This window comes from Brienomyrus brachyistius, unplaced genomic scaffold (assembly GCF_023856365.1).
Source record: "Brienomyrus brachyistius isolate T26 unplaced genomic scaffold, BBRACH_0.4 scaffold36, whole genome shotgun sequence".
Lineage (NCBI taxonomy): Eukaryota > Metazoa > Chordata > Actinopteri > Osteoglossiformes > Mormyridae > Brienomyrus > Brienomyrus brachyistius.
In genome coordinates this window covers 2,432,779-2,657,400 of record NW_026042311.1, presented here as the reverse complement: position 1 = coordinate 2,657,400, position 224,622 = coordinate 2,432,779, and the positions used below count along the sequence as shown (strand labels likewise).

Genomic DNA, 224,622 nt, shown 5'->3' with positions numbered 1-224,622 from the left:
GGCAGTTCATAGTGAAAAGGCTGTGCACTTACAGGAAGGCACAAGCACAATGTTTTTTGTTGAACTTACATTATTGTTTTGTCTGGGGTGTAATGACCTTATAGGAAGAAATGTTACAGGTAAGGCGTGTCTTTTATAGAATACAGTGCTGCTGCAGGAAGAAGAATACATAAGTAAAGGGGGGATGTTGCGTTCAGTTAGTAATTGTTCTGTTTTCCATATTACTGTATGTCACAAGAGGGTGCTGTAAGGCTGTTTTATTCGACTTCAATTCCTATTCCAAGAGTCAAGAATGGATAGTTGATCCCATGTAGCAGTTTTCCAGATTATCAACTTCAAAAACTTAAAAATATGATAGGAAAAAAGTCTTTGTAAAATTAAGAAGTATATAATACTATGAATGACAAGGGGTCTTAATACTTTTCATTTAATTTTATTAACTCAATCTTTTGCTGGCAAGTATACCTTTTAAATTATATACATAACAGTACAACTGCATTATGTGTGTCTTGTATGCACACTCCATACAAAGTAAAAGGATAGGGCGGCTACTTCATTAATAGTATTTCTTATTGATACTTTACATTTCCTTTCTACTGCCCAACTCCCAGAGGACCATACAGTTTTATTACAACATAGTAGTCTACCGAAATGTCGATACTAATCATACATTTGAGTGACATGACTAAATAGATATATGTTGACACACAGACATAAATAAAAACAATTAAACTCCCTCTATGTGAAAATGACATGAGACACACGTCCTCAATGTTAAAATATCCATTATTGTAAAAAATGACCATCGTTGCCAATGTTATATCTCAGGTCTCAGATTACTTTGTTTAATGTCAATTTAACTGGAAAAAAATCATAGGAAAAGGCAACCTTATTTGGCGACGTTTAGTAAGCGACTAGCTGGTTAATGATGACTATATCTGTTCCTGACTTTCCAGTCAGCTCCTCGGGGATGGCTAATCTTCAAATTTTATTACAAATACTACAACTTTATTTTGTGCCTTGCTTAAAGTAAAATATCTCCAGACTACTAAATACCGCGTTAATGGTGACATTTTTAAACTGATTCGCTTCTTTCGCCTAACTCTTCTCTATGTGACGGGTGGGCGTGGTTGATCTAGCCGGCTCCCGATTGGCGGGTATTCGGTAGCTCCTGTGTCATGTGACGGGTAGTAGCGTAGGCAGCACCGCCATAGATTTGAAAGCCTGGATGCCTCGTTGGGTGATACGCCATATTGGCACGGTAATTGTGAAATAGAGGATTGATAGATATGACTTAGTGAACCGGCTATTTTCGAAACTGCAACAACATGAGGAATGTTAAAACTAGAAAACAGGGAATCACATTCACAGGTAAAAAATCTGCGGTACGGTCAAATAAGATACATAACATGTTTACTAGCCTGTGACACTGACGGGATACTAGCATGATTAGTTTTCGTTGAGAATACTATGAGCAGTACTACATAAATTTGGGGGGGGCAGTAGTGGTGGGCTTGTTTATTTATTCTACATAATTGTAAGATATAAATGCGTTAATTAGTAAAGAAGTTATGGCCAAAAGATCTTTCCATCTACACCCTGACATGTTGCTTGTTTATGCCTAATTACCGCTCCAAGATGGTGGCGCTGCTGACACGTTGTGGAAAAGCGAGATGAGGCATCTAGGCTTTCAAATTCATGAGCACCACGATGTACTTCGTTTAAATGGGAGGTTCACAAAAAACTATTAAAAGATATTTTAGAGGGGCCTTAATGCTATCTATCCATCAAAGTTGTTCTGCTGGGAGTTGTTCAGGTTTGGAAATATCAGCCGTAGAAATGTCATGCTTCTATCGAAGTACACTACTCGTATCTCTGCGCATTAGACAAGCACGAGCTGCCTGGCGATATCTGCTGCGCAGTGATATTATTGATGTGTGGAGTTGGGTAGAAGGAAATAGTTCGTATATTAAACTGCTCGCGACGAAGTCTGTGGATCTTCTTAACCTGTTCCTGATTTCTGGTAAGAGATATTGCTGTTGATTTTTTCAAATGCGTTGTTCTGGCGCTTTAAGTAGTGAAAGCAAAATTGAATCTTATTATATTGCTTATTCATTAATGAGTCGCTTTATCATATATACTGCTCAATGTTTTGATTTAATAATTCAAAAATTCAAAAATACTTCAACATTTAAAATGGTTCATGATTTTCAGGAGCGGTGCAGTGGTTAGCACTGTTGCCTTACACTTGCCTGTCCCCCCATCCTGGGTTGATTGATGGATGATTTTCAGGTCACACCGCCCCCTCAGAGCCCACCAGTCAGTGACTGTCTCAGAGTGTGATGTAATACACAAAGTCCACACCACCCACTTTTAAATGAGAAGTAAAAACACACCAGCTTGTCTCAGCAGACAGCGGCTCTTATCATTTAAGGGGAAAAGGATGAGATATCAAAAGTAAAAATAAATATATCACGTTTGGTTAATATCAAATGAAAACAGCCCTGCAATAATATATTGGATTCTAGGATATTATCTATTAAAAGGGTGAATCTATTCTAGCAGACCATAAAAATCCAATTATGAACAGTGAAAATGGGCATAATAGGTCCCTATAAACGACAGGTTTCTGTCCATGGTGCTGAAAACCAGGATTGGCAGATTTCACATTACAGCGATTCCCCCACTATATCGCGGATTTTTCTCTGATGCCTCACAATTCTCTGCATATCCCGTACATTGTTTGTGGTCCGATTGTTTTCGTTTTGTTCTAAGCCCTACAATGGAAGACGTTGACCATTCAGGAGAAGGTAAAACTTCTGGATGTGCTTCGGGAAGGAAAGCGTTATGCGGACGGCGTTCGCCATTATGGCTTGAATGAATCAACAGTACGCTACATGAAGAAGGATGAAAAGAACGTGTAAGAGCCATATATGTTTTTATTTTTATATATTCCATTACATATATAGAGAGAAAGTTGTGTGTGTGTGTATATATTAAAAATTATTATTATTATTATTATTATGTTACTCATATCCTTAGCCCGACAAACAGATATATGTGTTGTTTTAATGAGTTTACATGTGTTTAAAGCATGTGGGATGGGTATGTTATGGCTTAAACTTAAAAAAAAATGTATATGGTCTTTCTGTATCGTGGATTTTCACCTATCGCTGATGGGTCTGGAACGCATCTTCCGCGATAGGCGGAGGATCAAATTTACCTTTTTAACCTGATTTGACTTCAACCCTCTTATTTTGTTAACAGAGTGTGCGGGGGAATACAAAGGATTACAGTGGGAAATAGGTGATTTATACTGAACAAAAATATAAACGCAACACTCTTGTTTCTGCTCCCATTTTTCATGAGATGGACTTAAAGACCTACAATTCATTCCAGATACACAATATTACCATTTCTCTCAAACATTTCTCACAAATCAGTCTAAATGTGTGATAGTGAGTACTTCTGCTTTGCTGAGATAATCCATCCCACCTCACAGGTGTGCCACATCAAGATGCTGATCTGACATCATGGGTAGTGCACAGGTGTACCTTATACTGCCCACAATAAAAGGCCACCCTGGAATGTGCAGTTTTTTGCTTTATTGGGGGTCTGGGGACTCAGAACCGGTCAGTATCTGGTGTGACCACCATTTGCCTCATGCAATGCAACACATCTTCTTCGCATAGAGTTTATCAGATTGTCAATTGTGGCCTGTGGAATGTTGGTCCACTCCTCTTCAATGGCTGTGCGAAGTTGTTGGATATTAGTGGGAACTGGTACACGCTGTCGTATACGCCGGTCAAGCACATCCCAAACATGCTCAACGGGTGACATGTCCGGTGAGTATGCTGGCCATGCAAGAACTGGGACATTTTCAGCTTCCAAGAACTGTGTACAGATCCTTGCAACATGGGGCCGTGCATTATCTGTCTGAGTGGCTGGTCTCAGACGATCTTGGAGGTGAACCTGCTGGATGTGGAGGTCCTGGGCTGGTGTGGTTACACGTGGTCTGCGGTTGTGAGGCCGGTTGGATGTACTGCCATATTCTCTGAAACGCCTTTGGAGACGGCTTATGGTTGAGAAATGAACATTCAATGCACGAGCAACAGATCTGGTTGACATTCCTGCTGTCAGCATGCCAATTGCACGCTCCCTCAATGCTTGTGGCATCTGTGGCATTTTACTGTGAGACAAAACTGCACATTCCAGGGTGGCCTTTTATTGTGGGCAGTATAAGGTACACCTGTGCACTACCCATGATGTCAGATCAGCATCTTGATGTGGCACACCTGTGAGGTGGGATGGATTATCTCAGCAAAGCAGAAGTGCTCACTATCACACATTTAGACTGATTTGTGAGAAATGTTTGAGAGAAATGGTAATATTGTGTATCTGGAATGAATTGTAGATCTTTAAGTCCATCTTATGAAAAATGGGAGCAAAAACAAAAGTGTTGCGTTTATATTTTTGTTCAGTGTATATTGACCTTAATTGTCACCCAAGTGACTCTGGACAATAAGTTCAATAATGCTTCCCAAAAGCTTCTCTCTTTTTCACTAGTTACACTTCATTACACCGAAATCAAGGAAGAATCAAATGTACAAGCACATTATACAAAATATAAGATGCAAACACATAAAAAATATTATGTAAAAACATTAAAAACAGATTTATATATATTGTGCAATTTGAAACTTTACATTTAGACCTCACTTAGAAAACGCAGGTGATGACCAGCCCAACCAGCAGTTCCGTCTGGTTGTACAGAATACCTACTTCAATTAAATTTTGAGGTCATGACTAAACTAAATTTCAGCTCTGCCTTTAACATCACCAGTTAGATGAAACTGATCATTGCAGAGGGAAATACAGTGAAGCCATGAAACATACTAGATGTAAATATATTAATTTTCACATACACTTGAGCTCAGTGAATTCAAGCGCGTCATACACTGTAAAAAAAAAAATCCACCAAAAAATGGAAAATGTACTGGCAGAAAATTACCAGCACATTTTCCGTTAAGTTAATGGACTCTTCCTTCAATTTACAAATATTGTATATTCAGTTTTCCACAGTTTCTTAAATGATAGTTTATTTTCATTTTTAATTCTTCATTCTGCCAATGCAGATTTGTTTGTTTAATAAATATGTTCGTAAAAGTACAACAAGTAATTTGAGAATATAGTGATTCACTGCATTGATTATTTTTCATAACTCAATGGCCCATAAACATACAGTTATCCATCTGAAGCTGGATTTAAACCAGCAAACTTTGGATTACAAGCCCAAATACTTGAGCTACTGAGCCACACACTTACACTGACTCAGCTTAAGTTGCAGAGACACAGTGGACTTTCTGTTGGATGTCAGACAGAACGGCAAAGGACCCCTCACTAACAGGAACCTAAAACACACAAACACTTGGGAACACTTCAAATGCGTGATCTGACTCTGCAAGGGGAGAACATGTTCATGTGGAGTCTTGGCTTTTCACAATGTTTCATTCCTGCTTATAGCTAAGGTTTTTCTTAGCCGTCGTCACTCTAAGGTTGCCCATTAATGGTTTGGAATTGGGAATGTAAAGCTGTTTTGTTAGCATGTCTGCCTTACAATTCCTTTACTGTATGTCGAGGCCTGCTGGAGCTCAATTCTGCTTCATGGCACTTGTATTTACTCTTTATTTTGCATTACATTATGTGTGAGACTAACCCCTTTCTCTACCTCTCCATTCCTCCTGTCGAGCTCCATACAGAACTAGTGGAGAAAAGGGGTGCTTGGAGGGGGGACGATATCTCTGGATGCCCACTTAAGAAATATCTGCGTTACCTTCCAATACACCTTCCAAACTTAAGTGGATTGAACATGGGTGCTGTTGAATTAATAAAAAAATGCACTGTATTAAAAATTATTTTGTTTATATAACATAAAATTGAACTATAAACATGAAATTTAAATCTGTTGAGTTTATATATTGACAAAATAATAATTCTGAATTTTGAACCCTCATTGAACAAAATTAAACTTAATATGGACAAATGGAAAGCATTAAAAATTATCCTTATGGGGGGAAAGTTAATGTTACTAAAATGGTTGTGGTGCCTCAAGTTAATTATCTCTCTATGATGCTTCCATTTAATATTCCGGAAAGGATATTTAAACAGTATGAGAGTATAGTAAAAGATTTTTGTTGGGAAAGAAAAAAACCTATAGGATTAAAATTACTTCGCCAAGGGAGGTCTAGGATTGCCAGATGTTAGATTATATAGCATGTCATTTGAAATAGCCAAACTCTACTATCACTGGAAGAATGTGAATTCTGATGTGGACTGGATAGCTATCGAGAGCGATTTGGCTTCACTATTTCAACCTCTGCACATTCTGTCACAATGGGGGGACAATATAAGAAACACAAACCCGATAATATCTTTTTCGAGGAATATATGGATCAAAATACATAAGAAGCTTAAAGTATCACATGACATGCAGCCATATTCCTCAATTTGGCACAATCCTGAAATACAAATAGGAAAAAGTATGGAAACAATGGCCATCCAAAGGGGTGAAAACTCTTTGGGATTTATTCGTAAATGGGATGTTTATGTCATAATCAGACTTAAAGAGTAAGTATGATGGAGGAGGAGGGAGTTTTTGGAAGTTTTTGCAACTGAGGCATTGAGTCACGAGTGTTAAAATAGAGAAGATGAATGGTTAAGAATACTTTCTAGAGTGGGGAAATATTATAGGGAAGTAAAAGGTAAATTTATTCAGTATAAAATTATACACAGATAGTACTGGACACTAGTTAGACTAAATAGAACTGGACTAATTAATACTGATCAGTGTTGGAATTTTAGAAGGCAGGTGGGGGTTTATTTACACATGCTGTGGCAGTGCTCTCAGGTATATCCATTTTGGGGTAGAGTTCTTGGTCTCCTGGACAAATGGCTAGGCTTTACTTTACCCCGCAAACCCGACTCTGTCTGCTAGGAGATAGAGTGGAATTGCCAAAGGGGAATAATAAACAGTTTAAGGCTGTGATGGTGGGACTCATAACTGCCATGAGGGTAATATTAAGGCATTTGAAATCCTCAATAATCCCTAATATATAGAAATGGGCTGATGAGATGATTAAGGCAGCTTCATATGAAAAAATGTTGGACAGACTAAATGGGAAAAAAGATATGATGAAAATGTGGGAACGTTTCTAGGGCCATGTTTTTGAAGGATAAATGGCTGGGAGGTTGAACTAGTGATTGGTCATATTGTCAAATGTGAATGGCTGAAGTGCTGTAACTTTTTGGTTTGAAAAATAAGAAAAATTTGAATTACAAAATAAAATGTTCTTGGAAAGTAATTTCATGTAACCATTTGTCTTAAAATTAATTACATCCAACTGTACATTTTTTAGTGTAGGTAGATAGATGGATCGATAAAATTAAATAATGATTACAAATCACAAATAACTATTACAGTTATGGCCAAAAATATTGGCACCCCTGAATTTATGTCAAAAAACACACCCCTTGTTGCAATTACAGATGCTTTGGCATTGTCATATTAATTTCTCTTGTTGGCACTTGAAGAAAACAAAAAGAGGAAGAAGGAAAAACAGGAATGGGAGACATTCCACGCAAAAGGGCACCTGCCCTTCTCATATTGTCTCAAAAACCCAAAGCCCCAGAGAGCAAGTCAGAGTGGTCTGGGTTGATTGTACACCCAAATAGGCCATTTGATCCATGTTGATCTTAGTCTTTCTCATGATGGTGGGTAAATCTGGGGTGGCTCTTGTGGTCCTCATATGAGGTCTTTGGTGCACATTAAGTGAGGCAGATACAGGCCACCCATTGTGTACCTCTGTGCCATTTAAATGGGCTTGCAATCTGAAGAGGTGTGAGGTCACAGTGATTTAACACTGGTCCACTTTTTCTTATGTCCTTGAGCCAGGTCATGACAATATCTTGTGTAGCACTAATGACGTAATGGCATCTGCTCATGTTATCTCATAACTTGAAGCTGTTTGTGCAGCACAACCCACACGGCACCAACAAGACATTGAGAACAATCCCAGCAGCCCTCGGCTCTCTTACCCAATGATGTTATAAGGGGACCAAACTTCTTTAAATTTCGCTTCCACAGTGGCTTTAGAAAAAAATAAGCAAATCACGCAATGCTATTGAAATTATTAAAACATAGAGATTAACAGTCAGATATGTTTTGTGATTTTAAATGAGGAAGTGATATATTTGATATAACATGAATGTATTTCTTATTTCTTTTTTTTGGGTTTTCTGTGGTGAGAAATGAAAGCTACAGGCATGTAAATATTGCTTCCTGTAGTAACTTGTAAAATGTTCCTCATTGTTAACAATCACATTACATGTGAAGGTGTCAGTCAGTGGAAACACATAGTGAGGCACGCTGGCCAGCCATTGTATTCGTTCAGGACCAGCCCATCAAGTAAAGGTTTCAGCACCACGGACAGTGACCTGTGTTAAACTGGCCTCAGGTTCCTACATTGGCTCTATGGAATTTTCTGTAAATAATTAAATGCCACTGGCCCCCTACATGCGGAAATGTTTCCCCCTCCCCCAGACTTCTTCAGAGAGCTTTGGAGGACATTGTCTGCACGCTACCAGAGGCAACTAAGAATGTGCTTGAGTTGGGAGGAGGCAGTAGTCCCCATTTTTCCCTCCTGCTGTAGAAGGTCATCGGGAGGAGGTGGGTTTGCTGCTCTCTTTCGTGTCTCTTCAGCAGGTGGCTCTTAGAGATTTGTCTGAGAAAGGTCTGTACCAGGCTTGTGTTAAAGTGCTGCATTTTCGGGCACTGAGTGGACTGGCAGATTCTAGGTGGTCAGGTTTGTTGAGGCCTGGATCTTCCCCGCGGGGATGTTGGAGGTCCCTGTACAAGCCCCCCATTGAGAAGCACACGGTTTATCTTCAGTGGCAGATTGTGCACGGGGCAGTGGCCACAAACAGGTGATGCACATTGATTCCACAGGGTGGGAATTGGTTTTCTTAGCTAATCTGTTTCTTTAAAACAAAGAAATGGATTGTTTACTTGTGTCTTTTATTCTACATCATAGATAATGCGAACCTTCATATAAGTAAGAGGTAATATTTTGCTCAGTATCAGTTCAAGCTCAAATACTTCAGGTTTTTTATTTGACAAAACACATAAAATAGTCGTGCAAAGTTAGTGATTTATTTTTAAAACTATTGCACTGTGATATATTTAACATCATATTTTCTGTTCTGCCAAATCTCATATTGACAGCTTAGTGGTTTTCCAATGGCTTGTGGTGTCACATGGTGGTCGAAAATGATATTACAGGCTTTTGTTGAAATTCCTTAAAATTCATCTGGAATGTATTGATTTATGCTGTAATTAATGATGCAAATTAACACAGATGGGGCCATTTTGACCCAAAACAGCTAGTTGGAGGGTAGCAATCCTCCAGATTGCAAAGGTCAAGATACTAAAACCTGGAAAAGTACAAAGGACTGCAGCAAAAGAATAACAGTGAAAGCTGTCAGAAACAGGCAGGAAACTCTGCATGGATGTTTTTGAAGAGGTAGATGGTCCAGTTGGCTGTATTAGTCAGTCTGCTAAGAAACATAGCGCCAACAAGCCCATGGCCCCTTTTCATGTAAAACTTCGTACAGGAGGCTGTTTTTGCAGTTTAGTGCCTTTGTTAGCCTCGGCTCCTGTAAATCATATAAGCACACCCACCACACCCCCAGGAGCATTCCGTGTGCCCCCACTGGCCAACCTGCCTGTCCCCCCCAACCCACAGACCGTCTGTCGTTCTGAATTTTATCCACATGGCTGCTGACCAAGTCTAAGGTAAAATTCCATAAATTAAATTTTCAGTAAGATACAATTTTTTCCTCTAATTTGGGAGACAGTGCAGAATTATTGGAGTCGGTCCTAACTCTGTCTTGAATATGTACCCAGCAGGCACCTAGGACTCGTATCTCCCTCTGAGAATTTCTTCTAATGCGCTCAGCAGCAGAAATTCTCCATCCTAGATGAGCCTGCAAAGTTCTGTAGAAGTTAAATATACTTTAGTCAAATAAAGGATGAGACAATTTACTTAAAGCATGATATAGTTCATATTGCTCTTCAGGCTTCGTGATAAAATATTTAAATTATGGAGTACAAAGTTGTACATGCAAAGAAAACAATGCAGAGCGGCAGAGCGCCTGGCCCAGAGGGTCTAATGGAATTTATCTTAATGTCTTTATTCTATTTTACTTTCATTTTTACCATATTATTCATTGTATTGTTCTTTCAATTTTATTTCTATTTTGTTATTGCTAATACACCGGATCTGAGTGCCTCATTTTGTTCCCTTCATGTAGAACACGTTTTGTAATGACAATAAAACATCCTTATCCTCATCTAAATCACACTGTCTACCTACTAACCTGTTTAAATAATATAATTGGATCTCAAAGGTTAATTGTCACTCAATTACCCCCTCAGCCCAACAGTACCACAAACACCCAACATGCACGGAAATTTTCTCCTAAGTTGTTTTCACTGCCTGGAACAATACCACAGCAGTCACATGGACTGATGTTTCAAAACATTTCAGAAACCTTGCATTGAAACTTGAGGTCTTTAGAAGGGATCAGTCCTGGGTGGCAAACTTGCCATCACAAAGGTTTTTGATTAAGGGATTCATGATGCCAGGGAGCCATCTTTCACAAGCTGGTGGCCTGTGCCACTGATGCCTTTGCTTGGGTTTTATATGTCTGTCCTGGTTTGTGTTCTTGCCACTTCAGGTTCCCTGGTTTTGGTCTACATTCCTCGGTCCTCTGCTGTGGAGTCTACCTTCTGCTTCACCTCATTCTGGTCGCCCATCCAGTCAGCGGCCCATGTCCCCCTGGTTCCCTGTTTCCAGAGGTTGGTATGTTAGTCTCCGGGGTCAGGGGGCAGAAATCTGTCATGTTGGATGGGTGGCCCAGGTTGGGGTGCTCCATCATAGACTGGTACATGAAGGATTATAAATGGTTTTTAACCAGTATGTACCAAGTGTGCGTCGTGACGAAAAGAATGTCATGGGAACATTTAGGACTGACTGCAGTATTAGTTCAAAGCATGATTGTGTTTTTCTTAATTTTTATTGATTTATTTTTGGATTATTAATTTTTTAAAGTAACTTGATTCAGTTAAAAGGGGTTTGTCCATTTGCTTTAGCAGAAGTTTGTGTAAGTATGATGTTCACCTTCCCTTTTCATAGTCTAGTCTTTGTCAAGTTTTATGCTTATTTCCCCTGGTTAAGTTAATCTGACTTGTGTGTTTAGGAGGGTCATACAGGCTTTTTGTTTGTAATGGAAGCACAGGGTCTGTACTTGCAGCTTATTTGCCATGCTAATGGAAGCATTTTACCTTCCTCTCTAATCTCTTTTTTTCTTGGCTCTCACTGCAGTCTCCTCTATGCCAGGGTTTCTCAAGCCAGTCCTTGGACCCCACTGCAAAGATCCACAGTTTTGCTCTGTCCAAGCTCTCAGCACAGCAGTAAAAGGTGACTGTTTGGTTCATGCATGCAGGGATCTGGGACAGAGCAAAAACGTGGAGCTGTCTGTTGGGCTGAGGAATGAGTTTAGAAATGCTGCTGTATGAAGTATTAAACCATTTGACCGGTTGGATAAATGTTAAAATGGTTTCTCAAAATATAAAAAGAGAGAATCTTCTGTTTTGCGTCTCATAACAAGCAAACTTGTTTTTTTGTTTTTATGTCACTCTAGTATTTGATATCTAATTTTCAGTCTTCTGGCAATATAATCTGGTGAATGGGGAAAGACTTCCAGCAGGGGCTCCGGTTTCCTCCCACAGTCCAAAAGTGTGCAGGGTAGGTTAATTGGCAAATCTAAGTTGTGAGTGTTTGCGCCCTGCAGAGTGTTGACTCCTGCCCAGGGTTGGTTCCTGCCTACGCCTGTTGTTCCAAGGACAGGCTCCGGTCCCCCCCGCGACCTCAGTTTGGCTTGCTGTCTCCCCGCTTGGTTTTCTTTGGTTTACGTCTTCACTAGCCCCCTCGTTGCTTTGACTTGTGTGTAAGTTATGTATGTGTGGTTGTATTGCTGCATAGGGAGTGACTGCTGTTTTGTTTTGCAAGTGTGTGTTGAACTCTGTTTATTTGGTTAGGGAGTGAGGTGGAGTGTTTGCCTTTTGGTTTCCTTTTCTTTTGCACTCAGGTGAGATTAGCTGTGGGTTGCACTTGATAGTTGGGGATTTTGTTTGTTATTTTGGCTGTGGTCACTCCCAAAGTCTTTTGCACAGGGTTATTTGTTCAGTGTCATTATACATGAAAAAAAATAAAAATACAAAAAATATCCCTTTGCCCACTGGTGTTCCCTTCTTGCCCTCACCCTGTTTGTCCCTTTGTCCCATTCCCCTTTCCCGTGAATACTGTTACACTCCAACCCTAGACAGGATATCAAAACAGCATCTTACCTATTGTTGTAAAAGAGATGAGGGATATTATTCGTCGACCTTTAACTTTGCTATTTCAGAAATCCGTATCTGCCGGTGTGGTACCTTCTGAATGGAAGTATACACTGTAAAAAAAAGCAATTTTTTTTCACAGTTTTAAACCATTTTATATCAGCCATTTTGACTACAGTATAATTATTTTTTTCCTCTTATGTTAAATGACAGTAAAGGTTTATCAAAACTACATTGCATAAACATATTTTTACGCACAGTTTGTAAAATAAAAGAAACCCCTTCAGTGAAACTGGTCAATTTCTTTTCTGTATTTTTACAGAAATTAAACTTATGGTCATATGCAGGGGCAGCATGGTGGTGCAGTGGTTAGCACTGTTGCCTCGCACCTCTAAGACCCGGGTTCGAGTCTCTGCCTGTGTCACATGTGTGTGGAGTTTGCATATTCTCCCCATGTCGTCGTGGGGTTTCCTCCGGGTACTCCGGTTTCCCCCCCACAGTCCAAAAGCATGCTGAGGCTGATTGGAGTTGCTGAATTGCCCGTAGGTGTGCATGTGTGAGTGAATGGTGTGTGAGTGTGCCCTGTGATGGGCTGGCCCCCCATCCTGGGTTGTTCCCTGCCTCGTGCCCATTGCTTCCGGGATAGGCTCCGGACCCCCCACGACCCAATAGGATAAGCGGTTTGGAAAATGGATGGATGGATGGTCATATGCTTTATCTGTAAAATTTTAATGGTTTTATTGTACCAACATGTGTTTTAGTAAATCGAAGGCACAACAGCTGTTTTCAATAATTTTGCTTTCATTATTAACTTTAATTTTACATTCAGTGTACATAAAATGTACATTGTTTTACTGTCATAAACCAGATGACCACCATAATTGTACTGTGTTGTTGGATATATACGAAATGGTTTGCATAGATCTAAGGTTATAAACATTAAAAAAACTTAAAATTAGAAAATATAGACCCTATATTATAGGGAATATGCGAGTAATCGAATTGATATTGTAACGAACCCAAACTACAGTAGCGTCAGAGGCTGTAAACGGAGAACAGATCACCACCAGACTGCAGCTACAATTACAAAGATAATTTTATTCAGTACAATTCATGCAGCGACCCATCGGGTCGGATCTGGATTCACAAAGAGTTCGGTCCCGCTTTCTTCCCGTAGCACACCACCCCTTTTTAAGCGTGTGTTAACCCACGCTACCACACAGTAAATCCCGCACCACACAACATCCCCATTAGGGCACGGCACACCAATAGCACTGCAATGCACAGTAATCCCCACACTTCAGGCACAGGCAAGCGTTACGGGACCCGAACCGCCTCTATAGTCCTGTCCCGACCCTAAGCGGTTACACTGCGCATTTAAAACACACAGAACACTCACACAATAAAGACATAGTTAAAACAGAACACTCCCCTCCCACCGAGGATCAGGACTCTCCCCCGGGGAAGGAATAATCACACCGGTCCGTCACCTAGAACGTCCCACAGAAAGGGAATTTCCCTTCCCCCCCCAATCCGTCCCTATGAGGGCCGCTACTCCCGTCTATCAACCACCCCGTCTAAGCAGTGGTCATAGCCTCCTACCCCCACTGTCCTGACTGTCCTCGCCCTACCGCACCGGGAACTGTCCCTACAGCCCACTCTCTGGCTTCACAGCCGGCAGCCCTAAACGGCATACGAGCGGCACCTCCCTCCCGGACCCCACCCGTATGGTGCCTACCAGACCAAATCTCCCTAACGCGCCTCCCACTCCCTCTCTTAACCCCAGATCCCTCACAACCCAGGTGTAGCCACTTAATTAACTATTACCTTCCACGCCCATCCCTCACACCCCACACATCATCATTACACTCCCCCACCCTTAGGGCAGACTCGTCCTTGAGTCACAACATTTCATAGTCCTTGGACCATGTTGGTGGCCTCCTCTGACGTCGCAGATGAGTCTTCTGAACTGGAGCCCCTTCCCTCCGTTCTTGTTCCTTGGCCCCATGCATAGCAGCAGGCCCATCGCTGTGTGGCTCTGGAGGGACCTTACGGGCTCGGCTCCGCCAGGTTCAGGTAGGCTGGTCCCCTTCCCCCTGCTGCCCTGGTCCAATTGCACTTGCCTCTTCTGGCCGATTCGCTGCCATTGCCCACACTTCTAGCCCTGGCACCCCCCCTCCATCTCGCCACCCTTTTCTACTAAGGGCCGTGGTTGCGGATAGCCACCACCAGGGGGGGAATCTTTTAGTTCAGGCAGGGTACCAACAGGCATCACTTGGTCTCTGCCCTCCTGATTGGCAGCCTCTGTTACAGTAGAGAGAAATGGTTTAAGTCGATTAAAATGCACCACCACCTCACTTCCCCCTTCCACTGGTACCACTCGATACAATACCTCCGTTATCCTTTCCACCACCTTATATGGACGCTTAAACCTCCTCTGTAACTTTGGACATAACCCCCGTCTTCTAGCCTTCCTCCAAACCCATACCAGTTCCCCCTCTGAATAGTACTGGACTTGTGCTCTAAAGTCATACGCTTGCTTCTGCTTACCCGAAGCTCTTGCCTGATGACATTTCACTGCTCCCACCACTGTGGACAATATGTCCCCTAGTCTGGCCACATATTCCGTTACAAAGGAAAATCTTTCCCCCTCGTTGAGATTCAACATAACATCCACTGGCAACACTATCTCTTGCCCAAAAACAACCTTGTACGGTGTAACCCCAGTACTAGAGTGAATACTACTCCTGTAAGCCATCATCACACAAGGCAACAAAACATCCCAATTGGACTGATTTTCCTCCACAAAGAGAGACAACATTGCCAACAATGTCCTGTTAAACCTCCCAATCATCCCATCTGACTGGGGGTGATAAGCTGATGTCTTAGTCTTTTGAATGTTCAACAATTGACACACCTCGTTGAATAGATTTGATTCAAAATTTCGGCCCTGATCTGTATGGATAGAGCGAGGGGCCCCCAAGCGACAGACCCACTGCTCCGCCAAGACCTGGGCCACAGTGGAAGCTTCCTGATTAGGGAGAGGGAATGCCTCAGTCCATTTTGAGAAATAATCCCCAATGACCACAATGTACATATTTATCCCTGGAGTTACCGGTAATGGCCCTAAAATGTCCAATGCTACCCGTTCATATGGCCTAGCGGTTACAACAGACTGCAGCGGGGCACACCCCTGTTTCCCCCCCACTTTCCGGGAACCACAATCCACACACTCCCGACACAAGTGCTTAACATCCCCAAACCATCCCAGCCAATAATAGCGATCTTTCACCTTTGCTTGCAACTTTTGTATTCCCAAATGACCCCTAGTGGTAGCATCATGCAACTGCCTCAAAATTTCTGGCACCAAAGACTTGTTGATAACAACCTGGACTTGGTTTGCTGCATCAGAATGCAAAGGTGGATATCGTACCAACCTAGAACCCTGCAACTGATCCCACACTGATGCATATTTCCACAACTCATTTGGAGGCTGACTACCTGCCCTCCCTCCCTTCCTTTAAAGCAAAAATCTCCCGCAGCTCAGCATCTCCTTGCTGATCCTGCCCCAGCTCATCACACTCCTCCTGACATGCCACTGCCTCCTGACACACCTCTCTCACAGCACATATCACCTCTCCCCCTTTTTCCTGGGTAGCTGGCGGTGAGTCTGAGGTTACTGGCAGAAAAGCGGGCACTCTAGAGAGGGCATCCGCATTAGCGTGTCCCCGACCCGGCCGATGCACTCTCTTATATTGGAAGCTGGCCAGCTGCTCCACCCACCTAGCCAACTGCCCCTCTAAACCTTGGAAATTATGCAACCATCTTAAGGAGTTATGATCTGTCCGTAAGATTAACTCCTTCCCCAACAAGTAGTATTTAAAATGTTTTATGAAGGTAACCATACTTAACTCCTTCTTGGTTGTTGCATATTTCCTTTCTTGTTTAGTCAAAGCCCTACTAGCATATGCTATCACCTGTTCCCGTCCCCCTTCTACCTGGGACAATACTGCCCCAATACCTGCATCACTCGCATCCGTATCTAATATAAAGGTTTTATTAGGGTCAGGGTAAGACAGGACTGCTACAGACATCAAACTAAGTTTGAGCTGTTCAAATGCTGCCTGACAAGCTTCTGTCCATGTAAACCGTCTGCCCTTCTCGGTCAGCTGGAGCAGAGGACGAGCAAGTTCAGCAAAACCCCGAATAAACCTCCTATAATAAGAGGCAAGGCCCACAAAACTCCTCCCCTCTGTCTGATTTTTAGGCACCGGCCACTGGCGCACAGCTTCCACTTTAGCCGGATCAGCTTTCACACCCCTAGCCGATATTATATGACCCAAATACTGCACTTCTGTGGCAAACAAGTTACAGTTCGCCGGTTTAACCTTCAGATTAGCCTGACGCAATTTCGTTATAACCTCATCCACATGGTCCAGATGTTCTTGAAAGGTACGGCCAAATATTATTGTATCGTCTAAGTACACCAAACAAGTAGTCCACTGAAGACTCGCCAACTCTAAATCCATGAGACGCTGAAAAGTTCTCAGACTGTTACACAGGCCAAAACTCAGCACATTAAATTGGAAAAGGCCTGACGAGTGATAAACGCCGTCTTATGCTTATCTTTTGGATCCACCTCGACTTGCCAGTACCCACTGGCTAAATCCAATGTAGAAAACCAGCAAGCCTTGCTCAAACTACCCAACGCATCATCAATTCGGGGTAAGGGGTACGTGTCTTTACGGGTAACATCATTCAATTTGCGATAATCAACGCAAAACCGAAGGCCACCATCTCGCTTCCGTACCAGAACCACCGGCGCTGCCCAAGGGCTATTCGAGGGCTGAATGATGTTATTCTCCAGCATCTGCTTTAAGTGACCAGATACTTCCTCCTGCAAATGGAGGGGGACACGGCGGGGAGGCAACTTTACCGGCTTCGCCTCACCAGTATCAATGTTATACAACATCAGGCGAGTTCTCCCCAAATCTCCCTCTCCGGCACTAAATACAGACAAATTCTTCTGCAACGCGGTATAAATACCAGTCATATCGGATGAGGCAAACCCCTTCTGGTGCAATCAAAATATGTTACAAGCCTATCGACTGTCCAGGGCACAACAGAATCCTCCTCATCCTCACCCAGGTCTACATTCTCTGCTTTCCGACTCACCTCAATACCCGTATGCAAGGTACCTACCCTCATCCCCCCATCATTATATTACACTGGCTAGATGCCGAATCCAAAGGCTCCAACATACCCTCAAAAGCAGCCCCACCTGTATTCTCCACCTTACCAGCAATGATTGCCTCACTTCGAGGGGGGGGGGGATTACAGTATCTTCTGGAACCATGACGACCCGAGGCTTGTCCACATCTGCTGGCACAAGGAGAGGTAATAATTGACCCATAACCCGACACTCCTTCCTACCAAAATCCAACACCACCCCATATTTACTTAGAAAGCTTTTCATCCCCTCTTGCATCTTAGACACCGTGGTACGAAGCGATTTTACCTCCTGCCTTAACTCCTCTACCACCCCCAACAACACATCCATTTGTTCATCCCTTTCTAATTTATGCTCCACCACTCCCCTCACTTTAACGTCAGGTGGCAAAGAAGTCTGCTCCAAACTTCTCAGCAACTCCATTTCAGAAGCAAGTTCAATGACATCTTCCAGCGTATTAGGCTTGGCACTACACAGGCTAACCCGAAAATCACCGGTAGCAAAATGCGTAATAAACTGGTCTCTTGCCAACAGATCACAAATCCGACGATCAGCCGTGGGATAAGCCCTAGCGGCTAATCTCCGTAAGGCGTTACCAAATTCCCTTGCCGTCTCGCTATGCAGGCGGCGACGGGCGGTAAAACTAGCTCTATTCCAATCACTACTATCACCAGGTTCAAAACACCTTGCCATAGCCGCTTTTAACAACCCATAATTACTTTTAGCCTCACTCGGCATCCCACTATACATCTCTCTAGCACGGCCAGACAACAGCAAAGACATAAACTTAATTTTCAGAGACTCATCCCACCTGTTTACCTCAGGCGCCAGATAAAATTGTTCCGACCAGTCAGACCACTCACGCCCCACACCATTAAAAGTTTCCGGTATAAATATTGGGTGAGCAGGGGGGGCCACCGGGAGATTGAGAAAACACTCTCTACACGTATAACAGGACAATCAGCGCCCTCATAATTAGGAGATTGTACACTGTCCTCCGCCTCCGATATGTTAAAGCTAATTCTAGGTTTCTAAACGGAAAAACCACAAAGGAAAGAAATGATCCCACCAGTCAGACCTACAGTGTGAGGTGTAGAGCTGGGTGGCGTTCGATGCCATTGGCTTTAGATAAACTGAACTGTCAGCGCTGTCACTCTAGCTTCACCATCCCTTGTGGAACTGGAGTGCTGACATTTCAGGGACTCCCCATGCCTGCATTCCCACTCGCCTCTCCCTCCTACTTATGCTGCCATTGCCATATCTGCCGGAGCTTGCACTTTGCACTTCATACTGCACTCACCTAACTGTTAGCACTGCCTATAGTCTCCCCTATACTTTGACTAATTGCACATTTTATTTCCCCAACTCCTCCTGGGGTGTGCTGCCTGGAGACCTCAATCTATCAAGATTTTCAGCACACCCTGCTACATGTGACATGTACCCATGACGTCCTTGCATCCAGCTCGTGTTCTGCCTGTGCCATCTTCCATGTATGACCCGCTGCCTAATTACTTCTGGTTGCCTGGCGATTGGAAGGAGAGTCGGCACGGGCTTGTCATCACCTCCCTGCTCCCCGGTTGTGCCTCAAATCCTATGATTTGGACAATGTGACTTGGCACTTAGCCATCTCTTCTATTCGACTCTCCCTGCCGGCCCCTGGAGGTTGGGCTCCCCCTTTGAGTCTGGTCCCTCCCAAGGTTTCTTCCTTCTAGAGAGTTTTTCCTTGCCACTGTCACCTATGTCTTACTCACTGGGGGCTTTGGGTGGGGATGCTGTAAAGCGCTTTGAGACAATGTATTGTTGGGATAACGCGTCATACAAAAATAAATTTGTTGTTTTTCTGTTTTAAAACCAAATGGGAAAACCGTAAAATCACCTTTTTTTGTTTCTTTTCTATGAGTAAATTCAGATCTAACAGATACCAGAGATGTAAGATACAGCCTAATGTGAACTTTATCTTACAACATTAACAGTCCCAGTCATAAGCTTGGAAACACCCACCCTTAGAATGGTGTATTTTTGTAATATTTTCTACATTTTAGAATAAAATATGAAGCCTGATTTTTTGTTTTCTGCTTTTCGCTTTTTCCCCTTCTGACAGAAAAACCAAAAAACGCTGCTGTTGTTTAGTTTTTCTGATTTCGTTTTGGACTGGAAAACCCAAGGACAAACGATACATGGACTTTTTGCATTTGTTTGGCTTTAATGTGTTTGATATAAACCTAGAGTTGAGAACCTACAGATGTGTGTGTTTGTATGAGTAATCCATCCATTCATCCATCCATCCATTTTCCAAACCGCTTATCCTACTGGGTTGCGGGGGGTCCGGAGCCTATCCCGGAAGCAATGGGCATGAGTCAAGGAACAACCCAGGATGTGGGACCAGCCCATCGCAGGGCACACTCACACACCATTCACTCACACATGCACACCTATGGGCAATTTACCAACTCCAATTAGCCTCAGCATGTTTTTGGGCTGTGGGGGGAAACCAGAGTACCCGGAGGAAACCCCACGACGACATGGGGAGAACATGCAAACTCCACACACATGTGACCCAGGCGGAGACTCGAACCTGGGTCCCAGAGGTGTGAGGCAACAGTGCTAACCACTGCAGGACCATGCTGCCTGTTGTATGAGTAATATAATGTAAAAATTAAATTCTATTTTATGTCCAGTACAAAAGGCAAGCATATCATACAAGTAAAACACCCACATTTAAAAAATGTTTTCATGAAAGTCTGTAACAGTAGAGTGAAGGAACTGACCAGTGGCTGGGCTACTGATATATGGTATGATGATGACCATTGAATGTTTCTCAACTTCTTAACTGTAAAAAACACACCACTTCCAGAGATGATATATATATATATATATATAATTTATTTAAAATGTAATGTTTCCTGGGGGCTGGGGAGGACACCTGCAGGAGAGAGACAGATATTGATCATGTAAACATCCTTCAGCAGTGCAGTAGTCATACTTCACATTTTTTTTTTGGGGGGATTGTTAGGGGGGGGGGGGGGGGGCACATGCAGCCATGGTACCTAAGCTCTGCTCAAGTGAGATCTGAGTTACAGGGAAAGGTCCATAGACCTTGTTTATATGCTGCTGTTCCACAGACTTCCAGTAGGGGCTCCATGTGAGGAAAGAGCGAGGGCTATGCTCTCTCTCAAGTACACACAGAGTCACAGAGTAGGTCAAAGAAGCGAAAACAAAGTACCATACCTGAGTTGTTGTCACTGAACACGAAGTCCCGGTTTGCTCCAAACTACAGGTGAGAAAGGCCCTCCTCTAAATTGGCCTCTCTCATGCGGGACGGGGGCCGTAAGGTGGCGTGGACCTCAGGAGCAGCGTGCAGCAGTATGAGCAGCCATGCCTGTGCCAGCAGCACCACTGCCGGTACCCGGTTGTCCCATGTTGGGGACAGGCCAAGCGCCGCGTTGCCATACAGGCAGAAGGTGATCCAGGCCACCCACAGCAGGACTGAGGCCAGGCAGGTGATGAGCAGCCACGTGGTCCTGCACCTCCACCGTGGCTGCTGCCTCCACAGACTGCAGGCCGCCCCCACCAGTGCTGCCAGGAGCAGGACCAGCACATAAGTGGTGGCCAGCGCAAAGTCCAGCGGCTGGTATTCACAGGCTGGTTGGCATGTGGACATCGTGGCTAGAAGGATCCACTCCGGATCCAACACGGCCAAGGCCACCGCCAGCCCCATCAGTTGACCTGTGCTGGGGCTATGAGCACCTTGTCCCAACCGGCGCAGTCGCAGACCATGAAACACGAGGCATGTGTTGCAGATAGCAAGCAACACCCCCCTCAGGACACGCCGGGCGAAGCAGAGGCTCTCTTGGTGCTCAGCGATGTATCCCAGGCTGAGGCCACAGAGCCCAAATATGGCAGCGAGCAGCAGGAGTAGCGGCGCCACCCCGCTGCGCTCCTCAGCCTCTGTGATCTTCCGCAGGCGACACAGTACCACCAGGAGCAGGATCAGCGAGGCGAGGGCCGCCGCCGCTGCCGCCACCACCACCACCAAGCCCCACACCGCATCCAGCTCACACAAGGCCGTGTAGGGCCTTGTCAGGATGGAGCCGGATCCGCAAGGCGAAGCTTCGTCCCATGAAGAGCTGCCCCCCACCAGGGACAGGACGAGGAAGGTGAAGAGATTGATAGAGGGAGCCATCACTGGCAGGGAGAGAGAAAGGAATCATTTAATGGGTTGAAGAAGTATTAGTCCATTAAACGCAATGTAGCCTGCTGCTGTGCAGGACACATCACAGGCGACACGCTGAGCATGCTGACAACTGAGCAATGGACTTCTGCAGTGTGAGACTACATGCACTTTCTTAAAAAGCAGTAATCAATGCCATGTCAACCAGCTGAACAACTTCACAAGTAAATCGGCACATTATATAGGCCACCATCGTTATAAAAAATAATTATTATTTAAATTCAGGGGTCTCAAACAAATTACTGTATCTGGCCGGCCGATATCAGAGAAAAATTAAAACCATGTAATGTCATTCCAGCGCAATTGACACCCGCCAGTCTGCATGTTTTGCGGTCGGTAGTTTAGCATCTCCCAGCGTTTTTTTTAGTTTAAGACCTTTGATCTAAGTGAAGTATACATTTTGAAGGGGAGGCCTTACCTTCACTGTCAATGTCTTTCAGCTTCACTTGCTCTTACAACACGTACGATGCACTCACGAATCGTTTGTGTTTGCTTCTCCCTTATCAAACAGATTATTTATAAGCGGTGCATCATGACGTAGTACTGCATTTTTTACGTAATGGAACGCTAACGTTCTAAATAGGGTGGGGGCATTAAGTGTAATCCTTTTTGTGTTTACTTTTGAAAAATTGAGATATAACCTTTAAAAAGCACGGATATAATGTAAGAAACTTTTTAAAAAATAAATACAAATAAAAACGAGCAAATGCATTCAATCTCATTTCTTGTAGCTAGTGCTGGAAACTTTGGTGGACACCAATAACGATATATTTTTGTCCAGTAATATTACCAATACCTAATGTTTGTCCAAACCCATGCAGCGCTCTAAGAAACTCCAGCTTCTGCGATTCCCCCTGCAGACCGCTACGGCTGATACAAAGACAAATGCGCAAAAGATGCTAGTAAGATACAGAGATTGGTCATTGGTTAATATTATATAAATACGCAATTAATAATATGACAAGTGGCAGTATTGCTACACGATTAAATAAACGACAAAAACAATAATAATGACTGATAAGTCATAACGCGTTTTTTTCTTTGATGGTGATAACATGTACATGCAGTACACCGATACCGAAATAAGAGAATTAATGCTATTAGCAGAAAATTATTACTGGAGACATAATTGTTAGGACACCCTCGGCAGGGAAACGCGGACCCAGGAATGCGGAACAGCGCGATCTTTATTAGATCGAGCAGGTAACAGGCTTTCAATGGGCCAGGCAAGAAGAATGGTCGGGGACAGAAGGTAGATTCGGTAGCCGGGGAGATCCAGTCCAACAGGCAGGCACAGGACACGGAGACGAAGGGAAGGGGAGACGAGAGATCCTGGGGCTGGCAGGGAAGGCAGGACGGGAGGTTCAGGGACGAGGGCTGCTCTGGGAAAGGAAGGCAGGCAAGGTAAGGAACGAGGGAATGACACTGGACAAGCAAGCGCTCGATATAGAAATGAAACATTGGCAATACTTCGCAACCCCCGTTGCGTGTGCTGTCCCTTTGTAGTCTCCAGTATGCAGGCTTAATTGATGACATCCGCCGATGTACGTGACAATAGTTATGTTTCTTCCCGTTTGCAATCAAAGTGTGAGCTTCGGGCGTGACGTTAAGCGGAATCCCAGACCGATTGTATAAAACCGCAACAGGCTTCATTTGAGACTGTATAGGCTTCTGAATTTTTCGTATAGGCTTAATTTGAGTCTGTTTTCAAAGTAAATTAAAAAAATATAGATAACTGATATGTTATCAGTTAATTTTTCAAATATTCTCATTAAAGTGCTTCTGTTGAGAGGGCTTAAATTACGAAAATGTTAACATTGTTCAGTTATTTTTATGTCCAGTGTTGTGGAGTAGCTAACTAAAATAATCGACGCTACTAACTTTACTTCTTTCAGTAGCTTATCGGTAGAGCAAATACTTTTAAAACGCTGTAGCTTTTCCAGTAACTATTTTTTTCCTTTTTTTACAAATAGCGATATAGCAGCGACATCGTCAAAAATATTACAGGTCGTCGATCGATGTCAAAAAATATATTTTCATTTCAACATTATTTTCCGCGTTTTTTAATTCATTTGGTTTTTGATGTAGTTAGCATCTCCCTAGCACGGCCACACAATAGCAAAGACATAAACTTAATTTTCAGAGAATCATCTCACCTGTTTACCTCAGCCGCCAGATCAAATTGTTCCGACCAGTCAGACCACTCACGCCCCACACCATTAAAAGTTTCCGGTATAAATATTGGGTGAGCAGGGGGGCCACCGGGAGATTGAGAAAACACTCTCTAAACGTAACAGGACAATCAGCGCCCTCATAATTAGGAGATTGTACACTATCCTCGGCCTCCGAAATGTTAAAGCTAATTCTAGATTTCTAAACGGGAAAACCACAAAGGAAAGAAATGATCCTACCGCTGCCACCAGTGCAACTAACCTAAACTAGCGTCAGAGGCTGTGAAAGGAGAACAGATCACCACCAGACTGCAGCTACAATTACAAAGATAATTTTATTCAGTACAATTCATGCAGCGACCCATCGGGTCGGATCTGCATTCACAAAGAGTTCGGTCCCGCTTTCTCCCCGTAGCACACCACCCCTTTTTAAGCGTGTGTTAACCCACGCTACCACGCAGTAAATCCCGCACCACACAACATCCCTATTAGGGCACGGCACACCAATAGCACTGCAATGCACAGTAATCCCCACACTTCGGGCACAGGCAAGCGTTACGGTACCAGAACCGCCTACTGTATATAGTCCTGTCCCGACCCTAAGCGGTTACACTGCGCATTTAAACCACACGTAACACACATACAATAAAGACATAGTTAAAACAGAACACCCCCTCCCCCCCAGGGATCAGGACCCTCCCCCGGGGAAGGAACAATCACACCGGTCCGTCACCTAGAACGTCCCACCCCCCCACCGCCAATCCGTCCCTATGAGGGTGCCGCTACTCCCGTCTATCAACCACCCCGTCTAAGCAGTGGTCATAGCCTCCTACCCCCATTGTCCTGACTGTCCTCGCCCTACCACACCGGGAACTGTCCCTACCGCCCACTCTCTGCCCTAAACGGCATACGAGCGGCACCTCCCCCAGGACCCAACGCGTACGGTGCCTACCAGACCAAATCTCCCTAACGCGCCTCCCACTCCCTCTATTAACCCCAGATCCCTCACAACCCAGGTGTAGCCACTTAATTAACTATTACCTTCCACGCCCATCCCTCACCCTCCACATGCACACATATCATCATTACACAGTATTTGAGGGATGGAGGGATGAGAAGAGTGGGATAGAGGGAAATATAAGGAGAAGGAGGTTCCTCGGAGCTCTGAGATGTGTTTGGCTGTAATAAATCTGGAATATAGCTATATGACATAGTTTTTGATAAAACCAGCATTTATTTTTTAGGTTTGTCGAGCTCCGTCAAAACAATTAGAACGAGTCCCTTATGTAACTGGAACCCCTCTCGCATGTAAACACAGTGACACGCTACAGCGTTGGTTTGTTGTCTGAGGCTATGATACTGACCATAAACACATTCTCAAATTTCACTGCACCAATCACAGCATATGCAGGCAGAAAAATCATAGCAAACAACATTCAGCATTAGACTCTAAAACCGTCTGTAATGTCTGTGTTTATCCAGTGGACCATAAATTAAAATAAGCTTTCCTATTTCAGTTTCTTTCAGATGTTATAAAGTAGTAAATAAAGAATCATATTAATTAAACCATGTATTACTGACTATCAGACAACTTCAACAAGTTACCAAATGGATGCAAAATCAAAGATATTCATTTGCGCCTGGCACTAACCATGTACTCCTTCACAGTACTAAGCCATAGAAAGGGCCCCAATGAAACCCCTGCATTCCTGCATCGCAGATACTCTAATCTCAGCATTTATAAGATTATATTTGTACTACCTGCCAATTTTTATATTAGATGAGACTAAAAATTGAGAAATATCTATATGCAGAAGTAGTTTTTCCTGATAAGAAGGATAATATCAAGACTGTCAGCATTTACAAATCGAATTATGACATATCTGAGTAGCCCAGACTGTCCGGAAAATGGCTGACTAATGTACATACAGTGTAATAAGCTGATAATCAAATGGATAGAAAAACGCTCAATAATAGACAGGATTCAAAGGGTAAATAAGGTGCATCATGTGGAAGAGAAGTTAGGTGGCGTTGGGGTGCATTGTGAGTTTCATCTGGTAGCTAGAAGGGAACAAACAGGGCTTTGGGGGGGGGGGGGGGGGGGGACTTCTCCGGCGGCTACATCGCTCTACCTTTTTTTTTTAAATGATTTATTTAAAAAAAAAAAAATCTTTTCTTCTTACACTATAATGGCAGGTTTAGGACTAATACAGTACAGTCATAACCAGTGTCAAGGATTCTATGCATCGCTACACAGAGACAAGTCCATATACTGAGCCCAAGGCTAAAATTGTGGTTTACTTACAAGTGCACTTTGCTGGGCAGTGGGGGTGTTTGTCCTTCTCTGCTCACATTTTCCCCTCTTATCCTGTCTTCTCCTCCACAGCCCTTCTTCCTTCTCTCTGTTGGTCCTATATTCCCTCCCCTCCAGTCATCTATGTTCTCTGTAGTCTCTCCTCTTCTCCCATTCTTCAGTTATACTCTCTTCTCCGCTCTCCCTGTATCCCTCCTGTCTTCTGGTCCTGTCGTCTCTTCTCCAGTCATCCCCTGCTTCTCAGTCATCTCTGCATCTTTTCTCTCATTTGTTTGCTTATTCTTTGATTGTTTGTGTTATTCGTTAACCCACCACCCCATGCTGGATGAGTCTTGATGTTTTTTGTTCTTTTTAAAGTTAGGCTTCTTCCTTTGTTTTTGTGCCATATCTTCTGCCCTCTTCTGGTTGCGGCAGTACATGACACGGATGGAAAAATAGGGTTTATTACAACTCACACATCAAAACCAAAAGGATCAGGATGGATCCAAAATAAACAGCAAATGACCAGGAATGAACTAAATGATGGAATAAACACAACTGGAGAACTATATACATACATACAGCTATAATGAACCATGAAACAACAGAAGCAGAACAGGCACTTAAATACACAGCTAACAAGACACAGTGCAGGACAGTGAGAATCATAACCAATAACAAGGACTGAGGGCAACCCAGGAACAGGTGTTACAGTTAAACAGCACTGGTGAAATCAAAGTGACCTTTCAGCCACATGGTCAGCTCTGCATCGCCCTCTGCTGTTTGCATTAGAAGCTGCTTGAAATTCCCACTCTCCTTACCAACACCTCGAAAAGCCAGGCCTTGCCGTGCCAAGTACTTAACTCCAGAAGATTTTTCCTCACTTGCTGCTGCTCTTTCCAGCTCATCTGAAGGTTGAATATTAACAGGATTGATCTTCTGAATCCATGTCATCAGTGCTAATCTGTGGCACTGCCTGTCTTTATGTGCACTGAATTTCCCCAGTGCCTTTTCCAGTTTCGCATGCCAGTCTTCACAAGAGCTGAATCTGTCTTTCATGCCAGTTTAGACATTTGTGTTACAAATTATTTTGCACAGTAGAAACAAAGAACCCCCCTTAAGAAGAGGGGGGGCTGTAATGGAGCCCAGTGTGATCTTTAAACCATTTCTCCTGAAAGCAGGGTCTCCTGTTTGATAGACGTGACATTTACATTTGGCTGATATGGTGAAGGTCCAAGCTCCTCCCCCCTCCTCCCTAATACACCTTCATCTTCACCTGCCTGTCTGCTCTCTCTCTCTCTCTCTCTCTCTCTCTCTCTGTCATTGACTCACACTCAGTCTCCCTGATTAAATGCTGTATCTGAAATACACACCACAGGCCAAACTAAGAAGCATATTAAACTAACATCAGGATCAGGCTGCTGTGACGTCATTATTCACTCTTAACCATCAATATTTGCTCCTTTTCTCACTCCCCTCCATGTCGCCTGCATTCTCTGCCGTCAGCAGCCTCTTGCTGTCTCTCCCTCTTCATCTTTACTCTCAGCACAGCAGAGTTTACATGAAAGCAGTTATCAGTAAACAAGTGGTGCTTCTTGGCATGATGCTCAGGAATGGATTTCTAAGGATTTGTTACCTGAATGGGAATGATTAATATATGAAGAATCTTTGACTCACATACTGTATACGTCTATCATCTGACTGGCACTAATTATCTCACTGTCTCTACTTACTTTTCTGCTTTTCTGTGGTTGCCCAAAAACTCACGATTGTCACACTTCCTCTTCAGGATTACAGACTTTCATGAAAACATTTTTTAAATGTGGGTGTTTTACCTGTGTGATATGCTTGCCTTTTGTACTTTATGAAGGACATAAAATAGAATTTAATTTTTACATTATATTACTCATACAACAGGAGGCATGGTCCTGCAGTGGTTAGCACTGTTGCCTCACACCTCTGGGACCTGGGTTCGAATCTCCGCCTGGGTCACATGTGTGTGGAGTTTGCATGTTCTCCCCATGTTGTCGTGGGGTTTCCTCCGGGTACTCCGGTTTGCCCCCACAGTCCAAAAATATGCTGAGGCTAATTGGACTTGCTAAATTGCCCATAGGTGTGCATGTGTAAGAGTGAATGGTGTGTGAGTGTGCCCTGCGATGGGCTGGCCCCACATCCTGGGTAGTTCCCTGCCTCGTGCCCATTGCTTCCGGGATAGGCTCCGGACCCCCCCGCGACCCAGTAGGATAAGTGGTTTGGAAAATGGATGGATAATAATAATAATAACAAATAATGATGATAATAATAATTGCACTGTGTCCAATGACTGCGAGTTACTGTAAACAGTAAAGTACACGTAACTGGACATGTCTGTATTATTTTGGTTTATACTTATTAATCCATTAATTCTAACTTTTGTACTTTAAATGGACAGAGTACAGTTATTATTATTAGGACAAGTATTGTGAGGGAACGCAAAACTATTGAGAGGAAACACAAAACAATTAAAAATATATTTTCTCACCCTGACATCTAAGGGACTCCATATACTGCAGATGATCTATAGAAAAAAATCACAAATACATCACTATCAACAAATATGTGGTTTTATTTAAATTATTGGGACTCAAAGGAAAATGGCTCTTCGCAATTTTCTTTTGAACCGTAATCATAGGCTAATTGATTAAACATAAGTATTGATTTATTTCCATGACAACATTGTATATAATACTTATTTTGTCACCCTGGTCTATTTCATTACATATAAGAGAAGGCACACAGAATAATAACCAAAGGGTGAAGAATTTGATTGTGATTTTATTTTGAAAGATCACTTTATTATGGAAGGCCATTTGGGACTTAACATCTACTTTGACGCCCATGTCAACACGTCAAACAAATTATGTCTTAACACGTATATTACTTACGTGTTAAGCCATTCGGACATCTTAACACGTCTTAAAACTGCATGTTAATGCGGCCAATTTGAACCTCTTAAGACGTTTGTACCTTTAATGCATCTATGCTATTGGTTGGCATAAACGTACACACCCCTTTTGACGTAAGGGCTATACGTATGCAGTACATGCCCTGTACGTTGTAGTCATGTGGTCTCTACGTTCAGCCATGTGAGTCCTACGTTGTTATTACGTATAGGCAACGTATGTATTACGTGTCAAACGTGACTGTGATGTTGTTTTCGGCACAGTCCATTTGTTGGAGGGGTGAATCACGGGTTTATTTAAACTGGCAGAACAGTTATCTTTAAATCTTTACAAAGTATAACTGGCAGTTTTAACATTTAATGAAACTGGAGCAAAAATGGTAAATCTGGCTAATATTGATTTAATTGCACTGGTGTCTTTGTGGTGAACAGTGCAGATGAGCTAAACTTATCATTTTGATCACTTTCTGTTCTGCATTAACAGCAAAAACTATATATTCAGCAAAGAAACGTATGTAGTTATTCATTTATTTGTAATAAGGAGTTTATAGTGAACGGTCATAGCAACAGTATGAATGGCATCAATAATTTAGCTGCCTTATATTTTACCGGATGTACGTCGCATAGCCATTCTAGATATCTGAAATGACAATTGTGGATAGGAAGAATGTCATTGTGGATATCTGAAATGCTCTCTTTGACTAGGAAGAATTGAATTAGAGATATCTGCAATACATATCCAGTCTAGCGATTAAATGTTAAAACGCCTTGCCATACTTTTGCATATATTGTTCCTGTGCTGCAGTATTAAACTATTTTAAAATGCAAAATAATTATTCTGTGACTGCATTGTTATTTTTTTCCCACGTATTTTAAACAAATCTAATAAAAAACTGTAAAAACATGGAACAGATCAGGCACTGACAGTCAATCAGCCACCTGAGGTCATTATCTAGTGACCGAGGAACATTTTTCTCTTCTTGCAATGACTGTCTGCAAGGCTTCCCCATAAAACCGATAAAGTGGTAGCACCCAATTTTAAACATGTTAAGACGTTCAGATTGGCCGCGTTAACACGTAGTTTTAAGACGTGTTAAAACGTCCGAACGGCTTGACACGTAAATAATGTAAGTGTCAAGTACATCATTTGCTGACAATTACTTTGACAGCTGGGAGGACGACACAGAGTAGATGAATTGATCATATTGAGGGGTTGTGCCATTGCCTTTCTCTGTCCATGTCCTTGTGTTCTACACCACACCTTTGTTTCCTGTAAACCTGCGTTAGGCTCTTTCTGTACCTTTCCGACACAGAAACCTTTTCATAACATGAATTTATAATTGTCTTCTCACTTGAGTATGAATGATGCTTAGATATAATCTATATAATATAAATTTGATATATACTATATATGTGCACCCCACAGAAATCTCCACAATTGTAGAGGTACATATGGTCTCTATGCTTTTCCTAGAGAGCCCAGGCATAGAGAAGACACAAAATAATCAGTTTTCCACAGCATTTTCCTCCAAGCCTTCTCTAGTAAAACCAGAGACTATACCATCTCGCGTAGTCACTGGCTAGCATGCAAAGAGCCATTTCTGTGGTTTTTGTTCTCTTGCCCCATTCATCACAATCGCGGTGGATTAAAAGAAAAAGTCAAAAACAGTACTGTGTCATGCTATGTGTCTATGTGTAATAGGATTGCAGATTAGCTTAATGGACAGTCACCCCTGTTTAATTTTTTTACAGATTTTCTGAATGCTTAAACACTAAAAATGATTCTTATAAAACTATTAATAGTTATAGCAAAATTACTCACTGTTTTGCACTCAGTTTGCACTTTTGTAACACACAATTTGCAAATGTGTAAATACAATCCACTGCACAGCACTCTTTTTGTGGAACTGTAAACACAACTCACTGTTTTACACACAATTTCCAAATGATCAACACATTCCTAGTAAAACTATACACATTTATGGCTATTGTTTACACTATTTTGCCAACTGTCTGGCCACACTGGCACATGTGAAAACGGTTTTAGATAATTAGTTCACTTTGCAATCAGCATGAGAGCTATAAATAAGCCACAGGTACAGTAAGCTTTCAGTGTGGAGAACAATGGAGGGAGAAGGAAGACTGAGAAGAGTGAGAATTAGAGAAGGGCGAGGAAAAGGATGAAGACTAGGAGGTGAATTTAGAGGATGAGGAGGTGAAGAGGAAGGAGGAAGGGTAAGAAGAAATATAATAACTGATGTCATCAGAGCTACAACAGTGGATCATGTGATCAACCATGGAATGACCCTGAGGGAAGCTGGCCAATGGGTTCAGCCTGACCTGAGTCGCTACGCTGTAGCAGGCATCATAAGGACGGTTCCAAATGAGAATCGGTTAGTACAGTTACTTCACAGTACGTTTTGTAGTGGTACCATACTGTAATGAGAATCGGTTAGTACAGTTACTTCACAGTACGTTTTGTAGTGGTACAATACTGTAATGAGAATCGGTTAGTACAGTTACTTCACAGTACGTTTTGTAATAGTACTATACTCTAATGAGAAACACAACAATGCTGTACAGGTAAAAACTGAAATGGTTACTCTACAGACCTGCTAGACATCCAGAACCTGGGGGCAGAGGAAGAATGTTCACTGAAGAACGAGAGACCCATATAGTTAATATGGTGATCACAAATAATTCCATTAGGCTACGAGAAATACAGCAGCGTATAATAAAGGATGACACCATCTCCCAAAACATGAACAATGTGAGCATCTCTGCATTATCTCGTGTACTGGCATGCAACAGAATCAGGATGAAGCACATTTACAGAGTCCCTTTTGAAAGAAACAGTGAACGCGTTGGCATGGCAGGAACATTATTGGACACGGTGCCATAACCAATGTCCCAGGACAGCGTGGTGGTAACATAACTATGTGTGCAGCTATAAGTCAAAACGGTGCTGTTCACCATCATGCAACCCTGGGCCCATGTAACACTGCACACATTATTACATTCCTGGACAGTCTACATCATATGCTCACTAATGTTCACAGACCAGTTATGTCATCATATGGGACAATATTAGTTTCCATAGGACTGCTTTAGTTCGCAACTGGTTGACAAGGGCAAGACTGGTAATCAAACTAGCCTCTCAGCAGGAGTGTTAGTGTAAAAGCAGGGCTTATTGACACAGATAATAAAGCTTGTTAGAATGCGTAACATAATTATTTAGCTGGGCCCAGAAGAGGTGAGAGCTCCCCTAGTGGCTACAGGAGTGCATTTTCCCCAAAGCAGGTATAATGGATGGTGGTCTTATTGCTTTTAGACCACAACTTGGGATAGAAGAACAAATCAAATTATTTTCCTCATTTAATATTCAGATTTTAATTGGGCTTAAATTTTAGAACACAGTGTGTTCTAGGATGGTACGTTATGGATATTAGTCTCTACCACATTCTAACGCTATAAATCCGGACCTTTTCCTATGTTTGATTTGGTGGCTGCCAGGCGTTCTGAGTAGTATAGTGACTATGGTAGGCGTGTGATTCCCTAAGGAATTTTTTGTTCTTTTCTGTGTGGCAAATACATATAATGCTGACATTTTTCCTGGAAGATTTGGGATTTTTCATCCCGTGCCTTAAGGTATTTCTCTACAGCTCTAGGGAGTCTCCCCCGAAAACACCAGTCACTCACTAGCCTTAGACTTATGCTTGCTGACTTATTCAACACCATGAAGGATTAACAGAAAAACAGAAACCTATTAAAAGGCTGCACCATATCATGATATGCAAATAAACATCCAGCATCATTGTTTCACAGGGAAGTACATTATTTATTGATAATTATAACCCAAACCCTTACTTCTCAGCTTGACAAACATAAGGTGCGGCGCGTGAGCATGTGAACTGGTTGAAATGCAAGTGTCTCACAGTCAATGCATAAGACTTGAGAGCCCTGACTTTACTTATATAGCCCACAACATGTTTATGATTCATAAATAAATCTGGCCAGCAAATCGGTCTTTCATTTTCCACAGAATAAAAAGAACGATAATGTTATCCCGCTGATAATTGCAGGCGCGTTTCACCCCCGGCACTGGCTGGAGACACAGGCAAAAGGCATACAATCTTATTGAGGTACAAAAATTATTCCATCTACTCTGCACTTCTGCATAACTTCCATCATAGTGCCAGTTTTTGTGGTCAGCAAGTTTATTACTGTAAGCGCCTCCATAGTAGTGCCTCTGAGGAACTGAACCGGACTTCCGATGGTGTCTCTCACATGCACATCATACATATATATATATATATACACTCACTCTCTCCGGGTCTTTCACATGATATGTGGCAAGCCACTATATGGGAGGGATATGCAGGCATAAATTAAGGGCATATTTACAAGCCGCACTAGTGTACCTATGTAACCGGTCATTCCCTGCCTATACTCTGCATTGTGTTTTGGGGTGTTATCAGGTGTGTGTGGGGTGCAGGAGGAAGGGATATTACAGACGCCGTTGTCGTTCCTGGATTTTATTGAAACTGTTGGGAACAATAAGGAAAGGGGTAAAATTCATATGCTCTGGCCCTCTCTGCACAAAGTAAAACAATGTATATACTTATGTATAGACGTGTTTTCTATCCCCTGCTTATGATGAATAATAAATCAAATATAATATATAATATATGGGTCATAATTATACAATTGATTTACTAACTCGGGGGACCCTGCCGCTAGATCCTCACCTTTTCCCGCGTGTGCAATACACCAAAGGGAAGAGGAAATGAGGTCGGGACCCTTATAAAGGGGAAAAGACAGAGGGAGGGGCGATGCCGGACAAAAGCGTCATGGGAGAAGTTTAAAGGATATTGTACCCATCAGGTTAGACAGAAGAAGGAAAACAGAATCTTGTATAATTATAAATTAAAAGTAAAATAACAACCTGTTACACGTCACCTACACTTCAGACTTCATCCTCAAAATCAAAGCAGTATTAACACAAGCAACATGTTCCATCTCTTAAATCCAATCTAACTTTTAAAAATAAAGTCTGTTTCAACTGGACTTTTATCTAAGAAAAACAAACATTTTATGTTCGAGTTGTTATAAAACTACTGAAACAAATAATTGGCTATACTGCAGTTCCGCTGTCTTGTTTGGCACCCTAAATTATGTCCTGCATTCTGTGGAAACAAATGAAGGCTGAGGAATGTTACGTAACACAGCTAGAATGCAAAAACTCTATCTGGTGTAATTCAGTGCATAAAACCAATGGTCTTAAGTGTGGTGTCTTCTTCGTAACACTCCCTGACTTTTGTATCCATGACCATGGGATAGGGTGGGCTGCTTTTCTTCCTTCCTTTGACTAGTATTCCTCCCTTTCCTCCCAGCCTTGGTTGGTGGGTCAGGCAGCATCACCTTCTTTTAATAGACCCAGGTGTCATTTATCTTGAAATTAGGTTCAAGTGCAGAAAATGATCTAGCAGAAGTCTTAGACAATCTCTGAATTACAGAGAAATCTGATTTATTCTGAAACTGTGAGAAATTGTTCATCTGTATTTTGCTGCATTGCTAATTGTTGATGTGTGTGCCCTCCTTGTGCAGTAAAGGGGAGATCACATGCAGAGCTGGTTTTCTGTAGTTTCTTAGCCTGAATTAAAATAAAATATTCTCTTCATATAGGAACCAAGTCTCTGGCTGGAAATGTCTACAAAAGGTCCATCTTCTTTTGCCGTATCAACACTTAAATGAGAAAAGCAGACAGGGAGAGTATAGGTGACTGCAGTGACTGTCCTTCCATGCCATCCATATGTACAAGGGGTATGACCAGAGTACACATGTACAAAAAATTATATATCAAAAGCAAGTACCTTTGTTGAAACGTGAAGGTAATCGTTTACAGCATAACAATTCCATCCTAAAAAAAAGAATTTGTCTGTGTATTGCCTAGGAACTGCTACAATGTTAAAATGGTAAATCCCAACCAACCAGAGCAAGAACTGACACGTTATTTAAGAACTGAAAGAAGGAGAAAATTGAAAACTTTCTTCGAGGGATCAATAACATATATGTTTTGTTTCCCACGGTCCTGTTACTAATTCAAATCTTAAATCCTGTACTTTGATATTTTGGGCTGAATGTAATGACAGCAAACGTAACAGCTGCCTCAATGCAGCTGAAGGCAGCCCAGAGGGTCCAAGAGGTCAGTGGTCAATTACTGCATAAGGATCAAATCTGCAATCAGAAAATTACTGCATACATGCCTTTATATTACGGTCAAGCGGAGAGTCAGAGCAGTTTCCATAGAAACAACGTAAACAAACTTTACCGTTTGAAGCACAACAAACTCTGAGTGAAAATGGCGCAGAGGTGAGTAGCTTGTTAGCTCTCCAAAATGTCTTTGAATTCTTCAACTGATGTTGTGCTACTTCGATTATTTAGCCTTTTATACTATAATGACATAGTAAATGTCTATAATACAATAAAAAACATTACATTTTTTTAATATTACATATTTTTTAACGTCATTTAAAGTGCAGTGGTTTTTATTGCTACTGTGGTTGCTAATATTTAAATAATGACAGACTATTTGGTTAGTAAATTCATCTCAAACATGCTAGTTTAGTAGGGCTTCCCAACCTTTCGATGTCCGCGGATCGGTTTCCGTCGTAGAAAAGTGTCACGGATGGGTAAGACGGCGGTATAATTTGGGGGTTCCCACGCCGAGCGGCGGGAGATTGACGGTGTATACGGACATGCGGGGCTAATGGCGTATTTCCGTACATCAATACGGGCAGCTTTCTTTCCAAAACGGCGCGATCCCCTAATAAACGGGACGGCTGGCTCCTCTACCCCCGGTTGTCTGCCGCCCGGTGCAATACTCCGCGCGGACGGTACCGGAACACCGACCGGAAGTTGGGACCCCCTACTGTACAGGGTGGTAGGTAAATTGTTAAAAAAAAATTGGGGCATTACTTTCGGAGTAGGCTAGATGCTTCTAAGTTTATTATTACATCTATTTACATTGTTACACAGGATTAACACTTTCAAATATTCTTAGCTTGGTTAGTGTTAACTCAGTTCTTGGTAGTATTCATCTGGGTATTCATTTGATGTGGAGCACAGTTGTTTCGTATTTGATTCTAGTTATAATTTGGTGACATTACTGTTTAATATGCTATTGCACTTACAGTATCGTGCATTTTACAGTAGATTTTTTTTGCAATCTTGCTCGCTGTTTCTTTTATTCTTTCTTTTTTATATATGTGAACCCTGTAATTATTTATTATAATAATTATAACAATTGTATTTTCTGTATGGTTGAAGAATTTCCAGCTCTTTATTTATTTTATTATCTCTCTTAAGTGCTGGTTAATCTCTCATTTATTCCCCAGAGAGCGAATTGAGAGAGCTGATCGATGGACCAACACCCAACACTGGGAAGCCTGGAACCTGTGGGATGAAGTGATCAACTGGGGAGAAGGTGTGGAGGAGTTCTCACCAGTGACACTCCCCACTGTCCAGGCTGGGGGGGTTAAGGGGGGATTTGGGGGGTCTACTGATTTGGGTAAGGGAGGGGAGAGTGTGGGAAAGGATGTACTGCTAGCCAGCACTAGTATTTCATCTCAAAGTCTTCAGAGTAATTACGGCCTTTCATCTGAAGACTGGGAAATTTATAAAACTTGCTACCTTAACAAAAAAAAGAAAGTCAGGAAGGACCGGACAAGCCGGGGGGAGGGTGAGGTAAGGGGGCAGAGTAGTGAGGAATATGTGGATGTACCAGAGTGGGGAACATTTGAGGGGAAGGCCTCCAGGGTTGTGATGGAGGGGACAGAGGCTGGTATTAGTATGATGGATATGCTAAATGGAGGTGAGGAGAATGTATGTGAGGTGGGAGTGAATGTGGAGGAGGTTAAGGGAGGAGGAGGGAAAAGTACAGGGAATGCTGTGGAATATGTGGTGTCACAAGTAGGCAGAACTTGGCTAGAACCCATCCAGGAGGAAGAACTTGAGGAAGATGAAGAAACAGATGAGGAGCTTCAGGAAGCAGAAGACACTGATGCTGCCACAGTGGACAGTTGGCAGTGCATGGCGGCATATGTAGCCAGAATATGGCTGCAGACTTTACAGGAAGATGGACCTGAGGAAAATGAAGAAGCTGATGTGGTATTCCAGCAGGCAGAAGATGCTGATGCTACCACACTGGTCAGGTTTCAGTGTATGGTGGCATCTGAAGACAGATCACAGCTACTGACTATACCAGAAGAAGGACCTGAGGAAGAGGACGAGACTGAAGTGATGAAGACAGATAAAACAAAAGAAGATGCTGATGCTGCCGAGAAGATCTACAGTGAAGAAGAAGTATCATTCCATGTGAATGCCGAAGATCTTTCTGAAGATGATACTGAGAAGAGCCACAAGAAGAAGAAGAAGAAGATGAAGTGGTGCTTCTTCTGCTGTCCCCTGCCCTTCAGAAGAAGTAGCAAGAGGCAGTAATTATAAGGTTGTGAATTCAGGTTTACAAATGACTTAAAGCAGTAATATAACTGCATTATTGACACCTTCACAATGCACTGTAATGCATCCATAAATATATTATAGACATGGGTATAAATATTGAAGAAAAAAAAGCATAACACATTATAGCCATGTTTATTATGGATTAATGGCCGATATAATGTATTATGAAGATATTTATTGTGTATATATAGATCAGAGCATTCATAATGCATTATCAAGATAGCTATAATGTGTTATGCCTTTGTATAAGTATTTACAGCCGTGTTTTTAATACTTTTATAAATGATTTATAAGGCATTAATTGGGAATTTATTTATTTATTTATTAGTTATATGACTGCTTTAAGTAAAGTTAAGTAAAGTGTTTATTTTCTTATTCTTAGAATACCCGTGTTAGAGCCCTGCATTGGGACTGGGATCCCGTGGGACCCAACGGAAAGTGATACTGTTTAAGTGTTAATGTAGCTATAAGATACGATAGGATAAGATATGATAGGCTAAGTTAACATATGATAAGGTAGGCTATGTTAAGATAAGAGATTTGCAATAAAACATATTTACTTTTCAAACTGTGTCTTTGTCATCTTTTCAGTGTTGTGTCTGTCTTTGTTTGATAATTTCGAATCGTTAATTTATATCTGAGGCTCTCCTAAATGTCAATAAGCAGAGACGGAGGAAGGTACGGTTAAGTATAAATGATAAAGTATCAAAATCACAGTGCTACCTTATTTTGACGCAGAGAAAGTAATTTCAGTGTTACTACCACATATGAGTTAATGGCTGCAGATGTTGGTGTTACAAGTGCTGGTAAATAACGCGGCGTAAGTTTAACTCCGGTGTGTTTCTGAAAAACGCACCGCCTTCTGCCTGCTGTCATTCGGCGAACGTGTAGGAGGCTATTCTGGTAACAGGTAAAGTTGTCATTTAACGTAATGCTAACGTGCATTACCTGTTAGTAAGTGTTTTACTATATCATACACCTTACGTCCTTTATAGTTGTAGTCCGGTGCACTCTGTATCCATGCTAACTAGCTAGCTAATGTTAACATGATGCAGTACAGTCTTCCAGCTTGGGGATTCCCACCCCTGTCCGCGGCCAGTATTCCGCAGGGGGGTTTGCGGAGGTGTTGGTTGCAAATGCAAACGATCCCTTCATGTTCATGTGTTGTGTTCTAATGTGTAAATAAAAGATAACTATCAAATTCAATGTTTATGTCCTATTATACTAGATAAGACTGTAAAATAGTTTGCCCTGCATATGGATGCCATGCAGTCAGAGTATGATCAAGACAGGGTGTGAGTGTGGAAAAAAGACAAATGTAACAGTATTTGAGGGAAGAGTGAGAAGGAGGGAAATGTAGGGAGAAGGAGGTTCCTCGGAGCTCCGAGATGTGTTTGGCTGTAATAAATCTGGAATATAGCTATATGACATAGTTTTTGATAAAACCAGCATTTATTTTTTAGGTTTGTCGAGCTCCGTCAAAACAATTAGAACGAGTCCATTATGTAACTGGAACCCCTCTCACATGTAAACACAGTGACACGCTACAGCGTTGGTTTGTTGTCTGAGGCTATGATACTGACCACGAACACATTCTCAAATTTCACTGCACCAATCATAGCATATGCAGGCAGAAAAATGACAGCAAAAAACATTCAGCATTAGACTCTAAAACCGTCTGTAATGTCTGTGTTTATCCAGTGGACCATAAATTAAAATAAGCTTTCCTATTTCAGTTTCTTTCAGATGTTATAAAGTAGTAAATAAAGAATCATATTAATTAAACCATGTATTACTGACTATCAGACAACCTCAACAAGTTACCAAATGGATGCAAAATCAAAGATATTCATTTGCGCCTGGCACTAACCATGTACTCCTTCACAGTACTAAGCCATAGAAAGGGCCCCAATGAAACCCCTGCATTCCTGCATCGCAGATACTCTAATCTCAGCATTTATAAGATTATATTTGTACTACCTGCCAATTTTTATATTAGATGAGACTAAAAATTGAGAAATATCTATATGCAGAAGTAGTTTTTCCTGATAAGAAGGATAATATCAAGACTGTCAGCATTTACAAATCGAATTATGACATATCTGAGTAGCCCAGACTGTCCGGAAAATGGCTGACTAATGTACATACAGTGTAATAAGCTGATAATCAAATGGATAGAAAAACGCTCAATAATAGACAGGATTCAAAGGGTAAATAAGGTGCATCATGTGGAAGAGAAGTTAGGTGGCGTTGGGGTGCATTGTGAGTTTCATCTGGTAGCTAGAAGGGAACAAACAGGGCTTTGGGGGGGGGGGGGGGGGGGGACTTCTCCGGCGGCTACATCGCTCTACCTTTTTTTTTTAAATGATTTATTTAAAAAAAAAAAAAATCTTTTCTTCTTACACTATAATGGCAGGTTTAGGACTAATACAGTACAGTCATAGCCAGTGTCAGGGATTCTATGCATCGCTACACAGAGACAAGTCCAGATATTGAGCCCAAGGCTAAAATTGTGGTTTACTTACAAGTGCACTTTGCTGGGCAGTGGGGGTGTTTGTCCTTCTCTGCTCACATTTTCCCCTCTTATCCTGTCTTCTCCTCCGCAGCCCTTCCTCCTTCTCTCTGTTGCTCCTATATTCCCTCCCCTCCAGTCATCTATGTTCTCTGTAGTCTCTCCTCTTCTCCCATTCTTCAGTTATAGTGTCTTCTCCGCTTTCCCTGTATCCCTCCTGTCTTCTGGTCCTGTCGTCTCTTCTCCAGTCATCCCCTGCTTCTCAGTCATCTCTGCATCTTTTCTCTCATTTGTTTGCTTATTCTTTGATTGTTTGTGTTATTCGTTAACCCACCACCCCATGCTGGATGAGTCTTGATGTTTTTTGAAGTTTTTTTAAAGTTAGGCTTCTTCCTTTGTTTTTGTGCCATATCTTCTGCCCTCTTCTGGTTGCGGCAGTACATGACACGGGTGGAAAATAGGGTTTTTTACAACACACACATCAAAACCAAAAGGATCAGGAAGGATCAGAATTCCCACTCTCCTTACCAACACCTCGAAAAGCCAGGCCTTGCCGTGCCAAGTACTTAACTTCAGAAGATTTTTCCTCACTTGCTGCTGCTCTTTCCAGCTCATCTGAAGGTTGAATATTAACAGGATTGATCTTCTGAATCCATGTCATCAGTGCTAATCTGTGGCACTGCCTGTCTTTATGTGCACTGAATTTCCCCAGTGCCTTTTCCAGTTTCACATGCCAGTCTTCACAAGAGCTGAATGTGTCTTTCATGCCAGTTTAGACATTTGTGTTACAAATTATTTTGCACAGTAGAAACAAAGAACCCCCCTTAAGATGAGGGGGGGCTGTAAGGGAGCCCAGTGTGATCTTTAAACCATTTCTCCTGAAAGCAGGGTCTCCTGTTTGATAGACGTGACATTTACATTTGGCTGATTTGGTGAAGGTCCAAGCTCCTCCCCCCTCCTCCCTAATACACCTTCATCTTCACCTGCCTGTCTGCTCTCTCTCTCTCTCTCTCTCTCTCTCTCTCTCTCTCTCTGCCATTGACTCACACTCAGTCTCCCTGATTAAATGCTGTATCTGAAATACACACCACAGGCCAAACTAAGAAGCATATTAAACTAACATCAGGATCAGGCTGCTGTGACGTCATTATTCACTCTTAACCATCAATATTTGCTCCTTTTCTCACTCCCCTCCATGTCACCTGCATTTTCTGCCGTCAGCAGCCTCTTGCTGTCTCTCCCTCTTCATCTTTACTCTCAGCACAGCAGAATTTACATGAAAGCAGTTATCAGTAAACTAGTGGTGTTTCTTGGCATGATGCTCAGGAATGGATTTCTAAGGATTTGTTACCTGAATGGGATGATTAATATATGAAGAACCTTTGACTCACATACTGTATACGTCTATCATCTGACAAGCTACTCACTGTGAATAAAAGCTGACTGTAATAAAACTACCTGCATTTAAATCATACATTAATGACACAAAATACCTTAAAGTATTACTTACTTACTTATTTTGCACAGTAGAAACAAAGAACCCCCTTTAAGGGGGGGGGGGGGGCAAAGTGAAAGTGATGTGGAAAATCGCCTCTTACCACTGAAAGACATGGGGATGGGTGGTGCTAATAATGGTACTGCAGCCAGCCAGTAGGGGGCGCTTGACATTTAGGGTTTTCACCTATTAGAGATGTTATGGTCTCCTTGTTTTTTTGCAGTCAATGTTTTGATCACAGAATAAATATTAAAGAAGTGAGCACTTCTGTCATGCTTTAGTAAGATTAGTAACACACTGCTTCAGATTTCAGTGACCTGATCTCTGCTTGCAAAGAGCCTGAGATGGACCTCAAAGGTTTAAATATACATTTGCTGATAAATGAAATGCTATGTGGCCCAGTGGGTGGCGCTGTCTGGGGATTTGAACCCCCATTACTGCATGTTCGTACCTTGTTTGTGCTGGTTTGCCTGCTGTTTCTGCCGCAGGTGAAAAAGCATACAGGCAGCTGAACCGGTGTCTCTAAACAAGCCATTGTGGGTGCAGGTCATAAGGCGATTTCCTACTGCACGAACTTGGCCCAATTGAAGGTCTTAGGAGGTAGTTCCTGAACCATTTTTTAGTTCCAAAAAGAACATACATACAAGACTTACTGGGTGGGGCTTATAGTGATAAACTTTTCCTATTGGTTGACCACAAGCCCCAGCGCCAACTTGAAAGTTTCATGGAAATGCAGGAAAAGAGAAGTGGAGCAAAAATTGAGCAGATGTAATTTTTTGTAGCTCAGTTACACTAAAGGCATCAATGAGTAACTTTTTTGCTTCTGTCCCCATAGTTCTGCATCTGAAAATGCGATTGATAACGATTAGCGTAATGAAGAAGTGTATATTATGGACACTGGACTGGAGCATTATCAGATAACCTCTCAGTTATCCTTGTGTGAGAAATATACACAGTCACATATTGAGATTATATTAGATGATGTGGTCTTGAGAGTGGGGCGGCATGGTGGTGCAGTGTTGCCTCACACCTCTGGGACCCGGGTTCGAGTCTCCGCCTGGGTCACATGTGTGCAGAGTTTGCATGTTCTCCCCATGTCGTTGTGGGGTTTCCTCCGGGTACTCCGGTTTCCTCCCACAGTCCAAATACATGCTGAGCCTAATTGGACTTGCTAAATTGCCTGTAGGTGTGCATGTGTGAATGCATGGTGTGTGAGTGTGCCCTGCGATGGGCTGGTCCCACATTCTGGGTTGTTCCCTGCCTCGTGCCCATTGCTTCCGGGATAGGCTCCGGACCCCCCACGACCCAGTAGGATAAGCAGTTTGGAAAATGGATGGATAAAACATTAAATTAAAAGAACATGAAACATATAAGGAGAGATATTAAAAGTGACAAATTACCAGTCCCATCAGACAGCCATCGACCTGCGGCCCAGGGTGCTCCGGTCACAGGAGCACTTATGTTCCACCATGCTGTTCGTTATGGACACACTGTGGGCAGCACAGGGATTCAGATCGGCCAGGCCGTTCCTCCCAATCACACCCTTCCAGGTTTCACTGTCGCTACGCACATAAGCGTTAATGTCGCCCAGCAGGACGATGCAGTCCCCACGGGGGGCACCTCCCAGCCCCCCTCTCAGGTCTCCAAGCAGACCAGGTTCTCTGAGCTGGTGTTCGGTGCATACGTATAAACAGTCAGACCCCGTCCCCCAACTCGAAGGAGAAGGGAGGTAACCCTCTCGCTCACTGGGGTAAACTCCAACGTTCTAGCACTGAATTTGGGGGGGGCTATTAGCTTATTTCACAGAGGTCACCATTTTCAAAATGAAAACAAGGCTGAGGTGGGATTAATTCCACAAAATTCGTTGATGCTAGTGTGGCATATTCTTGTGAACCAGGATGTACATCTTATCAAAGACGAGAATGTGATCAAGGTTTGTCTTTTCCTTGATTTCCTTGTAACCGGGACACTTAGAAGCTCAGTTCAAAGTTAGAAAACACACTTTTGCAGAATCATGGATTTACAGTAGTGAGGATGTTTCATATAACCAAGCTGCCTCCTGCTATAATTCCTCACAGTGGGGTTGAAGATTTTTATTTTCTATGTGAAAACCCATGATCCATTTGAGGTGAAGTACCTGACTCTGCTTGGACCTAAAATATATTCATACCCTATTGATTAACTCTGTAATGTGCCATATATGTTTAGTAATATGTATCCAGCGTTTTCAGCCTCTCTCAGGATAATTGTGCTTGTGCTTGTTGTCTCAGAAAATTGTAAATTCAGAAAATAAATCAAGCTTGTTAATGACTAACGTTAGTCATTCACGCTGCAAACAATATTTTGATATTTGCTGATTAGCTAGTACATTAACACTTAGGCTATGCCTGTCAAAATCGTTAACTTACCTTTAATATCAGTAATGTTACCCTCTATTCAGTCGCTGTATCCTTTTAACAGAACTGCTCTTGATATTCAACATCCTTCCTCAGCCCATTTTTCAGCATCGTTTATGGTAAAATGTGGCACCAGCTCAAAGTTTATGGTCCAAGCCGTTGTTATGTGACTGTACTTCCAGGCTTCCACTTGGGGTGACTCCCTCCTCTGCCTCGCTTTCCATTCAAAATGGCGGCCGTGTGAAATCAGCACATAAGTAGACCCACACCTGCCCAGCGCCTCTCACCAGGGGCAAGTCAAGAGTGGAATAGAGGGGAGTCCAGCCCCTCTCAAGCCCAACATGTGCATATATTTAGTCGGTATCTCTCTACCTCCCCAACCAGCTCAGGTTCCTTTCCCACCAGAGAGGTTACATTCCATGTTCCTAGAACCAGAACTGGTAGCCGATGATGGGTCCGCCTAGGCCCCTGCATACACTGCCACCTGATCCACATTGCACCCAACCCCCACAACTCGCCCCGCAGATCTGACACGGTTCCCTGGTAACCAGCCGACACCTGCCACACTGCTCCATAATGTCAGGCCAGCGTCCACCTCTCTGTCCCCTGATGCCTGGCCAGCACCCACCTCAATGTCCCCAGACGTCCAGCCGGCGCCGACCTCATCTCCTGACGGCCTGCTGGTGCCCACTTTCTATCCTGACGTCCCACCGGCACATGCCTGCAGGCTGCCACCAGCCCAGAGAAGATGGATCCAGAGGATGTCCTGCTGGACTGCCCTGGGTCCTGCTACGTGGTCCCTCCTTCATCCCAGACTCCGGTTACTCTGGTCCCAGTTTCTTGGGTGGTCACCAGTATCAACAGGAGTCCAAGAAAGCGGCAGGCAGAATGTCTGTCTCCCAGAGAGGGTTTGCCAGTCTCTGCTCTTGCCCTGTATGTCCCTTGTCATCTTCCTGTTCCTGTCCTGTTGTCTCCTTGCTGCCCTACTGCTCTGCGGTTCTCTCATCACCTCCCAACCCCTCACGTCCTCCAGCCCTGCTGGCCCTCCCAGACCCTCTGGTCCTGTGATTCGGCGGAGTTCAGCCTCACCTGGAAAGGACCCTAGGAGGGTCCCCAGCCCGAGTCTTTGCCTGTCTTCCCTGGATGCCCCATCTCTCCTTGTCTTGTGCATCCTGTGCCCCTGTTCTTGTTGACCCTCCAGCTGTCCGTCCTGTTTTGGGGTCTGACAGGACTGCTGTACCTGTGGCTCCTAGCTTTTCCTTTATCCGCTCCATGTCCTTAGTGATGTCCTGCAACTGCTCTTATGTCTGGTGTTGCTGTCTGTCTAGTGTTTTGTCTAGTCTTGTCTGGTGTTGTCCTGTCTACCATCTGTTCTGTCGTCCCATGTCTAGTCCAGAGTCCAGTCTGGTTCCATCCCTGTTGTCTAACCCCTTTGGACTTCATGGCCGGAGCGCATGCTTTTGGTGGGTTGGGGGGGGGGGGGGGGGGGGGTACTGTCACATTAAGCAATGCCATTCTTATCCAATATGCTTGTCCATTTATGTGTCAACGCATGTTCGCATCCATGCTCTCTGCATCCCCACATTTCCAGGTGCTGCCCGGGGGGGGGGGGGGGGGGGGGTAGGGGGGGGGTACCATCTGAGCTGGAGTCCTGGTTCAGTCCCATGGAGGAGTGACACTGCGAATTGGACCTGCTAACTGTGTCATCCTGGGTGCAGCCTTGAGTGTCACCCTACACAGGCCAGCGTGGAGAACAGGCTTATTGACAGACTTTAATCACACCTCACACCTGGCCTTTAGCAAGCAGCTCCACTCTTTTCTGTTCTCAGTAATATTAGTCTGCCGGGGGGGTTGGGCAGCCAGTTGTCCATGGACCTCCAGAGGTCCTTTTTTCTCCTTACTTGGGGTTTTTTGGTTCCTCTCCTCCGTTGTCATCTGGCTTTCTTTATTTAATATCTTTCTTTCCTTTTTCCCCTTGTGTATTACTGTCTTTAATGATGTTGTAATGTATGACTACACATCTATGTAAAGTGCCTTGGGACGACTCTGTGAGGCACTATATAAAAATGAAATTAAATGTCCCGCCTCCTCCCTGACGTGGCTCTAACAGGCCATGTTTGCTGCTTGTTGGTCTCACGTCTCGTTCCAGCCCTCGTGTTAAACACTCCCAGCTGTCTCCAGTCTCTTCCATCATTAGTCCTCCATTTAAGTGCTTCCTGGTCCTGTGTTCCCCAGTTCGATCACTGATGTTGTGCCTTACGTGTTGCCGGTTCCATAGCCTCCCATCCTGATCCCAGTAAGTCCCTGTTTGTTGTCTGAGAAACACCTGCTGCACGAGTCTTTCATCCCGGTGACCACGACACCAACCACCAGTGATGTCTGTGGAGCCCAGAAATACCAGCCTAGCTGCACTAGTGCCCAGGCAGCACCTTGACAGCAGCATGTTTGCATTGTTATATTTGCCTCACTTGTTCACCACTTTCAGCAACAGTATCTGCTATGTACTAGAACTGTAATCATATGTGAATGAGTCTGTCTGCTTTGAAGGAGCAGAGATCCCACCTCCTTACTGTAGGTACAGGGCACAGAAACGGGTAAATCCTGTAAGGTAACATTCTTACAGTCAGCATAGATTCCAGCACAGTTCTGGAATATGAAGTTCATAGTCAGTCATCATTTTGTAGCATTAAAATGTAACTTTTAAATAAATCCTAACAGTATGTGTGATTGTGGGGGGGTGTGGGGTCTCGGGGTGTAACCTCTGTCTCTTGGCTTGTTTCCTGTCCCTCCTGCTGTATGTGTGAAGTCTGCATGTTCTTCCAATGTGGGCTTTCTCCTCCTACTTTGGAGAACATGAAACTGCGATCAGCCGATTGGAATCTCTAAGCTGCCCTTAGTGTGAGTCTGTATGTGTGAGTTTGTGCTCTGCTATAAACTAGTATCCTGTCCATTGTGTCCCCTGCCCTGTGCCACCTGGGACAGGCTCCAGGCTCCCCACCCCCCTGTACAGGATAAGCAGTAATGCAGGACGGCTCCACACTGTTCCAAAGAAATGGCGCTCCAGCTCCCTTCAGGACTTCAGACCAGCTGCTCTCACTTCACACCTCCAGGCTTGTGGGTGTGGTTCCCACTCCTGGTTCTGCATGTACAGCTTTCATATTCTCCCCGTGTTCCTGTGGGTTTCCTCAGGTTTCTTCATGCTGTCCAAGATCATGCAGTTTGGTGAATTAGTGTCTCTTGATTGTCCTCAGCATGTGAGTGAGTGTTTGCCCTGTGATGGACTGGCATCCCATCCAGGGTGTCTCTGCCTTGTGCCCTGTGCTTCCTGTGATGTGTGTGTCCCATAATCCTGTACTGCAGTTATTGGAATTTGTTGGATACTTTTTTGATATATGATCTTTCTGTTCCTGGGGATGGCTGAAGCTGGTCCATTAACTTTTGGCTTAAATATAAGAGTAGTGTTCAATTTTCATTATTAGAGTATGGAATTATTTTGGATGATTAAAATCCTTGTCCTTCCTAACATAAATACACTCCCTGCACAAACACACAGAAAGAAAAGGAAGAGATGACATATATTTTCATGAATATTGTATATAGAATAATGTAAAAAAACAAATCTGTGCATTGACAGTACTTGTCAAAGCTTGTTCTGTCTAATCCTGACACAGTCTGTCTATAACTGCACATCCTTGCATGTTTCACCTGAAACCACATGATCCCAAACGTGATTCTAAACCGACACAGAAATTCATTCTCAGTAGATCTGCTCTCTTATACCTTTATACCTAATTTCTATCTACTGCACAAAATCAAAGAGTAGGATTATAGTTTGTTTACAGAAAAACAATGTCAGTAACTGTTATTCTCATAAAAAATAAATAAATGTTCGCTTTGGGTACAGTTTGTATAATGTACTATTTTGTCCATAAACTGCAGCTCCACTGTTTGCCCAGTCTGCTCTTCTCAGTCTGGTCTCAGTCCAAAACCACACCTGCTGCAGCCTGAGAAGCAGGAAGTTCCTCTCACTGTCACACACAGACGACTGTGAGAGAAAATGAGACTGAATCCTATCAGTGTTCGTGGTAAAAGGACAGAAGCCAGAGTTGCAGTGGATGTAAACGAGTTAAGTTGTGCAATCTGTCTAGATCTACTAAAGGATCCAGTAACTATTCCCTGTGGACACAGTTACTGTATGAGCTGCATTAAGAGCTGCTGGGATCAGGAAGATCATGTTGGAGTTTACAGCTGCCCCCAGTGCAGACAGACCTTCATACCCAGACCTGTTCTGGGCAGAAACACCATGCTGGCTGAAGTGGTGGAGAAACTGAAGAAGACTGGACTACAAGCAGCTACTCCTGCTGACCAGTATGCTGGACCTGGAGATGTGGAGTGTGACGTCTGTACTGGGAGAAAACACAAAGCTGTCAAGTCCTGCCTGGTGTGTCTGGCCTCCTACTGTGAAACTGACCTGCAGCTTCACAACAAACTCCACCATGCAAAACAGCACAAGCTCATTGATGCCATCGGCCATCTGAAGGACAAGGTCTGTTCCCACCATGACAAACCCCTGGAGGTCTACTGCCGTACCGACCAGCAGTGTATCTGTTATCTCTGTACGATGGATGAACACAGAGGCCATGATACAGTCTCAGCTGCTACAGGAAGGGCGGAGATACAGGTCAGGCTAATTTAAAAGAATTTCCCCTTTCTATCTAAAAGAATTTCCCCAAAGGGATCAGTGAAAGTATCAATTATTGTTATTATCTAAAAGTTAATTTTAAATAAATGGATTTTGTCTTAACACTTGTTCGTGTAATTGCTACGAAACACTCAGATCAAGTCTGATTCGGTAAAGCTGTCATGACCTACTTGTCCGGTCTTACTAGCGGGGTTACTAGCTTGTCGGATTTAAGGTAGTCTGGGCAAAACGTAAGTAAACGAATATGAAGTCCATTTAAACTGTGGTACCTTACATCCGACAAGCCAGTAACCCTTCATAGTACAGAATAACTCACTAGAGCCACAGTACAGTAAGGCCGTGCCCGTCGAAGATGTTTGTACGGGACGCCATGACACTCAAAATAAAATAAGTATATCAAAAAATATAAATAAAATGATAAATATTTCAATAATGTATCCTTTTATTTTAAAATAATTTCATAAAATTTCATACATTTCATAAAATTATATTTCATAATAACACTTGTCTTCTATGTATAATTTTTAAATTTTACAATTTATTGTTTCGTAATAATGTCGCGATTTTCATTAGACAATTATTATTATAAAATAATATTTTCACAATAAAGTTTAACTTTTCACATTATCCACATGCATATTTATACTGCATCAGGAGGTGTTTTGCAGGATTGGCACTGCAGCCACCGGATAAAACTCACACTGTTCCATTGGGACTGGTGTGGTGCTGAGGTGTCACCCACTGCACGGCTGCACTCAGGTTCTCATCCCTGAGGTGGTTCGTCGTGTGGTGGGTGCGGTAAGGCACTGTACTCAGTGTGTGCTCCTTACCTCCGTACCTTACCTTACCTTACCTTACCTACATCAACACAGTATAAATGTACATGTTAAAAAAGGTCTTTCGGTACTAAGATATACGTAGATTAATACTTTTCTATTTAAGGGTAAAGGGCTCAGCCTTTAATGCATTGTGTTGGTTGCCATAGGATAATATTTTGGCTTTCAATGATAACCAGTGAAGCTCAAAATTTATGAAAATATTAACAAAGAGGTTCATTGTTTTGTCTGATATGCTGAATTATGTCTGACTTGGAATAAATGAAGTAAAAGTAGCCAGGGCTGGAGTGGGACTGAATATCTAACCAGGAATTCAAGCCCCCGGACAGCCCAATATAAAACGATATAAACAATTACACTGTTATTATATGTTTCTATTCACACATTCATTTGCTTGGCTACTGAACACACATTCTTACCTACATGCTTTAATTTTACATTATTGTAAATTTTTACCTGCACATTTCACTAATATTAATAACGCGTGGAGCAGCTTTGACATAAATAATGAAGCTTCGTCTCAGTGCCTGTCCTTGTGTCTCTTCCCCGTGTGGCCAGCAGCCATCGCTGTCCATCCCCTTTGTCCTCTCATCGTCTTTGGCCCTAGTGTGTTCTTCCTTTTCCCCACATGGCTGCATTTGACTCAATGGGATGAGTGTGTGACACAGAGGCTGAGACCAGCTGGTTATGGGTTTGAGGCAGGTCAGGAACCAACCTCACCTCTTTCATTTAATTATTGCTTTTCTATTCTTCCCAGTGTTTGTTAGTTCTCTGTTCTGCTTGTGAAGCTTGTGCCTTGTTTTATTATGTTCCACATGTTTCTGTACTTTCTAAGTATTGAATTCCTTGTGTGTGTTTCTTACTTTCAGTGTTTGTGGGAGTTTTCCTAGTCTTGTGTTCATTAATATAAGTTACTGCACTTGTTGCCTGTTTTCCCTGCACTGTTGTTATTGGTTAATTGTCTCACATCTGTCTTTGTTAGTTCGCTACAGCAGCCTGAGCATTAGATTGGCTACAGAAACCTGCAATGCAGGTTGTGTGTCTGACACAGACAATCACATTTTGTGCAGCGTCAGTGTGAGACATCGGACTTTATTCTGTATTCCCCACTCCTCCATCAGGCTGCCTCGCCTGCAGCCATGTTTTCTGCAGAATGAGACTCTGGGAATTTTCCTGCTCCCAATAATAAGGTCGACAGCTCAGTCTTATCATTTATAAAATGGCATTTGACTGCTAAATAAGCTTCCATATGTATGAATGTCCACATGTCAGATGTTAGTCTTACTGCTTTGGCCTTTCTCACCTCTTCCTTTGTTTTCTCTTTTTCTATCTTAAATGTTTCTGTCACCAAACCCTTTCATGTTTGCCTGGATGGGAGAATGTAGGTTGGATCCAGGATCCCCACAACCTCCCTAAATCCTGCGTTATCCACTATGGTGAAGGGTTGTGCATATTGACCAAAGCTTCATCAATCATTTGTTTCTTGGTCTCTATACTGGGAAAATTATACAGATTATTGGGTAATACCCTCACCCAAATCTGATATTATGTATTCATACAATTATTATTATTATTCATACAATTATTATTATTAAATTAATTATTGAAAATGAATTATTATTAAATTATTATGATGATTAAAACTTACGCTGCAGTGTGTGTGTACGCCGAAATATGTGCTGTACAACAGGTTTGAAACCGGTAATGAGGATTGTGCCACATTTTCAGTTTCCAAAGCAGTCACATGGTTGAGTGCAGAATGAAGCTTCAGATGACCATGGTCGCGTGTTCAGGGTGGAACGAAGGAAACTGAAGCTGTGCTTCAGAATGTAGTGAATCGCTTTTTTATTGTCAAGCTTAACATCACTAGCTGCCCCATTCCCTCTGTTAGTCTACGTGTCATTTTCTTAGCTACTTTTTCCCTGGTGAGTTTTGACCCCTTATTGTTCCTTTATTGTGTGTCTTTCCAGTTTGGTTCAGTCTCCTTAAATCCCTTTGTCTTGGAGCTTTTAAGTGGATCCTCACCTTGTTTCCCTGCCTGCACCAGGCTGCGCCCCAACATGCACATTAAATATATGATATGTTCAAATTCTGAAGAATCTTTAATGAATCCCATTTTACACATTTTCCTTTCTGAATTTGCGTGGAACGTCAGTGATGCAGACTTTGACACAGTTTCCATATGAATGGGTCACAACAGTCCAATATTAAACCAACTTCCCAGCAGATTCAGAGGTTTCAGTATCGCAGGAGAAAAGATGCATTATTGTTGTTCACAGTGCAGTTTATACACAGTGGCCCATTATCAACTGACATGCGATCTGACATCAATCTAATAGGACGTCAGTTGAGTAGCCGGTCCTGCAGTGCAGCCCAGGACACATTCACCTTCACATTGCTATAAGAATGTGGCCATATGCGGCCCAGACCACCTCCCAATGTGGGTTGAGTGATCGGATCTCAATGTATCTTCAATGCGTCCTGGGTAATTAGCGCTGTCCACTTGTGATTGGATCACCCAGGACGCATGTTAATACCAGGTGGAAACAGGACCAAAGGGTCTATGTCCATTGAATCCTACCTACAGTCAATAAATCATTAATGAACATCCATCCATCCATCCATCCATCCATCCATCTCCTATCCGGTAATCCCGGTCAGGGTCAGGGGGAGTGCCTGGAGCCTTTCCCAGGCAGCATAGGGCCCAAGGCTGGGGTCCACCCTGGGCAGGATGATTGATGAATGTGATCTCAGCTAATGAAACAAACTTGTTTTGTCGTCTTGTTTCCTATCTGTAGAAACAAATGGGTGAAACACAGAGGGAATTTCAGCAGAGAATTCAAATGAGAGAGAAGGAGCTGCAGGAGCTGAGAGAGGCTGTGGCCTCATTCACAGTGAGTATGAACCTGAGGAGAAGATAACAGCTGGCTTGTGATCATATTGTATCTTCTTTCAGATTCAACAGATTGCAGATTTACAGACTTGTGCGGATTAATCAAATTAATGCTGCTCTGGGTTATTCTGGGTCAGTGGGATAGAGTTGCTGGATTACAGAGTTTAACCAAGTGTTGCAGCAGTAGTAGCTTATTTATTTAAAAAAATACCATAAATGCCCATTTGAGAAAAATGCAACTTTTCACAACCCAGTGTAATGCAAATAAACACTAAAAAAGTCACCTATTAAACTGAGACCTAATGGTGACAACCAACCTGCCCCATACAGCCACCAGTCTCTGCCAAATCCCTGCAGCTGACAGTGTATGAGCTTAATGAGTAATCATTTCCAATCAGTGCTGGCTGGGTTTCAGTACCTGAGGCATCCAGCATGGTGTCGCTCCAAACCTCAGCCCTGTGCTGTTTTTATACCTCCTGTCAGCTCACATCTCTATTGTACAATGAGGCTCTCTGGAGTCCCAAAAGGGGCCAATTGTAATTTACTGTCCTCTGCTCCCTGTGTCACCAACAGAGCTCAGCACAGTCAGCAGTGGAGGACAGCGAGAGGATCTTCACTGAGATGATCAGCTCCATTGAGAGAAGATGCTCTGAGGTGACAAAGCTGATCAGAGATCAGGAGAAGGCTGCAGTGAGTCAGGCTGAAGGAGACATGGACAGACTGAAGCAGGAGATCGATGAACTGAAGAGGAGACACTCTGAGCTGGAGCAGCTTTCACACACAGAGGATCACATTCATTTCCTCCAGGTAACAGAACAGCTACTTTGGCAATAAGAAAACCAGAGTATTCAAATGGATGCATGTTCTCATTTGTATTTCAACTAGTCTGTCATTTGTCAGATGTTAAAGGTTCTGTTAATTAGATTGCAATACACATTTGTGTTGATGAAGCTGTTTAATCAGACTGTGTGTCTGTAGAGGCGCCAGGCTCTTCCTGTCACTCCTGAAGCTGGATTTGGACCCAGAATCTCTGTCAGTCCCAGATCTGATTTTGGGAATTTGAGGAAGGCGGTTTCTGAACTGAAAGATCAACTGGAGAATTTTTGCAGAATGAAAATGGCAGAGATCCATCACCAGGTTAATACATTTCTAGTCTGTTCATGTTAATATAGACCAGGGCTGGTCAATCTTACCCAGAAAGGGCTGCTTTTGCTGGATTACTTATTAGAGGACTGATTGGCTGAAGGGTCTCACACCTGGGGTTGAACAGCTGACCTAAAGGTTACCCCAAAGACCTGCGTACACACTGGACTTTGCGGGTAAGATTGCCCCCCCCCTGATGTGGACCGTGCAGAGAGAGTATGCAGTACAGTCAGCCTCACATTTGTGTGACCAAGTCAGTTTGTTTACAATAAGTTTAAATCTTTGTGATAACTGGTGAAAGAGCTTCACATTCTACTGGCTGCAAAACCCAGATCACATGAAACATGTTTCTTCTACATTATAGAAACCAAAAATCTGTATTATGTGTAACTTACCATGATTTGCAGTTTGGTAAAATGCCTGTTATTGTCCCTCATAATGATAATACCCTACTGCTGTTATCTCCACAGTGAGTGAAGTCCATCTCCCACAAGTATATTCCTTTTACTCACATCCCTGTTTCTCTCTGTCTCCTTCTAGTTACCAAAGACACCGTCCTACCGGTATTAGTGCCCAGGACCAGAGCAGAATTCTTACACTGTGAGTCTGTTCACACACACGCTTCTCTCTCCCTGTATGAGCTGGAGTGTGTTTTATTGTGTTTTATTGTGTTTCATTTTCTACTGCCAGTGGAGCTTCTCTTTCTCTCTCCCGCTGCCTCCTGGTCTTTCACATTTACATGAGCTTTTTATCTCAGTGGACTTTAAATCCAATTGCTAAGTAAGGCTAGTTTATTCAGGGTGCTTTTCCACTGCACCAGGTTCGGTACTTTTGGTTCTTTCCCTTTTCCATTAATTTCCAGTCGAGTACCAATACCAGAAGTTCCAGTACCAAAAGCATCATTGCAGCTGTGGTACTTTTTCGATACTTCGGAACTTTGGTGTGGGACTTACAAACACATTCATTGTCAATTTAAAAAACAATATTAAAAAGTCTAAAAGCCCAAAACACAAATAAACAGTTAACTAAAAAGAAGTGAGATTGTAGAGGCAGCGTACAACTAAACTCCTGCTGATTTAATTTATTGAAACAAAGCAGCAACAGTAACGTTTTAAGCCCTGATTATAATGAACTGACAGTGTTAGCAGACCTCAGGTCTTCAGGAAGCTTGTTCCACAGACAGGGAGCATAGAGACTAAAAGCTGCTTCAGCCTGTTTGGTCTTCATTCTGGGACACTGAGTAAACTTTCAGGGGTCTGGATGCTTCACAAGGTTCAAGGAAGTTAGTGCCATTTAGTGCCTTGTACACAAGTAATATTTAATTATTAATCCTGTGATGCTCAGGAAGCCAGTGCAGTGATTAAGGAGCTGTGTGATATGCTCCACTTCCTTGGTGTTAGTGAGGACTCTGGTGGCAGCATCCTGGATGAGCTGCAGCTGTCTGACTGATTTATTACCAAGACCTGCAAAGACACCATTTCAATAGTCTAGCCTGCTGGAAATAAACACATGAACAAGCTTTTCCGTATCTGGTTTAGAGAGAAATCCTTCTCTCTCTCTCTTATTGGGCTGGTTTCAGCTTCCATTGGGTGGATCTTAAGCAGACCTTGGGCTGGACCTGGGAACACTGTACTGATGCCTCATTTCCACCAACATGGAGCCGGTGCTGGGCTGGTTCTCACTTGATGCCTTTTCAAAACCTGCCTGTGTTTCCACCAGTTTAAAAAATTAACATAGGTGACAGTGAAAGTAAAGGTTCATATGTATTCCGTTTTGTGGGATTTGTTCTTTTCTGTTCCAGAATAAGTTTTTATAAGCTGCCAACTGTCCTTTTAATGATCACGCTATTAAAGATGCCAATAACTGAACTTTGCAATCTGCCTCATAATCTGCGGCATGGTTTTCATTTACAATGCAAAGTTACTCCGATAATAAGCTGGCTAGTTGTTTTACTGCTGCCACCGGAAATATTAGACAAAACTATATTGGTTATTGACTGAATTATCCAGGTATGCGGATGGTTTGGACACGATGGCCCCTCCCAGTTGCACTGATGTTATGAGAACTATTTTTTTTATTTTTTGTGGTGGCCTGTAGCCTTGTGCCTTTGACTGAATCACAGCCATGATATACCGGAGTATCTTCTTATATGTTTTTTTTTTTGTGACCAAAATTTTATTAGAGATTTTTATAACAAAGAACAAAATGGAACAAAACAGAACATACTCCACCCCCACCCCACCCCCAATACACCCTGAGACAGCAGCTCAATTTAAAGAGACAGAAAACCAACAAAGGTCACCGGCACACTCAGCCACGGAGAGCACAGATAAAAATTGAGGATAAAAGAAATGACGCACTTATACCACTGAAAAATGTTAGAATTAGGAAAGTAAAAATCAAAACAAAAAAACAAGGAATATGGCCTCAGGACATGACCTGCAACCAATCCTTGACCAGCTGCACGTCATGGACCCAGCTCTGGATTGTAGAACCAGACGAGTTGTTAATCCGGGCTGCAGAGAGTTCCAGCAGAAGCAGATCAAGAAAGGTGGACTTCCAGACAGAAGGAATCAGGAGACTTCCAACGAGAGGCTAATAACAACTTGGCCGCTAAGGAGGCAGACATCAGAAGCCTCTGCTGGAAGCGAGAGAGAGAGAGAGAAGAGAAGTGCAGGAGAAGAAGGATCATGGGAGACAGGGGGATGGGAGAGGAAAGAACTGAAGAGAGAGATCTGGCCACGTAATCCCAAAGAGCAGCCACTGGAGGACAGTCCCAGAACATATGGAGAAAGGTACCAGGAACCTGGAGGGGACAAAGATGACATAAGGGGTCAGGCTCTAAGCCCATGAGATGGCATTTCCTGGGAGTGGGGTATAATCTGTGAACAAACTTAAATTGTGTTTGCTGGTGATTGGGATTTTTAGAATAATTTTTAATATTATGAAAAATAACACTCCAAGATAAGACGGGGGTGGGAGAGTGCTCCCCCTGCCAGACAGCAATTATGCGGAGAGGTTTATGAGAGGATTTGCGGAGGAGGGAATAGAGACTGGACACGGGCTTAGAAACAGGAGAAAGGGACAGAGCAAATCTGCACAGCGGGTGAAACGGAAGAGGTGAGGAAAAGGAGATATTACAGGCCCTAAGCATGGACCTCAGCTGGAGGTAGAAAAAATATGAAGAAGAGGGAAGATTAAATGTGACCTTAAGAGACTGGAACGATTTGAGACCCGAGCTATCAAAAATATCACCCAGGGTGGAGATACCTGACTGAGACCACGGCGAGGAAGAGATGGGGCGGCCTCCAATGTTCAGGACAGGATTATGGAGCAACGGAACACTGGGGTGCCATTTTGGGAAGGGGCCCAACAATTTCTCAACCCTTCTCCATGTGCGAAGGGCCTGACAGATAATCGGACCGACTGAGGCAGAGATGGATTTGAATTTAACAGGGAGGAAAGGGAGCGAGGCTAGACGATGGGGGAGAACATATTCTGCTTCGATAGGAAGCCAGGCAGGGGGATGCTGGGGAGGACTGATCCAGCTCCAAACTGGCCTTAGAGTAAAAGCAAGGTGGTAAATTTCGAAGTCCGGTAGAGAGACGCCTCCATCCAACCGGTCACGGATTAGGGTAGAGTGTCTGACGGAGGGTCTCTTGCCATCCCAAAGAAAAGTAGAAATAGTAGACTTAACTGAGGCCCAGTACCCAGGTGGAGGGGAGAGGGGAAGCATGGAACTCATAAAATTAATTCTAGGGAGCACGTTCATCTTAATAACAGCCAGCCTAGCCCGAAATGAGAGGGGAAGAGAAGACCACGAGGAGATCGAGGCTTTAATGCCCTCGAGAGTGCGGCGGAAGCCAGCAGCTGTGAGCTCTGCAACTGATGGGTAAATGTCCAACCCCAGGTATCTGAAAGACCCTGCCTGAGGAATAGAAGGAGGAAGTGAAGAGGAGCGGCAGGCAGGATTCAACGGAAGGAGAGAGGATTTTGCCCAGTTAATCCTATAGCCAGACAGGGATTCGTATGACTGAAACAGGCTAAGGACATGAGGGAGATCCACAGGAGCATTGCCGAGGTAAAGAAGCAGATCATCAGCATATAAAGAAACTGTCTGAGGGACACCTTTCACTAGGATGGGGGAAATAACATCTGAGTGACGGAGAGCGGCAGCCAGAGGCTCCAACGACAGATTAAAGAGTAGGGGGGAGAGGGGACAGCCCTGCCTGGCCCCCTGAAGAAGCCGAAAAGGAGGAGAAATGTTGGCATTAGTCAAAAGGACAGAAGTGGGGGAGGAGTAAAGGGTCTGGACTAGGTTGGTAAAATAAGAGCCAAAACCCATTCTATGCAGGACCCTCCACAAAAATGACCAATTCATCCTATCGAAAGCCTTCTCTGCGTCTAAAGAGAGAAGGGCGGCAGGGAAGGGAAAGGAAGGAGCAGTGTGAAGTACATGGAGGAGGCGACGGATGTTGTCGGCCGCGTGACGGGATTTAATAAAACCAGTTTGGTCTGGGTGAATCAATTTGGAAATCACCGCCTGCAGTCGACGGGCAAGCACCTTGGCAAGCAGTTTGATGTCTGAATTCATAAGGGACAACGGGCGATAGCTGGAGCAATCTGTAGGGTCCTTACCTTGTTTGAGCAACAAAGTCATCAAGGACTGATTAAGAGAAGGATGGAGATGGGAGGCAGAAATGGCAGAATTCAGCATGTGGAAGAGCGGAATAGAGAGCTGCTTCCAGAAGGCAGAAAGGAGTTCCGGAGGGAGGCCATCGGGCCCTGGAGACTTCCCAGGGCTCATGGAGTCCAGAGCCTCTTTAAGTTCTGACATTGAAAGGGGAGCCTCGAGCATAGAGGCTTCTGGGCCTGAGAGACAAGGAAGTGGTACAGAGTCAAGAAACGAATCAGGGTCAGAGGGTGGAAAGACAGTGGGAGGGGAGAATAGATCTGAGTAAAATTGAAAAAAGCTACTGTTAATTTCCTGTGGGTCAGTGGTGAGAGCTCCGTCCTTGGTTCTAACAGAAGAAATTGAGGAGAAAGAGTCACATTGCCGGAGCCTGAGAGCCAACAACTTACTGGGCCTAGCACCTGAGACATAATATCGTGACCTAGTGCGATGAACCATAAACTCAGCGCGGTGTGACAGAAGGACATTTAGCTCCGCCCTGGTGTTTAAAATGAGGGTCTCATGATCCGGATCAACCACTACAGGACGAGCACTCTCTAAGTGAGCTAGCTGCCTTTCGAGATCACAGATCTTCCGGTGACGTTCGCGAGCCAGGCCACTGGCAAAAGCAACCGTGGCATCGCGGAGAAAGCCCTTTATTGCCATCCAGCAGTAGACTGGGTCATCAGTTGAGCCTGTATTAATTGAAATAAATTCAAGTCTAGGAGTCAGATAGGCTATATATTTAGAGTTTTGAAGCAAAGAAGTGTTGAGCCTCCATCTTGGGGCCCGAGGAGAAAGAGTAGGTACAGCTAAGTGGAGGAGAGCACACTTGTGGTCAGACAAAGAGGAAGAAATCAGAGAAGCATTAGAAACAGCAGAGGCAAGAGAGCGAGAAACAAAGATATAGTCTATGCGAGACTGGGATTTGAAGCGAGGTGAGAAGAAGGAAAATTCTCTGGCGGAGGGGTTAATTAGGCGGAATGAATCGACCAAATTCAAGTCCTCCACGAATTTACACAGGGAACGTGTGGAGGGAGGCACCCGGCTACCCACGAGAGAGGGAGATTTATCAAGGACAGGGTTGTGGACAGCGTTAGCATCAGTTCCAATAACAAGGTCAAATTCCTGAAATTTAAGAAGGTGGTCAGAGAGATCCCGAAAGAATGAGGCGCGTGGGGGAGTGGGAGCGTATGCGGCAACAAAGCAGACCTTCCTACCCCCCAGGTCAGAGAGGGCGTAACAGTACCTGCCGTCAGCATCCCCCCCAGAGTTAAGAATATGAATCTGAAGGGACCGCTTGACTAATATGGCTACTCCACATCTACGTGAGGAAGCTGATGAAGTGGAGATAACCCTGTAGAACCTGGAGGCCGCCCGCAGTGCATCTCGCTGGAGAAGGTGGGTCTCAATTAAAAAGGCAAAGTCGACGTGCTGCCTCTTCAAAAAATCAGTCACACTGGACCGTTTTTTGGGAGTATTCAGAGCCCTAACATTCCAGGAAGCTATATTTATATTGGCCATGATCAAAACAAAACAGACAGTAAGATGTAAACAAGGAAAAAAAAAACAAGTTAACAAAATCTCAATATGCCAGACATGAACCAGAAGCTGAATGTGCCGGTCGATGAACCGTGACTTCAAGAAGTAAGTCTCAGGGAAAAACCCCTTCCCACCCCCCCAAGCAGACACAAAAATCCCCCAGACCCATGCTCCGGACAGGCAACGCAGCAGTAACATAGAAGACATTAAAAAACTAATCGGGACTGCGGCCAGGTCCAGAACAACCCCCCTCCCGCCCCCTCCGACCGAAGTCAGAAACTGCGCGCACGTGGCGCCCGAAGCTAAGCCGCAAAACAGACTAACTCCGCGCACACGTCCCCCAGCCCATTCTGAGTAACAGAGACACAGATAAAACAGACCCCGTGCCACTGCTGCTGCCCCGTGTACAGAACAGGAAAAACGGCAAATGGGAGTAGTCAGGCAATAGCACTAAAGCAGACATCCAATTAATAAACTAATAGAAGCAGGCGAAAAGTGCAGAGTAAAACAAAAACAAAAACATCCCATAACAAAACAATATACAGGACCCACAGCGATCGCAGAAAAATTAAAATAAATGTAAAAATAAATGAATAATAATAATATATAAAAAAGAAAACGGCAAACCCAAAGGGGAGCGAAATAATTATACGGGAAGAGTCCCAAGAGACTGAAAATGATCCATGGCGGTATTCGCGTCCTCCGGAGTAGCGGACATGACCTGCTGGCTTCCAAAAGACAGCTTCAGGCGCGCAGGGAAAATCAGGAAAGGAGAAAGACCCAACTCCTTCGCTCTCCGGATCGGCGCGTTCATCGCCTTCCTGGCTGCAGCCGTCTTGGCGCTAAAGTCTTGAAAGAAGAAAATTCTCCCACCTTCAAAACTGAGGTCCTGGACTTTGCGGGCTTCACGTACCACAGCCTGCCGGTCACGGAAGTCCATGAAGTGCATGAGGATGGGAGGCGGACGAGAAGAGGTTTCGGACCGGCCATGCAGCCTGTGGGCATGGTCAATGGCTGGCTGGAAATTAGGGAGATGGGGGAAAATAGCTGGCCAGAGGCTGTTAAGAAAAGACCGCATATCGCCCCCTTCGCGCCCTAGTTTAATCCCAACTACTTTAAGATTAAGGCGACGGCTGCGGTCCTCAATCTCAGTGATTTTAACATCCAGGGAAAGTAGGCCCTTATTAAAATCAGCCAGCTCCCTGGAGTGTCGATCGGTCACAGACTTCACAGAGGCGACTTCTTTTTGAATAGATTTAAAGTCCGCCCTCAGCGAGTTCAGGTCAGCGCGGAGCTCCGAGTGGTGTTGCTGGAGCGTGCCATTTAAGGAGTTCACCTGTTCGGAAACGAAGTTCTTCATTTCCTCAAGAAAAGGTGCCAGAAGAGGGGAAAGGGCCTCTTTAGAAGCGCCGCCATCAGAGCGGGGCACTTTCTTCTCCAGACTGGAAAGAACTGGGCGAGGTCTGCGCTGATTAGCAGCCATCAGGAAAAATAAAAGAATGAGCGCCGAATTCGTACAGAATTGCGAACGGGTAAGTGGCAAGGGGACTGACTAAAGGGCAAATAGGTGGATGGGACGCGCGGACGAGCAGAGTTAGGCAGCCATTAGCGACGAGCGTCACGTGACCTTCTCCTCTTAATGAGGTTAGTTAACAGCACATCTAGTGACGTTTTCTTTGTTACATCAAACCAGCTCTCATTGTTCTGAAAATCCAGAGGAAAGCGACACTCTTCCAGACCATCAAAGATGAACAAGACTTTGTAGCTAAACAGCTCAGTGGATTGAAATGATTTCAGTTCTGGGACAAAGTGGTGAAGCAGTTCAGTCAGACTGTATTCACCCTTAATCAAATTCAGGTCCCGGAAAGGAAGAGCAAATATGAAGTGAACATCCTGGTTTGCTTTTCCTTCTGCCCAGTCGAGAATAAATTTCTGCACAGAGACTGTTTTCCCAATACCTGCCACCCCTTTAGTGAGTACAGTTCTGATAGGTGTCTCACGCCCACATAAGGGTTTAAATATATCATTGCACTTGGCTGTAGTATCTTCTGTTCGCCTTTTCTTGGATGCTGTTTCAATCTGTCTCACTTCATGTTCATCATTGACTGCTCCAGTCCCACCTTCAGTTATGTAGAGTTCTGTGTAAATCTCACTGAGAAGTGTTGGCTGTCCTTCCTTAGCTTTCCCTTCAAATACACACTCAAATTGCTTCTTAAGTTTAGCTTTGATTTCCTGTAGCATGAGCTGTCCTGAAAAGAAATGAGATAAAAATGCACTAATTCTCACCGTGATCCTGACCAGTATGAGGAAGAATATTTTCCAAAAACACACTTTTTTACACATACATATCCAGTTATTTCTCTGTGACTGTGAATGTGAAACTGAAAGTTTTATCATGCGTATTTTACTGGAACACCGCATACAGGACTGTGAATAAGCCTTAGGCAGCCAAAGGAAATGTTTAAAGCCATTTATCTGGGTAGTAAGTGTATATCTGCTCAGAACCAAAAAAACACACAAAACCCCTTTTCATTTCCCAAACCTCTCCTCAGGGGCACCATGTCATGACCCGGCTCGTCGGCTCCTCATGTGTGCCACGCCCCCTGATTACCCACGTGTGCTTCCCTGATTGTTTCCAGCCCTGTCTGATTACTTTGCTTAGTCTTGTCCTATTTAAGTCCTGGTCTGACCTGTTCCCTTTGTCCGTCATTGTGGATTCGGTGTGGTGTGTGTTTCAAGCTCCTGTCCCGTCGTAAATAAACCCCAGTTTAGCCCTGATCACTGCCTGCCTGCCTCTCCTTACCTGCCGACCCGCACGATCGCTGCTTCCCGCGAACACGATCGTGACACACCACAGCCAGTCCATGTATTTGTTAAATTTCACCACCAGCTCACTTCATTATTTAATTAAATTAGTTTAAAACTCAAGAAGATATTGATCAGCCACATGAGGTGTGTTAGTGGTCAAGTAAAAAAATATGTGGATATACTGCACGATTTCTGCAAATATTAGGGTGATTTTGGGAGAGGTTCTGAAATGGCAAACACACTTTGACATACATATTATAGTAGTTCTACACCAACATGAAGACCATTTAAACATCCTTTTCTCTGCCTGCCTAAGACTTTTGCACAATATTGTACATGTACATAATGTTATAAAGTTCTTACTCTTGTCCAGCAGGTCAGCAAGATCATCTTGCTTCATGGTCCTCAGAATGTACAGTGTGATCTTCAGAGCTACCTCTCTAACACTGGTCTTCTGCATCTGACCATCACAGTCCAGGTCATTGTCCTCCTCCAGCTGAGGCTCAGAGCATTCTGGGTAATTCTGATCTAGGTGCCTCACAAACGTCTCCAGTTCCTCCTTTAGGAACTTCATGGCTTTTTCCTCTAGCGACTAAAATAAACAGAAACAGTTAATTATTGCTACTTACACCAAACCTTTTCAGTTTCACTTGTGAATCATAGTTTAAAACATATTTCCTTTAACATGATGAATTTATTATTATGCAGCTGTATAAAATATAAGCTAATTGACATAACAACCAAGAAAATATATATCAGCAATAAATACAAACCTTCAATATGGATGATAAACCCGATTTATCATGTAGATCTGAACTGCAATCTTCCATTTGGTCTCTGTGAATTTGGCAGAAACATAAAGACCTCAATTCATCTACACAAATGTAACAGAAAGACTGAAAAGCTTCCCATTAAAATTGCTGTTACTGCAGATAAAGAATAACATTGTAGTATATTACAACACCAATTCCACACATTGTGCAAATTGTAAATAAAAACAGAATGTAATGATATGGAAATCTCATAAACCTGTATTATATTTATAACAAAGTATAGAAAACATATCAAATGTTTAAACTGAGATATTTTGCTATTTCATGAAAAATATTGGCTCCTTTTGAATTTCATGACAGCAACACGTCTCAAAAAGTTGGGATGGAGGCAATAGGAGGCTGGAAAAGTTAGTGGTACAAAAACCCAACAGCTGGAGGAACAATTTGCAAATGATTAGGTCAATTGGGAACAGGTCAGTAACATGACAGGGTATAAAAAGAGCATCTTAGAGCTGCAGTGTCTCTCTGAAGTAAAGATGGGCAGAGGGTCACAGTTCCCCTAATACTGCACTGACAAATAGTGGAGCAATTTCAGAAAGAAGTTCCTCAGTATAAAACTGCAAAGAGGTTGAATATTTCATCATCTACAGCACATAATGTAATCAAATGATTCTGAGAATCTGGAGAAATCTCTGTGAAAAACCAGACTAGATGCCTGTGATATTTTGGCCCTTAGGCAGCACTGCATCACAAACAGGCATGATTCTGTAATGGAATCACTAAATAGGCTCAGGAATATTTCCCAAAAACACTGTCAGTGAACAGAATTTGCGCTGCCATGCACAGATGCCAGTTAAAACTCTATCATCCAAAGAAGAAGCCGTATATGAACATGATCCAGAATCACCGACGTCGTCTCTGGGCCAAAGCTCATTTAAAATGGACTGTGGCTGAGTGGAAAACTGTTCTGTGGTCAGTCGAATCTAAATTTGAAATTCTTTTTGGAAACCAGGGACACCATGTCAACTGGACTAAAGAGGAGAAGGACCACCCAGCGTGCTATCAGCACTCAGTTCAAAAGGCAGCATCTCTGATGGTGTGGGGGTGCATTAGTACATATGGCAGGGGCAGCCTGCATATCTGGAAAGGCACCATCAATGCTGAAAGGTATATCCAGGTCCTAGAGCAATAGATGCTCCCATCCAGACGACGTCTCTTTCAATGAAGACCTTACATTTTCCAACATGACGATGCCAAACCACACACTGCATCAATTACAACATGATGGATTCGTAGAAGAAGGGTCCGGGTACTGAACTGGCCTGCCAGCGGTCCAGATCTTCCAGCCACTGAGAACATTTGGATGCTCCATAAAATGAAAAATATGACACAGAAGATCTAGGACAGTTGAGCAACTAGAATCCTGTATCAGACGAGAATGGGACAACATTCCTCTCCCAAAACTCAAACAACTGACCTCCTCAGTCCTCAGACATTTACAGACTGTTGTTAAAAGAAGAGGAGATGCCACACAGTGGTAAACATGGCCTTGTCCCAACTTTGTTGAGATGTGTTGCTGCTGTGACATTCAAAATTTTTCCTTACAATGATGCATTTTCTCAGTTTAAACACTTGATATGTTTTCTGTGTTCTGTTATGAATAAAATATAGGTTTATGAGATTTCCATATCATTGCATTCTGATTTTATTTACAATTTGCAGAACGTCCCAACATTTTTGGAATTGGGGTTGTAGTTTGGAAAGATGTATCTGCCATGTTAAGCTTTATTCACTGGGGCGGCTTCCTGATTCTCTCATGACAGCAGAAGAGAACCAGTGACATCAGGCTCCAGCACACAGAGACACAGCAGGCAGGAAGGACAGTTTTCTATGCAGCCCTTTGTACCCAGTGACATTTACAGTGATTCACTTGTTTAGCAGAGCTAAATACCAGCATTTGATTCACAATCCTCAGTCAAGAAACTGGTTAAACTGGTTGTAATTGGTTGGTTAAATTCAGCACCTACGGGACTAATGGGCCGAATCTGTCCTTCAGCACCTACAGGGTTATCCCCCCCCCCCCAGAGTGATCACACAGCTTCCTATGCAACCAGCAAACAGTGAATCCTCCCCCCCGCTACCCCACCCCTCAATAAGGCTCTGCTTTGCTTATCAATGGAGTCGCCTGCTCTGTGAGTGACTGGCGCACAGCCGCACCGGCCTGGGACTCGCAGGTGAGCAGGGAGTGTCAAACGGGGGGGGGGCGCCTATCAGCTTGTTGCCCGCATCACTGCCTCCCTGCTTCTGTACCAGCTGGTCCCCGGGCCCCCACTAGCTGGAGTGATACTGCTGCCTAAATATGATGAAACATTACGCATCATCATCCTGCACCTGTTCTCCATCCCAGTGGACATAATGTGCATGATGTCATCAGCGTGCGCCACTCAATCTAGTATGTCCTACTGTCTTACAGAATACTAACCGCTTCAGGGGTCATCGTTTGTCTGTCAGCCAGCAGCAGTGAGGGAAAACATACACACAGCTGTCCATGAACTTAAGTGCTGGTGATGCTGCCTCAGACCTTCAGAACGTTCTTATCCCATTAGGATGTGATGGGGATGTGCTGACCGGGGACAGGGAGAAGCGTGGGAGCGGGTGGGAAGGGGAGCGAGCAGTATGAGCGGAGGCAGGCCTCTCAGCTTACACCACCCAGCTGTCGGGGCCCAGCGCCCCCCGGTGTCCATTACCACAGGCGCAGCCCAAGACAAACACAGTATCTGCCAGTGCTATAGCGCCCCCCAGTGTCCATTACCACATGCACAACCCAAAGCAAACACAGTATCTGCCAGTGCTATAGCGCCCCCCGGTGTCCATTACCACAGGTGCAACACAAGACAAACACAGTATCTGCCAGTGCTATAGCGCCCCCCAGTGTCCATTACCACATGCACAACCCAAGGCAAACACAGTATCTGCCGGTGCTATAGCGCCCCCCAGTGTCCATTACCACATGCACAACCCAAGGCAAACACAGTATCTGCCGGTGCTATAGCGCCCCCCAGTGTCCATTACCACATGCACAACCCAAAGCAAACACAGTATCTGCCAGTGCTATAGCGCCCCCCGGTGTCCATTACCACAGGTGCAACACAAGACAAACACAGTATCTGCCAGTGCTATAGCGCCCCCCGGTGTCCATTACCACAGGCGCAACCCAAGGCAAACACAGTATCTGGCGGTGCTATAGCGCCCCCCGGTGTCCGTTACCACAGGCGCAGCCCAAGACAAACACAGTATCTGCCGGTGCTATAGCGCCCCCCGGTGTCCGTTACCACAGGCGCAACCCAAGACAAACACAGTATCTGCCGGTGCTATAGAGCCCCCCGGTGTCCATTACCACAGGCGCAGCACAAGACAAACACAGTATCTGCCGGTGCTATAGAGCCCCCCGGTGTCCATTACCACAGGCGCAGCCCAAGGCAAACACAGTATCTGCCGGTGCTATAGCGCCCCCTGGTGTCCATTACCACAGGCGTAACCCAAGACAAACACAGTATCTGCCGGTGCTATAGCGCCCCCCGGTGTCCATTACCACAGGCGCAACCCAAGACAAACACAGTATCTGCTGGTGCTATAGCGCCCCCTGGTGTCCATTACCACAGGCGTAACCCAAGACAAACACAGTATCTGCCGGTGCTATAGCGCCCCCCGGTGTCCATTACCACAGGCGCAACCCAAGACAAACACAGTGTCTGCTGGTGCTATAGCGCCCCCTGGTGTCCATTACCACAGGCGTAACCCAAGACAAACACAGTATCTGCCGGTGCTATAGCGCCCCCTGGTGTCCATTACCACAGGCGCAGCCCAAGACAAACACAGTATCTGCCGGTGCCATAGACAGATCAAGTCATACACACTGTGATGAGCTATAACACAGGCGGTAACTCTGCCAGGGGCTGATCTGGGCAGCTAGAGGCACATCGGGGAGGAACAAAGGATGGGGGGGCAGTTAGACTTCCTCCTGACGTGGCAGGGCAGAGTCTGGCAGAGGAACACACCTGACCTCTTATCTGCAGCTGCGTAACTGGCCCAGCTGCGCATGCAGGGCAGACAGCCTGAGAGCTGACAGGGCCTGGAAGGGCTGCGCGCTTTAGGAGCTCGATGGCTACCTCCAGGTCAGAGTTCCGACTCTTGCGGCCCCCTCCATCTGCATACTCGGACCGGATGCTAGTGAACGGCAGCACAGCCTCAGTCGGAACAATCTGGGTCGCCCTCCGCGGCCGTAACGCTCTGGGTCGCCCTCCGCGGCCGTAACGCTCTGGGTCGCCCTCCGCGGCCGTAACGCTCTGGGTCGCCCTCCGCGGCCGTAATGCTGTGGGCCACGCCTGCTGGGGGGAAAGTATGACTTATTTTGACAAGACCAGAGTGTCTTAAATTAATCCCTGCTGAGCTGCCATGGTAACTTAGGTGCGTGAACAAGTTTGGTCCGGACCAGGTTAACTGTCTCGCTTAGTTAAGCGCTGTCTCAAAGAACGTCCGACGTGTGGGAACAGATTCCAAATAGATTGTTTCGTTGGACGAGATCATTGGCTTCCGCAAAACGTCAAAAAACAGGGCGCAATTTTTCATGCAATCCGAGCAGGACCTTTTGTTAGAGGGTATGACGAATTCAAAGATTTAATATGTACTAAAGGAAATGCATCAAAAGCGACCCAAACCAGAAAAGACGGCTGGCAAATAGTGTCCGACAAATTAAACGTGTATTAAAGTAGTTTTTAGTTATTGTATTTATCACTTGAATGTAGTATTATGGTTCCAGTGTTTCATCATTCTTTTATTGTCATAATTACAGATCAAATAGAAGCACAATCATGCAGGACATGGGAACAAGTTAAAGTGAAGTACAAACACGGCATTTCATTCATATGTACATATATATATATATATATCCATCCATCCATCCATTATCCAAACCGCTTATCCTATTGGGTCGCGGGGGATCCGGAGCCTATCCCGGAAGCAATGGGCACGAGGCTGGGAACAACCCAGGATGGGGGGCCAGCCCATCGCAGGGCACACTCACACACCATTCACTCACACATACACACCTATGGGCAATTTTGCAACTCCAATTAGCCTCAGCATGTTTTTGGACTGTGGGGGGAAACCGGAGTACCCGGAGGAAACCCCACGACGACATGGGGAGAACATGCAAACTCCACACACATGTGACCCAGGTGGAGATTCGAACCCAGGTACCAGAGGTGTGAGGCAACAGTGCTAACCACTGCACCACCATGCCGCCTATATATATATACACTGAACAAAAATATAAACGCAACACTTTTGTTTTTGCTCCCATTTTTCATGAGATGGACTTAAAGATCTACAATTCATTCCAGATACACAATATTACCATTTCTCTCAAACATTTCTCACAAATCAGTCTAAATGTGTGATAGTGAGCACTTCTGCTTTGCTGAGATAATCCATCCCACCTCACAGGTGTGCCACATCAAGATGCTGATCTGACATCATGGGTAGTGCACAGGTGTACCTTATACTGCCCACAATAAAAGGCCACCCTGGAATGTGCAGTTTTGTCTCACAGCAAAATGCCACAGATGCCACAAGCATTGAGGGAGCGTGCAATTGGCATGCTGACAGCAGGAATGTCAACCAGATCTGTTGCTCGTGCATTGAATGTTCATTTCTCAACCATAAGCCGTCTCCAAAGGCGTTTCAGAGAATATGGCAGTACATCCAACCGGCCTCACAACCGCAGACCACGTGTAACCACACCAGCCCAGGACCTCCACATCCAGCAGGTTCACCTCCAAGATCGTCTGAGACCAGCCACTCAGACAGATAATGCACGGCCCCATGTTGCAAGGATCTGTACACAGTTCTTGGAAGCTGAAAATGTCCCAGTTCTTGCATGGCCAGCATACTCACCGGACATGTCACCCGTTGAGCATGTTTGGGATGTGCTTGACCGGCGTATACGACAGCGTGTACCAGTTCCCACTAATATCCAACAACTTCGCACAGCCATTGAAGAGGAGTGGACCAACATTCCACAGGCCACAATTGACAATCTGATAAACTCTATGCGAAGAAGATGTGTTGCATTGCATGAGGCAAATGGTGGTCACACCAGATACTGACCGGTTCTGAGTCCCCAGACCCCCAATAAAGCAAAAAACTGCACATTCCAGGGTGGCCTTTTATTGTGGGCAGTATAAGGTACACCTGTGCACTACCCATGATGTCAGATCAGCATCTTGATGTGGCACACCTGTGAGGTGGGATGGATTATCTCAGCAAAGCAGAAGTGCTCACTATCACACATTTAGACTGATTTGTGAGAAATGTTTGAGAGAAATGGTAATATTGTGTATCTGGAATGAATTGTAGGTCTTTAAGTCCATCTCATGAAAAATGGGAGCAGAAACAAGAGTGTTGCGTTTATATTTTTGTTCAGTATATATATATATATATATATATATATATATATATATATTTATATGCATGCATATGTATGTATGTGTGTATGTGTGTATGTATGTGTTTGTTGATTTTACGTATATGAATGGCGAGGCCATGACTGAACGGATTTCCACGCACGGACACTGATTAAGTCTGTGAGCTAATCCTTGTTTACGCAGAACAAACCGGCTCCGAGCAGGTTTGAGGATTTGGATGTGCTGCTATGACAACACATCCAGCAAGAGTTTCGAAAAACCGCGCCAAGTGCCCCAGGCGGCTGGCGTGTGCCAAGTGTCCCAGGTGGCTGGCATGTACCAACTACCCCAGGCAGCCGGCGTATACCAACTACCCCAGGCGGCAGGCATCTGCCAAGTGCCCCAGGCGGCTGGCGTCTGCCAAGTGCCCCAGGCGGCTGGCGTGTGCCAAGTGTCCCAGGTGGCTGGCGTGTACCAACTACCCCAGGCGGCTGGCATGTACCAAGTACCCCAGGCGGCTGGCATGTACCAACTACCCCAGGCGGCAGGCGTCTGCCAAGTGTCCCAGGCGGCTGGCGTGTGGCAAGTGTCCCAGGCGGCTGGCATGTACCAACTACCCCAGGCGGCAGGCGTCTGCCAAGTGCCCCAGGCGGCTGGCGTGTGGCAAGTGTCCCAGGCGGCTGGCATGTACCAACTACCCCAGGCGGCTGGCATGTACCAAGTACCCCAGGCGGCTGGCATGTACCAACTACCCCAGGCGGCTGGCGTGTGCCAAGTGTCCCAGGTGGCTGGCATGTACCAACTACCCCAGGCAGCCGGCGTATACCAACTACCCCAGGCGGCAGGCGTCTGCCAAGTGCCCCAGGCGGCTGGTGTGTGGCAAGTGTCCCAGGCGGCTGGCATGTACCAACTACCCCAGGCGGCTGGCGTGTACCAACTACCCCAGGCGGCAGGCGGCTGCCAAGTGCCACAGGCGGCTGGCGTGTACCAAGTGCCCTATGGCCTGACTATAGACCCAGAGAGACATGCATGCTAGTGGGCTGTAACACTGTTACCTCTCAGTGCTCTTTCTCTTACACCCCACAGGGGGCGCATTTCATGGCTTGCACTATAAATGTTGCCACTCACAGCTTCTAATGTCCTGAGGCCCCAGGGCACTGGCCCCACTGGCCTGGTCCATAACCCAGCCGAGGCTCCAGGAGGCGCTATCTTGGGGCACCTTCAGCCACCGGCTCATTCCCCCACCGTGAGCTAAGAAGCGCTACTGGGGATCTTTCCTGCCTGCTGCCGTTAGACACCACAATGCCTGCTGTCGATGTGCAGCCCCCACAGCCAGCCTTAACGTCCCATTTTTAATGTGGTAAAAGCTGCTCTCTGTTTTTAATCATATAAATAACATAACACTTTGCTGCTGAACACAAGAGAATTTCCCCTCTTGGATCAACAAATAATCTTATTTTATACTCAGGGGATGAGAACCACTACAGTGTCACATTAATTATGATCTGAATCAGCAAGTATTTAAACGTCACCTTTGGCAAAGAAACCAATAGTCTTTCTCTTTTTTTGTCTGATGATAGTAGTTTATTGTTTAAGCCACACAGTTTGACTAAACATGTTAAACTAAAGCCTTCGTCTGAATATGATCTAATGAATTCATGAGAGTGAAATTATTTGTTATCAAAACAGAAACATCCATCTCACGAGACGACAATCTATTGTCGAGTCATTCTTTAATGGACATGCAGGGGGGTAACAGGCAAACCAGTTTTTTCCAGCTCTGTGCTGAGGACTGAAATTTAAAATCCACTTTGCGATTAAATAACTTCCAATTCCGGCTCGCAGAAAGTCAGGTTTTACAGTAATCCTCATCCATTTACCTCAGATGGTATTTATATAGAATACAGACAAAACTTTTGTTTAAATTCTCAAGGTGATGGAATCTGTTAAAGGTAAAAATTGCTGCATTCATTATAAATATGTTATTTCCTCATAGCTTGTATGTGTCTCTGTGCCATTTGACTGAGAGTCTGAATGTCATTAACAGTGTTTGTTTAAATGTACATTTACCTTTCATTTGTAGGAAAAGGTCCTTCTCTGAAGGTGATTGGGGGCTCCATTGACGCGTCACTCTTCAGGGAAACACAGCTGGGTACAGGGGAGTCTGCTCTCTTCATCAGGACACTGTGGGCAGCGAGAGGAAACAAACCCTCGTGGTATAAATATAATTCATACAATGGGGACGGCATCACACTGCTGTTTATCTTTCTGCTCTGCCTTCATGTACTTTGATATGCTGTGAAGCTCTTGATGTAAACAGACTTATTTACAGTCAGCTGTTAAGGAAATTGTCTCATCTAAAATTTAGATATTATATGAAACTTTTAGTATGACCGTTAAAAACCTCCATAACTAGACTTGACTGATGTTCCTTTTTACCTGTTTATATATGTTTTTGTTTGTTTGTTTAGTTTTGTTATGTGGCCATTTTGTACAGGAGGGATGGTCTGTTACTCGTCTCTAGTATAAAAGAACTGGCTGATTGTGGAAGAAGACGGCGAAGACAGAAGATGGCGAGATCTTTTTATTAAGCTACACATATTAAAGTGCTGCCCACTGACCAGCCCTAGCTAGGAGCCCAGTTTACTTTTATGTTATGGCCTGACTATAGACCCAGAGAGACATGCATGCTAGTGGGCTGTAACACTGTTACCTCTCAGTGCTCTTTCTCTTACACCCCACAGGGGGGCACATTTCATGGCTTGCACTATAAATGCTGCCACTAACAGCCACTAATGTACTGAGGCCCCAGGGCACTGGCCCCACTGACTTGGTCCATAACCCAGCCGAGGCTCCAGGGGGCGCTATCTTGGAGCACCTTCAGCCACCGGCTCATTCCCCCACCGTGAGGTAAGAAGCGCTACTGGGGATCTTTCCTGCCTGCTGCCGTTAGACACCACAATGCCTGCTGTCGATGTGCCGACCCCACAGCCAGCGGTAACGTCCGATTTTTAACTATTTAAAATTTATTATCTATATTTATTTACTGAACTATATGGTATTTTCAGGATATTTTGTTTGTGTTCTGTGTACTTTTTAAACTTGTTATCCTACAGAAATTTCATTCACTTCTAAAAATGTTTACTTATTTTTGCACTGAATCAGCAAAATTTAATTGTCACCTTTGGCAAACAAACCAACAGTCTTTCTCTGTTTTGTCTGATGATCCTGGTTCATTATTAAGCCACATTGTTCCATTAAACATGTTAAACTGAAGCCTTCGTCTGAGCATAATCTAACGAAATCAGGAGAGTGAAATTATTTATTAAAACAGAAACATCCGTCTCACGAGGCGACAATCTATTGCTGAGTTATTCTTTAATGGACATGCAGGGGGGAAAGCGGCAAACCAGTGTTTTCCAGCTCTGTGCTCCAGACTGAAATTTTAAATCCACTTTGCGATTAAATAACTTCCTATTTCAGCTCACAGAAAGCCAGGTTTTACAGTAATCCTCATCCATTTGCCTCAGATGTTATTTATACAGAATACAGACAAAACTTTTGTTTAAATTCTCAAGGTGATGGAATCTGTTAAAGGTAAAAATTGCTGCATTCATTATAAATATGTTATTTCCTCATAGCTTGTATGTGTCTCTGTGCCTTTTGACTGAGAGTCTGAATGTCATTAACAGTGTTTGTTTAAATGCACATTTACCTTTGATCTGTAGGAAAAGGTCCCTCTCTGAAGGTGAGTGGGGGGTCCATTGACGCGTCACTCTTCAGGGAAACACAGCTGGGTACAGGGGAGTCTGCTCTCTCCATCAGGACACTGTGGGCAGCGAGAGGAAACAAACCCTCATGGTATAAATATAATTCATACAATGGGGACGACATCACACTGCTGTTTAGCCTTCTGCTCTGCCTTCATGCACTTTGATATGCTGTGAAGCTCTTGATGTAAGCAGACTTATTTACAGTCAGCTTTTAAGGAAATTATCTCATCTAAAATTTAAATATTATATGAAACTTTTAGTATGACCGTTAAAAACCTCCATAACTACACTTGACTGATGTTCCTTTTTACCTGTTTATATATTTTTGTTTGTTTGTTTAGTTTTGTTATGTGGCCATTTTGTATAGGAGGGATGGTCTGTTGCTCGCCTCTAGTATAAAAGAACTGGCTGATTGTGGAAGAAGACGGTGAAGACAGAAGATGGCGAGGTCTTTTTATTAAGCTACACATATTAAAGTGCTGCCCACTGACCAGCCCTAGCTAGGAGCCCAGTTTACTTTTATGTTATGGCCTGACTATAGACCCAGAGAGACATGCATGCTAGTGGGCTGTAACACTGTTACCTCTCAGGGCTCTTTCTGTTACACCCCGCAGGGGGGCGCATTTCAGAAGCAGATCCATCCATTTTTATGCTGATCCAGACCAGATGATTCCTGCTGGGGCCTCTGTGAACATGAAGGGTAAGTAGATATATAGACAAATACACAATATCGAGTACTCAGCATTTTTACATCAAACTGATGAATTGTGTCTTCATTCTGTTATGTTCCATGTGTAGAATTACACATAGTAAAGAGGTTTAATGCAAACTTTCAATGCCACATTTTTTATAAATAATTATATGTATCAACATCCTCTCCTGGAGCTGACACCTTATAGTAGTGGAGGGGTTTGCGTGTTCCAATGATCCCAGGAGCTAAGCTGCCCAGGGTTTTATGCCCCTGGTAGGGTCACCCAAGGCAAACAGGTCCTGGGTGAGGAACCAGACGACCTGCGGCTCATTAGACCCCTTATGATGAGGAAAAACATAGATTCACTTTTTCCCTCCCCCGGATGTGGGTCACCGGGCCCTCCCTTCCCCCCCCACAGCCAGGCCTGCACCCATGGGGGGAGATGTTGGCTCTAGGGAGATGGAATATCACCTCTCTGGTGGAGAAGAAGCCTGAGCTGGTGTGTGAGGTTGTGAGGTTCTGACTAGACTTTTATGGATGGAATTTCTAGGCACAGCCAGGGTACTGAGGGTTTGGTGACCTCAGGATTAGGTCTCTGCTTTTTGCAGATGATGTGGTTCAGTTGGCTTCACTGAACTGTGACCTTCGGTTCTCACTGGAGCAGTTCACAGCCAAGTGCGAAGCGGCTGGGATGAGAAATCAGCACCTCCAAATCCGAGACCATGGTTCTCAGCCGGAAAAGGGTAGAATGCTCTCTCCAGGTTGGGGATGGGGTCCTCCCCCAAGTGGATTTTAAGGAGTTTAAGTATCTCGGGATCTTGTTCACGAGTGGGGGGAACGATGGAGCGGGAGATCGACAGGCGGATCGGTGCGGCGTCAGCAGTCATGCGGGCGTTGTATTGGTCTATCATGGTGAAGAGAGAGCTGAGCCAAAAGGCGAAGCTCTCGATTTACCAGTCGATCTACGTTCCTACCCTCACCTATGGTCATGAGCTATGGGTAGTGACTGAAAGAACGAGATCGCGGGTACAAGCGGCCGAAATGAGTTTCCTCCGCAGGGTGGCTGGGCTCTCCCTTAGAGATAGGGTGAGGAGCTCAGTCATTCGCGGGGGACTCAGAGTAGAGCCGCTGCTCCTCCGCATTGAGAGATGACTGCAGTGGGTGCATGTATACAGCAGTGATATTCCAGCAGACCTGGGGAGGGCAGATGTACTTAAACAAAGTACATCTACACAGTACAGTACAAAAACCACGACCTCCATCACACCTATCACCCCCCTACCCTCCCCCCTGGAACTCAGAATACACAAAGCAGATGTGAGCCGGCTGTTCCAGAAACAGAAATCCAAGAAGCCCCCAGACCAGACGGTGTCTCCCCCTCCTGCCTCAGAACCTGTGCTGATCAGCTGGCTCCCATCTTCACCCGCATCTTCAATAGATCCCTGGAGCTGTGTGAAGTTCCCTCCTGCTTCAAACGCTCCACCATTATCCCGTCCCCAAGAAACCCACCATCACAGGACTGAATGACTACAGACCTGTCGCCTTGACGTCTGTGGTCATGAAATCCTTTGAACGCCTGGTTTTAGCCCATCTGAAGGACATTACAGGACACCAGCTAGACCCCCTGCAGTTTGCCTACCGGGCAAACAGGTCGCTGGATGATGCAGTGAATATGGGGCTGCATTATATCCTGCAACATCCCGACCGTCCAGGAACTTATGCCAGGATCCTGTTTGTGGACTTTAGTTCAGCTTTCGACACTATTGTGCCTAATCTCCTCTCCTTCAAACTCTCCCAGCTCAATGTGTCACCAGCTACCTGCCAGTGGATCACCAGCTTCCTGACAGACAGGAAGCAGCAAGTAAGGCTGGGGGGTCACTTCGGAAACACAGTCCCTCAGTATTGGTGCCCCTGAAGGATGTGTCCTCTCCCCACTGCTCTTCTCCCTCTACACCAATGACTGCACCTCCAGGAACTCAGCTGTAAAACTCCTGAAGTTTGCAGACGACACCATCATTGGACTCATTCAGGATGGTGATGAGTCTGCATACCGGCAGGAAGTGGAGCGGCTGGTACTCTGGTGCAGTCAGCACAACCTGGAGCTGAACACGCACAAGACTGTAGATGACAGTGGACTTCAGGAGACGTCTGTCATCACTGCTCCCCCTCAGCATATCAGACAGCCCGGTGTCTACTGTGGAGTTCTTCAAGTTCCTGGGTACCACCATCTCCCAGGACCTGAAGTGGGAGACCAACATCTCCTCCATCCTCAAAAAGGCCCAGCAGAGGATGTACTTCCTGAGACAACTGAGGAAGTACAGTCTTCCACAGGAGCTGCTGATCCAGTTCTACACTGCAGTCACTGAGTCTGTCCTCTGCTCCTCCATCACAGTGTGGTATGGAGCAGCCACCAAACAGGACAGGAAGAGACTGCAGCGGACCGTACGGACAGCAGAAAGATCATCGGTGCCCCCCTGCCCTCCATCACAGTCTGGTATGGAGCAGCCACCAAACAGGACAGGAAGAGACTGCAGCGGACCGTACGGACAGCAGAAAGATCATCGGCGCCCCCCTGCCCTCCATCACAGTCTGGTATGGAGCAGCCACCAAACAGGACAGGAAGAGACTGCAGCGGACCGTAGGGACAGCAGAAAAGATCATCGGTGCCCCCCTGCCCTCCATCCAGGACCTGTCTCTCTCAAGAGCCAGGAAAATGGCAGGAAAATCATCACAGATCCCACACAGCCTGGACACAGACTTTCTGAGCTGCTGCCCTCTGGCAGACGATATAGAAGCCTGCAGACCAGGACACCCGACACAGGAACAGCTTCTCTCCCTTCGCCATCTCCCTCCTAAACAGCTGATCTGTCACACTGCTAAACACCTACAGCACTGCAACTGCACTCTATGTACAGTCTGTGGGATATATTTCTGTAATCTTTGTATTTTCTGTATATAAGATTTACATTGCTTACTATATCGTATTGTTCATTTACACACTTTATGTGTATATGTGTGTGTATTTATATATGAATGTATCCATAAATATATTTACATTTATAAATAGTATAAACATATTATAAGTACAAATAACACTTTTATACATTTTTTAACATTTACCTTTATATTTAAAAATATAAATCCATAATACATATTCATATTGTAGATTGTTGTTGTTTTTACACTGTTATGCTTGAGAGACCATCGACCGGAATCTAATTCCTTGTATGTGTTCGCTCACATACTTGGCCAATAAACCCGATTCTGATTCTGATTTTCAAGGGACCTAAAAGTATGACAAGTCCAAATCGCTGTTACAACAGTTCCGAATATACAGTTCCCCCAACCCCTGACCCCCCCCCCCCCCCCCCCCCCCCGTCGTTCACGATTCACCCATAATATTATTGTGCCATGGTTGAACTGCACAAACATGTTTTTCATTGATCACTTATATAACTTGTTTTTCAAGAATAACTTCTCACAGAAAGAGTTAGAACACCTGTCTTGTCTTGTCGTTCTCTGGAGAAATGGACGCTTAATTACCTTGCTTCTCCCAGGTGAAAAGAGGAAACGTTGCTCAAAAAGTTTGTGTCTCTAAAATCACACCGTGTGTTTATTAACAGGTGTTAAATGTGTCACCTCCCCCACTCCCCCCCTCCGTGTGTGATTCATTCCTGCTCGCTGACTCTGCTGCGCCCTTTTCGGGACTGATAATAAAGAGCTCATACTTATACACACACACACACACACACATATATATATATATATATATATATATATATATATATATATATATATATATATATATATATAAGAAAGAGTCTCAAACATGAAGAACTGGACAGCACCAGGTCCTGACATGATTCACGCCTACTGGCTAAAGAAGTTACCTGCACTCCATGAGCGCCTGGCAGCACAGATGAACCAGCTGCTAATGGATGGGACCCACCCGGAATGGCTGACCAAAGGTAGGACAGTCCTGATACCAAAGGACCCCCAGAAGGGACCGGTCCCATCCAACTACCGACCAATAACCTGCCTCTGCACAACATGGAAGCTCCTATCAGGCATCATAGCGGCTAAGATGAATAGGCACATGGATCAATACATGAGCGGGACCCAGAAAGGAACTGGTAGAGATACCAGAGGAGCAAAACACCAGCTACTGGTAGATAGAGCAGTCACTCAAGACTGTAAGACCAGACATACCAACCTGAGCACCGCCTGGATTGATTACAAGAAAGCCTATGACTCAATGCCTCACACATGGATCCTAGAATGCTTGGAACTGTACAAGATCAACAGGACTCTAAGAGCCTTCATCAGGAATTCAATGGGGCTGTGGAAAACAACTCTAGAGGCCAACTTCAAGCCAATAGCACAGGTTACCATTAAGTGCGGGATTTACCAAGGAGATGCCCTGTCCCCGCTGCTGTTCTGCATAGGCCTTAACCCTCTCAGCCAGATCATCAACAAGACTGGCTACGGATACCGACTACGGAATGGGGCGAACATCAGCCACCTCCTCTACATGGATGACATCAAGCTGTATGCCAAGAGTGAACGAGACATCGATTCACTGATCCACACCACCAGGATCTACAGCAATGACATCGGAATGTCATTCGGGCTGGATAAGTGTAGTCGAATGGTAACAAAGAGGGGGAAAGTAGTCAGAACCGAGGGGATCATACTGCCAGAGGGCAACATAGCAGACATTGAGGATAGCTACAAGTACCTTGGAATCCCGCAGGCAAACGGGAACCATGAAGAGGCCACAAGGAAAGCAGCAACAACCAAATACCTGCAACGAGTAAGGCAAGTCCTGAGAAGTCAGCTGAATGGGAGGAACAAGATCCGGGCAATCAATACCTACGCCCTACCAGTCATCAGATATCCCGCTGGTGTTATAAGCTGGCCAAAGGAGGAGATGGAAGCCACTGACATCAAGACAAGGAAGCTCCTCACAATGCATGGCGGGTTTCACCCCAAATCCAGCACACTGAGACTATACACTAAGCGGAAAGAAGGAGGCAGAGGACTAGTGAGCGTCAAAGCCACTATCCAGGATGAAACATCGAAGATCCATGATTACATCAGGAAGATGGCCCCGAATGATGACGTGCTCAGTGAATACCTCAGGGAACAGAAACCCAAGAAGGAAGAGGAGCAAGAACAGGAACCATCATGGAGAGATAAACTCAAGCTCTAAGTACAAGATCAATAGAGGCTGGGGTCTACCACACCAGGCAGGACCCCAGGTGCAGGCTGTGCAAAGATGCCCCCGAGACGATCCAGCACATAACAGCAGGGTGCAAGATGCTAGCAGGCAAGGCGTACATGGAACGCCATAACCAAGTGGCTGGCATAGTGTACAGGAACATCTGCGGGGAGTATGGGCTGGAAGTCCCAGGGTCAAGATGGGAGACACCTCCAAAGGTGGCTGAGAATGATAAGGCTAAGATCCTGTGGGACTTCCAGATACAGACTGACAAACTGGTAATGGCTAACCAACCGGACATAGTAGTGGTGGACAAGCAGAGGAAGAAGGCCGTAGTGATAGACGTAGCAATCCCAAGCGATGGTAACATCAGGAAGAAGGAACATGAGAAGCTCGAGAAATACCAAGGCCTGAGAGAAGAGCTAGAAAAGATGTGGAAGGTGAAGGTAACAGTGGTCCCAGTGGTAATTGGAACACTCGGGGCAGTAACGCCCAAACTGGGAGAGTGGCTCCAACAGATTCCAGGAATGACATCTGAGATCTCTGTCCAGAAGAGCGCAATCCTAGGAACAGCTAAGATACTGCGCAGGACCCTCAAGCTCCCAGGCCTCTGGTAGAGGACCCGAGCTTGAAGGACAAAGACCGCCCACAGGAGGGCGAGTGGGGATAATTATATATACACACTACCTTCTGTAATTCAGCTGCGCTGTGGGTTGCGTTTGACTTATTCTTTGCCGATTATTAAAATCAGACTTGCGTACTATTTGCATTAAACAATTTAAATACGACTACAAAGTATGACTACAATTAAGATCAGCACATTTCAGACTGTAGAACACAGAACAGATCCGTGGTAAAACCTTTGATTTAATAAAATGTTTAGCATAGAGTTTAACCCGGATGTTTCGGCACACTGGCATTAATCCCCAACACTTAAAAAAATAAAAACTTAATATAGCTTCAAAATATTACAGCTACGTCCCGGTCCATAGTTACGCAGCACAGTATATTAGGCGAACTCATGGCTGAGCGTAAGTAATTAAATATTATTGATGTTAATTCGAAAACTCTTCTGATACACGTACAGTAACCTACTGTGCTGTACGGACGTATATTTAATGTTTAATTATATTGAAAATTTTTAATTCCGCTATATATGTAGGCTGTGTTAAACATATCAATTTTATTATTATTAATTTCATTTTACCTTGAAACATAGAATATCTTTACATTATTCCAGAATCTTGATAAAATGTTTCTTGATAAAATAGCGACGCTGCTTTTAAAATCCCGACACTTAATTTCACTTTCGTTTACAGGCAGGAAATGATCAGCTCCGTTTCATGCCAAAAATGGACGCGGACTCAGCGGCACATCGTAGGATTTTGGGGGGATATTATCTATGTGACTTAATTAGTAACAATAACCGTAATTCGGTTATAACACACATTCAGGATGATCGTGCGTGTAAAAAGCGTTACTGCAGTAACACTTAAATTATTGAGAAATTTGAGAAATTTAGAAATGGAGGAATCCAAGCTATTAGGGGGGGGGGGGGTCAAAGACAAAACTGTGTAATTTTATAATTTCATCAAAATATATTAACTGGTGCAGCAAAGTAAAGGTCAAACTAAACACTTGAATCACACTTTTTTATTTCCAATGCTCAACAAGAACAGGTAATATATTTTACAGACAGAACATTAAACAAAACATGAACAAACAAAAATTCAGATAGTTATTACAAAGTAAAAGATACCATCTCAATACCACATATGACAGAACATTTTATCACTGTCTATACATCAGGTAAAAACGCATCAAATCAGGATACAGTTCTGATTGTTTTTTATTTTTAGACTTTCTGATTAGATTAATATAATTTATCTGTATTGTCACGCTCGGCTCGTATGATCCTCCTGTGTGCCACGCCCCCTCGTTAACCTCATATGGAACCCCGACGTTATCAGATGTTTCTTCTTCTTTCATTCAGTCCTGTGTACTTAAGTCCGTCAGAGTACGTATCCCCAGGTCCGTCATCGACGTCGTGCTCCGTGTTTCCACCACAGATAAACCCATCTAAAGGCGAAATTGATCAGTTTCTTGATAGTATAACCATTCTGAAATTATCAGACAATCAAGTGATGGCACTGGACTCTCCGCTGACTCCAGGTGAACTCCAGGAAGCCCTGAACGGTATGCCCAATAAAAAGGCGCCAGGTCCAGATGGATTTCCAGCAGAATTCTATAAAGAATGTTGTAGGAAACCAAGGAAAATGATAGGCTACCACCAAATATGAATTCTGCTAACATTAGTCTCTTGCTAAAACCAGGCAAAGACCCTACATTGCCTACCAGCTATCGTCCAATATCCCTTATTAACGTCTCAAAAAGAATAGAGAAGATATTTCTCATAATTCATAATTCATCATCATAATTCATCCTGACCAAACTGGTTGCATAAAAGGCAGGCACTCATCAACAAATACACGAAGATTACTTAACCTGATAGACTATTCATGCAATAAAAACCTTCAAATTACAATATTGTCTCTAGATGCAGAAAAAGCATTCGATAGAGTTAACTGGAATTTTTTATTTACAGCTTTACGCAAATTTGGTTTCGGAAACTCTTTCATGAACTGGTTAAAAATATTATATAGTTCCCCAATAGCATATGTCAGGACGAATGACCAAACATCCTCCAGTTTCTGTGTCAAGAGGGGCACCAGGCAGGGATGCGTTACTTTTTCTCCAGCATTAACAAAGCACTCTCTATTAGGTAATTACATTAATAAACTCTTTCTCAAGGGTCTCAGATTATTCGATAAATTGGTTAAAATCTACAGTTCTCCAATTAATTGCTCCTTCCAGAATAATTCTCCCACTTTGAAGATATTAAATATTTAGGTATTAACATTTCACCTAGGCTGGCAGATTTAACTAAACTAAACCATATCCCACTTTTAAAGAAAGTTGAGGATGATCTGGTTAGATGGATATCCCTACCCATATCATGTGGGACGGGTCGCCTCAAGGAAAATGATGGTTTTGCCAAGAATTAATTATTTATTTGCAATGATCCCAAGCAAACCACCACCTGACTGGTTTAGATCTCTGGACTCCACCATCTCTAAATTCCTCTGGAAAGATAAACCCCCAGGTATTAGCTTAAAAACACTGCAAAGGACTAAGGACAAAGGAGGACTAGATCTGCCTAACTTTCACCACAAAACATCTCAGGATGGTTAAAACATACCCTCTTATATGAGCCTTGGCCAGACGTAGAACAGGCACTATGCAATAATATAAAGATTTCGGATCTACCATTCATTAGCTCAAACATTAAACGACACGAATGCTTCAAAAGCATCAGTATCAGCTCTTCTCTGACAGCGTGGTGGGAGTTTCTAAAAGCGACTGAGTCTTCATTAACCCCATGCAAACGTACTCCCATCTGGAACAACCCTGACGTACTACTAAATAATAATATGATAAACTTCCCAGATTGGAGTTGTAAAGGTATTAAATACTTGGAACATATATTTGAAGGAATAGACTTTATTCCCTTTGACATATTAGTGAAACAATATGGGATTAACAAGAATAGATTTTTAGAATATCAACAAGTTAAATCTATAGTAAAAAAGAAATTAGGGTTTAATCAAATCAAATTACAAATACCACCAAGTGTGGCAGAATTCCTTAATCTGAAAACCCCCAAATTACTGTCTAAAATATACAGGACACTTTCTGAAATGGATGAATCAATATTCCTTCCTATTGGAAAATGGGAGGCAGATCTATCAGTCAGCTGGGACCACAATTTCTGGTCCAAGATACGTTTAAAAACCTTTAAACTGATTAGAAATCCCAGTCTACAGTTAATACAACACAAAATCCTGCGTAGAGTGACTATACAGGGCATCGGATGTTCAGGATGGGTTTTACGTCTTCTAACAACTGCTCACACTGTCAAGGCGACACACCTGACAGTTACATCCACGCTTTTTGGTTCTGTCCACCTACTCAGATGTTCTGGCTCAGGATCTGTGAAGACTTATCAAAGTGTCTGAGATGTACCATTCCAGCATCCCCTTCAGTCTGCTTGTTGGGCGACCTAGATGGTGTCACTACAGATTTTGACACAACCCACATGGCTTTCACCGCCTTATGCATTGCTAAGAAGACTGTCCTTATGAACTGAAAGAATAAAAATAACCTTAATATCAACCAATATAGAGACAGTTTGTTGAACCATATTAGTCTTGATACAGCTTCTGCCGCCACACTAGATCAATCTCTCTGGGCTCCTTTGATCAGCTCCATCACCTAGTGGGGGGGGGGTCAGAGTTTTGTCCTGCTTTGGTCGGTGTCGTTGGCATGGGGGGGGCATATTGGCTCGGGGCGTCTGGGGGTTCCCTGGGGGTGGGTTGCTCGGGGGGTTCGGCACTGGGACTGCGGTCCTGGCCTGGATGGGGCTTTGGTGGCTCTTGGGTGGGGTCCTTCTGGCGGCTGCAGGCGGCGCTGCTGGGGGAGCCTGTGCCGGCGGACGTAGGTTACCGGCCTGGTGGCCGTGCTGCTCCTGGGTAGATCCGGGGCGGGCTTGGGGTTCTGGGGGCGCTCTGCCTCCGGGCCGGGGTTCTGGCTGGCCTGGGGGGGCTTGGGTCCTGGTGGGTATGCCGCCGGGGTGTGGGTTGGTGCATGCATGGGGGCTCGGCCCCGGTGCGGGGGCCTTCGGCGCGTCGGTGGAGCTGGGGGCCTCCTTAGCTGGCGGGGAGGTTCTTACCATCTGTCTGCAGGGGGTCCCTGCTTTTGGGGTATCCACTCTGCGGGGGGGGGATCCAATAGAGGAGGAGGAGGGACTCAACCTGAATGTCTTTTGTCTTATGCAGTATGGGAGTTGACTGAATGCTGGGGTGGGGGTAGTTTTTCCTCTGGGGTGGGGTCCGGTGGGCCACCCTGGGCTCTGTGGGGCCCGGTGGTGCCGCTGCCTTGGGCCCCGGACTGGATGGGCCTGGGCCCCCCGCCCTGGGTGGATTTCGGGGAACGGGGAGTGCCTATGGGGGTCAGCGGGGGAGCTGGCTCCGGGGGGGGAGGTTGTTTGCCCCCCCCATTCCTTTCCTCCCCATCCCTAAATGCTTCCCTCCTCCCGCTCCATCACACCACCACACATGTAGGGCTTTGAGGTGTAGGTGCGTTGCTGGGATGCAGGGTAGGTATTCCTCCTCTGTCCCCTCGCGCCCACCTGTATCTCAATCATACACTACAACGTAGACACTCTCATTACTTACTCTCTCATGACACATACATTTAGGGCGTTGGGGATGGGCACACAGAATGGCATCCAGAGGGCGGTCTGTTCATTCAGCCTTACCTCTGGTGCCAGGGCCCACATCTCAATTTTAATCACACACAGACATTGAGGGCTCTGGGGAGAGGCGGAGCTAACACCAGCTGTTGGTCGGCAGGGGGTGGTTAGTGCCATGCCCCTCACCTGTTTTAAAAGCACTTTAGAACAACACACACCAACACCACATCTGAGCGGGCGAAGGGGGGCATGGGGTCTTTTCACACCCCCGTTCCCTGTTCGCCATTTGGGGCTGGGGGCTGAGAGGAAGAGCTGGCCGTCTGGTCGGGGTCTGGGCTGGTGGGCTTCTCGGCTGCTACGGGGTCCGGGGTGGTCTTCTGGTCTCCTCGCCAGAGGAAAAAATGGGGTCCACATAGAGTATATATGGGGAGTGAGAGTATGTGTACAGCGTTCATTTCTGTGTGTATTTCTGTGTTGGGTGAATGTGTAAATATTTGTTTATGTCTGCATGAGGGTGGGAACATATGCTTGTATATGTGTGTGCCTGTTTGTCTATACGCATGTGTCAGGTTGGGTCCTAGATTCCACCCGAAATAACATCTCGGGCTCTATTCCCCCCCGCCACACTCCCTGCCAGTTGATGGGCCCCCGGCCGCTGGTGCGTTGGTGGTTCTCGATGTCCGGGGGTGGGTGCTCGGGTGGGTGCTGGCTCGCCCTCGGCGGTTGCCTGGCGGGATCTGGCCCTCCTGGCTCTGTCGGGCCCTTGCTAGGGGGTGGGGGGGCCCTTGGATCTCTGGGCCCAGGGCTTGGTCTGCCCTGGTGGGGCCGGCTGCTGGCGGAGCCTGCGGGCTCGCCGCCACGGCCCCCTGGGGCTCCTGCACTGTGGCTGCCGGATGGCCTCCCTCCGGAGCTCTCCTCTGCCCTTTTCTGGGTGAGGGGCTGCTATTCTCCCTGCGGTGGTCCTCTGGGGGCTCCCATGCCCTGGGGGGCCTCTGGATGTCTGGGGTCTGGGCCTCCTCCGTGTCTGCTTCATGTTCTGAGGGATGGGGCTGTGGCTCCCCACACACACTACTAGACATTTACATGGAGAAACCTTTTGAACACCAGCGCGCTCACAGATACAGGTGTGCACACAGGGGTACAAGCAGGTACTCACAGACACAAACAGGAGTACAAACAGGTTCTCACAGTCACATACAGGTGTACACACAGGTTCTCACAGACACATACAGGAGTACACACAGGTTCTCACAGACACACGCAGGAGTACAAACAGGTACTCACAGACACATACAGGAGTACAAACAGGTTCTCACAGACACACGCAGGTGTACAAACAGGTTCTCACAGACACACGCAGGAGTACAAACAGGTACTCACAGACACATACAGGTGTACACACAGGTACTCACAGTCACATACAGGTGTACACACAGGTTCTCACAGACACATACAGGAGTACACACAGGTACTCACAGACACATGCAGGTGTACACACAGGTTCTCACAGACACATACAGGTGTACACACAGGTACTCACAGACCCATACAGGTGTACACACAGGTTCTCACAGACACATACAGGTGTACACACAGGTACTCACAGTCACATACAGGTGTACACACAGGTTCTCACAGACACATACAGGTGTACACACAGGTACTCACAGACACATACAGGTGTACACACAGGTTCTCACAGACACATACAGGTGTACACACAGGTACTCACAGACACATACAGGTGTACACACAGGTTCTCACAGACACATACAGGTGTACACACAGGTTCTCACAGACACATACAGGTGTACACACAGGTTCTCACAGACACATACAGGTGTACACACAGGTTCTCACAGACACATACAGGTGTACACACAGGTTCTCACAGACACACACTGTCTTGATCGGCTGTTGCTCCTTAACATTCTCATTGTGACTCGTACAGATGTTGGTTGTTGATTTCTCTCATCAGCAGGTATTGAAGCAGATTATCTGTGGTTTTCTTTTTTCTCTCTTTCTATCTTCTCTCTTTTCCCTCCCTCTCTCGCTCTCTATTTCCCTTCCTCTCCGTTTTCATCCTTCTGTCCCCCTCTCTCTCCCTCTCTTGAGGAAATAAATAAAAATAAATAAATAAATAGAAATAAAGTAGTCCTCCGCAGAGGGGGGGGGTGGTGGAGAGGAAAAAAAGAAAAAAAAGAAAGTAAACTGTGTTTCTGAGTTCTGGTGGTTTGGGGTCAGACTACGGTGGCTGAGAAAGTTCAGCGCTCAATTCAAAGTTAAAAACGTTGCATATACAGAAAACACATGCAACTTCTAAAACGCGCTGCATTTGAAAGTTAAAAATACGCTGCGAATACAGGAAACACATGCAACTTCTAAAACACGCTGCAAATACAGGAAACACATGCAACTTCTAAAACACGCTGCAAATACAAAAAACACATGCAACTTCTAAAACGTGCTGCAAATACAAAAAACACATGCAATTTCTAAAACGCGCTGCATTTGAAAGTTCAAAACGTGCTGTAAATACAGAAAACACATGACGTTTTTCATTAAGCGACCCACCAAAGATGCAAAAATAACAGTAAAGGTATACTGGCTTACATATAATATTAATAATAATTATATTACATATTATTCCTAAGGACGATTGTAGCATTATTACTAACTAAATCTTTTATTGCATTTTGTTTTTCTACCCTAGATTAATGTTGGAGTCATGAACAAGACGTGGATGTAATTTGAGAGGGAACCAGTGAGAGGGAAACTCTGCCTCTAATTGTTGACATTAATTGGTCATATGAGCAGTTCTTGTCTGCTGTGCTGAAGACAATGAAGGATTTCAATCAGGACCTGGAGGATGGGAGTATGACCTGCTCTACGCTGATGGGACAGGGGTCAGAAATATACCTGGAACAGAAACACCATTTACAACTGAGCGGTACAAAGAGGCTATTGGAAAAGCATAGCAGCGCATCACACTGTGCATCTGTCTCCTGGAAACCTTCTTATCTATAGGTAAGTCATGGCAATGCCTTATAATAAAAAGAGGCACAGTGTTTTCTTACATAGTTTTATTGATTTTTAAATTTTTTTTGTAAATGGACTAGAACTACTTTGAAGCTGTTTATTAGTGATTTAGTGATGGTGTTATTTTGGAAGTAGCAATTATGTTTCCCACAATTTAAAAATCTAATAAGTGATAAAGACATTACAAGTTCTGATGATGAGGATGATGTCGTAATTGTCAGGATGCCCACCTGTGCATCCGGTCTCTCGGACACTTTGGTTCGTCCGTTTCAAGGAAATTCCATTTAAACTTTGCCACTCGTACAGCATTGTTACAGTGCATTACATTTTCTCAGGATGCATGTTCAAATACAAGGGCATGTAGTACGGTTTGATTTATTACGTTTATTAATAATTATAATTTTACTTTGGTCTTTGATCTTCTGGTTTTCTTTACAGCTCTGAAAGTCGTACACCTCAAAGAGAAGACTGGTAAGGTTATATATTATAATATTACATATTAGGTTGTGCAGAATGTTAGATTGTCAAAGCATTTTTTTTATGACTTAACCGACATTTACATTTTTTAGGTCAGCCACAACATCCCAGTCATCCAGCCAAGACGTACACAGCATTCTGTGATGAAAACCCCATCCTGATACTTTAGTTTTGTATTTAAGTATGTATGTTGTAATGCTCATTCTTGTATTGTCTGTGCAATAAAGACAGTAGCAAAAGCCCAAGAGATGGCCGACTCAGCCCAGCAGCTCACACCAAGCAACTTCTGTACATAAGTCTGAATGAATTTAAGTTTGCTCCTGGAATGTGTTACATTTGATAGACTGAAACTCATCTCTTTTTTCACAGTGAGTACATCAATGTCTGTGCACCAATTGTGATTGATAGCAGTTCAGAATCTGAGGAAATCATGGATTCAAAAGAGGAAATCAGGTATTACATGATTAGGAAACATACTGAACCCATCTGAATACATTGATAATCATTAGTATTACCTCTTGCTAAATGACCTCTGAAAACAAAATAGCCAAATATTAAAGGCTTATAACTTTTGTAAGGTGCATAGGGACATGTATACAAGCATTGTTCCGTGTTACCCTGATAACCAGCCATAGCAGTCATTTTATTTAGGGTGATTTTGTGATGAAAATGTGTGGACTGATGCCTTGGCTGCTTCATTTACAGTTTGGGACTGACAGCTGCAGATGTGGTGTCCAATCTGTCTGGGAAGACAGGCGGAACCTCATGCAACAGATTCAGTATTAACAGAGCGTGAAAGAAATTTCTCGAAGTCCGATGCTTAAGTGTTTGACAAACTTTATTATCCGATGAGCTCAAAGGGAACAGACACTCAGCAATCATGCGTCTCGTGTTCTGCTCTCCGAACAACACGTGCATACATCTCTTATAGCCAAAAATGCCATCATCAGATAGTTCAAAGAAAAGGATCAGGTGTCTGTAGACACCAGGCACTTCTGCTTATTGAGGCTTATCAGCACAGAACAGGGCAACCTGAATGGAATTTTCCTTTGCTGTTTCATACTGAGTAGAGTTAAATTTATCCAATTACCCAATTACTTTTATCTCACTTCCAGGTCATGCTGACCCGGGCCCTTGCTGAGCAAGCTGCACTATGGCAAACGTTAGTTCCTTCATAGAAAATAGAAATCCCTTTACTTATAGTAAGCAAGCTTGCATTAGTACATTGTGCTTGATACATCAGAATGATTCAAGTGAGGTTATATTGTTTCAATCATTATAGGTAAATCAACAGCACCATTATAAGTTCTATTATTCATTACTGATAAGATATGTATATATATTTGCATAATCTTTTCTATCACACTCCCCCCTTTGATACAATATGTCAATCTTGTATCACACAATTGTTCACCTATCATCATCTTCCGCTAGGAAGTTTGCATATCTCCAAAAAACATTAGTAGGATACTCAGTACTTGGCCCCTTGCCCCCGGTGACATACGTCACTGGTGACGAACGGTAATGCAGAAAATAAGCAAGAAGCACAATACACAACAACAATGTGAGCACAAGTAGCGGCACCAATAGTATCAGTCCATTTTCCTTTGTCTTCCTCACTTCTCCAGCGGTGGTGCAGTGCGTCGACAGTGAGACAGGTGAGCCCATGCAGTCACTCCTTCAACTTTCACAGCGTGTGGGGTGGCCAGCAGGACTTGGAATGGTCCTCTCCAGCGGGGCTGGTTCCAGTGGTTGCGTCTCAGGTCCTTGATCAGCACCCACTCCCCGGGTCGGACGAGCAATGTGTTCGGTCCCTCTGCTGGCTCAGTAGCGGCTTTGACCTGCTGATGCAGCTCCTTCAGAGTCTCCTGTAAGCTAGACAGATAGGTTAACAGGTCGCCATTTACAGTTTCCAGGGTCACCCGTCCCCCTGGAAATGGGACTGGCATTGGTCGTCCTGTTAGTATTTCATACGGTGCCAACCCTGTCTGCTGGTGTGGGCGGCCCCTCATTGCCCCCAACACAATCGGCAGGGCCGTCACCCAATCTAGTCCCGTGTCACTACACAGTTTTGCCAATTTTAATTTCAGCATATGGTTTGCTCTTTCTACAATCCCTACACTCTGCGGGTGATAAGCGCAGTAGTGTTGCAGGTCGATTCTGAACCACTCCTTAGAGAAATGTGTACCATTGTCAGTGGTAATGCGGGCTGGAACACCCCATCGTGGGGTTATCTCTTTTAACAGATTTTTCGCAACTATCTGGGCCGTTGCTTGCTTGGCCGGGAAGGCTTCCACCCATCTGGAAAAGAGATCAACAACCACCAGACAATAGCGATAACCTCTACAGGGTGTTAGTTCTATGAAATCCATCTGCAAATGTTAGAAAGGACCTTCAGCAGGAGGAGTCGTGGCAGTTGGTGGCTTCAGCGCACGACCCATGTTGTGAGTCATACATGTAGAACACCTGGAAACATAAGTTTGAGCATAAGCCGTGAATGAAGCCGTGAATGAAACTGAACCATTGCATCGCGTGAGGCATGGTCCAATCCATGGGCCACCTTTGCCAATCCTGGAAAGGCAGACTTTGGGAGGTAAGGAAGATTAGTTGTTTGTTCCCTCCAGACCCCATCACTCCCCAACACTCCAGCTTTTTGTTTCCAGTTTGCTTTTTCCTCTGGCGTTGCCCCTGTCTGCAGGAGAGAAAGGTCAGCAGGATTAGTAGTAATGCACATCATCAGCTTCACTGGGGCCTCTGGGTCCGTGGCGGCTTTCTTTGCCCACCAATCAGCCCAGTTGTTCCCCACGCTCACCTCGTCCTTTTGCTTAGTGTGTGCCTTACATTTCACAATGGCTAAACGTTTTGGCAGCTGAATGGATTGGAGAAGGTCCTGCACAAGTGAGTGATGTTGAATAGGTTTGCCTGAACTTGTGAGAAATCCTCTCTGTTTACACAGTGCCCCATGGTCGTGACAGACGCCGAACGCAAACCTTGAGTCAGTAAAAATAGTCACTTTTTGGTTTCTCATTTTCTTACAAGCCTGAGTTAGGGCATACAGCTCTGCTGCCTGCGCGGACCACGTCCTTGGTAACTTCCCTCCTTCTATTAGTTCACAGAGTGGGGGGGGGGTCTTGGCAGTTGCTTGCAGAGGCTGATGAGCTGATAGGTGATGGTATTCAGGGAGGCGCGGTGTTTGCAGCAGTTGTTGGAGTGGAGCTCCGTCTATATTACCTTAGCCATTCCTATCCTACCTTATCCAATTCTATCATACCTTAGCCGTTCCTGTCCTACCTTATCCTATTCTATCTTACCTTAATCATTCCTATCCTACCATCCTATTCTATCCTTTCTTACACATTCTTATCCTACCACATGCTATCCTATCTTACCTTTGCCATTCCTATCGTACCTTATGCTATTCTATCAAATCTTAGCCATTATGATCCTACCACATCCTATTCTATCTTACTTAGTCATTCCTATCCTACCTTATCTTATTATATCTTATATTAGCCGTTCCAAAACAGCTTATTCTATCATATCTTAGCCGTTCCTATCCTACCTTCTCCTATTCTATCTTATATTACTCTTTCCTAACCAGCTTATTCTATCATATCTTACCCATTTCTATACTACCTTATCCTATTCTATCATATCTTAGCCATTATTATCCTACCACATCCTATTCTATCTTACTATCCCCATTCCTATCCTACCTAATCCTATCTTATCTTACCCGTTTCTATCCTACCTTATCCTATTCTATCCTATCTTACCCATTCAAATTCCACCACATCATATTCTATCATAACTTAGCCATTCTCATCCTACCACATCCTATTCTGTCTTACCTTAGCCATTCCTATCCTACCTTATCCAATTCTATCATACCTTAGCCGTTCCTGTCCTACCTTATCCTATTCTATCTTACCTTAGTCATTCCTATCCTACCATCCTATTCTATCCTATCTTACATGTTCTTATCCTACCACATGCTATGCTATCTTACCTTAGCCATTCCTATCGTACCTTATCCTATTCTATCAAATCTTATCCATTATAATCCTACCTTATCCTATTCTATCATATCTTACCCGTTCCTATCCTACCTTGTGCTATTCCATCATATCTTAGCCATTCTTATCCTACCACATCCTATTCTATCTTACCTTAGTCATTCCTAACCTACCTTATCTTATTATATCTTATATTAGCCGTTCCAAAACAGCTTATTCTATCATATCTTAGCCGTTCCTATCCTACCTTGTCCTATTCTATCCTATCTTGCCCATTCAAATCCCACCACATCATATTCTATTATAACTTAGCCATTCTCATCCTACCACATCCTATTCTGTCTTACCTTAGCCATTCCTATCCTACCTTATCCAGTTGTATCATACCTTAGCCGTTCCTATGCTACCTTATCCTATTCTATCAAATCTTAGCCATTATTATCCTACTTTATCCTATTCTATCATATCGTAGCTGTTTCTATCCTACCTTGTGCTATTCCATCATATCTTAGCCATTCTTATCCTACCACATCCTATTCTATCTTACCTTAGTCATTCCTATCCTACCTTATCTTATTATATCTTATATTAGCCGTTCCAAAACAGCTTATTCTATCATATCTTAGCCGTTCCTATCCTACCTTATCCTATTCTATCATACCTTAGCCGTTCCTATCCTACCTTATTCAATTCTATCTTATATTACTCTTTCCTAACCAGTTTATTATATCATATCTTACCTGTTTCTATACTACCTTATCCTATTCTATCATATCTTAGCCATTATTATCCTACCACATCCTATTCTATCTTACCTTAGTCATTCCTAACCTACCTTATCTTATTCTATCTTATATTAGCCGTTCCAAAACAGCTTATTCTATTATATCTTAGCCGTTCCTATCCTACCTTATCCTATTCTATCAAATCTTGCCCATTCAAATCCCACCACATCATATTCTATTATAACTTAGCCATTCTCATCCTACCACATCCTATTCTGTCTTACCTTAGCCATTCCTATCCTACCTTATCCAGTTGTATCATACCTTAGCCGTTCCTATGCTACCTTATCCTATTCTATCAAATCTTAGCCATTATAATCCTACTTTATCCTATTCTATCATATCGTAGCTGTTTCTATCCTACCTTGTGCTATTCCATCATATCTTAGCCATTCTTATCCTACCACATCCTATTCTATCTTACCTTAGTCATTCCTATCCTACCTTATCTTATTATATCTTATATTAGCCGTTCCAAAACAGCTAATTCTATCATATCTTAGCCGTTCCTATCCTACCTTCTCCTATTCTATCTTATATTACTCTTTCCTAACCAGCTTATTCTATCATATCTTACCCATTTCTATACTACCTTATCCTATTCTATCATATCTTAGCCATTATTATCCTACCACATCCTATTCTATCTTACTATCCCCATTCCTATCCTACCTAATCCTATCTTATCTTACCCGTTTCTATCCTACCTTATCCTATTCTATCCTATCTTACCCATTCAAATTCCACCACATCATATTCTATCTTACCTTAGCCATTCCTATCCTACCTTATCCAATTCTATCATACCTTAGCCGTTCCTATGATACCTTATCCTATTCTATCATATCTTACCCATTCTAATCCTACCACATCCTATTCTGTCTTACAATAGGCATTCCTATCCTACCTTATCCAATTCTATCATACCTTAGCCGTTCCTGTCCTACCTTATCCTATTCTATCTTACCTTAGTCATTCCTATCCTACCATCCTATTCTATCCTATCTTACATGTTCTTATCCTACCACATGCTATGCTATCTTACCTTAGCCATTCCTATCGTACCTTATCCTATTCTATCAAATCTTATCCATTATAATCCTACCTTATCCTATTCTATCATATCTTACCCGTTCCTATCCTACCTTGTGCTATTCCATCATATCTTAGCCATTCTTATCCTACCACATCCTATTCTATCTTACCTTAGTCATTCCTAACCTACCTTATCTTATTATATCTTATATTAGCCGTTCCAAAACAGCTTATTCTATCATATCTTAGCCGTTCCTATCCTACCTTGTCCTATTCTATCCTATCTTGCCCATTCAAATCCCACCACATCATATTCTATTATAACTTAGCCATTCTCATCCTACCACATCCTATTCTGTCTTACCTTAGCCATTCCTATCCTACCTTATCCAGTTGTATCATACCTTAGCCATTCCTATGCTACCTTATCCTATTCTATCAAATCTTAGCCATTATAATCCTACTTTATCCTATTCTATCATATCGTAGCTGTTTCTATCCTACCTTGTGCTATTCCATCATATCTTAGCCATTCTTATCCTACCACATCCTATTCTATCTTACCTTAGTCATTCCTATCCTACCTTATCTTATTATATCTTATATTAGCCGTTCCAAAACAGCTTATTCTATCATATCTTAGCCGTTCCTATCCTACCTTATCCTATTCTATCATACCTTAGCCGTTCCTATCCTACCTTATTCAATTCTATCTTATATTACTCTTTCCTAACCAGTTTATTATATCATATCTTACCTGTTTCTATACTACCTTATCCTATTCTATCATATCTTAGCCATTATTATCCTACCACATCCTATTCTATCTTACTGTCCCCGTTCCTATCCTACCTAATCCTATCTTATCTTACCCGTTCCTATCCTACCTTATCCTATTCTATCCTATCTTACCCATTCAAATCCCACCACATCAAATTATATCATAACTTAGCCATTCTCATCCTACCACATCCTATTCTGTCTTACCTTAGACGTTCCTATCCTACTCGAGGAGGGGGCGCGGCACACACGAGGACTGGACGTGCAGGTCATGACAGGTACACTGAAATTCTGAGCATATCTGAGCCGAGGTAGATCATGGTGGACGTCTTCTTGCTTTCTGCTTCGTGTTGTAAAGAACTGTCTCTGATGCGAGAGTTAAAATGTTAAGTTCTGAGCTCAATGATATACATACATAATATGTACATATTCATTCCATGGCTGTTTAAAAATGAACTGCTCTGATAAAAATAACATTATTATAAGTGTTTTTCTAATTTTGTAGAGAGAGAAAAACCGTTAGATCTATATCTATCTTTAGATTAAAAAGCACACATACAGTATACATATCTTATATGTATGCCATGAAAATGTATTTGCCCCTTCCTGATTTCTGTTCTTTTTTTGTTGCATATTTCATACTGTATTTAGTCCCCCTTTACGGGTATTATAAGCTCCACTCTTCTGGGAAGGCTTGCGGGTGTAACTAAGTAACTAAGATTGCGGGTGTGGCTGTGGAGATTTCTGTCCATTCAGCCACATGAGTGTTAGTGAGGTCATGCACTCATGTCAAGTAAGGAGCCCTATGGTCCAGAAAGTGTTAAAAGGAGATTGGCACTGTCATGCAGGAACAGGTGTGTGCCTCTTAGTTCCAGTGAAGGGAAATTGTAATGCTACTGCATACAACAACATCCTAAACAATTGTGACACCACATTCTGGTGTCAAGGTCAGTGGGTTTTGTGTCTCTAGAAAATTATAAATACACATATAATATTATATACATTAAATAGAGTTTATTCATGTAGAGTCTATACCAAGTGTGACCTCGAGGGTAAAAGCGCACACATACGTACACCACATAGCTGAGACCTTCTTTATACCAAGTTAAGTAGTAATTCTGTAGATCGACTCATTTGGACACTGACCCTGTGGGTGTTTCTAGTAGTTTAAAAACACGTTTATTTTTCTGCATGTATTTTTTGTGTCGTGTCTTAGCTGATAGGACTACGGTTACTCACACTGTTAACGGCAGGTCAGTATGGAGCCAAGGTTCTCTGTCACTCCGTATATTTTCTGTGGCTGCAGATCCAATTTGGCCAGCAGAAGCACTATCAGGACTGGTTCCAGAGGCAGTTCCTGTCCACGGCTGAGAGTCAGTCACTGAGCTGTGCTCTTTCTACAAAGCAAAGCACTTGTCTGCTTTATGTAGAATAAGGGACAGTTTAGAGATTTTGCCGAAAATTACCATCTTGGACAATAAAAAAAATAATCCTGCACTTTAGAGACGACAGAGCATACTCAAGAAAAACAAACAAACAAACATCTCCTTCCTTCTCAGCTCGCAATGGTACCATTCAAACCTCTGACGCATGCCGCTCAGACAGTGTGGTGGAGATTAAATCTTTGCCAGGACAACTTCCTCGCATCCACCTACTACATTAATGTGCTTGACGTAAAAGTAAGGAGTATAAAGTGAACCAGTCATTCAAAAGCTACCTGGGCTTGGATATGCTCAGAATTTCACTGTGTACGCAGAAAATGATGGATGTGATTTTGGTTTTATAAGAGCTCTGATGATAACCAGTAGCACTGATGATACGATCTCATGTAGACAACGGCATCATGGGACCCCAAGTAGATATGATCTCATGTAGACAACGGCATCATGGGACCCCAAGTAGATACGATCTCATGTAGACAACGGCATCATGGGACCCCAAGTAGATACGATCTCATGTACACAACGGCACCATGGGACCCCAAGTAGATACGATCTCATGTAGACAACGGCATCATGGGACCCCAAGTAGATACGATCTCATGTAGACAACGGCACCATGGGACCCCAAGTAGATACGATCTCATGTAGACAACGGCATCATGGGACCCCAAGTAGATACGATCTCATGTACTCAACGGCACTATGGGACCCCAAGTAGATACGATCTCATGTACACAACGGCATCATGGGACCCGAAGTTGATACGATCTCATGTACACAACGGCATCATGGGACCCCAAGTAGATACGATCTCATGTACACAACGGCATCATGGGACCCCAAGTACTGACACTGGCGATGGAGCTTTTCCAGCAAACTGCTTCTCATCTGGCTGTTTCATTTGTCCTCTAAACATATTTGGATCCTTGATGGTTCTTCGAGCTGATATTTGTGCCATTCCACTGAGCATTTCATGTGTGTTGGCTCTCCTGTAGAAGGTGTGCGTCTCTGTGACGGCCCAGTACAGCCCACTCGCCCTCGGTTACTGACCAGCTTGAAGAGCAGGACCTCGCTGTCACTGCTTTCCTTTGTCATGGTCAGATACACACTCTTCTCTGACTGGGTGGCGATTTGGATTAAAGGATAAGAAATCCTGCCAATAAAGGAAGGGAGGGACCATTAGACCACTGAATTAGAGCCCCATATTCATTACATGAACTCTTCAAATGGAATCATAAGTATAGTTTCTGTGTACAGCTCACATGAACGACCATGAACATGACTTTACTCTGCCTTTTGGGAATCATGACACACAGTATTTTGCATAAATGATAAATGTTGAATAAATTCACAATTTAGTTTGCAACAGTATGGACAGTAACTAAGGACAGTTGTGTGATTAATCACAATTAAATATTTTAATCCATTGACAGCCCTAATAAGCTGGGACTGGATATTGTCAGAACAGGGCTGGGTGATAAAACAATAACAATGATTACTGAGATATAATTTTCCTCAAAATCAATAAAACAAATTCTTGATATAAGTTCAACCTAATTTATGACCCAACGTGTTGAGCAGGTAAACCCAAAGCAGTCTGTCCAATAAGGGTCATCCAGCAAAGTACAAAAGAATATCTACAGTAATATTCAGTCCATGAGAAATCCACACAATAATAATACGCAAAGAATTTAAAAATTCGAGAAAGAATGCCAGCAGCGGCCTTCCTGGCTAAAATGACCTGTTCAGCTTCTACCATCCATGTAAGTGCCTTGGGATGGCTGTTCTGAATGGCACTAAATTAAAATAAATTATATTGTATTGTATTAGACCCCATATGACAACAAGAAACATGGATTAATGGTTTCCCTTGCTGGGATGCAGGTCACTGGGGCCCTCCCCTGAAGCCAGACCTGGAGGTGGGGCTCGACGGCGAGCGCCTGGTGGCGAGGCCTGCACCCGTAGGGCCTGGTGGCTGCATGTTTGTCATCACTCTTACTGGTTTCTACTGAATATGGTCCAAAGGTTTTGTATCATCTGTCACCACTGAAGCAGTGTAAGGATACCGCAGCAGTGTGACTAATGTAACCAGTCATTCTCGATCACTGTAAATGGACCATAGATTACAGCCACTGTATTCCACTCATTCCTCAGGGAAAGAGGAATTGCTCCTATGTGCTGCTCAATCTACCACCCAGCTGCCAACAGTGCAACAGAGAAGTTCATGCTGGTGAGGATTCATAATTTCCGAGTAAAAGAGCGGATTCTGCAGTTGGCACGAAAGCAGTACCCGTTGAAATACAACAGAAAACAGATCCACATTTTCCCAGATTTTCCTGCAGAGATAATGAAACAACGGCAGCTCTTTGATGGGGTGAGAGAGAAGCCGAAGCAGGCAGGGACCCGAATAGGATTTCTGTATCCAGCACGCCTCCGGGTCCCCCAGGGAACCAGCTCGTCGGTGTTCAGCACTCCTGAGGAAGCAGAGACATTCGCGAATACACTGCAGATCGGGTGAAGTAACCAGCCCATCACCTGCCAGATCGCTCATTTAGCTGCCTTTTCAAAACGGAAACGGACGCATTGTGCATATTGCAAAGGCACCGGACACTTAGTTATGCAGTTAAATCTTAGCTCCGCTCCTAGTAAGTTTTGTATTCTTATAGTACGCTCTAAGTTTGTAAGCTGAGTTCCAGTAATTTATAACACAAACTGTAACTGTTATTATATGCTTTTGTTACTCTTTTATCAGAGGGGAAGCAAAGCAAACCAAGGTTAGTTAAAGTTAGTGGTGTTCTTTACTACCTTCATAGTTAATTAACCTTGAGTAACCCCGGTTGGTGTACGGGGGGTTTTCCCTGTTCTCAGGGATGAGGGAACGGCGTGGGGGCGAGTTTGGGTTAAGTGTGTGTGTGCTTCTTTTATTTTTTGGTTGTCATATTTTTTATTTTGGGGCAAATTATTATGTCACTGCTGCTATAATACAGTTTGTTATTTTTCTATGGTACACAGAGGTTATGGTGCTTCATCTTACTTCAGTGAGTTGGAATGTCCACGGTCTCGGGAACCCGGTTCAGTGCACTAAAGTGTTTTCACATCTTAAGTCTCTCTCCTCTCTTTCGTTTCGCACCCCTTCTGCTCCGAGAGCCGGAGCCGGACCCCAGGGAGCTATCGTTGCCCCTAGAGCGGTATATCTTCCGGCCCGAGCGGCTAGCCAACCGAGGGGCCAGAGCGGTGCAGGACGCTATCCCGCGGGTGCCCCACACTCTTAAAGGGGCCACCTACCAGTCCCGCCGCCTGCGGCAGCCACTCCCGAGGCCCTCCCTTCGCCTCTGCTTGCTGCAACCGCTGCACCCCAGCTAGAGGTCTCGGCTACGCCCGTAGCCAGCAGCAGGATCGCCCAAGCCTCCAGGGCCAATCAGTTCTTCACACTCCAGGGACTTTACTAGAGGGTGATGGAAGAACCGGCCATGCAAGGCTCCCAGGAGGTGGACCAGCTCACCGCGCAGCTGCTACAAGGCTTCGACACGTTCACCCCTGCATCTCCTCAGGGTGACTTGGAGAAGATAGCAGAGGACCTAAAGAGGCTTCTCCTGTTGCGGAGAGCCCCGGCCCCCTGCCACCTGCAGCCCCAGAGCCCGAGCAGCCGCCTGCGCTGCCACCTGCACAGCCGCCAGCGCAGCTCCCTCTGCCTGCAGCTCCCGCGCCCACGCCCGAGGCGCTCCCTCCACCTCCTATGACTGTGACCCCTAGGGCCCTTGTTCCTGGCCCCATTCCCGTTCCTGACCCTACTCCAGTCCTGTCTGCCCCAGTCCCCGAGGAGGTCCCAGGGGACTCCATCGTTGCTCCTCCCTCTTCGGAGGTGGAGGAGCTTGAATGGGATCCCTCGGGGATCCTTCTGGTAACCCCTTCACCCTCTTCCTGACGGGCCTGACCCCGGCCAAGGGTCCTTGTGTCTGTGTCCCGTAAGGGGAGAGGGCACAGGTGCAGGGCTGGCGTCCCTCCCGCCCGGCCCCCTGGCTCGTCCTCCCGTTGCCCACTGGGGCTCCCTCGGGCTCCCCTTTCTTCCCCCGCCTTCTCTCCCTGCTCCCCTGCCTCTTTCCCTCCTTCCTTGGCTCCTTTCTCGGTCCCTCGTCCCTTCGTTCCTCCTGTTCCCGTCCCTGGTCCCTTTGTTCCTCCTCCTTTTCCTGTCCCTCGCTTTGTTCCTCCTGTTTCTGCTCCTTGTCCTCCTGGGTTCCCTTCGTTCACTCCCGGTCCTTTTGTCCCGCCTGTTCCCTCTGTGTCCCCTTTTCTGACCTGTTTGTCCACCTTTCCCGTCCTTTTTTTTTCTTTTCTTTCAGGTCCTGGTTCCCCAGTCTCGTCCTGTCCGTCGCCTCCTCCCAGGCGTGCCCGGTGCAGTTTGTCGACCCGGGATGGACTAAAAACGCTGTCCAAAACCATGCATGAGCACTCGGGCATAGACAGCATCTGGGATGAGTGGATGGTCTCGATGTTCGGTCAGTGGAAAGGGTTACTGAGTTCTCTCTTGCTATCGCTGGCTACATTCGCTGCCATATTGGTCACGTGTGGGTGCTGCTGCATCCCCTGCCTGCGAGCCCTGTCCATACGACTGATCACGTCCACCATAGAGAAATGTGACACCACTCCTCACCCTTCCGGATGGGGAGTAGGAGCTCAGGGAAGAAGACTTTCACCATAAGTAGTGATCTCCTAGCGGAGATCAAAAGGGGGAGTCGCAATTCCCCAATCGCACAGGTGATCTCTTTTCAGAGATGAAAAGGGGGAATTGTGGAGAGTGATATCTGCAGGGGAGTTCTCCATGGTTAGAGGTTAAGATACGATACGTCAGGCAGCACTAAAAGCTTTACCAGAATATGGATCCAATACTACAGTTTATGGATGAGAAAGGAAGCCCCAGACAGATGAGGTTTATACTAATTATCACCCCTTTGTACCTTTACAGAGTCTGCAGCATAATTCTTAGAACATAGTGCCTGTTTCCCCCCCCCCCCTTTTTATTTAATTTATTTAATTATTATTATTTTTTTTGTGCTTTACTTATTAATGGGAATTAGTTGTGGGGGTGTATGGTATGTGTTGTTTGTTTTTTTCTGTTATTTATCTGAAAAATTTTAATGCATAAAAAAATAAAGAAAACAATGACAAGATGCAAATAGTGTGGGCTGCAGTGAACATAAAATGCATATCTGGCAACCTCTCTAACTCCTCTTTGGACCCCAGAGCATCTGCCACTCATGACCCGTCACTGCTTTGGCCACCAGCTTCTCTCTGTATTCCAGCCCATACTTATCCAGACATAGAATAGAATAGAATAGAATAGAATAGAATAGAATAGAATAGAATAGAATAGAATGGCTACTTCATTGTCATTCAGAACATACACCGGTTAGTGCACGTCAGAGCAAAATTATGTTGCATTGACTCATCATCGGCCCAGCAGAGTCAATTAAAAAAGAATATAAAGTGGAATTAACATAGAATATGCATAAAAATATATTACCATGAGGTATTGGGAGTTCAGGAGTTTAATGGCTTGAGGAATAAAACTATTACAGAATCGGACTGTCCTGGTCCTGATGCTGAGCAACCAGACTTTTTACAGTGGGGTGGGGGTGGCTACAGGGAAAACAGTCCGTGGTGGGGGTGGGCGGAGTCTCTGATGATGTCACAGGCTCTGCTGAGACAGTGTTTGTGCGCAATGTCCTGGATGGTTGGAAGAGAAGTCCTGATGATCCTCTCTGCAGGCCTCACCACTCTCTGCAGCCATTTCCTGTCTGAGGCTTTCGAGCTACCAAACCAGATGGAGATACAGCTGGTCAGCACGCTCTCTATGGTGCCTCGGTAGAAGGTACTGAGGATGGGAGAGGAAAGCTCTCTTCATCCGGCGCAGGAAGTGCAAACGCTGCTGAGCCCGTTTACCCGGTGATGCTGTGTTTGGTGACCAGTCCAGACTGTCAGTTATCTGCACCCCCAGGAATCTGACGCTGCTGACCACCTCCACAGCACTGTTGTCAGTGACGAGTGCTGAATGACTGGGCTGTTTTCTCCTGAAGTCCCAGGGTTGGTTTCCGCCCAGGATTGGTTCCCGCCTGCTCCCGTTGTTCCTGGGATACGCAAATCTATATTATTCTATTATAAACTTATGATTAGTTACATCAAAGACGTGTGGGTAGCTTGCAAACCCTACAGACTATTTACAAGGTAATAAAACTGTTACATACATGTAAATGTGTGTGCAGATTTGTGTCGAATTGAAAATGTCACAGCATAAATTAACACAGATAAATTTAGTGGCTTTTGCCAGTCGTGGGTGGGAGGGGGAAATGGATTCAGTGTCTGTCTAAGTATCAATTTACTGCATCTGGGCCAGACAGATAAGGGGGGGGGGCAACCTGACCTTTTACAGTGGGGTGGGGGTGGCAAGGCTGCCTGGGCACCTACCCCTTCTGTCCGACGGGGGAGCAACCAGACGTTTTATTTTAATCCACTGAACCAGGAGAGTAACAGGACATAATTATATTTTCCAGTGTTTTTTGTGTCTGTTATGTCTCCTGTTAAATGATTATTATATACATTGATTGAGTGTCATTGTGTCAGTTATGTTCAGATGCAGTAATACAGTTAATTTTACTTAATCCAGCAGACTGTGGTTTCATTATGTTACTCAGTTACGCTTTGGGTGACGCTGCAGCAGGACATTAATAGGACAGAACAGAAAGCCTTTATTGTCATTGTACAGGGAGGAAATACAGTAAATGGACATAAATATATAATATATAAAATGTACATATACAGGAGAAGGGGATAGCCCCCCCCAATCAGGATTACATTTAATTACATTTTAGTCAGAGAAAAAAACTATTAAACTATATTTTTCATCTTTATTCAGCTCACTGAAGACAGTTATTTATTTTTTGTCAAACATACAGTACTGTGCAAAAGTCTTAGGCAGTCCAAAGAAATGTTTAAAGCTGTTTATCTGGGTAGCAAGTGTACTTTGGCTTAGAACAAAAAACACAATTTAACATCATAATGTGTGCAAATTCAGACACAATAAAAACCAGTAATAATTTCTTCTGTTTTCTAAAAAGTTACTGATATCTAGTTGGATGGCTAGATGAACACTGCTTCAGTTCCCAAACTTCTCCTCAGGGGCACCTCAGCCGTTCCATGATTTTGTTAAATTTCACCAACAGCTCAATTAAATAATTAAATATATTGATTTAAAAAGTCGGGGCGGCATGGTGGTGCAGTGGTTAGCACTGTTGCCTCACACCTCTGGGACCCGGGTTCAAGTGTCCGGGTTATATGTGTGTGGAGTTTGCATGTTCTCCCCTTGTCGTCGTGGGGTTTCCTCCGGGTACTCCGGTTTCCCCCCACAGTCCAAAAACATGCTGAGGCTAATTGGAGTTGCTGTATTGCCCGTAGGTGTGCATGTTTGAGTGACTGGTGTATGAGTGTGCCCTGCGATGGGCTGGTCCCCCATCCTGGGTTGTTCCCTGCCTCATGCCCATTGATTCCGGGATAGGCTCGGGACCCCCCGCAACCCAGTAGGATAAGCGGTTTGGAAAATGGATGGATGGATGGATTTAAAAAGTCGGTGAGAGATTGACTAGCTGTATGAGGTGTGTTAGTGGCCAAGTCAAAAAATACATGGCTGTACTGGACAGTCACTGCAAATACTAGGATGATTTTAGCAGAGGTTCTGAAATGGCGAAGCTGACACACTTTGACAGGCATCATATCATAGTTTTACACCAACAGGAGGATAATCTAAACATCATTTTCTTTGCCTGCCTAAGACTTTTGCACAGTACTGTACATTTCAGAGTAAAAAGGATTATAAAGGTTTAAAAGCAGAGATTTTACCCTTTTACCAGGAGAACCAGCAACACGTCACAGTGACACTGAGGAGTTTCTATGAACATAAAACCCTGGATAGAGGGACTCAGTGAATGAGGAGGTGAATCTGTGCAGGAAGGTCAGTCCATCAGAGGAGACTCTGTAGAAGGACAGAGCACCAGCCCCCCAGTCCAGATACACTCCTACTCTGTGGGGGCCTGAGGGCTTTATGGATATGAGAGTCTTTTTATTATTGTGCTGGACAGAGTAACTGTTAGTATAACAGCGCAGACACCATGACTTGTCATTGTATCCAAACACACAGTCACTCTCTCCTTTCCTCTTGATCCCTTTATAAGTCACTCCTATCAGGGCTGCATATCCATCCCACTCAGCCTCCCAGTAACAGCGGCCAGTCAGACTCTCTCTGCACAGAACTTGGGGGTAGCTGTCAAATCTCTCTGGACGATCAGGATATGGCTGCTCTGCCCCCCATGTCACCTTCCTGTTCCCCCCTGACAGAGACAGGTGTCTATGTGCTGTGTTGGGGTCCAGCATCAATTGGCAGGAGTCTGTAGGCAGGAGGAAGAATTATTAATCCCATCAGGCCGCCTGTACTTTATGTTTCTGTACGATATAAAAACAGCACAGCTTCCCCTAACGAAGCGGGAACTGAAGCTTATGAAACAGTTCAGGAAATGTCGGAGGGAAGAGCCGCCTGTCAAGTTTGGACCTGGATTCTGATACAAACGATGATTCCGGCGCCGGAGTTGCGCTCCATGAGGATCCAGTATTTACAGCGATTATCTGACATGGTCTTTAGTCACAGCAAAGCCGGTCTGAATGCATTTCACATGCATCGGCTTATTTCCGTGAAGCATGTCAGACTGTATCTACTGATCCGGGAGAAACACTGCAGTGTCAAGCGGGGTGGAAAGCCGGCAAACTAATGATAATACCGTCTACAAACCATCAATAAAAGCGGATTAAACTACACAGATCGTGCATCATGAAAAACAGGAAGGTTCTCATCAATTCAGAAAAATATTGCTCTGAAAAACGGGATTATTATCTCATTAATTCGGAAAAACAGAATTGATTTTTTCCCAGATGAATGCAATACGCTTCCATAGAGAACCGCTTACCGCACGCGTGACTGTAGATGCTGCGCCACTGCCGCGAGGCGTGAGCCCCGCATCTTGCGCACGCAAGCGGCTGCTCTAATCTGTTAACATGGGCGCCAAAATTAAATTTGATATTTTCCGCCGCACATCCAGTGTGTCCATCCCTCCATCCATTGTCCAAACCGCTTATCCTACTGGGTCGCGGGGGTTCCGGAGCCTATCCCGGAGGCAGGGAACAACCCAGGATGGGGGGCCAGCCCATCGCAGGGCACACTCACACACCATTCACTCTCACATGCACACCTACGGGCAATTTAGCAACTCCAATTAGCTTCAACATGTTTTTGGACTGTGGGGGGAAACCGGAGTACCCGGAGGAAACCCCACGACGACATGGGAGAACATGCAAACTCCACACTCATGTGACCCAGGCGGAGACTCGAACCGGGGTCCATCCAGTGTGTCCCGGGTGCTAATTTCTTTTAGCACCGTGGATCAGGAGAACTTTTTAATATTCATGAGTGAAGCCCTACACGATTGGCTAGCTGATTAATATTTATGAGAGGGGCACTACTTCATTGGCCAGTTAACATCGACTTGTGCTGCCTGTTTCTTCTACCTAAAGCAGGGGTGTCCAAATCCAGTCCTGGGGGGCCGGTACCCTGTGCAGCAAAGTTCTGTCCCTGTTCCACCATAAATAATTCAGCACAAGAGCTGTGTGGTTATTAGCACAAGGAGTTGAATCAGGTGTGTTAAATGAGGGGAAACCCAAAAATGTGCAGGACTCTGGCCCTCCAGGACTGGATTTGGACTCCCCTGGTTTAAGGGATTCAGTGACCAATCAGTAATATTCTCTCATGAATATTAATAAGTGTTACAGAGCTACCCTGTAAAAATGCAAATTCACATTTTGCATTTGAGAGAGTCCGGTGTCACTGCCTACGGCTGCCGTCTTAGGACAATACTAACGAATCTTACACAGAAAACACATACACTAATGGCATCTGCAAAAAGAACAAATGCAAAGGATTCTTTTTTTGTGAAATTAAAGATGTATAACTAATTCAGAATATATTTAACCATCCTACACTCCCACACAAACACGAAGACAATATGAGCAGCTGTAAAGCATTTGTAAAAAATATTTTTTAAAATGATTAAATGAATTGATAGTGTTTTTGGTGATGATTCTGATATTTTGTTTCTCGTTTGGATGTTGTCTAAAATGACACGAAACTCACCTAAACACAAACATGGAAATCCATCTACACACTGTGCAAAAAGCCACACTCATCACAACAATTGTGTGAATACAACCATAACATAGTATTAATGGTATTATTAATAAAAACATGCAAACACACTTACATTTCTGTAAGCCTGGTCTGGTCCTGCACTCTCCCCCGTGATCCACACTATAGGAGAAGCAGAATGACATAGTACTACTGCTGTATCCATTTATTTATTGGTGCCTCTTCTTCACATACATGCATAAGTATCTGTAGCCTGTCAGACACACACTCTGTACTCACTGCAGCTTCTCCAGTTTACAGCTGGGATCCTCCAGTACAGCAGAGAGCAGCTTCACTCCTGAGTCTCCTGGGTCATTGTAGCTCAGATCCAGCTCTCTCAGGTGTGAGGGGTTTGACCTCAGAGCTGAAGCCAGGGAAGAACAGCCTTCTTCTGTGACTCTACAGCCTGACAGTCTGCAGGAAGATGGAAAAAAATCCACAATAAATAAGATCACCTGACCATTACAAGCATTAATTTTAAGCAAAAGTGACTCCTCTAATAAATATTTCAATAGTCATGCAAAATTAACAATATCTTCTGAACATTTTATAAGAACCTATACTTCTCAGAATAAGAACCAGATCCAGCTGATATAGAATCATTTTTAAATAATCTAGACTTACCCATATTAACCAATGAAACAGCAGATGCCCTTGACACCAGAGGTGGAGATTTCAGGTCCAGAGAGTACAAATCCAGACCAAGATTTTGTTTCAACCAACCAGATGAATATAAAGAGTCACAGTCACAGAGACTCAACTGGTTTGTTGAAACAAAATCTTGGTCTGGATTTGTACTCCCTGGACCTGACATCTCCACCTCTGCTTGATGCACCATTAACATCAGAAGAATTCCATAAGGTCCTCAACCAAATGCCTAACAACCAATCGCCAGACCGGATGGTTACCCTGCAGAAATCTATACACATTTTTGGGGCATATTATCTCCACTCTTCAATAGACTGGTAAGAGAAATTAAACACGCATCACAAATCCCATTAAATATGAGTGCAGCGACCATTACAGTGTTATTGAGACCTGATAGAGACCCAACACAACCCTCCAGTTACCCACCACTCTCACTCATAAATACAGACTTGAAAATCATTACGAAACCTCTTGCCACTCAGTTACAGTCATTCCTACTACAATCCATCATGATCAGACAGATTTCATCAAGACCAGACATGCCTCAGACAACATCCATAGATTATTTAATTTAGTCAATACTGCTCAGCATACCCATACTAAAACCATGATTAAATCATTAGATGCAGAAACGACTCACAGATAATTATCTGCATGCTCTGAGGGCCTGTATACCTGTTCACAATGTACAATGGGTGTCACAGATAATTATCTGCATGCTCTCTTGGCCTGTATACCTGTTCACAGTGTACAATGGGTGTCACAGATAATTATCTTCATGCTCTCTTGGCCTGTATACCTGCTCACAGTGCACTACGGGTGTCACAAATAATTATCTGGATGCTCTATTGGCTGGTATACCTGTTCACAGTGCACCATGGGTGTCACAGATAATTGTCTGTATGCTGTATGCCTGCTCACAGTGCACCATGGGTGTCACAGATAATTATCTGCATGCTCTGTGGGCCTGTATACCTGCTCACAGTGCACCATGGGTGTCACAGATAATTATCTACATGCTCTGTTGGCCTGTATACCTGCTCACAGTGCACCATGGGTGTCACAGATAATTATCTGCATGCTCTGTTGGCCTGTATACCTGTTCACAGTGCACTATGGGTGTCACAGATAATTATCTGCATGCTCTGTTGGCCTGTATACCTGCTCACAGTGGACCATGGCTGTCACAAATAATTATCTGCATGCTCTGTGGGCCCGTATACCTGCTCACAATGTACCATGAGCGTCACAGATAATTATCTACATGCTCTGTGGGCCCGTCTACCTGTTCACAGTGCACCGTGCGTGTCACAGATAATTATGAACATGCTCTGTTGGTCGGTATACCTGCTCACAGTGCACCATGGCTGTCACAGATAATTATCTGCATGCTCTGTTGGCCTGTATACCTGCACACAGTGCACCATGGGTGTCACAGATAATTATCTGCATGCTCTCTTGGCCTGTATACCTGTTCACAGTGTACAATGGGTGTCACAGATAATTATCTTCATGCTCTCTTGGCCTGTATACCTGCTCACAGTGCACTACGGGTGTCACAAATAATTATCTGGATGCTCTATTGGCTGGTATACCTGTTCACAGTGCACCATGGGTGTCACAGATAATTGTCTGTATGCTATATGCCTGCTCACAATGCACTACGGGTGTCGCAAATAATTATCTGCATGCTCTGTGGGCCTGTATACCTGCTCACAGTGCACCATGGGTGTCACAGATAATTATCTACATGCTCTGTTGGCCTGTATACCTGCTCACAGTGCACCATGGGTGTCACAGATAATTATCTGCATGCTCTGTGGGCCTGTATACCTGCTCACAGTGCACCATGGGTGTCACAGATAATTATGAACATGCTCGGTTGGTCTGTGTACCTGCTCACAGTGCACCATGGCTGTCACAGATAATTATCTGCATGCTCTGTTGGCCTGTTTACCTGCTCACAGTGCACCATGGGTGTCACAGATAATTATCTACATGCTCTGTTGGCCTGTATACCTGCTCACAGTGCTCCATGGGGGTCACAGATAATTATCTGCATGCTCTGTTGGCCTGTATACCTGCTCACAATGTACCATGGGTGTCACAGATAATTATTTGCATGCTCTGTTGGCCTGTATACCTTCTCACAGTGCACCATGGCTATCACAGATAATTATCTGCATCCTCTGTTGGCCTGTATACCCACTCACAGTGCACCATGGGTGCCACAGATAATTATCTGCATGCTCTGTGGGCCCGTCTACCTGTTCACAGTGCACCATGCGTGTCACAGATAATTATGAACATGCTCTGTTGGCCTGTATACCCTCTCACAGTGCACCGTGCGTGTCACAGATAATCATGAACATGCTCTGTTGGCCTGTATACCCTCTCACAGTGCACCATGGCTGTCACAGATAATTATCTGCATGCTCTGTTGGCCTGTAAACCTCCTCACAGTGCACCATGGCTGTCACAGATAATTATCCTCATGCTCTGTGGGCCCGTATACCTGCTCACAGTGTAGCATGGGTGTCACAGATAATTTTCTGCATGCTCTGATGGCCTGTATACCTGCTCACAGTGCTCCATGGGTGTCACAGAATATTCTGCATGCTCTGATGGCCTGTATACCTGCACACAGTGCTCCATGAGTGGCACAGATAATTATCTGCATGCTCTGCGGGCCTGTATACCTGCTTACAGTGTACAATGGGTGTCACAGATAATTTTCCGCATGCTCTGATGGCCTGTATACCTGTTCACAGTGCTCCATGGGTGTCACAGATAATTATCTGCATGCTCTGTGGGCCCGCATACCTGCTCACAGTGTACCATGGGTGTCACAAATAATTATCTGCATGCTCTGTTGCCCAGTATACCTGCTCACAGTGCACCATGGGTGTCACAGATAATTAACTGCATGCTCCGTTGGCCTGTACACCTGCTCACAGTCTACAATGGGTGTCACAGATAATTATCTGCATGTTCTGTTGGCCTGTATACCTGCTCACAGTGCACCATGGGTGTCACAGATAATTATCTGCACGTTCTGTTGGCCTGTTTACCTGCTCACAGTGTACAGTGGGTGTCACAGATAATTATCTGCATGCTCTGTGGGCCTGTATACCTGTTCACAGTGCACCATGGGTGTCACAGATAATTATCTGCATGCTCTGTTGGCCTGTATACCCTCTCACAGTGCACCATGGCTGTCACAGATAATTATCTGCATGCTCTGTTGGCCTGTATACCCTCTCACAGTGCACCATGGCTGTCACAGATAATTATCTGCATGCTCTGTTGGCCTGTATACCTGCTCACAATGTACCATGGGTGTCACAGATAATTATTTGCATGCTCTGTTGGCCTGTATACCTGCTCAAAGTGCACCATGGCTGTCACAGATAATTATCTGCATGCTCTGTTGGCCTGTATACCCGCTCACAGTGCACCATGGGTGCCACAGATAATTATCTGCATGCTCTGTGGGCCCGTATACCTGCTCACAATGTACCATGAGCGTCACAGATAATTATCTGCATGCTCTGTGGGCCCGTCTACCTGTTCACAGTGCACCGTGCCTGTCACAGATAATTATGAACATGTTCTGTTGGTCTGTATACCTGCTCACAGTGCACCATGGCTGTCACAGATAATTATCTGCATGCTCTGTTGGCCTGTATACCTGCTCACAGTGCACCATGGGTGTCACAGATAATTATCGTCATGCTCTGTGGTCCTGTATACCTGCTCACAATGTACCATGAGCATCACAGATAATTATCTGCATGCTCTGTGGGCCCGTCTACCTGTTCACAGTGCACCGTGCCTGTCACAGATAATTATGAACATGCTCTGTTGGTCTGTATACCTGCTCACAGTGCACCATGGGTGTCACAGATAATTATCTTCATGCTCTGTTGGCCTGTATACCTGCTCACAGTGCTCCATGAGTGTCACAGATAATTATCTGCATGCTCTGTGGGCCTGTATACCTGCTCACAGTGCTCCATGAGTGTCACAGATAATTATTTGCATGCTATGTGGTCCTGTATACCTGTTCACAGTGCTCCATGAGTGTCACAGATAATTATTTGCATGCTCTGCGGGCCTGTATACCTGTTTACACATGTACAATGGGTGTCACAGATAATTTTCTGCATGCCCTGATGGCCTGTATACCTGCTCCCAGTGCTCCATGGGTGTCACAGATAATTTTCTGCATGCCCTGATGGCCTGTATACCTGCTCCCAGTGCTCCATGGGTGTCACAGATAATTATCCTCATGCTCTGTGGGCCCGTATACCTGCTCAGAATGTAGCATGGGTGTCACAGATAATTATCTGCATGTTCTGTTGGCCTGTATACCTGTTCACAGTGCACCGTGCCTGTCACAGATAATTATGAACATGTTCTGTTGGTCTGTATACCTGCTCCCAGTGCTCCATGGGTGTCACAGATAATTATCCTCATGCTCTGTGGGCCTGTATACCTGCTCACAGTGTACAATGGGTGTCACAGATAATTATCTGCATGCTCTGTTGGCCTGTATACCTGCTCACAGTGCACCATGGGTGTCACAGATAATTATCTGCATGCTCTGTTGGCCTGTATACCTGCTCACAGTGTACAGTGGGTGTCACAGATAATTATCTGCATGCTCTGTGGGCCTGTATACCTGCTCACAGTGTACAATGGGTGTCACATATAATTATCTGCATGCTCTGATGGCCTGTATACCTGCTCACAGTGCTCCATGGGTGTCACAGAATTTTCTGCATGCTCTGATGGCCTGTATACCTGCACACAGTGCTCCTTGAGTGTCACAGATAGTTATCTGCATGCTCTGCGGGCCTGTATACCTGCTTACAGTGTACAATGGGTGTCACAGATAATTTTCCGCATGCTCTGATGGCCTGAATACCTGTTCACAGTGCTCCATGGGTGTCACAGATAATTATCTGCATGCTCTGTGGGCCCGCATACCTGCTCACAGTGTACCATGGGTGTCACAGATAATTATCTGCATGCTCTGTTGGCCAGTATACCTGCTCACAGTGCACCATGGGTGTCACAGATAATTAACTGCATGTTCTGTTGGCCTGTATACCTGCTCACAGTGTACAATGGGTGTCACAGATAATTATCTGCATGTTCTGTTGGCCTGTATACCTGCTCACAGTGCACCATGGGTGTCACAAATAATTATCTGCATGCTCTGTTTGCCTGTATACCCTCTCACATTGCACCATGGGTGTCACAGGTAATTATGTTCTCTGTAGTTGAAAGATCTGGACTGCAGGCAGGCCAATTCAGCACCCGGACTCTTCTTCTGTTCTCTTCTGTGGTTTTGCATTGTCCTGCTGAAATACACAAGGCCTTCCATGAAACAGACGTCCTCTGGAGGGGAGTATATCCATCCATCCATTTTCCAAACCGCTTATCCTACTGGGTCGCGGGGGTCCGGAGCCTATCCTAGAAGCAATGGGCACGAGGCAGGGAACAACTCAGGATGAGGGGCCAGCATGTGTAGCCTCAGCATGTTTTTGGACTGTGGGGGGAAACCGGAGTACCTAGAGGAAACCCCACGACGACATGGGGAGAACATGCAAACTCCGCACACATGTGACCCAGGCAGACACTAGCACCCGGGTCCCAGAGGTGTGAGGCAACAGTGCTAACCACTGCACCACCATGCCCCCATAGAACACTTTCCCTCTTTGAAACAGTCATTTTCAAATGAGTCTTGGCCCACAGGACACGACGGCGCTGATTCTGTTTACCGACTGTGGTTTCTGGAAGTATTCCTGAGCCTATTTAGTAATGTCATTGACACAATCATGCCGATGAGTGATGCGGAGTCGTCTGAGGGCCCAAAGACCACGGGCATCCAATACAGGTCTTTGGCCTTGTTCTTTACGCACAGAGATATCTCCAGATTTTCTCAAATTTTTTGATGGATGATGAGATTTGCAAATCCTTTGCAATTTCACGTTGAGGAACATTGTTTTTACAGTATCCCACAATCTTTTTATACACTCTTACACAGATTGGAAAGCCTCTGCCCATCTTTACTTCTGAGAGACTCCGCCTCTCTGACATCCCTTTTAATGCTAATCAGGTTACAGACCTGTTATCAATTAACTTAATTAGTTGCTAGATGTTCTCCCAGCTGAGTCTTTTTAAACTTTCTTGCTTTTTCAGCCATTTGTTGTCCCTGTACCGACTTTTTTGGGACATGTAGCAGGCATCAAATTTTAAATGAGCTCATTTACTGAATAAAGGTCTACAATTTCCCAGTTTGAACATTTGTTATATTATCTATGTTCTGTTGTGAATAAAATATAGGCTCATGTGATTTGAAAGTGTTTTAGTTGTCATTTCATTCAAATTTTAAGAACTTTTCTGGAATTCGGGTTGTTTGTATGTTTGCTGATGTTTGTAGCAAAATATTTTGTGGATAAAAGCTACCTCAGTGTCCCCCCCTTCTTACTTTTTTGCTGTTGTTTTTATTAATTATTTTTATTTCTGTTAGATTCATGTAATGTTTCAATCATTACAGATATGTATGAAAGTGTGTCTGTGTATGTATGGACACATGCATTTTTCCCTCTTCATCTTTTCTGACGGGTTTTTCACTAGTTTTGCATTTGGTGACGGTCAGTGTCACTACTGGTAGCATGAGGCGATACCTGGAGCCTACAGAGGTTGCACAGGTATTCCAACTCCTCCAGGATGGCACATCAATACGTGCCATTGCCAGAAGGTTTGCTGTGTCTCCCAGGACAATCTCAAGGGCATGGAGGAGATTCCAAGAGACAGGCAGATACTCAAGGAGAGCTGGACAGGGCTGTAGAAGGTCCTTAACCCATCAGCAGGACCAGCATCTGCTCCTTTGTGCAAGGAGGAACAGGATGAACACTGCTGGAGCCCTACAAAATGACCTCCATCAGGCCACTGGTGTGAATGTTTCTGATTGTTTGGTCAGAGATAGACTTCATGAGGTTGGCTTGAGGGCCCAACGTCCTCTAGTGGGCCCTGTGCTCACTGCCCAGCACTATGGAGCTTGATTGGTATTTGCCATAGAATACCAGAATTTGCAGTTCTGCCACTGGTGCCCTGTGCTTTTCACAGATGAGAGCAGGTTCACCCTGAGCACATGTGACAGACGTGAAAGGGTCTGGAGAAGCCATGGAGAACGTTATGCTGCCTGCAGCATTGTTCAGCATGACCGCTTTCGTGGTTGGTCAGTGATGGTCTGGGGAGGCATATCCATGGAGGGACGCACAGTCCTCTACAGGATAGACAACGGCACCTTGACTGCCATTAGGTATCAGGATTAAATCCTTGAACCCACTGTCAGAGCCTATGCTGGTGCAGTGGGTCCTGGGTTCCTCCTGGTGCACGACAATGCCCAGACTCATGTGGCAAGAGCACGTAGGCAGTCCCTGGAGGATGAAGGAATTGATACCATTGACTGCCCCCCATGCTCGCCTGACCTAAATCCAATATAACACCTCTGGGACATTATGTTTCGTCCATCCGATGCCACCAGGTTGCACCTCAGACTGTCCAGAAGCTCAGTGATACCCTGGTCCAGATCTGAGAGGAGATCCCCCAGGACACCATGTGTGGTCTCATTAGGACCATGCCCCGACATTGTTAGGCATGCATACAACCATGTGGGGGCCATACAAACTACTGAGTATGATTCTGAGTTACTGTAATGAAATTTCAGCAAAATGGACTAGCCTGCTGCATCATTTTTCACTTTGATTTTCGGGGTGTCTTTGAATTCAGCCCTCTGTAGGTTGATAATTTCATTTCCATCAAACGATATGGCATCCTTTCGTTCCTAACACATTATCCAGCATGATTTTTTCCCCATTGATATCTGTTGTGTTTTCAAAGTGTTCCTTTAATTTTTTTGAGCAAGGTATATGTATAATAAGTTACTTAATTACTAATTTCTTTTTGACAATTATGGCTCCTATCATCCACAATCATCATATATAAATACAATCCTGTTTTTGTATTTTTCCTTCTTTGCATTTTTCTCCTTTTCTTTTCCTCTCCCCTCTACGACTCCTCACATTAAATACTGACTTCACTCGCCCCCCAGTCCTGCCACTTCCACTAGCCCCTAGTTTGGGGGAGTGGTTCTTTTCCCCTGTGCCTCTGGGTGGGGCAGGTCACCTAATGCACTGGGGGTGGGGTGTCACAGACACTCTCACACACGTGTACCCTGTCACAGACACTCTCATACACACGTACCCTGCCACAGACACTCTCATACACACGTACCCTGCCACAGACACTCTCACACACGCGTACCCTGTCACAGACACTCTCACACACACGTACCCTGTCAGACACTCTCATACATATGTACGCTGTCACAAACACTCTGATACACGTGTACCCTGCCGCAGACACTCTCACACACACGTACACTGTCACAGACACTCTAATACATACGTACCCTGTCACAGAAAGTCTCATACAAACATACACTGTCACAGACACTCTCACACACACGTACACTGTCACAGACACTCTCATACATACGTACACTGTCACAGACACTCTCATACACGCGTACCCTGTCGCAGATACTCTCACACACACGTACCCTGTCGCAGACACCCTCATAAATACGTACACTGTCACAGACACTTTCATACACGCGTACCCTGCCACAGACACTCTCACACACAAGTACCCTGTCGCAGACACTCTCACACACACGTACCCTGCCGCAGACACTCTGACACACACGTACACTGTCACAGACACTCTCACACACGTGAACCCTGCCGCAGACACTCTCACACACAAGTACCCAGTCGCAGACACTTTCACACACACGTACCTTGTCACAGACACTCTCACACACGTGAACCCTGCCGCAGACACTCTCACACACACGTACCCTGTCGCAGACACTCTAATACATACGTACCCTGTCACAGACACTCTCATACACGCGTACCCTGCCGCAGACACTCTCACACACACGAACACTGTCACAAACATTCTCACACACACGTACCTTGTCTCAGACACTCTCATACATACATACACTGTAAAAGACACTCTCACACACGTGAACCCTGCCGCAGACACTCTCATACATATGTACGCTCTCACAAACACTCTGATACACGTGTACCCTGCCGCAGACACTCTCACACACACGTACACTGTCACAGACACTCTAATACATACGTACCCTGTCACAGAAAGTCTCATACAAACATACACTGTCACAGACACTCTCACACACACGTACACTGTCACAGACACTCTCATACATACGTACCCTGTCACAGACACTCTCATACATACGTACCCTGCCGCAGACACTCTCACACACACGTACACTGTCACAGGCACTCTCATACATACGTACACGGTCACAGACACTCTCACACACACGTACACTGTCACAGACACTCTCATACATACGTACACTGTCACAGACACTCTAATACATACGTACCCTGTCACAGACACTCTCATACATACGTACACTGTCACAGACACTCTAATACATACGTACCCTGTCACAGACACTCTCATACATACGTACCCTGACGCAGACACTCTCACACACACGTACACTGTCACAGACACTCTCATACATACGTACACTGTCACAGACACTCTAATACATACGTACCCTGTCAGACACTCTCATACATACGTACACTGTCACAGACACTCTCACACAAACGTACACTGTCACAGACACTCTCACACACGTGAACCTTGCCGCAGACACTCGCAAACATACGTACCCTGTCACAGACAATCTCATACACGTGTACCCTGCCGCAGACACTCTCACTCACACGTACACTGTCACAGACACTCTCACACATACGTACACTGTCACAGACACTCTCATACACGCGTACCCTGTCGCAGATACTCTCACACACACGTACCCTGTCGCAGACACCCTCATAAATACGTACACTGTCACAGACACTTTCATACACGCGTACCCTGCCACAGACACTCTCACACACAAGTACCCTGTCGCAGACACTCTCACACACACGTACCCTGCCGCAGACACTCTGACACACACGTACACTGTCACAGACACTCTCATACAAACGTACACTGTCACAGACACTCTCACACACGTGAACCCTGCCGCAGACACTCTCACACACAAGTACCCAGTCGCAGACACTTTCACACACACGTACCTTGTCACAGACACTCTCACACACGTGAACCCTGCCGCAGACACTCTCACACACACGTACCCTGTCGCAGACACTCTAATACATACGTACCCTGTCACAGACACTCTCATACACGCGTACCCTGCCGCAGACACTCTCACACACACGAACACTGTCACAAACATTCTCACACACACGTACCTTGTCTCAGACACTCTCATACATACATACACTGTAAAAGACACTCTCACACACGTGAACCCTGCCGCAGACACTCTCATACATATGTACGCTCTCACAAACACTCTGATACACGTGTACCCTGCCGCAGACACTCTCACACACACGTACACTGTCACAGACACTCTAATACATACGTACCCTGTCACAGAAAGTCTCATACAAACATACACTGTCACAGACACTCTCACATACACGTACACTGTCACAGACACTCTCATACATACGTACCCTGTCACAGACACTCTCATACATACGTACCCTGCCGCAGACACTCTCACACACACGTACACTGTCACAGGCACTCTCATACATACGTACACGGTCACAGACACTCTCACACACACGTACACTGTCACAGACACTCTCATACATACGTACACTGTCACAGACACTCTAATACATACGTACCCTGTCACAGACACTCTCATACATACGTACACTGTCACAGACACTCTAATACATACGTACCCTGTCACAGACACTCTCATACATACGTACCCTGACGCAGACACTCTCACACACACGTACACTGTCACAGACACTCTCATACATACGTACACTGTCACAGACACTCTAATACATACGTACCCTGTCAGACACTCTCATACATACGTACCCTGTCACAAACACTCTCACACACACGTACCCTATCTCAGACACTCTCATACATACATACACTGTCACAGACACTCTCACACACGTGAACCCTGCCGCAGACACTCTCATACATACGTACCCTGTCACAGACACTCTCATACACGCGTGCCCTGCCGCAAACACTCTCTCACACACGTACACTGTCACAGACACTCTAATACATACGTACCCTGTCGCAGACACTCTCATACATACGTACCCTGTCGCAGACACTCTCAAACACGCGTACCCTGTCGCAGATACTCTCACACACACGTACCCTGTCGCAAACACTCTCGCACACGTGAACCCTGTCGCAGACACTCTCATACATACGTACACTGTCACAGACACTTTCATACACGCGTACCCTGCCACAGACACTCTCACACACAAGTACCCTGTCGCAGACACTCTGACACACACGTACCTTGCCGCAGACACTCTGACACACACGTACACTGTCACAGACACTCTCACACAAACGTACACTGTCACAGACACTCTCACACACGTGAACCTTGCCGCAGACACTCGCAAACATACGTACCCTGTCACAGACAATCTCATACACGTGTACCCTGCCGCAGACACTCTCACTCACACGTACACTGTCACAGACACTCTCACACATACGTACACTGTTACAGACACTCTCATACACGCGTACCCTGCCGCAGACACTCTCACACACACGTACCCTGTCGCAGAAACTCTCACACACGTGAACCCTGCCACAGACACTCTCACATACACGTACCCTGTCACAGACACTCTCATACATACGTACACTGTCACAGACACTCTCATACACGCGAACCCTGCCGCAGACACTCTCACACACATGTACCCTGCCGTAGACACTCTCACACAGACGTACACTGTCACAGACACTCTCACACACACGTACCCTGTCACAAACACTCTCACACACACGTACCCTGTCTCAGACACTCTCATACATACGTACTCTGTGACAGACACTCTCACACACACGTACCCTGTCACAGACCCTCTCATACATACGTACACTGTCACAGACACTCTCATACACGCGTACCCTGCCGCAGACACTTTCACACACATGTACCCTGTCGCAGACACTCTCACACACGTGAACCCTGCCGCAGACACACTCATACATACGTACCCTGTCACAGACACTCTCACACACGTAAACCCTGCCGCAGACACTCTCATACATACCTACCCTGTTACAAACACTCTCATACACGTGAACCCTGCCGCAGACACTCTCGCACACACGTACACTGTCACAGACACTCTCATACATACGTACACTGTCACAGACACTCTAATACATACGTACCCTGTCACAGACACTCTCATACATACGTGCCCTCACGCAGACACTCTCACACACACGTACACTGTCACAGACACTCTCATACATACGTACACTGTCACAGACACTCTAATACATACGTACACTGTCACAGACACTCTAATACATACGTACCCTGTCACAGACACTCTCATGCATACGTACCCTCACGCAGACACTCTCACACACACGTACACTGTCACAGACACTCTCATACATACGTACACTGTCACAGACACTCTAATACATACGTACCCTGTCAGACACTCTCATACATACGTACCCTGTCACAAACACTCTCACACACACGTACCCTGTCTCAGACACTCTCGTACATACATACACTGTCACAGACACTCTCACACACGTGAACCCTGCCGCAGACAATCTCATACATACGTACCCTGTCGCAGACACTCTCATACATACGGACACTGTCACAGACACTCTCATACACACGTACCCTGCCGTAGATACTCTCACACACACGTACCCTGTCGCAGACATTCTCGCACACACGTACCCTGTCGCAGACACCCTCATAAATACGTACACTGTCACAGACACTTTCATACACGCGTACCCTGTCGCAGACACTCTGACACACAAGTACCCTGTCGCAGACACTCTGACTCACACGTACCCTGCCGCAGACACTCTGACACACACGTACACTGTCACAGACACTCTCATACAAACGTACACTGTCACAGACACTCTCACACACGTGAACCTTGCCGCAGACACTCTCACACACACGTACACTGTCACAGACACTCTCATACATACGTACCCTGTCACAGACAATCTCATACACGTGAACCCTGCCACAGACACTCTCACATACACGTACCCTGTCACAGACACTCTCATACATACGTACACTGTCACAGACACTCTCATACACGCGAACCCTGCCGCAGACACTCTCACACACACGTACCCTGCCGCAGACACTCTCATACATACGTACCCTGTCACAGAAAGTCTCATACAAACATACACTGTCACAGACACTCTCACACACACGTACACTGTCACAGACACTCTCATACATACGTACCCTGTCACAGACACTCTCATACAAACGTACCCTGTCGCAGACATTCTCGCACACACGTACCCTGTCGCAGACACCCTCATAAATACGTACACTGTCACAGACACTCTCATACATACGTACACTGTCACAGACACTCTCACACACGTGAACCTTGCCGCAGACACTCTCACACACACGTACACTGTCACAGACACTCTCATACATACGTACCCTGTCACAGACAATCTCATACACGTGTACCCTGCCGCAGACACTCTCACTCACACGTACACTGTCACAGACACTCTCACACACGTGAACCCTGCCACAGACACTCTCACATACACGTACCCTGTCACAGACACTCTCATACACGCGAACCCTGTCACAGACACTCTCATACACGCGAACCCTGCCGCAGACACTCTCACACACACGTACCCTGTCGCAGAAACTCTCACACACGTGAACCCTGCCACAGACACTCTCACATACACGTACCCTGTCACAGACACTCTCATACATACGTACACTGTCACAGACACTCTCATACACGCGAACCCTGCCGCAGACACTCTCACACACACGTACCCTGCCGCAGACACTCTCATACATACGTACCCTGTCACAGAAAGTCTCATACAAACATACACTGTCACAGACACTCTCACACACACGTACACTGTCACAGACACTCTCATACATACGTACCCTGTCACAGACACTCTCATACATACGTACCCTGTCGCAGACATTCTCGCACACACGTACCCTGTCGCAGACACCCTCATAAATACGTACACTGTCACAGACACTCTCATACATACGTACACTGTCACAGACACTTTCATACATGTGTACCCTGTCACAGACACTCTCATACACGCGTACCCTGCCGAAGACACTCTCACACACAGGTACCCAGTCGCAGACACTCTCACACACAGGTACCCTGTCGCAGACACTCTCACACACAGGTACCCTGTCGCAGACACTCTCACACACACGTACCCTGCCGCAGACACTCTAACACACACGTACACTGTCGCAGACACTCTCATACATACGTACACTGTCACAGACACTCTCACACACCTGAACCTTGCCGCAGACACTCTCACACACAGGTACCCTGTCGCAGACACTCTCACACACACGTACCCTGCCGCAGACACTCTAACACACACGTACACTGTCACAGACACTCTCATACATACATACCCTGTCACAGACACTCTCTTACACGAGTGTAGATGACTTGCGGCTACTTTTTCATTTTAATAATTAATGGGATTACCTATCAATGCTTACGAAATATATCCTAATTTTGTGTATATTTTAATAAATATTTCTGAATGGACTAAAGCAAACCTGTTTGTTCCTTTGACAGCCCTATATCCCCCTCTCACATTAAAACAATATTCTAGGTCGGGTCTTACCAAGAAATTGTATAATCATAGGATCATCTCATTTAACTTAAACTCCACACACCTAGAGATGTAACCCAACATCCTATTGGCCTTTTTTATTGCTTCCCCACACTGGCGATAGTGGGACATGGAAGCATCAACATACACACCAAGGTCTTTAGCATAATCATCTACCTGTATTTCATTTGAACCCATAAAATATCTGTACTATATAATTCTGCTCCCTGCTAGGATTACCTCTATGTTAAATTTCATCTGCCAGGTACCAGCCCAGTCGCTAATTAAATCAAGATACCATTGTAGCCTCTCCACTGCTAGATCAGTATTTGCTACACCATCCACCTTGGTGTCATCTGCAAATTTAACTAGTTTACTGTATGCATTGGTGTCAATATCATTAATGTAAAACAGGAAGTGGTCCTAAAATTGAACCCTGCGGTACCCCATTATGAACACAGGCCCACTGTGACATTGTGCCTCTAATAAGTCCTTTCTTTGTTCTCACTCCAAGACCCCTGCCCCCCATTGACTATAAATAAAGGTGCCAAGGGGAACCACCCTTTGTAACACATTCCTTTGTAGCGCAGCATGCAGAGAGTGTGGTTACCCTTGTGCAAGTAAAACTCTAAGTGTGTTGTCTCGTAATTAATGGTGTGTACAGAGTTGGAGTGGAAAGCCTGTCGCTTTCTCCAACATATACTGTACTGTAGTTTGGTCCTGTGTGCAGAGTTGGAGTGGAAAGCCTGACGCTTTCTCCAACATATAATTTGGTCCTTCGAGCCGGATCCGAGGACACCTGACGACATCGCCAGCGCACCGAGAGGAGCGACACCGAAGTCTGTCGACAGCCACTCGGAGATGGGTGCAAGAAAGACCTGTGACGTGAATTCGTCATCAGGCCGGTGGTTAGAACTGCGCTCGACGTCTGGTGATGTCTGACGGACCTCGGTGGCGGAACACAGGCACACAGGACAGGTGAGACAACAAAGGTTATTCAGTGAAATAACCGGGTCAATTGACGTGGGTTAGGCTTAGCCGTAATTAAGCAGAAAAGGGGTTAGGCTTAGCCGTAATTAAGCGAAATATGAACATGCATGTATTGTGTGAATGACTGGACTAAGACTATTATAGAGGCTTAGAGTTGCTTTGGTCAGTCCATTTCTTATTTTGCCTGGTGGGAAAGAAGTACTGGTGATTGAGGGATCAAGGACGGGTTTCATCCCTGAAAACCGATACCGCTGCCCGAACAGCGTGCAGTAGAAGGCTGTATTGGTGTCCTCCCATATATCTAGTACCAGTGAATTTCCACCCAGGACCTGTATAGTGCGGAGACGGGAAAAAAAAAAAAAAAAAAAAAATGGGAAAGAATCAGAGTAAGAGGATTGAACTTGAGGGAGATAAGAAGTTTATGGAAGGATATAAACCAGGTTCAGGACAAATAAGTAATCGGAGGTGGAGAAAAAAACATGGGTTTGAAGGGAAACTCCACACTCCAGATATCTTAAAATTACAAGGAAATTTAAAACTAGAAATGTTACAAACCTTGAAGAAAGGAAAATTGGAGAAAAGGAAGAAAGAATATAAGTATTGAGATAATTGGTTGGAACAAAGTAAGTTGAGATGTACGCAGAAAGCAGAAAAAGGATGATAGAAAGGATAAATTAACTGTAGCCGCTCTAGTCACTTTAGATGATGAGACGGTGGCCAAAATAAAACATAGAGAAAATAGACCACCAACACCACCACTATTGCCTGCCCCCGTGCAACCCGTAGATAGAAGGGAAATAAAACAACCATCAGCTATGGGCACAATACCAAAGAAGCCATCAGCTCCTCCTTCTTCCCCCATTATAACTAGGAGTAGAGATCCTACGTTATACCCTGTGCGCGATCTAGCTACTGCTAAGGTTCGATAGCATCCGCGAAATGAAGGCATTGATATTGATAGCGAAGAGGAAGAAATAGAATTACAATGCCCCCTAGTGGAGGTGGCAAACCCTAATGGAGAGCCAGATGGAGGACCTGAAACTATGTTAGTCTATAGACCATGGACAGCTGAAGATAGAACGGCAGCATTAAAGGGAATACCTCCTGTTGATGAGGGGGTACCAGAATTTTGGACAGCAATATTGGAACTACAGAGCAGTTTCCACCTGAATGGTAGAGAAATGTTCCAATGTTTAAGACAGCTGTTCAACCATAAGTGGGGAAGAGTAGCAGGAGACTTTACTGGTCATGGACCAGACAATCAACCACTTGCACATAATTCACAAGCTCTACAACAGAGTATGCAGCAATTACATGAAAGGATAGAGACAGTGTTTGTGAGACGAGCAGATTATGGCAGAATTGCACAATGCAAGTAAAAAGATGGAGAAGAGCCAGAGGATTTTATGGATAGGATGAGAGTGGTGTTTAGAGGGAATTCAGGAATTCCTCATAATGAGGAAAATGGAGGAGTTTATCAGCAACAGTTAAAACGTGCGTTCATCACAGGGCGAAAACCTGAACTGAAGAGATACATAGATAAACATTGGGTACATCAGAATACTGGTTCAGTACAGCAAGCCCTAGAATATGCCCAACACGCCCATACAGCACAAAAACAGAAATCAGACGCAGTGTTTGCTGCTAATGATACTGTTGCAATAGTACATATGAATCCTCCGGGGAGGGGAGGGTTCAGAGGAAGGTCACGAGGCCGAGGAAGGGGGAGAGGTGCTTTTAGGAGCAATCAGCGAAATTTATTACAGCAAGGTAACGTTTGCTGGACATGCAGAAGACCTGGGCACTTAGCTAGGCAATGTAGAACCAAGACCATTGACAACCCAAATTCTACAGAGAATCAGTGACAATTAGCCTGTGAACTATCAAAGGAGCCAGATAAGCTGCAGAAACAGGATGAGACAGAAGAGATAGATTTGCAAGCAGTTTGCCAGCTGCTAGCACTAAAACAACCTGAAGAACTACCAAAACGAAGGCTTATTATAAATGGGAAAATATATGAGTGCCTATGCGATAGAGGAGCCTGTGGAACAGTGTTAACCACTAGCCCTCCAAGGGTTACCTTTTCCTCGTCCTCCATAAATATCCGAACTGCAGGAGGCCAAGCTGAAAGTCATCAATTGACAAATCCAGGTAGCATAAAAGATGAAGAAACAGAGTTAGAATGTCATGCCCATGTGCTAATAAGCCCTTCATGTCCAGTCAATCTGTTAGGAAGGGATCTTATGATACAAATGGGTATTAGTGTGATTGCAACACCCACTGGCATAAGGCAATAGTAGAAAAACAAACTCTCGTGATAAATGGCATGTCAACCCCGCAATATTATTGGTCCCTAGATTTGGGAGGGACAGCACAGACACGTGAATTATTGCGGAAGACTAGAGAAAAGCAAGGCAGAGACTAAATTAATTACATGCCAGAGGGAGCCCTCCATGTCACTATGTGGCATAAATCCACCCCTGGACCAGATTACCAATATGACCGACAGTTCCATGCGTTAGGACCCTTTTGCATAACATTGCAACATTTATATGTGAGTCCTGAGACAGGCTATTCAGCAACTTCTGTGTTGCTAGGTCCCAAGCAAAAGGAATTGTTCCGAGAGAGAGCATCCCATGTGTCACTCTCAAAACCTGCACAAGGCAAATGGCAGGATTTAGGGACCTTTATTGAAAATGCATCTCATGGGTCTAGAGTAAACCATTATAAATCAGTGCCAGGGTCAGAGTGGAAATATGATGAAGAAGCAGGGATTTGGAGATTCCCACTAGGGTGGAGAGTTCAAGTCACTCCCACCACACACCTAGAGGATCAGACATGACAAGATCTCTTAGTGACACAAGAGGTAGATGAGCCAGATTTAAGTGATCTCCCAGAAGGATTATGGTCTACCTCCCCAACTGACGTAGGATTAGTAAAGGGATTTCCACCTTATAAGGTAGTCCTGAAATCAGAACACCGTCCAGTGGTGAGACAAAACCCATTAAAACCAGAAGCAGAAAGAGGCATAGCCCCAGTCGTGCAGGACATGTTAGCATCAGGGATATTGCGAGAGGCCCCTGAGGCCACTTGCAATGCCCCTATCTTTCCTGTGCAGAAGGGAAACACTGGGAAATGGAGAATGGTGCAGGACTTCAGGCCAGTAAATGAAATAGTACAACATGCTGCACCAGATGTGCCTAATCCAAACCTTTTGTTACATTCCTTGTCCCCAGACAAGAAGTTTTTTTCAGTAGTGGATCTGAGTAATGCCTTTTTCTCAGTACCACTACATCCTGGTTCACAACACTTATTTGGTTTCACTTATAAAGGACATAAATACACATACACTAGACTCCCTCAAGGGTTTTCAGAAAGTCCACATGTATATACAATGGCTCTTAGATACTCAATGAGTTCCTGTAAAGTACCGCCCCATAGTCAAGTGCTATTGTATGTAGATGATATATTAATTGCTTCAGATACAAAACAGCATTGCAAGGAAGCCACACTGTTAGTGTTACAGCATTTGTATGATACAGGACATAAAGCATCAAAACAAAAATTACAGTATTGCAGAGAGGAAGTTATATATCTTGGACATAAACTCTCCCAACAAGGTCGATCGTTATTAGAAACTAGAAAACAAGCAATACAAGAGGCACCAAAGCCAAAGACTAAACAGCAAATGATGTCCTTCTTAGGACTTTGCAATTATTGCAGGGAATGGTTACCTGATTATGCTGCACTTGTTCAACCTTTACAAACCCTGATTTATGGGAAGGACATGGCACTGAAAGATAAAATTCAGTGGACAAAAGAAGGAGAATTGGCATTCACAAATCTAAAAATGATGTTACAAACTAATGTGACACTTGCTCTGCCAGATTATCAACAACCATTTACCCTATGTGTTGATGCAAATCAAGGGTATATGAAGGCAGTATTAACACAGCCATTCGGCGCAAAAGAGAGGCCATTAACGTTCTATTCTAAACGATTAGATACCGTGGCAGCTGGTTTTCCGCAGTGTTTGCAGGCTTGTGCAGCTGCTGCAGAAGCAGTGAAATTATCAGCAGAACTAGTGTTGTACCATCCACTCACCCTGAAGGTGCCACATTCGGTCTCATTGGTTCTTTTGCAAACGCCACTTCCGTTCCTCACACATGCTAGACATCTGACCTTAGTCTCACTCCTGCTTTCTCAGTCAAACATCACGATACAGCGATGTGGTCCTCTCAACCCTAGCACCCTTCTTCCGACAGCGGAAGATGGAGAGCCACATTCATGCAAAGCAGTTGTGGAAGAACAAACCAAACCCAGAGCAGATATTTTACAGACCCCAATACCAGATTCAACGGTTGTTTTTGTAGACGGATCAGCATCAAAAAATGACATGGGGAAGAACAAGGTCGGATATGCTGTAGTTACATCTACTGAAGTGTTAGAGGCCAATGCACTCCCCCCTGCTTGTTCAGCACAAGCGGCTGAACTCTATGCTGTAATTAGGGCATGCGAGCTCTTCAAAAACAAGCCACTTACTATATACACTGATAGTCAATATGTGTTTGGAGCTGTTCATCACCATGCAAGAGTGTGGAAAAATAGAGGATTCAAGACATCGCAAGGAACATCTTTAACTCATACAAACTTATTACTCAGGTTGTTAGATGTTGTGCAATTACCAAATTGCCTTGCAATATGCAAATGTAAGGCACATCAAACTGATGCTTCCGCAATAGCTAAAGGAAACAGTTTTGCGGACATGACGGCAAAAAGTGCTGCACAAAAACAATTTTAACAAAACAAAACAAAACAAAACAAAAGCAATTTTAAGAGTGTTGCATCCCTCTGCAAGATATCTCAGTATTTTTGACTTTTCTGAGCCTGTCAAGTCCTTCTTTTGACCCATTTTGCCAAAGGAAAGCAAATAATTATGCACACCTGATATAGGGTGTTGATGTCATTAGACCACACCCCTTCTCATTACAGAGATGCACATCACCTAATATGCTTAATTGGTAGTAGGCTTTTGAGCCTATACAGCTTGGAGTAAGACAACATGCATAAAGAGGATGATGTGGACAAAATACTCATTTGCCTAATAATTCTGCACTCCCTGTAATGAAATGAACCTTATCCCAACTGTAAAATATGGTGGAGGTTCTGTGATGTTGTGGAGCTGATTTTCCTCCAAAAACCCTGGAAACCTCGTTAGGGTACATGGCACTATGGGGTCCATGAAATACCAGGACATTTTATATCAAAATTTGGCTGCCGCTGCCAGGAAACAAAAACTGGGCCTTCATTGGATCTTCCAGCAGGACGGTGATCCTAAGCACATGTCCAAATCAACATTAAAATGGTCAGCTGACCGCAGAATCAAGCTTCTGCCATGACCATCTCAGTCCCCTGACCTGAACCCCACTGAAAACCTGTGGGCTGAGCTGAAGAGGAGAGTGCACAAGAGAGGGCCGAGGACCCTGTGTGATCTGGAGAGATTCTGTAAAGAGGAATGGTCTCAGATGCCCTGCTCTGTATTCTCCAACCTTATAAAATGTTATAGGAGACTCAGTGTGTCAAGCCCGGCTCGTACGATCCTCGTGTGTGCCACACCCCCCTGATTATCCAAGTGTGCTTCCCTGATCGTACCCAGCTGTGTCCTGTTATTTTGCTCTGTCTGGTCTATTTGAGTCCATGTCTTGCCTGAGTCCTCTGGTCCGTCATTGATGTTTGTCGATGTCAATGCCAGTGTCCATCCTGCCCTGCCTGTACCAGTGAATAAATCCCCGTTTTCCCTGACTTCGCCTGCTTGCCTGCCTCTTGCCCGCTCGCTTGCCTGAACGATCACCCGTTCACCGGCGCCGATCGTAACACAGTGCTGTTATACTGGCAAAGGGAGGTTCTACAAAGTATTAAAAGCAGGGCTGCCAATAATCGTGGCACATGTGTTTTTGTTGAAAATAATTATTTCTTGATGAAGGATTTGTTTTTCTTTAAATAAATTTATTTCAAAGAAAGGTTGGATTTTTCTCATTTTTTCAGTGTGAGATGAAGCTGCTTCACCAAAAGGTGGATTTTTTTCTAACCCTTTTTACAAATCTTTACAAGGGGGGCCAATAATTGTGGAGGGACAGTATATTGTTTATATACGACACTGTATTTGTACTAAATGGTGGTAAGTTAATCATGTCTTCTACTGTGAACACCCGTGTAAAATAATCATTAGACTCATTTACTATATCAATCTTAATTTTCAATTATAAGGCCCTTACTATCCTACAGATGAGTGATTTCAGCTTTTAGAGCTCTTTTGGGGTATATTGGAAGAAACTTTTAATGTCATCCTTAACTTCCAATGCAATCTTCCTTTCGACATTCCACTTACTGTAGCGAGTCTAATGTTATTTTTTAAGGAAACCTGAAGACTTAGATACTCCTGCTTTATTTTGAAATCATTAGTTATTTTCTACTTTAGTATTTTCAGCGTACAGTGTGGAATACCCAGTAATACTCACCTCACTACCCACAGTTTACAGTGTGGAAAACCCAGTAAGACTGACCTCAGTATCTCCAGTTTACAGTGTAATTCCCCCAGTCCAGCAGATAGCAGCTTCACTCCTGAGTCCTGCAGGTCATTGTCACTCAGGTCCAGCTCTCTCAGGGGTGAGGAGTTTGATCTGAAAGCTGAAGCCAGTGCCTCACAACATATCTCTGTGAGTTCACACCAGCACACCCTTAAAAAAATTAAACACTTTTAAAACCACTTTTTACACTGCAGCACTGTATTCAAATGAGGAGAATAGGGACCATGACATAATGGATTTTAAGAAAACAATTAAATTACTAAAAATCATTTTAACAATCATCCCGATTCTGTTTGGAATCCATTACTTTTTTGTCCATAACACGTTAAAGTTAGCATGTTTAACTATAGCAGTGTCGTTAACTTTGCTAAACAACACAAATGTTTTGTATGGATTATATGGTTGAATGGATGTTTCCTGCTTCACTGCTTAATTATTTCTAACATGGATCGAGGGCTGATAAGATTGTGGGATATAAGGACGTAGGAGAAGAAAACAGAAGCGGTTTGTGTTTGTTTATTATGTAACTGCTGAAAGGCCTTGTGGGTTTTCTTGTTGTCCAGTTACTTTTGTGTAAAATGCATATTCTGTACTCACTGCAGCTTCTCCAGTTTACAGCTGGGATCCTCCAGTACAACAGAGAGCAGCTTCACTCCTGAGTCTCCTGGGTGATTGTAGCTCAGATCCAGCTCTCTCAGGTGTGAGGGGTTTAACTTCAGAGCTGAAGTCAGGGAAGAACAGCTTTCTTCTGTGACTCTACAGCCTGACAGCCTGCAGAGAGAGAGACAAAAACTCCCCAATAAATAATATCACCTCACCATTACAATTTTAAAATAAATACAGACTTCAGTATCTCCTCCATATAGTGTGAAATGCCCAGTAATACTGATCTCATTACCCCCAGTTTACAGTGTGGAATACCCAGCAATACTGACCTCATTACCCACAGCTTACAGTGTGGAATACCCAGCAATACTGACCTCATTATCCCCAGTTTACCATATAGAATACCCAGCAATACTGACCTCATTACTCCCAGTTTACAGTGTGAAATACCCAGTAATTCTGACCTCAGTACACACAGTTTGCAGTGTGGAATACCCAGTAATACTGACCTCATTATCCCCAGTTTACCGTGTAGAATACCCAGCAATACTGACCTCATTACCCCCAGTTTACAGTGTGAAATACCCAGCAATACTGACCTCATTACCCACAGCTTACAGTGTGGAATACCCAGCAATACTGACCTCATTATCCCCAGTTTACGGTGTAGAATACCCAGCAATACTGACCTCATTACCCCCAGTTTACAGTGTGAAATACCCAGTAATTCTGACCTCAGTACACACAGTTTGCAGTGTGAAATGCCCAGTAATACTGAACTCAGTACACATAGTGTACAGTGTGGAATACCCAGTAATACTGACCTCATTATCCCCAGTTTACGGTGTAGAATATCCAGCAATACTGACCTCATTACCCCCAGTTTACAGTGTGAAATATCCAGTAATTCTGAGCTCAGTACATACAGTTTGCAGTGTGAAATGCCCAGTAATACTGACCTCATTACCCCCAGTTTACAGTGTGGAATACCCATTAATACTGACTTCAGTATCTCCAGTTTACAGAGTGGAATACCCAGTAATACTGACCTCAATATCTCCAGTTTACAGTGTAAGTCCCCCAGTGCAGCAGAGAGCAGCTTCACTCCTGAATCCTTCAGGTTATTGTCACTCAGGTCCAGCTCTCTCAGGGGGGAAGAGTTTGATCTTAGAGCTGAAGTCAGCACTTCACAGTGTTCATCTATGAGATCACAGCTGTTCAGCCTGAAACAGAAAACACTTTAAGACACAGACATATACACATCCGACACATTAGTAAAATACAAAGCATTACAACATTTGTTTTCAGTATAATTAGCAGCAGAGCTTACACTTCAAAATGAATTATAGTCTGCAGAGTGTTCTGTGCGTCCTAACAATCTGCTGCAGTCATATGATCACTAATTGTGAGTCAGTGCATCTTTGCTCAAAACTAGAAGTAAAAACATTAGGTACAAGCTGCAACCAAAAATCACAGAATATACAGGAATATATAAGAACAAATAAACAGCAAGATGGACGTGAACCCTCCCATAACAGTCAGACCAGTGCTTCCAGTGCAGTCCTTAGCCATCTTTCTGCCAGATGCCCCTACACTCGACACGTATCACTGAAAGGAGGAGATGTGAACATTCCCAGCAGCTAATGCAGCAGCAACTTGCACTTGGATTCCTGATCCCATGAGTAAAATCCTTTTTCTCCCTGTATTGTTATACCTGGGAACATGTCAAATCACCAATTACATCTGGGTGATATGACGATATTATCGGTAATGAGCATAATCAGACAAGTATCCCGATGTCGATATCTGACAGTGACTAACCGCCGATTATCGTAACAGAAGGATTCATGATTTGCTTTCAGTTCAGCTTTCTAGCCTAAGATTCTGAGGCAGTTAAAAGGAAACATTGTGCAGAATTTCACAAGCATTGTCCCTTGCAATAACCATGCGTTCGCCATTCTTGTAAGTTCAGTATTGTCACATCACCAACTTCTATCTTTGAGTCTGCATCAGAATGTCAGCCATTCAAGTGCAGCTTTCTGGTGGGAATTTCGAAGCACACACGAGCCTCGTGTGTGCCACGCCCCCTCATCATCCATGTTTGCTTCTCCGATTGTCCCAAGGCTGTTTCCAGTTATTTTCAGCTTGTCTTTTGTATTTACAGTAGTCCGCGTCTGAGTCCGTCTTTGTCATTAATGTTAGTTAATGTTAGTTACTCTTGGTTTGTCGCCATCTGCCCTGTCTCGCTCGTTCCCTAATAAACCCCGAATTCCCTGCCTGCCTGCCTGCCTGCCTGCCTGCCTGCCTCCTCTTTCCCCGCTTCCTGCTCACCCATCTAACCTGAACCTGACATTATTCATATAGCGTGTTTTAACCACAGCGTTCATAAAGTGGTTTGCAAACATTTAAAAAGAAGAAAAAGAATGAAATTCAAATAAGCACAGAATAAATAACAATAAGCGCAAAAGAAACAAAAATAGAGTAAAAATGTTTTCAAAAATAAAATAAAAAATAAAAAAATACCATCTGTTAGATTGAAGAAACTGTTAGTAATCATTTATCATTTCTGTATAATCAGCAATAAGTGTAAATATGTATATGCATTATTTTGTTTTCTTTACCTTCATAATTTAGATTATATTAGTTTACACGTATCCTGAGCACGTGTTTAAATAGTTGTCCACCTGAGGAAAACCAGAACTTCTTCTTACTCTCACAGTCCTATCTTTGTTCTCACTCCAAGACCCCTGCCTCCCATTGACTATAAATAAAGGTAGCAAGGGGAACCACCCTTTGTAACACATTCCTTTGTAGCCTAGCATGCAGAGAGTGTGGTTACCCTTGTGCAAATAAAACTCTAAGTGTGTTGTCTCGTAATTAATGGTGTGTACAGAGTTGGAGTGGAAAGCCTGTCGCTTTCTCCAACATATGCTGTACTGTAGTTTGGTTCTGTGTGCAGAGTTGGAGTGGAAAGCCTGACGCTTTCTCCAACACCATCATAAAGGACTTTATCCACCGATGTCCTCGTTAGGGGCCCCTCCCTCATAAGGGCCTCTATCCCCTATGTCTTCTGGGGGGAGCGATAACCCCCCCCCCACAAGTACTGATAATAATAAATACGTAAAATAATAAAACTGATTATCATAGATTATTATATGCGGTGGTGAAAAGATGCATTTTCAGCCTAATTTTGAAAGTACTGAGACATTCAGTAGCTCTCAGGTTTTCTGGGAGAGAGTTCCAGAGTTTGGGCCCATAATAAAAGCTGCCCCCTCCCTCCCCAGCCGGGTTTTAGGAATGATCAGTAAATTACTGCCGAATGATCTGACTGATCTGCCTGGGACATACCTTACAGTCATGTTACTGAGGCAAGACAGAGCTAAACCATGTAAATATTTATAAATTAGCAAATGAACTTTAAAATCAATCATAGAAGCCAGAGGAAGCCAGTGCAGGGATGTGAGAGCAGGTGTGATGTGATCCCTGTGACTGGTGCATGTTAACACTCCGCCAGCGGCATTCTGGGCCCGTTGTAGATGTGATCCCTGTGACTGGTGCGTGTTAACACTCCGCCAGCGGCATTCTGGGCCCGTTGTAGATGTGATCCCCGTGACTGGTGCGTGTTAACACTCCGCCAGCGGCATTCTGGGCCCGTTGTAGATGTGATCCCCGTGACTGGTGCGTGTTAACACTCCGCCAGCGGCATTCTGGGCCCGTTGTAGATGTGATCCCTGTGACCGGTGCGTGTTAACACTCCGCCAGCGGCATTCTGGGCCCGGTGTAGATGTGATCCCTGTGACCGGTGCGTGTTAACACTCCGCCAGCGGCATTCTGGGCCCGGTGTAGATGTGATCCCTGTGACCGGTGCGTGTTAACACTCCGCCAGCGGCATTCTGGGCCCGGTGTAGATGTGATCCCCGTGACTGGTGCGTGTTAACACTCCGCCAGCGGCATTCTGGGCCCGTTGTAGATGTGATCCCCGTGACTGGTGCGTGTTAACACTCCGCCAGCGGCATTCTGGGCCCGTTGTAGATGTGATCCCCGTGACTGGTGCGTGTTAACACTCCGCCAGCGGCATTCTGGGCCCGTTGTAGATGTGATCCCTGTGACTGGTGCGTGTTAACACTCCGCCAGCGGCATTCTGGGCCCGTTGTAGATGTGATCCCTGTGACTGGTGCGTGTTAACACTCCGCCAGCGGCATTCTGGGCCCGTTGTAGATGTGATCCCTGTGCCTGGTGAGTGTTAACACTCCGCCAGCGGCATTCTGGGCCCGTTGTAGATGTGATCCCTGGGCCTGGTGCGTGTTAACACTCTGCCAGCGGCATTCTGGGCCCGTTGTAGATGTGATCCCTGTGACTGGTGCGTGTTAACACTCCGCCAGCGGCATTCTGGGCCCGTTGTAGATGTGATCCCTGTGCCTGGTGTGTGTTAACACTCCGCTAGCGGCATTCTGGGTCCGTTGTAGATGTGATCCCTGTGACTGGTGCGTGTTAACACTCCGCCAGCGGCATTCTGGGCCCGTTGTAGATGTGATCCCTGTGACTGGTGCGTGTTAACACTCCGCCAGCGGCATTCTGGGCCCGTTGTAGATGTGATCCCTGTGCCTGGTGAGTGTTAACACTCCGCCAGCGGCATTCTGGGCCCGTTGTAGATGTGATCCCTGGGCCTGGTGCGTGTTAACACTCTGCCAGCGGCATTCTGGGCCCGTTGTAGATGTGATCCCTGTGACTGGTGCGTGTTAACACTCCGCCAGCGGCATTCTGGGCCCGTTGTAGATGTGATCCCTGTGCCTGGTGTGTGTTAACACTCCGCTAGCGGCATTCTGGGTCCGTTGTAGATGTGATCCCTGTGACTGGTGCGTGTTAACACTCCGCCAGCGGCATTCTGGGCCCGTTGTAGATGTGATCCCCGTGACTGGTGCGTGTTAACACTCCGCCAGCGGCATTCTGGGCCCGTTGTAGATGTGATCCCCGTGACTGGTGCGTGTTAACACTCCGCCAGCGGCATTCTGGGCCCGTTGTAGATGTGATCCCCGTGACTGGTGCGTGTTAACACTCCGCCAGCGGCATTCTGGGCCCGTTGTAGATGTGATCCCTGTGACTGGTGCGTGTTAACACTCCGCCAGCGGCATTCTGTGCCCGTTGTAGATGTGATCCCTGTGACTGGTGCGTGTTAACACTCCGCCAGCGGCATTCTGGGCCCGTTGTAGATGTGATCCCTGGGCCTGGTGCGTGTTAACACTCCGCCAGCGGCATTCTGGGCCCGTTGTAGATGTGATCCCTGGGCCTGGTGCGTGTTAACACTCTGCCAGCGGCATTCTGGGCCCGTTGTAGATGTGATCCCTGTGCCTGGTGCGTGTTAACACTCCGCCAGCGGCATTCTGGGCCCGTTGTAGATGTGATCCCTGTGACTGGTGCGTGTTAACACTCCGCCAGCGGCATTCTGGGCCCGTTGTAGATGTGATCCCCGTGACTGGTGCGTGTTAACACTCCGCCAGCGGCATTCTGGGCCCGTTGTAGATGTGATCCCCGTGACTGGTGCGTGTTAACACTCCGCCAGCGGCATTCTGGGCCCGTTGTAGATGTGATCCCCGTGACTGGTGCGTGTTAACACTCCGCCAGCGGCATTCTGGGCCCGTTGTAGATGTGATCCCTGTGACTGGTGCGTGTTAACACTCCGCCAGCGGCATTCTGGGCCCGTTGTAGATGTGATCCCTGTGACTGGTGCGTGTTAACACTCCGCCAGCGGCATTCTGGGCCCGTTGTAGATGTGATCCCTGTGACTGGTGCGTGTTAACACTCCGCCAGCGGCATTCTGGGCCCGTTGTAGATGTGATCCCTGTGCCTGGTGAGTGTTAACACTCCGCCAGCGGCATTCTGGGCCCGTTGTAGATGTGATCCCTGGGCCTGGTGCGTGTTAACACTCTGCCAGCGGCATTCTGGGCCCGTTGTAGATGTGATCCCTGTGACTGGTGCGTGTTAACACTCCGCCAGCGGCATTCTGGGCCCGTTGTAGATGTGATCCCTGTGCCTGGTGTGTGTTAACACTCCGCTAGCGGCATTCTGGGTCCGTTGTAGATGTGATCCCTGTGACTGGTGCGTGTTAAAACTCCGCCAGCGGCATTCTGGGCCCGTTGTAGATGTGATCCCCGTGACTGGTGCGTGTTAACACTCCGCCAGCGGCATTCTGGGCCCGTTGTAGATGTGATCCCCGTGACTGGTGCGTGTTAACACTCCGCCAGCGGCATTCTGGGCCCGTTGTAGATGTGATCCCCGTGACTGGTGCGTGTTAACACTCCGCCAGCGGCATTCTGGGCCCGTTGTAGATGTGATCCCTGTGACTGGTGCGTGTTAACACTCCGCCAGCGGCATTCTGTGCCCGTTGTAGATGTGATCCCTGTGACTGGTGCGTGTTAACACTCCGCCAGCGGCATTCTGGGCCCGTTGTAGATGTGATCCCTGGGCCTGGTGCGTGTTAACACTCCGCCAGCGGCATTCTGGGCCCGTTGTAGATGTGATCCCTGGGCCTGGTGCGTGTTAACACTCTGCCAGCGGCATTCTGGGCCCGTTGTAGATGTGATCCCTGTGCCTGGTGCGTGTTAACACTCCGCCAGCGGCATTCTGGGCCCGTTGTAGATGTGATCCCTGTGACTGGTGCGTGTTAACACTCCGCCAGTGGCATTCTGGGCCCGTTGTAGATGTGATCCCTGTGACTGGTGCGTGTTAACACTCCGCCAGCGGCATTCTGGGCCCGTTGTAGATGTGATCCCCGTGACTGGTGCGTGTTAACACTCCGCCAGCGGCATTCTGGGCCCGTTGTAGATGTGATCCCCGTGACTGGTGCGTGTTAACACTCCGCCAGCGGCATTCTGGGCCCGTTGTAGATGTGATCCCTGTGACTGGTGCGTGTTAACACTCCGCCAGCGGCATTCTGGGCCCGTTGTAGATGTGATCCCTGTGACTGGTGCGTGTTAACACTCCGCCAGCGGCATTCTGGGCCCGTTGTAGATGTGATCCCTGTGACTGGTGCGTGTTAACACTCCGCCAGCGGCATTCTGGGCCCGTTGTAGATGTGATCCCTGTGCCTGGTGAGTGTTAACACTCCGCCAGCGGCATTCTGGGCCCGTTGTAGATGTGATCCCTGGGCCTGGTGCGTGTTAACACTCTGCCAGCGGCATTCTGGGCCCGTTGTAGATGTGATCCCTGTGACTGGTGCGTGTTAACACTCCGCCAGCGGCATTCTGGGCCCGTTGTAGATGTGATCCCTGTGCCTGGTGTGTGTTAACACTCCGCTAGCGGCATTCTGGGTCCGTTGTAGATGTGATCCCTGTGACTGGTGCGTGTTAACACTCCGCCAGCGGCATTCTGGGCCCGTTGTAGATGTGATCCCCGTGACTGGTGCGTGTTAACACTCCGCCAGCGGCATTCTGGGCCCGTTGTAGATGTGATCCCCGTGACTGGTGCGTGTTAACACTCCGCCAGCGGCATTCTGGGCCCGTTGTAGATGTGATCCCCGTGACTGGTGCGTGTTAACACTCCGCCAGCGGCATTCTGGGCCCGTTGTAGATGTGATCCCTGTGACTGGTGCGTGTTAACACTCCGCCAGCGGCATTCTGGGCCCGTTGTAGATGTGATCCCTGTGACTGGTGCGTGTTAACACTCCGCCAGCGGCATTCTGGGCCCGTTGTAGATGTGATCCCTGGGCCTGGTGCGTGTTAACACTCCGCCAGCGGCATTCTGGGCCCGTTGTAGATGTGATCCCTGGGCCTGGTGCGTGTTAACACTCTGCCAGCGGCATTCTGGGCCCGTTGTAGATGTGATCCCTGTGACTGGTGCGTGTTAACACTCCGCCAGCGGCATTCTGGGCCCGTTGTACATGTGATCCCTGTGACTGGTACGTGTTAACACTCTGCCAGCGGCATTCTGGGCCCGTTGTAGATGTGATCCCTGTGACCGGTGCGTGTTAACACTCTGCCAGCGGCATTCTGGGCCCGTTGTAGATGTGATCCCTGTGCCTGGTGCGTGTTAACACTCCGCCAGCGGCATTCTGGGCCCGTTGTAGATGTGATCCCTGTGACTGGTGCGTGTTAACACTCCGCCAGCGGCATTCTGGGCCCGTTGTAGATGTGATCCCTGTGCCTGGTGTGTGTTAACACTCCGCTAGCGGCATTCTGGGTCCGTTGTAGATGTGATCCCTGTGACCGGTGCGTGTTAACACTCCGCCAGCGGCATTCTGGGCCCGTTGTAGATGTGATCCCTGTGACTGGTGCGTGTTAACACTCCGCCAGCGGCATTCTGGGCCCGTTGTAGATGTGATCCCTGTGCCTGGTGTGTGTTAACACTCCGCTAGCGGCATTCTGGGTCCGTTGTAGATGTGATCCCTGTGACCGGTGCGTGTTAACACTCCGCCAGCGGCATTCTGGGCCCGTTGTAGATGTGATCCCTGTGCCTGGTGTGTGTTAACACTCCGCTAGCGGCATTCTGGGTCCGTTGTAGATGTGATCCCTGTGCCTGGTGCGGGTTAACACTCCACCAGCGGCATTACAGTAATCTATTCTACTAGAAACAAAAGCAGGTATTATTCTTCCCCAGCCAGCATATGACAGCAGACCCCATAATGTATCTGGAGGGACGAGCAAGACAAGCATTTAGGAATGTTAATTCCTGTACAATGTAAGACAATTGCAGACAGCCTTGATAATCCAGCTACGAATCCCAGCCCGAGTTCTTAAAATATAAAGAAAGATTTAATAGTTTTTAAATGAACTCGGCCTGACTATTAATTAGTTTTACAAGCTTGTCCGTTCCTACCCCTGAGCTCGGCAAAATATATTATAGGTCAGCCCCCGCTTTCAAGTTTCATAGTCAGAGAACCGATGTTACACCCCAACACGGATGCGCATTCTGTTCACATCTTAAAAAAAGAAAAGAACGAAAATTAAAAAAGAACGAGAAAATTAATGTAGAGCTATAACTATTGTCTGTGCATGATTCTGCAATTCATAGTCAATAGTTACATAGACAAATTTCATAGAGGTGTGCAGCCTTGTGAAGAAGATGTGTGTGTCAGTAACGCGTTCTGGCCCCATCCCTGCTAGACGTGGTGATGAAATATACAGCAGATTATCATCGCTGCATCGCTGGCTGTTGGAATGGTGCCCGATAAATGCTGTGGGTTATACAGACAATTGGCAAATGTTTGGGGGTAGGTCTGGGCTTTTGAAGAGGGACAGTATTCACCCCTCGTGGGCTGGTGCCGATCTCCTGTCCAAAGGCATAGCTCTTAGTCTCCAGGCAAATCGCTGACTAACTAGAGCCAAGTCCAGGCGGCAGGCAAACCGGCATAACCGACCGCCTGCTAGTCGCTTAGAGTCGTCACCTAGGGTTCATGTTACTGGGACTGTGTCTGTTCCCCGCACTTTTAATCATGGAGGTCTATTCCACCGTTGTGTATATCATAAAAACTTAATAATAATTAAACCTAATCCGTTATTAGATAATAGGTGTAATGCAAGGCTAAAACTTGGACTTTTGAATGTAAGATCACTGGCTCCTAAGGCGCTACTAATAAATAAAATGATTACTGATTTTAGTCTTGGTCCTTATGCCTTACAGAGACCTGACTTAAACCGAATGAATTCATGGCACTAAGTGAATCTACTCCAGCTGATTACAGCATAACCCTCGACCAGATGGCAAAGGTGCTGGTGCTGCTGCAATATTTCAGTCTGACCTAGGAGTGTCTGAGCAAAGTGCTTATAGCTTTAGCACATTTGAAATTCTTCTTCTCAGTCTTGCGGGATCTTCTCTTTGTAGTTCTTCACCTCCAATCACCATTGTTATTGTGTACAGACCACCTGCTCCCTAACCTCCAATCACCATTGTTATTGTGTATAGACCGCCTGGTCCCTAACCTCCAATCACCATTGTTATTGTGTACAGATCACCTGCTCCCTAACCTCCAATCACCATTGTTATTGTGTATAGATCACCTTGTCCCTAACCTCCAATCACCATTGTTATTCTGTATAGACCACCTGGTCCCTAACCTCCAGTCACTACTGTTATTGTGTATAGACCGTATGGTCCCTAACCTCCAATCACTATTGTTATTGTGTATAGACTGCCTGGTCCCTAACCTATAATAACCATTGTTATTGTGTATATACCGCCTGGTCCCTAACCTCCAATCACCATTGTTATTGTGTATAGACCATCTGGTCCCTAACCTCCAATCACCATTGTTATTCTGTATAGACCGCCTGGTCCCTAACCTCCAATCACCATTGTTATAATGTATAGACTGCCTAGTCCCTAACATTGAATCACTATTGTTATTGTGTATAGACTGCCTGGTAACTAACCTCCAATTACCATTGTTATTGTGTATAGACCGTCTGGTCCCTAACCTCCAATCACCATTGTTATTGTGTATAGACTGCATGGTCCCTAACCTTCAATCACCATTATTATTGTGCATCGACCGCCTATTCCCTAACCTCCAGTCAGTGCTGTTATTGTGTATAGACCGCCTGGTCGCTAACCTCCAATCACCATTGTTATTGTGTATAAACTGCCAGGTCCCTAACCTCCAATCACCATTCTTATTGTGTATAGACTGCCTGGTCCCTGGAGTTTGCAGATTTTTCAACAATCCTGGTGGTCACTACTGACAAAGTCATGAAATTAATATTCACATGGAGAATGACAGCGATCCTTTAACAACAACGTTTTCTGCTATCCTAGACTCTGTAGGTGTTTGTCAGAATGTAGTCGGCCTACTCATGCCTGTAACCACACCCTGGGTTTGATTCTTAGCCATGGTGTCCTGGTGGATCACATATCTATTATACCTCAGAATCCTCTGCTCTCAGATCATTACTTGTTAACGTTTGATATACAGTATAGCCTCCCTTCGGCTTCAGGTCCAAAGTACACTATCAGACGTTCCATTGCCTCATTAACTACAACAGCATTTCTCAAGCAATTTCCACAGTCCTTCAGCCAAACATCTGAAGCCCCGTGTGAAAATGAACTTGAACGGGTAACTGTGCACATGGAGAAATCGCTTCGCAGCACCTAGATCTTGTAGCTCCACTTAAGAAGATAAAGCATAGAGATAAGAAACCTGCCCCCTGGTGCTCTGATCATACGCATAACTTAAACAGGCTTCATGCAAGCTAGAGTGCAAATGGGGCTCAACTAAACTAGAAGTTTTCAGATCTACCTGGAAGGAGCCTCTCTAAGTACAGACTGCGAGGTCTGTGTACCTCTCCAGAGTCATGGAAGAGAACAAAAATAATCCTAAATTCCTATTTGAATCTCTGTCTAGGTTAACACAGAATTCTTCAACATTAAACTCACAAGTCTCACAAGCTTTTATGAGTAATGATGTTATTACATTTGTAATGGTAAAATAAGGATTAGACAGACCATCCAGTGCATGTCTGTAGCTACATACAGCTGCCAGCCTCCTGCTAGTCCTATGTGTACTGATAATGACACCTTTGAATATTTCCTTCTTATAAAACAATCAGAACTTTTGAGCTTAGTTTCCTCCTGCAAATCCTCTACTAGCCTCATAGACCCAATTCCTACAAAAATTCCTGAAGGAGATTCGACCACTGATTAGCACCACCCTGTTAAATGTGTTAGACTCGTCTCTTAGGCTTGGATATGATCCAAAACCTTTTAAACTAGCTGTTAGACCTGTTCTAAAGAAACCAAATCTTGAACCTAGTGACTGACGAAATTATAAATCAATCTCAAATCTTCTGTTCATTTCAAAGATCCTGGAAAAGCTGTTGCTCGCCAGCTGTCTTCTTTACTACAGAAAAATAATGCTGATGAATTATATCAGTCTGGCTTTAGACCAAACCACAGCACAGAAACAGCTTCAGGCAAAGTAGTGAATGATTTACTTATGGCTTCTGACAGTGGCTGTATATCTGTGTTGGTATTACTAGACTTAACTGCAGCATTCGATACTGTGGACCATAATATCCTCTTGGAGCGGCTAGAATCTGTGGTTGGCATTAAGGAGACAGCCCTCTCTTGGTTTGGCTCCTATTTAACTGATCATTATCAGTTTGTCCACATTAACAATGAATCTTCCAAGATCACTAAAGTCAAATATGGTGTAGTATCACAGACGCACATACGACAGGGCTGAGATTCCAGGCTGCCTGAGACAAGGCCTAGTTTGGTATGAGAGGTACTCGCTGGCCTAGGCACAAAAGGGGGGTCAGTGACCCCACACACGCACACACTCACACATACACACACACACACACACACACACACACATACAGTATACGCACACGGCTCACACACACACACACACACACATAAACACAGATACACACAGATAATAAGGGAGGCCAGCATTCCATCTTTTATGGCCCAAAGATTTAGGGACCTACAGACAGCAGAGTGGACCTCAAGGATAGAGGCCCCTCAACTTGGCACGCAACCCCCTCCCCATACATCCTGCCTTACATACCACGCATTCACCCAACACCCTAAAGAAAGTTTCTATTGAAGGTTCAGCCTTTGTATTCCCTATATATTGATTTACTCATGGCTACTAGTCTCGATATCCAGATAGGTTTTGTTTGTGAGTCCTCAGACAGTCTTAGTGTTTAGCTACCCCTGCATACATGCTCTCATGATTATCCCAGAGGAATCTTGAAACTTAAATAATGTAACCAGGTATCTTAGTGTGGCTCCTAACTATCAGAGGTTCTTTCTTTCTTTGTTTAACAACCCCCCCTTTACCACATTCCTCTGTGGCCCTTATCTGATCTTTGTGGTCCGTTAGCACTTCTTTGTCCTCTACTATTCTGCATTAAAAGACAGAATTAATGTGTATATTATCAATTCTGGAGAGCAGATAATTGGGATAATGGTGCGTTTGATTATCTCTCTCCAACTCAGAACTCAGATGAAAACGTCACAAAATGTCAAGAAACACGTCACTTCCCATCGGAAACACATATCTTTTATGACGTTGATGTCGGACAGAATTTTGCCCCTGTGACATAATTTCAACATGGTGGTTTGTAGTTTGTTTGGCTCTCAAAAAAAGAATATCGCTATGAATGTACTAAAATACTTTATAAAGCTTTTAATGTGGTTTGACTAATTCGTGTTTCTTGTTTGTTTGTCTCTCGGAAATAATAATCTTACTCCAAAACTGTTAAAATATAAGTATTGTGGTAGCTCGAACGGGAGATTGTCGGACGTGATATCACCCAACTCGGATTTTCAGAGTTCCGAGAGATAATTGACACCGACAGGGAGCCACACCGACAGAATATGTTGTTCCCAGATGTGCAATTTAAATTGGTATTACCACAAACTAACGGCCACGTCTATCTAAGGGTAAGATGTGCTATTTAAATGTGAATATGTAATGTAAAGTCCGTATAAATGATCCAAAGTAGCAACCTCTGTTGATGCATATTAATGGGATTTATTAACATACATAATATCAGAAATTGTTAATTAATTAATACAGATGGTATGAGGTGTGACCCGCCAGGCTGGTATGGCATGTTTGGTGTCAGACTGATGGAAAATCACTCCTGATTCCAAATCCGGTCAGTGGTTACCATGAAACTGTATGTATCAAATGTTACACCAGTTTAATGAAAATCATCAGTAAAGTGGTAGTAGTCTAGTCATAAATACTAAAAGGACTGAAAACCTGCCAACTAGATGGTCAGCCATTGCTTCAGGTGTCGAATTCCTGGTCATCCCTATTCATAAACTTTAAACCATAAAACATGGCACCTCAGAACAGAGCAGGTGGAAGAAGAGAGAGGAGCAGAGGAGAACATCAGACCAGCAGAGGGAGGAGAAGAGAAGCCCCGGGAGAAGAGCAGCCCGGGAGAAGCCCTCCTGAAGCCTGCCGGTGAAGGCCTGCTACCCAACAGAGAACTGCAACCAAGACAGAGCCTTTCACCTTAAAGCTTCACAAGGAGAGAGAAGCCAAGGGGCTCCACTCCAACAACCGCTCCAGACGCCGCACCTTCTTGGGTGCTACCATTCCCTCAGCTCATCACCTCTGCAACCTACTGCCAAGACCCCCTCCACTCTGCAAACAAGTAAACCAGCTTCCTTTCATTCTAACAACATAAGCAGTTATGTTAACCTGCTTTATGACTTCATGGTTGTGTTTCCAGAAACTGTGCTTTATGATCTGGCTACTAAGCTCTGAAACCTCAAACTCGCCTGAAATATCACAAGACTCTCTCTCATTGGCCATGAGGGGAGCTTCATTACCGATCGTTTACATTACCTGGTGATGCAGCTCTCTGGACAAGCCTTCTAACCCAGGTTACTAAGCGATACTGGTAACTAGTGAATCCCATGTAAGTCTCAGATTAACCGACTCACAGGGATTCGCAATTGTGTTTGAACCATTCGGCATAACAATTGGTTAATAATCAGCATTAAATAATAATTAATTAAAAGCTAATTGACTTCAAAACATATTGATGAAGATATTAAAATTTACCTGAGCTAAATATTCCTACAATGGTGTCCCACAGGGATCAGTGCTGGGCCGCTACTGTACACTGTATATATTGGTCACATTATCAGAAATCATGGTGTTGGGTTTCATTGTTTTGCTGATGATACACAGTTATATATATCTGTTAAGCCGGATGATGCATCACAGCTCTCGGTTAGAAGACTGTTGACTAGATATCCGGTGCTGCATGGCAAATAATTTCTTTATGTAAAAGACAGAAAAACAGAAGTACTGTTAACTGGTCCGAAGACGGCTCGAAATAAGTTTGACAACCTCAAGCTTGGTGGTCTTCCTACCCAACCTCACACAGTGGTCAGAGATCTTGGTGTTCTGGTTGATTCAGATTTATGTTTCGATGCTCACATAAAAAGCATCACTAAAGCTGTGTTCTATCATGTACGGAACCTAGCCAAGCTTCGGAAGATGCTCTCCTTTCATGAAGCGGAAACACTAACACCTTTATAACTTCCAGGCTGGATACTGTAATGCCTTCCTTTCTGGGTGCCCATCTGGATCCTCACATAAACTTCAGCTGGTACAAAATGCAGCAACCAGAGTTCTTACAAATACTAATAAATGTGATTATATTAGCCCTGTTCTATGCTCCCTTCATTGGCTTCCAGTTAAGTCTCGGGTTAACTACAAAATACTGCTATTGATTTATAAAACACTGAATGGCCTTGCACCAGAATACCGTAGTAACCTGATGGCCTACAACACTCCTTGCTTTCTTCCATCATAAAAAGCAGGATATCTGTTAGTACCCAGGGTAGAAAGAGCTACGGCAGGCTGCAGAGCTTTCTCTTATAGAGCTCTTCAGCTGTGGAATGGTCTTCCACCGGATATGCGGGATTCAGGCTGACTCTCAATATTCAAGTCTAGACTAAAAACACACCTGTTTAGTTTACCTTATAGGGACACTAGTTCTAGCTCTAGCTAACTGCTCACTCCCAGTCAGACCTATAGTGTGAGGTGTAGAGCTGGGTGGGGATCGGTGCCATTGGCTTTGGATAAACTTAACTGTCAGTCTGTCAATTTAGTTTCACACCCCCTTGTGGAATTGGAGTGCTGACATTTCAGGGACTCCCCATGCCTGCGTTCCCACCTTCCTCTCCCTCCTACTTATGCTGCCATAGCTATATCTGCCGGAGCCTACATACTGCACTCACCTAACTGTTTGAACTGCCTATAGTCTCTCCTATTTTGGCTAATTGCACATTTTATTTCCCTTAATCTCCCTGCGCTGTCCTGCCTGGAGATCTCAAATTTTCAAGATGTCCTGCCTACCTTGCTGCCTGCGATGTCCCCACTACCTGTGACATCCTTCCGGCCTGCTCACCCTTCTGCCTGTGACATCTTTCCTGTTTCTCCTGCTGCCGTACTACTGTTCACCCTCCGATCTGAAGCAGCTCCAGCGCTTGCCTGTCATCACCTCCCTGCCCCCCGCTTTGTGACTGAAATCTTAAGAATGGGATAATGTGAATTAGGACTTTGCCATCTTGATCATTTGACTCCTTTTGCTGCCCTATGGAGGATGGGCTCCCCCTTTGAGTCTGGTTAGGGTTAGGGCTTCCTCTGCTGCCCCCTGGAGGATGGGCTCCCCCTTTGGGTCTGGTTAGGGCTTCCTCTGCTGTCCCCTGGAGGATGGGCTCCCCCTTTGAGTCTGGTTAGGGTTAGGACTTCCTCTGCTGTCCCCTGGAGGATGGGCTCCCCCTTTGAGTCTGGTTAGGGTTAGGGTTTCCTCTGCTGCCCCCTGGAGGATGGGCTCCCCCTTTGAGTCTGGTTAGGGTTAGGGCTTCCTCTGCTGCCCCCTGGAGGATGGGCTCCCCCTTTGAGTCTGGTTAGGGTTAGGGTTTCCTCTGCTGCCCCCTGGAGGATGGGCTCCCCCTTTGAGTCTGGTTAGGGTTAGGGCTTCCTCTGCTGCCCCCTGGAGGATGGGCTCCCCCTTTGAGTCTGGTTAGGGTTAGGGCTTCCTCTGCTGCCCCCTGGAGGATGGGCTCCCCCTTTAACTATGGTTCCTCCCAAGGATTCTTCTTTCTAGGGAGTTTTTCCTTGCCACTGTCCCCTCTGACTTGCTCACTGGGGGCTTTGGGCAGGGATGCTGTAAAGTGCTTTGACATGATGTAATGTTGTGAAAACACACTATACAAATAAAACTGAACTGAACTGAAATTGCATTCAGTGTTTGGTGGGGGGGGGGGGGGACTCAAAATGAGATCTGAACCAGCAACCTTCCGCTCATGGACACAGAGTCCGAACCCAAAGAGTCACGCACCACACCCAGTATTTACAAAAATGCTTCCTACAGCATCCAGAACTGAAACGAATATGAGTGGTTTTCCCACTATTAATGAAAACTGGACCTTTCTGCACGATGCTGTATCTTTGGTTATTTGTTACACAAAGGATGGTCGTGGAAATCTTGTCTTTTTGTTTTTACTACATCACTACCTTCAGGTAATATAAACTAGATTAAAAAGGAACCTTGTTGATAAAAGAGGGTAAATAAATTACATATATACATATTCATTTTATATTTTAAACAATGTTGATCTATTTCTGCCGGACTAGATGTGTCGTCACATCCTCAGCAAGGTGCAGCTGAGGCCAGCAGAGGGCGCCAGTGAGCAGCCAGAGACAGCAGTCATACGGAAGCTCCCAGCTCTGGGCTCCATCACATGAACACGCCTGCTGACAATAACACTCACATACCACTTATACACCCTGTGGATAAAGAGCCCTCACTGTTTCTATAGCAGGTTAGGATGCTGTGCCTGTGATCAGAAGGCAGACTGGATGGGAATGGAAACGTAGTAACAAACAAAAAGTGACATCACTACCTTCAGTCATTATAAAGGCTGTGGTCAAGATTAGCTACTGCTATACAAACAGCTATAGCTGAGATTATTAATATAAAACCCACTTATGAGGAGAAATATATAATATATATTACACATTTCAAACAATATTCATGTATCACTGCCAGACCAGACATGATTTCCCGTCCCCACGTCACTTACAGAGCCGTCCTGGAGTTCTTGACCACAGGCAGCAGCCTGCAGTGCTCTTCATCTGATCTGATGTATTTCTTCAGATCAAACATATCCAGCTCCTCATCTGACATCAGCATCACAAAGGCCAGAGCTGAGTACTGTGCAGGTGAGAGGTCATCTGCTGAAATGTTTCCTGAATTCAGGTATCTTTGTACTTCCTCTACTAGAGAATTGTCACGAAGTTCAGTCAGACAGTGGAACAGGTTGATGGTCCTTTCTGGAGATAAATTCTCCTGTATTTTTTCCTTGATGTATTGGGCTACTGTGATGTACTGGTCCCCCATCCCGGGTAGTTCCCAGCTTTGTGGCAATAGCGTCTGGGGTAGGCTCCGCACTTCCCGTGACCCTAACAGGGGGTTTGTTTTCCTAATGGTATGTGAGCTGATTCTAGTCGGCCCCAGTAGCTTTTGTAACAGAGTCTTACTGGAGTCTGTTGAGAGGCCCAGGAGGAAGCGGAGGTAGAGGTCCAAGTGTCCATTCTTGCTCTTTAATGCCTGATTCACTGCAGTCTCCAGCAGGTCAGCTGATGAGTTTGACAGAAACACATATAAAGCAGCGAGATACTCCTGGATGCTCAGATGCACAAAGCAGTACACCTTCTCCTGGTACAACCCATACTCCTCTTTAAAGACTTCTGTGCACACTCCAGAGTAAACTGAAGTTTCAGTGACATCAATGCCATTCTCTGTCAGATCTTGCTCATAAAATATAAGATTTCCTTTCTCCAGGTTGTCAAAAGCCAGTTTACCAAGTTTTAAAAGGAATTCCTTGTTGTATTCCTTAGGCTTAGTTTCATTGTTTTTCATATACTTGTCATTTTTTAAACTTGTCTGAAAGATCAGGAAGTGTGTGTACATTTCAGTCAGAGTCCTTGGAATTTCTCCCCTGTCAGTCTTCCTAAAAAACCTCTTAAGCACAGTGGCTGAAATCCAGCAGAACACAGGAATGTGGCACATGATGAAGAGGCTCCTTGATGATTTCACATGTGTGATAATCCTGCTGGCCAGGCTCCGATAATTAAATCTCTTCTTGAAATACTCCTCCTTCTGGGTATCACTAAACCCTCGTATCTCTGTCACCTGGTGGACACACTCAGCAGGTATCTGACTGGCTGCTGCTGGCCGGGAGGTTATCCAGAGGAGAGCGGATGGGAGCAGATTCCCCTTAATGAGGTTAGTCAACAGCACATCTAGTGACGTTTTCTTTGTTACGTCAAACCAGCTCTCATTGTTCTGAAAATCCAGAGGAAGGCGACACTCATCCAGACCATCAAAGATGAACAAGACTTTGTACATAAACAGCTCAGTGGATTGAAATGATTTCAGTTCTGGGACAAAGTGGTGAAGCAGTTCAATCAGACTGTATTCACCCTTAATCAAATTCAGGTCCCGGAAAGGAAGAGCAAATATGAAGTGAACATCCTGGTTTGCTTTTCCTTCTGCCCAGTCGAGAATGAATTTCTGCACAGAGACTGTTTTCCCGATACCTGCCACCCCTTTAGTGAGTACAGTTCTGATAGGTGTCACACGCCCACATAAGGGTTTAAATATATCATTGCACTTGACTGTAGTATCTTCTGTTCGCCTTTTCTTGGATGCTGTTTCAATCTGTCTCACTTCATGTTCATCATTCACTGCTCCAGTCCCACCTTCAGTTATGTAGAGTTCTGTGTAAATCTCACTGAGAAGTGTTGGCTGTCCTTCCTTAGCTTTCCCTTCAAATACACACTCAAATTGCTTCTTAAGTTTACCTTTGAATTCCTGCTGATGTTGCAGCATGAGCTGTCCTGAAAAGAAATGAGAGGAAAATGCACTAATTCTTATCGTGATCCTGACTAATATGAGAGGAAGAATATTTTCCAAAAACACACTTTTTTGCACATACATATCCAGATATTTCCCTGTGACTGTGAATGTGAAACTGAAAGTTTTAACATGCATATTTTACTGGAACACCGCATACAAGACGTGAATAAGCCTTAGGCAGCCAAAGGAAATGTTAATCACTTCATTAATTAATTAAATTAGTTTAAAAACTCAATGAGATATTGATCAGCCACATGAGGTGTGTTAGTTTTCAAGTAAAAAAATACATGGATATACTGCACGATTTCTGCAAATATTAGGGTGATTTTGGGAGAGGTTCTGAAATGGCAAACACACTTTGACATACATATTATAGTAGTTCTACACCAACATGAAGACCATTTAAACATCCTTTTCTCTGGCTGCCTAAGACTTTTGCACAATATTGTACATGTACATAATGTTATAAAGCTCTTACTCTTGTCCAGCAGGTCAGCAAGATCATTTTGCTTCATGGTCCTCAGGATGTACAGTGTTATCTTCAGAGCTACCTCTCTGACACTGGTCTTCTGCATCTGACCATCACAGTCCAAGTCATTGTCCTCCTCCAGCTGAGGCTCAGAGCATTCTGGGTAATTCTGATCTAGGTACCTCACAAACCTCTTCAGTTCCTCCTTTAGGAACTTCATGGCTTTTTCCTCTAGTGACTAAAATAAACAGTCAGAGTTAATTATTTCTACTTACACCAAACCTTTTCAGAGTTTCACTTGTGAATCATAGTTTAAAACACATTTTCTTTAAGATGATGAATTTATTATTATGCAGCTGTATAAAATATAATCTAATTGACATAACAGCCAAGAAAATATATATCAGCAATAAATACAAACCTTCAATATGGATGATAAACCCGATTTATCATGTAGATCTGAACTGCAATCTTCCATTTGGTCTCTGTGAATTAGGCAGAAACATAAAGTCCTCAATTCATCTACACAAATGTAACAGAAAGACTGAAAAGTTCCCCATTAAAACTGCTGTTACTGCAGATAAAGAATAACATTGTGGTATATTACAACACCAATTCCAAAAAGTTGGGAAATTGTGCAAATTGTAAATAAAAACAGAATGCAATGATATGGAAATCTCATAAACCCGTATTTTATTCATAGCAAAGCATAGACAACATATCAAATGTTTAAACTGAGACATTTTGCTATTTTGTGAAAAATATTGGCTGATATTGAATTTCATGACAGCAACACGTCTCAAAAAAGTTGGGACGGGGGCAATCGGAGGCTGGAAACGTTAGTGGTACAAAAACCCAACAGCTGGAGGAACAATTTGCAAATAATTAGGTCAGTTGGCAACAGGTGAGTAACATGACTGGGTATAAAAAGAGCATCTTAGAGTTGCAGTGTCTCTCTGAAGTAAAGATGGGCAGAGGGTCACAATCCTCCTAATACTGCACTGACAAATAGTGGAGCAATTTCAGAAAGAAGTTCCTTAGTATAAAACTGCAAAGAGGTTGAATATTTCATCATCTACAGCACATAATGTAATCAAATGATTCTGAGAATCTGGAGAAATCTCTGTGAAAAACCATACTAGATGCCTGTAATATTTTGGCCCTTAGGCAGCACTGCATCACAAACAGGCCTGATTCTGTAATGGAATCACTAAATAGGCTCAGGAATATTTCCCAAAAACATTGTCAGTGAACACAATTCGAGCTGCCATGCACAGATGCCAGTTAAAACTCTATCATTCAAAGAAGAAGCCGTATATGAACATGATCCAGAATCACCGACGTCGTCTCTGGGCCAAAGCTCATTTAAAATGGACTGCGGCTGAGTGGAAAACAGTTCTGTGGTCAGTCGAATCTAAATTTGAAATTCTTTTTGGAAACCAGGGACACCATGTCATCCGGACTAAAGAGGAGAAGGACCACCCAGCGTGTTATCAGCACTCAGTTCAAAAGCCAGCATCTCTGATGGTGTGGGGGTGCATTAGTGCATATGGCAGGGGCAGCCAGCATCTCTGATGGTGTGGGGGTGCATTAGTACATATGGCAGGGGCAGCCTGCATATCTGGAAAGGCACCATCAGTGCTGAAAGGTATATCAAGGTTCTAGAGCAACAGATGCTCCCATCCAGACGACGTTTCAGTGAAGACCTTGCATTTTCAAACATGACAATGCCAAACCACAAACTGCATCAATTACAACATGATGGATTCGTAGAAGGGTCCGGGTACTGAACTGGCCTGCCAGCGGTCCAGATCTTTCAGGCATTGAGAACATTTGCTGCATAATAAAACGAAAAATATGACACAGAAGATCTAGGACAGTTGAGCAACTAGAATCCTGTATCAGACAAGAATGGGACAACATTCCTCTCCCAAAACTCAAACAACTGATCTCCTCAGTCCCCAGACATTTACAGACTGTTGTTAAAAGAAGAGGAGATGCCACACAGTGGTAAACATGGCCTTGTCCCAACTTTTGTGAGATGTGTTGTTGCTGCGACATTGAAATTTTTTCCTTATAATGATGCATATTCTCAATTTAAACATTTGATATGTTTTCAGTTCTGTTATGAATAAAATATAGGTTTATGAGATTTCCATATTGCATTCTGTTTTCATTTACAATTAGCAGAACGTCCCAACATTTTTGGAATCGGGGTTGTAGTTTGGAAAGATGTATCTGCCATTATTCACTGGGGCGGCTTCCTAATTTTCTCATGAGAGCAGAAGAGAACCAGTGACATCAGGCTCCAGCACACAGAGACACAGCAGGCAGGAAGGACAGTTTTCTATGCAGCCCTTTGTACCCAGTGACATTTAGAGTCATTCACTTGATTAGCAGAGATAAATACCAGCATCAGATTCACAATCCTCAGTCAAGAAACTGTTTAAATAGCTTGTTGGTTAAATTCAGCACCTGCAGGGCTAATGGGCTGAATCTGTCCTTCAGCACCTACAGGGTTACCCCCCCCCCCCCCAGAGTGAGCACAAAGCTTCCTATGCAACCGGCAAACAGTGAATCCCCCCCGCTACCCCACCCCTCAATAAGGCTCTGCTTTTCTTATCAATGGAGCCGCCTGCTCTGTGAGCGACTGGTCCACGGCCAAGCCGGCTTGGGACTCGCGGGTGAGCAGTGAGCGTCAGAGGGGGGGGGGGGGGGGGGCGCCTATTAGCTTGTTGCCCGCATCCCTGCCTCCCCACTTCAATACCAGCTGGTTCCCAGGCCCCCACTAGCCAGGGCGATATTGCTCCCTAAATATGATGAAACATTGAACTTGTCATCTTTTTGCACCTGTTCTCCATCCCAGTGGACATAATGTGTATTATGTCATCAGCGTGCGCCACTCCCTCTGGAATGTCCTACTGTATTACAGAATACTAACCGCTTCAGGGGTCACCTTTTGTCTGTCAGCCAGCAGCAGTGAGGGAAGCTGCGCATGCAGGGCAGACAGCCCGACAGCTGACAGGGCCTGGCGGGGCAGAGTCTGACAGAGGAACACACCTGACCTCTTAACTGCAGCCACATAACTGGCCCAGCTGCGCATGCAGGGCAGGCAGCCTGAGAGATCACAGGACCTGGCGGGGCAGAGTCTGGCAGAGGAACACACCTGACCTCTTATCTGCAGCTGCGTAACTGGCCCAGCTGCGCATACAGGGCAGGCAGCCTGAGAGCTCACAGAGCCTGGCGGGGCAGAGTCTGGAAGAGGAACACACCTGACCTCTTATCTGCAGCTGCGTAACTGGCCCAGCTGCGCATACAGGGCAGGCAGCCTGACAGCTGACAGGGCCTGGTGGGGCAGAGTCTGGCAGAGGAACACACCTGACCTCTTATCTGCAGCTGCGTAACTGGCCCAGCTGCGCATACAGGGCAGGCAGCCTGAGAGCTCACAGGGCCTGGTGGGGCAGAGTCTGGCAGAGGAACACACCTGACCTCTTATCTGCAACTGCGTAACTGGCCCAGCTGCGCATACAGGGCAGGCAGCCTGAGAGCTGACAGGGCCTGGTGGGGCAGAGTCTGGCAGAGGAACACACCTGACCTCTTATCTGCAGCTGCGTAACTGGCCCAGCTGCGCATACAGGGCAGGCAGCCCGAGAGAGTTACGTTTCCAATGTTTCATTATTCTTTTATTGTCATAATTACAGATCAAATTCAAGCACAATCATGCAGGACATGGGAACAAGTTAAAGTGAAGTACGAACACGACATTTCATTCATATATATGTATGTGCGTGTGTGTGTGTGTCTGTGTGTGTGTGTGTGTGGGGGCGGCATGGTGGTGCAGTGGTTAGCACTGTTGCCTCACACCTCTGGGATTCGGGTTCAGGTCTCCACCTGGGTTACATGTGTGTGGAGTTTGCATGTTCTCCCCATGTCGTCGTGGGGTTTCCTCCGGGTGCTCCGGTTTCCCCCCACAGTCCAAAGACTTGATGAGGCAAATTGGAGTTGCTAAATTGCCAGTAGGAATGCACGTGTGAGTGACTGGTGTGAGAGTGTGCCCTGAGATACCTTGGGAGTTAATGCTCGCTGTATGTGGAAATGGCCCCAGGGGGTCAGCATGAGCTCTATCTGCTAGGGCCCTCATGGTTAATTTGCCCCACTGGCCTGGTCCATAACCCAAGTAAGGCTTCACGGGGCGCTATCTTTAGTTTTGTCTGTATTCTATATAAATAACATCAAACGTTAACCCTCATGGTATAAATATAATTCATACAATGGGGACGGCATCACACTGCTGTTTAGCCTTCTGCTCTGCCTTCATGTACTTTGATATGCTGTGAAGCTCTTGATGTAAACAGACTTATTTACAGTCAGCTTTTAAGGAAATTGTCTCATCTAAAATTTAGATATTATATGAAACTTTTAGTATGACCGTTAAAAACCTCCACAACTAGACTTGGCTGATGTTCATTTTTACCTGTTTATATATATTTTTGTTTGTTTGTTTAGTTTTGTTATGTGGCCATTTTGTATAGGAGGGATGGTCTGTTACTCGCCTCTAGTATAAAAGAACTGGCTGATTGTGGAAGAAGACGGTGAAGACAGAAGATGGCGAGGTCTTTTTATTAAGCTACACATATTAAAGTGCTGCCCACTGAGCCAGCCCTAGCTAGGAGCCCAGTTTACTTTTATGTTATGGCCTGACTATAGACCCAGAGAGACATGCATGCTAGTGGGCTGTAACACTGTTACCTCTCAGCGCTATTTCTCTTACACCCCACAGGGGGGGCGCATTTCATGGTTTGCACTATAAATGTTGTGACTCACAACTTCTAATGTCCTGAGGCCCCAGGGCACTGGCCCCACTGGCCCGGTCCATAACGCAGCTAAGGCTCCAGGGGGCGCTATCTTGGAGCACATTCAGCCACCGGGTCATTCCCCCCCGTAAGCTTAGAAGCGCTACTGGGGATCTTTCCTGCCTGCTGCCGTTAGACACCACAATGCCTGCTGTCGATGTGCAGCCCCCACAGCCAGCGGTAACGTCCGATTTTTAATGTGGTAAAAGCTGCTCTCTATTTTTTATCATATAAATAGAAATGTATGTTAATTACATTTATTTCTTGAGAAATATATTTTCTAATTATTTACATTTACAGTATTTGGCAGATGCCCTTAGCCAGAGCGACTTACATAAGTGCTTCAAGACGCTGCGATGAATTTTTCTGATACTAGCTCGATAACAACCCAGGCTATGAATACCATCTATCTGAATACTCTGTGGTTAGCGCTGTTGCCTCACACTTCTGGGACCCGGGTTCGAGTCTCCGCCTGGGTCACATGTGTGCGGAGTTTGCATGTTCTCCCCATGTCGTCGTGGGGTTTCCTCCGGGTACTCCGGTTTCCCCCCACAGTCCAAAAACATGCTGAGGCTAATTGGAGTTGCTAAATTGCCTGTAGGAGTGCATGTGTGAGTGAATGGTGTGTGAGTGTGCCCTGCGATGGGCTGGCCCCCCATCCTGGGTTGTTCCCTGCCTCGTGCCCATTGCTTCTGGGATAGGCTCTGGGCCCCCCGCGACCCAGTAGGATAAGCGGTTTGGAAAATGGATGGATGGATGAATACTCTGTTGAGAAAGTGCAAGAATTTATTATAATTATATATTTTTTTTTACACATACACAAACATACGGAAAAGAGCTGAGTAAGAATACAAAGTACTACTTCAGGTATTTCTGAAAAAGGAAAGTTTTGAGTTGTCGCTTGAAGACAGCCAACGTTTCTGCTGTTCAGACATCAAGGGGGAGTTCATTCCACCAACTAGGCGCCAGGACAGAGAAGAGCCGAGATGTGTGTCTTCCTTGTGCCTTGAGGAGTGGTGGGACCAGTCGAGCAGTGCTGGAGGATCGGAGAGATCGGGGTGCTGTATGGGGTGTGATGAGGTCTTTTAGATAGGATGGTGCCAGACCATTTTTGGCTTTGTATGCGAGCATCAGTGTTTTGAATTTGATGCGGGCAGCTACAGGAAGCCAGTGGAGAGAGCGTAGCAAAGGAGTGGTGTGGGAGAACTTGGGAAGGCTGAAAACAAGTCAAGCAGCTGCATTCTGAATCAGTTGGAGGGGACGGATGGCGCGCAGTGGTAAACCCGCTAGAAGCGAGTTGCAGTAGTCCAGGCGTGAGATGACGAGGGACTGGACGAGTATCTGGGTAGCCTGAGTGGAAAGAAATGGACGTATCCTCCTGATGTTAAAGAGGAGAAACCAACAAGAGCGAGAAAGACTGGCGATATGTGAGAAAAAGGACAACCGATCATCCATAGTAACTCCAAGGTTGTGAACAGAACCCAAAGGACGGATCTGGGAGTTGTCAAAGGAGATCACAAGGTCCTGGAGGGGGGATGAGTCAGCCGGGATGTAAAGCAGTTCGGTTTTACTAGTGTTGAGTTTTAGCTGGTGAGCGGTCATCCAAGATGAGATGTCTGCCAAGCATGCGGAGATCTTAGCAGAGACATGAGTGTCATCGGCATAGCAGTGGTAGGAGAAGCCATGTGAGGATATAACCTCTCCAAGAGATTTAATATAGATGGAGATTAAGAGAGGGCCACGAACCGAGCCCTGAGGGACACCGGTGAAAAGACAACGTGGGGTAGATGTGGATCCGTTCCATGTCACTTGGTATGTTCGGCCTTCTAAGTAGAAAGCAAGCCAGCGCCATGCCAAGCCACCAATGCCAAGACTCTTAAGGATGGACAGAAGAGTCTTGTGGTTGACCATGTCAAATGCTACTTATAGGTCAAGAAGGATGAGGACAGATGACAGTCTGGCTGATCTGGCAGCATGTAGCTTCTCAGTGACCGCTAAGAGGGCAGTCTCTGTAGAGTGAGCTGCTTTAAAGCCAGACTGATTAGGATCCTGGAGGTTGCTCTGAGAAAGCTGGAGAAAGCTGGTTGTAGACTGTACGTTCGAGGATTTTTGAAAGGAAGGAATGAAGCGATACTGGTCGGTAGTTGCAAGTGTCCGAGGGATTTAGAGTGGGTTTTTTTAAGATGGGAATGACCCTGGCTATTTTGAATGCTGTTGGTACATGACCGGAAGTTATGGAGCCATTAATGATAGTGGCGATGAAGGGGAGAAGGTCTAGAGAGATTGTCTGAAGCAATGCGGAAGGGATTGGATCAAGTGGGCAGGTGGTAGGATTGGAAGATGAGATGACTTTCATGATCTCATCTGCCGTAAGACTGGAAAACTGGGCCAGTGAGGGGGGAGGGAAATCCTTAGTGTGTAGTGTAGTGGATGAGGAGTGAGAGAATGTCTGACAGATTCTGTCAATCTTCTCGGCAAAGAAATTGGCAAAATCTTCAGCAGTCAGGGAGGAGGGAGCAGAAGGTGGTGGAGGGTTGAGTAGTGATTTAGTGAAAACCGGGATTGGGCAAGACGGGTAGGGCAATGGTAAAGGATACAAAGTGGTGATCAGAAATATGTAGAGGAGTAGAAGTGACCTTGGTAGCTGGGGAGGGACGGCTGAAAACCAGGTCGAGGACGTTACCTCCTTTGTGTGTAGGAGAGCAGTTGTTGGATGTTAGAGAGAAGGAGTCGAGAAAAGGGAGGAAACCAGAAGAGAGGAGCTTGTCATGCGGGAGGTTGAAGTCACCAAGGAGAATGAGAGAGATGTCGTCAGTGGGGAAGAGACTGAGGAGAGTATCGAGTTCCTCTAGAAAGTAGCCTAGGGGGCCAGGAGGGCGGTAGACAACAATGATCAGAATACTGAATGGAGAGGAAGCAGCAACTCCATGGAATTCAAAGGATGAAATGTTGAGATGAGGCAGAGAGAGGGTCGTGTAGCACCAGTTCCGAGTTACCAATAGACCTGTGCCACCGCCCCTGCCAGTCTGGCGAGGAGAGTGGGAGAAAGCATAAGCAGAGGAGAGAGCTGCCGGGGTAGCCGAGTTCTCAGGCGATATCCAGGTCTCCGTCAGAGCCAGAAAGTCAAGAGAGTGGTATGAAGCAAGGGCGGAAATGAAATCAGCCTTCTTTACAGCAGACTGGCAATTCCAGAGGCCACCCAACACGCTTCGCTGGGACTGGGGTGTTATGGGAGGGTAGACAAGATTACTGGGTGTGCGGCGCCTGGATGTTGGGTGAGATCTTCTAGATCTAAAAGATAAGTGGACTGGGATAGGTTAAAGGCACATGTCTACAGTGATGGTGTGAGAGAAAGAGGATTGGATAGAGTAGGAGAGAAAGGATTAGAAGTAGTAGCAACAACTACACTGTTTGCCTTTATCACCTTCAATTTAACTCAGTAAGCCCTACCCCCTAATTAACACCTTCAGGGAGACCGAAACTACACTTGATTGCCAGAAACTAGACACAACAACAACAGTTTCAACCAAATCCGAGACAGAAAGTAAACAGAGTCCTACCTTACTAGCAGAGAAGAAATCCTCTTATTATGATTTTTATTTGTGTACTGTGTACTTCTTAAACTTGTTCACCTATAGAAATTTTATCCAAAAATGTTTACCGACTTGCACTATATATGCTGTCTTTGCGCGTTGTCTTTGTTTTACATTGTATGTTTGTATCTGTGCACTTTGCTGCTGAACGCAAGAGAATTTAACCCTGGGATCAACAAATCATCTTATTTTATACTCAGGGGATGAGAACCACTGCAGTGTAATTTAAACGTATTTAAACGTCACCTTTGGCAAAGAAACCAATAGTCTTTCTTTTTTTTTAGTCTGATTATAGTAGTTTATTGTTCAAGCCACATAATTCGATTAAACATGTTAAACTGAAGCCTTCGTCTGAGTATGATCTAATGAATTCATGGGAGTGAAATTATTTGTTATCAAAACAGAAACATCCGTCTCACGAGACGACAATCTATTGTTGAGTCATTCTTTAATGGACATGCAGGGGGGGAAACAAGCAATCCAGTTTTTTCCAGCTCTCTGTTGAGGACTGAAATTTAAAATCCACTTTGCGATTAAATAACTTCCAATTCCAGCTCGCAGGAAGTCAGGTTTTACAGTAATCCTCATCCATTTACCTCAGATGGTTTTTATATAGAATACAGACAAAACCTTTGTTTAAATTCTCAAGGTGATGGAATCCGTTAAAGGTAAAAATTGGTGCATTCATTATAAATATGTTATTTCCTCATAGCTTGTATGTGTCTCTGTGCCATTTGACTGAGAGTCTGAATGTCATTAACAGTGTTTGTTTAAATGCACATTTACCTTTGATCTGTAGGAAAAGGTCCCTGTCTGAAGGTGATTGGTCGATCCATTGACGCGTCACTCTTCAGAGAAACACAGCTGGGTACAGGGGAGTCTGTTCTCTTCATCAGGACACTGTGGGCAGCGAGAGGAAACAAACCCTCATGGTAAAAATATAATTCATAAAATGGGGACGGCATCACACTGCTGTTTAGCCTTCTGCTCTGCCTTCATGTACTTTGATATGCTGTGAAGCTCTTGATGTAAACAGACTTATTTACAGTAAGCTTTTAAGGAAATTGTCTCATCTAAAATTTAGATATTATATGAAACTTTTAGGTTTAAAAACCTCCACAACTAGACTTGACCGATGTTCCTTTTTACCTGTTTATATATGTTTTTGTTTGTTGGTTTAGTTTTGTTATGTGGCCATTTTGTATAGGAGGGGTTGCTCGCCTCTAGTATAAAAGAACTGGCTGATTGTGGAAGAAGACGGTGAAGACAGAAGATGGCGAGGTCTTTTTATGAAGCTGCACATATTAAAGTGCTGCCCACTGACCAGCCCTAGCTAGGAGCCCAGTTTACTTTTATGTTATGGCCTGACTATAGACCCAGAGAGACATGCATGCTAGTGGGCTGTAACACTGTTACCTCTCAGCGCTCTTTCTCTTACACCCCACAGGGGGGCACATTTCATGGCTGGCACTATAAATGTTGCCACTCACAGCCACTAATGTACTGAGGCCCCAGGGCACTGGCCCCACTGACCTGGTCCATAACCTAGCCAAGGCTCCAGGGGGCGCTATCTTGCGGCACCTTCAGCCACCAGCTCATTCCCCCACTGTGAGCTAAGAAGCGCTACTGGGGATCTTTCCTGCCTGCTGCTGTTAGACACCACAATGCCTGCTGTCGATGTGCAGCCACCACAGCCAGCCGTAATGTCTGATTTTTAATGTGGTAAAAGCTGCTCTCTGTTTTTAATCATATAAATAATATACATTTCTATTTATATTTATTTCTTGAGAAATATTCTATTTTCTAATTATTATGATTTTTATTTGTGTACTGTGTACTTCTTAAACTTGTTCACCTATAGAAATTTTATCCAAAAATGTTTACTCACTTGCACTATATCTGCTGTCTTTGCGCGTTGTCTTTGTTTTACATTGTATGTTTGTATCTGTGCACTTTGCTGCTGAACGCAAGAGAATTTCCCCCTGGGATCAACAAATCATCTTACTTTATACTCAGGGGATGAGAACCACTGCAGTGTCATTTAAATGTATTTAAACGTCACCTTTGGCAAAGAAACCAATAGTCTTTCTCTTTTTTTGTCTGATGATAGTAGTTTATTGTTTAAGCCACACAGTTCGATTAAACATGTTAAAATGAAGCCTTCGTCTGAGTATAATCTAATGAATTCATGAGAGTGAAATTATTTGTTATCAAAACAGAAACATCCGTCTCACGAGACGACAATCTATTGTTGAGTTATTCTTTAATGGACATGCAGGGGGAAAGAGGCAAACCAGTTTATTTACAGCTCTGTGCTGAGGACTGAAATTTAAAATCCACTTTGCGATTAAATAACTTCCAATTCCAGCTCGCAGGAAGTCAGGTTTTACAGTAATCCTCATCCATTTACCTCAGATGGTTTTTATATAGAATACAGACAAAACCTTTGTTTAAATTCTCAAGGTGATGGAATCTGTTAAAGGTAAAAATTGGTGCATTCATTATAAATATGTTATTTCCTCATAGCTTGTATGTGTCTCTGTGCCATTTGACTGAGAGTCTGAATGTCATTAACAGTGTTTGTTTAAATGCACATTTACCTTTGATCTGTAGGAAAAGGTCCCTGTCTGAAGGTGATTGGTCGATCCATTGACGCGTCACTCTTCAGAGAAACACAGCTGGGTACAGGGGAGTCTGTTCTCTTCATCAGGACACTGTGGGCAGCGAGAGGAAACAAACCCTCATGGTAAAAATATAATTCATAAAATGGGGACGGCATCACACTGCTGTTTAGCCTTCTGCTCTGCCTTCATGTACTTTGATATGCTGTGAAGCTCTTGATGTAAACAGACTTATTTACAGTAAGCTTTTAAGGAAATTGTCTCATCTAAAATTTAGATATTATATGAAACTTTTAGGTTTAAAAACCTCCACAACTAGACTTGACCGATGTTCCTTTTTACCTGTTTATATATGTTTTTGTTTGTTGGTTTAGTTTTGTTATGTGGCCATTTTGTATAGGAGGGGTTGCTCGCCTCTAGTATAAAAGAACTGGCTGATTGTGGAAGAAGACGGTGAAGACAGAAGATGGCGAGGTCTTTTTATGAAGCTGCACATATTAAAGTGCTGCCCACTGACCAGCCCTAGCTAGGAGCCCAGTTTACTTTTATGTTATGGCCTGACTATAGACCCAGAGAGACATGCATGCTAGTGGGCTGTAACACTGTTACCTCTCAGCGCTCTTTCTCTTACACCCCACAGGGGGGCACATTTCATGGCTGGCACTATAAATGTTGCCACTCACAGCCACTAATGTACTGAGGCCCCAGGGCACTGGCCCCACTGACCTGGTCCATAACCTAGCCAAGGCTCCAGGGGGCGCTATCTTGCGGCACCTTCAGCCACCAGCTCATTCCCCCACTGTGAGCTAAGAAGCGCTACTGGGGATCTTTCCTGCCTGCTGCTGTTAGACACCACAATGCCTGCTGTCGATGTGCAGCCACCACAGCCAGCCGTAATGTCTGATTTTTAATGTGGTAAAAGCTGCTCTCTGTTTTTAATCATATAAATAATATACATTTCTATTTATATTTATTTCTTGAGAAATATTCTATTTTCTAATTATTATGATTTTTATTTGTGTACTGTGTACTTCTTAAACTTGTTCACCTATAGAAATTTTATCCAAAAATGTTTACTCACTTGCACTATATCTGCTGTCTTTGCGCGTTGTCTTTGTTTTACATTGTATGTTTGTATCTGTGCACTTTGCTGCTGAACGCAAGAGAATTTCCCCCTGGGATCAACAAATCATCTTACTTTATACTCAGGGGATGAGAACCACTGCAGTGTCATTTAAATGTATTTAAACGTCACCTTTGGCAAAGAAACCAATAGTCTTTCTCTTTTTTTGTCTGATGATAGTAGTTTATTGTTTAAGCCACACAGTTCGATTAAACATGTTAAAATGAAGCCTTCGTCTGAGTATAATCTAATGAATTCATGAGAGTGAAATTATTTGTTATCAAAACAGAAACATCCGTCTCACGAGACGACAATCTATTGTTGAGTTATTCTTTAATGGACATGCAGGGGGAAAGAGGCAAACCAGTTTATTTACAGCTCTGTGCTGAGGACTGAAATTTAAAATCCACTTTGCGATTAAATAACTTCCAATTCCAGCTCGCAGGAAGTCAGGTTTTACAGTAATCCTCATCCATTTACCTCAGATGGTTTTTATATAGAATACAGACAAAACCTTTGTTTAAATTCTCAAGGTGATGGAATCTGTTAAAGGTAAAAATTGGTGCATTCATTATAAATATGTTATTTCCTCATAGCTTGTATGTGTCTCTGTGCCATTTGACTGAGAGTCTGAATGTCATTAACAGTGTTTGTTTAAATGCACATTTACCTTTGATCTGTAGGAAAAGGTCCCTGTCTGAAGGTGATTGGTCGATCCATTGACGCGTCACTCTTCAGAGAAACACAGCTGGGTACAGGGGAGTCTGTTCTCTTCATCAGGACACTGTGGGCAGCGAGAGGAAACAAACCCTCATGGTAAAAATATAATTCATAAAATGGGGACGGCATCACACTGCTGTTTAGCCTTCTGCTCTGCCTTCATGTACTTTGATATGCTGTGAAGCTCTTGATGTAAACAGACTTATTTACAGTAAGCTTTTAAGGAAATTGTCTCATCTAAAATTTAGATATTATATGAAACTTTTAGGTTTAAAAACCTCCACAACTAGACTTGACCGATGTTCCTTTTTACCTGTTTATATATGTTTTTGTTTGTTGGTTTAGTTTTGTTATGTGGCCATTTTGTATAGGAGGGATGGTCTGTTGCTCGCCTCTAGTATAAAAGAACTGGCTGATTGTGGAAGAAGACGGTGAAGACAGAAGATGGCGAGGTCTTTTTATGAAGCTGCACATATTAAAGTGCTGCCCACTGACCAGCCCTAGCTAGGAGCCCAGTTTACTTTTATCTTATGGCCTGACTATAGACCCAGAGAGACATGCATGCTAGTGGGCTGTAACACTGTTACCTCTCAGGGCTCTTTCTCTTACACCCCACAGGGGGGGCACATTTCATGGCTGGCACTATAAATGCTGCCACTCACAGCCACTAATGTACTGAGGCCCCAGGGCACAGGCCCCACTGACCTGGTCCATAACCTAGCCAAGGCTCCAGGGGGCGCTATCTTGCGGCACCTTCAGCCACCGGCTCATTCCCCCACTGTGAGCTAAGAAGCGCTACTGGGGATCTTTCCTGCCTGCTGCTGTTAGACACCACAATGCCTGCTGTCGATGTGCAGCCACCACAGCCAGCCGTAATGTCTGATTTTTAATGTGGTAAAAGCTGCTCTCTGTTTTTAATCATATAAATAATATACATTTCTATTTATATTTATTTCTTGAGAAATATTCTATTTTCTAATTATTATGATTTTTATTTGTGTACTGTGTACTTCTTAAACTTGTTCACCTATAGAAATTTTATCCAAAAATGTTTACTCACTTGCACTATATCTGCTGTCTTTGCGCGTTGTCTTTGTTTTACATTGTATGTTTGTATCTGTGCACTTTGCTGCTGAACGCAAGAGAATTTCCCCCTGGGATCAACAAATCATCTTACTTTATACTCAGGGGATGAGAACCACTGCAGTGTCATTTAAATGTATTTAAACGTCACCTTTGGCAAAGAAACCAATAGTCTTTCTCTTTTTTTGTCTGATGATAGTAGTTTATTGTTTAAGCCACACAGTTCGATTAAACATGTTAAAATGAAGCCTTCGTCTGAGTATAATCTAATGAATTCATGAGAGTGAAATTATTTGTTATCAAAACAGAAACATCCGTCTCACGAGACGACAATCTATTGTTGAGTTATTCTTTAATGGACATGCAGGGGGAAAGAGGCAAACCAGTTTATTTACAGCTCTGTGCTGAGGAATGAAATTTAAAATCCACTTTGCGATTAAATAACTTCCAATTCCAGCTCGCAGGAAGTCAGGTTTTACAGTAATCCTCATCCATTTACCTCAGATGGTTTTTATATAGAATACTGTCACGCCCGGCTCGTCCGCTCCTCCTGTGTGCCACGCCCCCTGCTTACCCACGTGTGTTTCCCGAATTGTACCCAGCTGTTTCCGTTTGCTGTCATTCAGTCTGGTGTATTTAAGTCCTGGTCTCCCCAGTTTGCTTTGTCTGTCATTGATGTTACCCAGCGTTTGTCCGTGCATGTCCCTAGTAAACTCCCGTTTTGCCCCGTATTCTGCTTGTCTGCCTGTCCTTGCCCGCCTGCACGCACGATCGCCGCTTCGCTCAACCGCGACGCGTGACAGAATGACAGACCTTCAAAAGAAGAAGAGGAAGCAGAGGAAAAGCAAGACTCCAGAGGAATCGCTTTGTCTGGGTGCCTGCTCGCTGGTCAGCCAGGGACTTCCCTCCGTAATCCAGGAGGGAGAGCTCGTCCCCTGCTCAGCCCAGGAACCGCTCAGTCTGGGAGCCAGCTCCTTGGCCAGGCTTTGGGGCTCCGGTGAGGACGAAGGAGAGGAGCCCTTCCTAATCCTAGACCCGAAGCCATTTTTCCCAGACCATCAACCGCCCTTCGAGCGATATTCTTTCCGACCGGAGCATCTGGACAATTGGGGAGGTATGCGAGCTACGAGAGACGCAATCCGGCGTGTGCCCCGCGTCCCGCCTCCGACAAGAACTCCTGAGGCGTGTTCCTCACCTCCGTCGCCGGAGAAGATGCAACTCGCTAACCAATTCATCACCCTCCAAGGACTCTACTGGAGGGTGATCGAGGACCCGGCCACTCTAGTGGTCCCAAGGCGGAACTACTCAAAGCCAAACTCCAGAGGGGCTTCGAGGAGTTCTCTCCCGCTTCGGAGTGGGTCGACCTCGAACATCTCGGGGCGGACCTGCAGGAGCTACTCCAGCTCCGGAGGACTCCGGACCCCGCACCGGAGCAATCGCCTCTACCGGCGATTCCATCATCCCCGCAATCACCTCCGCTGCCTAGGCAGCCGCATCCTCTACCGCCTGCTGCACCCGAGCAGGCACTTCCTCCACCAGCGGACCAGGCTCCCGAACAGGCGCAGCCGCTTCCGCTGCCGGCGCAGCCGCCATTGCCGGCGGACCCCGCTCCCGTGCAGCCGCCATTGCCGGTGGACCCCGCTCCCGTGCAGCCGCCATTGCCGGTGGACCCCGCTCCCGTGCAGCCGCCATTGCCGGCGGACCCCGCTCCCGTGCAGCCGCCTTCGCTGCCGCCGCCGCCTGCGCAGCCGCCTTCGCTGCCGCCGCAGCTCTCGGGCCGGCGCCCCCACTGCAGCCACCTGCAGCTCCCGGGCCGGCGCCCCCACTGCAGCAACCTGCAGCTCCCGGGCAGGCGCCCCCACTGCAGCCACCTGCAGCTCCCGGGCCGGCGCCCCCACTGCAGCCACCTGCAGCTCCCGGGCCGGCGCCCCCACTGCAGCCACCTGCAGCTCCCGGGCCGGCGCCCCCACTGCAGCCACCTGCAGCTCCCGGGCCGGCGCCCCCACTGCAGCCACCTCCTGTTCCTGACCGCGCTCCAAGTCCTGACCGCGCTCCAAGTCCTGACCGCGCTCCTGTCCCTTCTCCCCCTGTGACTGTTTCTCCCTCGCCCCGGCGAACTCGACCCCGACCTGGGGTCATGTCTGTGTCCCGTAAAGGGAGGGGACACAGACGCAGGGCTGGGGTCCCGCCCTGCCTCGCCTGCGCTGGGGCTCGGATGGCGCCTGCGGGTCCTGGCCCTCCGGGTCGGCTGTCGCCTGCGGGTCCCTCTTCGGTGCCTCGTCGCCCTGCCTCGCTCCCCCCTCCGGTGCCTGGTCGGTCGCCTGGGGGTTCCCCGACGGCGGATCCTCGGTCGCCTGCGGGGCCCCCACCTTCGGCTCGTCGGAGGACGTCGCCGCCTGCAGCGGCTCCCCCCCTCGCCTTGCCTTCGCCCTGGCCCCTTCCAGCTCCCTCGTCCCCTTCCCTGGTGCTCCCTCCTGCTCCCTCCCTGGCCCCTCCGCGGGTCCCTCGCCCTGTCTCCTCTGCCCCTCCGTGGTCCCCTCCGGCTCCGGCCTCCCGGCCGCCTGCGGCCCCTCCGGCTGCCTCCCGTCGCCCGCTGGGGCTCCCACGGGCTCCCCTTTTTTCCCCCGCCTTCTCTCCCTTCTCTCCTGCCCTGGTCCCTCCTTTGTTTGTTCCTCCTGCCGTCTTTCCTCCTTTCTCCGTTCCTCGTTCCATTGTTCCTCCCGTCTCTGCTCCTCGTGTTCCTCCTTCTCCCTCTGGGTTCCCTCCGTTCACTCCCGGTCCTTTTGTCCTGCCTGTTCCCTCTGTGTCCCCTTTTCTGGTCTGTTTGTCCGCTTTTCCTGTCCTGTGTAGTGTCCTGTCTTGGCTTCTGCCTTTGTGTCAGTTTTGCCTGTCTGTCTTGTTCCCTGTCCCTTGTTGATGGTTTTGGTTCTTGTTTTTCAGGTTTTGGTTCCCTGGTCTCGTCCCGTCCTTCGCCTCCTCCCGGGCGCGCCCGGTGCAACGCGCCTTTGGGGGGGGGGTTCTGTCACGCCCGGCTCGTCCGCTCCTCCTGTGTGCCACGCCCCCTGCTTACCCACGTGTGTTTCCCGAATTGTACCCAGCTGTTTCCGTTTGCTGTCATTCAGTCTGGTGTATTTAAGTCCTGGTCTCCCCAGTTTGCTTTGTCTGTCATTGATGTTACCCAGCGTTAGTCCGTGCATGTCCCTAGTAAACTCCCGTTTTGCCCCGTATTCTGCTTGTCTGCCTGTCCTTGCCCGCCTGCACGCACGATCGCCGCTTCGCTCAACCGCGACGCGTGACAAATACAGACAAAACCTTTGTTTAAATTCTCAAGGTGATGGAATCTGTTAAAGGTAAAAATTGGTGCATTCATTATAAATATGTTATTTCCTCATAGCTTGTATGTGTCTCTGTGCCATTTGACTGAGAGTATGAATATCCCCAACAGTGTTTGTTTAAATGCACATTTACCTTTGATTTGTAGGAAAAGATCCCTCAAAGAATCTGATTCGTTGCTTCACTGACCAGTCACTCTTCATGGAAACACAGCTGGGTACAGGGGAGTCTGCTCTCTCCATCAGGACACTGTGGGCAGCGAGAGGAAACAAACCCTCATGGTATAAATATAATTCATACAATGGGGACGACATCACACTGCTGTTTAGCCTTCTGCTCTGCCTTCATATATGCTGTGAAGCTCATGATGTAAACAGACTTATTTACAATCAGCTTTTAAGGAAATTGTCTCATCTAAAATTTAGATATTATATGAAACTTTTAGGTTTAAAAACCTCCACAACTAGACTTGACCGATGTTCCTTTTTACCTGTTTATATATGCTTTTGTTTGTTTGTTTAGTTTTGTTATGTGGCCATTTTGTATAGGAGGGATGGTCTGTTGCTCGCCTCTAGTATAAAAGAACTGGCTGATTGTGGAAGAAGACGGTGAAGACAGAAGATGGCGAGGTCTTTTGATTAAGCTACACATATTAAAGTGCTGCCCACTGACCAGCCCTAGCTAGGAGCCCAGTTTACTTTTATGTTATGGCCTGACTATAGACCCAGAGAGACATGCATGCTAGTGGGCTGTAACACTGTTACCTCTCAGGGCTATTTCTCTTACACCCCACAGGGGGGCACATTTCATGGCTTGCACTATAAATGTTGTGACTCACAGCTTCTAATGTCCTGAGGCCCCAGGGCACAGGCCCCACTGACCTGGTCCATAACCCAACCAAGGCTCCAGGGGGCGCTATCTTGGGGCACCTTCAGCCACCGGCTCATTCCCCCACCGTGAGCTAAGAAGCGCTACTGGGGATCTTTCCTGCCTGCTGCCGTTGGACACCACAATGCCTGCTGTCGATGTGCAGCCCCCACAGCCAGCCGTAACGTTTGATTTTTAATGTGGTAAAAGCTGCTCTCTGTTTTTAATCATACAAATAATCCATCCATACATCCATTTTCCAAACCGCTTATCCTACTGGGTCGCGGGAATATAAATAATATACATTTCTATTTCTATTTATTTTTTGAGAAATATTCTATTTTCTAATTATTATAATTTTTATTTGTGTACTGTGTACTTCTTAAACTTGTTCACCTATAGAAATTTTATCCAAAAATGTTTACCGACTTGCACTATATCTGCTGTCTTTGCGCGTTGTCTTTGTTTTACATTGTATGTTTGTATCTGTGCACTTTGCTGCTGAACGCAAGAGAATTTAACCCTGGGATCAACAAATCATCTTATTTTATACTCAGGGGATGAGAACCACTGCAGTGTAATTTAAACGTATTTAAACGTCACCTTTGGCAAAGAAACCAATAGTCTTTCTTTTTTTTTAGTCTGATTATAGTAGTTTATTGTTCAAGCCACATAATTCGATTAAACATGTTAAACTGAAGCCTTCGTCTGAGTATGATCTAATGAATTCATGGGAGTGAAATTATTTGTTATCAAAACAGAAACATCCGTCTCACGAGACGACAATCTATTGTTGAGTCATTCTTTAATGGACATGCAGGGGGGGAAACAAGCAATCCAGTTTTTTCCAGCTCTCTGTTGAGGACTGAAATTTAAAATCCACTTTGCGATTAAATAACTTCCAATTCCAGCTCGCAGGAAGTCAGGTTTTACAGTAATCCTCATCCATTTACCTCAGATGGTTTTTATATAGAATACAGACAAAACCTTTGTTTAAATTCTCAAGGTGATGGAATCTGTTAAAGGTAAAAATTGGTGCATTCATTATAAATATGTTATTTCCTCATAGCTTGTATGTGTCTCTGTGCCATTTGACTGAGGGTCTGAATGTCATTAACAGTGTTTGTTTAAATGCACATTTACCTTTGATCTGTAGGAAAAGGTCTCTGTCTGAAGGTGATTGGTCGATCCATTGACGCGTCACTCTTCAGGGAAACACAGCTGGGTACTGGGGAGTCTGCTCTCTTCATCAAGACACTGTGGGCAGCAAGAGGAAACAAACCCTCATAGTATAAATATAATTCATACAATGGGGACGGCATCACACTGCTGTTTAGCCTTCTGCTCTACCTTCATGTACTTTGATATGCTGTGAAGCTCTTGATGTAAACAGACTTATTTACAGTCAGCTGTTAAGGAAATTGTCTCATCTAAAATTTAGATATTATATGAAACTTTTAGGTTTAAAAACCTCCACAACTAGACTTGACCGATGTTCCTTTTTACCTGTTTAAATATGTTTTTGTTTGTTTGTTTAGTTTTGTTATGTGGCCATTTTGTATAGGAGGGATGGTCTGTTGCTCGCCTCTAGTATAAAAGAACTGGCTGATTGTGGAAGAAGACGGTGAAGACAGAAGTTGGCGAGGTCTTTTGATTAAGCTACACATATTAAAGTGCTGCCCACTGACCAGCCCTAGCTAGGAGCCCAGTTTATTTTTATGTTATGGTCTGACTGTAGACCCAGAGAGACATGCATGCTAGTGGGCTGTAACACTGTTACCTCTCAGGGCTCTTTCTGTTACACCCCACAGGGGTGTAAGCAGATCCATCCATTTCTATGCTGATCCAGACCAGATGATTCCTGCTGGGGCCTCTGTGAACATGAAGGGTAAGTAGATACATAGATAAATACACAATATCGAGTACTCAGCATTTTTACATCAAACTGATGAATTGGGTCTCCATTCTATTATATTCCATGTGTAGAATAAGACATAGTAAAGAGGTTTAGTGCAAAATTTCAATGCCACATTTTTTTATAAATATATGTATAAACATCCTCTCCTGGAGCTGACACCTTATGGTGGTGGAGGGGTTTGCGTGTTCCAGTGATCCCAGGAGCTAAGCTGACCGGGGCTTTATGCCCCTGGTAGGGTCACCCAAGGCAAACAGGTCCTGGGTGAGGAACCAGATGAACTGCGGCTCATTAGACCCCTTATGATGAGGAAAAACACAGATTTACGTTTTCCCTCCCCCGGATGTGGGTCACTGGGCCCTCCCTTCCCCCCTACAGGCAGGCCTGCACCCATGGGGCCTGGTCGGGCACAGCCTGAAGAAGGCACGTGGGCCCCATCTCCAGTGGGCTCATCATCTGTAGGAGGGGCCAAAGGGGTCGGGTGCAGTGTGAGTTAGGCAGTGGGCGAAGGCAGGGACTTTCGCTGGGATCCTCAGCTGCAGAAGCTAGCTCTAGGGACATGGAATATCACCTCTCTGGTGGGGAAGGAGCCTGAGCTGGTGAGTGAGGCTGTGAGGTTCTGACTAGACTTTTATGGATGGAATTTCTAGGCACAGCCAGGGTGTTGAGGGTGTCCGGTTTGGTGGCTTCCGGATTGGGTCTCTGCTTTTTGCAGAGGATGTGGTTCTGTTGGCCTCATCGGAACGTGACCTTCGGCTCTCACTGGAGCACTTCGCATTTGAGTGTGAACCAACTGCAATGAGCATCAGCACCTCGAAATCTCGAAAGATGGATCGGTGTGGTGTCAGCAGTGATGCGGGCGCTGCATCGGTCTGTCATGGTGAAGAAGGAGCTGAGCCAAAAGGCAAAGCTCTCGATTTAACAGTCGATCTACATTCCTACCCTCACCTATGGTCATGAGCTGTGGGTAGTGACTGAAAGAACAAGGTCGCGAATACAAATGGCCGAAATGAGTTTTTTCTAAGGGTGGCTGGGCTCTCCCTTAGAGATTGGGTGAGGAGCTCAGTCATTCGGGAGGGACTCAGAGTAGAGCTGCTGCTCCTCCGCAGGGTGGCTGGACTCTCCCTTAGAGATAGGGTGAGGAGCTCGGTCATTCGGGAGGGACTCAGAGTAGAGCTGCTGCTCCTCCGCATTGAGAGGAACCAGATGAGGTGGCTCGAGCATCTGCTTAGGATACCTCCTGGACACCTCCCTGGTGACTATGTCTCTTGGCTGGCCTGGGAAAGCCTCGGGATTGGGAGTGGCCGGGGAAAGGGAAGTCTGGGTTTCCCTGCTTAGACTGCTGCCCCCACGACATGACCCAGAAAATAGGTAGAAGATGGATGAATGGATGTTTAAACATCTAAAATATCATTAATAACGGGAGAAAAATTGCTAATCATGAAATCACCGTTGGTGATTTCATCATAAACATAAATAACTCAGATTTTGTTTTAGAATACAGTTAGCCAATTTGTTGCATTAGTTTGTGAGCAGTGTAATGTTTCCATACTATCTTTCCTTTTTATACACCCATCCAGGCTTGTAAAACACCAAAATCAATGCCAGAATACTCATCCCAGAATACCCATCCCAGAATACTCATCTTTACTGCACAGGAACCCAGGGCTAATTCATACTTCTGCTTTGGGGCTGTGGACGGTCGTACGCAGAAGCTTCTGGTCATACTACATTTGTCAGTGAACGCAGATGACTGCAGTGGGTGCATGTATACAGCAGTGATATTCCAGCAGACCAGGGGAGGGCAGATGTACTTAAACAAAGTACATCTACACAGTACAGTACAAAAACCACGACCTCCATCACACCTATGACCCCCCTACCCTCCCCCCGGAACTCAGAATACACGAAGCAGATGTGAGCCGGCTGTCCCAGAAACAGGAATCCAAGAAGCCCCCAGACCAGACGGTGTCTCCCCCTCCTGCCTCAGAACCTGTGCTGATCAGCTGGCTCCCATCTTCACCCGCATCGTCAATAGATCCCTGGAGCTGTGTGAAGTTCCCTCTGGCTTCAAAGACTCCACCATTATCCCGTCCCCAATAAACCCACCATCACAGGACTGAATGACTACAGACCTCTTGCCTTGACGTCTGTGGTCATAAAATCCTTTGAACGTCTGGCTTTAGCCCATCTGAAGGACATTACAGGACACCAGCTGGACCCCCTGCAGTTTGCCTACCGGGCAAACAGGTCGGTGGATGATGCAGTGAATATGGGGCTGCATTATATCCTGAAACATCTCGACCATCCAGGAACTTATGCCAGGATCCTCTTTGTGGACTTTAGTTCGGCTTTCAACACCATTGTGCCTAATCTCCTCTCCTCCAAACTCTCCCAGCTCAATGTGTCACCAGCTACCTGCCAGTGGATCACCAGCTTCCTGACAGACAGGAAGCAGCAAGTAAGGCTGGGGGGGTCACTTCTGAAACACGGTCCCTCAGTATCGGTGCCCCTGAAGGATGTGTCCTCTCCCCACTGCTCTTCTCCCTCTACACCAATGACTGCACCTCCAGTCACTCAGCTGTAAAACTCCTGAAGTTTGCAGACAACACCATCATTGGACTCATTCAGGATGGTGATGAGTCTGCATACCGGCAGGAAGTGGAGCGGCTGGTACTCTGGTGCAGTCAGCACAACCTGGAGCTGAACACGCACAAGACTGTAGAGATGACAGTGGACTTCAGGAGACGTCCGTCATCACTGCTCCCCCTCACCATATCAGACAGCCCGGTGTCTACTGTGGTGTTCTTCAGGTTCCTGGGTACCACCATCTCCCAGGACCTGAAGAGGGAGACCAACATCTCCTCCATCTTCAAAAAGGCCCAGCAGAGAATATACTTCCTGAGACAACTGAGGAAGTACAGTCTTCCACAGGAGCTGCTGATCCAGTTCTACACTGCAGTCACTGAGTCTGTCCTCTGCTCCTCCATCACAGTCTGGTATGGAGCAGCCACCAAACAGGACAGGAAGAGACTGCAGCGGACCGTAGGGACAGCAGAAAGATCATCGGTGCCCCCTGCCCTCCATCCAGGACCTGTCTCTCTCAAGATCCAGGAAAATGGCAGGAGAATCATCACAGATCCCACACAGCCTGGACACAGACTTTCTGACCTGCTGCCCTCAGGCAGACAATATAGAAGCCTGCAGACCAGGACACCCGACACAGGAACAGCTTCTCTCCCCTCGCCATCTCCCTCCTAAACAGCTGATCTGTCACACTGCTAAACACCTACAGCACTGCAACTGCACTCTATGTACAGTCTGTGGGATATATTTCTGTAATCTTTGTATTTTCTGTATATACGATTTACACTGCTTACTATATTGTATTGTTCATTTACACACTTTATGTATATATGTGTGTGTATGTATATATGAATGTACACATGTATAATATATACAGTATCCATAAATATATTTATTTTTAAAAATAGTATAAACATATTATACATACAAATAACACTTTTATACATTTTTTAAACATTTACCTTTATATTTATAAATATAAATCCATATTACATATTCATTTATATAATGAATATAATTAAACAGATTGTTGTTGTTTTTACACTGTTATGCTTGAGACCATCGACCGGAATCTAATTCCTTGTATGTGTTTGCTCACATACTTGGCCAATAAACCCGATTCTGATTCCGATTCTAATTCTGATTCTGACAAAGGCTGATTTCCAAGGGACCTAAAAGTATGACAAGTTCAGGGTTAGAATTCAATGCTTTATTTCCAGTAGGTTGTGTATGTTTGTAACATTAGAAAGTGTTTTTATAAAAATTTGATAATTTGAAAACCATATCAAACACTGTACACCAGGGGTCTCCATCTCCGGTCCTGCAGAGCTACTGTCCAGTAAGTTTTTCTATCCTACCTGGATATTTACCTGAGAACAGGTGTGACTCATCAGAAGCCAAGAAGTCATGTGATCTCGTACAAGACGAACGCTTAGAGTCTTGCTCAGCTCCCAACTATTTAATTTCTCCACCATTTAATCTCCAAATCGCTATTACAACAGTTCCGAATATACTTTAACCATGTCGAAGTCACAGCGATTTTCCCATTTTTTAGGTCTCACACTGACAAGAAAGAAAAATAATAAATCGGCTCGACAAGAATCCGCTAGTCAGGAAGACGATGACTCCCATTCTAACGCGGGCGGTGCCGATTCTGTGCTGGACCGAATTTTGGCTCGTATCGATGGTATTGATAAATCCCTAGACGCCTTGGACGATATAAAATCATCAATCTCCTCCACTGAGAGATCTCTTTCTAGCTTATTACTGTTAATGATTTTTTGCGATTGTTCGGCTCCACTACACACGGTTTGACGGAGTGCCCCCAACCCCCGTCCCCAGCAGACGTATACATATGAGGTGATTGATGCATGCATTGATTCTGATCGTGTATAGACTAATCATCCCGAGATTCAAATACGTCGTCCATGATTCACCCATAATATTATTGTGCCATGATTGAACTGCACAAACATGTTTTTCATTGGTCACTTATATAACTTGTTTTTCAAGAATAACTTCTCACAGAAAGAGTTAGAACACCTGTCTTGTCTTGTCTTTCTCTGGGGAAATTGAGGCTTACCTTGCTTCTCTCAGGGGAAAAGAGGAAACGTTGCCTAAAATGCTTCGTTACCACAAGTGCAAACCCGCCATCTGTATAAAAGTGAAGTTTGTGTCTCTAAAATCACACCGTGTGTTTATTTTCCGGTAAAATGTGTGACCCCTCTGTATTTACCACTGTTACCAATTTAACACTTATACACACACACACACAACACAATTAACCCTGTGTGTGTGTGTGTGTGTGTATATATATATATATATATATATATATATATATATATGTGTGTGTGTGTGTGTGTGTAATACACATATACACCACCTTCTGTCATTCAGCTGCGCTGTGGGTTGCGTTCGACTTATTCTTTACCGATTATTAAAATCAGACTTTCGTACTACTTGCATTAAACAGTTTAAATACGACTACAAAGTATGACTACAATTAAGATCAGCACATTTCAGATTGGAGAACACAGAACAGATCCGTGGTAAAACCTTTGATTTAATAAAATGTTAAGCATTGAGTTTAACCCGGATGTTTCGGCACACTGGCATTAATCCCCAACACTTAATAAAAGAAAAACTTAATATAGCTTCAAAATATTACAGCCTACGTCCCGGTCCATAGTTACGCAGCACAGTGTATTAGGCGAACTCATGGCTTAGCGCAAGTAATTAAATATTATTGATGTTAATTCGAAAACTCTTCTGATACACGTAACCCACTGTGCTGTACGGACGTATATTTAATGTTTAATTATATTGAAATTTTTTAATTCCACTATATATGTAGGCTGTGTTAAACATATCAATTGTATTATTATTAATTTAATCTTACCTTTAAACATAGAATATCTTTACATTATTCCAGAATCTTGATTAAATGGCGACTCTGCCTTTAAAATCCCGACACTTAATTTCACTTTCGTTTACAGGCAGGAAATGATCAACTCCGTTTCATGCAAAAATGGACACGGATTCAGCGGCACATCGTAGGGTTTTTGGGGGATATTATCTATGTGACTTAATAATTAGTAACAATAACCGTAATTCGGTTATAACACACATTCAGGATGATCGTGCGTGTAAAAAGCGGTAATGCAATAACACTTAAATCATTAACAGTGGCGATTTGAGAAATTTAGAAATTGGGGGATCCAAGCTATTTGGGGGGGGGGGGGGGTCAAAGACAAAACTGTGTAATTTTATAATTTCATCAAAATATATTAACTGGTGTAGCGAAGTAAAGGTCAAACTAAACACTTGAATCACACTTTTTTTTTATTTCCAATGCTCAACAAGTACAGGTAATATATTTTACAGACAGAACATTAAACAAAACAAAAACAAAAAATGATATTCAGACAGAGTTATTGCAAAGTAAAAGATCAATACCAAATATGACAGAACATTTTAGCACTATGTCTATAGATCAGGTAAAAACGCATCAAATCAAGATACAGTTCTGATTGATTTTTAGACTTTCTGATTAGATTAATATAATTTATTAGGTCTAATTTGTGAAAAGGGAAAAATAGGTTAGATTTATTGTGTTTACATTTATGAATATAAAATTAATAGTATTAAATTTATCTGTATTGTCACGCCCGGCTCGTACGACCCTCCTGTGTGCCACGCCCCCCTCGTTAACCTCATGTGGACCCCCGACGTTATCGGTTGTTTCTTGTTGTTTCATTCAGTCCTGTGTATTTAAGTTACGTCAGAGTACGTATCCCCAGTTCTGTCATTGACGTCGTGGTCCGTGTTTCGCCTCGTCTGTTTGTTCTACCTAATAAGCCGGAGCTCCTGATTCTCCGCTCCCTGCTCGCCCGACTGCGATCGTGATATGTATTCTTCCGGGTACAAAGAACCCGCAAAAAAGCATCTTTACAAGAAAACTGAAAATTATGACATACATTTGTTTGTATCATGTTAAGCATATCAGAGCAGAATTTTTCAGCAAAAAGGCAAGACCAAAATAAACGAACATTAGTTTTGCAGTCACATTCACAGAAAGAACAGCTGGTGTCAATCTCTCTCATCCTTTTAGATTGAAAATATTTGGACGGATAAACTTTATGTGTCAATTTAAAGGTGACTTCTTCTACATTAATAGTTTTTGCAGTCACATTCACAGAAAGAACAGCTGGTGTCAATCTCTCTGATCCTTTTAGATTGAAAATATTTGGATGGATAAACTTTAGGTGTCAATTTAAAGGTGACTTCTTCTACATTATTTGTTAATAAAAACTTAGAAGGTAAAGTCCACACCTTTAAACATGGTATATTATCCACTATGGGTCAGTCCATGCCAAATCAACCAGGGGCTCCATGGGCATCATTCCTGATTTTGATGAAAACTTGGTATTTTGATCCTAATAGAGAACACTGAACATTCCCCAAGTTTTATTGAAAAATTCTGAAGCAGTCCAAAGTTATGGCCCTTTCAAAGTTGGGTGCCACGCCCCTTTTTTGCACTTGCGAATCACGCATATGATTTGTAAGGGTTTTCAGGAGACCATATCTTCGCTTCTAAGCATGCTAGAGGGCTGAAAATTGCTCTTTTCAGCAGATTCTTTTCCTCTTGGCAGCTGAACAGAAAGACTTGAAAATGTCATATTTGTCCCTGGGAGCTTATATTGAAGGAGTTGAGTTGAGATAGTTATATTTTCAGAATTTATAGTTCAGATATGCTTCTTTCAACTGTATAAGTTTCATTCCCATCACTAACTATCTGCACAGTCAACCACACCCCCGAAGTTGGGGGTCCTGTGGGGGGATTTCTCACCTGTGACCATTTTCAGATGGCAATATATCAAAGAATAAATGGTTATTTAGAATGAATTTGCATCTGCTTACAGTATCGTCCTCAAATAACAAAAGTATAGAAGAATATTGGATGTAGGTGTGGTGGTGACCCAACAGCTTGGGGTCAAAATCTGAAAAAAGTGAACCAAAAACTGATTTTTGCAGGTCTACATCTTTGAAGTCCTTCCCCTGAGCAGGGACAAGTAAACCAGGAGAGCAATTTTCAGCTCTCTAGCTTGCTTAGAAGCGAAGATATGGTCTCCTGAAAACCCTTACAAATGACAAGCGCGATTCGCGAGTGCAAAAAAGGGGCGTGGCACCCAAATTTGAAAGGGACATAACTTTGGACTGCATCAGAATTTTTCAATAAAACTGGGAAATTATCAATGTTCTCTATAAGGATCAAAACAGAAAGTTCATCTAAATCAGGAATGATGCCCATGGAATTTTTCTGGACATTGGTTGATTTGGCACGGACTGACCCCTATGCCATTCCAGTATGAAACAACATCCATCCATCCATCCATTTTCCAAACCGCTTATCCTATCGGGTCGAGTGGGGTCCGGAGCCTATCCCAGAAGCAATGGGCACGAGGCTGGGAACAACCCAGGATGGGGGGCCAGCCCATCGCAGGGCACACTCACACACCATTCACTCACACAGGCACACCTATGGGCAATTTAGCGACTCCAATTAGCCTCAGCATGTTTTTGGACTGTGGGGGGAAACCGGAGTACCCGGAGGAAACCCCACGATGACATGGGGAGAACCTGCAAACTCCACACACATGTGACCCAGGCGAAGACTCGAACCTGGGTTATGAAACAACATATGTAACGAAAGTGTACTTTTGGGTAAAGAATGTCCTGAGTTTTTAATTATTAATTCTTGTAAAGCATTAATAGAAAAACACACCAACAGCAGATTCAACAGGATCCATAGATGGAACAAATTTCTTCAACAACATAACTACTCCATCAGGGATTGTATCAAAAACAATGGCAAACTTTAGGGCTTATTGGGAAGAGAGGATAAAATACCGGTTCTTTCAAAATGATTTATGACCTAAAGGTCATAAAGGTCACGGGGGGGGGGGCGTGGTTGTGGTGGTACAATGTGACATCATGGGAGAGGGATTTATTATTTAATTATTTATTATTATTTTAAATTATTTATTATTATTTTAAATTATTTATTTAATTATTTTTAATTATTTATTTAATTATTTATTATTATCTATTATTTATTTTAAAAATTATAATTTTATATTGAGGAGAGTGCTTATGAGCGTGTATTATTTTAATAAGTTATTATTTATTTATTATTATTTTAAAAATTATAATTTTATATTGAGGAGAGTGTGGGGTTTTGTCGGGTGCCGCCGGGGTGTGGGGGCTGAGCAGGGTGGGTTACCTGACAGAGTGTGAGCGTACGCTGTGTCTGGTGCGGTACTGCGGTAAGGTCCCCACGGCTTTGGATAATCCGCAAAGGACTCGGAGAGAGCGATGCCGGAGAGCTGAGAGCCGTGCTGCGCGAGTCTGAGAGAAACTCTGAGACAATGAGACTCTGGGAGAAAATGATAAAGTTGGAGCAAAGAATGAGAGGAGGAGGCGGAGGGTCTGTCGTCCAATAAAAACGCTTAGCGGTAGTTTTGACCGTGCATGTGTTTTTCCTCACGCAACCGTTTGTATTACATCAGCGTATGGGGCCGCACTTTTGTACATCCCGGTAGGTCATCCGGGTCATCTATAATAACTTGGGCCACACATCAAGTCGGACATGTTGTCCCCCAGTAAATTCTGTCTTTCATATATGACCGTCTGCGCACAAGTACAAATATGGGTTAAAAGAGAAACGCGGCGACGAACATAAAAACCATCCTCAGATATTTTTATTACGTCGAGCGGAGTTTTCCTCCTATGGTAAAGAGGCACAAGGAGCGGGGGATAGTGTGTGACCCCCACCACCGCAGCGCTCCCACGACTCTTTTTCGGGTAATGTGTTATTTAAAATAAAACATCTTAAGCATTTCGACAACAAGAATCAAGGAATAACGCTGGCGATCCTTGTTAAAATAACTCTCCATGTCGCGCTTGTGCGTGCAGCCACAATACCCACACACCACTGTCTTTTATTGAAAACAGCTGAGGCAAGTCATTTTCGGAACTTTAAAGTGTGTATACAATAAGTAAACGTGTGTACAAGAAGTATAAAATGTGTTTTAAAGCACATAGCCAACGATAATTAATAAAGAATTTAAGCATAAGTGCGTGTAAGATCTCGTTTAACCGCTGGTCCTGAGTGTGACAAGCAGACAGACAGCATTCACGCCCCGGTAGAATGCACATTACGTCTATTTGTTAATCAGTTATATTATTTTATACTATTTACGAATAAATGTCTAATTGAAATAAAAGTCGATGTCTAACACCACAGCTCTGGGACTCTAGCATAGCCCCGGGCGCCCCGCTGAGGGCCTGGGGGGCTGGATGAAGTATCTAACTTCAATGGCTTAATCAGCGGGATAAAGTGCCTTAACTTAAACGGTCGTATGACAAATTAGTATAAAGTTTTAAGCCAATAAGATTTAATTAATAAAATAATTTAGTTGTATTTTGTTAGTTTTATTTTCAATAAAATGCACCCAGTGCATTATTAATTTAATAGATGCAGGAACTAGTGAGCGGTATTTAGCAACATACATCAAAAACATCTTCAAGATTCCAATATGGAAGGTGACTGACAAAGTTTTCAAGCAGAATTCATAAAACAAGGCACCTCAAGGAGTCCGTTAGATTCGGAGATGGCACCGTAGTCCCGGATAGGAACTATGGTGTGCGGTATTTAGCTATGTACATAGCTAAAACATTTTAAAAACTTTGTTAGACTAATACCTTAGTTATTTTAATAATTTAAGGGATAAAAAACATTTGTCGTGTTTGTCAGTGTGTTAAGTAAATGCGTTATTTTCCAACGGCAAAAGCCCTGTCATGTTTTAAGTACGAAATTATATGGACTAGCAACTGTTTCTGGAGGAGCAGCTCCCGCTAGGTACTATTCAGCATTTAGTGACATGCATCAAAATACATTTTTAAAAACTTTCACAGAATAAAGTCTTAGTTATTTTAATAAATACGTTTTCAGTAAATGTTTATTCACGCGCATGCACAGAAACACACACACCCCGGAGGTCGGGGGGCTTTAGAGTTTAACTTTAGGTTGATGATCGCAATGGGTGACCAAACCCCAAAGCACCCTAACTTAGTCATTTACTAACTTATCGCGAAAAAACAGACAGAAATAGACTTGTAAATTCTAAAGAAAAGACATTAACTGTTTTTGTTAATGTTTAAAGGTATACAAACTACAGTTGTATCAGACACGCACACAAAAACACAAAAAGAGTTAGCTCAATCAAAAAAACACCAAACATATATAGTTCACGTTTTTTATGAAAATGTATAAGGATTGTTTTGTTATAGGGAAATTTTTAATTAATATGAGTGTGATATAAGTCATTTAGGCAACAAGATTTGAGGAAGAACCTAAATAGCGGCTAGAAATGACCGACCAGGCAGGCAGACGTGTGCTTGTTGTGTGTGTTTGTTAAAATTATAAAAATAACTAAGGTATTAGTCTAACAAAGTTTTTAAAATGTTTTAGCTATGTACATAGCTAAATACTGCACACCATAGTTCCTATCCGGGACTACAGTGCCATCTCCGAATCGAACATGACTCCTTGAGGTGCCTTGTTTTATGAATTCTGCATGAAAACTTTGTCAGTCACCTTCCATATTGGAATCTTGAAGATGTTTTTGATGTATGTTACTAAATACCGCTCACTAGTTCCTGCATCTATTAAATTAATAATGCACTGGGTGCATTTTATTGAAAATAAAACTAACAAAATACATCCATCCATCCATCCATCCATCATCTCCCGCTTAATCCGGGGTCGGGTCGCAGGGGCAGCAGTCTCAGCAGGGAGACCCAGACTTCCCTCTCCCCGGCCACTTCATCCAGCTCCTCTGGGGGGATCCCGAGGCGTTCCCAGGCCAGCCGAGAGACACAGTCTCTCCAGCGTGTCCTGGGTCTTCCCCGGGGTCTCCTCCCAGTGGGACATGCCCGGAATACTTCCCCAGGGAGGCGTCCCGGAGGCATCCTGATCAGATGCTCGAGCCACCTCATCTGGCTCCTCTCGATGAGGAGGAGCAGCGGCTCTACTCTGAGTCCCTCCCGAATGACCAAGCTCCTCACCCTATCTCTACGGGAGAGCCCAGCCACCCTCCGGAGGAAACTCATTTCGGCCGCTTGTAACCGAGATCTCGTTCTTTCGGTCACTACCCATAGCTCATGACCATAGGTGAGGGTAGGAATGTAGATCGACTGGTAAATCGAGAGCTTCGCCTTTTGGCTCAGCTCTCTCTTCACCATGACAGACCGATGCAGCGCCCGCATGACTGCTGACGCCGCACCGATCCGCCTGTCGATCTCCCGCTCCATCGTTCCCCCACTCGTGAACAAGACCCCGAGATACTTAAACTACTCCACTTGGGGGAGGACCCCAACCCGGAGAGAGCATTCTACCCTTTTCTGGCTGAGGACCATGGTCTCGGATTTGGAGGTGCTGATTTTCATCCCAGCCACTTCACACTCGGCTGCGAACTGTCCGAGTGAGAGTCGAAGGTCACAGTCCGATGAGGCCAACAGAACCACATCATCTGCAAAAAGCAGAGACCTAATCCTGAGGTCACCAAACCGGACACCCTCAACGCCCTGGCTGCGCCTAGAAATTCCGTCCATAAAAACTATGAACAGAATCAGTGACAAAGGGCAGCCCTGACGGAGTCCAACCCTCACCGGAAACAAGTCCGACTTATTGCCGCCCATGCGGACCAGGCTCTGGCACCGGTCATACAGGGACCGAACCGCCCTTAAAAGGGAGCCCGGAACCCCATACTCCCGGAGCACTCCCCACAGGAATTCCTGAGGGACATGGTCGAATGCCTTCTTCAAGTCCACAAAACACATTTAGACTGGTCGGGCAAACTCCCATGAGCCCTCCAAAACCCTGCTGAGAGTATAGAGCTGGTCCACTGTTCCACGGCCAGGGCGAAAACCACACTGCTCATCCTGAATCTGAGGTTCGACAATCCGGCGGACCCTCCTCTCCAGGACCCCCGAATAGACCTTGCCAGGGAGGCTGAGGAGTGTGATCCCCCTGTAGTTGGAGCACACCCTCCGATCCCCCTTCTTAAAGAGGGGGACCACCACCCCGGTCTGCCAGTCCAGAGGTACTGCCCCCGATGTCCACGCGATGCTGCAGATGCGTGTCAACCAGGACAGCCCCGCAGCATCCAGAGCCTTGAGGAACTCTGGGCGAATCTCATCCACCCCTGGAGCCCGGCCACCGAGTAGCTTTTTGACCACCTCAGCGACCTCCACCCCCGAGATAGGCGAGTCCACCCCAAGTCCCCACATTCTGCTTCCATATCGGAAGGCGTGTCGGTGGGATTGAGGAGGTCTTTGAAGTATTCCCTCCACCGACCGATAAAAGTCCCGAGCTGAGGTCAGCAGTGCACCATCCCCACCATAAATAGTGTTGATGCTGCACCGCTTTCCCGCCCTGAGCCGCCGGATGGTGGACCAGAATCTCCTCGAAGCCGTCCGGAAGTCGTTCTCCATGGCCTCGCCAAACTCCTCCCACACCCGAGTTTTTGCCTCAGCGACCGCCAAAGCCGCATCCCACTTGGCCTGCCGGTAGCTGTCAGCTGCGTCTTGAGTCCCACAGGCTAAAAAGGCTCGATAGGACTCCTTCTTCAGCTTGACGGCATCCCTTACCACCGGTGTCCACCAGCAGATACTCTAATCTCAGCATTTATAAGATTATATTTGTACTACCTGCCAATTTTTATATTAGATGAGACTAAAAATTGAGAAATATCTATATGCAGAAGTAGTTTTTCCTGATAAGAAGGATAATATCAAGACTGTCAGCATTTACAAATCGAATTATGACATATCTGAGTAGCCCAGACTGTCCGGAAAACAAAGCCATACAGCATATGTGGCTGACTAATGTACATACTGTGTAATAAGTTGATAATCAAATGGATAGAAAAACGTTCAATAATAGACAGGATTCAGAGGGTAAATAAGGTGCATCATGTGGAAGAGAAGTTAGGTGGCGTTGGGGTGCATTGTGAGTTTCATCTGGTAGCTAGAAGGGAACAAACAGGGCTTTTGGGGGGGGGGGGGACTTCTCCTGGGGCTACATCGCTCTACCTTTTTTTTTTTAAATGATTTATTTTAAAAAAAATCTTTTCTCCTTACTCTATAATGGCAGGTTTAGGACTAATACAGTACAGGCATAACCAGTGACAAGGATTCTATGCATCGCTACACAGAGACAAGTCCAGATATTGAGCCCAAGGCTAAAATTGTGGTTTACTTACAAGTGCACTTTGGTGGGCAGTGGGGGTGTTTGTCCTTCTCTGCTCACATTTTCCCCTCTTATCCTGTCTTCTCCTCCGCAGCCCTTCCTCCTTCTCTCTGTTGCTCCTATATTCCCTCCCCTCCAGTCATCTATGTTCTCCTTCCTCTGTGGTCTCTCCTCTTCTCCCATTCTTCAGTTATACTGTCTTCTCCGCTCTCCCTGTATCCCTCCTGTCTTCTGGTCCTGTCGTCTCTTTTCCAGTCATCCCCTGCTTCTCAGTCATCTCTGCATCTTTTCTCTCATTTGTTTGCTTATTCTTTGATTGTTTGTGTTATTCGTTAACCCACCACCCCATGCTGGATGAGTCTTGATGTTTTTTGTTCTTTTTAAAGTTAGGCTTCTTCCTTTGTTTTTGTGCCATATCTTCTGCCCTCTTCTGGTTGCGGCAGTGCATGACACGGGTGGAAAAATAGGGTTTATTACAACACACACATCAAAACCAAAAGGATCAGGATGGATCCAAAATAAACAGCAAATGACCAGGAATGAACTAAATGATGGAATAAACACAACTAGTGAACTATATACATACATACAACATACAGCTATAATGAACCATCAAACAACAGAAGCAGAACAGGCACTTAAATACAGAGCTAACAAGACACAGTGCAGGACAGTGAGAATCATAAACAATAACAAGGACTGAGGGCAACCCAGGAACAGCACTGGTGAAATCAAAGTGACCTTTCAGCCACATGGTCAGCTCTGCATCGCCCTCTGCTGTTTGCATTAGAAGCTGCTTGAAATTCCCACTCTCCTTACCAACACCTCGAAAAGCCAGGCCTTGCCGTGCCAAGTGCTTAACTTCAGAAGATTTTTCCTCACTTGCTGCTGCTCTTTCCAGCTCATCTGAAGGTTGAATATTAACAGGATTGATCTTCTGAATCCATGTCATCAGTGCTAATCTGTGGCACTGCCTGTCTTTATGTGCACTGAATTTCCCCAGTGCCTTTTCCAGTTTCACATGCCAGTCTTCACAAGAGCTGAATGTGTCTTTCATGCCAGTTTAGACATTTGTGTTACAAATTATTTTGCACAGTAGAAACAAAGAACCCCCCTTAAGACGAGGGGGGGCTGTAATGGAGCCCAGTGTGATCTTTAAACCATTTCTCCTGAAAGCAGGGTCTCCTGTTTGATAGACGTGACATTTACATTTGGCTGATTTGGTGAAGGTCCAAGCTCCTCCCCCCTCCTCCCTAATACACCTTCATCTTCACCTGCCTGTCTGCTCTCTCTCTCTCTCTCTCTCTCTCTCTCTCTCTGCCATTGACTCACACTCAGTCTCCCTGATTAAATGCTGTATCTGAAATACACACCACAGGCCAAACTAAGAAGCATATTAAACTAACATCAGGATCAGGCTGCTGTGACGTCATTATTCACTCTTAACCATCAATATTTGCTCCTTTTCTCACTCCCCTCCATGTCGCCTGCATTCTTTGCCATCAGCAGCCTCTTGCTGTCTCTCCCTCTTCATCTTTACTCTCAGCACAGCAGAGTTTACATGAAAGCAGTTATCAGTAAACAAGTGGTGCTTCTTGGCATGATGCTCAGGAATGGATTTCTAAGGATTTGTTACCTGAATGGGAATGATTAATATATGAAGAACCTTTGACTCACAAACTGTATACGTCTATTATCTGACTGGCACTAATTATCTCACTGTCTCTACTTTCCTGCTTTTCTGTGGTTGCCCAAAAACTCACGATTGTCACACTTCCTCTTCATGATGACAAGCTACTCACTCTGAATAAATGCTGACTGTAATAAAACTATTTGCATTTAAATCACACATTAATAACGCAAAATACCTTAAGTAAGCAAGTATAGCTTTCTACAGTAATGGAATATAAAATTAATTAAACCTATTACTGTCTACAAAATAACACATTCAGCACTATATCAGACTTTACATCAGCTTTCTGACCATTATAAATATACCTGAGTGAGCACCGTTGTTAGTTTCTAGGAGAATGTGCAGCTAATAACATTTCCAGGTAATTTAACCAGCGTAACTGCACATGAGGCAATTATTATAATTATAAACGTAGTAGGGGTAGGGGGCGCTATAGAGCGAAAGGGTGACTACGCCACTCTGTAACTGTCGCTAAGACGGTTATTTTATAATCACCTTTTGCTGGTTTGATTTAATATAGAATGTATACTGTGAAATGTATGTCAGTGCCCTCTGCTGACTATTTAATTGATCCTTGTTAACCCTTGAATACATGGTCATGTGACGGAATAGGGTAGGAGTAAATGCATGCTGGGAGATTCATAGAGTCAACTTGTGGTTTGTCGGCTTGTCACGGCAGGATCTGTAATAACTCCTAAGCATTTCGTCAGAAGGCGCACACGGTAATTTATATTTATTGTATTTACTTGTTGTCTTGTATTGAAAAGTGGAATTGCGGTGATGTATGAGCCGCTGTTTAGCGGTAATATCACGGATCTTTTAGAATGTCTTGTAAATGTAATGCAGGAATTTAATAATATGTTTATTTTATAGTTTTTCACGGTGTCTAGAAGAATAAAGACGGAATAAACTTCAACATCTGTCAGGCGTATGTTTTCTGTATCAGATGAAGAACTTTGGGAGCTGTTATATCTTCTATAGTAAAGGTAACCTTACAGTAAATGACGTCTACTGTCATCTGACGCTATATAGAAAATGTAATTAAATAAGATTAAATTTACCTTCTGCGAGGGGCACCCTAATATAATGATAGATATAATAATTATAATATAATATAATTATATAATTATAATAAATATAATATAATTATAATATAATAATACACTGCTGTCTGTCTGCCATAAAATAAATAAAAGGGGGAATTGGAATTGCGTATGACTATGGAGATTTTTACTAATTCACATAAGGGACAGCATAAAGGGTTGTTTAATTCAGTATCAGAGGAATTCATATATTTGTGTGATTATGATAATCACACTATTATAACTTGATTGTACATCTCTTGAATTGAACTAATTACAGTGTCATGTATAACACTGCACTTTTTAATACATTGTTTGGCAGAACAGACTGCAAAACTGTAGTCTCAATGGAAAGCTGGATGAAATTCCTAGGGTGGCGTAGTCAGCTGTCCACTGAGTCTACAGTTTTGTAGTTCGGTCTGTCACAGTCTGGCGCAGTTGGCAGGATCATCGTCCTGAGAGCAGAGACGCGTGTTCAGTGTGAATGACTCTTCGGTTGTTTTTCTATTTTTTATTACTTTTTTATTCCTATCCATGTCTTTTTTTCCTTTTGTATGCTCATTATTTAGCCAGTACAGCTGTTTTTATTGTAGTCGAAAACAACAGTGCCAGTCACTGGCAAATCCCTTGGTTCCCGGTTCCACTCCATCTGTCCTCTGGTGGTCCCCTTGAGCTGTGGACCCCTTTCCAGTGTTCTGCAGCCAGATCCTCCTGAGCTGCACGGAAGCGGAAGTTGGCAAAGTGAGATGCGGCAGTAGGCCTATGCATGCAATTCACTGGAGTATGGAGAGTAAAGCCTTTCGTTTTCTTTAATAAAAGTTGTCCTTGTATTTTCTCATATGCGAGAACATCACAACTGCCACTGCACTTGTTGATGTGTAAGTGTGTCCTAATCAAACAATAAAGAGAAACTACATGCAGCACTGAAAAACTATTCCACGGCCAAAAAAAATGTAAACATTCTTTCTATATCAGAAGCTTTCTGACTGAAATTTCTATAAATCTTTATATAAACTGATAGCAATTAACCTAAGAGTGCATGCTTGGATTTTAGTATCTGCATGTACTGTGGAACTAAAAAGAATCATAATCAACATGTAGCTGCCCTCGGAATCGATAATAAAGTAGAGAGTCTCCAAACGGGTGCAATGTATTTATTGCCGCTCTGCGAGCACCGTGAAACTAAGGAAAGAATATAAATAAACAATGAGTTTTGCACACTGTTCGAAATAAAATGTTAACAACCTTAATAGTAGTTTAGTGTACATACAAATTCAATACAACAAATATTCAGAAGCTACACAAACAAAAATAAGTAGTTTAAACAGAGAATAACATTACAAAACAATCAAGAGTGCATACTTAAAGGTATCGTACCTCGATCCACTTCCCGAGGGTACAACGTTAATTTCTCAGCTATTCTCAATCAGGCTTGTTGGCGAGCCAGGTTACAAGCCGCTCCCGCGAAGATGCACGAGAAGCACAATGGAGTTCTGCGCGCGATCTCAAGTCTTCGATTTTCCCATAAACCCTCACTATTGCCGGCTACTCTCGCGCCGTCTCGCTAATTTCAAAATAAGGCTCCTAGATGATTATGCGTTCACTAACACTCCCACCAAATCATGTTATGATGCATGAGTTCACCATGGTATAAGGGTAGTAAATCATACATGATTTCCAGACCGTATTAACACAGACAGAAATGGCCTTACATGCAAATAAACAATTTTCCCTTCATAGTCAAGACAAGCATGCCTGATGTAAGCCCCGTATAGTTTCAGTTTATTTACTGCCCTTCAAGGAGTAGGACTAGCTTTTGAATTGGTCGTTCGATAATTGAGGGTTTGGATTTACAGTCACCTTTCTCAATCCGTTTCCGGTCCCCTACTTGTACCTTAACTCGACGAACTAAACCATCGGTACCCTCTTCAGTTTCTACCACTCGTCCGAGACGCCATTCGTTCCTTGGGAGCAGGTCATCCTGAATGATAACTATATCATTCACCCTTAGGCTGCGCCTCGGTACATGCCACTTTTGTCTTAAAGAAATGTTCAGGAGGTATTCCCTTTTCCACCTGCTCCAGAACTGCTCAACTAGGTATTGTACTCTGCGCCATCTTTTTGCAGCATACAAATCTTCCTTCACGAAGTTCCCAGGAGGTGGTAAAGCAATTCTGGATTTCATTAAGATGAGGTGATTTGGAGTGAAAGGCTCTAGAGCATGCGGATCATTTATTCCGTTAACATTTAATGGCCGACTGTTCACAACGGCCATCGCTTCGTAGAACAACGTTCTAAGGGAAGTGTCATCTAGTCTTCCAGGGCACTGAGCAATTGTAGCATTCAGTACGCTCCGGATTGTTCTGATTTGTCGCTCCCAGACGCCACCCGCATGACTTGCTGAAGGTGCATTGAAAATGAACTCACATTGCTTATCTGCCAGAAATGTTTGCAGGGCCCTTGTGTCACATTGCTTGAGAGCTTCCTTGAGCTCATTTTTTGCCCCTACAAAATTTGTGCCCTGGTCACAGCGGAGTTGGCTAACAGCTCCTCTAAGACTAATAAGGCACCTAATGGCATTGAGAAGGGTGTCTGTAGACATATCTGTGAGCATTTCGATGTGAACGGCTCAAGAATACAGACATGTGAAAAGAAGCCCATATCGCTTATACTCTTTGCGACCCTGCTTGGTGATGAATGGGCCGAAACAATCCATACCGCAGAAGGTAAAAGGGGCTGAAGCTTGGCAGCGTTCCATAGGGAGTTCAGCCATTTTTTGCTCCTCTGTCGGTCGCCTGAGCTTCCGACATTCTATACATTGGTGAACAAACTTGGCAATTGTTTTACTCCCACCAATGACCCAAAAGCCATTGGCTCGCAGTTCCATTAATGTTTGACTTCGTCCTTGGTGACAGATCTGAGCATGGTAGTGAGCTATAACCAATTCTGTAATGTGGCCATCTCTAGGAAGGATGACAGGGTGTTTTAGTTCATGACTGAGGGTTGGCCCTTTCAGTCTTCCACCAACACGAAGTAGTCCTTCATCTAGAAAAGGGTCAAGGCGAAGAAGAGGGCTAGTACTTGGGAAATATTTGCCTTTATGACTCATTTCAAGCACCTTTATCTCTTGAGGGAAGCTTTGACGTTGGACCAGCTTAATCACCGCCTCACTAGCTCTCCTACGTTCCTCAACAGTCACAATGTCGTCATGTCGTTGCCTCTCCTTTGATCCAAGTCTCTTAATTCTTGCAACTACCTTAGTGAGCTTTGTCCAGGTGGAAAATCGACTCAGATGGCTTAGGACATCATCCTCTTCATTGACTTGGGTTGCAAATATTTGAGTAGCCTTTACTTCTGGATCTCCAACAAGCAATTCTGTTGGGGGTTTAGGTGGCATGAATATATCTTGTTCCCACAGAAATTTGGGCCCAGATAACCAATTAGATGAAGATATCTCTTCTGCCTTCAGGCCTCTCGAGGCATGGTCCGCCACGTTTTGTGTTGTGTCAACATAGTGCCATTGTTTTGGGTCTGTACTTGCTCTTATTAATTGTACCCGGTTGGCCACAAACACATGGAACCTCCGTGCTTCATTGTTGATGTAAGCTAGCACAACCTGAGAGTCGGTCCAGAAGAACTCTTCATCAAATTTCACCTCAAGTTCCATCTTAAGCATTATACTAATCCTGACTGCAGTGACAGCAGCAGTAAGTTCCAGTCTCGGGATGCTCTGTATTTTTGATGGTGCTACTCTGGCCTTTGCCATTAAAAAACTGCAATGGATCTCACCTATGTCATTTTTATATCTTATGTAGGAACATGTGCCATATCCTGTATTACTGGCATCTGAAAAGTGATGCAGTTCAGTCCTAACAATATTACTAAAATTGTGGGGATGATAACATCTTGGTATAGTGATTTCCTTTAATCTCTGGAGACCATTCTTCCACTCCTCCCACCATGACCGCAGGTTTACAGGAATGGGGTCATCCCACCCAATGCCTCGGTGACACAGTTCTTGTAGAATACATTTCCCAATCAGGGTGAAAGGAGACACGAATCCAAGTGGATCGTAGAGAGAGGCGACTCCCGACAGAACACCGCGGCGAGATGAGGGGCAATCCTTTGCATCAATGAAGAAGGTGAAGGTGTCGGTTTCCACAGACCACTGAATCCCAAGCACATGTCCTTCCGGCATGATGCCTGGGTTAATACTGAGAGAATCGGTAGTTGCTGCTCTTTCTGATGGAGCTACACAGTTAAGGACCTCCCTTTGATTTGAATTAAACTTATGTAAGCGCAAGCCTGCGTTTTTGCAGAGTTCCTGCGTCTCTGTGATTAGTTTCTTAGCCTCTTCTACTGTTGGAACACTGATTAATCCATCGTCTACATAGAAATTCTTGTCTATGAAGGCTGCTGCTGAAGGGTGTTCAGACTTGTGTTGTTGGGCCAGATATTTGAGTCCAAAATTGGCACATCCAGGGGAGGAGGCAGCGCCAAAGAGGTGGACTGCCATTCTATACTCTTGGGGTTCTGCTTCTAACTGACCTTCCTCCCACCAGAGGAACCTCAGGTAGTTACGACATTCTGATGATACGTAGAACTGGTGGAACATCCTCTCAATGTCACAGATCACAGCAACAGCTTCCTTCCTAAACCGAAAGAGAACTCCCAGCAAGGAGTTGATCTGATCAGGGCCTGTTAGCAGAGTGTCATTCAATAAAATTCCATTGAACCTTGCTGAACAGTCAAAGACGATTCTGAGCTTCCCTGGCTTCTTGGGGTGATATACCCCATGATGCGGAATGTACCACACGATCTCTCTCTCAGAAGCTAGGGGGGCTGGTTCTGCATCACCCCTACCTATTATTTCCTTCATGACGGTTGCGTAATGGTCATAATACTGCTTGTTGGCCCTTAATTTCCTTTTTAGGTGCTGTAGTCGAATGTTAGCTAGCTTCTTGTTGTTTGGAAGGACTGGTGGATCGGTGCACTTGAAGGGGAGTGGCAATTCATAATGTCCATCCTCCTTCTGCTTAATGTTGTCACTGAGAAGCTGAATGAATCAAATATCGTCCTGAGATACATACTTATCCTCATGACTCTTCTCATTGAAGTCTGATTCTAGACTCTTTAATACATCTGTGACAGATGGCACGGGGATTTCCTTCACAGCAATCCGATGAACAAAGCCTTGGTTTCCCTGTCTGTCCAAATGGGGGTTAGCTGACCCTATAATGCTCCAGCCCAGTGCAGTCCTCTGTGCAAAGGGCTCATTTACATGACCCATGTTAACCTCCAGGGGGGCCAGGGCTGATGGGCAGTCATAACCAATCAACAGTCCCACCTCGCAGTCCTGCAGTGGTGGAATCTTATTTCTCAGGTGAATCAGATGAGGCCACTGGAGTGCTGTACTTTTAGTAGGAATATGTGACTTATCGACTGGAATGAAGTCTCGAGTATAGGCTTGGTGTATTTTGACATGGATCTCAGAATTGAGTCCCCTCACTTGTAGGCCGCCAGTAGTCTTACTTGCTATTACTGTATTGATAGCTGTCATTGTGCTCAGCTTGAGTTGTACTGAATGTGTAGTCGCGTTAAGTTCAGCAGCTAAATCTTCCAATATGAAGATTGAGTAGCTTTGTGTGTCAAGCAGAGCGTAAGTGAGAATTTCCTTCTCTGGTGCTGCTACTGATGACACAAGAACTGGGACAATGCCAGAAGTGGCTGAGGCATGCCGTGTCAACGCATGGGACATAACCTTGTGAGTTTCTTTGCTAGTCTGCTCCTCTGCTACTCCGGAGGCCTTTATGGCTGTTTCAGCTGGTTTCGTCCTGCCTTCTATATGCAAACACGTAGGATGCCTTCGACCGCATGAGCTGCAGGTGTGCCGCCTTTTACACTCTTTGGTGATATGCCCCTTTCTCAGGCAACCAAAGCAAAGGTGGTGTTCATAAATGAAGGCCCTTTTTGAATTTACGGTTCTTGCTGCAAAGGTTGGACACTTAGCAATAGCATGTGATTCATCCTTGCAACATAAGCAGGGTGGTATCTCCTTTGTCCTTTCTACTGTCCCCACTGTGGGGCTTTCTACATGAGCAACTGTATTAAGTGCTTTGGCTCTGTTTGGTAGCCTCTCATCTGTGGCCTTAACGTTCATCAGGAGTGGGGAAGCAATGGGATTGCATGCTATTTTGGCCTCCCTTTCCATAAACTCTGTAAAGTGTACAAAGCTTGGATAATCTCCAGTTTGGTCTAACTCCTCCACAACAATACGACTCCACCTCCTAACCAACCAATCAGGAAGTTTTTTAAGAAGCTTATGATTTTCCTCACAGTCATTTAGGATTGCTAGTCCTTTAACGTGCGGAATAGCCTCAGCACATCCCTTCAGAAAATCAGCAAGCTCTCTTAGTGCAAGTGGGTCATTTGCTGCGATCTTTGGCCACTTCACAAGTTTTTCTCTAAAAGCCCTTTGGATAATAAATGGACTTCCATACCTGTCTTGTAGGATCGCCCAAGCACCCTGATATGCGTCATCTGTATTTCTGAAGAAAAATCCCTCTATTGCCTTTCGAGCATCTCCTGCAAGATAACTCTTTAGAAAGAGCATTTTTTCACTAGCTGGAAGAGGCTTCTGTCCAATTAGGGCGTTGAAAGATAGTTTCCAATCTATAAATTTCAGGGGGTCACCAGTAAATGTTGTAGGTTCTGGGACAGGTAGACGACTTAGGGTAAATGAACTAGCGATTGCTTGAGCTAAGTTAGCATCAGCTTGATTTCTTGATGCTTCATGCGGTACACAATGAGGATGGAAGGGTGTAGCTTGTGGGTCTAATGGGGTTTTGGATTCGTTTTTTTGTAGCCAGGTAGGATCTGGCTATATATTTCTTCCTCAGTGTCTTTCACGCTATCGAAGTCATTGTAAGCCTTAACGCGTGCTGCTGCTACCTTTACATCACTATCTGCTTGCAACCGTCGTAGCCTAGTTTTCTCCTCTTCTAATTTTACTTTCATTTCAGCTCTCTTGATCTTCCATTCACTCTCCAGTTTATCGACCCTTGATTGCTGAGCGTGGAGTTCTTGCAAGGCTTTCGCTTGTTCTAGTTTAGCAGCGAGTTCTGCTTCCGCATCTGCGCGTTTCCTAGCAGACCTAGAGGTGGCAGTGGAGTGCTTACATGATTTTTCTGTTGATTCAGAAATTATAGTTTCTGTATTTGTCTTCCCAAATATGGACCCATACTCATCTCTGTTTAGTACCATCCGCACCTTTTCCTTTTCAAATTGGTCATTAAAAAACCCGTTTACGTTCTCTAATCTCGTAATGATAAGTTCACAGATCTCGGTGGTCAGGGAGCCACATGCATCCATTCGCTTTACAATATCTGGAGTAGTAGCGTGTTTTCTCTGGATAGTCTCATAAAGTTGATGCAGTACATCAAGTTTTAATTTTATGCCGATTTGGCATGATTCAAGGTCCTTGTCAGTACAGAACGCTTTTAGTTTTGCTCTTATTTCCTTTGCTGTCTGCTTCCACAGTTCGTAGGCCTTGTGGAATGCCCTTTCATTTTTCCTTACTTCTTGCTCACGTAGCTCTCGGCCCTTTTCTGTAAGGTTTTGCTCACGAGAGCTTGACCTGACCTGCGGTGTCTTTGGGGTACTGTCCGTCTCTTCAGTGGAATTTAACATCTTGTTCTGTGTACTTGCTTATACACGTTTACTTGTAAGCTGAGGACGTCACGATATCTTGCACCCAGCAGAGCGTCGTAGATGACTCATCTAATGATGATCTAGGGAGACGAGTTTCACTGTAGCTGCCCTCGGAATCGATAATAAAGTAGAGAGTCTCCAAACGGGTGCAATGTATTTATTGCCGCTCTGCAAGCACCGTGAAACTAAGGAAAGAATATAAATAAACAATGAGTTTTGCACACTGTTCGAAATAAAATGTTAACAACCTTAATAGTAGTTTAGTGTACATACAAATTCAATACAACAAATATTCAGAAGCTACACAAACAAAAATAAGTAGTTTAAACAGAGAATAACATTACAAAACAATCAAGAGTGCATACTTAAAGGTATCGTACCTCGATCCACTTCCCGAGGGTACAACGTTAATTTCTCAGCTATTCTCAATCAGGCTTGTTGGCGAGCCAGGTTACAAGCCGCTCCCGCGAAGATGCACGAGAAGCACAATGGAGTTCTGCGCGCGATCTCAAGTCTTCGATTTTCCCATAAACCCTCACTATTGCCGGCTACTCTCGCGCCGTCTCGCTAATTTCAAAATAAGGCTCCTAGATGATTATGCGTTCACTAACACAACATATATAATTACGTAAATGAAAAACAAATACGTTGCATTTTCCTTAATAGTTTTGCACGTTGCCATAATTTATATTTAATTTAAAGTATGAAGCACCCAAGCAAAGTTTATGTTGAAATAATACTCAAGATTCTTACTGTAAGTCTTTACTCTGGCACAGTGGTGGATCTAGAAAATTTTACATGGGGTGGCAAGAGATTTTAACAGAGTGGCATGGAGGTTCAATGAGAAACCGACTATCATTCAGAATCGTGGAGCTCAGGAGCATACTTACACTGAAAAAGTGACAATTTATCTAAGCATTTGGACTCTCATGGTTTAAACAATGCTGATTGTACTTTTCATTATCACTGACCAGTTGTTTTTCTTTGTTGTGCTGTGCAGCAGAACGTTTCACAAACATATCCAAATTAAGAGCCTTTGCACGCTGATTCTCAATGCTCAGCAGAGTTTCCAGGTCCGCGGTGTTCATGCCCAGTTGTGCTATTTTGAAAACATAGTTTCGGGTAAATATTAGGAGGTCATGGGTTGCGGATTTTTGGGCTGATTTCATAATGTTATACAGCAGCAGACTGCAAGGGGGAAAAGAAACTAATTATTATCAGTGCAAGTGGCTCATAATCCTGAGTAATGCTGGATCTCTAGCCACCTAAAGTAAGAGACAGATGCAGACGGAAAGCAGGGCTGCCGACTACCATGCATCTGGCATGACTTTCACGCTTTCAGACACTCATGAAAGGAATCTTCCACTATATTATTCCACTATAAGCCTAAATGTAGCTACATCAGAAGCGTTGGTGTAGTTTGCAAACCCTACATACCATTTAGAACAGGGGTCACCAACATGGTGCCCACTGGCACCAGGATGCCCCCAAGGACCACATGAGTCACCCACGGACCTGTTCTAAAAATACCACAACTCACCAGTGGGCAGCGACTAAAATTTCATTTTATCTTGTTGCTATTCTTCTTTAATCACATTTGTATTTATATAGATTTGAAAATGACAATATCCAAAAAAGCATTTAAAACATGTTTATTCTACATGAAGTTTAGATAAGTTTAGGTAAAGTCTGTTCTGGTAGCCTTTGTATGGCTCAGTACCCGTGAAGTAGCTCTCAGTTTCAAAAAGGTTGCTGACCCTTGATATATAGTATACCCCAATCATGGGTGATATATCCTAATCAGTAAAATAACAGTCGGCTAAATTCCGCATAGTGATCTCATTAACTGCGTGTTGTTGCTGAAATACATCACACAGACGTCGGGGGAATGTCAAATCATCAGAAAATGTAAGATTTATACATTTGGTTAAGTTGAACGCATTTGCTGTTGAATGCAATTCCTATCACATTAACAATTACTGGTTGAAAAATGAATTGCTGTTAGTGTCTTAAATCATACTGCTGTAAAAGTAAAATTTACAACAGAAATCAATATGCTTAGAATATGGGTTAAGATGGAAAATAATTTTTCCATCCCAATCCCAATCATGTTGATGCAAATTTACAGCAGTGTGGATTCTCAGAAAAAAAGGTACTCTGACATAAAGATCAGCAATACAGTGCAAATAACATTTAATTTCACATTTATACAAAAAAAGGACAGGGCATTTCGATGATAAAATCTGTAGTGAACAATAAGTCGCATCAAAACAAAACCTGGTATTCGGTCATGCTACCTTAAGGTTAAACATTACTTTGTGCAAAGTTCCTTGTTCTGAAATAAATACTTTCTGCAATAGCACATCCAACCATATTCACACAGTCTTTATCATTATTTATTTATTCAGCCGTTTTTTTTCTTACTGCCAGCATCTCATAAAAAGGGTCAGTGCTCACAGCAGCAGTGATGCTCTGTATCCACTTGTCCTTCTCCTCAGGGGTTGGCGCCGAGATGCGGTACACCACATGATTTCCTTCTACCAGGCGGCAGTCCGCCTCCGTTTTGCAGGCTTTCATCAGCTGTCTGCTGTTGTTAGGGATGTACAGTTCAAAGCAGTTAGGCTTCCTGAGATCCTTCACCTCACGGATGCTCAGATTCTCCAGCGGAATGATCACCCTGGGTTTCTTATCCGTAGTATGTTTAAAGTAGTAAAGGCAGTTATCCATCAGGATGAACCACCGCCTTTTCCATGTTTTCACCCGTCCTCCTCCCAGTTTGAAGAGCCAACCCTCTCTGTCAGGGTTGAAGAAGGCATTGTTCCCATTGTCTTCAGGAATCTTGAATGGCTCATTCTTTATGCTCTTATAAAGATTTCGGAGGAGATCATCTGGCAGGTTGCCTCCATCATTGATTCCTCGATTCATGGAGATGAACCTGTCCACACTGGGCTTGTCTCACACATTTGGATTATGAAGGCTAGTGTTTAGCATGATTATGGAAAATGAAAGTACATAGCAGGTGTCAATGTTTTGGAAGACTCCAGGATTACATCGACAGTACCTCTGCGCAAAGGCCTCCATCATCCTGTCAATCTTTTGTGCTTCTCCTGGCAGACGGAAACTCCAGAGGAACTGCCTGAGAGCCTGTACCAGGTTGAACCCTGCGAATTCATGAAGCCCAAGAAATGTTTGGAGGACTTGGATATTGAAGTCGTCTCTCTCACCCAGGTAATCCCCAATGGCTGTTTTGTTCAGCCCCTCTCCCTTGTATAGGAGCTGGGCGATGTCCTCAGACGTGTGCCAGAGAAGATTGTTTTGTACCATGAACAGGATACCCTTCTTAGGGTCCATGTTGAATTTCTTTCTTCCCATGGCGACATGCCTATTCTTTTCTAAGATTTGGCTGCGTTTGGTGCTGGATTCAAGGCCCTCCACTTCCATGAGGGCCTCTCTCAGCGCCTCCCGCAGCCTCTGGATCTCCAACAGAAGGGCTCCTCTCCTCAGCCGGATGTCCTCAAGTTCAGAGTGCTTCTCTGGACTCAGGTCCATGGAGACTGCAGCAGACAGGAAAAGGAGATCGTCAGCGGGTGTGGAGCTCAGCAGGTTGGCCATCTCTGCCAGTTTGGTTGTTGGTTCAACTCCCATGGCAGAGTAATCGTAACATTGTTAAGCCTTTGAGCAAGTCCCTTAGACCCAAGTGCTCTGACCCCAAACTCTCATCACTTCGGACAAAAGCATATGCTGAATATATGTAATCCCAAAGGGCAGTTACAGAAGACCCCAGGACCGGAGTAACGTGGGAAGCAATTACTGATGCCTGGAAGCTTTGGGGCATGCAAATAAACTGCATCCAAAGGCAAATGGCTAATAAAGAATGCTCTGAATGCCAGGCATTCGTCCAGCAGTGAGATCGTAGAGATAATGAATAAAGATAAAAAGTGTGAATAAAGATAAAACATTTTGATTGTATTTGCGAAGCGATGCTGGATGTGCTGAGCTCGCTGGGAAGGTCATGTGGTCCGCATTCCCTCCCCATGCACACGTGATCAGCTCAATCACACCGAAATTGTCGGTTTGCTGCCCTTCAGGGAAACAATCTAAAGGGTGTTACGGGAAAAGTAATCGATGCAAGAGCCAATGATGTTCTCCTGGTGCCTACCCTTGTTTATGTTATCGTTACTGACACAAACAATGATGAACGATAATAAGCATTTATAAGCCATGATGACCGCACCATTAACGTGGAGTTGCACTAACGTCTGTTTTTATAGCTAACCAGCAAGTCAACCTCTCACCCTGGTAATGCAACAGCGCCGGTTAAACAATACGTTTACACAGAGTGCTTGTGATCAGTGGCCTATACTACGAATCAGGGTTACTGGCTTATCGAGGTAACTTGACGGATTTAAGGTACCACAGTTTAAATGAACTTCATATATGTTCAACGGGATGTCTGAATCGGTGCTAATCAGTACTACGATGCCAGTTATGCAATGTAGTTTTGATAAAACTTTTCTGTCATTGAACATAAGAGGAAAAAAATAATTATACTGTAGTCAAATTGGCTGATATAAAATCGTTTAAAACTGTGACAAATTTAGCCTTTTTTTACAGTGTATACTTCCAGTCACAAGGTAGCAGATACGGATTTCTGAAATAGCAAAGATAAAGGTCAATGATTAATATCCCTCATCTCTTTTAAAACTATAGGTAAGATGCTGTTTTGATATCCTGTCTAGGGTTGGAGTGTAACAGTATTCACGGGAAAGGGAATGGGATAAAGGGACAAACGGGGTGAGGGCAAGAAGGGAACACCAGTGGACAAAGGGATATTTTTTGTATTTTCATTTTTTTTCATGTATAATACTGACACTGAACAAATAACCCGGTGCAAAAGACTTTGGGAGTGACCACAGCCAAAATAACAAACAAAATCCCCAACTATCAAGTGCGACCCACAGCTAATCTCACCTAAGTGCAAAAGAAAAGGAAACCAAAAGACAAACACTCCACCTCACTCCTGACCAAATAAACAGAGTCCAACACACACTTGCAAAACAAAACAGTAGTCACTCCCTATGCAGCAATACAATCACACATACATAACTTACACACAAGTCAAAGCAACAAGGGGGCTAGTGAAGACGTAAACCAAAGAAAACCAAGCGGGGAGACAGCAAGCCAAACTGAGGTCGCGGGGGGGACCGGAGCCTGTCCTTGGAACAACAGGCGTAGGCAGGAACCAACCCTGGGCAGGAGTCAACACTCTGCAGGGCGCAAACACTCACAACTCAGATTTGCCAATTAACCTACCCTGCGCACTTTTGGACTGTGGGAGGAAACCGGAGCCCCTGCTGGAAGTCTTTCCCCATTCACCAGATTATATTGCCAGAAGACTGAAAATTAGATATCAAATACTAGAGTGACATAAAAACAAAAAACAAGTTTGCTTGTAATGAGACGCAAAACAGAAGATTATCTCTTTTTATATTTTGAGAAAACATTTTAACATTTATCCAACCGGTCAAATGGTTTAATACTTCATACAGCAGCATTTCTAAACTCATTCCTCAGCCCACCAGACAGCTCCACGTTTTTGCTCTGTCCCAGATCCCTGCATGCATGAACCAAAGAGTCACCTTTTACTGCTGTGTTGAGAGCTTGGACAGAGCAAAACTGTGGATCTTTGCAGTGGGGTCCAAGGACTGGGTTGAGAAACCCTGGCATAGAGGAGACTGCAGTGAGAGCCAAGAAAAAAAGAGATTAGAGAGGAAGGTAAAATGCTTCCATTAGCATGGCAAATAAGCTGCAAGTACAGACCCTGTGCTTCCATTACAAACAAAAAGCCTGTATGACCCTCCTAAACACACAAGTCAGATTAACTTAACCAGGGGAAATAAGCATAAAACTTGGCAAAGACTAGACTATGAAAAGGGAAGGTGAACATCATACTTACACAAACTTCTGCTAAAGCAAATGGACAAACCCCTTTTAACTGAATCAAGTTACTTTAAAAAATAATTCAAAAATAAATCAATAAAAATTAAGAAAAACACAATCATGCTTTGAACTAATACTGCAGTCAGTCCTAAATGTTCCCATGATATTCTTTTCGTCACGACGCACACTCGGTACATACTGGTTAAAAACCATTTATAATCCTTCATGTATCAGTCTATGATGGAGCACCCCAACCTGGGCCACCCATCCAACATGGCAGATTTCTGCCCCCTGGCCCCGGAGACTAGCAGACTAACCTCAGGAAACAGGGAACCAGGGGGACATGGGCCGCTGACTGGATGGGCGACCAGAATGAGGTGAAGCAGAAGGTAGACTCCACAGCAGAGGACCGAGGAATGTAGACCAAAACCAGGAAACCTGAAGTGGCAAGAACACAAACCAGGACAGACATATAAAACCAAAGCAAACGCATCAGTGGCACAGCCCACCAGCTTGTGAAAGATGGCTACCTGGCATCATGAATCCCTTAATCAAAAACCTTTGTGATGGCAACTTTGCCACCCAGGACTGATCCCTTCTAAAGACCTCAAGTTTCAATGCAAGGTTTCCGAAATGTTTTGAAACAATAGTCCATGTGACTGCTGTGGTATTGTTCCAGGCAGGGAAAACAACTTAGGAGAAAATTTCCGTGCATGTTGGGTGTTTGTGGTACTGTTGGGCTGAGGGGGTAATTGAGTGACTATTAACCTTTGAAATCCAATTATATTATTTAAACAGGTTAGTAGTTAGACAGTGTGATTTAGATGAGGATAAGGATGTTTTATTGTCATTACAAAACGTGTTCTACATGAAGGGAACAAAATGAGGCACTCAGATCCGGTGTATTAGCAATAATAAAATAGAAATTAAATCTAAAGAACAATACAATGAATAATATGGTAACAATTAAAATAAAATAGAATAAAGACATTAAGATAAATTCCATTAGGAGAATTTAACCATGGATGTAAAGTGAGCAGGTGTGAGTGTAGCAGAGATTACTGAGGTCTGTGTGTAATAAAGTATATGTGACACTGGCTGAGGAAGCAGCAACGTGTGTGTGTGCAAAGTCACAGTAATAACCTGCAGCACTGAGGGATCTATTGCAGCGAAGCCCTGACATGTAACACTGGTGATGAATAGCAGTGTTAGATATAGGTATAGTGAGGTACTTATAATTATAGTAGGTAGATTTAGTGGATTAGATTTAGTTAGAAACATACAGGGCAAATCTAGATAACACATACACACACAGATTACATATAAATTTAGGGGCAGTGTGTAGCTCAGTGTGCTAAGCCTCTTTGATCAGAAAATAGCCCACTTTAGCCCAGCCTGGGCACATCTGTGGGTCCTTCAGCAAGGCCCCCAGCTCCCTGGGTGCCACTATGACTGGCTGCCCGTCACGGCCAGCTCACTCTGAGCAAGTTGGGGGAGGCAAAACGAAAATATCTTGATTGGGATCAATAAAAAGTATTAATTCTTATCCTACGGTCTGAGCATTCGGTCAATCCAAGTACAGAGAGTGGTAATGTGGACAATGCTGCTTGCATTTCCGGCCCAGCAAGGCCTGCTGCTGCTCCACAGCTATATATATTCAGCACTGACCTTTTTCCATTCAGTGGTTGTTAAAATAACTTTGTGTAGCCTAGTAATGGTGTAGTGTAATATTCTTTGGTTTGTAATATAAGGGATTAAATAATATCTTCCAAGTGAGATACAGGCCCTCCACATTTTCAGTGAAAGGAGACCAGACAGCATGAAAGCTCTTCCTACAGTTGCCTCTGCTGTATCTCAGATTTTCAAAAGGTAACATAGAAAACACATCTTTAACCTATTGTCTGAAGGCAGGGGGTCTGGAGGACTTCCACTGTGTGAGAGTTGTTCTTCCACCCAGCAGAGAGGAGAAGGCTGTGGCTCTGGCCTGTGAGGCGGTGTATTGTTTTTCTGCGGGGAGATGTGAGCATCGGGTGAGACTCGACTCAAATGCAGCCACTTTGAGACAGACGTGGACTTTAAGGAAACACAGACTACACATGGAACAGCAATGACTGAGCTGGGGAATGCAGTGAGGGAAGGCATATTTATACACAGCACACTAATCAGCAACAAAACAGGTGTACAGGGTTAGGATGGAGAACTATAATGGGATACAGGAGAATTAGGAGGGTTACAAAGGGCCAGCAGCGCCCTCTGCTGGCATGAGTGGGAGGAAACATGAAAAAATAAGAGATTACAGATCATGACAGGAGCACCAAGCACAGCAACAGTGGGGTCATGCTCAATTATCACACCACATATATGAGAAAACATTATGAAAATCTGTTCCCAAAAATTGTTCAAACATCAGCATGACCGAAACATACGACTGGTTGTACCTAGGCTACACTGGCACTGACAGCAGAGTGTAACAAATTACCAGCTACGACATATATCTGATGATTCAGAAGAAAGACAAGTTGAAGAAACAAAGTGGTTAATTGACTGTTGTATAATAATCAAATCACTTCATAATCATGTAATACATAATATGTCACGATGGGAAGAGGGACAATCCAAGGGCAGCCTTGTGGGTTTTATTGCTGAACCAAAAGACATGAATAGAACCCAAGAGGAGGAGGAGAGCACAAATAGGAGGGAGGGAGGAAGGAATAAGCAGGAGGAGTCGGGGAGAACCTACTAACACGGGGAGCAGAGAGGGGTCCTCCTCCTTTTTCCGTAAAACTAATAGCTTGTGACATGGTAAGAGGCAACTTCTTTCTTGAGAGAATTTCTTTAGAGGGCAAGACAACCAAAGCTGTAAATCTAACAGGAAAAAATAGCCTTTGTAGAATTCTATGTGAAGACCCTCTGGGCCAGGCGCCCTGCCGCTCTGCATTGTTTTATTTGCATTTACAACTTTGTACTCCATAATTTTAATATTTTATCACGAAGCCTGAAGAGCAATATGAACTATATCTTGCTTTAAGTAAATTGTCTCATCCATTATTAGATTTAAACACAGTCATAATACACAGCAAACTGCACTTACAGCCTTCATCCTGCTCTTCAGTCTCTGACGTGCTGCATCTAAATGGGGACTCGTCAAAAAGCCAAGTGGAGCTGTCATGAATGAAGGCCTTGTTCAAGCTTCCCCAGCCTGACAGCAGGTTAGTCTCTCATTTGACTAAAGTATATTTAACTTCTACAGAACTTTGCAGGCTCATCTAGGATAGAGAATTTCTGCTGCTGAGCGCATTAGAAGACATTCTCAGAGGGAGATACGAGTCCAAGGTGCCTGCTGGGTACATATTCAAGACAGAGTTAGGACCGACTCCAATAATTCTGCACTGTCTCCCAGATTACGGGAAAAAAATGTATTTTACTGAAAATTTCATTTATGGAATTTTACCTTAGACTTGGTCAACAGCCATGTGGATAAATTTCAGAACTACAGACAGTCTGTGGGTTGGGGGGGACAGGCAGGTTGGCAGGTGGGGGCACACTGAATGCTCCTAGGGGTGTGGTGGGTGTGCTTATATGATTTACAGGAGCCGAGGCTAACAAAGGCACTAAACTGCACAAACAGCCTCATGTACGAAGTTTTACATGAAAAGGGGCCATGGGCTTGTTGGCACTATGTTTCTTAGCACTCTGACTAATACAGCAAACTGGACCCGTCTACCTCTTCAAAAACATCCATGCAGAGTTTCCTGCCTGTTTCTGACAGCTTTCACTGTTTTTCTTTTTTGCTCCAGTATCTTGACCTTTACAATCTGGAGGATTGCTACCCTCCAACTAGCTGTTTTGGGTCAAAATGGCCCCAGCTGCGTTAATTTGCATCATTAATTACAGCATAAATCGATACATTCCAGATGAATTTTTAAGGTAATTTCAAAAAAAGCCTGTAAAATTGTTAGTTCTGTTAGGCAGAACTGAAAATATGATGTTAAATGTATCACAGTGCAATTGTATTAAAAATAAATCAATGACTTTGCATGACTATTTTTGCACGACATATTTAATTTTCATGTTTATAGTTCAATTTTATGTTATATAAACAAAATAATTTTTAATACAGTGCATTTTTTTATTTATTCAACAGCACCCATGTTCAATCCACTTAAGTTTGGAAGGTGTATTGGAAGGTAACGCAGATATTTCTTAAGTGGGCATCCAAAGATATCGTCCCCCCTCCAAGCACCCCTTTTCTCCACTAGTTCTGTATGGAGCTCGACAGGAGGAATGGAGAGGTAGAGAAAGGGGTTAGTCTCACACATAATGTAATGCAAAATAAAGAGTAAATACAAGTGCCATGAAGCAGAATTGAGCTCCAGCAGGCCTCGACTTACAGTAAAGGAATTGTAAGGCAGACATGCTAACAAAACAGCTTTACATTCCCAATTCCAAACCATTAATGGGCAACCTTAGAGTGACAACGGCTAAAAAAAACCTTAGCTATAAGTTGGAATGAAACATTGTGAAAAGCCAAGACTCCACATGGACATGTTCTCCCCTTGCAGAGTCAGATCACGCATTTGAAGTGTTCCCAAGTGTTTGTGTCTTTTAGGTTCCTGTTAGTGAGGGGTCCTTTGCCGTTCTGTCTGACATCCAACAGAAAGTCCACTGTGTCTCTGCAACTTAAGCTGAGTCAGTGTAAGTGTGTGGCTCAGTAGCTCAAGTATTTGGGCTTGTAATCCAAAGTTTGCTGGTTTAAATCCAGCTTCAGATGGATAACTGTATGTTTATGGGCCATTGAGTTATGAAAAATAATCAATGTAGTGAATCACTATATTCTCAAATTACTTGTACTTTTATGAACAACACCATTTATTAAACAAACAAATCTACATTGGCAGAATGAAAAATTAAAAATGAAAATAAACTATCATTTAAGAAACTGTGGAAAACTGAATTTACAATATTTGTAAATTGAAGGAAGAGTCCATTAACTTAAAACAGTGTATGACGCGCTTGAATTCACTGAGCTCAAGTGTATGTGAAAATTAATATATTTACATCTAGTATGTTTCATGGCTTCACTGTATTTCCCTCTGCAATGATCAGTTTCATCTAACTGGTGATGTTAAAGGCAGAGCTGAAATTTAGTTTAGTCATGACCTCAAAATTTAACTGAGTAGGTATTCTGTACAACCAGACGGAACTGCTGGTTGGGCTGGTCATCACCTGCTTTTTCTAAGTGAGGTCAAAATGTAAAGTTTCAAATTGCACAATATATATTAATCTGTTTTTAATGTTTTTACAAAATATTTTTTATGTGTTTGCATCTTATATTTTGTATAATGGGCTTGTACATTTGATTCTTCCTTGATTTCGGTGTAATGAAGTGTAACTAGTGAAAAAGAGAGAAGCTTTTGGGAAGCATTATTGAACTTATTGTCCAGAGTCACTTGGGTGATAATTAAGGTCAATATAAATCACCTATTACCCACTGTAACCCTTTGTATTCCCCCCGCACACTCTGTTAACAAAATAAGAGGGTTGAAGTTAAATCAGGTTAAAAAGGTAAATTTGATCCTCCGCCTACCGCGGAAGATGCGTTCCAGACCCATCAGCGATAGGTGAAAATCCACGTTTTTTTTTAAGTTTAAGCCTTAAAATACCCCTCCCACATGCTTTAAACACATGTAAACTCATTAAAACAGCACATATATCTGTATGTCGGGCTAAGGATATGAGTGACATAATAATAATAATAAAAATGAAATAATAATATGTAATATATATATACACACACACACACAACTTTCTCTCTATATATGTAATGGAATATATAAAAATAAAAACACATATGGCTCTTACATATTCTTTTCATCCTTCATCATGTAGCGTACTGTTGATTCATTCAAGCCATAATGGCGAACGCCGTCCGCATAACGCTTTCCTTCCCGAAGCACATCCAGAAATTTTACCTTCTCCTGAATGGTCAACGTCTTCCATCGTAGGGCTTAGAACAAAACGAAAACAATCGGACCACAAACAATGTACGGGATACGCAGAGAATTGTGAGGCGTCGGAGAAAAATCTGTGATATAGTGGGGGAATCGCTGTAATGTGAAATCTGCCAATCCTGGTTTTCAGCACCATGGACAGAAACCTGTCGTTTATAGGGACCTATTATGCCCATTTTCACTGTTCATAATTGGATTTTTATGGTCTGCTAGAATAGATTCACCCTTTTAATAGATGATATCCTAGAATCCAATATATTATTGCAGGGCTGTTTTCATTTGATGTTAACCAAAGTGATATATTTATTTTTACTTTTGGTATCTCATCCTTTTCCCCTTATCTGATAAGAGCCGCTGTCCGCTGAGACAAGCTGGTGTGTTTTTACTGCTCATTGAAAAGTGGGTGGTGTGGACTTTGTGTATTACATCACACTCTGAGACAGTCACTGATTGGTGGGCTCTGAGGGGGCGGTGTGACCTGAAAATCATCTATCAATCAACCCAGGATGGGGGGACAGGCAAGTGTAAGGCAACAGTGCTAACCACTGCACCGCTCCTGAAAATCATGAACCATTTTAAATGTTAAAGTATTTTTGAAATCTTTATTAAATTTTTATATTTATTAAATCAAAACATTGAGCAGTATACATGATATAGCGACTCATTAATGAATAAGCAATATAATAAGATTCAATTTTGCTTTCACTACTTAAAGCGCCAGAACAACGCATTTGAAAAAATCAACAGCTATATCTCTTACCAGAAATCAGGAACAGGTTAAGAAAATCCACAGACTTCGTCGCGAGCAGTTTAATATACGAACTATTTCCTTCTAGCCGACTCCACACACCAATAATATCACTGCGCAGCAGATATCGCCAGGGAGCTCGCGCTTGTGTCTAATGCGCAGAGATACGAGTAGTGTACTTCGATAGAAGCCCGACATTTCTACGACTGATATTTCCAAATCTGAACAACTCCCAGCAGAACTTTGATGAATAGATAGCATTAAGGCCCCTCTAAAATATCTTTTTATAGTTTTGGGGTGAACCTCCCATTTAAACGAAGTACATCGTGGTGCTCATGAATTTGAAAGCCTAGATGCCTCACCTCGCTTTTCCACAACGTGTCAGCAGCGCCACCATCTTGGAGCGGTAATTAGACATAAACAAGCAACATGTCAGGGTGTAGATGGAAAGACCTTTTAGCCATAACTTCTTTACTAATTAACGCATTTATATCTTACAATTATGTAGAATAAATAAAAAAGCCCATCACTACTGCCCCCCCCCAAATTTATGTAGTACTGCTGATAGTACTCTCAACGAAAACTAATCATGCTAGTATCCCGTCAGTGTCACAGGCTAGTAAACATTTTATGTATTTTATTTGACCGTACCGCAGATTTTTTTACCTGTGAAATGTGGTTCCCTGTTTTCTAGTTTTAACATTCCTCATGTTGTTGCAGTTTCGAAAATAGTCGGTTCACTAAGAGATATCACTCTTCGATTTCACAATTGCCGCGCCAATATGGCGTATCGCCCAACGAGGCATCCAGGCTTTCAAATCTATGGTGGTGCTGCCTACGCTACTACCCGTCACATGACACAGGAGCTACCGAATACCCGCCAATCGGGAGCCGGCTAGATCAACCACGCCCACCCGTCACATAGAGAAGAGTGAGGCGAAAGAAGCCAATCAGTTTAAAAATGTCACCATTAACGCGGTATTTAGTAGTCCGGAGATATTTTACTTTAAGCAAGGCACAAAATAAAGTTGTAGTATTTGTAATAAAATTTGAAGATTAGCCATCCCCAAGGAGCTGACAGGAAAGTCAGGTACAGATATAGTCCTCATTAACCAGCTAGTCGGTTACTAAACGTCGCCAAATAAGGTTGCCTTTTTCTATGATGTTTTTTTTCAGTTAAATTGACATTAAACAAAGTAATCTGAGACCTGAGATATAACATTGGCAACTATGGTCATTTTTTACAATCATGGATATTTTAACATTGAGGACGTGTGTCTCATGTCATTTTCACATAGAGGGAGTTTAATTGTTTTTATCTATGTCTGTGTGTCAATATATATCTATTTCGTTATGTCACTCAAATGTATGATTAGTATCGACATTTCGGTAGACTACTATGTTGTAATAAAACTGTATGGTCCTCTGGGAGTTGGGCAGTAGAAAGGAAATGTAAAGTATCAATAAGAAATACTATTAATGAAGTAGCCGCCCTATCCTTTTACTTTGTATGGAGTGTGCATACAAGACACAACTAATGCAGTTGTACTGTTATGTATATAATTTAAAAGGTATACTTGCCAGCAAAAGATTGAGTTAATAAAATTAAATGAAAAGTATTAAGACCCCTTGTCATTCATAGTATTATATACTTTTTAATTTTAGAAAGACTTTTTTCCTATCATATTTTTAACACTAGATTTACCGAGTTTTTATTCTCTGCTGAGAGTCCCAAGGTGTTTGTCACCCCTGCTGTGATTTTCGCAGGTCTTCAGCCCCATCCTCCTCCTGCTTTTGTTGTGCAAACACACCCATTACCTGTGAGGCCTGGCGCATTTGCATTTTTTACTCAGAGTAGCTCAAATCCAAGGCAGGCTAAACCTCTGTGTGTGACATGGAAACCTTCACAAAAGTCTGCCATATCTATACCAAATATCCCACATGCTGACTGACCTGCAAATATGAAAGACACACATTCACAAAATATATGGAAGCACAAGTCTGTTTTATTTATAAAAAAAATTTAGTGTTTCAAACTTTGCAGTGTTTGCAGACCCAGTGACCATCATCCCTGCATTTGGCGCAAGTGAATTTGTAACACTTTGCACTGGTAAACCTGCTGCGGTTTCTGTTGCAGTTCTCCTGTACCTGACACTGAGTTGTCCATACAAGTCCTGGCACAGCAGCAGCCTTCCTCTGTCCCCATAGCCTTTTGTGGCATAAATTGGCAATGGAGTTCCTTGGCTAGATGACTCAAAAATAATCTTCTTTTGCCTTCCCACCCTGTACATGCCTTGTACAGAACGTAGGAATTTGCCACCACCAGGTCCAGCATGTTGTAAAATACAGCTACTGGCCACCTGCATGTTGCTGCTCTTACGGAATACATGCGCGCCATTTGGTCCAACACATTTACACCACACTATAACAGCAGAGAGAGAGAGAGAGTCATGAGTGTATTTGCTTTTTTTCTACCTTCTTTCTATATAGGCCTGTATAGTACATATCAGAAAACATTGTAGCACTGATGTAAAATTATACACACATTCACATACCTTCATGTGGTTATAGTCTGTTATCGTGTTGGGTTTCCTCTTTCTGCCTTCACAGATCGCCACATCTTGGTCCAAGGAACTCAGAACACACACAATCTTGTTTTTTTAGGTGCATAAATTGTCAAGGAGACACTGCCACTTCTAAGCACTGACGCGGAGAATTCCTCTTGCTGTGCAGTGTCCTTTGAAATTGGAGGAAGTTCATACCAAACTTTATTCCCTGTGCTCAGTAGTGTTGTTTTGCGCTGAAGCAGTCTGTGTGACAGTGCCAGTGAGGTGAAGAAATTGTCCGTTGTGACATTTCTCCCGTCATCCAGAAATGGCTCCATCAGACTCATGACCATGTTCTCTGCCAGCCTCTCCCTTTTCTGGTGACTGGGGTCCTTTCCCAAGTTAGGGGACACGTTGCAGACGTATTTGGTCTCCAAATCCGTGGCCATCCAGAACTTGATCCCAAATTTGTCCGGCTTGGATGCGATATACCAAGTGACATGGAATGGATCCACATCTACTCCACGTTGTCTTTCCACCGGTGTCCCTCAGGGCTCGGTTCTTGGCCCTCTCCTATTCTCCCTCTACACTAAATCTCTTGGCGAAGTTATATCCTCACATGGCTTCTCCTACCACTGCTATGCCGATGACACTCAACTCATCCTCTCCTTCCCTCCCTCAGACACTCATGTCTCCACTAAGATCTCTACATGCTTGGCAGACATCTCATCTTGGATGACCACTCACCAGCTAAAACTCAAAACTAGTAAAACTGAGTTGCTTTACATCCCGGCTGACTCATCCCCCCTCCAGGACCTTGCGATCTCCTTTGACAACTCCCTGATCCGTCCTTCGGTTTCTGCTAGAAACCTTGGAGTTACCATAGATGATCGGTTGTCATTTTCCTCACATATCGCCAGTCTTTCTCGCTCTTGTCGGTTTCTCCTCTTTAACATCAGGAGGATACGTCCATTTCTTTCCACCCAGGCTACCCAGATACTCGTCCAGTCCCTCGTCATCTCACGCCTTGACTACTGCAACTCGCTTCTAGCGGGTTTACCACTGAGCGCCATCCGTCCCCTCCAACTGATTCAGAATGCAGCTGCTCGTCTTGTTTTCATCCTTCCCAAGTTCTCCCACACCACTCCTTTGCTGCGCTCCCTCCACTGGCTTCCTGTAGCTGCACGCATCAGATTCAAAACACTGATGCTCGCATACAAAGCCAAAAATTCTCTGGCACCATCCTACCTAAAGGACCTCATCACACCCCGCTCTGCACCATGATCTCTCCGATCCTCCAGCACTGCTCGACTGGTCCCACCTCCCCTCAAGGCACAAGGAAGACACGCATCTCGGCTCTTCTCTGTCCTGGCACCTAATTGATGGAATGAACTCCCCCTAGATGTCCGAACAGCTGAATCCTTGAGTGTCTTCAAGCGACGACTCAAAACTTTTCTTTTTCAGAAATACCTGACGTAGAACTTCTATATTCTTACTCGACTCTTTTTCTGGTGTGTGTTTTAAAAAAATTAAATAAAATAAAAATTCTGCACTACTCAATGGCGTTCTCAGAGATAGTATTCGTAGCTGGGGTCCTTATTGAGCTAGCATCGGAAATTCATTGCAGAGTCTCAAAGCACTTATGTAAGTCGCTCTGGACTTTTGAAGTTGATAATCTGGAAAACTGCTGCCTGGGATCAACTATCCATTCTTGACTCTTGGAATAGGAATTGAAGTCGAATAAAACAGCCTAACAGCACCCTCTTGTGACATACAGTAATATGGAAAACAGAACAATTACTAACTGAACAGAACATCCCCCCTTTACTTATGTATTCTTCTTCCTGCAGCAGTACTGTATTCTATAAAAGACACGCCTTACCTGTAACATTTCTTCCTATAAGGTCACTACACCCCAGACAAAACAATAATGTAAGTTCAACAAAAAACATTGTGCTTGTGCCTTCCTGTAAGTGCACAACCTTTTCACTATGAACTGCCTGTTTTGCTTCCAACAGAAATCAATTACAATTAGAAATGTTCCATTCACTGAGGACCACAGTAAGAGGATCTATGAACAACTGTTATATATTTTACACTGAATCTCTCTTTTCCTTTAAGGTATCTCTTTCTAACCAGAAAATCACGCTCAGAACATGCATTTCATTTCTTTGTTTAATTCTGTGAAGTTCCATAGTCCTTGAGCCGATGATGGTTTGTGTGCCCTGGCTGCACAGCTTCCAGTTCCTTAGGCCATTCCAAGCTCAACTGTTCTTTCAGGACCAGTCATTGGCAGGGCTGGAAATTTGGGAAGTCCACTGGGTACTGAGGCCAAATGGGCAGCATGCCATGCTTTCCCGTCAGCCAGGATGGGTCTCGATGGGTGCAGAGAATTTCTGATGCCCTTTTTGCACATGCGCTGGTTTCCACAGCCGCACTCTGTGCCCTTCTCTGAATGAGGGAGTGCAAGCTCCCTGTCTTGCATCACAGTACTGTTTCATGCGAGATTGGCAAAGAGACATCCAGCAATACACTTTATTATCATGTCACTTAATTATCACTTATGCCCCTTCAGTATCAGGCCAAGTACAAACACTACACAAGCAGATTATTCTGTGGGGAAAAATGAATGTCCTCAACTGCTCTGTGCTCATTACATCTGTGAGTTCATTACTCTCTGTAGTGCTTTTCAATGCTGCATTGAACAGTTGCCAGGATGTTATGCTGCCTCTGAGGATAACTGTTTGTTTTGAAGTAGAATAATTCAGAATAATTCAGAAGATGGATACAGATTTTCTCTTATTAAACAAGACACTGGCTCACTCATAATTGTCCAATAAGAGATAAGGAGCATTCCTATTGAACAATCATGACTTCTAGCTTAAGTTAACTCCGCTAACTGAGAAATCCTGCTTAGTGGAACACCTCCCAGGTCAGAAGAGAACAACTACAACAACCAAGAGTCACTACCTGGCTTCTGGTTATTGTGCATTAGCTCACAGCTCAGACTGGGAGTCATTTCATAATGAATCGACTCCTCAAGTCCAAGCCTTGCAGTGGACTGCAAAGCATCCAGGGACACTGCGCAGCACGTTAAAGGACAGCTCTTATGGAGTGACCACTAAACGTAAAAGTGGAAAAATAAATCATTTAAAAAATGTTAAATGAATAGTTAAGGAAGATGTAGCATTTGATTATGTCCATGCATTTTATAATCTATTCAGTACAGGATCATAGGGGAGTCACAATAGGACATACTGTAAGGAAGGGGAATATTCTGCCAAGAAGGTCAGTGCATCATAGGACTCACTGACAGGCACAGACACACACAGGCACAAGGAAACAAGCAGCAGAACATGCATATCACATGCAGAGCCAACAAGCCTGTAGGACCTAAGAACAAACTTAGATTTGGGTTTAAAGTGTTCTATCTGGGATTTTCTTGCTGTTGGTACTACAGCCAGACACACAACAGTCTGTAGTCATGATCCTCGTTCCCCAGTAAAATACTATTATTTTCTTTCATGCGTACTTTGACAAAGACATCAGCTTAATACAATGCACAAGGCTCACAAGTTGAAACTTCAAGAATAGGCACAGACCATGACATCACCTTAAAACCAGCTTGAAAGGTGATGAAATTGTAACCTGGCTGTCTTCATCGCCTGATTTAATCCCCATCGTTAACTATGGGGCCTTAATGTAGCATAAGATTAACCACGATCACAAACATTACACTTCTCAGAGCGGCGTCTAGGAGGTTGTCCTAGTTGCTTGTGTGTGTGTGTGTGTGTGAGTGTGTGTGTGTGTGTGCGTGTGTGAACTGATACCAGGCTCATGATGGTCATTGACAAGAAAGGGCATTAAACTTGGCAAAAGGGACCGCAAAGAATGGCAGATTGTTATTCTTTATATAAATTCAATAACTAACTAAGTCTTCTTTTATTATTGCTTCTCTTAATAGAAAAGAGAGAAAAATCCATCAGTTTCTTTTGTTTTCGTTTGTAACTAATTTTCTCTAAAAAAGAATTTACTTTTAGCAAGACAAAACTTCTGAATTCATTTTCTCAGTCTGTCAGTTTGCACACACACACACGCACATACACACACACACAGTCAAATGCATTCATAAATGTATATATATAATCAGGAGTGGTACTTTCACCACGATATGTCACCCATGTGCACTGTCTTCGAGTAGTGAACCAGTTTTCAATACAATGGTTAAAAAGGCTGTTACGATCCTCAGTCTAGGGTTGAGGACCGCCAGAAAGGTAAAGGGAAAGGAGAGGGGAAAACGAGACAACCAGGGTATGGGAAAAGGGAACACGGGACACAAAGGGATCTATTTTTGTATTTTTTTAATGTTTATTCACAAAGACTTTCACACACAATAGGGCAACAGACTTTGGGAGTGACACCGCCAAAACAATAAACAAAACACCACTAACGAACACGTCCCAAACTAAGCTAACTCTAAACGAAAAGAAAATGACACAGACTAATCCTAACTCCCTAACCAAAACACAGAATAAGCAACACGTACGCAAAACAAAACAGCCGTCACTCCCTACGCACTTAACAGAAACGGACATACAGAACACCAAAGCCGAAACACAGTATCCGAGGGGCGAAGCAAGAGAGGAGTCAGGAGGAAGGCAATAGATCACAAACCAGAAAGCAGTCAAAACCAAAGGCAAAGGTACAGAGGGATAAGGCAAGAGACGAAAATCAGAAAACCAAAACTGTCATACACGATCAATCAAAAGAACACAAGCAAATCAATAACGCAACAACCAACTGTGAGCAGAGCTGCCGCTACTCTCCCGCCACGGCCTTTTAAATCATAAATGCGGAAGTAGCGTATAGCTCGGGGCGTGGCCAGGTCCGGGAGGCGGAGACGAAGGCAGCCGGACAACGATCAGGACAATCCCCCCCCCCAAACCTTACGGCACGTAACAAGGCTCAAACCTTCAGTGCCTCGTTGTGCCATCTCTACCAGTGTTTTTTTCAACAGGGAAAATACAACTTGTATGCTGGCCTTAGAAGCACAACTTAAAAGAATAGCTGCCATGATTCTGTCTAGCATGGCAGAGGGAGTAAAATGGTATGGGACTGCTTTGGTGCTGGTAAGGTGGGTGATTTACACAGAGTACAAGGTGCAATGAACCAGCAAGGTTACCGCTCTGTTTTACAACTCATGCCACCCCCTGTGGTCAGCACTTCTATCAAGCAGCAAGGCTGATTCAAAGCACACTGGTGAAAGATGAGGAATCCAGAGAACTGTCCTGCTTGACTGGCCTACAGAATCATCACATCTCCAGCCTATCAAGCTCATGTGAGACCAGCTTCACCGTGAGGTCAGAGAAAATACCAAGCCAGTCCCACCTCTGGGAATAGCAGGATTGAAATTTCCCCTAATATTGTCATAAACGGACAGCTCTAATGGCAAAGGACTGCAAAGCTGTAATTGCTGCAAATATAGATTTCATACAGTTTGATTAATTGAAAATGAAGATGAAACTTATTGCAATATTTATTATATCACAAAGCAGAAGGCAGCTGGGAAAAGTAAAAAAAGAATCACCCCAGATGGGACTTAAAACCACGATATCCAGCTCAGAAAGTCAGGGCCGTGGGCGTTTGGCCAGTGGGGCAACCGGCAGACCTGAGCTTACGACCGGGACACTTGACTCACAATGGAAGCTCAGCAAATTATAAGCAAGCCTGCAAAAGTGACATGAATGGATCTGTGTAATCTATGGTAAAATGCATCTTGGGGCCGAGACATTAACACTCACAGTCCATGAGAAGATGACATCCATCACTGGATCTCAGTCAAATGCGCTCATCGAGTTTCCGCTATGCCTTTGGCATTTAATGTTTGTACTTAGCTATAGAGTGGCAGGAACACAAATGAATGGGAAGTTTTAAAAAAAAATGCATTACAGCAATACGTCACACATGACTATGTAAGGGAATAGATGAAACCCTGCATACATCACTATAGCAGTGCAATTCAGTACGAAGTGCACTGACATGATTCATATGATTTCTGGTTTGTTTGGAAAATTTAGGTCCACCATAAGCTATGTGTTTTATTTATGATGCACATTGATGACACTATTTGGCAGACACAATATCAGACTGAACTTATTTTATAATTTTAAAGGTTTAAATACAATTCTGGGTGTTGGACATCCTGTTAGCCTTAGAAATCTATAATGCTCCCCCTCAAGAGAGAGTAAACGACTGCAGGGCATTACAAAGGTCCAGAATGGATTTTTCATTTACAGATGTCTTCTTTGCCTCTCGTGACCAGTATCTCACTCCGGACCAGTGGTGGATCTCGTACTCAGGCACAGAGAATGGGTCCTTCCGCCCCGTGGATTTCCTCATCCCCTCAGCCACTGATTCCCTTCAAGCTGATGGGGTAACTATGGTTGGCAGAACTGGGGTTTGCTGTTCACTGTCATCCGCTTGACGTTGATGGACCACTTGCTGAGGCTGAGGATGGTGGTCTTTACGTATCCTCACTGTTAGGCCTCTGCACACCCATTTCTTTTGCTGACCTGTTGCACAGAAACATTTCATAGTAAACTGTAACATGATTACAGCAATTATTTCAATGTCGTTCAGTCAGTGAGAATCATTTACATAGTAGGGACCAGATAAACAAGAAGGGAGGTAGTGCTGCAGAATATGTAAAAGAAAACTTGCAGGCAAGGGAGCTCACTGATAAAAATATAGCTAGAGAAGCTACAGCGCCCTCCACAATTATTGGCAGCCCTTGTAAATATTTGTGAAAAGGGTTATAAAAAATGTACATTTTCTGAAGTAGCTTCATCTTACACTGAAAAAGTTAGAAAAATAATGCAGTCATTGGTATAGAGTGTAAAGAGGAAGGGGCTGAGGACACACCCTTGAGGGGGTGCAGTGTTGTTGATCACAGTTGCTGATTTGGCTGTGCCTATCCTTACAATATGTGGTCTATTGCTGAGGAAATTATGGACCCAACGGATGAGAGATGGGGATATGTTCAATTGAAGAAGCTTCTTGATCATCTGGTGGCGTTGAATGATAATAAAAGCGGAACTGGAGTTAATGAAGAGGACAGTAGCGAAGGTGCCTGGAGATTCAAGGTGCTGGAGAAGGGAGTGGAGGAGACATACTACAGTATCCTCTGTTCCGCTCTTCACCCAGGAGGCAAACTGGTATGAGTCCAGCTGCGGTCTGACAGCTGGCTGGATGATATGGAGTATAATTTTCTTTAGGCATTTCATTATTATCGATGTGAGTGCTACTGGCCAGTAATGATTTAGCTCAGAGGTTTCTTAGCACCCGGGACGATGGTAGAAGTTTTCCGAATTTTAGGAATGATCACCAATCTATATGAGTTTCAGAGGATGGAATGAAGGATGGGAGCTTGTTCTGTGGCGAATAGCTTCAAAACTTTAGCAGGTACACGATCAGGCCCGGCGGCCTGGCCAGCTTTGCATCTGCTTAGCTGCTGCCTCATGTCCTCTACAGTAAAGGGAGGGTTTGTAGGATCGTCAGAGGGAAGGTCATTGAGCAGCTCCTCACAGACAGCAGAGTAGTCCTGCTTATCAAACATTGTATAGAAGGAGTTTAAGGAGTCAGCAAAAGTTGTAAGATCAGTGCCTATGGGATGAAGGCCAAGGTAGGGTATTTGACCAGTGAGTAACCAAAAGGCCTGTTTGGTGTTCATTGTACTGAACTCCTGCTCCAGCCAACCCTTATATTTGAGTTTGGCATTGATTATCTCATTCTTTACTTGTCTACTGAGTGACTGGACAGAAGACCAGTCCTTGCATAGAAATTCTTTGTGTTTTTCCTTCAAGCTGTGCTTAACATGGGAAGTGATACTGGGTCTGTAGGTAGGATATCTCCAGACAGTTCTGGTGGGAATAGTGGAATAAATATAAAACTTGATGTAGTCTGTAATTACAGAAACTTTATGGTTTTGATCACCCTGGAAAATGTCCCAATCTGTACATGCAAGTGAACCTTATAGTCGTTCAATTGCCCCCTCCGACCAGAGGGTGGCCAGGTGCACATGTGGTTTAATGCGCTTCAGTTCTGGTTTGCAGTGAGGTAGCAGGAAGACAACATTGTGGTCAGAGTGGCCAAGTGGAGGATGTACACGCGCGATGAAGGCGTCAGAGATCTTACTGTACCATAAGTCCAGAGTATTAAGCTTCCTAGTGGGAATATCCACATACTGATAAAAAGATGGCAAAACAGCGTTGACATTACAGTTGTTAAAATCACTCGCAGTAACTCCGGGGTGTCAGGATATCTTGCCGTCATGGAGCTGGCGTCCTCACACACTAGCTCCGCCGCTGCCTTGGTGTTGGCGCTTGATAGAATGTAGACACAGCTAATTACTACAGTAGGGAATTCCCACAGAAGGTAGAAGGGGCGTACAGATAGAATCAGCATCTCCGTCAGGTGTACAAACAATGCGGTGTACTTTAATATTCGTGTACCACCGCTCGTTGACAAAGATGCAGACCCTACCACCCCACTTCTTACCTGACTGAGACGTCCTGTCAGTCCGCCAGATCATAAAATTGGAGAGAATAACCAGATTTGATTGGAGAGAATAACCTGAGTCTGAGATGGTGTCATCAAGCCAGGTTTCAGTCAGGGCAATAACATAGGTGATACCGCTCCACCCGACACTTGGCATGCAATAAGTCCATTTTATTCTGGAGTGAACATACATTGGCCAGTATGATGGGCAGTAGCGGTGGTCTGAAGGGTCTCCTCCTCAGCCCTGGAGCGTACACCTCCTCGCCTACCTCTTTTCCTCAGGCGAAACTCCGGAGGAAGAGCAACTGCCGGCCTTGAGGTGATAGACGACCGCAGTTGGAGAAGCTCCCCTCTACTGTAGGTGAGTGGATTGTGTCCGCTCACTCTTCCGGGTGGAGTCATGAGGGGATTGTGCTGGATCCATCGGGTTGCCCCAGGAAGGCACGCTGCCTGGCTCCTGGGGCGCTCATCCCTTGCACTGGTGCTCCTGGCCACCACTGTAGGAAGTGGTTGTAGTCTTCCACTGATCCCAGGGAGGTTCAGGTCAGGGGACTGAGATGACCATGGCAGAAGCTTCATCCTATAGTCAGCTAACTATTTTTGTGTTGATTTGGACATGTGCTTAGGATCATGGTTCTGTTGGAAGATCCAGTGACGGCCCAGTTTTAGTTCCTAGTGTCAGTATTGTGTATGAATAAAATACAAAAAAATATCCCTTTGTCCACTGGTGTTCCCTTGTTGCCCTCACCCTGTTTGTCCCTTTATCCCATTCCCCTTTCCCGTGAATACTGTTACACTCCAACCCTAGACAGGATATCATAACAGCATCTTACCTATAGTTTTAAAAGAGATGACGGATATTATTTGTCGACCTTTAATAATTTCATAAATCTGTATCTGTTGTTGTGGTACCTTCTGATTGGAAGCATGCTAATATAACACCCATATTGAAAAGGATAGAAGTAATCCATCAAACTATAGGCTTCTGGAAAAGTAATGGAAGCTATAATCTAAGACAAAATGGTAGACTACCCTTGGTGTGTATGTTGATGCTGCCATGTCCCACTCTCACAAATGTGGGGAAGCAATTAAAAAGGCCAGTAGGATATTGGGTTACATCTCTAGCTGTGTGTACTTTAGGTCAAGGGAGGTGATATTTAGATTATACAATTCCTTGGTAAGAGCCCACCTAGAATATTGTGTGCAGGTTTGGTCACCTTACCGTTAAAACCATAACTGCTGATTTGAACTATTTGTGTGTTTTAATTGCACAATAGCGTCAAATTCATAAATCCAGCTTACCTTATAAAGGACATTGCTGCCTTTGAAAGGGTTCAACGTAGGGCTACAAGAATGATTCCTGGTCTTAGAGGAATGTCTTATGAGGAGAGGTTAGCTGAGCTGAATCTATTCAGCCTTGAGCAAAGGAGACTAAGGGGGGACATGATCCAGGTATGTAAGATTCTAATAGGATTATTTTTTTCCATTACTGCAATTTGTCACACATGATTATATAACAGAATAGATGAAACCCTGCCTACATCTAACTTTCTCCCAGGGATTCACTAACCCAGTGCAATTCAATACAGTCAGTATCTACTGAGATGCTTGATATATTTTCTTTTTCATTGCATTATTGATGGACATAGAGGACAGAATTTGGCTGAGACAGCATTAGCTTTAAATTTTTATTACATAATAAATAGTTTTAAAATTCATAATTTCCATGACAGTGAAAAAGCCATCAGGCCATTGCAGAAGCCCAGGATGATATTTTCATCAATGACTGTCTTTGCTGGCTGTCGCGACCAGTATTTTTCTCTGGGCCAGTGGTGGGTCTCATATCCAGGCACGGAGAATGGGTCCTTATGCCTTTTTGACTCCCTGTGTTCCTGAGTAACAGGTTCCCTCCAAGATGACATGGTACACAGAACTGGGGCTTCTTCCTCCCTGTCATTTGCGTTCTGGACCACATGTTGAGGCTGAGGCTGCACACTGAGATGAATTTGCATCCTCAAAACCAGTTTCTTTTGCTGGCCTGTTGCACAGAAACATTTCTCTTTATTGTACATTGTAATATAATTTCAGCAACTATTCTGCTGTTATTCAATCAGTGAGAATCATTTTCATAGTGCCGACCAATTTTTTAAACTCCAATTATGATCAGACTGTCTCCAATTCATGTTAAAAAAAAGCTTTGAAATACATACGTTTGAATACTGGCTGCTGGTGATGTTCCACCCCAACATCCATGTCTCCAGTGCTGGTGCCAGCCTGGATAGAGGGAGGTGTTGTGGGTGAAGACTTTTCATCTCCCCAATCTATCACCTCATCCCACTTATCCCAGGCTGCCCAGTACTTGTCATCAGTCCAATCCACTGCTTTCTCCATTCTCCTAGTGCTGAGAGGAGAAAAAGGTATCGGTCAGACAGGTTGCACTACAGCACACCAGACAACAGTAAAAACCTCTTAAAGAGCAAATAAATAAGCTGGTTCAATCTAATAATTGTACTTAATAACAAAACAGTACTATCACTTAAGTTTTATCAATGTAGATGCCCAGAAAGTTTTACTGTCACGTATATATGCACTTGTTATAGTGGCAGTACACATATGAACAATAATGCTAATATACTCACTGCAGCTACAGGATGTACATATACAGGGCATATGGCATACCGAGCATTCTCCTGTATGGTATTAATTCTCGTGGCGCCCCCCCTCCCCCGGTCAATAAAATGTATCACTTGGCAAATGTTATCCACTTAATACGAACCAGTGTTAATTTTGACAAATTTTTATTTAGTTTTAGTCGTAGTCTTCTGACTAAAATGTAATTTAGTTTCAGTGATAATTTGGTCATCTAAAATATTTTAGTTTTGGTCGACTATATTTCATAATATTACAGTTGAGTAAAACCAGTTGATTTAGTCGACTAAAATGAAAAGTTCAAAGAATAATGTTTAAAGTTTCCCTTCGATTTCTGAAAGTCATTATGTTCACCAAAATGAAATTAAACCAATGTTAAGGAACGGTGTTAAGGTCTGACTGTGCAGTGCACAGTGAGAAAGATTTCACTCTTATTTGAAACATAAACATGTTCATTCACCTGGACACTAAAATCAGTAATGCCATTAGTGCAAAAATAAAGAAAAAGTGCACAGGCTATAGTGCCACCTGGCCTGCTCTCTCTGAATATTAAAATAAAAATATTAAAATAAATATTTGCAATATTTTTATTTGCTACTGTTCGCTGTTAAATGTTTCACCTGAAATTCTCAAATATGTTTAAAGAAAAAGACCAATAAGGGATTTATACCCATTATCAAGAAAAAAAAATCCAAACATAGAAAACATACCTCTCAACGGCTATCAGAAGCAGGAATTGCAATTTTCAACATCAAAATAATTACCCCAAGGCAACAATTTTATGAGTATATAGAGCCAAAAAACCTCTCTTTCAGGTGATTTCATGTTCGTTGAAGTTTCCGCTTTTTAACAACTGTATAAAGTAATGTTATATGTTATATAAATCAGTTGAAACAAAAAAAAACGTACGTTTTCATGGTTGCCAGATCTTAAGCATCTGGCATGATACGCTTTCAGACTCACGCAGGACATATTACGGAAATCTTATTACATTATTCCATTATACACGTAAAATTGCGTCCAATTTACACGGTTAAATACAAAAGCAGACTATTTACAAGGTACAAACTGTTACATATGTGTGCTGACAACTCGAACTGAAAATCTAACTCCAGCCAGCTAGCCGAAGTTGGCAACCCCGCGTTTTATTTGAAAAGAAAAGTAAAATACGCTGTTCTCGTCTGAAACCGCTTGTCATTCCGTTTGCGTTGTTACTCCGACAAATATAAAGCTAATATAAGAACATGTCACGTTTTATACATGTTTCGAAATAATAAGACCGCCCATATCCTACTCTAATTGCGATTGAAGTGATAAGTTCGTCTGTATTTATATTAAAACGAGACTTTAATTTAATTACCGGTGTGGAATTACAGTATAGAAACCAATACTTAAATCCATGAACAGTAAAATATATGACATAAAAACGATTGTATTAAGGTTTTACGGTTTAAGTTATGCACTTTATTTTATCAAATTTTGAAATGCAGTCCTGTATACTTTTACAACTTTTGTCCTTTTAAACCTAATAAATGAGAGAACATTATAAAACATATCGGCACTCATACATGTATGTTCAGCTCTATGTCACGTAACAATAAATATTGTCAAAAAGTCTTTGAATTGTACTGAATTAATTTGATAGTTAGATTTTGATTACATGCAATGTTGATACAACTAATAGGATACTTAATATGTCACACTAAAGAGTTAGACATTATGATCTTCCAGACCTTCGCTTCAAGAAATTCTCCAAATGGACCTCTTTAACTTTTAGCTGAATACCCCTGCCTTATGCGAACTACATTAGTTCTGATTGTATGTCGTCTCTGGCAAACATTTTCCTCTCGTTTTTATTTGTTGACGAAAGTGTCAATACGCTTCGTCATAGTCTTAGGTCTCGCAAAATCATTTTTATTTAGATATCGTCTCGTTTTAGTCTGAAAATAAATGTCGTTGACGATAACGATGATTATGGATGAAAATCTGTAACTGATTTTATTTCGAGAGAAATCGCCAAAAAAGTTTAAAACTGGTTTTCCTTTGCCACTCCCCAAGTACCAAAATTTATAAGTAACAGTGTAGCAGTGCATTGTGGAAGACCACCTTGCCCTCCTGTTCAGCAAATTGTCATTAGCAGTCAATGTTAGCCGGTTGATCAGTGTTAACCCAGGAACGCCCTGCCCCCGTCCCCATCACTGCGCTAATTCTTTTGTGGGGGACCCGCCCCCACCCCCCTGCAAAATGTATTTTGGGGGACTCAAAAATCCAGTGCCAAAATTTAATCCCAGTTCAGCCCTGTACAGAAGTCTACCACTCACCTAGCCATCTTGATCAAGAATGAGCTCCACTGGTGATAGGTCAAAGTTATATAATACTTGAAAATTCTAGAACTTCTATGACAAGATACGCACATAGCAACATGAATTCAGCCAATCAGCGCCCTTGAGTGAGATGCTGTCGTGGTTTTTTCTCCTTCCCCGCCAAATCAGAAGTCAGAGGTCCGCTTGTGCAGTATCCAGAATTCAGTCTTTATTGCAACAATGAAGTTACAACCAAGGCTGGACACGTAAAGTGTGTCCAATACTGTTTTACACCAATTTTTATATAAGTTCTTATCATTTAACAATATCTCGTCACTTAAGCATCATCATTCCTTCAGCCATTCACAATAATTGTTTTTTCCCTTAATCCACACCCCTAGGTGATAAGTTTGTCCATCATTTCTTTTACCGTTTGGTCTCTCGGCTGAACATAATGGTGGCGCGAGCAGCTCCACTTGGTTTTTTAAAAATGCTCAGCCGTGAACTTCGGGTGAACTCAGGCGAATCCCTTCCTTCAGTAGTAAACCTAGGCAGTTTCAGCCTTTTACACATTGTCTGACTAAAAGGTTGATAATATATTTATCCTTTAACATTGTGATAAAATATACGTTAATAAAAGTGAATATTCATAGATTCAGGACTAACATAAAGTAGATAACAGAATCTCAGACTAACAAAAGGTGCAAATACATACTCAGTTGATTACATTGTGTTGATTACATTATAATGTTTATATTGTAATGATTACGTCATGGATATTTGACATACTTTTTAATAATATCATAATACTTGTATTCTACATTATATAGTGCTAAATAATATTCCATAA

The 224,622-nt window shown here is 44.3% G+C and overlaps 4 protein-coding genes across 8 annotated transcripts; 1 reads left to right on the top strand and 3 right to left on the bottom strand.

Moving 5' to 3' along the window:
• Positions 1–20,560: 20,560 nt before the first annotated feature.
• On the bottom strand, positions 20,561–24,144 carry LOC125721995 (G-protein coupled receptor family C group 5 member B-like). 5 transcript variants are annotated; one of them, XM_048998247.1, is made up of 5 exons: positions 23,389–23,536; positions 22,715–22,788; positions 22,337–22,417; positions 20,916–21,872; positions 20,561–20,610 (listed from the first exon to the last, which is right to left on the bottom strand). In XM_048998247.1, exon 4 carries the CDS (start codon positions 21,868–21,870, stop codon positions 20,959–20,961), a length of 912 nt encoding a protein of 303 aa, XP_048854204.1. In that variant the 5' UTR covers positions 21,871–21,872; positions 22,337–22,417; positions 22,715–22,788; positions 23,389–23,536; the 3' UTR covers positions 20,561–20,610; positions 20,916–20,958. The 5 variants fall into 5 exon arrangements, with proteins under 5 accessions (XP_048854204.1, XP_048854202.1, XP_048854203.1 ...); XM_048998245.1 differs by lacking the exon at positions 23,389–23,536 and adding an exon at positions 24,075–24,144 and having other exon boundaries at positions 22,337–23,300; XM_048998246.1 differs by having other exon boundaries at positions 22,337–22,788; positions 23,037–23,536.
• A 24,130-nt stretch (positions 24,145–48,274) lies between these two features.
• Positions 48,275–211,158, top strand: LOC125721991 (E3 ubiquitin/ISG15 ligase TRIM25-like). Its single transcript, XM_048998237.1, has 6 exons — positions 48,275–48,930; positions 52,586–52,681; positions 53,254–53,487; positions 53,659–53,817; positions 54,364–54,423; positions 210,947–211,158. Exons 1-5 carry the CDS (start codon positions 48,307–48,309, stop codon positions 54,391–54,393), a joined length of 1,143 nt encoding a protein of 380 aa, XP_048854194.1. The 5' UTR covers positions 48,275–48,306; the 3' UTR covers positions 54,394–54,423; positions 210,947–211,158.
• LOC125722027 (uncharacterized) lies at positions 60,684–81,065 on the bottom strand. The gene is made up of 10 exons (XM_048998276.1): positions 80,975–81,065; positions 76,598–76,784; positions 74,439–74,540; positions 73,798–73,911; positions 72,153–72,266; positions 63,619–63,682; positions 63,209–63,437; positions 61,665–62,286; positions 61,152–61,479; positions 60,684–61,055 (listed from the first exon to the last, which is right to left on the bottom strand). The coding sequence occupies exons 3-10, from the start codon at positions 74,498–74,500 to the stop codon at positions 60,684–60,686; spliced, it is 1,905 nt and encodes a 634-aa protein (XP_048854233.1). The 5' UTR covers positions 74,501–74,540; positions 76,598–76,784; positions 80,975–81,065.
• LOC125722026 (NLR family CARD domain-containing protein 3-like) lies at positions 104,280–169,937 on the bottom strand. The gene is made up of 11 exons (XM_048998275.1): positions 169,863–169,937; positions 167,988–168,101; positions 159,759–159,872; positions 150,948–151,011; positions 150,536–150,764; positions 148,220–150,038; positions 131,710–131,883; positions 130,652–130,825; positions 107,172–107,345; positions 107,008–107,054; positions 104,280–105,087 (listed from the first exon to the last, which is right to left on the bottom strand). The coding sequence occupies exons 1-11, from the start codon at positions 169,910–169,912 to the stop codon at positions 104,570–104,572; spliced, it is 3,477 nt and encodes a 1,158-aa protein (XP_048854232.1). The 5' UTR covers positions 169,913–169,937; the 3' UTR covers positions 104,280–104,569.
• Positions 211,159–224,622: the final 13,464 nt, after the last annotated feature.

Excerpts from the sequence above, each read along its gene's own strand:
- LOC125721995 (XM_048998245.1), bottom strand. The coding sequence starts at position 21,870 with ATGGCTCCCTCTATCAATCTCTTCACCTTCCTCGTCCTGTCCCTGGTG.
- LOC125721991 (XM_048998237.1), top strand. The coding sequence starts at position 48,307 with ATGAGACTGAATCCTATCAGTGTTCGTGGTAAAAGGACAGAAGCCAGA. Across the intron at positions 48,931-52,585 it reads CAGGAAGGGCGGAGATACAG|AAACAAATGGGTGAAACACA; the intron begins GTCAGGCTAATT and ends TCCTATCTGTAG. Across the intron at positions 52,682-53,253 it reads AGGCTGTGGCCTCATTCACA|AGCTCAGCACAGTCAGCAGT; the intron begins GTGAGTATGAAC and ends TGTCACCAACAG.
- LOC125722027 (XM_048998276.1), bottom strand. The coding sequence starts at position 74,500 with ATGGATGGATCTGCTTCTGAAATGCGCCCCCCTGCGGGGTGTAACAGA. Across the intron at positions 72,267-73,797 it reads CCTTTTCCTACAGATCAAAG|TGTCCTGATGAAGAGAGCAG; the intron begins GTAAATGTGCAT and ends CGCTGCCCACAG. Across the intron at positions 63,683-72,152 it reads CCTTTTCCTACAAATGAAAG|AGACCAAATGGAAGATTGCA; the intron begins GTAAATGTACAT and ends CCAAATTCACAG.
- LOC125722026 (XM_048998275.1), bottom strand. The coding sequence starts at position 169,912 with ATGGATCGACCAATCACCTTCAGACAGAGACCTTTTCCTACAGATCAA. Across the intron at positions 107,055-107,171 it reads TGTAAACTGGAGAAGCTGCA|TGTGGATCACGGGGGAGAGT; the intron begins GTGAGTACAGAG and ends CTTCTCCTATAG. Across the intron at positions 105,088-107,007 it reads CAGACCAGGCTTACAGAAAT|ACTCCTGCCAATTGATGCTG; the intron begins GTAAGTGTGTTT and ends TCCTGCCTACAG.